This window comes from Muscardinus avellanarius, assembly GCF_963383645.1.
Source record: "Muscardinus avellanarius genome assembly, chromosome: 18".
NCBI lineage: Eukaryota > Metazoa > Chordata > Mammalia > Rodentia > Gliridae > Muscardinus > Muscardinus avellanarius.
The window spans coordinates 8804017-9072972 of NC_137804.1; the positions used below are offsets into that span (position 1 = coordinate 8804017).

At 48.0% G+C, this 268956-nt stretch overlaps 4 protein-coding genes and 1 pseudogene across 13 annotated transcripts; 3 read left to right on the plus strand and 2 right to left on the minus strand.

Annotated features, from left to right (window-relative positions):
• Positions 1-29222: 29222 nt before the first annotated feature.
• TRIM71 (tripartite motif containing 71) lies at positions 29223-88462 on the minus strand (the record flags this gene model as incomplete). The annotated part of the gene is made up of 4 exons (XM_080715657.1): positions 29223-30674; positions 35072-35206; positions 42892-43059; positions 87698-88462. The coding sequence occupies 4 exons, from the start codon at positions 88460-88462 to the stop codon at positions 29223-29225; spliced, it is 2520 nt and encodes an 839-aa protein (XP_080571783.1).
• Positions 88463-103877: 15415 nt separating this feature from the next.
• LOC308276818 (large ribosomal subunit protein eL31-like) lies at positions 103878-104275 on the plus strand (annotated as a pseudogene). Its single transcript has one exon. The product of its transcript is annotated as a large ribosomal subunit protein eL31-like (transcript).
• A 7416-nt stretch (positions 104276-111691) lies between these two features.
• Positions 111692-152449, minus strand: CNOT10 (CCR4-NOT transcription complex subunit 10; the record flags this gene model as incomplete). 7 transcript variants are annotated; one of them, XM_080715017.1, is made up of 19 exons in its annotated part: positions 111692-111846; positions 113432-113507; positions 115097-115224; positions 115426-115461; positions 116847-116977; positions 117765-117878; positions 121222-121299; positions 123370-123546; positions 125954-126075; positions 129296-129498; positions 132691-132840; positions 135569-135686; positions 137142-137225; positions 138875-138961; positions 140329-140471; positions 142048-142198; positions 143643-143804; positions 145596-145711; positions 152428-152449. In XM_080715017.1, 19 exons carry the CDS (start codon positions 152447-152449, stop codon positions 111692-111694), a joined length of 2253 nt encoding a protein of 750 aa, XP_080571143.1. The 7 variants fall into 7 exon arrangements, with proteins under 7 accessions (XP_080571143.1, XP_080571142.1, XP_080571141.1 ...); XM_080715016.1 differs by having other exon boundaries at positions 121222-121302; XM_080715015.1 differs by lacking the exon at positions 152428-152449 and adding an exon at positions 146836-147037 and having other exon boundaries at positions 121222-121302.
• Positions 152450-200184: 47735 nt separating this feature from the next.
• Positions 200185-234481, plus strand: DYNC1LI1 (dynein cytoplasmic 1 light intermediate chain 1; the record flags this gene model as incomplete). Of its 2 annotated transcripts, XM_080715662.1 has the most annotated exons (13): positions 200185-200330; positions 200493-200566; positions 213921-214037; positions 215270-215500; positions 219322-219491; positions 223652-223745; positions 226596-226731; positions 227762-227873; positions 229094-229153; positions 229486-229530; positions 230320-230440; positions 232790-232939; positions 234369-234481. In XM_080715662.1, the coding sequence occupies 13 exons, from the start codon at positions 200185-200187 to the stop codon at positions 234479-234481; spliced, it is 1569 nt and encodes a 522-aa protein (XP_080571788.1). The 2 variants fall into 2 exon arrangements, with proteins under 2 accessions (XP_080571788.1, XP_080571789.1); XM_080715663.1 differs by lacking the exons at positions 213921-214037; positions 215270-215500.
• A 6511-nt stretch (positions 234482-240992) lies between these two features.
• CMTM6 (CKLF like MARVEL transmembrane domain containing 6) lies at positions 240993-259940 on the plus strand (the record flags this gene model as incomplete). 2 transcript variants are annotated; one of them, XM_080715981.1, is made up of 4 exons in its annotated part: positions 240993-241130; positions 254297-254473; positions 258463-258561; positions 259803-259940. In XM_080715981.1, the coding sequence occupies 4 exons, from the start codon at positions 240993-240995 to the stop codon at positions 259938-259940; spliced, it is 552 nt and encodes a 183-aa protein (XP_080572107.1). The 2 variants fall into 2 exon arrangements, with proteins under 2 accessions (XP_080572107.1, XP_080572108.1); XM_080715982.1 differs by lacking the exon at positions 254297-254473.
• Positions 259941-268956: the final 9016 nt, after the last annotated feature.

A 268956-nucleotide genomic window follows, 5' to 3' on the forward strand; every position in this document is an offset into this window, starting at 1 on the left:
CAGTATCTATTGCATTTTAAGAAATCTTTTTTGGAGCCAGGTGTGGTGGTGCGCACTTGTAATCCCAGTACTTGGGAGGCTGAGACAGGAGGATCCTTGATTTACAGCTAGCCTCAGCTACTTAGTGAGGTCTTCCCTCCACAACTTATGGAGACCCTGTTTAAAAATAAAGAATAAAACCCTGTTTAAAAATAAAGAATAAAAAACTAGGGCTGGGGGTGTAGCTCTGAGGTAGAATGCCCCTGGGTTCCATCTTCAGAGCTGGGGAAACAAAAATAAGATTGGGCTGTGAATGGAGAATGGAGTTCAGAGGTAGACTGTCCCTGGATTCTACCCTGAATACTAAATTTTAAAAAAGGGAAATTGGACTTTTATTCCTGTGTCCTCCAGAAGTCCATCTGCAAGCTTTGCCGGCCCAGTGAAGCACACGTTTTCTCTGCCTCACTTGTCGTTTGGACCGTTTTTATAAAAAGCTCTTACTGCTTTTGTAGTTTGCAGTAATGCAGAGCCTCTTCTGTGTCACGTGGAAAATTCAGGCTGTGTTCTTAGAGGAATTTGCATAGGTATTATAGAAATTATATGTCGTAAGAAGCTAGTTTTCATTCCTAGATGTTTATTTTTTATTTATTTATTTTGTTGGTACTGGGGGTGGAACCCAGAGGTTTTCTACCTCCGGGCTATACTCCCAGACCTATTTTATATTTTATTTGGAAACAGGGTCTCACTAAATTGCTGAGAGCCTCACTAAGTAGCTGAGGCTGGCTTTGAACCTGTGCGATCCTCCTGTCTCAGCCTCCCAGGTGCAGGGATTACAAGTGTGCGCCACCACACCCGGCCATTCCTAGATGTTTAGGATGAGCCAACCTGTAAACAAAAAATAAGATGAAGGACACAAAACCAAAATTAAATAATACAAATTTATTAAGGACACTAGGAACATACCACTGAATAGTCAGGTTGCTCTAGTGGACTCAGGCCCAAATGTGCACACTCCCATTCTTGAGAAGGTCGGGTTACCTGTGTAGTTAGAGCTGTCTCACCTAGACTTGCCACAGCACACTGGCTGTCTCTGCATTATGTGTGCGTGGCCTTAGCTGCTGCTTTATTCAGAATTCACCTTGGAGAGGACCCCGCTGTCACCACAACTAGAGTGTGCTGAGAAACGCCAGGAGCCTCTGTGCGAGAGCGGCCGTGAATGCCTCCCCTACACAGCAAGGCGACGAGTGAGGGTCCTCCTGGGAGAAGAGGCATGTCCAGACCTTACGCCACAGCTGGGCTGAACCCTGCCTGGAGATGCCATGCCAACGTGGATGGGGCTCCAGCAGGGCTGAGAAGCCTTAGGCCAGAAGATGTGATAGATCCATGGCAGGAGGGCAAACGTTTCTTGCCTGAGCAGCATCCGAGGCTTTGGTTACAGGAGAGCGGAGACTGCAGTCCACATCCATCCCCTCGTTTCCATTGCAGAACAGAGTGAGGGGGAGGACACAGCGCAGTGTGGGCACTCTGAGGAAAACTGAGTGGGGCGGGTGTGGAGGGAGTGACATAGAGCTGCCCTCAGGGAGAGCTCAGGGAGGAAGAGAGGAAGGAGCCATGGTAGGAATCATGGTAAAGAAGACCCCAGTCAGAACAAAAGCAGCACAGAGGCCCCTTGGTAAGAACATCTTGGGAGTGTTTTATGCAGAACAAGGCTGATCTCAGGAGGTTAGTGGCCAGACAAGAATGGTGTTTAGGGCAAAGGAAGATGCCATTAGCAACAAGGGTCGGGAGATTCGTGTGCTTTCAAAGCAGCTCTAGGTCACCTGAGTGCCTGCCAGTCATGTCTTTACAAGTGTACATTAGGAGACCTCATCCAGATATCTCAGCAATAGAAATTCATTGCTCTAACTTCCAGAACAAATGCACAACAAGAAGAAATGAAGGGTAACTTAGTTTCTTCCAGAGTGCCTGTCACTCCATTTCTGGGTGTCTCTTGTCCTGAAGGCACATGGTGTGGAGGTTGGTTTTCCTGTAGCAAGTGAGGACTCGTCAGGTGTGTGGCGTGTGCCACATACTAGTGTTCCCAGTAATTGGGAGGCTGAGACAGGATCAGTGGTTTGAGGACAGCCTCACCAGGTAGGGAAACTCTTCAACCTAGTGAGACCCTGTTTTAAAATTCAAGAAAAAAAAATTGGCTGACGATGCTGCTCAGAGTTTGAATGCTCCAGGATTCAATCCTCAGTACCACAGAAAAGGGGAACTCTGAGTGAACCCCACACATTGTAGAAGGATCATGGAGTAACAGTGGCCACTGTCTTGGCCAGTCCCTTGACTTTCCTCTTGGCCCTAAACTTGGATGCCTTGAATAAGTTCTCTCTGCCAACTGGAGCTGGATGCCTCCTTCCTCCCTGCGGCCTTGCTAAGTAATGCTTGCTCAGGGCCACCTCCCTGTCCTAACCAACCCTGCCCCTCACAAGTTTCTTTTGACCCACAACCCTGCAGTTGATGCCTGCAGCTGCTCCAGAGCTCCTGGCAGCCTTGTGCGAAGGGATTTCTCCGCCTCCTTCCACTGCGCCAGGTCACCAGGAGGGACCAGTGTTACAGGCCATTTCGTCCTTCTTGCACACCAGGAAGGAGAAAAAGAACATCTTTCACAGGCAGGGAGAGAAAAAAATCTGTAAATGGTGGGAGGCAAGGCCAGTGCAGTGACTGAGGTAAATTAGGTAGGGAGGGCCCCCCCAAGGCCAAGCATGGCCGCAGGGCAGCTCCTGGGAGACTGAGACAGAAGGGTCATGAGTTTAAGGACGGGAAGTAGAATTTAGCAAGGCCCTGTTTTAAGGTAAACAGTTTAAAGGGCTGCAGCTCAGTGTTCAATCCCTAAAATCACCAGAAGAAGGGCCAGGGAGGGGTCGTATTCCCTCCCCTTCCCTCTGCTCCTGACAGTCAGGGCTGCATCAGAGTGCTGGAGGCCTGCACCCTCCCTTGGAGTGAGCATCCCTTGGCATGGGCTGCTGCCGTGGCCTTGACCGACTTTCTAGATCAAGCACAAGTACCTTTAGGTTCTGGCTGGATATGTCCACTAAGAAGGACCCTCAGGTGTGTTTCTGAAGCGGGTTATGGTCTACTTAGACAGTAAGCAGAGTGCTATCGAATCCTGGGAGTGAGGTGTAAGCGTGATTTAGGCAAAAAGACCTCAGAGACACCGTGCACGCTGCCAAAAGGGATAACATTCTCTTTTCTTTGCCGGTCTGGCGGTGGAACCTGGGGCATTCGACCTCCGAGCTGCACCCCCTTCGCCATTTTTTATTTTTAATTTGAAACAGGGTCTCACTGAGTTGCAGAGGGCCTCACTAAGTAGCTGAGACTCTTCGTGAACCGCGTTCCTCCATCTCAGCCTCCCGAATGCTGGGATTACAAGGGTGCGCCACCACGCCCGGCTGGATAACATTCTTTTACTTGTGCGCTAGAATGTGACTTTCCAAATATTGGACAGGAATAGTAACTTCCTGCTTTATAAAGTGCCCATTAGCCAGGCGTGGTGGCCACACTTGTAAAACCTGCGTGCTTGGGAGGCAGAGACAGGAGGATCCTGCAGTTTCAAAGCTAGCCCCCCTGGCTTAAGAGACCATGTTTCCAAATACAAAGTATAAAATAGGTCTGGGAGTGTAGCCCGGAGGTAGAAGGGTTTCTAGGAACCCCAGTACCACCAAAAGAAAAACAAACAAACAAACAAACAAAAAATAAACGGGCCAGGGCTATGGCTTGGAGGTAGAGCACTCCTGAGTTCAGTCCCCAATAGCACACATGCACGCTTGTACTACACACAACCATACACTGCATGGTTTATTACTTTACCCAACCGAGATGTGCAGTGCCAGTCAGTTCTCTGAAAAAAAGTGCGTTTACACAATAGGATGGGGGAATTTCTTTGTCCCCCTTCCTTCTTACTCCCAGGAAGCAAAAGGAGCATCAGGTAAGATAACATATTTTCCTTCACACTTAGTAACTTCTGTCCCCCTTTGGCTTTACCTGTGCAGTTTCCATCAACTGAGGATACCTGGGTATTGTGTCTATAGGGAGAACCAGCAATTTCAAATGGCATTTCTCATTGTGGCCGCATAGGAAGATTTAGTCTTTATTTTGAAACTGGGTCTCACTGAGTTGCAGAGGGCCTCACTAAGTAGTTGAGTCTGGCCTCGAACCATGATCCTCCCAACTCAGCTCACAAATGCTGGAATGACGAGCATGCACCACCATGCCCGGGTTCATGCTGATGTCCAGCTGCAGCCAGTCCAGGGGTCTTGAAGGAGATGTAGGTTTAGAAAAATTGAAGAACGAGAAACCCTGTGTTTAGTACAGAGAGAAGGCATCTCTGCCTGTGCCCTAGAATATGCTTTATTTGTACATTAATCCAAACAGATGACAGCAAGCCATGTCGTACATATTTTGTTTTACATTTGGCATTTTTATTAACCTAAATTTCAAGAAGCAGTCACCCTTAAAACCATCTATTTTTTCTGTTCTATTTTTCATTTAAATCTATTAGGAGGTGACCTACAAAACTTATTCTCATCCATAATCTTTTAAAATTTTTACTTACCTATGTTTAACCTATGACCTTATGTCATAAATGATGTACTGCAACTCACTTTTATTCTCTATCTTAAAAGTAAGTGCCAGCCGGGTGTGGTGGCGCACGCTTGTAATCCCCGCGCTTGGGAGGCGGAGACAGGAGGATCGCGCAGGTTCGAAGCCAGCCGTGCTGGCGTAAGAGACCCTGTTTCAAAAATATAAAATAGGTCTGGGAGTGTAGCCCGGAGGAAGGAGGGCTTCCAGGAACCCCAGTACCACCAAAAAAAAAAAAAGTAAGTGCTGGATTTACTGTTTCTACTTCTAAGCCTAACTGCTATTTTCATCCACCATTTTAACCTTGGGGTATTCTGTTAACTTAATCTTAACCACCAAACCTACTCTGAACTTATTCTATTTCTTAGTCTCAACATACATTGTCTATACCTTAGTTTTCTTTTCTTTTTTTCTTTTTTTTTTGTGGTACTGAAGATGGAACCCAGGGGCATTCTACCTCCGAGCTACACTACCAGCCCTTATTTTTTATTTTAAAACAGAGTTTCACTAAATTGCTGAGAGCCTCACTAAGTAGCTGAGGCTGTCTTCAAACTGCGATCCTCCTGTCTCAGCCTCTCCTGCTGGGATGACGAGGGTGTGCCACCACACCCAGCTAAACCTTAATTTTCTATAAAGTTGTTTAAGTTTCTATTAAGTTGTTTACCAAGAGGACTCTTGTGCTTTAGTGAGCAGGCACCAAGGAGGTCCCTGCCTGCCCATCCTCTGCAGGAACAGCAGAGTCTTGACCTCAAGCCATTTTCTACTAATATTAACTCTGCTTTCCAAAGTGGAGGATCAAAATCACCTGGAGGTGAAAAAGTATTCTGATGAGTGCGAGCCCCTGAGGGGTATACCACAGCAGACCCCCTATCTTGGAGGTGACATGCCAAGGGCCTGGTACAGTAAGTACGGTTTATTTAGAATTACCTTTTCAGCCGGGATGACAGGCTGGATCTCTGGGATCTATTTTCAAAAACAACACTGACCAACTAGTTTGCTGCCTGAGTAATATTTACAAGCTAAAAGTTCAGTTTTGCTATCGTTTCTATAATAACATTTGTTGTGAAGGAAAATCCTTAGATCAAAATAAAACTTCACAGATTGAAACCCCAAAAACCGAACAACCAAGAAATCCCAGGAGCCGGGGGTGGTGGTGCAGGCTTGTGAACCCTCAGCTACTTAGGCCCCTTGTAGCTCAGTGAGACCTGTTTCAAAAAGAACAATGCCAGGTGTGGTGGCACGTTTCCAAATCGGCGGTCGCGGAAGAGCTGTGGCGGCCGATGAAGACCTGCAGCGGCCGCGGAAGAGCTGCAGGGGGGGGCGGCGGAACTTTAACACTGGAACCTGTATCTCTGACTCCGAACTGTCTTTTAGCCCCAGAAGTTCTTTCTTAGCGCGGGTATATAATGCCAGCTTTTCTCACAGGAAGAGCTTTCTGACGACTGGGGGAGAGATTTCAGTTTCTGGACGCCTGTGGAAGACCCCCCCAGCAGGCCCAAGCTCCATTTTCCTGAGTCCAGTGAAATGCGGCTGCAGATTTTGGAATATAGGGATGGCCATTGTGTAAGAGGTAAGAAAACACGTTCTGTTTGTGGCGGGGAGCTGAAGAGGGAGGTATGCATGTTTTAATGGTTCATGGGTTTAATATTTTATTCATTTTGTGTTAGTGTTATACTGGGGATTGGCTTAAGGTGTCTTCGACCTCCAAGCTATGTTCTATCCCCGTTTTATTATTTTTTTTTTAAACTTTCAAACACAGTCTGACCGGGTTCTTGAGGCTATCTTTAACCCTTAGCCACCCAAGTACCGGCCTCTATTTTTGTAACCATTCTGCTGCCAGTAGTGTGTCTCTACTTTCTCTATTTTAAAGGTTATCGACTTTAACTGTCCCTTTAGAATATCCCTATTTACAGCCAGGCTTGGTGACGCACACTTGTAATTCCCGCCCTTGGGAGGCTGAGACAGGAGGTTCTCGCAGGTTCTAAGCCTACCTCAGCTGGTTTCAGAGACCGTGTTTTCAAATAAAACATGAAAAAAAAATTGGCCTGGGAGTGTAGCCCGGAGGTAGAAGGGTTCCATCCCCAGTACCACCACAAAAGAAAAATAAAAATTATATGTGTATATATACTTGTTTAAAAAGCATCAACATGAAACCTTGAGTCATTACGGTGACATATTTTGTTGAATTATTTTTATTTTTGTGTTACAGGGGTTGGAACCCAGGAGCATTCTACCTCCAGCTACAAGTCTGAACCACCACACCCGCTTCAAGCACGTTTTTTACAAATTTGAAGCCAGGTGTGGAGGCATTGGCTTGTAATCCCAGCATTCTAGAGGCTGCAATGGGGGGGATCACGGTTCAAGCACAGCCTCAGCTATTTAGCGAGGCTCCAGTGAGACTGTTTCAAAATAAAGAATACTAAATCGGGTGGGGAGTCCAATGCCTCAATGTTCTATCCCTAGCCTCTCATGCACGCATACGCACACTCAGGATGGAGCCAACCATCTGCTGTCTGAGGTAAGTGAAAAGGATTGGGGTGGGGGTTGGCGGGTTAGCTGGTTAGTGTTAGTGGTTAGGTGTTGGTGTTAGGGTGAGCGTTAGGTGGTTAGCGTTAGTGGTTAGGGTTTAGGGTTAGGGGTGGGGTTAGGGTTGGCGTCAGCTGGTTAGCGTTAGTGTGTTAGGTGGTTACTGATAGTGGTTAGGTGTTAGGGTGAGGGTTGGGGTTAGGGGTAGACTAAGCTGGTTAGTGTTAGGGTTAGCATAAGCTGGTTAGCATTAGGGTTAAAGTAAGCTGGTTAGCGTTAGCTGGTTAGCGTTAGTGGTTAGGGTTTAAGGTCAAGGTAAGGTCAAGGGTTAGGGGTTAGAAATGGGGTCAGGGGTTGGGGTTAGGGTCAAGGGTCGGGTCAGTTTCAGGGGTTAGGGTCAGGGGTCAGGTTCGAGGTCGGGGTTAGGGTAGGAGTTAGGAATTAGGGTTGGTTTGGGGTCAGGGTAAGGGTCAAGGGTTAGGGTCTGGGTTAGGGATTGGGTCACTGTCGAGGGTCAGGGGTTGGGGTTAGACTAGGGTTAGTGTTAAGGTCAGGGTCCAGGGTCAGGGGTAAGGGTCAGGGTCGGGGGTCAGGTGTCAGGTTTGAGGTCGGTTAGGGTCGGGGTTAGGGTTTAGGGTAGGAGTTAGGGTTTAGGGTCGGGACAGGGTAAGGGTCAAGGGTTAGGGTCTTGGTTAGGGGTTAGAAAAAAGGTCAGGGGTTGGGGTCGGGGTTAGGGATGGGGTCAGGGTCCAGTGTCCAGGGTCAGGGGTTGGGTCAGGGGTAAAAGTCAGAGTCAGGGGTCAGTTTCAGGGGTTAGGGTCAGGTCAGGTCAGGGTCAGGTTGGGGTCAAGGTCAGGGTTAGAGTAGAGGTTAGGGGTTAGGGTCTTGGTTAGGGGTTAGAAATGGGGTCAGGGTCTGGGATCAAGGTCAAGGTTTGGGTCAAAGTCGGGGGTCAGGGTTTGGGGTTAGGGCTAGGGTTAGTGTCAGGGTCAAGGAGTAGGGTCAGGGTTAGGGATGGTGTAAGGATCCAGGGTCAAGGGGTAAGGGATCAGGGTCGGGGGTCAGTTTCAGGGGTAAGAGTCAGGGGTTAGGTTTGGGGTCGGGGTTAAGGGTTAGGGTAGGGGTTGGGGTCGGGGTCAGGGTAAGGGTCAGCTTCAGGGGTTAAGGTCTGGGTTGGGGTCAGGGTCGGGGTTGGGATTAGGGTTGGGTCGGGGTCAGGGTAAGGGTCAAGGGTTAGGTTCTGGGTTAGGGGTTAAAAAAGGGGTCAGGGGTTGGCATTAGGGTTAGTGTCAGGGTTAAGCATTAGGGTCGGGGTTAGAGATCGGGTCAGGGTTGGGGGTCAGAGCCTGCAGAGGAATAAAGCGCTGACGGGGCCAATAGACAGGGTCAGAGCCTGCTGTGAGGCAGGGACAGTGGTGGAGCCTCCGAGGCCTAGATAAGAATCTGCAATATTTCAGGCTGGTGCCAGGGCCAATGGATGGCATAGGAGCCTGCCATGAGACATAGCCACTACTGGGATCTCCGAGGCTGGGATAGGGCCCTGCCAAGTGTTTAGGCCGATGCTGTGGACAGTGTCCATCCTCAGAACCTGCCATAGGGCAAGGCCGCGGTTGTGTTTCTGAGGCCAGGATTATAGCCTGCCAAAGGGTTAGGGCGGTGCCTGGCCAATGGCCAGAATCGAAGCTTGCCATGTGGCAAGGCCCGTGTTGGGACCCCGAAGCCAAGATAAGAGCGTGTCAAGGGTTTAGTTCCAGTGGTGCAGCCAATGGCTGGCATCAGAGGATGCCATGAGGCAAGGATGCTACTGTGATCTGGGAGGCTGGGATAGGGCCTGCCAGGGGTTTAGGCCAATGCTGGGGCCAGTGTCAAACCTCAGAGGCTGCCATGAGGCAGGGCTGAATCTGTGGTCTCAGAATCCCAGGTTAGAGCATGACGAGGGGTAAAGCAGGTGACAGGGCCAATAACCAGGATCGGAGCCGGCTGTGAGGCAGGGCCAGTGGTGGGGCCTCCGAGGCTAAGTAAGAATCTGCCGAGATTTTAGGCTTCTGCCAGGGCCAATGGATGGCATAGGAGCCTGCCATGAGTCAAGGCCGCTACTGGGAAATCTGAAGCTAGGAGAGGGGCTTGCCAAGTGTTTAAGATGAAGCTGGGACCTGTGTCCAGTCTCGGAACCTGCCATAGGGCAAGGCCGGGGCTGTGTTTTCCGAGGCCAGGATTAGAGCCTGCCGAGGGGTTAGGCCGGTGGTGGGGCCAATGGCAGGCATCGGAGAATGCCATGAGTCAGGGCCACTACTGTAATCTCCGAGGTTGGGATAGGGCCTGCCAAGCGTTTAGGCCGATGCTGGGGCTAGTGTCCAGCCTCAGAGCCTGCCATGAGGCAGCGTTGTAGCTCTGGTATCAGAAGCCCGGATTAGAGCCTGCCAAGCCTTAAGGCACTGACGGGGCCAATAACCAGGATCGGAGCCGGCTGTGAGGCATGGCAATCATGGGGCCTGCGAGGCCAAGATAAGTATCTGCCGAGATTTTAGGCCGGTACGAGAGCCAATGGATGGCATGGGAGCCTGCCATGAGTCAAGGCCGATACTGGGTTCTCCGAGGCTTTTATAGGGGCCTGCCAAGTGTTTAGCCCGATGCTGGGACCAGTGTCCATCTCAGAACCTGACATAGGGCAGGGCCAGGACTGTGTTTTGCAAGGCCAGGATTAGAGCCTGCCGAGGGGTTAGGCCGGTGCCAGGCCAATGGCCAGAATCAGAGCATGCCATGAGGCAAGGTGGGTCTTGGGTCTCCAAAGCCAATAGAAGAGCCTGCCGAGGAGTTCGGCCAGTGCTGGAGCCAATGGCCAGCATCGGAGAATGCCATGAGTCAAGGCCGCTACTGTAATCTCCGAGGTTGGGATAGGGTCTGACAAGGGTTTAGGCCGATGCTGGGGCCAGTGTCCAGCCTTGGTGCCTGACATGAGGCAGGGCCGAAGCTGTAGGCTCAGAAGCCCGAATTAGAGCCTGTCGAGGGGTAAGGCGCTGACGGGGCCAATAACCAGGATAGGAGCGGGCTGTGAGGCAGTACCAGATGTGGGGCCTCCGAGCCCTAGATAAGGATCTGCTGAGATTTTAAGCTGCTGCTATGGCCAATGTATATATTAGGAGCATGACATGAGTCAATGCTGCTGCTGGGATCTCCGAGGCTGGGATAGGAGCCTGCCAAGTGTTAGGCCGATTCTGGTGCCAGTGTCCAGCCTCAGATCCTGCCATAGGGAAAGGCCAGGGCTTTGTTTTTCGAGGCCAAGTTTAGAGCTGCTGAGAAATTAAGCCAGTGCCAGGCCAATGGCCAGAATCAGAGCCTGCCATGAGGAAAGGCCGGTGCTGGGACCCCTAAGCCAAAATAAGAGCCTGCCGAGGGGTTAGGCAAGTGGTGGGGCCAATGGACGGCATCGGAGCAAACCATGAGTCAAGGCATCTATTGTAATCTCCGAGGCTTGGATAGGGCCTGCCAAGGCTTTAGACCGAGGCTGGGGCTAGTGTCCAGCCTCAGAGCCTGCCATGAAGCAGCGCCGTAGCTGTGGTTTCAGAAGCCCGGATTAGAGCATGCCAAGCCTTATGGTGGGATAGGGTCTGACAAGGGTTTAGGCCGATGCTGGGGCCAGTGTCCAACCCTGGTGACTGACATGAGGCAGGGCCGAAGCTGTAGGCTCAGAAGCCCGAATTAGAGCATGCCGAGCGTTAAGGCATGTTACCAGGCCAATAAGCAGCATAGGAGCCTGCTGTGAGGCAGGGCCAGTGGTGGGGCCTCCGAGGCCAAGATAAGAATCTGCAGAGATTTTAGGCTGGTGCCAGAGCCAGTGGATGGCATAGGAGCCTGCCATGAGTCAAGGCCGCTACTGGGATCTCCGAGGCTGGGATAGGGGCCTGCCAAGTGTTTAGTCCGATGCTGGCGCCAGTGTCCAGCCTCAGAACCTGCCATAGGCAGGGCCAGGGCTGTGTTTTCCGAGCACAGGATTAGAGCCTGCCAAGGGGTTAGGCCAGTGCCAGGCCAATGGCCAGAATCGGAGCCTGCCATGAGGCAAGGCCGGTGCTGGGACCCCGAAGCCAAGATAAGAACCTACCGAGAAGTTAGGTTAGTGCTGGGGCCAATATACGGCATCGGAGTAGGCCATGTGTCAAGGCCGCTTCTGTGATCTCCGAGGCTGAGATAGAGCCAGCCAAAGGTTTAGGCCAATGCTCGGGCCAGTGTCCAGCCTCAGAACCTGCCATGAGGCAAGGCCGAAGCTGTGGTCTCAGGAGCCCGGATTAGAGCCTGCTGAGGGGTAAGGCAGGTGACCGGGCCAATAACAATTATCAGAGCTGGCTGTGAGGCAGGACCAGTGGTGGGGCCTCCGAGGCCAAGATAAAAATCTGCCAAGATTTTAGGCTGGTGCCAGGGTCAATGGATGGCATAGGAGCCTACCATGAGTCAAGGCTGCTACTGGGATCTACGTGGCTGGGATAAAAGTCTGCAAAGTGTTTAGGCCAATTTTGATGCCACTGTTCAGCCTCATAACTTGCCATAGGGCAAGGCCGGGGCTGTGTTTTGCAAGGCCAGGATTAGAGCCTCCCGAGGGGTTAGGCTGGTGCCAGGCCAATGGCTAGAATCGGAGCCTGCCATGAGGCAAGGTGGGTCTTGGGTCTCCAAAGCCAATAGAAGAGCCTGCCGAAGGGGTTCGGCCAGTGCTGGAGCCAATGACCAGCATTGGAGAATGCCATGAGTCAAGGCCGCTACTGTGATCTCCGAGGCTGGGATAGGGTCTGACAAGGGTTTAGGCCGATGCTGGGGCCAGTGTCCAGCCTTGGTGCCTGACATGAGGCAGGGCCGAAGCTGTAGGCTCAGAAGCCCGAATTAGAGCCTGTGGAGGGGTAAGGCGCTGATGGGGCCAATAACCAGGATAGGAGCGGGCTGTGAGGCAGTGCCAGATGTGGGGCCTCCGAGCCCTAGATAAGGATCTGCCGAGATTTTAGGCTGCTGCCATGGCCAATGTATATATTAGGAGCCTGACATGAGTCAATGCTGCTGCTGGGTTCTCCGAGGCTTTTATAGGGGCCTGCCAAGTGTTAGGCCGATGCTGGGACCAGTGTCCATCTCAGAACCTGACATAGTGCAGGGCTAGGACTGTGTTTTCCAAGGCCAGGATTAGAGCCTGCCGAGGGGTTAGGCCGGTACCAGGCCAAAGGCCAGAATCAGAGCATGCCATGAGGCAAGGTAGGTCTTGGGTCTCCAAAGCCAATAGAAGAGCCTGCCGAGGCGTTCGGCCATTGCTGGATCCAATGGCCAGCATCGGAGAATGCCATGAGTCAAGGCCGCTACTGTGATCTCCGAGGCTGGGATAGGGTCTGACAAGGGTTTAGGCCGATGCTGGGGCCAGTGTCCAGCCTTGGTGCCTGACATGAGGCAGGGCCGAAGCTGTAGGCTCAGAAGCCCGAATTAGAGCCTGTGGAGGGGTAAGGCACTGACGGGGCCAATAACCAGGATAGGAGCGGGCTGTGAGGCAGGGCCAGATGTGGGGCCTCGCCGGCCAGACTTAAGAAGATAGACTCAAGAAGCAGAAAGAGGAGTAACTCATTTCCCAAAACTGAAGACTAGCAAGTTCTGCTTTTTTTCTGTTGGAGAAAATGAAAAGGAGATTAAAAAACAAAAAACAAAAAACAAAACTGGAGTAAGCTTTTAAAGAGCAGTTTTTTAAAATTATGGTACTAGGGATGGAACCCAGGGACGTTCTACCATCAAGCCACACCAACTGCTTTATTTATTTAATTTTATTTTTTGAAACAGGGTCTCACAAAGTTGCTAAGAGCTTTGCTCAGCTGCCAAGGCTGGCTCTGAATCTGCAATCCTCCTGTCTCAGCCTCCCACATACTGGGATCGCAAGTGTGTGCCACCATACCCAGCTATTTATCTCTCATTCTCTTTTTGTGGCATTGAGGATTGAACTCAGGGGCATGGTACCTCTGAGCTATGCCCCCAGCCCTATTTTATTTGGAAACAGGGTCTCACGAGGTTGAGGAGAGTCTCATTATTGCTGAGACTGTCCTTGAACCTGTGATCCTGTTGTCTCAGCTTCCCAAGTACTGGGATTACATGAACTTGCTACCACAGGAGGTGCTGTGTGTGTCTATTACTTGGGAATGAATCCAGGGGCATTCTACCTCCAAGCTACACACCCAGCCCGGATTTATGTTCTTGCTGAGATTGTCCTTGAACCTATGACCCTCCAGCCTCAGCCTCCCAAGTACTGGGATTACAAGTATGTACCACCAGGCTCAGCTTTTTTTAGTTGTTAAAAATTTGTTAGCCGGGCGTGGTGGCGCACGCTTGTAATCCCCACCCTTGGGAGGCTGAGACAGGAGGATCGTGCAGGTTCGAAGCCAACCTCAGCTACTTAGTGGGACATGTTTCCAAATAAAATATAAAATAGGTCTGGGAGTAGAGCCCGGAGGTTAGAGGCAAGAGACCAAGCTCAGAGGTAGAGCACTTACTTGACTGGCATGCACAAGGCCCTAGATTTTATTTCTAGCATTTCATACAATAAAATTATTTATTGGCGATTTAATTTAAATCCTTTTAGCTGGGCATGGTGGTACATACCTGTAATCTCAGTACGTGGGAGCCTGAGGTGGGAGGATTGAAGGTTCAAGGCCACCCTCAGCAACTGAGCAAGAACCTCAGTAAGACGCTGTTTCAAAACAAAAAAAATAGAGCCGGGCGTGGTGGTGCACGCTTGTAATCCCAGCATTCGGGAGGCTGAGACCCAGAGGATTGTGGTTCGTGGACAGCCTCAGCTACTTAGTGAGGCTGTCTGAAACTCAGTGAGACCCGGCTTCAAAATAAAGAATAAAAAATAAGGCAGGGGGTGTAGCTTGGAGGTCGAATGCTCCTAGGTAGAAAGAAAGAAAGAAAGAAAGAAAGAAAGAAAGAAAGAAAGAAAGAAGGAAAGAAAAGGCCAGGTCGAGTAGTGCATGCTTGTAATCTCAGTACTTGGGAAGCTGAGATAAGAGGATTGCAGGTTTCAAGACAGTCTCAACAAGTAACAAGACTCTTGCAAGAAAGAACCTTCCAAATAAAACTAAAATAGGGCTGGGTGTATAGCTCAGAAGTAGAATGCCCCTGGGTTTAACCCCCAGTGCCACACACACAAAACAGCCAGGCGTGGGCGCACGCTTGTAAACCCAGTGCTTAAAGGCTGAGACAGGAGGATCGCAGGTTCACAGCCAGCTCGAGCTACCCTAGCAACTTAGCAAGACCTTGTTTCAAAATAAAAGAATAAGAGCCAGTCATGGTACTGCGAGCTATGCACTCTTAGTACTTGGGAGGCTGGGACAGCAGAATCATGGTTCAGGGACAGCCTCGCCAAGTTCTGAGATTCTCAACCTAGCGAGGCTCTGTCTAAATAATAAAACAGGGCCCTGGGTTCCATCCCTACTGTGTCTGTCTGTCTGTCTCTCACACACATGCTGAGCCTGGAACCCCACCCTTCACCACAACTGGAATTTCAAGAAGTATTTGGCCAAATCCCATTCCATCCATTGTCTCAGTGCTGTCCAGGTAGACAGCAGGTTTTAGGCTACAGAGGTACTGCCCGGGAGGGTCAGTCTTCAGATTGGCAGAGAGCACCATTACCCTCCTGGAGAAACACAGTGGCCCTCGATTCCATCCCAGTACCACACACACACACACACACACACACACACACACACACACACACACACACAAAAAAAAAAAAAAGAAAGAAAGAAAGAAAGAAAGAAAGAAAGAAAGAAAAGAAAAGAAAAGAAAAAAGCCCGGCGTGGTGGCGCATGCTTGGAATCCCAGCATTCGGGAGGCTGAGACGGGAGGATCACAGTTGACAGACAGCCTGAGCTACTTAATGAGGCCCTGTTTAAAAATCAAAAAAAAAAAAAAAAAAAAAAAATAGGGCAAGGGGTTTAGGTTGGAGATCAAATGCCCCTGGGTTCTTCTTCAGACCCAAAAAGAAGAGGGGGCTGGCAGTGTAGTTTAGGGGTAGAATGCCCCTAGTTCAAAAAAAAGTTTATACCCTAAGCTACAGTGCTTCCTACACAGCACAAACCTGGTGTTCCATGTGAGACAACAGCGACCCCTGGTGTGCAAAGCTTGTTTCAACATCAAAGACATCAAAGAAATTTTCCCAGGTGGCAGATATGGTACCAACCCACACAGAGTACCATATTTGAATTTGGAAGCCAAAGATTCCCAAGGTCCTCCAGAAAAGCTCTAGAGGGCTCTGCTGTGGAGCAGCTTGGTTATGCACCCAAACTTTTGTGTTAAAATGAGAGAACAGCCGGGCTTGGTGGCGCACGCTTGTAATCCCAGCGCTTGGGAGGCAGAGACAGGAGGATCGCACAGCTTCAAAGCCAGCCTTGCTGGCTTAAGAGACCCTGTTTCCAAATAAGAATATAAAAATAGGGCTGGGAGTATAGCCTGGAGGCAGAAGGGTTTCCAGGAACCCCAGTACCACCAAGAAAAAAAAAAAAAAAGAGAGAGAGAGAGAGAGAATATGTTAGTCGGGAGAGGTGGTAAATGCTTATAATCCCAGCATTTGGGAGGCTGAGACAGGAGGATCACAGGTTCACAGCCAGCCTCAGCTACATAGTGAGGCCCTTTGCAACTGAGTGAGACCCTGTTTCAAAATAAAGAATAAATAGGGCTGGGGGTGTGGCTCGGAGAACAAATGCCCCTGGCTTCCATCCCCAGTACTGCAAAAATAAATAAACAAATAAATAAGGCTGGGTTGGTTGTAACTCAAAGACAGAATGATCAATCCTGCGTTCAATCCCCAGTACCATGCACAAAAAAAGAAAGCTAAAAATTGCCGGGCATGGTGACCCACACTTGTAATCCCTGCACTTGGGAGGGGGAGACAGGAGGATCACGCAGGTTCAAAGCCAGCCTCACTAGCTTAAGAGACCCGGTTTCCAAATAAAAATATAAAATGGGTCCAAATAAAAATATAAAATGGGTCTGGTGTAGCCCGGAGGTAGAAGGGTTTCCAGGAACCCCAGTACCACCAAAAAAAAAAAAAAAAAAAGGTAAAAATTAATAAATGTTCAACAAGAAAAAGAGGAAACAGAAAAAGAAACAGCGGGGTTTGGTAGTGCATACACTTGTAATCTCAGTACTTGGGAGGCTGAGACAGGAAGATCCAGGTTTGGGGCCAGCCTCAGATTTAGTGAGGACTCCACAACTTGTGAGACCATTTCAAAATAAAGAATAAAAAATAGGGCTGGGAGGCCGGGCGTGGTGATGCACGCTCGTAATCCTGGAGCTTGGGAGGCTGAGACAGGAGGATCGCAGAGGTTTTCAAAGCCAGCCTCAGCTAGTTTAAGAGACCCTGTTTCCAAATTAAATATAAAATTGGTCTGGGAGTGTAGCCCGGAGGTAGAAGGCCCCTGGGTTCCTTCCCTACTCCACCAAAAAAAAAAAAAAAAAAAAGTAGGGCTGGGGGTGTAGCTCAGAGGTAGAATGCCCCTGGGTTCAATCATCAGTACCACAAAAACAAATAAAAAATAAAAAAAGGAAAAGAAAGGAAAAAGGGACAGTAGGAAGAAACAGAAGAGCAGAATTTGAAAGTAAAGTAGGCCCATTAAAATCTTGGAAAGACTAGCCAGGCGTGGTGGTGCATGCTTGTAATCCCAGTACCCAGTACTTGGGAGGTCGAGATAGGAGGATGGCGCAGGCTCGAAGACAGCCTCAGCTACTCAGGCTCTTTAACAACTTAGTGAGACCCTGTTTTGTTTTGTTTTGTTTTGGTGGTGGTACTGGGGTTCCTGGAAGCCCTTCTACCTTCGGGCTACACTCCCAGACCTACTTTTACATTTTTATTTGGAAACAGGGTCTCCTAAGCCAGCGTGTACGGCTGGCTTCGAACCTGCGCGATCCTCCTCTCCCTGCCTCCCAAGCGTGGGGACTACAAGCGTGCGCCACCACGCCTGGCTGAGACCCTGTTTTCAAATAAAAAATATAAAATAGGTCTGCGAGTGTAGCCCGGAGGTAGAAAAGCCCCTGGGTTCCACCCCAGTACAAAAAAAAAAAAAAAATCTTGGAAAGACTAATAAAACTGATACAGGATATAACATGGCTGGGGTGGAGGGGCATAGCTTGGAGGTAGAATGCCCCTGGAGTCAGTACTTGGTATAAAAATATGAGAAAAGAAACCCTCACATCTAAGGCCATTTCTTTTTCTGCGCTGTCTTTATTTTGTCCCCAACCCCCCTGTACAGTAACGATGTCACTTAGTATAATCTTTGGGGAACATGGTCAAATTATTTTTGAGGATGCCAAGACAGAGAAAAGACAGTTTCTTTTTTTTTTTTTTTTTTTTTGTGTGTGTGTGTGTGTGTTTTCCTTTTGTGGTTCTGAGGATTGAGCCCAAGGGCATTCTACCGCCAAACTACACCCCCACCCAGCCCCTATTTATCTTTTTGTGTTTTTTTTTGGTGGTACTGGGCATGGATGAGCTACACCCACAACCCTATTTTGTATTCTTTGTTTTTAAACAAGGTCTAAGTTGCGAGGGCCTCAGTACCTTTTCTTTTTTCTTTCTCTGTGTGTGTTACTGGGTATTGACCCCAGGGTGCTCGATCGTTAGATTAATGAGTTTTGAACAAAATATAAAGCACAGTTGCTCCTTACATGGCAGCTAACATCAAAATGTTCTGCTACCCAAGTTACAATTCCTTCCGCACCATTGCCCACCTGCCCGCCCAACCCACCAGATTCTACCAACCCCTTCCTCTCCCTTCCTCCTCAAACCAAGATTCTACCCCTTCCCCTATTAAACACAAGTAGAAACGCGGACTATTGGGCTGAGTGCGAGCCCGATACATAGAGCATCTGCTCTTGATATCCCAGGGCTTGGGAGGCCCAGACAGGAGGGCCGCGGGTTTGTGGTCAGCCTCAGCTATTTAATGAGGCCCTCTCCAACTTGTGAGACCCCGTTTCAAAATAATTAGCCGGGCTTGGGGGCACATGCTTGCAATCCCAGCATTCGGAGGATCGCGGTTCGCGGACAGCCTCAGCTACTAATAGTGAGGCCCTTTGCAACTCAGTGAGACCCAGTTTCAAAAATGAAAAGACTAGCCGGGCGTGGTGGCGCACGCTTGTAAGCCCTGTGCTTAGGAGGTGGAGACAGGAGGATCGCACTTGTTCGAAGCCATCCTTGCTGGCTTAAGAGACCCTGTTTCCAAATAAAAAATATATAAAAATAGGTCTGGGAGTGTAGCCCGGACGTAGAAGGACTTCCAGGAACCCCAGTACCACCAAAAACAAAAACAAAAACAAAAAAACGTAAAGACTAAAAAATAGGGCTGGAGGTGTGGCTTGGAGGTACAATGCCCCTGGTTTCCATCCCCAGTACCAAAAAACAAAACAAAACAACAAACCTGGAATACTATCTTGTATATGAGAACACAGGGGAAAAAGTACTGCAATGATTTTTCTTTACTATAGAGAAAGAGTCATCATACCTCGGGGAAAGGTGACGTGAAGAGAAATTCGCTCCTGTACCTCCGGGAAGCCGTGGTGGCACCCATGCAGGCAGACGTGCCCAAGGGGCGTGGCTGCACCGTCACACCGCCATCTCTTGATGCCATTTTTTTTTTTTTTGGTCTAGAGTCAAAGGAGGAGAAAAACCTGTTGGCATATAATAAAACCACGAAGATCAAGATAATGAGCCAAGGCCCGAGGTCCTTGCCCTCCTCAGCGTCTCCAGTGTCTCCATCCCTGAGGAAGGGGTGGGCTCTTCCTCACCCTTCTCACTGAGCCCTCGGGTCGCAGGCTCTGCGAGCACCTGGCAGTGCTAAGGCTCCCTCCCTAGGTGCCAGAGAGCATGGAGTGAGCGGCCGAGGCTGTCACCCAGCTTCCCCACACCTCAAACACCAGGGCTACTGCCAGCGAGGTGGTGCACCCCTGTCATCCCAGCATTTGGGAGGCAGAGACAGGAGGATGTGGTTCGTGGACAGCCTCAGCTACTTAGTGAGGTCGTCTGCAACTCAGTGAGACACTGTTTCAAAATAAAGATTTTTTTTTTAAAAAGGGCTGGGGGTGTAACTTGGAGGTGAAAGGTTCCTAGGCTCAATCCCCAGTACCACAAAAAAATAAGCAAATTACCAACTTTGTTGTATAGGTTTTTTTTTTTTTTTTTTTTTTTTTGGAGGGGGGAACTAGGGATTGAACCCAGAGGTATTCTACTTCTGAGCTAAATTCCCAGCCCTATTTTTTAATTTTGAAATAGGGTTTGCTAGATGGCTGAGGGCCTCGCTAATGGCTGAGGCTGGCTTTGAAACTACAATCCTCCCATCTCAGCCTGGCTTTTAGTGCATAGTTCTGTTACTGTTCACACAAATTGACACAGACCTAGTGGAATAATCAGAACCATTTTGCTGGGCGTCGGTGGCATGGCTGGTTTGCCCAGAGCTTCTAGGGAAGCTTCCTCCCCTTCCCTCCTCTGCTCCAAAGTTAAGGGCTCTCCCTCCTCCCGAGGCTGGCAGCAGCCTCTTCTGTCCTCCCTTTCCTTCCTAAGGTCCCTGTGATGGCAAACACCTGCCCACATGACCTAGGGAATCTATCCCCAAACCAGGAACTTCTGCAAACCTTTTTTGTTGGTGGTGGTGGTGGTACTAGGGTTCCTGGAAACCCTTCTACCTCCGGGCTACTCTCCCAGACCTATTTTTACATTTTTATTTGGAAACAGGGTCTCCTAAGCCAGTGCGTGCGGCTGGCTTCGAACCTGCGCGATCTTCCTGTCTCTGCCTCCCAAGCGCGGGGATTACAAGCGTGCGCCACCACGCCCGGCATAAATATAGTTTTGATGTTAATATAGTTTTGATGCTACAGACCTCCTGGAAAGGGTCACAGAGATCCATTCCCCACCAGGGACACCAGGACCAGACCAGAGACAAGTGCTGCTTTAGGGAAAGTCTTTGTAGCAGACGGCGGAGGTGCGGCAGCACCCCAGGCCACAGGGACCCGCCACTTAGGAAATTACATCATTAGGAAGAATTTAAAATTTTACCTTTCAGCCAGGTGTGGTGGCCCACACCTGCAACCCCAGTACTTGGGAGGCTGAGTCAGGAGGATCGCAGGTTTGAGGACAGGCTCAGCAAATATGAGACTCTCCTCATCCACCCAGGGAGACCATTTCAAAATAAAAATAAAGTAAAATAAAGTAGGATTGGGGGTGTAGCTTGGAGGTAGAATGTCTCTGGGTTCCAACCCCAGTAACACACACACACACACACCCCCTTTATAGCTAACAGTCTCCCACTGTGTCCAGCACTAGATGAAGAAACTGGGGGGGAAATGGAGGGAAAAGAGGCAGAGGGAGGAGGACAGAGACTCAGGAGTTCACGATGCCACGTTCTACCTTGAGTCTTTTAGGAAGCTGCTACTCGGTGTCACAATTTTGGAGCTGAAAGTGTCAACCAAGAAAGCTGTGTTTCATTTTGCTGTGGCACTAGGGATTGAATCCAGGAAAGTTCTACCTCCAAACTCTACACCCAGCCCCCCCGCCCCCCCGTTTTTTAATTTTGTTGTGAAACGAGGTCTCACTTAAGGTTGCTGGAGGAGTCTTGCTACCTTGTCGAGGCTGATCTCGAACCTGTGATCCTCGTGTCTCAGCCTCCCAAATACTGGGAATGATTACAGGAGTGTGCCATCACACTCAGCGGAAAACCGTAGCTTAATTTAAAACCAACACAGGATTAAGTAAAGGTTCCTTCTGATGCTCTGCACTTTTCAAGTTGGTGCTGCCGAGCGTGATGATGTACACTTGGAATCCCAGTACTTGGGAGGCTGAAAAAGGAGGATGTAAGGTCCGAGGACAGCCTCAGCAACTTAGCAAGACTCCACAAGAGTTTAGTGTTGGGAATATAGCTCAGAGGTAGAATGCCTGAGTTCAATCCCCAGACACAACACACACACAGACACACACACATACCCGGTGCCTAGCTGGGTATGGTGGTATACACCTGTAATCGCAGTATTTGAGAGACTGAGACAGGAAGATCACAGGTTCACAACCAGCCCCAGCCTAGCAAGACCCTGTTTCAAAGCAAATTAAAAAAAGGGCTGGGGTGTAGCTCAGAGGTGGACTGCCCAGGCTTCAATCGCCAGGATCACAAATGAACAAATTCATTAATAAAGTAGGCTGGTGATATAGTTCAGAGGTAGAACGCCTGGCCCTGGGTTCAGCTCTTAGTACCGAAAGAAAAAAAGTTCGCACCACAGCTGGACATGGTAGCGGACAACTCTAATCCCAGCGGCTCGGGAGGCTGAGGCAGGAGGGTCTCAAGTTAGAAGCCAGCCTGGGCAACTCAAAAAGAGATGGAGATACAGGCCCAGTGTTCTACCCTCAGTACTGGGGGTGTTCTTACCATCGTTAGAACTTCGTGAATTCTTGTCACATTAGGAGAGGGACACAGGAGAAACTTGAGGGATAAAAGTGGAATCAGATATGCTTTATTTGCAGTTTGTAAGACCCTCTGCTCAGGCACAATCCTCAGCACCATTAAAAAAAAAAAAAAAAAAAAAAAAGCCGGGCATGGTGGCGCCCAATCCCCGCGCTTGGGAGGCGGAGACAGGAGGATCACGCAGGTTCGAAGCCAGCTGTGCTGGCTTAAGAGACCCTGTTTCAAAATATAAAATAGGTCTGGGAGTGGAGCCCAGAGGTAGAAGGGCTTCCAGGAACCCCAGTACCATAAAAAAAAAAAAAAAAAAAAAAAAAAAAGCAAGCCAGGCATGGTGGTGCACGCTTATAATCCCAGTACTTGGGAGGCGGAGACTGGAGGATCCCAGGTTTACGGCTGGCCTTGGCTACTTAGGCCCTCTACAACTTGGTGAGATTCTGTTTCAAAATAAAGAATAAGAAATAGGGCTGGGGTGTAGTTCAGAGGCAGAATGCCCCTGGGGTTCCATCCCCAGTACCACACAAAAAAAGTAAAATCGAAACCAGGCCTGGTGACACCATGCCTGTAATCCCAGGATTTGAGAGGCTGAGACAGGAGGGTTGCAGGTTCAAAGCCAGCCTCAGCAATTTACTGAGGCTCTTGGCAAACTAATAAGAACTAAAGTAGGGCTGGGGACAGAGCTCAGAGATAGAATGCCTCTGGGCTCAATCCCCAGCAACCCCTCCCATCAAACTTGAGCTAAGAGCACAGGTGAGCCTACTTAAACTAGACATCCCAAAGTGAACCTTGAAGATAAACTCAAAGCCCCTTATCCACCTAGCATTTATGGGGTAACCTCCACCCAAAAAGGAGAAGCCAGGTGGGTGCTTACTTCTTAGGGGCCAGAGCTTAGAACCCAAATAGTTCCCTGATCCCCTCTAGTACCCCAATTACATACCTGTTAATCCCAGAATTTGAGAGGCTTAGACAGGGATTGTAGGCTTGAAACCAGACTCAGCTACCTCAATGAGACCCTGTTACCAAATAAAAAATAAATTAGGGCCGGGCGTGGTGGCGCACGCTTGTAATCCCAGTGCTTGGGAGGCTGAGACAGGAGGATCGCACAGGTTCGAAGCCAGCCTCAGCTACTTAGTGAGGCTCTCAGCAACTTAGTGAGACCCTGTTTCCAAATAAAATAGAAAACAGGTCTGGGAGTATAACCTGGAGGTAGAAAGCCTCTGGGTTCCACCCCCAGTACCACCAAAAAATAAAAAAATAAATTAGGGGGTATTGCCCAGAGGGAGAAGGCTCTAGGTTTAATGCCCAGGGAGGGATGGACACACGGACACACACACACACACACACACACACACACACACACACACACACACACTCTCTGAGGCTGAGATAGGACAGCTGCAAGTTTGTAGCCAGCCTCAACAACTTAGCTAGACTGTTTGAAAGTTAAAAATAAAGCGGGCCTGGGGGTATAGCTCAAAAGCAAAATGCCCCTGGTGTTCAATCCCCAGAACCACTAAAAAAAAAAAAAAAAAAAAAAAAAAAAAAAAAGAGGAGGAGAACCCTGCAAGGGCATAGCCCTTGTTTTTGGTAACACAGCCGCCAGCCCAGGCATAGGCCCCCGTGGCGCCAGCCCAGCCGTACCCGCCCAGACTCCCTCTCCACCAAGGGCCGCGGGTGGCCCGGCGCATCCCCCACTGAAGGACCACACGGACACGTCACATGCATGGAAAAACCCTCTTGTTTATTTGATTAAACAAAAATAAAATAAGCTGCATAGGAACAATTTTAAAGTCCAAAGAGACACTTTGTTTTAAGGCGGCAGTAGCTGCTACAGCATCTCCTTGCTACCCCCAGCCTCTTCTCTGTGGACCGCAGAGATACATTCAGAAGCCAGCCAGCTCCCACCGCTCCCTCCCCTGCCCCTGCCTGGCATGCCTGCGGCCTAGACACTGGCATTTAAAGTAAAAGCCGAAAGAGGGGAGAGGAGGAGGAGGAAAAAAACAAAAAAGAAACTCTTGCTTCAAGATTTTGGGGGAAAATCTATTTCCTCGGCCGTCTACTGAAACGATGGGATGCCGGCACCCAAACGGCCGGCCTGCAGTACGGTTTCTGCAGCCAGGTTGTATTCCTGCTGGGTTTCTATTTCTGCTATTAGTTTGCCTTGGACAAATAATAAAACTTAGAGGTTTAACTTAGTCACTGTGACTAACAGCAGACATACTGCCTATGTTAGCTTCCCCCAATTCTGCATTTACTTTTCTTAAAAAAAAAAAAGACTCAACCGAGTCACGTATTCTATACTTAAAGCATTTTGCTGACCGGGCATGAGAGCTAGTGGACAGTTTTAAGCAAGAATCATAAAAAATACTAACAACCCTCCCAACCCACCCAACTATGCCTAACATGCTAGTTTAAAACATCCCGAACCCACCCACCCTTACCTGCACTGACTTTAGGGGTTCAAGAAATAAAGAGAGGGAGAGAGAGAGAGAGATAATCTTACCACCCTAAAAACAAGAAAGCCTCATTAAATGTGAAAAAAATCTTCCTCTGAAGACAACTACACAAACTGCTAGAAAACATAAAGAACTATTACAGAGCTGGTTATTTAAAGAAAGTAAACACTTTGCTACACACGCCAACATTCAGCCAGTGTGCTCTGAGATAGCCTTGAGAAAAAATACTACCTGAGCTTGTAAGTTAATACAATCATTAAAAGGAGGTCTAAGACCGTGTGGATACACAAAACTTTTAGAACCATTGCTGGTTAAGTGATGCTGGAAGGCATCCCACCAGGCTGGCTTGTTAACCCGTAACATCAGTTTTTACAAACAGACACCATTGAGGTATTTCTTCACCGTGACATTAGAAGCCCTAAGGACGGCGGCGGCGGGAACCTCCCTTCCAGTCACACCAAAACACAGCCAGGGAAGGCGAGGTAGAGGGCCGATACAGTATAGAGTGATAATGTGCTTCTCAAATTTATCAAGTATTTAACAAGTATAGGAGAAGAAAAGCGAAGAACAATCAAAACCCGTCAACATGTTACCTTTGGTAGGAGGGGAAGAAAAACTAAAACTCGAAGAGCAACGCATCCATCCCCGTCACTGCTCAGAGCAAACACTGACTGATGTGACCTGGCGGTGGCGGGCAGCCCGCTGGGCCCAGAGAGCTAGGAATACAACCAGAAAGTCAAAAGGACGCGCCTTCCCTTCAAAGACGCAATGGCTCCAATAGACCCTTAGAGTTCCCCCCAAAAGGGTGTATCTGCAGACATTCAAAAACAGGTAAAATATTTTTCTCTTCGAGAGAAAAGAGAGACCTAAAGGTCTTCATTTCTAATTCCTCCAAAGTCCCCACTAGGTTGGTGGTTTTATAATACTGAGCAACATGGTAACCGGATGCATCCTTCTCTTGAGGGGGAGGAGCCAGATGGCTGAGGATGACGGGGATGCACGCACGGCTGCATCCACCTGACCTCTCTCTCCAACGGCCGAGCAAGAGAAATCAGAGGCTTTATTTATGCAAACGTTTCTTCTAGAGGTAGCTTCCTTGCCCACTCCACAATGGCTTAATACTATCCTTTTCCAGAGCCATGATATGCTAACATGAGGTAGATGACTTGTCACCAAAAGTGAGGTAGAATGGAAACGGAGGCAGTCAGTGTGGGACGGAGCGGGAGCCCTGAGTCGCCGGGACCCAGGAAGCCAGAGAAAACCCGCGGCGCTCCAGGCCGGGCTCCGTGCCGCCACCGGGCCCAGGCAGCAAGGCTTTATACAGCTCCAGACCGTTGGGGACTCGGTTTGAGTGATGTTCTCCATAAATACCCTCAAATAAGACTTTTTGGCACCATGGGATATTTCCTTTTCTTTTTTTAAACAACAGAAAAACAAGCCTAAAGCTTTGGCATTACTCGCTACCTACCAGAACACAGCAACCTTAGGATCATCCCACCGGGAAGACAGCACATCTGCAGTGTTCTGCTGCTTCAAGCCTGCGGAGACTCCCCCTCCTCACAACATTAAGCTTTGGCTTAACTAGAGAAAAACACAGACGTGACCTCAATCACAAAGTCCCCCGACTCCAGCAACTTTGGCCCAGCACATGGATTCTGATTACGGTACCCACAAATCTTTCCCAAGGAAGTTAAACTTACAGGGGCACTGAGCAAGCAGTTAGTGTACTTGGGGTCCCGTCGGGCCACTGGGCTGACTAAGAGGGCACGGGTTCCGAGACAGGACTGCTTCTCTCGTGACCAAACTTACAGAGAAACGGTGGTCTTTTCTGTTGTTGCTTTTGAAGATTACACTTCACGACAGTTAAGTCAGTGTCGACCAAATGTGTTTCTCTGCTATGAGTTACGTAGATTTCCATTAAACATCTCAACACAAAAACATACACATATCCATTTCTAACGGGTATCTCCGAACACAAATCAATCTTAAACTCACCTCCTAGCCGGATCAGAACGACGAGAGGACAATTGTCTAATTAAAATCTGCACCCTAGAAACATTTTATTCTCCCTCGCAGTACCCAGGGGAACTGATCTTCCTCGCCACACTGAAGACTCTCCTTCTGACCCGATCCCTACCTGTCCACACAAGGCCCCACGTGGCACAGGAGACAGGAGTTTAAATACATGCATTTCAACAGCCTCAGGCTAGGGCGCACCAAACACTGGCTTCTCACCAGCACCCTTTGATTGGGAACATTCCACACTCTACCATCTACACTCTCCACAGTGCTTAGCACCAGTCCCTACGGGTCCAGACTCAATCCGGGGCGGCCACAAATGGCCCACTGTTTTCAAAACAAAAGTTCCCCCAAATGTGACTATGTTTTCCAGAAGCCACTCATGTACCATTTTGGATACAAAAAGATGAGGAGCCAAGCCCCCACGGAGGAGAGAGGGGCAGTAAGTACATCCCACCTACCGGCCCGCCCTGGGGGAACGGCCCGACTTGCTCCAAGCTACAGAATCTCTGAAGACCTGCCCATGTCAGCCAAAGAGTAAAATTTTTTTTTTTTTAAAAAAAAGTATTTTTATCTACTACTATTCACCAAGAAAGTTTCTCATTCAGCACCCATTTGGGGAAATTGAGGAGGGAAGAAGAGAACAACAATAATCCTCGATAATCCAGAAAATTAAGATGGAATTCAAAACAAACAAACAAACAAAAAGTGACTAATGGGAAAAAGACTTGCCACCACAAATAGGACCTCAGATTTTGGGAACATCTTTTTTAATCAAGGTCCATTACTTGAATTAAAAAAAAAAAACAAAAAAAACAGTTCTCTATGGTGTTTAAGGGGTGACAAGTTACACCACCACCAACAAAGACAGAAAACTGTTTAGTTACATAAACTCTTAGCTCTTAGGGATCAGAAGGGAATCAAAACGAACTGGGGAAGGATTCACTCACGCAAAGAAAAGGCGTTTATGCCAAACAAGAAAGATTTCTCACCACCTCCCCGCCCCAAGAACCCAGAACCCAACAGAATGCAAGTTATAATTTGGAGGTCTTTGACTCCAAGCACTTTTCCTTTGTGAGAAGAGTATTCCCCCATTTTGGTCACTCAGAAACCCTAGAATTAAAGCCCTGGGAAGAGACAGAGTAGCTCTCACTGGTACAGTAGACGTATAGGCAGGCACAGGTCTGCAATCCCGACTATTTGAAAGGTAGGCAGGAGGAGGCCAAGTTGAAGACGAGCCTTGGATGGCCCAGTGAGCCCCTGGACGGAAAATGCAGCTGACTGGGTTCAGTCCCCAGTAGTAAAAAATCTGTATCCAGAAGAGGTGGGTGGGAGACGGGAGCGCACCGAGTCGTTCCTATAACCCTGCCGTCTTTCATTTCTTTTATTCTGCTCTTGTAAAAACTACATCCATGAGTAACAGAGCTCTCTCTCAAACTCAGAAACAGAAACCGACCCAGTCAATCTCTTTCTGTTTCAAACAAGGGGTCTTCCTTGCACACCACTGAGGTCTGAGAATACTTCGATTTTCCTGAGGATCGCTACTCCAGAATTTGGTTCTTATTTCAGCGTTTGGGGGAATCCAGGGACCCATGTGGGTTCTAACAAGCAGACCGTCAGCTGTGCCTGCTTTCTCCTTAAAAGACGGAAGACGCCTAAAGAGCACCAAGGACCTTACCCACGTACAGCTTCCAAGAAACCAATCCTGTAAAGTGACACAGACGCCAGCCCCCAGCTCTGCAGCGGGAGACCGGCTTACACATTTTCATTCTTTGGTACACGTTTAAGAAAAGAAAGAAAAAAAGAAAAGAAAAAAACCACAGTATGACCTACACTTTAGGCGGAGGTGATTTGGTTTACAAATCCTTTACATTCAAAGGCCTTTGTGGGGTGGGGGTGAGGGGATTCACGCCGGCCATGAGATCCACAGCGTGACGCTTCCAAGTGACCCCAGCAGAGGGCGTGGGAACGGGCTGCTCCTGTTAACGTGATGTTTAAACATTCTATTTCCCTGAACTTCCAAAGCAGGAAAAATATTGTGCTTTTCTTCTTTTCTTAAATAAAGGTTTATTCCTTGGTTTCTCTTCTCCAGAAAAGAAACGTCTAGCATTATAGAACGGACATTCAGCGTGAGGTCAGGGATCGACCCCCACTCCCCAACAATCCCTAGAGTTTGGGGGTGCCCTCTACTGACTCCCTCTGAGGATGAGGATCATTTCCTTCCTTCCATTAACTCTTTATAAGCCTTAACAAAAATAAGAACAACTCTTGAGAATACTTTTAATCAAGAATCCTGAGCTATATACTATTTTTCAGAAACCAAAGTGTGAAAAGAAAAAAGGTCCCTCGAGATACGGTGTGTCACATTCAGCATTACTCTTTGGGTGCAAGATGGCTTTAAAACACATTCGCGCGTACACACGTACACACACACACACACAAACACACACCCTCCCTTAAAAAGAAACAACAGATCAGATGCCCTAAAATACTAATGGTCTGCTTTTCTTGGCTAGCAAGCCACAACCACATCTCCTAGGAATAAGATGCCGAAAAAGATGTCAGACACACTGAGGTAATAAAAGGAGAACAGAGCAAAGCCCTCTGTTGCAGCATTAAAAAAAAAAAAAGTCCAAAAAGATCAAACCACACAACACAATCTAACCCTCACATAAACACAGTCCTCCGAAGAACACATGCACTCTATGAATTTTAAATCCTATCTTTTCCACGGTTTATACTTTCTTTTAACTAAGTAGTTTTCGTGTCTCCTTGGCTCAATCAACAGAATCCACCGCCACACACGCCCACCCAGCGCCCTCCGGCCGTGGAGAGGCGGGCTGGGGGCGAGGGGACTAGAGCTCTGCTGAGGAAGGGGAGAGGGTCTGCTGGAGGAGGAAATGGAAAGATTTATGAGGTAGATAGAAATTATCACTTCACAGGCTCATTCCCTGCACAAAAAGATAAGTACATTCATCTGTAAAAAAATAAAGATGAGGTAGGACGTAAGCAATGTTGTACTTTTTTTTTCTTGTTCTCTTAACAAAAATAAGAAAGAAAAAAAAAACAAAAAACAGAAAGAAATTTCCCTGAGACTGCTTCTTCTTTGAAATTCAAAAGGAGAGAGACGCACACACGCACACCCCCAAACACGGAAACCGAGCAGACACGATTAGAAGATGAGGATTCGATTGTTGCCGAAGTCCACCACGACGATCATCCCGTCGGGCGTGACCGCGATGCCCGAAGGGCGGTCCATCTGTCCGAAGCCACTGCCCTGGGCCCCGAACTTGCACAGGAAGCTCCCGTTGGCCTCAAACATCTGTACCCGGTGGTTCCTGGAATCAGCCACAATGATGCGCCCTTCCTGGTCCACAGCCACCCCTTGCGGGCGCAGGAACTGCCCATTGCCGGTGCCCTCTGAGCCCAGGAAGCGGGCCGACTGGCAATCAGGGTGAATGACCAGGAGCCGGTGGTTGTTGAAGTCGGTGACCACCAGGTGGCCCTCGTGGTTGAAGGCCACACCGCGCGGAGAGTCAAAGTGCTTCCAGAGAGCCCCCTCGAAGCCGTACTTATTCAGGAAGACCCCGTCGGGCCCGAACAGCTGGATCCGATGGTTGCGGGTGTCCGAGACCAGGATCTTGCCCTCGGAATTCACCGCCACATCCCAGGGGTAGTTGAACTGCCCGTTTTTGGTCCCTTTCTCGCCGAACTTGAGGAGGAACTGGCCCTCGAAGGTGAAGACCTGAATGCGATGATTGTCTTTGTCGGCCACCACGATCCTGCGAGAGGAGTCGCAGGCCACCCCTGCCGGCCGGTCGAACTGCCCGGGCCGGGAGCCCAGCGTGCCAAACTTGTGGTGGAAGGCGCCGCAGGGCTTGAACACCTGGATGCGGTTGTTGCTGCGGTCGGCGACGATGATGTAGCCCTCCTTGTCCACGCTGACGCCCCACGGCCGGCAGAGCTTGCCGTCGCTGTCGCCCTCGCTGCCGAAGCTCAAGCCGGGCAGCCCAATGCCCACGTAGCTGCGGCCAGACTTGACTGCCACCTTGAAGGGGCTGTTCTCAATGTGCTGGTTGCACATGGTCACCGACACCAGGTGCTCCCCCTCCAGCTGGGGCCGGTAGCTGACCACGTAAGTCCCGTTCTGCTGGTCACTGACGTCTGCGCCAAACAGGTTGCCATCGGGTCCCAAGACCACCGCCGTCATCAGGTCACCACCTGACAGGCGGGGTTCGCCGTCATGGTCATAGCCCACCACGGTGAAGGAGGCCACCTTCCCCTGCAGGGCCCGCTTGAGGCCGTCGCCCGTGGCCTTTGTGAGCGGCGCGAAGGCCCCGCTGCTCACAAAGCCAAAGGACTTGATGGCCAGGTACAGCGCCTGGTCCGGGGGCGTGAACATAATGCGGTCGTCCTCCTGGGGCTGCAAGAGGCTGCGCACCGTCTTCAGCTCCTGCACCTGGGCCACCATGCGGTCTCGGGCCAGCAGGATGTCCAGGGCCCTGCCCTCCTCCAGGACCTGCTGGACGGCACTCACGGTGCTCTCCAGCTTGGTGAGGTTTTGCCGGAGCTTCTCCACCTGCAGGTACAGAGACTTGGCCTTTACCTGGCGGATCTTCTCGACCTGGGGAAACGGAGAAGAGGAAAGAGGACGGGAGTTTAGAACCAAGCACGGAGAAACCCAGACAGAGAACAGACCCCAGAAGATGCCGGCTGGGAGTGGGGGTACGGTTCAGTGGCAGAGACTTCGCTAGTAGCTTCTGAGGAGACCTCTACTTAGTAGCCAGCACTGCCCCCAAATAAAAAGAAAACTGGCCTTTTTTTTTTTTTTTTTTTGGTAGCACTGGGGGTTGAACCCAGGAGTATTCTACCTCTGAGCTACACCTCCAGCCCTATTTTTCATTCTTTGTTTTGAAACAGGGTCGCACTAAGTAGCAGAGGCTGGCTAAAAACCTGTAATCCTCCTGTCTCAGCCTCCCAAGTACTGAGATTACAAGCCCGTGATACCACGCCAGGCTGGTGAGCACGCGCACACACACACACTTCTTATTTTTGCGGGTCTGGGGATGGAACCCAGGGGCATTCTACCTCCAAGCTACACCCCGGTCCTATTTTTTTATTCTTTATTTTGAAACGGCCTCACTGAGTTGCAAAGGGCCTCACTAAAAAGTAGTAGCTGAGGCTGTCCGCCTCCCAAATGCTGGGGTTACAAGTGTGCACCACCACGCCCGGCTTATATTCTTAAAAGTAAGAGACAGCTCCGTGTTCCAGGAGATTAGGACACACGCGTAACACAACATGAGGGGTGATTCTTGACTGAATCCTAGAAAGAGGGAACACAGCCATTAGGAACACGGCTGAGAAGCTGGGCACAGGGCACACCCCTGCAGCTGGGGCACCTGGGAAGCCGAGACGAGAGGATCACAAGTGTAGGGCTAGCATCAGCAAGTGGCCCTCTGCGACTTGGTGAGACCCCAGATCAAAATAAAGTAATAAAATAGGAGCCGGGCCTGGTGACACACGCTTGTAATCCCAGTACTTGGGAGGCTGAGACAGGAGGGTGGCAGGTTCGAGGACAGCCTCAGCAATTGAGTGAGGCTCTTGGCCAACTAGAGAGACCCTTTTTTTTTTTTTTCCAAAGAAGAAATAAAATTGGTCTGGGGGTATAGCTTGGATCTTTTCAATCTCTACTGCCACAAAAATAATAGATAAATTAAACATGGGCCGGGGTGTACCTCAGCGGTATAGCATCCTAATGATTGGATACTGGAATTGCACCAAGATGAACTTTCAGGTATGGATTAAAGTCATGGAGCACTGGAAGAGGGTACGGGTTGGGAGGACCAGAGAGGAGGAGATGATAATTATGATGAGTTAGCTTCCGGGTTTTAATGATAACCAGACTATGTAATAACCAAGGAATTCAAGGTAGAAGCCACGACCCCAACATTCTAACTTGTTTTCAAATCACATACATAAGCCGGGCGTGGTGGCGCACGCTTGTCATCCCTGCACTTGGGAGGCTGAGACAGGAGGATCATGCAGGTTCGAAGCCAGGTTCAGCTGGCTTAAGAGACCCTTTCTCCAAATAGAGGGCCCCTGGGTTCCATCCCCAGTACCACCAAAAAAAAAAAAAAAAAAAAAAAAAAAAAAAAAAAAAAAAAAAAAAAAATCACATATATAATTAGCCTTCAATATCTAAAATCCCACATTCATGTAACTGACCAATCATGGGTTGAAAACATTTGGAGTCCGGGCGTGGTGGCGCACACTTGTAACCCCTGCGCTTGGGAGGCTGAGACAGGAGGATCGCACGGGTTCAAAGGCAGCCTCAGCTACTTAGTGAGGCTCTCAGCAACTTAGTGAGACCCTGTTTCCAAATAAAATATAAAAAAGGTCTGGGAGTATAGCTCAGAGGTAGAAAGCCTCTGGGTTCCACCCCCAGTACCATAAAAAAAAAAAAAAAAAAAAAAAAAACCATTTGGAAGAAACGTCTGTCTGTACTGAACATGGACAGAGGGCTGGGCAGTGACTCAGTGGTATGGTGCTTCCCCCTAGTATGCACAAGACCCTGCATTTGATCCCCAGCACTGCAGAGAGAAAATAAACCAAAGCAGTCACTTACACAGCTTTTACACTGTATTTGGTGCTATACGTATGCTAGAGATAATTTAAAAATACACAGGTTGAGTGATGTGTGCCTGTCTGCCTCTACCATCTTGCACCAATAAAAAGAAAAAAGTATATAGGAAGCTGGGCGTGGTGGCACGTGCCCATCATCCCAGTACTTGGGAAGCAGGCAAGGGAGGGTTGCAGGATCGAGACCAGCCTCGACAACTGTTAGACTCGATGCACCTAGCAAGTCTTTTAAAACAAAAATACATCACTCAGGTGTGGCGACGCATGTTTGTAATCCCAGTACTTGGGAGGATGAGAGAGGAGGATAGCAGGTTGGAGGACAGCCTCAGCAAATAGTGAGACTCTCATCAACCTAGTGATGAGATGAGACCCTGTTTCAAAGTAAAAAGAAAATAGGGCTGGGGTGTAGCTCGGAGGGAGAATGACCCAGAATAAATCCCTAGTGCCCTCCCCCACAAAAAAGTACACAGGAGGAGGATGCACGTGGGCTGTATGCAAACAGCACAGCACATAGACACAAACATCCAGATCTTGGTAGGCTTGGGGGACATCCTGGCACCTATCCCCCAGTACTGAAGGACAACTCTATATGCACAGATTAACAAAGCAAAGCCAGGTACGATGGAACACACCAGGAACCTTAATAGTTGGGAGGCTGAGACAGGAGGATCCAGGTTCAAGATCAGCCTCAGCAATTCAGCAAGACCTTGTTCCAAAATAAGGCCCCTGGGTTCCATCCTGGTACCAAAAAAAAAAAAAAAAAAAAAAAAGTAGAAGTAGAAGAAGAAGAAATACAAGTAGAAGAGACAAGCTTCGCTGAAAGGAGATCAGAGGGAAAAAAATATATCAGTATTAGTCAAACAGAGTGGGACTCTCATGGAATTAGGGGCAAAGACCCAAAGCAAAAACTATCTACCAAAGAGAAAGAAGTGTATCCAGAATAAGCAAGCTTTATTTTGGAATTATTCCTTGGGAATAAGGCTTAAAGGCAGGTAGAAACAATATACTGTGTGGAGAAAGCATTGACTGTTTCCCCCAACACGCTTCTAAGGACTCAATCTTCATTTCCCCTCAAGAGAACCACCTTAGAGAGAAGATAGTGGGTCCCCCTTGCAGGAGGGAGAGCCGCTAAGATGGGAGCCACCGAAAGCCCCGCACACAAAGGCCTTTTTCATCAGGAAATCCAGAAGAGCCAGTTTGTGGCAGAATTCCCTACAAGGCTCTCGGGTTGCAAGAGGTGTCCCCTCCAGTTATAATTAACGTTCGTGGGTCGTGTGAGACCAGCAGACTCATCTGGATGAAAACAAAGTAAGGTCCAGAAAGGCACCAAAAAAATACGTGAATCAACTCTTAAGACTAATCCAACCCCCGACACACTTTTGTTGTGGAAAGGGAATCAAGCCATAAGATGTGGAGAAGAGGTCAACTCAATGCAAAACCCAATAGAAAAATCAAAAGTAGGTGTGCAGAACATCTTAGGGTGCAGTGGTAGTAGGGTGACCTTCAGAAACAAGAGACACCATCTCCACCATCATACAACACCTGGGTTGAAAAGATTCCACCCTGTTATATCAGCCGCGTAGTCTTAATTGTGCAACCGGATGGGAGGCTGAGACAGGAGGATCGCGCAGGTTCGAAGCCAGCCTCAGCTACTTAGTGAGGCTCTCAGCAACTTAGTGAGACCCTGTTTCCAAATAAAATATAAAATGGGTCTGAGAGTATAGCCTGGAGTAGAAAGCCTCTGGGTTCTACCCCCAGTACCACCAAAAAATAAAAATAAAAAAATAAATAAAATAAAATAAAAAAATTGTGCAGCCGGAGAAAATTATTATAAAGAACTAGCACAAGATACTGGCCCACTGGTAGACACAACTTGAGAAAAAATAGAAAATGTGAGAAGATAGAGACCTGGACTGGTGGGGTGGGTGGCCAGTTATAATTCCATCTCCGCAGCACACGGATGCGCTCAGAGCTCTTTCCTGCCCCGACAGGAAGAGAGGGCACACACTCACTGCCCTCCCAAGTGGAAGACTGGCGTTCCACAAGGAGCCGGGAAGTCCAACCAGCCAGGGTGCCAAAAATAAGGCTGTTTCCTACCAGCCCGCCCTTCCAACAACAGCTCTGATTGTTTCCCCTCCCCTGGAGGGCTTGCAATTAAAAACTTGAGGCTCCTTCCAGTGCTGGTTATGCGGCTACTTCTGAAAAGGTTTCTTGTTGTCGTACGCCCACACAGCACCCAGGATGTCCCAGGGACACCCCCCTGCCGCTTTCTGGAAAACTGCCATGTGTTCTAAACTTGGACCACAGACCGACCTAGGATCTGAAAGCAGGATCCCTGGCCAGTGCCGGCCACCAGGGTGAGCGGGCACCAGCCCCCGTTACCTTCCACAGCAGCTCGTACTCCCGCTCTTCCAAGGCCTTCTTATGCCTCGCAGTCACGGCTTTGACCTCCGACTGGACCACCTTCGCCTTCATCTCCACCTGCTCCGCCACCGTCTGGGCCTGCTCGATGCTCAGCTGGAAAACAAAAGTGGCCTGGAAGGGTTAGAAGGAACCTTCTTTGCTCCTTACGCCTTGAAACCTGTTGCTTGTCGGACCTGAGCCGGCCAGCCTGCTTAAGCCACTTTCTTGGATTAAGAAGCCAGCAAAAGCACTTGGGGAGAGACCGGCACCTGTCAGATGTGTAACCAAAGGAGCTGCTGGCAGGAGCTGGGTTTCTTTGTATGAGAAATGGCACCTACACAGCGGATGTCGGACTACTAAGAGATACCCTGACACCGTTAAACCAGTGTAGCTGGGTGACTGCCGAAAGCTAGGGCAGATGATCAGATGTAAAATGTACAACTCTGGGCACAAAAGAAACTTCCCCAGACATTCGGGCCTTCCTCTCCGTCTGGGGAAGATCCCACTAGCCAGGCATGTCCCTCCTACGAGGAGTGGCTGTTCCATCCCCTTCATCAGCAATTAGCTTGTCCCAGACTGAACTGACACCAAGTGCACACGGGGTACCTAAAAACCCAGTCCTGTGGTCAGAGACACGCTCCCACACACTCCACATCCCGTACCACCGGCCCAGTAAATCAGCAAGTTTAATCAGACATATTATTGTTCATAAAAAATTAATCCAGACAGAAGGCTCAGTGTTTTCATTAATATTATATGACAACTCTTCAAAAGCCACAAGGATTTCTTTGAGATCCTGAGGTATTAAATCTGAGATTCCGACCTGGCTGGTAATGAAGCAACAGGTTTTATTTATTTATTTATTTTTGGTGATACTGGGGTTGGAACCTAGAGGCCTTCTACCTCTGGGCTATACTCCCAGACCTATTTTACATTTTTATTTGGAAACGGGGTCTCACTAAGTTGCTGAGAGCCTCACTAAGTAGCTGAGGCTGGCTTCGAACCCGTGCGATCCTTCTGTCTCAGCCTTCCAAGCGCAGGGATTACAAGCGTGCGTCACCACGCCCGGCTATGAAGCAACAGGTTTTAGAAGCGGTGATCCAGTTGGGAGCCTGGCCTGAGCCGAGGAGACAGAGTCCAGTCTCCTCTGGGCTGAGGGCTTCAGGATGTGGAACTAACCTTGCTACAACTTGGGGCCGTCCTGGGCAAATCATGCTGGTTAACAGTTCTATCTTAGCGCCTACTAATTATAAGGCCTAATGCTCATTCCTAGCCCTCTCCAACCTTGGTCATGGGTAAATGGCCAGGAATCCAAGGCTGTCATGGGAAGGGCACAGAGCAGAATACTAGTAAATATCAAGGCAAAATACTGTTACTGCGACCACTTGCAGCTGGTAAACGCGTGGAACTTGAGTCTAGCCACTGGTTTCTGCTCAGACCATGAAGCTGAATCACATACCTGGGCCGATTCACCTTCCTTTCCTAATTTTGCTTTTAAATTGCGGTAAAATAGACAAACTGGAAAACTTTCCCATTCGTGACATTGTGATATTCAGTGGTTTGGCACCATAGCACTACCTAGCTCCAAAATGCTATCACCACCCAAAAAGCAAAACTCCAGATCCGATCAGCAGCAGACACCTACCAGCTCCCCTCTCCCCACAGCCATCATTAATGTTCTGTCTTTGGGTGTGTATGTGTTAGGTGTTTCAGAATAAATGGAATGGCATGATACATGACCTCGATGGTGACCGAGGGCGGGGGGATGTGGGTGTGGGTCTGGGGATGGAACCCAGGGGCATTCGACCTCTGAGCTATACCCCCTGCCCTATTTTTTATTCTTTATTTTGAAACCGGGTCTCACTGAGTTGCAGAGAGCTTCACTAAGTAGCTGAGGCTGTGGGTGAACTGCGATCCTCCTGTCTCAGCCTCCTGAATGCTGGGATTACAAGTGTGTGCCACCACGCCGGCTGTTTTTGTTCTTGAATCCTGTTGCTGGCCGGCCCTCTCCTGCTCCTGGCCTCTGTGATGTGAGTGGAAGGCCTCGCTCTCTCCTCCTCTGTGCCTCCCACTGCCAAGCCTGAGCTCCAGCTCCAGCTCAGAGGGAGAACGGCCCTGGGTTCCATCCACAGTACCACACACAATAAACACATACATACATATACCCCCAGCCCTATTCTATAACTTATTCTATTTACTTTTTTTTTTTTTTTTTTAGGGTTCACTAAATTGCAAGAAGGCCTAAGTTGCCAAGGCTGGTCTCGAACCTGCAATCCTTCTGTCTCATCCTCCGGAATACTAGGATGACAAGTGTGCACTGCCAAACCCAGCTAGCCCTCAAGATTTCTTTAAAAATCAGGACAAAGTCAGGTGTGGTGACGCACACTTGTAATCCCCGTGCTTGGGAAGCTGAGACAAAAGGATAAGCTTAGATTCGAAGCCAGCCTCAGCTTAGTGAGGTTCTCAACAACTTAGTGACACCCTGTTTTCAAATAAAATATATAAATAGGTCTGGGAGTGGAGTCTGGAGGTAGAAAAGTCCCTGGGTTCCACCCCCAGTACCACAAAAAAAAAAAAAAAAAAAAAAAGTCAGGATAACCAAAGCCCAGTGTGGTGGTGCCCGCTTGTAATCCAGCACTTGGGAGGCTGAGACAGGAGGATCCGGGTTTGTGGCCAGCCTCAGCTACTTAGTGAGGCCTTCCACAATTTAGTGAGCCCCTGTTTCAAAATAAAGAATAAAAAATAGAAATGCAGGTGGTAGCTTAGAGGTGGAATGCCCATGGATTCAACCCTCAGTTCTGAAAACAACAACAAAACAGAAAAACCAAATGAATGCCTGCGCCTAGATAAAAATGTCCTGAGGAGCTTGAAGCATTTCAACCATGTCAGGCTACTGGGCTGGGATTCATTTAGGAAAAAAAAAAAAAAAAACAAACAAACAAACAAAAAAAAAGAGCCCCCCTACTAGACATTTAAACGGAGAACACAGGGAAACGGTTGAGTAAGGAGGGGTGGGGCATGGGATATGGGGCTAATGCTAGAAGCTACATTCACTAGGTACCAATGCAAGGAGTCAGTTCCTGGGGCTGGCAGGAGGTCTGGAGAACTGCTGCTGTAAGAACCCAGAGCAGGGGAGGGGTCCCGGCCTGGCTATTCTGGAGTGGCCAAGGCTGGAAACAGGAAACGGTATGTGCTGCCGGTTAGAAAGCACGCTGCTCCGAGAAGCTGGAAGTCAAAGGCAGGAGCCCACGGGGCGTGTTGGCACACACTCGTCACGCCAGTTGGTTGGGAGGCTGGGAGGGGAGGATCGCGGGTTCACGGCCAACCTCAGCAACTTCCTGAGACCAATGTTTCAAATTTATGTTTCAAAATAAAGAATAAAATAAAATAGGGCGAGGGGTGTAGCTTGGAGGTAGAATGCTCCTGGGTTCAATCTCCAGTACCACTGGAGTGGGGGAGGGGAGGAAGTGATGAATCCTGGTTTGGGGCTTCAAGAGCCCCAGCCCCACGAGCTGGAGGCAGCTAGAGATGAGCACAGGAAGCCGCCGGCCCTTCCTTCCGGGTGCCGGTCCTGAGCACAGAGCCAGTGGCCCAGTCACTGCCTGACCGAGACAGCTGGGGGAATGTTTGCAGCTTCCGACCTCTTCCTCAACAGAGAGCAGAGAGGGACAACCACTTCCCATTTCTACCGTCGTCATGTGACTTGTCAAACTGATCTTTACATCTTAAAAAAATAAAAAAAACTCTTGCCGGGCGCGCACGCTTGTAATCCCCGCGCTTGGGAGGCAGAGACAGGAGGATCGTGCTGGTTCCAAGCCAGCCGCGCTGGCTTAATAGACCGTGTTTCCAAATGAAAATATAAAATGGGTCTGGGCCAGGCGTGGTGGCGCACACTTGTAATCCCAGCATTCGGGAGGCTGAGACCTGGAGGATCGCGGTTCGCAGACAGCCTCAGCTACTTAGTGAGGCCCTCTGCAACTCAGTGAGACCCGGTTTCAAAATAAAGAATAAAAAATAGGGCAGGGGGTGTAGCTCGGAGGTCAAATACCCCTGGGTTCCATCCCCAGACCCGCCAAAAAAAAAAAAAAAAAAAAAAAATTAAAATTAAAAAAATTTTAAAAATTTTAAAAAATTTAAAAAAAAAAAACAAAATGGGTCTGGGAGTGTAGCCTGGAGGTAGAAGGGTTTCCTGGAACCCCAGTACCACCAAAAAAAAAAGTCTTTCAAGTCTTCCCCAAGGCCCTCCCTTGTGTCTGAAGCCTTGTGTCTGAAGCCCAGACCTATTTTATATTTTTGAAACAGGGTCTCTTACGCCAGCGCGGCTGGCTTCGAACCTGCGCCATCCTCCTGTCTCCGCCTCCCGAGTGCGGGGATTACAAGCGCCACCACGCCTGGCCTCCTTGCCCTATTTTCTATTGTTTATTTTGAAACAGGGCTGCACTAAGTTGCAGAGGGCCTCACTAAGTAGCCGAGGCTGGCTGGGTTGAGACCCCCCCTCCCCCCGACACCAATGCCGGGATGACCAGCGTGCGCACGCGCCCGGCCTGCATTCGGCTTTTGATGAGGTCCACTTCTCTCTTAATGATTTCCCCTTGTGTAACCCTTAATAATAAATCAGGTTTTATTCTGATGTCTGCTACAATTAACTCTTCCTTCTCCCAATATTACTGCCTCTTATTCTGTTGAATGTCTGATTAACTCCACTCCATGATTGGTAAAATAAAGCCTACTGCCAAGGTATCTACTGTTTCTATATTATGAATTTGCCAGTACAAATAAGTAGCTTTTAAAAGCTCCTGGGGGAGCCAGCCATGATGATACACACCTATAATCCAGTACTTGGGAAGCCAAGACGGGAGGATCACAGGTTTGAGGCCGGCATCCGTAACTTAGTGAGGTCCTTAAGCAATTTTGTGAGATCCTATATCCAAATAAAAAATAAAATGGGAGCCGGGCATGGTGGTGCACACTTGTAAATAACAGTACTTGGGAGGCTGATATAAGAGATTTCCACAGCTACTTAGAACCTTAGCAACTTAGCGAGACTGCTTCAAAATAAAATATAAGCCGGGCCTGGTGACACAACGCTAGTAAACCCCACGCTTGGGAGGCGGACACAGAAGGTTCGCGCAGGTTCGAAGCCAACCTCGCTGGCTTAAGAGACCCTGTTTCCAAATAAAAGTATAAAATAGGTCTGGGAGTGTAGCCTGGAGGTAGAAGGGTTTCCAGGAACCCCAGTACCACAAGAAAAATAAGCCGTGCGTAGTAGCGCATGCTTGTAATCCCAGTATTTGGGAGGCTGAGATGGGAGGATCACGGTTTGTGGACAGCCTCAGCTACTTAGTGAGACTGTTTCAAAAAAATTAAATAAAAACAGGACAGGGGGTGTAGCTCAGAAGTGAAATGCCCAGAGTTCCATCCATCCCCAGACCCTGCAAAGGCGGGGATGGGAAGGGGTCCGAGAGTGGAGCTTCGAGGTAGAATGTCCCTTGGGGTTCAATCCCCAGCAAACACAAACACACCCCAAGATCCTGGGGGCTGGGCATGGTGGCCATTATCAACAGACTGTGCCTCCCATCCCAACCCAGGTATCCGCCTGCCACCTGGCTCCCTGCCAGTGCTCGTGACCTAGCACGCTGACTAACACAGGGCACATCCACCAACTGCCAGTCGCCTAGGTCTGTGCCTGGCGTTTCTCCACCACACAGCAGCTTCCCAGTTGAGCCCCCCGAGACCGCATCTTCTATCCGTCTCTGCTTCTCTCCACAGAAAGTGCCAATTTCCTCAATTTCTCCAGGTCAGCAGCTCTCTGTGCGCCTCCAACACATCACACGACTGTTCTGACTGTTCTGACTGTTCTTTCATGAGATAAAGTATACTTTCAAGGAATACCCCCACACTCTCCATCTCCAAGGAAGGAACAGGTTGAGTTTAGGCCACCACCTGCCAGCCCTTTGGGCCCCGGTGATGGGCACTGCGGCCCGAGCACCAGTGTGCAAGGTGCCCACAGGGCACAGCACGGCGGCGGTCCTGGCTGCTTCACCTGCGGGGACACAAAGGCGCTGCTACAGAGCAGGATGGAGAGCGAGCCCAGGCGCTGAGGGGTCAGAACCCAGAGACCCTGTGAAGGCCGCTTAACGCACAGCACATCACAGCAGGCCGGGATCAGCCAATCCAGAAACGACGCCCAAACCCCAACTTCTGTGATGACAGCGTCAGGAAAGCCAGCTTCAGTATCGCTCGTCTGACCATCAGAATATTAAATACAACTTGTCCCCTTCTTTTTTTTTTTTTTTTGTGGTACTGGAGGTGGAACCCAGAGGCTTTCTACCTCCGGGTTATACTCCCAGACCTTTTTTTATATTTTATTTGGAAGCAGGGTCTCACTAAGTTGCTGAGAGCCTCACTAAGTAGCTGAGGCTGGCTTCGAACCTGTGCGATCCTCCTGTCTCAGCCTCCCAAGGGCGGGGATTACAAGCGTGCGCCACCACGCCCGGCTCAACTTGCCCCCTTCTATGGGGCATGTGGCCTCAACACTTAAGCACTTCCAAGACAGTGTGTGTCCAGCTACACTCACGCCCAACTTTATTTCTTATCTTGAAACAGGTCAATCTAGGTTGATGACAGTCTCAGTACTTGGTGAGGCTGCCCTCGAACCATGCCCAGCTTTTTATAAACGAAAAAAAAATTCCCTTATTTAAGTACTTCAGGGCCGGGCGTGGTGGCGCACGCTTGTAATCCCCGCATTCTGGAGACTGAGACTGGAGGATGGCGGTTCGTGGACAGCCTCAGCTACTTAGTGAGGCCCTCTGCAACTTAGTGAGACCCTGTTTCAAAATAAAGAATAAAAATTAGGGCAGGGGGCTGAATGTCCCTGGGCTCCAGTACCGAAGGGGATAAAAAAAAAAAGCAACTTCGGAATGTGAGTAACAGAGGCTTCCCAAGCAACTTCAGCTGGAAGCTTGGCAGCTTTTCCCGATTCTCAACCCTAATCTACAACACAGGGGGAATATGTCCTAATTTTCTAATCTCCTACAGCTTTGTCACTTGGACCAGAAAAAAAACATTCTTTTAGAACATCAGGGTCCATGCCAGGCGTGGTGGTGCACGCTTGTAATCCCAGTACTTGGGAGGCTGAGACAGGAGGATCGGATCACACTTGTTCAAAGCCAGACTCAGCTACTTGAGTCTCTCAGCAACTTAGTAAGACTGTTTCCAAATAAATATATTTTGTTTGGTCTGGGAACGCAGACTGGAGGTAGAAGGCCCCTGGGTTCCATCTCCAATAGCACCAAAAAAAAAAAAAAAAAAAAAAAAAAGCCAGGCCCCACTATTAACCATGTAAGAAAACTTCGCCTGCCCTCACGGTCAAGCACACCTTCCTAGCCTGAAGGTGCAGGGACTTCAGCAGACAAGGGTTCACAAAGGCTCTGAACCTCACATCAAATCCTGTGTTCCTTCCCACCGACAGGTAAGGGAACCTGTAAGCCTGCGCAGTGCACCTGCTGTCCAGCCTCTCTGCATCCTTACTAGAAACCGCCAGTGTCTGCTCTGCATGGAGATGTTGGGGGGCATTGTAAAGGGAAACGCGCAGTCAGCGTGGCGCAGCCCAGGCTGTTTGTGGACTTGACCATTAATCTCTGCCCACCATCCTCCCAGGACCGCAGGCCCTGCTGGGATTGCTGCAGCGTGGGCATCACGGGAGCTCCTCCTGGTCGCTAGTCCACCTCCCGCCTGGCCCCAGCAAGCTGCCCAAGTGCCAAGAGCTGAGTGAGAGGGAAGGGCCCGGGGAGGCTGACCTGGATGGCCTGGCGTCCCTGCTGGGCGTCTGCCAGCAGCTGGATGGTTAGTGCCCGTGAGTCCTGCAGCGCCTCCTGGAGGTAGATGAAGCTGTGGCCCCCGTGCCGGCCCATCGTGCACTCCCGGCAGATGGGCACGGAGCAAGTGTCGCAGTACAGGTGCAGCACCTGGGGATCACACAGGGGACAGGCATGAATAAGCAATGCAGGGCGCAAGAGAGACGCGGCAGCGGTGCCCTGGGCCTCACGCCCCAACGGCTCTCCTTCCAACCAGCACGCTCTTTATTGCAGGGTGCAACACTGGGCCCTCTACCCACCCTCCCCATTCCAAACCGAGGCCGGGGTTCGCCACGTTGCCCTGTTGGGATGGACTATAACTGAGACCCTTGGAAGGCAGAGATTAAATGAAAGAGCTTCCAAGCTTGAGATTTCCCTGTGTCGCAATTGAATCATCCGGAAGAGTTGTAAAACTGTGCCCCCTGGTCTGGGCATGTGACTCAGATGAAGAGTCAGCGAGAGCTATTCTCCTTCCCCATCCACGGCTCTGCGCACGGCCGCACCGCTGGCTGCACCTCCCAGCGGGCAAGGGGTTTAGGCTTCTGGAAGAGCTGGCCAGGCCGGCAGTAAGGCCAGCACTTCCTGAGGCAGGGAGAAGGGCTGGCACGGCCCTCGCCGGCTGAAAAACGAGGCGCTTGAGGAAGAGAGCCCCTTGGCTGAGAAACCGGCCTCGCTGCTTCTGTTTCTCTTGACCGAGCAGGACGCCTGATGCACTCTCGGGGGTGTTCTCTGGATCGCTTTCAGCAGATTCTGCCAGAGAAAGCTGACACCCGGAAGCAAGCTGCAAGGGGGATTCTTTGCCATGCACAGTGTGTGTGTGTGTGTGTGTACACACACACACACACACACACACACACACACACACACACACACACACACACACAGCATGGAGGCTGTGATGTGCTCGAGGCCACCCAGTTAGCAAAGACAAGGCCAGGGAGCTGACGTGAGCTGAACGAAGGGCACACACGCAGAGTACTGGCTACCTGCACCAGAGCACAAAGCACCTTGCTAGGGTCCCCGGAGGTCCAGGGTGCCGGCCTCAAGGTGATCCTGACCAGGAAACAGGCAGGACTGCAGTGCAGAGAGCTGGAGGCAGCCCTAAGGGCCAGAGAGTCTATTAAACTGAGGACCCCACCCAGACAACCAGAATCTGAAGCGCAGATGGGAGGCTTGCAGGTATGCAGCCAGCCTCGGCAACTCAGTGAGGCCCTAAGCAACTTAAAGAAACCCTGTTTCGGAATAAAGATTCAAAAGCAGGACTGGGGGTGTAGCTCAAGAGGTAGAAATGCCCCTGGCCCTGGGTTCCATCCCCAGCATCACCGAAAGGAAAAATTAAAATTTAAATGGGGCTGGAAATGGTGTAGAATGCCCCTGTATTCCATCCAGAAAAGAAAGGAGAAAGGATAGCTAAGGATGTTGTGTTTTAAATTTAATCTTGTAAAGGAATGAATCTGATGTCTAGCGGGGTCTTCCAGATTCTACACAAGGAAAATATGATACAGTTTGTTGCCACTATCAGTTTTTTGCTGTCCTGCTTTCCCAACATAGGTTAAAACCAGGCTATGGGAAATTTGCCTTCCTCAAGGACAACTGCTCCTCTCTCCCTTCTGACTGTCTGTCTATCTGTGTCTGCCTGTCTGCCTTCATGCGTGCGTGCGTGTGTGTGTGTGTGTGTGTGTCTCTCTCTCTCTCTCCCCAGTAGTGATGCTAAGGACTTAACCCAAGGGTGTTCTGCCGAGTTACACGCCCAGCACTTTTTATTTTCAAACAATCCTAGTACTTGGGAGGCTGAGACAGGAGGATCGCAGGTTCTAAGCCAGCCTTAGCTACTTAGTTGAGGCCCTCTGCAACTGAGTGAGACCCTGTTTCAAACTAAAGAATAAAATATAGGGCTGGAGCTTTAACTCCCAGGGGTATAATGTCCCGGAGTCCAGTCCCCAGTACCATAAAACAAAAACAAAACAAAACAAAAAAAACAGGATCTCCCCTAAAATCCTGCGTGCTGGCCTTGGAAGGCCAGCGCCGCAGAGCCAGGTGGACAGCGGCTCTGCAAAGCAAGTCCGCCCTTGGGAGTGGACCTAATCCTCATCATTTATTAAAACTAAAAATTCTTAAAGTAAAATGTAAACACTAACCAAAAGATGCTAAGCTGGATAGATCCAGGAAAAAATTCCCGGTCAGTCTTTTTACGATGTGGTGCTAAAGCAATTCTACCAGTTTCAACAGCCTCGGCCGCATTCCTTCCTTAGCTCTCTCCATCTGTCATGGGAGTAAAGGGATCAATCCTGGGCTGGTGAAAACCTTCCATCACAAGCTTCCTTTCAAATGGAATAAAACATGGATGGCTCTGCGCCCTCAGTCTCCTCCTTTCTAACCAAACAGCCGCATCTACATTTCCTTTGCATCTTTTCTGGGGACAGCTGGGTGGACTGGCCAAAGGCCTCGCTTCCCCAGCTGTGGCTCCCGCATGGTATAAACGCGGCAGCCCAGGCCGGCAGCCCAGGCCGGCAGCCCAGGCCGGCAGCCCAGGCCGGCAGCCCAGGCCGGCAGCCCAGGCCGGCAGCCCAGGCCGGCGGGTGGAGAAGAGCCTGGCCCTGCCTGGCTGTGGGAGCTCCCCACCCCGCCCCGCGCCTTTCACCTGCCTGGGCTGGTCTCCTCTCCTCACCCAACTGGGTACCTCCAGAAATCCTTCCCAACTTCCAGGGAAGGGCTTCTCAGAAATTCTGGGCTGGGCTTGCAACTACTAGGTCTCCAGTTGTGCAATTCCAGCATTCCCAAATTGCTAGTTTTAAAACAAAGTTTGCATAAGGTCGTGCAGAGAGGACCCCCCCACACACACACACCTTGGAATGGTTAAGTCTTAAGGGATTCTGTGGCCAGTAGAGAAATCCTGGTCAGAACAGACTGTGGGAAAGAAAGATAGGAGGCCAGAGCCCCGGACCCCAGAACCGTCCCATGCCCATCCCCCAAAACGGGCCAAGGGGTATGAAACCACTCCACACTGGGGCACCACAGTTTTTTCTAAGTGCCACAGGCTAAGCCTCCTTCGGAGCCGCACGGTGGCTGCAGACAAGCCAGTGGTACCGCAGTTGGGGGCTACCCGCAGTACACCCCATGATAACAACTCGCCTTGATGCACATGGCCCTGGGGCTGATCCCCAGCAACACACACAGCGATGGATGAGTGGAAGAGGCCTCAATATGCTTATAATTAATCAACTACAATTTTTTTTAATTGCCAGCTACCGCCAGGCGTGGTGGGGCACGCTTGTAATCCCAGTGCTTGGGAGGCGGAGACAAAGGGGTTAAAAGGATGACAGCAGGTTCGTGGCCAGCTGCAGCCACTTAGTGAAGCTCTCCACAACCCAGGGAGACCCTGCTTCAAAATAAAAGGGGCAAGAGTTTGGCCAGAGGCAGATTGCCCCTAAGTTCAACGCTCAGCATCACAAAGGGGAGAGGAAAAGGCATGTTCTAAACACCATAAGATGAGATCAATTTTTGTAAGTCCTCTAAGTAAAAGTTGGAGTGGGACTTTGGGAAGATTTCGGGCCTCTTTTTTAGAAATTCCACATCGTATCTACCTGCGAAACACAACCAGTGGGTAAAGACGTGCAGCAGAGTGGGTCTCTTTGAACCGGTGCAGAGGATCCCAAGGGCCAAAAATGTGGCAACCGCCATGAACTGTACCTCGGGGACAGATGGGGGTGGGGAGGAGGATGGGAGAAGAGGTCCTCTGGCGGCAGGAATTCCAGGGCCTAACACTGCTTGTTTGGGGCTTCCCGGGCAGAAGCTGGACACGCCCCCTCGGGCCCGGCGACAACCTGGCTGCCCCAGCTAAATGGAGCTGGGGTGACCTCTGACCCCACCAGTGGCCGCGCTCTTCCCTGCCCCCAGCTCCCAGAAGGCCCCACCCACTGCCTTCCTCTCCCAAAATTTCTAAAATACCAGGCTGAGACAAAGACCTAAGAATGTAGGCCCAGCAGGAAAGGAACTGGGGCGAGGAGGTTAAAGGAAAAATAAATAAATAAAAACACAAAGCAGGCAGGTTTCTCTTCAGCTAGTGTTGAAATTAAATGCTTTGTTCACGAGCAAGATGTATGTGTGCATGCACACGCGTGCTCCCCTGGAAACCCAGTTTTATTCTACGCACGGGTCAACCACGGACACGCACATGCGGGGCCGCCTGTTAGGCACACACACAATCAGGTTTGCAGTGTAGCTATCGGTGAGGAATGTAAACTGCAGGAAGGGGGGCAGCCCCTGGTCGCCACGTGCTCCAAGCTCCTCCCGGAAATAGAGCCACCACCGGAAATATATGCACGGCTGCAATTTTATTTTTTTATTTTTTTATTTTTTTTGGTGGTACTGGGGTTCCTGGAAGCCCTTCTACCTCTGGGCTACACTCCCAGCCCTATTTTATACTTTTTTATTTGGAAACGGGGTCTCTTAAGCCAGCACAATCCTCCTGTCTCTGCCTCCCAAGCGCAGGGATTACAAGTGTGCCCCACCACGCCCAGCGTGCAATTTTATTTTTTTAGATTAGCCTGGCACCCCTTGACATGACTGCAGGCTTTTGCTTGCTCTCCTACAAAGGCTGCACGGTGAGGCCTAGACAGAGGTGAGCCACAGGGCCTCCCTGTGAGCGCCAGGTGGAGCTCTCACGGTGGAAGCCGGGAGCTCCTGTTGAAGTCCTATGCAGCCGGGACTGCAGGGCACGCTTGGGAGGCTGAGACAGGAGGGCTGCAAGTTTGAGGGAAGTTTCAGCAAACAGTGAGACCCTGTTTCAAAATAAAATTAAAACAGGGCTGGGAATGTAGCTTGGGGGTAGAATGCCCCTGGGTTCAATCCCCAGTGCCACAAAAAATAAAATCATAAGCCAAGTTTGACACATACTACATGGCATAATCCACTAAACAACATCAAAACCGAGCTTTACTTCATTTAGGCAGACTGTACCGCCATCTCAAAAACCCAGGCTCACACTCTCAGCAGAAGCCCCTCCTGCAGCTCTGGGGCCGGGCTGCACCAGCGTTCAAGACAAGGGCACCCAGCTGAGAGCAAATTCTCTGGGGAGGAGAGGGATGGTCCCCAGAACAATTATTTAGGTGGCAGCACAAGTGCATCTGCTCGAAGGCAAAAGATTCCAGAGTGTGGTGTCTTTGGTGGTCCTCGCCTCCAGGCCCCGCTGCTGAGGAGAGGAGAAGGGGGTGGGGGTACTTGGCCCAGGAGCTTTAACTCACCCTGGGTTACATCTAGTGTGATGCTGTTTTTTTTTTTGTTGTTGTTGTTAAAAAATCGTCCCTTGCCAAGAGTGGTGGTGCACGCTTGTAATCCCCGCGCTTGGGAGGCAGAGACAGGAGGATCGCGCAGGTTCGAAGCCAGCCTCGCGCGCTGGCTTACGAGACCCTGTTTCCAAATAAAAATGTAAAAATAGGTCTGGGAGTGTAGCCCGGAGATAGAAGGGCTTCCAGGAACCCCAGTACCACCTAAATAAATAAATAATAAAAATAAAAATTGTCCCAAGCCGGGTGTGGTGGCACATGCTTGTAATTCCAGTACTTTGGAGGCTAAGACAGGAGGTTCATGGCCAGCCTCGGCTACTTAGTGAGGCTCTCCACAACTTAATGAGACCCTGTTTCAAAATACAGAATAAAAAACAGGGGTCAGGGTGTAGTTCAGAGGTACCCCTGGGCCCCATTACGGGGGAGGGGGCAAATTTTTGCCAAAAACCATCACTCATTTTCTACTGATTCATCAAAATATGCTAAATTCTATACATGTTTAAATCTTTTTTTTGGGGGGTGGTACTGGGGATGGAACCCTTCTACAACTCCGGGCTACACTCTCAGACCCATTTTATGTTTTTTTATTTAGAAACAGGGTCCCTTAAGCCAGAGAGGCTGGCTTCGAACCTGCACGATCCTCCGGTCTCCACCTCCCAAGCTCCGGGATTACAGATGTGAAGGGATTACAAATGTGAACACACAGGTTACATTTAAACCTTTTAAGGACTTTGAAACTTAGGCAGTATCAACTTGCATGATGTTCTGGGTTGCAGATGGGGTTATATAGACCTGCCCGTTTCTCTTTATAGTTGCAGGGTATGTTGTCCTATGAATGTACTGACTTAATCAGAAATTGCTGATAAAATTTTAAGAGATTTTCCTGAAGGGGCAGGGTGGGGGGAGGGAGACTGCCGGTGATTCTGTCGACTACAAGGACTGTGTACAGGAGTGGAGGATCACAAGCGGGACCTCAGCCCTGGCAACTTGGACGTCTCAGCGGGCATGGTGGCACACCTTGCAATCCCAGCATTCAGGAGGATCACAGATAGCCTCAGCTACTTACTTAGTGAGGCCCTCCAAAAACAAAAAAATAGGGCTGGGTAGAATGCCCTTGGGCTCCATCCCCAGTACCGCAAAAGAAAGAGTGAGAGAGAGACAGACAGGCAGGCAGACAAGACCCTGTGTCTCAACATAAAGTTTAAATGAAGGTCTGGGGAGCTGGGCGTGGTGGCGCACCCCTGTAATCTCATTTCAGAGGCTGAGATGAGAGGATCCTGGGTTCAAGGAGAGCCTTAACAAGTAGTGAGGCTGTCATCAACCTAGTGAGACTCGTAAATAAAGAGTGGAAGCATCCCAAAATAAAAAGGGTTGGGGGAGCCAGGCGTGGTGACTTGCGCATGGGAGGCCAAGTCAGAGGACCGCAGGTTCGCTGACAGCCTCAGTTACTTAGTGAGGCCCTCTGCAACTTATTTCAAAATAAAGAATATAAAAAAATCGGGCTGAGGAAGTAGTTTGGAGGTAGAATGCTCCTGGGTTCAATCCACAATACCACAAAAAAATATATATTAAAAAAAAATAAGGTTGAGAGTGTAGCTAGAAGGTAGATTGCCCCTGGGTTCAACCCCCAGTATCTATCTCTATCTCTCTCTCTCTCTCTCTCTCTCTCTCTCTCTCTCTCTCTCTCTCTCTCACACACACACACACACACACACAAATGGCTTTTTTTTTTTTAAAGAAAAAGGGGGGGCAGGCGTGGTGGTGCACGCTCGTGATCTCAGCATTCGGGAGGCTGAGACAGGAGGATCATAGTTCACGGACAGCCCAAGCTACTTAGTGAGGCCCTCTGCAACTAAGTGAGGCCGTTTCAAAATAAAGAATAAAAAACAGGACTGGGGGTGTGGCTCGGAGGTAGAATGCCCCTGGGTTCCGTCCCCAGACCTGCAAAAAGAAAAAAAGAGAAAAGAAAAAAAGAAGAAAAGGAGAAAAGGAGAGAGACAGGGCTGGGTGCTGGGGTCCAGTTGTTCAGAGTGCTTTCATGGCTCAGGAGGCTCTGGACTGGATCTCCAGAACTGAATGGAAAAGTCACGGGAAAGCTATAGCCCCAACCCCCTCTTTCTGCAGTACTAGGGATTGAATCCAGTCTCATTCTACCTTCAAGTCACACCCCACTCAGCCCTATTTTTAATTATTTTGAAACAGAGTCTCACTAAGTTGCTGGGCCTGTCCTTGAACCTGGAATCCTCCTGGATTACAAGCACTGTGTGCCTGGGTTTTTGTTTTTGTAGTACTGGAGATGAAACTCAGGGGCGTTCTACCTCCGAGCCACACCCCCAGCCCTATTTTTTATTCATTATTTTGAGACAGGGTCTCACTGAGTTGCCAAGGGCCTAAGTAGCTGAGGCTGGCTGCGAACCGCGATCCTCCAGTCTCAACCTCCCAAATGCTGGAATCACAAGCGTGTGCCGGCATGGTTGTTCTGAAACATGCTTTCACTAGGTTGCTGAAGGTGTACTCGAACTTGTGATACCCCTGTCTCACCCTCCCAAGCACTGGGATTTTAAGTGTGTATTATGCCTGGCAGGACCAAATTTTCAATTTGGAAATATATCCTAGATTCAACTGCACCATCACTTGGTATAAGAGTTATATAGGGAAAATCCACGTCCAAGTGTAGGCAGGGACGCCTCCCAAAGGAATAACTAAATTGGGTCAATTCGTCTCGGGAGAGCCCACCTGCCCATCTGCGCTCAGGAGAACACTGGCAAAGCGGCAGGGGGCTCTGGGAGGCCAGCACAGCCAGGGCCAGAGCTGGCATGCAGAGCCACCAGCCTGGCTGGAGGGCGTCCACGGTCACCAGAGTTAGACAGTGGTCTGGAAGATGTCTCACTGCAGGAGGAGACGAAGCCTCACGGGTTTAGGTTGGTTTTTTTGTTTTTTGTTTTGGCAGTATTGGGGATGGAACCCAGGGGTACTATACCTTCAAGCTACACCCCCAGTCCTATTTTTTAGTCTTTTTATTGGTTTTTTTTTTTTAATTCTTTAAAAAGCTGTGAATGGCCTTGCTAAGTAGCTGAGGCTGTCCTAGAATCAATTCTTCGGGGCAGGAGGAAGAGGTCGGCTGGATTGGAGGGTGGTCTTCAGAGGTGGGAGGGGTCCCAGGCAACGCAGAGAGGGGTATTAATGATTCTTTCAAAACTTATGAATCCTAGGATTCACATGAACCCATTCAAATACCGGTGAAACAAATAGCAGAGGCCCACTACAAAACCACAATCCCCTCCTCCCCCTTTTTTTTTGTGGGTCTGGGAATGAAACCCAGGGGCATTTGACCTCCGAGCTATACCCGCTGCCCAATTTTTTATTCTTTATTTTGAAACAGGGTCTCACTGAGTTGCGGAGGGCCTCACTAAGCAGCTGAGGCTGCCCGCGAACCGTGATCCTCCGGTCTCAGCCTCCTGAATGCGGGGATTACAAGCGTGCGCCACCACGCCCGGCTCACACCCCCTTTCTACAGTCTCCAAATCCACAAGCTGCTCTGGCAATCAGAGGTTCCTATGCAAGAGAGCCAGAAAATTCAGGGCTGGCGGCACGGTAGCTGTAGGATAGCCTGTATCTTCCCGTTTGATTCTGGTACAGGAGTTGGACCTGGGGCCTGGGAACGTCAGGGAAGCTCCTTCAGGTCACATCCTTAGCCCTAAATTATCCTTTTATTTCAGGCCAGGGTCTTGCTAACTTGCCCAGGCTGGCCTCAAACTTATGATCCTCCTGCCTCCACCTCTTAGGCAACTGGATTACATACAGGTGTGCACCCCTGCACCTGGTCAAAAATGTGATCGCGGACGCACTTCTGGCTGACTCACAGGGCCATGTAAGAGACTCGGGTATGTAAACCAGCATCTAGACCTGCAGGAACGGGAAGACGGGATGGCGGCCAAGGACTGCAAAAGGGTCAGAGCCATCCCACTCAGCTCTAGACCAAATGTTCAGCTCTGTGCAGAAGGGTGTGTGTGTGTGTGTGTGTGCGTGTGTGTGTGTGTGTGTTCGAGCTCGTGAGAAAGGGTGTGTGCATGAGAGATAGGGGGGTGTGTGTATATACGAGTTACTGGGGATTGAACCCAAGGGCATTCTGCCTGTAAACTAAACCCTAGCCCTATTTTATTATTTTGAAATAGAGCCTCACTAAAATTGCTGAGAGCCTCATTTAAATGCTAGTGCTGGCCTGAAACCTGGGATCCTCCTGTCTCAGCCTCCAGTACTGGGATTACAAGTGTGCGCCACCACGCCCAGCCCAGAAGTGGCAAGAGGGGCTGTTGGCTTTGAATCGGCTGGTGGCAGGAGAGACAAGCTTTGATGATAACGTCCCACTTCTTAGAGCCTGCCCATGTGAAGTTTCTGAGCCGCCCCAAGGGCGCCAACAGGATCCCTTCTTTTATTTTTTAGGAAAAAAAAAATCAAATCTTCATGGAGCCACTGACCATGACTCCCCTGAGCTCCTTCCCAATGCCAGCCACCTACCACCTCGGGGCCGGGCTCCTCCAGATGACCAGGACAGGGGTTTTCCAACTCTACTGCTGCTGTACATGCAGCTGTGGGCAGACAAGATGCCCGCAGCGGGGCGGCTCTACTCCGTGACTCGGCCTCTCGGGGGCACAGCACACCAGGTGTACACACTTGTTTTGGAGATTGAACCCAGAAACATTCTACCTCCAAGCCTACCGCCCTGCCCCCGGCCTCACTGAATTGCTGAGACTGGCTTTGAACCTGTGATTCTCCTGTCTCGGTCTCCCAAATACTAGGATTACAAGCAGGCCCCACCACACCCAGCAGCACACACAGCTTCTAGTATCAGTATTTACAAAAACCGAGCGCCTCTTAAAAGTTACAAGTGTGTGCCTCCATGCCTGGCTCCCTAATTTTTATTCTTTTTTCTTTCTTCTTTTGTGGTACTGGGGGTGGAACTCAGGGGCATTCTACCTCCGAGCTATATCCCAGCCCTTTTTTTAACTCCTTATTTTGAAACTGGTTCTCACTAAGTAAAAGAACCTGCAATCCTGTCTCAGCCTCCCAGGTATTGGAATTACAAGCATGTGCCACCACGCCCGGCTTTTATTTTTGTTAAGTGTCCCCTTATGTTGCTGAGGCTGGTCTTGAACCTACCACACTCCTCTCTCAGCCTCCCAAGTAAAGTACTAGAATTACACTGCATGCACTACCACGCCCGTCTCTACCATGGTTTTTAAACAAATCTTCTAGTTAAATAAAACTTGCATGCTTAAAATTTTTCTAAAAGAAACCTTCAACATTGAACAAACAAGCTGTGGTGAAATTCCGTACAACGCAATTTTCTCAGCAATAAAAAAGAAAAAGGGAATCAAGCCGGGCGTGGAGGTGCATGCTTGTAATCCCAGAGCTTGGGAGGCTGAGGCAGGAGGATCACCAAGTTCTCGGGCAGCCTCAGCTACTTAGGAGGTCCCCCCCCCCCCATAGGTGCATGCTTGTAATCCCAGCATTTGGGAGGCTGAGACATGAGGATCGTGGTTCACAGACAGCCTCAGCTACTTAGGCCTTCTTTACAACTTAGTGAGACCGTGTTTCAAAATAAGGAATAAAAACTAGGGCTGGGGGTGTAGCTAGGAGGCAGAATGCCCCTAGGTTCCATCCTCAGTGAGAGGGAGGGGGGATTGAGATTGAGGCAGGCAGACACACGAAGGGAGGGAGGGAAGGAGGGAGGGAGGAAGAAAGGGAGGGAGGGGAGGTACAGGCCCGGGCAGGTGGTGCACGACTGTAATCCCAAAATGGGAGACGCTGAAACATGAGGATCGCAGGCTTGAGACCATCTCAGCAACTTGGTGAGGCCCTCGGCAACTTAGAAAGACCATGCTTCAAATATATTATGGGAGTGAGGGGGGCCAGGGGCGTAGCTCAGATGTAGAACGTCCCTGAATGAAATCCTCAGTTCACAATAAAGAAAAGGACACAATTCCATTCACATGAAGAGTAACTGAGGTGGGGAAAAATGGACCAGTAGATGTTGGTGGGACCAGGGATGAGCTGGAACGACTGGGACCCCAAGGGACTCACCCAAGAGGGCCGTCATGTTCTATGACCTAACAGGCGGAGGTGTACACCATCACCAAAGCTTTCGCTGTACACTTACCACGCCCCGCAGAAGGGGGCGTTGATGGGGGTGCGGCTTGGAGTCCGGCCTCTACTGTGGCGCTTTTCCTAGCTAAGGACCTAATAAATACTCCCCGAGCCCATAAAGGACTTAACTCCAATGGCCCCACATAATTTGCTTCTAATAGGTCGCACCATTCTTTCCACGATGTCCCCATTAGGGCTTAGCAATCCTTTCACCTACACTATAAATTTTATCTTCCATTCTATCTCGCAGGAGGTAAGCGTGGACCACTCCCTGGAGGTTTTGAGGAAGAAAAAAAAAATTAGAAGGAGTGCGATTTACGGCGCCGCAGGCAGCGGCTCATACAAAGCCCTCGGCCATCATTAGTGTCCCCGCTGCCGGGCTTGCACGGACCTCAGACGTCCTAATGAGTGGCCCAAGCAACTTCCAGCTGCCAAGAAAAGAGATTTGTCCCAACACGGAGATCGCTGCCCACGGAAATTACAGAGTTCCAAACCAGGCATAAAGAGATCGATTTTGACAGAGACACAGGGTTCTCCGTGGCCTCCAAAGCTGCACACACAGGGCCCGTTGTGATCTGCTGTGTGCTGGACAAGCGTCGGAAGTCCCTGGGAGCAACTTAGGGGAAAAACGGACTCTGTAGGTGGCCGAGAAACTCAGCCCCTGCTTCTGACAAGGACAACATTGTACACCTGAAACCCTCTCCCTCTCTCCAAGTAGCAAAGTAGGTTTCGATTGCCCGAGTGGCAGGGATCATATAGACAGGTGGGTTTTTTCAAGCAAGGAAAACCACTGCGGGGGTGGGGGGTTGAAAGAAGAGAAAGACTCAGGTAAGAAACTAGTAACAGGAAGTTTTAATAACTATTTAGATGCATGCTTGTAATCCCAGTGCTTGGGAAGCCACAGGTTCAAAGCCAGCCTCCGCACCTTAGCAAGAGGCTCAGCAACCTAGAGAGACCTTGCTTCAAAAGAAAAAATAAAATGGGCTGAGAAAGTAGCTCGGAGGTAGAATGCTGAGTACAAAAATAATAATAATAATAATAATAATAATAATAATAATAATAATAATAAAAAATAACAATACTTCTCCCATCAAATCATAAACTCTCCTGCCCTTACCCATGAGCCTGGGCTGGCCTTGCCCTCTCTGGCAGGAGGAAGGCCACATCCCTTTCGCATCCCAGGAACTCTCTGAGGACCCGGCAGCCCCACACACGGGCTGGCAGCCATGGCTGGACCTTCGGCCGGGGGAGGCTCCCATCTGAAGGCCTGCCAGCCCACACCAGTAACAGGTAGGACAGGACTCTCATCAGCCCACAGAATCCCAAGAAAAGGGATTATCTATTAAGGAACGGTACAGCGCTTTGGGCACATTGGAAGCCCTGGGCCAGGTATCAGCCAGATAACACCTTATTTCCTCCTTGACTAAGGCCTGGGGAATGCACAGGATACTCCAGTTTCCTTCCTACCTCCGCCCACAGCAGATTCCATCAAAATGAGATGCATGGGTTCCACACTCCCAGACTTGGGAGGAAGACACCGCAGCCAGGGGACTCGGGTTCCCCAAACCCAGGGACTGCTCACAGCCTCTCGGAGCCTCCATGGCCTGAGCAAGGTCGAGAAGCCGCTTTGACGAAGAAACTGTTAGAAGGAGAATGTAAATACCTAGAGGCAGGCTTCCCAGGGACAGCAAAATAAAGAACAAGGCTGGAACTTCTTCCTACCCAAAGCCGCACTCTCCCATATACAATACACGTGTGTGTGTGTGTGTGTGTGTGTGTGTGTGTGTGTGTTAGTTGGTTGGTTGGTAGGGCATTCTAAGTCCAGGATGCGTACACCCCCCCAGAACTTTTTTATTTTAAAAGAGCCTCACAGTCTCACTAGGTTGATAAGTCTTCACTACTTGTTGAGGCTGTCCTTGAACCTGCGATCCTCCTGTCTCACCTCCCAAGTACTGAAATTACAAAAGTGTGCCACCACAACTGGCCTCCCACATACTTTTGACAAAACTAAACTCCGAAAGGGACAGAGCCCGTGGTCCAGGGGATCGTGGTGCTGGGGATCAAACCCAGAGCCTTCGCATGCCCTCTCCCCAACTACAGACTTACTTCTTACCCCTGCCTGGCTTGATCAGGTTCAACAGAACACTTCTACGGACGGCATCTCTTTGGACAAGAACCATTACAAACTAAAAGATACACATTTGCATAGTCAAAGCCCGCCCCTAGGAATTAAGCATGTCAACAATACAGAGGTGTGTGTACCATGCTTGGGGCACCGGTTAGCTGACGTCATATTAATTACTGGTTGATCACTTAAAAAATGAGATGTTCTAGACAGGCATGGTGGTGTAGGCTTGTAATCCCAGCATTGGGGAGGCTGAGACCGGGAGGATCACAGTTCGCGGACAGCGTCAGCTATTTAGTAAGGCCCTTCCCAACTCAGTGGGATGTTGTTTCAAAATTTAAAAAATTAAAAAAAAAACAGGGCTGGGAGTGTAGCTCGGAGATCGAATGCCCCTGGGTTCCATCCTCAGACCGGCAAAAATAAAAATAAAATATGAGATGTCCTGAGCAAGGTGTGGTGGCAACAAGACATGCATGGACGCCTGTTACTAAATTAGAGCTACACTCCCAGCCCTTATTTTTTGTTTGTGTGTTTATGTGCAGTGATAGAAATTGGTCCTAGAGACATTCTGCAGCTGGGCTCCACCTCAGCCCCTTTTTTTTGGGAAACAGAGTTCACTAAATGACTAAAAGCCTTGCTAGTTGCCGAGTCTGGCCTGGAACCGGCAATCCTCCTGTCTCGGCTGCCCCCAAGTACTGGGATTACAGGTATGGACCACCACACCTGGCTATTTTTGTTGTTGTTGTTTTTGAAACAGGGTCTCACTGTTTGCTGAGAGTCTTAACCTGCCTGGCTAGGCACACACCTATTAATCCCAGTCCTTGGGAGGCTGAGACAAAAGCCTCAGCAATTTAGAAAGGACTAGAAATAAAATAAGATAGGGGTGGGGTGTAGCTCAGAGGTAAAGTGCCCCAGGGTTAAATACTCAGTACCACAAACAAAATAGAGATGTTTTGGGCCTTTGGAATGATCACCAAGATTAGATAAGGAATATAATATATTATCCTAGCAAGCTATTTTTTGTGAAAAGTCAGAAAAATAGGTTGAAGCTTTCCCTGATGACCAAATTGGGGGTGGGGGGAGTGACAGTATGCCACAGGATACAATGATGGTGTGTGTGTGTGTGCAAGGACATTTAACCTTCTAGGAAAACCTCTGGCCCTTTTTATCTTGAAACAGGGTCTTGCTGGCTAAATTGCTAAGGCTGACCTCCAACAAATCAGGGATCCTCCCACTCTGGGATCCCAGTGTGCGCCCCACACAGTACATTGAGGTGTCTGGCCAATTCCGTCATGCTCCAGGTCCCTGTTCCTAGGCTCTGCTTCTGAGGACCCCATTTCTCTTACCACACTGCATCTTGGGATCCTGATACTTTGAATTTCTAAAGAACCCCCAGGGGGCACAAACTCAGTAGAGGAAAAGTAGAGAGAATGGAAAGGCCCATTTATCTGCCTCCCCACCCCACCTCCCTCACCAAACACAGACCTCAATGTCCTTCTCTGAGATGCGGCCCCAGGGGCTCATGCTCAGGCCATGACACCAGCCCTGTCCCCAATTTAGCTTATGCCCCAACAATCCAAAAGGCTCCCCCCCCGGGGGGGGGGGCGCTCAGCGGATCAATTTTGTCCAAGGCTGAGGGCCGATCATAAAACCACTGGGTCCAACACGGCAACCAGCCTTCCAAGCTTTGTTGACTAGCAAAAAGAGGCTTCTGGCCAGTGTAAATTGAAGAAAATACCCCCCCACACACAAAAAAAGCTATTCCTATGCTTGGATGGTAAAACCAGAATGCTTTTATCATCCTCTCTTGTTTCTGGGGATTGCACCCAGAGGCAATCTATCTCTGAGCTATACTCTACAACCCTATTTTGTTTTGTGGCAGTGGGGATTGAACCCAGGAACTTTCTACCTCTAAGTTATACCCCCCCTTTTTTTTTCACTTTGGAAACAGGGTCTTGCCAGGTTAATGAGTCTCACTATTTGCTGCTGAGTCTATCCTCCAAATTGCAATCCTATCTCAGTCTCCCAAGTACTGTGGTTACAACTGTGCAGCCACACAGGTCCCAGCTCCTGTTTTATTTTTTGAAACAGTATCTTTGTGTGTATGTGGGGTGGGGTGGGGGGAGGCTGAGTCCTAGAGCATTCTACCTAGGAGCTATATATACCCAAGCCCTATATTTATTCTTTATTTTGAAACAGGGTCTCACTAAATTGCTGAGGCTGGCTTCGAAACTCTGATCCTTCTGTGCCAGCCTCCGAGACTGGTATTATAGGAAGGTGCGATCGTGCTTGGGTTTTTTTGTTGTTGTTGTTATTGTTTTTTTTGCAATTTTGATAAATCTTCCAGTCTCTATTCGGCCATCCTGAAATTGCTAAGTCCCACGTAATTAAGTTTCCTATGATTAATGTCCCCAGAAGCAATTAACTTAAGAGTAGAATTGCATCCTCTCTTGCTGGGCTGCCAGTTCTCCCTCTTATCATTGAGACCTTAAACAAATGGATACTAAGCCCCGTAGATTCAGTTAGGAAGTTATGTATGCCAAAAGCAATAAAGCCGATTCCACGTAGTGAGTGGGGGGGGGAGGGTTAGGGGAGGGTGAGCCCAGGGCCTCACAAGCTAAACACGCACACACCCCTAGCCCTTTTATTTCATAAGAGGGTCTCTGCTAAATCGCTGAGACTGAGCCTGAGCCCGGCATTGGTGGCGCACGCTTGTGATTCCAGCATTCGAGAGGCTGAGACGGAAGAAGCGAGGCTCGCAGACAGCCTCAGCTACTTAGTGAGGCTCTGCAACTCAGTGAGACCCTGTTTCAAAATAAAAAATAAAAAATAGGGCAGGGGGTTGGCTTGGAGGTCAGATGTCCCTGGGTTCCATCCCCAGACCGACAAAAAAAAAAAAAAAAAATACAAAAACAAATTGCTGTGGCTGGGCTCAAACCTGCAATCCTCCAACCTCAGCCTCACAAGTGCTTAAGGATTAAAGGTGAGTACCACTACTCCAGGTCTATTCCTCAGACCTACAGCTTGGGGTCTTGATCAGAACAGAGTGGATGGTGGGGGGAGACGACTTGAGATTTGGGCAAAATGTGTGGGGAAGAGCACAAGGTCAAAAGGAAATGATTAATCCCCCAAGAAAAAAGGCCAATGGGGCAGGGAATGGATTCCCTCTAAAACCCTTGCTAATAAGGTCCAACACTGGCAGGGTCTGCTTTCCAGTCCAAACTCAACAACACTTTTTTCTTGCGGTACTGGGGATGGAACCCCAGGGGTGTTCTACCTCCGAGTAACACCCTCAGCACTATTTTTTAGTGTTCATTTTGAAACAGGGTCCCACCAATTTGCAGAGGCCTCTCTAAGTAGCTGAGGCTGTCCTCAAACCGCGATCTTCCTGATTTAGCCTCCCAAATGCTGGGATTACAAGGGTGCACCACCACGCCCGGCTCAACAACAAATCTTACAACACATTTTTAGGGTCCACATTAGTAGCAAATTCTGTGGCAGTTAGCTCAGTTGCTATGATAAATACTGGACCTTTTTTTTTGGGGGGGGGGGTCTGGGGATGGAACCCAGGGGCATTCAACCTCCAAGCTATACCCCCTGCCCTACTTTTTATTCTTTATTTTGAAACAGGGTCTCAATAAGTTGCGGAGGGCCTCACTAAGTAGCTGAGGCTGTCTGAGAACCATGATCCTTCTGTCTCAGCCTCCCGAATGCTAGGATTACAAGCCTGCGCCACCACGGCCGGCTGACCCTTTTCAATACTTGAATATAGAACACATGGACAGAGAAGAAATAACATTGTACTTTATATACACTGTATTTTAAGTGGAAATTACAATGTCTTAATAAAACTATTTAAAGTTGAGGGGGGGAACCACACTTTTAAGAACTGTGTCTTTGCTGGGTGTGGCGGCGCACACCTATGTAATCCCAGTACTCGGAGGCTGAGACAGGAAGAGTCTTTCAATGCCGGCCTCGGCTACTTAGTGAGGCCCCCCGCAACTTACTGAGATCCTGTTTCAAAATAAAGAATAAAAAATAGGGCTGGAGGTGTAAACTCAGAAGTAGAATTTCCTTGAGTTCCAACCCTAGCACCACAAAATAACTAAATAACTAAATAGAATAAATAAAATCAGGTTGGAGGTATAACCTACAGGTAGAATGCCTCTGAGTTCCATCTCCAGTACCAAAAAATATATAAATAAAAACCAACCCAGTATCTTAGCTGGACATGGTGGCACACGCCTGTAATCCCAGCACTTCAAAATTAAAATAGGCATGGGGCTAGGCTGTAGCTTAGAGATAAAATGCCCCTGGGTTCAATCCTCAGTACCACCAAAAATATATATAAAAGAAAAAGGCTGTGTCTTAGGACAAATACCTAGTCTACCCAGGCTAGTTTTGCTCAGAGGTTATTTGCACTTAACAATTACATTCCAGCTGTTGGGAGTCCAGAATGGAGCAGGAAAAGTGAATGGCTGTAGTCATCAGGACGGCTAAGACATTCTAGGACAACTGCCATTTCTGGCAGGAACCTCGCTGGTCACTAATGGAGGGAATATTGAGGGCCTATTTTTAAAAAGTTGTCAGTCATTACATACAATATCCCTTTGAAAGGCTATGACATCAGCATGCTAAAAAAGTATATAAATAGGTCAAACCCAAAGGGGAGGGGACAGCTAATGCCTTGCTAACAGCCTTCGGGAAACAACTTCCCCCTTAGCTCTTCACACACTAATGCCTACAGCGGGAAATCCCGGGACTTGGGAGGCTGAGACTGGAGGATGGCAGGTTCGAGGCTCTAGATTTAGCAAGAGCCTGTTTCAAAATAAAAAGGGCTCGGGGTGTAGCTCAGTGGTTCCATCTCCAGTGCCTGAAAACATTTAACTCGGGCCCTGAGGCTGCAGGGAGCTCCCAGATGGGCAGATTGCTGAGTCCAGGAGTCTCAGTTTTCCTGAGGTCCCAAGTCCCACTTGGTCCCAGATAACCAGGAAAGCCCACCACCCCTCACTTCAGTTCCTCAGCCTGGCCACTGCCAAGGGCCATCCGCTGGCTGGGTCGGGGGGGGGGGGGGGGCAGAATGAAGAGGCCTCCCGCGTTTACAAACTGGCAAAGGAAAGGCAACCCCGCCCGGCCTCCCTGCCTGTGCCCAAAGCAAGCATTCTAGAGCCTGCTTCAGAACAGGAGAGGGGAGAGAAGCAACCTTTACCTAAAGGAAGTGTGGAAGCCGGGCCTTGTTTCTTTGAGGGAACCATCCCACCACCCTTCCTGCTGCGGACAGAAGGGAGTTGTTGGGTTACTTCTGGAGACAGGTGAGAACCTTGCAAGAACCAAGAGGCAGAAAGAAATACGCCTCACGTTTTCACTGTGTGTATGGTGACCCACAGGCGGTCAGTAAGTCCTAGGCAGAGAGTCACGCACTCTTTCCAATCTTGTACAAAGTGCTCCCAAACAGTGTTTCTTAATTTATTTTTTGCGGTACTGGGACTGGAACCCAGGGGCATTCTGCCTCTGAGCAACACCTCCAGCCCTATCTTTATTCTTTATTTTGAAACAGGGTCTTGCGAAGTTGCAGAGGGCCTCACTAAGTAGCTGAGACTGTCTGAAAACCCAGATCCTCCTATTTCGGCCTCCCCAAGGATCACAAGTATGCGCCTCCATGCCCAGCTTTACTTCTCGTATTGAAACAGGGTTCTGTTAGACTGAGATTCTCCCTAGATTGCTGTGGTTGGTCTGGAACCTACACTGTCTCAGCCTCACAACTACAGGGATTATAGGTTTGACACCACCACACCCAGAAAAAAATGTTTCAAAACAAAATATAAATAGTATTGGGGGTGTGGCTCAGAAGTAGAATGCCCCTGGGTTCAATCCCCAGCACCAGACACAAAATAAATTAAAAGCTGAGACAGGAGGATGGGGTCACAGCAGCTTTGGCTATTTAGTGAGGCGCTCTGCATCCTGGTGAGATCCTGTCTTAAAATAAAGAATAAAAAATAGGGATGGGTGCAGGTTGAAAACTGCCCTGGGTTCCAATCCCAGATACTGTGGGAGGGAGGGTTGGTTGAAGAGACATTTGCACCCCTATATTCACAAGCCAGATACAGATGAGAATTTCATTACTTGCTGAAGATGTCCTTGAACCTGCAACTTTCCTGTCCCAGCCTCCCAAGTACTGGGATTACAGTATACCACAAAGGGCTTATTTTGCCTTTTTCTTTTCTTTTTTTGGTGGTACTAGGAGTGGAAGCCAGGGGCTTTCTATCTTCGGGCTATACTCTCATACCTATTTTGTGTTTTATTTGGAAACAGGGTCAACTAAGTTGCTGAGAGCCTCACTCAGTAGCTGAGGGTGGCTTTGAACCTGCGCGATCCTCCTGTCTCAGCCTCCCAAGTACTGGGATTACAAGTGTGCAGTCACCACGCCCCTCTTATTTTGCACTTTTTAAGTAAGGTCTGAGCCAAACTGCTGAGATTGGTCTTGAACCCACACTGCAATTCCAGCCCCCCCCCCAAGTACCCTAGTAGAAACAGGGTACTTGTTTACCCCATTTACTAGGAAACTTCTTTACTGGGAAAGCATCTTTCCCAGGTGCTTGTGAAAGATATTAATTACAATGAGTTCCACCCCATTTTCAGAGAATCAGAATCTCTGTGATACAGAGCCCCGGGGCTAACCAAATCCAGGTCATTGTACTTGGAAGGCTGAAACAAGAAAATGGAAGTTCCAGGACAGCCTCAGCAAACAGTGAGACTCTCAGCGAACTAGCAAAATTCTGTTACAAAACAAAAAATAAAAAGGGCCAGGCCTGGTGGCGCACGTTTGTAATCCCAGCCGCTGGGGAGGCGGAGACAGGAGGATGGCGCAGGTTCAAAGCCAGACTCAGCTGGTTTAAGAGACCCTGTTTCCAAATAAAATATAAAATAGGTCTGGGAGTGTAGCCTGGAGGTAGAAGGCCCCTGGGTTCCACCCCTAGGGCCACCAAAAAATAAATAAAAATTTAAAATAAACTAAAAATAAAGTTTCTGAGGCTGGCCAAAAACCTGTGACCCTCCTGTCTCAGTCCCTGGAATTGATTACAAGTTTGTGCCACCATGCCTGGCACCCCAAATTCTTTCTTCATCAATAAATAAGTTTCCTGGGGTTCTGGGTATCGTTCAGTGGTAGAGTGCTTGCTTAGCATAAAGCCCTGTATTCAGCCAGGCACGGTGGTGTGCACTTGTAATCCCAGCACTTGGGAGGCTGAGACAGGAGGATCACACGGGTTCGAAGCCAGTCTCAGCTACTTAGTGAGGCTCTCAGCAACTTAGTGAGACCCTGTTTCCAAATAAGGTATAAAATAGGTCTGGGAGTACAGCCTGGATGGAGGTGGAAAGCCCCTGGGTTCCACCCAAAGTACCACAAAAAGAAAGAAAGAAAGAAAGAAAGAAAGAAAGGAAGGAAGAAAGGAAGGAAGGAAGAAAGAAAGAAAGAAAGAAAGCAAGCCCTGTTTCAATATGAAGCACTAAAGAGAGAAAAAAAGAACAAAAAAACCTAAGCCTACTGGGTAGTTACTGCAGCGGGGAGGGGGGGTGGAGATCTAAGCTTACAAACATATCTTAGTATCTTAAAACTTGTGATTGGTGGGGGCTCAGAGGTATGAACCCGCTCGGCCCTCAACAGTGGTCACCAGAACATTTCTTTAACCCCACAGTGCTGGCACAGGCGGATACCAGGGACTGGAGGCGGCAGGGGGCGGGGTGTCCCGGGAAGGCTGAGGCCTGGTTCCTTCAAGGTTTCCCAACAAAGCCTGAACCTGATTCAGTCAAGCCACCACAAAGTTCCCGGCTAAAGGCTCTAGCCAGCACCCTATAAAGCTTCCCACCCCACCCCCCATTACAGAAGAGCTGGCACATCACCAGCAGAAAGTACTTCATTATTGGACATCTAACTGCCTAGAGTCCAGGCAAAGATTCATAGGGGCCTGGCCCTGCCCTGGGAGAGGGTCATTTATGCCGATTAAGGCCAGAGTATGTGGGCTCCCAGAGGCCCATAAAACTCCCAGGGAAGGAAGCAGGGATTAACCACTTCCTCCTACCTCTCAAGAAGGGGTTTCAAGTTGTACCAAATTGCAGAAAAGAGGGCTCCTGGGAGGGGGTGGGGGAGTGCGGACTAGAAGGGCCTACACCTGGCTAAGTCCACTACAAGGGGACAGGACTAACCCTGGGGTTTCTCAAATTGCTTTGCTTTTTACAGGAGGCTTTTGGAGACCCCGCTGCCCCTGCACCTCTGGGAGGCTCATTCTGCCCCGCCCCTTGGCACGGGTCTGGACTCTGTCCAGAAAAGGAGCCGAGGACATATGAGGATTGTGTGTTTGTTTGCCAAGTGCTACAATACCACAATAAGCCTTTCACATTGTCATCAGATTTGCTGAATTAAAAATGGTCCCTAACCAGGCGTGGCGGTGCACGCTTGTGATCCCAGTACTTGGGAGGCTGAGGCGGGGGAATCACACCTGAGAAATTTAGAAGAACTCTCAGCAACTTGGCAAGACCCTGTTTCAAAATAAAAAATAAGGCTGGGGGTGTGGCTCAGAGGTAAAACATCCCTGGGTTCAGCTGGGCACAGCTGCACACGCTTGTGATCCCAGCATGCAGGAGGATCAAAAGTTCTTGGGCAGCCTCAGCTGCTTAGCGAAGCTCTCTGCAACTTAGGGAGACCCTGTTCCAAAATGAATAAAAAGTAGGTCTGGGGATATAGCTTGGAGGTAGAAATGCCCCTGGGTTTCATCCCCAATACTGCCCAAGAAGGGGGGAAGGAGAAGAGAGAAAGAAAAAAGGGCCAGGCATGGTGATGCACACCAGGAATCCCAGTTATGAGGAGGCAGAAGCAGGAACCTCAGAAGTTCGAGACCAGCTTGGGCCGCTTAGGAAGTCCCCATCATATGGCGCTCAGGGTAGAGCACTTGCCTAGATGTAGTTTCTACAAGAAAGGAGGGAGTGAAGGAGGGATAGGAGAAGAAAACTGGAAACTGGATTTTAGTTTGGCCTGTGGCTCACACAAAAACCATCTAATCTTAGACTTGGGAGACTGAGATCGGAGGATCCCAGGTTTAAAGCTAGCTTCAGCAACTTAGGCCATCTGGAACTTAGCTAGACCCTTGTTTCAACAATTAAAAAAAAAAATGGGGGTGTACCTCAGAGGCAGGATGCCCCTGGTTCATGTCCCTGTAACACACACACACACACACACACACACACACACACACACACACACACACACCACACACAACTAGCTCAGCCCAGCCTAGGGGTAGCTGAGAAGGGAGGCCACTGTGTCCCAGCCAGGCATTCGCCCTCCCTCCTTCTCCCCAGGGCACAGGGGCCAGTCTCCAAGGTGCTGGTCAACATTCCAAGAGGCAGTCCTTCCCGCCCTTGGGGAACAAAGCCCAGGGGCCGAATTCCTGCTGCCCCAAGCCTGTGGGCTGAGTGTTGTCCAAACAATACTGGGCGGGCAAAAAGCACCCCCAGCCAGAGCCCCTAGGAAGCCCACTCCCCACTCCCCTCCAAGCTAGGGAAGCCCCAAGGAAAGCAGCAGGGCAGATACTAAAACTGGACCTTATCAACAGAGCAAAACCTGCAAGGGAGCAAAGTCCAGGCTAGAACCACCTCCAGGGAACAGGCCCAGGCCTCCTGTAATCATTAACTCTATCTGGAGGGTCTTCTTGGCATTCTCACTTTGTACCGGCTTTTACTGTAATGGAGGCAAACACTTTGCTGTCCTTCAAGAGGGGAGGTTTGTGTCTGTTTTTGTTCTTTGTGTTTTATGAACAGCTCCTGCGTCACCATAGGAGATGGCTTCAGGAAGATTCCAATCAGAGATCGCAGGCAAAGGGACCTTGGGACGGGGGTGAACCAGCCGGCTGCAGCTCCCTGCTTGTAGGAAGGAGGGCGGCTCTTCAGGCAGCCTCAAGAGGACAGACTCTTGTGGACTTTCAGAGGAATTGGTAATTAATATGGGACCCATGGAGCTGCAGGGTTCTCTGGCTTTGAAGGTAGAGGTGATATAGGTTGGTGTTTTGTGTTGTTTAGCGGTACCACAGATTGAACCCAGGGGTGTCTACCTCTGAGCTACACCCCCCAGCCCTATTTCTTAGTCTTTATTTTAAAACAGGGTCTCACCAAGTTGCCAAAGGCCTCAGTACGTAGCTAAGGCTGGCTGCAAAAGTGGGATCCTCCTGTCTCAGCCTCCCAAATACTGAGATTACAAACGTGCGTCACCATGGTCCAGCTTAAGGTAGTAGGTGTGTGTGTGTGTGTGTGTGTGTGTGTGTGTGTGTGTGTGTGTTACTGATGATGGAACCCAGGGGCATTCTATCTCCGAGCTACACCCCCAGCCCAGAGTCTCACTGAGTTGCAAAGGGCCTAAGTAGTAGCTGAGGTTATCTTTGAACCATGATCCTCCTGTCTCAGCCTCCTCAAATGCTGGGATTACAAGCATGCGCCACCACACCCAGCTGGTAGTAGGCTTTGCGTGGAGCCCAGCCCAGCGGCTCCAACTCTCAACACTGGTTCAACATCTATCTGCTTTGCAGCTACACCTAAGTGCATCCAAGCCCTCAGCAAACTGCTTCCCAGACTTTTCACATGCACAGCCCGACCACTGGGGGCTGCCAGGTCTTTCTCCTGGCCCCACACTAAGGGCTCCCCTTCCCCCTGCCTGGGCGGCTCCCACAACCAGTCTCCCCAGTGCCCCAGTTCCAGCCCGCAACCTATTTCCCACCACACTCAGCTCTGGATGGAGTGGAGGCACGGTGAGGAAGTGACCAGCCATGAAAGGAAGCGGAGACGCCGCCCCTGAACGCTGCCCTCCCTCCACAGCCAGGCTCAAGGGTCCACAAGAGGACCTGCGATTCTGCAGGAAATGGCCGGGGCCTGGCTTTAAAGAAGGGTGACCACTCTGCAAGGCAGGGCAGGTCTCGCGAACCTCCTAAACCCCAAATGAATGAAAAGTACTCTGCAAAGTTGCTATTCAGGCTGGAGTGTGGTGGTGCCTGGATGTTATCCCAGTGCTTGAAAGGCTGAGACAGGAATCACTGGTTGGAGGTCAGCCTCAGCAATACCCAGTTGCAAAATAAGCCAGGCAGAAAGGATGAGACAGGAGGGTCGAAGATCCAAGGCCAACTTCAGAATATGTATTGAGGGGGGGCAAGCCATATATATTTTTTTTTTTTTAAACAGAGTCTTGCTAGGTTGACTGATGAACAGCCCACTAGTTAGTTGCTGAACATCCTCAGCAATGTAGGGAGACTCTTGACCCTGTTTCAAAATAAAAATATAGAAAGCTCTGGGGGCATGCCTTGAACTTAAGACTACCCCTGTGTTCAATTCCCAATAAATAAGAAATATATTAAAAATAGCCGGGCGTGGTGGCGCTCGCTTGCAATCCCAGCATTCGGGAGGCTGAGACAGGAGGATCACGGTTCATGGACAGCCTCAGCTACTTAGTGAGGCCCTCCGCAACTCAGTGAGACCGTTTCAAAATAAAGAATAAAAAATAGTGCTGGGGGTATAACAAGGAGGTAGAATGTCCCTGGGTTCCACCCCCAGTACTGAAAAAAAAAAAAAAATTAAAGGAGCTGGAGGTGTCAGAGGTAGAATGCCCCCAGTACCCTAGCATCCAAGACCCTGTTTCCAAATAAAAATATAAAATGGGTCTGGGTGTGTAGCCCGGAGGTAGAAGGGTTTCCAGGAATCCCAGTACCACCAAAAAAAAAAAAAAAAAAAAGAATCCAAATTCATTTTTTTGGTATTTGGGATGAAATCCATGGGTATTCTACCTTTGACTTAAACCTCTAGCCCTTTTTATTTCTATTTTTCATGCATGGAGGACTGCACCTAGGGCATCCTGCTCCCAACTACACTTATCAGCTCTTTTTATTTTTGGCTAGGTCCTTGCTGAGGCTGTTCTCTATCCTGCGTTCTTCCTGTCTTAGCCTCCCAAGTATGGACTGACTGCAGGCGTGGGCTGGCCTTTACGTTTTATTTTGAAACAGGACCTTGCTAAGTAGCTGAGGTTGGCCCTCCTGTCTCAGCCTGCCAAGTGCTGGAACTGCAGGCAAGGGCCCCATGCCTGCAGGAATGGCAGCTGCTCACCTCTCCCTCCCCACTGATTGTACTGGCCTGAAAAGTTAGGCTTTTTCTCTGAAGTGCTCACTGGTCCCTACAAAAATAAGAAGCCTTCTCTTGGGACAGGAGCCCAGGCTTCCCTGGAAACTCCAGTATTCTCTAGAGGAAGGCACAGAAGTTGAGGTATGGTGATGCTCACCTGTGATGCCAGTACCTTGGGGAAGACAGAAGGGTCACAGGTTCAAGGACAGCCTCAGCAAGTAGTGAGGCTCACACCTAGCAAGACCTTACTTAGAAATAAAAATAAATACGGCTGGGGTGTAGCTCCCCAGGTACAATCCCCAGTACCACCAGCACACACACACACACACAAAAAAAAAAAGCACAGAATCTAGTCTTCTGGTTCTAGGGTACATGCCTTTTTGAGAGTTGGATTTTTTTTTTTTCCAGTATAGGCACAAAGTACCTAAACAAAAATAACATACATGTGCATCCTTAGCCAGGGTACCCAAAATCCCCCTCGGTTAATTCTATTTCCCTTTGTAGAGCATGCGAGGGTCCCCAGAAGGCAAGCTCTGCTCTCTTTCTTTGTGTCCTCAAACACCCGGAGAGAGCCAGGCACATGGCAGATGTTCAATGAAAAGTGAATGGAATTCACTTCCACATTTTCCAACCAATCCTTGAGGAATTTGCCTCCCAGCAGGCACCGGCTCACAGAGAAACAATGTGCCCGGGCCATTTGCATTGTGGCCCCTAAATGGCAAATGTTTGCAGAAGGGGGGAACAGGGCTAGCATCTGGGCCATCTCGGAGGTTAAAAGCCTCACAGGTAAGGAGTTGAGACTTTCCCAGCTCTCCTCTCATCAGTAAAGGGCAGGGAAGATGCGGGTCCCCTAATTAGAGACTGGTCCAGTCACATTTCCAATGGGCTCAGCATTCTTGCAAATACTTCTGAAACCCAGGAACTCCAGAGAAGAGTACTAAGAGGTGTGCAGCCGACAGACACTTGGGGGTGCCCGGAGATGGTTCTATCTGGACTTGGGGGGGGGGGGGAGACGGTAACACAGATATGAAAATCATCGGAGCTCATCAAAACGTACTTTACTTAAAATTTTCTTAAGCCGGGAGTGGTGGCGCACGCTTGTCATCCCAGCATTCGGGAGACCGGGACCTGTGGATCGCGGCTCACAGACAGCCTCAGCTACTTAGTGAGGCCCTCTGCGACTCAGTGAGACCCGGTTTCAAAATAAAGAATAAAAAATAGGGCAGGGGGTGTAGCTCAGAGGTCGAATGCCCCTGGGTTCTACCCCCAGACCCCAAAATAAATAAATAAATAAATAAAATTTTCATAATAAAATGAGGGTGTCTTACTACACTATTTCTAAATAACGATAAGGAACGAGTACATGGAGCTGTCTGCTGGGTGTCATGCAAGGACATGCCCAATCCATTATTATCTCAAAACTACAAAAAACAAAGCCAGGCGTGGTGGCACGATCTGAAATCCCAGTATTTGGGAGGCTGAGACAGGAGGACCACAGGATTGATGCTGCCCTTAGGGAGATCCTATTTCAAAATAAAAATAGAAAGGGCTGGGGTATGGCTCAGAGGTAGGATGCTCCTGGGTTCATCAGCAGGCCTAGGGGCTCACGCCTGTAACCCCAATGCTTGGGAGGCTGAAACGGGAGGATCGTGGTGGGAGGACAGCTTCAGCTACTTAGCGAGGCCCTTTGCAACTCAGTGAGACCTGGTTTCAAAATAAAAAAATTAAAAATGGGGCTGAGGGTGTAGCTCAGAGGTAGAATGTCCCTGGATTCCATCTCTAGCACCAAAAAATGAATTAATAATAATAATAATAATAATAAGCCAGGTGTGGTGGCTTCATGTTTGTAATCCCAGTACTTGGGAGGCTGAGACTGGAGAATCACAGGTTCTCGGACAGTCTCAGCTACTTAGTGAGGCTCTCTGCAAGTTAGTGAGACCCTGTTTCAAAATAAAGAATCGGGCTAAGGGAGTAGCTAGGAGATAGAATGCCCCTGGGTTCAGTCCCCAGCACCGCAAAAATATTGAACTAAATTAAACTAAAAATAAAACAGGGCTGGGGGTGTAGCTCAAACGTGGTCAAATCCCCAGTTACTGAGAAGGGGGGTGGGGGAAGCAAATTGCAGAATTATACAGAACAGAGATTTCAAAAACTTTCTCTATCACTTTTACAAGATTAAATCAGACAGCTATCAAGACACTGTTGCACCACACGTCAGAATCAGGACGGATGATACAATGCAAAACTTAACACCGCTTACTTATGGGGGAGGGGTGGGCAGGACTGGCAAGTTATATATTAGCTACTTAGCACTTGTGTAGTGGCCATTTATTTCTTTTGCAATATGAAAATTAAAATGGAGAGAGGAAAAGGTACCGGTGGGAGATCAGATCTACAGAGCCAGAGCCCTGCCCAGAAGCTGCTCTTGGGCCATTTTCTTGGGCCCGTGCGTACACGGGCTGAAGGAGTGAGCCTGCAGGAAGGGCCTGGGCCAGCCGGTGTGCTGTGAGCAGCTGGACTTCTGCACCCTACTTCCTTCTAGTGACCGCATTTTAGGTTTTTGTTTATATTTTAAGAGATGGCCAATGCATGGCCAGGACACACGACCACGCCAACGCTCCGTGTTGGACTCCAGCCAGGTCAAGCTCAGGTTTAGGGCTCTCCACCTCCAAGACACCAACTGTATTCAGAGAGGTTCTTTTGAAGGCCAAACCACAAAGAAACGCCAGGGAAACAAGGACCATTCACTAGCAGAATCAGGAATGGGGCTCACTGTGTGTTCTAAAACAATAATACAGCGAGCAGATAATCGAAGAGTACAGCTAAAGACACAAAACGCAGCAAGCCAGAGACTGAAGGACAGGGGCAGAACACGTTGGGATGTAAGCCCGGCACCCAGTTAACTGCAGCTGCAGGCCTGGGGAAGTCCTCTGCCACACTCAGTACTCTGTATTTATCCAAAATGTCTACAGATTGATCAAGAAAGAGAAAAGAAATTGGCCCGGGGGACCTGAGCAGGAGATTCAGGGCGGGAACCCAGAATACCACTAAGCATTTGAAAAGGTGCCTGGCCTCCTCACAGGATGAAGTCTGGGGATGGGCCTCTCTCCAGCTAGATAGGGAGGCAGCTTGCTGGGATCTATTAACATGTAAAATGGGCCTCTCCAGGGCTCTAGAAACCCCTGGCAGGGGCAGTGGAGGAGGAAATGATCCCTCTCGCAGAGAACTTACCAAGGAGGTGGCTTTGCTAACAATGGCCAAAGGAGCAGGCTAAACTCCACACCAGCGAGGCCACGCCTGGAGCTGGAGCAGAACCTCATCAAGGCTGAAACCCACTGGGTTTCCATCGCTCGTGTGGGGTAAGTGGTGGCCAGAATGCGGGAGAAACCGGGGCTGCAATTTTTTTTTTCAATTAAAATGTGTGGTGGCGCACAGTTGTCATCCCAGCATTTGGGAGGCGGAGACCGGAGGATTGCAGTTGGCAGACGGCCTCAGCTACTTAGTGAGACCCTGTTTCAAAAATAAAGAATACAAAGCAGGGCAGGGGATGTAGCTCGGAGGTCAAATGCTCCTGGGTTCTATCCCCAGACCGGCCAAAAAAAAAAAAGAAAAGAAAAAAAGTGCTGAGTATGGTGGCTCATGTCTGTAATCCCAGTACTTGGGAGGCTGAGACAGGAGGATGGCAGGTTCAAGGACTGCCCTCAGAAAGTAGCGAAACTCTCAAGCAACTTAGTGAGACCCTGTTTCCAAATAAAAATAAAATAGGGCTGGGGAGTGTAGCTCAAAATAGAGTGCAACTGGGCTCAATCCGCAGTGCCACACACAAAAAAGAAAAATTAAACTGAACAAGTGTGATGGTGCCTGTTTGTAATCCCAGGACTTGGGAGGCTGAGTCAGTCACTGCGGCCTCCACAGTCACTGGAGACTCCACAGTCACTGGAGACTCCGCAGTCACTGGAGACTCCGCAGCTTAACGAAACTGTTTCAAAATAAAAAGACATGCCCGGGGGGGGTATAGCTCAGAGGTAGAAAGCCCCTGGATATCAACCCCCAGGAAAGAAAGGAAAAAAGGAAGGAAGGAGGGGAGGGAAGAAAGGAAGGGGAAAGTAGTTCAAGAGCAGCCTCAGCAATTTAGCAAGACTTCTAAATCTTAAACAGAACCAGAGAGGTAGCTCAGTGGTAGAGCACTGCCTAGCATGTTGGAGGCCTGGGCCTAATCCTTAGCACCAGGAGAAAAATAAACTAGACAGTATGTATCACTTGGACAATTAAACCAGGGATAGAACTAAACAGTTCGTGTGACTTTCTGGGAATATAAAATAGCCCAGAGTAAAATCCCAATTTTCCGTTCATCCAGCAATTATAAACTGACCCAGGATGGTGAAGGAGGGTGGAAAGGTCAGTATTATTGTTACAGGCACATACCAAGAGGAAGTACCGCCTACAGTGTCACATGCAGTGTACAGAAGGTGAGTTTTTAGAAAATCCTTAACTGTTATTAAAGGAACAAAATTATGGGCCTGGTGTGGTGGCACAGCCTTGTAATCCCATATTTAGGGGGCGAGAACAGGAGGATTGCCGGTTGGGAGCAATGCTCCGGAGTTCAATTCCCAGTGCCCAAAACTAAAAGAAAAAAAACTACCTCTTGCTCCTGTTTTAACCTCAAACAAGTACTTACAAAGATAGTAAGAAGCCCGGCGTGGTGGCCTACACTTGTAATCCCAGTACTCCGGGAGGCTGAGACAGGAAGATTGCAGGTTCCCTACCAGCCTCAACTTAATTAAGTTGCAGCCCTCCTGCAACTTCATGAGACCCTGTTTCAACGCACTGGGGCAGGAGGTCTGCCACAGAGCTACACTCCCAGCCCGACAAATAGTTTTTATTAAGCATTCACTCATTTGGGTTCCTCTTTTCTATGAACTATGAACAAATCCATCTGCATTTACCCTCAAGATGGAGAGAGCCTTAAGACAGAGACAATATTTAAGCCTAAACTCAAGGAACTGAAATGCCAGGTCCTGGCAGGCTGGAAAAGAACTCCTCTACCTGTGTTGCTGTGATTTGTTTTTAGTGGGAAAGAGGATGGTCTTATATTTGAACAAGCAAACCATCTTGAAAATAAGTTCTAGGGGGCTACGACAGGCAGAGATTCATTAAACTCAGGCAATCTGTGCTCAGATTCACAAGTAGACATACACAATAATTAATAGGAAAAAAACCACCTTTAATAAGAATATTCAAAACATCAAATGAGAACAACATCCGTCTTTTTTTTTTTTTTTGCGGCACTGGGGATAGAATCCAGGGGTGATATATATCCAACCTACGCCCCAGGCCTAGCTTTCCATCTTTTACTTATTTATTTTTTTACTTTTTTGTGGTTCTGGGGATAGAACCCAGGGGGGCATTCAACCTCTGAGCTACAGCCAGGCGTGGTGGCGCACGCTTGTAATCCCCGCGCTTGGGAGGCTGAGACAGGAGGATCGCACGGGTTCGAAGCCAGCCTCAGCTACTTAGTGAGGCTCTCAGCAACTTAGTGAGACCCTGTTTCCAAATAAAATATTAAAAAAAGGGCTGGGAGTATAGCCCCGAGGTGGAAAGCCCCTGGGTTCCACCCCCAGTACCACCAACCTCTGAGCTACAAGCTCTGTCCATTTTTTTTTTTTTTTTTTTTTTGTGGTTCTGGGAATGGAACCCAGGGGCCTTCTACCTTTGGGCTACACTTCCAAACCTATTTTATTTTTTATTTGGAAACAGGGTCTCTTAAACCAGGTTAGACTGGCTTCAAGCCTGTGCGATCCTCCTGTCTCAGCCTCCCAAGCGCGGGAATTATAAACATGAGCCACCATGCCCGGCTTCTGCCCTATTTTTTATTCTTTATTTTTGAAACAGGTTGTGGAAGGCCTAAGTAGCTGGTTGCTGTCCAGGAACTGTGATCCTCCGGTCTCAGCCTCCTCTGGGATCCTCGGGTCTCAGTGCTAGCCTTTTTATTTTTGAAACAGGGTTTCACAGAAAGTAGCTGAGGCTGTCCAGAAAGGCAAGGCGATGGATCCGCCTCCCAAATGCTGGGATTACAAGCTGCCACCACGCCCGGCCTACCTCCTTTTTTGACAATGAAATGTTTTGTCTTTCAACTGTAAAAAACTGCCTGGGTCAGAAGCAACAATCCCAAGTTCTGAAATAGATGCCCAAATATAACACCTTATAAGCCGGGCGTGGTGGTGCTTGTAATCCCAGCATTCGGGAGGCTGAGACCTGGAGGATCACGGTTCACGGACAGCCTCAGCTACTTAGGGCAGGGGGTGTATCTCAGAGGTCAAATGCCCCTGGGTTCCATCCCCAGACCCGCAAAAAAAAAAAAAAAAAATTATATATATATATATATATAACACCTTATATTCGATGTCATATGTTGGTGTTGTTTATATAATTAAAAGTTAACATATAGGCTGAGACAGGAATATTGCGATTCACAGACAACCTCAGCTATTACGTTTAGTGAGGCCCTTTCCAACTCAGAGACCCTACTTCAAAATAAAGAATAAACCGGGCTTGGTGGCGCACACTTGTAATCTCAGTACTTAGGAGGCTGAGACACGCAGGTTCGAAGCCAGCCATCAGCTACTTATTGAGGTCCTCAGCAACTTAGTGAGACCAAATAAAATATATATAATAGGTCTAGGTGTGCAGCTTGGAGGTAAAAAGCCCTTGAGTTCCATTCCCCAGTACCACAAAAATAATAAAAACAGGGCTGGGGATAAGCTCAAGGGTAGAATGCTCCCGGATTCCACCCCTAATACCAAAAAACAAAACAAAACAAAAAAAAAACCCCATGATTTATTTAGCAGACAACCAAAAGTAAGCAAACAAGCCAGAGAGCCTGCTGTGGTAGCACACACCTGTAATCCCAGACTGAGATAGGAGGATCACAGGTTCCAGGACAGCCTCACTGAGTAGCAACACTCATCAACCTAGGTAGACTGTTTCAAATTAAAAATGCCTTTGAGCCGGGCTTGGGGGCACACGCTCATAATCCCGTGCTCGGGAGGATCGCGAAGGTTCAAAGCCAGCCTCAGCTACTTGGCGAGGCTCTCAGCAACGTAGTAAGACCCTGTTTCCAAATAAAAAAAATATAAAATAGGTCTGGGAGTATAGCCCGGAGGTAGAAAAATATAAAATAGGTCTGGGAGTATAGCCCGGAGGTTTCCACCCCCAGCAACACACACACACACACACACACACACACACACACACACACACACACCAAAAAAAAAAGCCTTTGAGTTCAATACCCAGTAGAAAAAGGAAAAAAATCCAGGAAGCCAGGTAAGGGACAGGATGCCAAAGCAAGCGTGCATTATGTGTCCAAGGCAAGCAAAGATGATTCAATTACGAACTTATCCTTTTTCTGTTGCTCCAAGTCCCAGAATCAACCATCTCCTGCCGGAGAAAACTTGTTACCCCACACACGGGCAGAGTAGTCCCTTCTTATCTACCAAACCAGATCAGAAAAGGAGGCCCTTTTGTTTTGTTTCTTTGGTACTAAAGATTGAGCCTAGGGTATTTTCATTCTACCTCTGAGCTACACTTTAGCCCTTTTTAATTTTTACTTGGAAACAGGGCCTCCCTAAGGGTTTCTGAGTTGCTGGGAGTCAGGCTAGCTTCAAACTTCTGATCCTCCTGCCTCGGCCTCCCATGTACTGGGATTACTCATGTTTACCAGAAGAACCAGCTGAAATAAGAGATGACTTTTTTTTTTTTTTTTGGGTGGTACTGGGGTTCCTGGAAGCCCTTCTACCTCCGGGCTACACTCCCAGGCCTATTTTATATTTTTGAAACAGGGTCTTTTACGCCAGCGCGGCTGGCTTCGAACCTGCACGATCCTCCTGTCTCCGCCTCCCAAGCGCGGGGATTACAAGCGTGTGCGCCACCACGCCCGGCAGAGACGACTTTTAAATCTGACCTCATACAACACGGAGAGGGTTCTTTCCCAAGTTTCCAAAGCTCCAATATTTGGACTGATCTATAGCTAAAGAAAAAAAAAAAAAAAGGCTGTAGTTTTTCTTTATATCTGTTTAAAAATATCAAACTAAATTGCAAAAAGTAAATGTTCCTCTTAAAATTGTTTTCCTAAGCCAGAGTGTGGTGGCATATATCTGTAATCCCAGTGCTTGGGAGGCTGAGATAGGAGGATAGAGCAGGTTCATAGACAGCCTCAGCTACTTAGTAAGACCCTGTTTAAAGATAAAAAGTTAAAAATAGGACTGGGGATATAGCTGTGAGATAGAATGCCCCTGGGTTCAACCCCCAGTATCACCAAAAATAAAATAAAATTCCTAGTAACTAACACACACACACACACACACACACACACACACACACACACTCTCTCTCTCTCTCTCTCTCTCTCTCCCTCCCTCCCTAAAACCCTAAAGGCTTTGAATCAAGCTAAAGAAAAAACAAAACTGACCCGTGTGGTGCACATTTGTAATCCCAGTACTTGTGAGGCTCAGACAGGAGGATCACAGGTTCGAGGCCAGCCTGGGCTACTTAGTGAGACCCCCGTTTCAAAAGAAAGAATAAAGCCTGGCGTGGTTGCGCATGTTTGTAATCCCCACACTTGGGAGGCTGAGACAGGAGAATCACACAGGTTCGAAGCCAGCCTCAGCTGCTTAGTGAGGCTCTCAGCAACTTAGTGAGACCCTGTTTCCAAATAAAATACAAAAATAAGTCTACGAGTATAGCCCGGAGGTAGAAAGTCTGGCTTTCACCCCCAGTACCACCACCACCGGAAAAAAAAAAAAAACAATGAATAAAAAATAGGGCAGGGGTTGTAGCTCGGAGGTCGAATGCCCCTAGGTTCCATCCCAAGACCCGAAAAAAAAAAAAAAAATAGGGCTAGGGTGTCTAGGGTGTAGTAGGGAGGTAGAATGCCCTTTGCTCAATCCCAGTACTGAAAAAAAAAGAAAAATGTCTCCCACAATTACAATTTTGCTTGTTAGCATCATAGGAAAACTATTTCTTTATTTATCTGGAATGGTGAATTCAGCAGTCACACTAAGAAGTAACAGTCCCAAATCACTATGCATGAGGAAGGCTGGGCTTTCTGGGTGTTATAAAAACACACCAGGGAGCCCTGCATGGTGGCCGCGTTTGTGGGATCCAGCACTTGGGAGGCTGAGAGAGGAGGATCAGCTACTTGCTGAGGCCCTCTGCAACTCAGTGAGACCCTGTTTCAAAATAAAGAATAAAAAATAGGGCTGGGGGTGGAGGAGGCCAAATGCCTCTGGGTTCCAACCCAGTACTGCCAAAAAATAAAATAAAATAAAAAAGGTCTGGGAATATAGCTCCATGGCAGAGTCTTGCCCAGCGTGTGCTAGGCCCGAGTTCACTATCAAGACCCCTCTACATATACACACCTCAATAACACACACACACACACACACACACACTCTCTCTCTCTCTCTCTCTCTCTCTCTCTCTGATAGGAAGTCACCGACCAGGGCGGTGGAGGTAAGCCATGCAGGGTTTATTTAGCCAGGCAGCTGGGGACGATACAGGTCTGCCAACTTGAAGGGGCAAAGAAAGAGGAACTCCTTCCCCAGCCCGCTTCACTCTCAAAATGGCAACCGGCTCATTGGGAACTCCACTTCAGGCGGAAGTCACGCGCCCTGGCCCTGGGTCTGGGTCTGGCAGGGGCAGCCTCACCCCAAGCTGGCGGTGTGACCTCTACAAGGTAAATCACTCCCAAATATTAGGAACTTGCTGCTCCCTGCCTTCCCCCAGACCCGGGTGTTTCCCCCTTTTACTTTGGTGGTCGTTGCTGGGGATTGAAGCAAGGGGCATTTTACCTCTGAGGGCCTAGCCAAGATGCTGAGGCTGTCCTCGAACCTGCGGCCTCAGCCTCCCGAAAAGGAGGGTTACAGACAAGCGCCACTTCTCCCCATTGAGCTGTCTGCTTGGTTACGTGAGTGACTGGCTTCCGGAGGGCCGGGCCGGGCGGTCTGCTCCCGGGCCTTCCCCAGAGCCTGCTCCTTCCAATCATAGGCAGCGCGATGCCCCACATCTAGCTGTCTTTACCCCAAATCAGGCATTACCATCGGCAAGTTCACCAACATAAACAGGTTTGGGTTCAAACACAGGAGCCCCCCGGGTCTCAACTAGTCAGAGCAAGAGGACCCAGACCCAAACGCAAGGTGCTGGGCTGCACCGCTGCTCTGCAGGAATCTTACGCAGGCTGGCGGGCATCCCCCCCCACCCCGAATATGGGGATGTAACCCAGAGGCGTTCCACTTCCGACCTACACCCCCTGCCCAATTTATTTTTATTCTTTATTTTGAAACAGGGTCTGAGTTGCGGAGGGCCTAAGTAGCGGAGGCTGTCCACGAACCGCGATCCTCCGGTCTCAGCCTCCCGAATGCTGGGATGACAAGCGTGCGCCACCACGCCGGCTCTGATTCAGTCTTCCCGGCTCTATTACTGAGCTGAGAGGCGCTCAGGCCCTATCTCCAGTCCTCTTCCTCTGTGCCTGGAGCAGTCTCTGCTGTGCCAGCTGGAGCTCTGTTAGGCACTGCCAACAGGGTACACCATAGGGAGGAAGGATCTGGCCTTTATCTGCTTCCTGGGTACCCCAACAATGGTTTGTTCAGTAGTAACACCAGCTTGGCACCCGCTGCAGAGCCTCCTCGGCTGGGCCATGTCTGCTGCGTATCTCAGCCCCAAGGTGTGTTTCCCTTTGTGGTCATTGCTGGGGATTGAAGCAAGGGGCATTTTACCTCTGAGGGCCTAACGATGCTGAGGCTGTCCTCGAACCTGCGGCCTCAGCCTCCCAAGTACTGGGCTTACAGACAAGCGCCACTTGGAACCATGAGCCTCCAGTTCTCCACACTGAGTTATCTGCTAAACTATTTAAGTGACTCTGGCTTCTGACCCACCAGTTGCTACTTCTAGGTATCAATAACCTAAGCCAAGAAGGGTTAAGACCAGGAGCACCCCAACTTTACCTGGGTTGGGGAAACGGAGGCGGAGTTGTAGAAGACACACCTCCCTCCACTCAACCCCCGCTAGCTCAGGGGAGACCACTGCTGCCCCAGTTTCACCATTGCCTTCCATTCCGCTCAGCCCCAAGCCTCTCCTCATCTGAACCTGTTTGGAGGCCGCAGTCTTCAGCACTGAGATTCCATCTGGTAATTTAAGAGCACGCGTAAAGCGGCCATACTGGGAAATGGAGACGGTCCCTGCCCCATTCATCTTTTCCCTCTCACTTTATTATTCCCAGACAAACCATGAGGCTCCAGCCCGGCACAGGACCTAGCCTGCCCTTGTCCAGCCGGGCGTCGAGGCACAGGCCTGCAATCCCAGTACTTGGGAGGCTGAGACAAGAGGATCGCAGGTCAGAGGACAGCCTCAGCAAGTAGTGCGACTCTCATCAACTTAGCAAGACCCTCTTTCACAAATAAAAACAAAGTAGGGCTGAGCATGGGGCTTGGAGGTGGAAATGTCCCTGGCTTCAATCCTCAGTACCACAAAAAGAAAAAGGAGACTGGAAGACAGGTCACATGGATCAAACAATACAGTGCTGGGACAAGTCTTAATATAGCAGGTCTGAGTGGTAACTACCAAACTATCTCACGGCATTAAATGTTGCTTGGACATCAACCAGGAAATGTGGGTTTGGGGTTTGTTTTGTTTTGGTGAGAGTCTGGTTTTGTTGTTTTGTCTATTTTGGTGCTCGGTAATGAAACCAGGGGCATTCTACTTCTGAGCTACACCCCAGCCCTGTCTGTTTCTCCTTTTATTTTGAGACAGGGACTCCCCAAACTGAGGCTGGCCTCTAACCTGTGACCATCCTCCCATCTCAGTCTCCCAGGCACTGGGGTTACAGGTGTGCACCGCCCGCCATGCAGGGGTAAATTACATCCGTTTTAAAGAGTTTTAGGAAACTAGACATTTTAAGAAACTGGTCCCCTGATCCAAAAAGAACTTTTTAGCTGGACATGGTGGCACACGCCTATAAACCCAGTACTTGGGTGGCTGAGGCAGGATTGCAGGTTCGAGGCTGGCATTCACAACTTACGAAGGCCCTCCACAATTTAGTGAGACGGAAATAAGAAATGAAATACGGGTGAGGTGTAGCTCAGAAGTAGAATGCCTTTGGGATCAATCTCCAGTGACACAAAAGAGAAAAGACATTGTATGTATGTGTGTGTGTGTGTATATATATATATATATATGTATGTATGTATATGTACTAGGGATGAAACCCAGGGGCCTTCTACCTCTGGGCTACACTCCAGGATCTATTTTTTTTTTATTTATTTTTATTTCATTTCTTATTTTTGCAGGTCTGGGGATGGAACCCAGGGGCATTTGACCTCCAAGCTACACTCCCTGCCCTATTTTTATTCTTTATTTTGAGACCAGGTCTCCCTGAGTTGCAAAGGACCTCACTAAGTAGCTGAGGCTGTCCACGGAACCGCCATCCTCTGTTCTCAGCCTCCAAAATGCTGGGATCACAAGCGTGCGCCACCACACCCGGCCTATTTTTTTATATTTTACCTAGAAACAGGGTCTCACTAAGTAGCTGAAGCTGGCTTTAAACCTGTGCAATCCTCCCATCTCAACCACGCAAGTACTGGGATTATAAGTGTGCACCACCATGCCCAGCTTTAAAAAAACAAAAAAAAAAAAGACATTTTAAAGTGTGGCTTACAGCCAGGCGTTGGTGGTGCACGCTTGTAATTCCCCCACACACACACTTGGGAGGCAGAGACAGGAGAATCGCGCTGGTTCCAGCCAGCCTCACTGGCTTTAATTAAGAGACCCTGTTTCCAAATAAAAATATAAAATAGGTCTGGGAGTGTAGCCCGGAGATAGAAGGGCTTCCAGGAACCCCAGTACCACCAAAAAAAAAAAAAAAAGTGTCGCTTACAAATTCTAAAATAAAGCCAGGTGAAGTGGAGCACACTAGCACTTGGAGGGCTAAGGAAGGAGGCTCACAGGCTTGAGGCAGCCTCAGCAATTCAGCCAGAATCAGGCAACTTAGCCAGACCCCACTTCAAAATAAAAAATAAAGTTGGGCATGGTGGTGCACACTTATAATCTCAGCATTCGGGAGGCCAGAGACTGGAGGACTGCGGTTCGCAGGCAGCCTCAGCTACTTAAGTGAGGCTCTCTGCAACCTAGTGAGACCCTGTTTCAAAATAAAGAATAAAAAACAGGCTGGGGTGTATGTAGCTCAGAGGTAGAATGCCCCTAGCTTCCATCCCCAGTTCGGCTAAAAGAAAAGGGGTGGGGGGTTCGTTTATCAACAATGAACCAGGCATGGTTTATTGGGAGAGGCTGAGAAAGGAGGATCACAGTTTCAAGACCAGCCTCAACTCAGTGACAGCAACCTAGAAAGATCCTATTTCAAAACAAAGAAAAAAGCCGGGACATGGTGTCAAATGCCCAGTACTGGGAAGGCTGAGACAGATGTTGGCAGATTCAAGGACACCCTCACCAAGTCAAATTCTCCTCAACCACGTGCCACCATGCCCAGCTGAGACTCTGTGTTAAAAGAAAAAGGCCTAGCGTGGTGGCTCACGCTTGTAATCCCAGCGCTTGGGAGGCTGAGACAGGAGGATCGCACAGGTTCAAAGCCAGCCTCAGCTACTTAGTGAGGCTCTCAGCAACTTAGTGAGACCCTGTTTCCAAAGAAAGTATAAAATAGGTCTGGGAGTATAGCCCGGGAGGTAGAAAAGCCCTGGGTTCCACTCCCAGTGCCACAAAAAAAGGAATAAATAAACAAACAGCTGGGCATGGTCACGCTTGTAATCCCAGCATTTGGGAGGCTGAGACCAGAGAATGTGTTTCACAGACAGCCTCAGTTACTTAGTGAGGCCCCCGGGAACTTAGTGAGACCCTGTCTCAAAATAAAAAATGAAAATATAGGGCAGAGTGTGTAGCTCGGAGGTTGAATGCCCCTAGGTTCCATCCCCAGACCCACAAAAAAGGGGAAGGGGGCTGGGGGTATCACCCAGAGGTAGACTACCCCAAGGGAATAAAAAGTGTATGTGTATCAGAATAGTGAACTATCCCCCCTCCCATATATTTTCCTTATTTGAAATGTCAATTGTAGCTTACTTTGTGTGTGTTTTGCTGGGGATTGAACCCCAAGGACACTCAACCTCCCAGCTATACTCCAGCCCTTTTTATTGTTTTTGTTGTTTTTTGCAACAGGGTCTTGCTTGCCTGACAGCCTGTTGCTGCAGCTGGCCGCGCACCTGGATCCTCCTTACTCTCCCGGGTTCCTTGGGTTCCTTGGATCACAGGCGGGCACCATCTCAGCAGGCTTTTTTTTTTTTTAAACAGGGTCCCCAGGCAGGATGCTGAGAGTACTGTCAAGTTGCCGGCCGCCGGGACCCACAATCCTCCTGGCCCAGCCTCCCCAGTGCTAGAATGACAGCAGCGCAGCATCAGGCTCAGCGCGGCCGCGTATTTTCATCAAGTGTTTTCCTAATTCCAGTTCGTATTCCATCTATCCAATTCCATCTATCTTATGAAGTGCACTGAAGGCAGCAACCCCGCCGTATTTCTGAGGAATGGAAAGTTTGGTTTTCTGGCCAGCTGGTGAGACACATACATTCAAGGCGCGGCACTAGAATGCCCACTCCTATCAGTTTTCCTCCCTCATCTTACCAACACGCACACAAAACAAAGAAAACTCTGTAGGATAAACCTATGAATCAATGTAATTTCAACTGAAATTCAATTTTTTAGTAGAAATAAAGTTTACTATAACCTTTACCAACATGTGCTATATTTGGTCACCTCTAGAAATGGGTAGAGGAAAAAAGTGGTAGGTGGAGTTTTTTTTGTTTGTTTTTTAAACCTTTTATCTCGAGTATTTCATTCCTTTAAAGAGAAAACTACTTGACATGTAGCATAAATGAGAAATAGGAGTGTTGTTAAAAAACACTTTGGCCAGGTGTGGTGTGGCCAGCTTTAGCAACTTAGTGAGAATGTTTCAAAACAAAAATAAACAGGGCTGGGGGTCTAGCTCAGAGGCGGCAGGCCCCTGGATTCAATCACCAGTGCCCCAAAGGGGGGGCGCTTTGGAGCAGAGACAAAAGGCAGATTCCAGGACAGGAGAGCACTCGCAGCAACTTAGGGAAATCTAAGCTGCAAAACAAAAAATAAAAATGGCTCTAGCGCAGGTCAGAAGTATAGACTGCTCCTGGGTTCAATCTCCAGTGCCACACAAAAAAGCAGAGGTAAAGGCTTGTTATGGGCAGGGAGTATGATACGCTCCGTGGTAAACACTTGTCTTGCAATAACCCTTACCTTCCTAGTTTTTTTTTTTTTTTAATTTCCAATGGCATGCAACAACTTTAATAAAACGAACATGCATATACTAGGTTTTAGCACACCTGAAGCAGGTCCGATTCCGGGAATAAAACGCACTGATGCGGAATGCTCGTACGACACCCCCCTTCCCGTGACTTTTTCAATTTAAGACGCCAGATGAATTCACACAGCTGCCAATTATTTTAAGGCAACAAACCATTAGGTTCCCGGGGAAGAAGACAGCCAGTCCCGAGAGGACCCCATATTCAGGGTCAAATCGGGTTGAAATTATTGAACCATCTTCCCAAGAAAGCATTTTGAAGCCGCAAAGCAAGCCGGTGTGGTGGCACAAGCCTGGAACCCCAGCGCTGGGAAGGCTCCTCCTGCCTCATTGCCGAGCTACAGAGGAGGCCAGCTCAGAGCTTAGCAAGAGGGTCAGCTGTTTTGTTTGTTCACAAACGAAAGACGGAGCTTGGAGCTACAATGCCCCTTGGATTCAACCCCACGACCACAATAGTAAAGCACAATAGCAAAAATGACATGACTTTCAGTCCAAGGACTCCAAATGCCAGTCCCTGCGCCACCTACTTGGGAACAATATTGCCATTATGGGGGGGCAGCTATCTACAATGTTTCCCCATCTAAGAGGGCCACAAAGTTACAAGGCTTTCCTGGGGACCTGGGCTCTGCCTAGGCCACCTGCCATTCAGGCTCCTGCCCCTGGCCCTCTTACCTGGCTTGGCTCCGCAGTAGCCAAGGGCTCCCAAGCCACGCGGCCAAAAAGAAAAATTACATAGCAATTGTGAGCAGCGGCAGCAGCGCAGACCAAGCCACACGCTTAACCCTAAAGCCTTCTAAGCAGCTTCGTGAAGACCCTTTCTCCCCGCCTAAGCAGCGGCAGGTACCGACCCTGGATGCCCACGGGTCTGGCCCAGCTGCGAGCCCAGCCGTGTCCCTGGAGCCGGCTCCGGGGGACCCGACTAACCCGCCATGCTGAGGACGAGCAAAAACCCCAAAGTGTGGGCTTCAAAGAAGCCAAATACACGATAAGGGAAGGGCGGCTGCAAGGTGCCCAAGTCGTCCGGGAATCGCACCCCACATCCATGGGGATGCTGAAGGGAAGCCCAGCTGCCTCCTCTCCCCGAAGTGACGGGCATCTGAGAGCCAGGCATCCCGGCCTCCCTCCCCAAGCAAGTCGGGCGGTTTAATGGGACCAGTTGACTCAAGAAGCAACTTAGGAGAGCAAGCACATTTTATAAAAGTGGAGGCAAAGTACATCGAGTAAAATATACAGACTGAGGAGTGAGGTTGTGTCACTACGAAAACAGGGGTCTGTTTATCATCCTCCAAAGAACCCAGCCAGAGGCAATGGCTTTTAAAGGACTCTATTCTCAAACAGTTCACAATCATTTCCATCAAAGGAAGAAAAGGAATTTAGACCGCCTATAAGAACTTCACGACCCGGTGGCGCTTTCTCGGACATTTTAGTCTTCCATTCAAATTATTGGTTTATCACCTTTAAACCCAAATTTTCTAGCACTGTAAATTTGAAAACGAATAATGGCCTAACAATTAATGTCCGAGTTTTCTTGTTTTAGTGAAAAGCTAACGAGGTCTAAGTAGATTCTTGCTCCAAACTGAGCCGAGTTTTAAAGGAAGTTTAGTTTGATCTTAACGCTTTCGAGAGAACTCCAGCCTAGCACTTCAGAGGTTAAAAAAGGGGCTTAAAGGGCATCCGGGTCCCCAGCCGGGTGAGGAGAGGTTCCCTGCCCACTTTCCCATACGGTCTGAATGACCTTCTAATTTAAGAAGTGAATCAACCTTTCACAAGTGGCAACTGTGAGTAACTGCAATTTTGGCCCTAATGAAACGTAGGTGGATCTTTAAAGGACACAGATAAAAACTGATACTTAAAATCGATGCCCCTCCCGGGAGGAAAATACTTGCAGGCCGTCCTCTCCGCTGAAACTCCCCTCCCCCCGCCCTCCATTTGATCCTAATCTGCAAGCCAACTGGCTGTCTTTCTGTTCCCGGGATTTGCTAAAAGTTAGGAAAGAACCTACTAGAAACATTCAACCACGAACGTAAAGAGACTGTTAAGATGAGTTCAGGCAAGGCTTAAAAAAAAAAAAAAAAGAAGAAGCAATCCCCACCCCCTTGCTTTTTACCTACAGAGACTTTTAAATGGAGGTGCCCACAAATAGACTAGAATTTCAACTTTTTTCCCAATAGGCAAGTCCTCCAGGCCATCAGGCCGAGAGCTCCGCCTTCCTCCCCCAAATAACAGGTTAGGAGTGGTAAGGGCTGCGGCGCCAGCCAGCCCACCCCAACTCCCGCGGGATGTTTAAAGCCTCTGAGGTCCCCTGCTCGCCCTCCGGATCCCCCGGCGCCGGATCTCACAGGCCCACAGGTAGCGGCTTAACATTATTTCGGCAGAGCCTGCGCGCCTCAAAACTTTTGGCCCATGCGCCCAAAAAAAACCCAAACCTTTTAGCCCCAGCTGCTTCTGGCGCGCGGAAGGTGCTGGTCCAATACATTCCAAAAAGGAAAGGTGGAGGTTTGGAGGACAGCCCAAAGAGCGAAATCAAGCCCAAAGTGTGCGGTGCAGCCCTCCCAAAGCTGCTCTGGCCCCGGCTCCAGCCGCGTGGAGATACTCGGTTTTGGGGGGGTTTTTTTTTGTTTTTTTTTTTTCCCCAAAGGCAACTGAGCAACCAGGGTTGAACAGGGTAGGAGACCTTCCAACCAGGGAAACCGGTTCCCGTAGGGAAGGAAACTGGGGCGGCCGGGAACCTCGCAAAAGATTCCCAGCCCAGTGCAGGCAACGGACCAGGTGGTCCCCATTCCCCCTCGATCTCGGGGTGCGGCCGCGGCTGAATGGTAATTGCACGTGAGCGCTCGGGGAGCCTGGGCATGCATTTTTACACTCTAGGTGAAACAGCGGCGGGGTAGATAAGGGCTCTAAACTGGAAGCCTTTTGGCCCTCAAAGACCCGCGGGTGGCCCCTACCTCGCACGGGAAGCAAGACTGCCACAAGGTCCAAAAAGCCGACAGCATCAACAACGAAAAGTCAGCCTCCCCCTCCCCACCAAGCACGTGGGGGATCGGGTCTACACCGGTTCCCGCAACGCACGCACGACACCGGCTCACCCACCACCACGCCTCTCCCAGGCTCGCGCCTGGCCTTAAAAACGCCGACCGACGGGCTTTTACAAATTAAGTGGAAAATAAAGGAGCCCCTCTCGGCACGCCGGCCGGCGGGCCCGCCAAGGCGCCCAGGACTACACGCACACGCTTCTCTCCCTGAACCGACGGCTGCCGGGTTTTGCTTACCAAAAAGAGCCGAATAAGGGGAGACCTCACATTTGGGGGAGCCCTGGGCACTCACACAGAACGCTCGACTTTTTATTATTTCTAGGGGGGGGGTACGGGGGATGGACCCCGGGGTTGCAGGGGGGGGGGGATGCACTGCACACCTCGGAGCTCCACCTCCAGCCCCGCATCTCAAGTCTCGACGTGGAAACAGGGGCTCGCCGAGCTGCAGAGGGCCTCCCCCGTGCAGCTGGGGCGGTGTGCGAACCGCGATCCCCCCCCCCCGGCCCCGGCCTCCCCAAAGGGCCGGGACCAGCAGCAGCAGCAGCAGCGGCAGCGGCGGGCGCCACCAGCAGGCTCGGCTGGCCCGGCCGCCCGGGGTACCCGGGGATGCGGGCGCACTCACCTCGTCGTCGTGGTGCTGGCAGAGGCCCAGGCGCTCGGGGAAGGCGGAGAGGATGGAGAAGGGCGCGCCGGGGAAGGCCGCGCCCAGGCCGAGCGGCTGCGCGGCGGCGGCGGCGGCGGCGGCGGGCGGGCCGCGCTCGATGTAGTGGTCCTTGGTGAGGCGCACGCGCTGGTGCGCGCGGACGCAGTTGTCGCACAGGTGCTCCTGGCAGTCGAGGCAGCGCGAGGACGCGGCGTTGCCCTCGTCGCACGAGCTGCAGCCGTGCGGCCGGCGCAGCAGCAGCGCGGCCGGGGCGGCGGGGCCGGCGGGCGGCGCGTGCAGCCGGTGGTTGCTGTGCGCGGGCGGCGCGGCGGGCCCGGCGCGGCCGTTCTTGGGCGGCGGCGGCGGCGGCGGCTCGTCGGCCGTGGCCACCACGGCGTCCAGCAGGTTGCTGAGCAGGAAGGCGGACGAGGGCAGCGCGTCCATGCCGGCCGCCTCGGCCAGCACCACCTTCTGGTCGCACACCGGGCAGCGCAGCTTGAGCGGCTCCCCGGGCGCGCCCGCCGCCGCCGCCCGCTGCGCCTCGAGGCAGGCCCGGCAGAAGGCGTGCAGGCAGGGCAGGACGTGCAGCCGCCGCGCCGCGCCCGCGCCCGCGCCGCCCGACGACGCCGACGTCTGCGAGGACGCCGACGACGCGGACGAGCCGCAGGAGCGCGGCGCGGGCGAGCCGCACGCCTCCTTGCACAGCAGGCAGGCCTGGAAGTCGGGCTCGGGGAACGAGGCCATTTGCAGCCGGGCGGAGGAGCACGCGGAGGGGTGGGCGCCGCGCTCACGCGCCGGGGCGCACCGCTCGGGCCCCGGAGCATGAAACGCCGCGCCGCCGAGGGGCGCGGGGCGGGCGGCGCCCCCGGGGAGAGGCCGCCGGGGGGCGCGGGGCCGCTGGACGAGCGGCCGGGGGGCGGGCGGGCGGGCGGGCGCCGCCTGTTCTTAAGCGGGTCCGGCCTCGTCTCCCCCGGGCTCGGGAAGGCGGGAGCCGCTGCGCGCGTCGCGAAGCCGGGGCCCCCCCCGCATGGCGCGGCGGCCGGGCTCCTGGGTGGCCCGGGGTGGGGGGGGCGCCTCGTGCGGGCCTGGCCGCCGCCGCGCGCGCGCCCCCGCGCCCCGGGCTCAGCTGCCCGCGGGCCGGCCTGAATTATTCATCGGCAGGAAGATATTGGATGTACCCGCCGCCGCCGCGCGGGCCGTCGTGCAGGGCTACCCGAGCTCCGCGCGCCCCTCCTCCCGCCCGCCTCGCCGTCCTCCTCCTCCTGCTCCTGCTCCTCCCCGCGCCCGTCCTCTCTGGAACCTCGGCCGCCCAGGGGGATCACATTTCCTTTGTCACCGGGCCATTTCGCCCTCGCCTCGGCGGCCCCTCCGATCCCGAGCCTCGGGGACGCAGACCGGCGCCGGGATCACGGGCGCCCCGAGCGCGCCGCGGGCTGGGGAGCCGCGTGGCCCGCGCCGCCGCCCGCCGCCCGCGCCGTCATCTTTGCAGACGCCGGTCTCCGGGGGACGCGGGGCCCGGCCCCCCGGCTGGCGAGCGCCCCCTCTTTCCCGGCTCTGCCGCCCCGGCCTCCGCCGCCGCCGCCGCCGCCGCTCCGAAAGCCGGTTATTGGGACCGATCGGGACTCGGAATCCTTTTAATCTCCAAAGGAGCAAACCCACTTCCGCCCGAGTGCGGGGAGGGGGCTGGGGGAGGGGAGCAGGGGAGGGGGCTGCAGGCAAACAGGAAACATTAGCCCTCCCGGCCCGGCCCGCTTTGTGTGCTCGCGCCTCCCTCCCACCCCCTCCCCGCGCCCGGCCCCGGGGAGATGCACGCCCCCGGCCTCAGTGTGACGACCTTTGAAACCTTCCGAGCAGAGCCCAGGGCCACTCTTCCGTTTATTTTAAAAAGCAGAGACGAGCCTGCGTTCTGAATCCCTGGCTATAAGGAGACTGCGACCCACCGTCCGGGAGAGCTGGGTTCTTACCCCCCCCTCCTCCCGCCCCAATCATCCCCCTGATTTTTTTTTTTTTTTTATATTTATTTTTATTTTTTATCCCCCCCTTTTTTTTTAGGGCTCGTATATCTGTGATCAACGTCCAAACATCGCCCATTGGAGCGCAGTTGGATGCATGGAATTAAAACGAATCCGGATTCTGATTTTGAGTTTTACTGGGGGGGGGGGGCGAGGGGCAGCTGTTGGGGCCGGCGACCCGGTGGCGGCCCCGCGGCCATCTGGGCGGTGCCCCAGGCGGTGGGGGCGGTTCTAGGAGAGGAGCTAGTTTGGCCCTAGAAGGAGACTGACCTGGAAAAGCCCACAGGGCCACTGGCCGGGATCTAAGGATCCTGGCCGACGGGCAGCACCGGAGCCCCTCTTCTCTGCATCTGTGTGGTGTTATCTCCTCCTCAGCAGTATCTTGACTCTATTTAAACTGGTACAGGCAACAACCTAGATGAATAAAATTTTTTTTTAAATGTTGGGAGGAAAAAGCCAAATACCAAAGAATTCATACTTTATGAATGGTTCCAGCTACAGAAAATTCTGGAACAGGCAAAACTAACAATGAGATAGGAAAACCCTCTTGGGTATGAAGCTGTATGGACAGGCACAGGCTCAGAGAGCACCCAGAGGGGCGATGAAGTGATAGATGGGTGTTTGCACTTGTCAAAACTTTTAAGCCGGGCGTGGAGGCGCACACTCGCAATCCCAGCATTTGGGAGGCTGAGACAGGAGGATCGCAGGTTCGCAGCCAGCCCCAGCTACTTAGGTGAGGCTGTTTCAAAATAAAGAATAAAAAATAGGGTTGGGGGTGTACCTCGGAGGTAGAATGCCCTGGGTTCCATCCCCAGTACCGCCCAAAACAAAAAAAAAACTTTTAAGTGCCATGTCACTTAAGATCTGTGCAAAATTTAATCGTGTAAATTATGCTTAAATGAAATAAAGAACAAACTTGATTTCCAACCTGTGTCACCATGCCTGGATCATGAGAGAAAAATACAATACAGAAACTGGGCGTGGCGGCCCGTGCTTGTAATCCCAGTTCTTAGGAGGCTGAGGCAGGAGGATCAGGGGTCGGTGGCCAGCCTCGGCAACTTAGTGAGACCTTGTTCCGATATGAAAAATAAAATAGGGCTGGGGGGTGGAGCTCAGAAATAGAATGTCCCTGGCTTCGCACCAAAAAATAAAACTCTTACACATCTTTGCCCATTTTGCGCATCAGAATCCAGGGCCAGTTCTGCCTGGAAAGAGCCCTTATTAAATCAATCCAATTGGACAAAGCTGCTGAAAAGAGGAATCCCGGCAGAGCCAGGTGCAGCAGGTAGTAAGAGCTTCCCAAGCTGGGAAGAGCCTGGCAGCCACTCAGGAAAGGCTAAGGGCCTCATCCGCCCCGCCTCGCGCTGGCCACGCCACCCAGAGCCGAAGCAGAGATCAGTGACCATCTCCTCAAGTGTGTGAGGTGGGAACGTTACTGACCCGATGAAACCAAAACAGAGCTGCTCTTCTGCCAACTTCAAGGAAGGGAACCTGTTCTAACTTAAAATTTAAGGGCTGGAAGGGGCTTGGTGGTGCGCACCTGTCTAGTACCAGTCACTAGGGGGCTGAGGCAGGAGGGTTCGAGTTCAAGGCCACCCTGGACAATTAAGCAAGCTGCCTTCTCAAATAAAATAAGACTCAGGCATGGTAGCACACTCTTGTAATCCCAGTACTTGGTAGACTGAGACAGGATGATCACGGGTTGATGGCCACCAGCCTCCGCAACTTAGTTTTTTTTTTATAACGAATAAAAAAAATAGCTGTGCTTGGTGGCACAAGCCTGCAATCCCAGTACTTAGGAGGCGGAGACAGGAGGATTACAGGTTATAGGACAGCCTGAGCAAGTAGTCATCAACCTGGTGAAACTCAGTTTCAAATTTAAAATAAAAACTAGTGCTGAGGCTATATAGCTCCGGGTTAGAATGCCCCTGGGTTCAATCCCCTGTACCACAAAAAAATAGACAAAAACAAGGGCTGGGGCCGGGCGTGGTGGCACACGCTTGTAATACCAACATTTGGGAGGCTGAGACAGGAGGATCCGTGGTTCTCCGACAGCCCTTTGCAATTTAGCGAGACCCTGTTTCAAAAATAAAGAATAAGCCAGGCGTGCTAGTGCACGCTTGTAATCCCAGCATTCCAGAGAATTGCGGTTCACGGACAGCCTCAGCTACTTAGGCCGTCTGCAACTTAGACCCTGTTTCAAAATAATGAATAAAAACTAGGGCACGGGGGTAGCTCGGAGGTCGAATGCCCCTGGGTTCCATCTCCAGACCCCCTCCCCCAAAAGAAAAAACAAGGGCTGGGATGTAGGTCAGTAGTAGAGCCCTACTACTAGGTTCCATCCCTATTACTGCTAAATAAATAAAGTATAATGACACACACGTGTAACCCCAGTACTTGAGAAGCTAAGACAGGAGGATCTAAGGTTCGAAGGCAGCCTCAGCAATGTGGCAAGACTGTAAGCTATTTAGCTAGACCCTGGTGAGGCCCTCTGCAACTTAGTGAGACCCTGGTTCAAAATAAAGAATAAACAGCCAGGCATGATGGCTCACGCTTGTAATCCCAGCACTTGAGACACTGAGACTGGAGGATTGTAATTTGGAGACAGCCTCAGCTACTCAGTAAGGCCCTCTGCAACTCAGTGAGACCCGATTTGAAAATAAAAGAATTAAATTAGGGCAGGTGATGTAGCTCAGATGTCGAATACCCCTGGGTTCCATCCCCAGACCCGCAAAAAAAAAAGAATAAAAATTAAAGATTAAAAAATAAAGATAAAAATTAGAAGCCGGGCATGGTAGCGCATGCTTGGAATCCCAGCGCTTGGGAGGCTGCAACAGGAGGATCAGACAGGTTCGAAGCCAGCCTCAGCTACTTAGGCTCGCAGCAACTCAGTGAGACCCTGTTTCCAAATAAATATAAAATAGGTCTGGAAGTATAGCCCGAAAGTAGAAAAGCCCCTGGGTTCCACCTACAGTACCACAAAAATAAATAAATAAAATAAATAAATACATAATAGCAAGTAGAGAAGGGCTTTCAAACCACCATCTATTTATTGCCCATGTCAGTCTCTTCTGTAATTATTTGAGACCTGCCTGTGAACATGTACACACACTCATGTGAACCCACACACACCTCTGGTTTCCTACTGCACTAGCCTTACTCCAAAGCTAACTTCCAGTTTTGTTTCTACTCCATTCTTTGTGTTTTGTTTTGTTTTTGTTGTTGCTGTTTGTTTGTTTTGTTTGTTTTGTTTTTTGGGGTTTTTTTGGTGATACTGAGGATGGAACCCTTCTACCTCTGGGCTATACTCCCAGACCTATTTTATATTTTATTTGGAAACAGGGTCTCTTTAAACCAGCACGCCTGCCTTCGAACCTGCGCGATCCTCCTGTCTCTGCCTCCCAAGCACTGGGATTACAATCCTGCACCACCATGCCTGGCTCCATTCTTTGTTTTTAATTTTTTTTTTTTTTTTTTTTTTTAACCACACAAGAAGAAAACAGATGGGGGAAGAGAATTGCCAGGAGGAAGGAGGCAGAGGGTCAGAAGAGACGCGGGACCTACTGCCCCTCTCTGGCTTGGCTCCGCCCACCACCAAAACCAGAGGAAGAAAAGAACCAGGGAAACCTGCCAGTCCTCCTGGTCCTGAGACTCAAAGTATCATCGTGACAGGGAGGTGGAAAGTCAGTCAGCAGAGCCTTCATGGAGGGGCAGGAAGGTTGGAACTGAAAAAGAAGACCCCAACCTCACAGAAGTTGGTGGGTTGGTTTCCTGGGGACAATTACTCAGAATAAACCAAAAAGAAAAGAAGAAGCCTGGCCTGGTGGCGCACACTTGTAATCCCAAGCGCTTGGGAGGCTGAGACAGGAGGATCAAGCAGGTTTGAAGCCAGCCTCAGCTACTGAGTGAGGCTCTCAGCAACTTAGACCCTGTTTCCAAATAAAGTATAAAATAGGGCTGGGAATATAGCTTGAAGGTAGAAAAGCCCCTGGGTTCCACCCCCAGAACCACAAAAAAGAAGACGAGATGGGGGCTTGACTTTTTTCCTTTTTTTTTTTTTTTTTTGCAGTACTAGGGGTGGAACCCAGGGGCATTCTACTCCAAGCTACACCCCCAGACCTATTTTCTATTTTATTTGGAAACAGAATCTCTCTCACTAAATTGCTGAGAGCCTCACTAAGTAGCTGAGGCTGGCTTCGAACCTGCCAGATCCTCCTGTCTCAGCCCCCCAAGTACTGTGATTACAAGTGTGCGCCACCACGCCCGGCTTGTTTCTTTCCTTTCTTGAATTGACAACACATCTCCAGGAAGCAAGGATTCCGTGTAAATTGTCAAACTAGCACATTCTTCATTTCAGTTTAGACATCACATACCACAGGTAGAAAATCTCCCCCCACCCCCCTTACTGGGGATGGAATCGGGGGCATTGTACCTCCGAGCTACACCCCCAACCCTATTTGTGTAGTCTATTTATTTATTTTTATATTTTTTGTGGGTTTGGGGATGGAACCCAGGGGCATTTGACCTCCGAGTTACACCCCCTACCCATTTTTTAATTTCTTTTTTTTTTTTTTTTGGTGGTACTGGGGTTCCTGGAAGCCCTTCTACCTCCGGGCTACACTCCCAGGCCTATTTTTACATTTTTATTTGGAAACAGGGTCTCCTAAGCCAGCGTGCACGGCTGGCTTCGAACCTGCGCGATCCTCCTGTCTCTGCCTCCCAAGCACAGGGATTACAAGCGTGCGCCACCACGCCCGGCAATTTCTTTTATTTTGAAACAAGGTCTCACTAAGTTGCAGAGGGCCTCACTAAGAAGCTGAGGCTGTCCGTGAACTGTGATCCTCCATCTCAAACTCCGTAATGCTGGGATTACAAGTGTGGGATTACCACACCCGGCTTCCTATTATTTATTCTTTCTTTTGAAACATGGAGCCGGGCATGGTGGCGCACACCTATAATCCCAGCATTTGGGAGGCTGAGACAGGAGGATTGCAGTTCGCAGACAGCCTCAGCTATTTAGTGAGGCCCTTTGCAATTCAGTGAGACCCTGTTTCAAAATAAAGAATAAAGCCGGGCGTGGTGGCGCACACTAGTAATCCCAGAGTTTGGGAGGCGGAGACAGGAGGATCCCGCAGGTTCGAAGCCAGCCTCGCTGGCTTAAGAGACTCTGTTTCCAAATATTAAAAAATAGGTGTTCCCGGGCGTGGTGGCGCATGCTTGTAATCCCTGCGCTTGGGAGGCAGAGACAGGAGGATCGCGCAGGTTCGAAGCCAGCCACGTGCGCTGGCTTAGGAGACCCTGTTTCCAAATGAAAATGTAAAAATAGGCCTGGGAGTGTAGCCCGGAGGTAGAAAGGCTTCCAGGAACCCTAGTACCACCAAAAAAAATAAATAAAAATAGGTGTCTGGGAGTGTGGCCTGGAGGTAGAAGGGTTTCCAGGAACCCCAGTACACCACCAAAAAGAAAACAAAACAAACAAAATAAAGAATAAAAAAATAGGACTGGGGGTGTAGCTCAGAGGTAGAATGCCCCCAGGTTCTATCCCCAATACTTCAAAAAGAAAGAAAGAAAGAAAGAAAGAAAGAAAGAAAGAAAGAAAGAAAGAAAGAAAGAAAGAAAGAAAGATAGCAACATGGTCCTAATTTCAGAGGGCTCACTAGGCTGAGGCTGGCCATGAACCTGCGATCCTCCCGTCTCAGCCTCCCAAAGTACTGGGATTTCATGCATGGGCCACCATGTCCGGCTAGAAAAACCTTTAAATCATCCAATTTAAGCTGGCTACTTTCATCAGTCTTGAAACCCTGTTTGAAAACAAAAATACAGCAGGGCTGGGGACAAAGGCCACAGATAGAATGCCCCGGGCTCAATTTTCAGTACCACACACACAAAATTAATTCATTAATCAATTAATTGATTCGAAATAAAATAGGGGAAGTCCAGCATGTTGGCGCACATTTGTATCCCAGCATTTGGGAGGCTGAGACAGGAGGATCACAGTTGGAGGACAGCTTCAGCTACTCAGTGAGGCCCTTTGCAACTCAGTGAGACCCTGTTTCAATATAAAGAATAAAAAAAAATAGGGCTGGGGGTATAGCTCGGAGGAAGAATGTCCCTGGGTGCCATCCCTTGTACCACACACACAAAAAAAGCAAAATAAATAATAAAAAACAACGCTGGGGAGCTGGACATGGTGGCACAGGCTTGTAATCCCAGCATTCCAGGGGCTGAGACTGAAGGATCCTGGTTCACCGACAGCCTCAGCTACTCAGCAAGGCCCTTCGCAATTGAGTGAGACCTTGCTTCAAAATTAAGAATAAGCTGGGTGTGGTGGCACACACTTGTAATCCCCGCGCTTGGGAGGCTAAGACAGGAAGACCACACAGGTCCGAAGCCAGCCTCAGCCACTTAGTGAGGCTCTCAGCAACTTAGTGAGACCCTGTTTCCAAATAAAATATAAAATCGGTCTGAGAGTATAGCCCAAAGGTAGGAAGCTTCTGGGTTCCACCACCAGTACCACCAAAATATAAATAAATAAAATAAAAAATAAAAATTAAGGAATAAAAAATAGGGCTGGGGGTGTATCTTGGAGGTAAAATGGCCCTGGGTTCCATCCCCAGTACCTAGAAAAAAAAAAAAAAAAAAAAAAGAATGAAAAATAGGGCTGGGAAGCCGGGCATGGTGACACACTCTTGTAATCCCAGCATTTGGGAGGCTGAGACAGGAGGACTGCCCAGGTTGGAAGCCAGCCTCAGCTACTCGGTGAGGTCCTGTTTCAAAATAAAGAATAAAAAATAGGGTAGGGAGTGTAGCTCAGAGGTAGAATCCACCTGGGTTCCATTCCCAGTTACTAAATAAATAGATAAATAAATAATAAAATAATAGAACTGGAGCCGTAACTTGGAGGTAGCATGGTCCTGGGTTCAATCCCCAGTACCACAAAAATAAGGAAAAATATATCGAGGTGCGAGGGCAGAGACACAGTCGCTCACAATGCTGTCAACTACACTGTGGCGTTTTTCATTACTTTCCTAGCTAATAAATGCCCTCTCGGGGGCAGAGCAAGCACCTGCCCAGTTTCCCCTTCACTAACTTACTCTGAAGGGAGTCTCTGCCTTCCTGCGTCCTGAAAAGAAAGCACCTTGCACTTTAATAAGTAACCACTCACTCAAGGAAGCCGGACCTGAAATGATGTAGGCAGTAAATCCGCATTCTCTCCTCCCATGCACCTGTATGCTGGGCTTTTGTTTTCAAAGATGACACTGTTAGCCGGGCACGGTGGCGCACGCTTGTAATCCCCGCGCTTTGGAGGCGGAGACAGGAGGATCGCACAGGTTCGATGCCAGCTGCGCACTGGCTTAGGAGACCCTGTTTCCAAATAAAAATGTAAAAATAGGTCTGGGAGTGTAGTCCGGGGATAGAAGGGCTTCCAGGAACCCCAGTACCACCAAAAACAACAACAACAAAACAAACAAACAAACAAAGATGACAAGATTCAGATTCCTCTGATGCGGGGTTGGGTCGGGCCACTTTTCCATCAGAGTGACTCCAATCTGCTTTTCAGCTGATCCTTTAATTTTTTTTTTTTTTTTTTTTTTTTTGGTGATACTGGGGATGGAACCAATGGACCTTCACCTTCTACCTCCGGGCTAAAATCCCAGACCTGTTTTTTTATTTTTTTGGTGGTACTGGGGGTGGAACCCAGGGGCTTTCTACCTCCGGGCTATACTCCCAGACCTATTTTATATTTTATTTGGAAATAAACAGGGTCTCACTAAGTTGCTGAGAGCCTCACTAAGTAGCTGAGGCTGGCTTCGAACCTGCGCAATCCTCCTGTCTCAGCCTCCCAAGCACAGGGATTACAAGCGTGCGCCACCACACCTGGCTCCTATTTTATATTTTATCTGGAAACAGGGTCTCTTAATCCAGCTGAGGCTGGCTTTGAACCTGCGCGATCCTGATCCTTCCGTCTCTGCCTCCCAAGCGAGGGAATTACGAGTGTGCGCCACCGCACCGGGCTCTTAATTAAATATTTGATGCACCTGCTTGTTTTGATGTCAAAACTGTACCTTTCTTCATCTTCCTCTGGGTACAGCCACGTAATTTCAAGTGCATAAATCATCAGAATACATTTTTTTTTTGCCACGTATGGTGGTGCACGCTTGTAATCCCCGTGCTTGGGAGGCTGAGACAGAAGGATCGCACAGGCTGGAAGCCAGCCTTGGCTACTCAGCAACTCAGTGAGACCCTGTTTCCAAATAAAATATAAAATAGGGCTGGGAGTGTAGCTGGAGGTAGAAAAGCCCCTGGGTTCTACCCCAAGTACCACAAAAAAAAAAAAAAAAAAGAGAATACTTTTTTTTCTGTGGTACTGGAGATTGAACATTGAACCCAGGGGCATTCTCTACCTCCTAGTTACCCCCCAGCTCTGTTTTTTATTCTTTATTTTGAAACAGGGTTTCACTGAGTTGCAAAGGGCCTCACTAAGTAGCTGAAGCTGGCCACGAACTGCGATCCTCCTGTCTCAGCCTCCCAAATGCTGGGATTACAAACATGCGCCACCATGCCCAGATAGTCCTTTTTTTTTTTTTTTTTTTTTGGTAGTACTGGGGGTGGAACCCAGGGGCTTTTTCTACCCCTGGGCTATACTCCCAGACCTATTTTATACTTTATTTGGAAATAAAGTCTCACTAAGTCGCTGAGAGCCTCACTAAATAGCTGAGGCTGGCTTCGAACCTGTGGGATCCTCCTGTCTCAGTCTCCCAAGCGCTGGGATTACAAACGTGCGCCACCACGCCCGGCCACCGGGCTTTGTTTTAAACATTTCTGTATGTGTGTCTCTATATGCGGACACACACTATTGTTTTTTTTTTCCTGAACCATTTGGGAGTAAAGTTGTGGATAAGGTGACCCTCTGTTCCCAGTCACTTTCTTGTCCATTTCCTGAGAGCAGGAGTATTATCTTATACAACCAAAGTACAGTTATCAAAATCAGGAAATTTAATGTTGATACCATACTGTTATCCAACCAGCAGGCTGGAGTCACACTTCAGCAGCTGTCCCAACAATGCCCTTGGGCAAATTCTCCTTCCCTCCCAGGGTATAGCCCTGGGGCACATCCCCAGTCCAGTCTGCCGTCCCCCCCCCCCCCCCCCCCGCAATCACTAGGGTCCCTGTCCCCCTTTTCCTTTAAGACTCTGACATTTGCGAAGCCTCCAACACTTGCTTCTTAGGGGTTTTCAGAGCCCAACCCCCTAAGCTTCTGGCACTCACCCACTTGTTACCAAACTCTCTTCTCTCCCAGACTTAGGGGAGGGACTCAGCCTGGCCTTGTAAAACCTTAAATAAACTACAAGAACAAATTCCACTTTGACCACTATCTTGTTAAAATTCCTTAAAAAAGTTAACTCATTGGGCCCAAAGTACCTTCACAAAAGCCGGGCTGTGCTTCTCCTCTATTTGCTGTTCCTCAAAGGGTTTTACGTGCTGTTTAATGATTTTTCACCAATAGTTTTTCTTGCCCTTAAAATTGGATTAATTGAACTTTAATTTGGCAGGATGACTCGAAATAAAGAAACCCTAGCAAGGAATCGAAGCCTCTCCATCTGGGGCCTTCACGAAGCCCAACAGGATTCAGACGGTTCGGGAAGGCCAGAGCCCCTTACAGCACCTTATACTCACCTGTATTTCAGATCATAATGAAAAAAGACAAGTGGGGCGTGGTTGGGCAGGCTTGTAATCCCAATGTTAGGGAGACTGGAGGATCGTGGTTCGAGGCCAGCTCAGCTACTTAGGCCCTCTGCAATTTAGTGAGAACTTGTTTCAAAATAAAGAATAAAGCTGGGTGTGGTGGCGCAGGTTTGTAATCCCAGCATTCAGGAGGCTGAGACCTGAGGATTGCGGTTTGCGGACAGCCTCAGCTACTTAGTGAGGCCCTCCGCAACTTAGTGAGGCTCTGTTTCAAAAAATAAAAGAATAAAAAATAGGGCAGGGGGTGTCACTCAGAGGTAGAATGCCCCTGGTTCTATCCCCAGTACTGCAAAAAAAAAAAAAAAAAAAAAAAATAGCCGGACGTGATGGTGCATACTTGTAATCCCAGCATTCAGGAGGCTGACACTGGAGGATCCTGGTTCACAGACAGCCTCAGCTACTTAGTGGGGCCCTTCGTGATTCAGTGAGACCCTGCTTCAAAATAAAGAATAAAAAATATGGCAAAACAAATAATAAAAATAAAAATGAATGAATGAACGAATAAATAAATAAATAAATAACAAAAAAAATAGGGCTGGGGGTGTAGCTTGGAGATGCAATGCCCCTGGATTCCATCCCCAGTACTGCAAAAAAAAAAAGACTTTTTTTTTTTTTTTTTGCTGGGCAAGGTGTCACATGCCTGTAAAGACCAGCCAAGTCTGGGCAACTTAGGGAGACTCCCTCAAAATAAAAAATAAAAAGGGCTGGGAATATAGCTTAGAGGAATAACCCACCTACGTTCAATCCCCAGGAAAACACACACATACACACACACACACACACACAGAAACGGTAGGTTAAAGGCATAGCTCAGAGGTAGAATGGCCCTGGGTTAAATCTCTAGTACCTAAAATAAAAATAAATAAATAAAAACGATAAAATAGAGGCAGACATGGTGGTGCACACCACATATTCCCAATATTTTTATTTATTTATTTATTTATTCATTCATTCATTCATTTTTATTTTTATTATTTGTTTTGCAATACTGGGAATTGAACCCAGGTGCAGTCTACTTCCTGATAAGTAAAATAAAAAATTAAATGCGAGTAAAATAAAAATAATGTGCATACGGCGGAGTGTGAAAAACACGAGAGAGGTCCGGTACACGTGGCATGTAAAGTTTTAATGGCACGGCTCTCCCGGGGATCAGGGCGAGGCACCATGGGGCCCGCGCGCCTGTCCGAAGCTTGAGGACGTGGGCTCCTTTTAAAGGCATGCATCCCGCGAGATGAGGGTTTACTCGCGGGAATGCCCAATTCTCGCGGGGGTTTCAGCCCCTCCCTTGCCCTGCAGAGGTCATGTGACACAAAGTCACAAGAGTGCAGGACCCAACTTAACATTCCGGCCTTTTGATGGTAGGGATAATGGATGACGATTGGACCCTCTAGCTTCTTCCTGCTGTCAAGGGGCGTCGTCAGGGGCCCCAGGCTGGGAGGAGTCGGGAGTCCAGTCCCCCAGAAGGGGGTGCAGGTGGGTGCATAGCTGCAGTGCGAATTGGAGGTTACCCTGGACAGCTTAGTGATGTGCGCTTGAGGAGGCTTGAACAGGCAAGGGCGGAGTGAAGTGTTGCCAGCCAGTGCTGGCTGCGACAGAAGCGCTGAGAAGCTGCTGGGAGCGTGGTGGAGCTGGGGCGCGTGGATGCCGGTGGCTGGTGTGGACGGCACTGGCGGCTGGCGCAGGCAGGATCAGTGGGGGTGCGCAGGCGGCATGGCTTGCCGGGCAGGCGGCGTGGAGACAAAATGGCTTCCAGGCACGCGCCAGACGCTGAGGCTGGGCCCCGAGGAGCACCGCCAGTGAGCCTGGCTCGGGGCGGGTGGGGCAAACCGGCCAGAGGTCCCGGCGGTGACCGGAGAACCAAGCTGGAACGGTGCTTTAGGAGGTCCAAGCGGCAGGCAGAGGTCCTGGCCCGCGCAGGCAGTTGGCAGGCAGAGCAAGTGCCAAGCTGCCTGGCTCGGGCCGGAAAGATGGCCGCCGACTCCTAGGATTGGTTAGGAGTGGAAAGTGGGAGGGATTAAAGATTGTGAGGCCTCCAGTGAGGCCATGAGGTGGGAAGGGTTAAAGATGGCGAGGCCTCCAGTGAGGCCATGAGGTGGGAGGGGTTAAGGATGGCGAGGCCTCCAGTGAAGCCATGAGGGGAGGGGTTAAGGATGGCGAGGCCTCCAGTGAGGCCATGAGGTGGGAGGGGTTAAGGATGGCGAGGCCTCCAGTGAGGCCATGAGGTGGGAGGGGTTAAAGATGGCGAGGCCTCCAGTGAGGCCATGAGGTGGGAGGGGTTAAGGATGGCGAGGCCTCCAGTGAGGCCATGAGGTGGGAGGGGTTAAAGATGGCGAGGCCTCCAGTGAGGCCATGAGGTGGGAGGGGTTAAGGATGGAGAGGCCTCCAGTGAGGCCATGAGGGGGGAGGGGTTAAGGATGGCGAGGCCTCCAGTGAGGCCATGAGGTGGGAGGGGTTAAAGATGGTGGGGCCAAGATGGCGGCCCCCCAGTGATTCCACGTGTGCAAGATGGCGGGCCAAAGCTGGCGACCCCCCCACCCCAGTAATCCCATGTGGCTGCTTACCGGAATGGCCAGGCCCAGGCAGCAGGGGTGGGCAGGCACAGGGTGAAGGGCGCCAGGGCGCGAGTCCGAGTGGAGGAACCAGCTGGAGCGCGGGCTGGACTTGGCGGGCTGGGGGCTGTTTAGCAGAGTGGCGGCCGCCTAGATGGAGGAGGCAGGCGGCCCCGGCAGGCGGGTCTAAGCAACGCCAGGCGTGGAGAAGACATAGGTGCACGGCGTGGCGCAGTCCGCGGGCGGCGCGTTCCCATTCCAGCGGCGGGCGGCGTGGGCAGGCGGGAACGGCGGTTTTAGGAGGTCCAAGCAGCAGGCAGAGGTCCTGGCCCGTGCAGGAGGTCAGCAAGTAGAAGAGGTGCCAGCATCACCCAAGGAGCCTGGCTCTGGGCGGGTGGAACTAGCAGCCTGGCGGCCGGTGGAGCCTGCACGCCCCAGCGGTGGTGGCCGCGGAAGATGGCCGCCGGCGCTCCGGAAGAGAGCACATGGGCGGGAAAAGATGGCCACCGGCTCTCAGCAGAGCGCGGGGCCGAAAAGATGGCTGCAGGCTCTCAGCAGAGCGCGGGGCTGAAAAGATGGCCACGAGCTCTCAGCAGAGCTCAGGGCTGGAAAGATGGCCGTGAGCTCTCAGCAGAGCTCGTGGCTGGAAAGATGGCCGCGAGCTCTCAGCAGAGCCCGGGGCGGGAAGAAGGCCGCCGGCTCTCCCGGAGAGCGCGGGGCCGGAAAGACGGCCTTGAGCTCTCAGCAGAGCGCGGGGCCGAAAAGATGGCCGTGAGCTCTCAGCAGAGCTCGGGGCTGGAAAGATGGCCGCGGACTCTCAGCAGAGCCCGGGGCAGGAAGAAGGCCGCCGGCTCTCCTGGAGAGCGCGGGGCTGAAAAGATGGCTTACGGTCCGGGCAGGCATGGGGCAGCAGTGGCGGCAGTGGCGGGAGCAACGCCTGCAAGCGGAGCGCTGGTATGGGACCTCACAGTCGAGCTGCTGGCGGGTCGGAGAGTCCGGGGCTCAAAAAGAGAGTAAAAATAAAAAGAGAAAACAGAAAAAAAAAGGAAAAAAAAAATGGGGAGGGACCCAAGAGTTCTCCCGGTTCGGCACCAAATGATAAGTAAAATAAAAAATTAAATGCGAGTAAAATAAAAATAAGTGAGTACGGCGGAGTGTGAAAAACACGAGAGAGGTCCGGTACACATGGCATGTAAAGTTTTAATGGCACGGCTCTCCCGGGGATCAGGGCGAGGCACCATGGGGCCCGCGCGCCTGTCCGAAGCTTGAGGACGTGGGCTCCTTTTAAAGGCATGCATCCCGCGAGATGAGGGTTTACTCGCGGGAATGCCCAATTCTCGCGGGGGTTTCAGCCCCTCCCTTGCCCTGCAGAGGTCATGTGACACAAAGTCACAAGAGTGCAGGACCCAACTTAACACTTCCCAGCTAAACTCCCAGCCCTATTTTTTACTTTTTTTTTTTTTTTTGCGAGTCTGGGGATGGAACCCAGGGGCATTCGACCTCTGAGCTACACCCCCTGCCCTACTTTTTATTCTTTTTTTTTTTTTTTTTTAATTTTGAAACAGGGTCTCACTAAGTAGCTGAGGCTATCGGCAAATGTGATCCTCTGGTCTCAGCCTCCGGAATGCTGGGATTACAAGCGTTGGCCACCACGCCCAGCACCACGCCCCGCCCTTATCTTTATTTTTGAAACAAGGAGGGTCTCACTGAGTTGCAGAGGGCCTCACTAAGTAGCTGAGGCTGTCTGCGAACCACAATTTTCCGGTCTCAGCCTCCCAAATGCTGGGATTACAAGCCTGTGCCGTCACACCAGGCAAGAGATCCTGTTTTAAAATAAAGAATATGCTTCCTTTCCAACTTGGGCCCGGCAAAATGGCCCCCGCAAAAAAGGGTGGTGAGAAGAAGAAGGACCGGTCAGCCATCAACGAGGTGGTGACGCGGGAGTGTACCATCAATATTCACAAGCGCATCCGCGGAGTGGGTTTCAAGAAGCGTGCCCCTCGGGCACTCAAGGAGATCCGGAAATTTGCCAGGAAGGAGACGGGGCTCCAGATGTGCGCATCGATACCAGGCTCAACAGAGCCGTCTGGGCCAAAGGAATCAGGCACGTTCCATATCGGATCCGTGTGCGATTGTCCAGAAAGCAGAATGAGGATGAAGACTCGCCCAACAAACTTTACACCTCGGTCACCTACGTTCCCGTTACCACCTTCAAAAATCTGCAGACAGTCAACGCGGATGAGAACTAACCACTGAAAGCCAAATAAAAGGTATAAAGCTGCAAATAAATAAATAAATAAATAAATAAATAAATAAATAAAATAAAGAATAAGAGCCCGGTGTGGTGGCGCAGGCTTGTAATCCCAGCATTTGGGAGGCTGAGACCGAAGGATCGCGGTTCTCCAACAGCCTCAGCTACTACTTAGTGAGGCCTTTTGGAATTCAGTGAGGCCCTGTTTCAAAATAAAGAATAAAAAATAGGACTGGGGGTGTAGCTTGGAGATACAATGCCCCTGGGTTCCATCCCCTGTACTGCAAAAATACGCAAACAAAGAATAAAAAATAGGGCGCGGGTATAGCTTGGAGATAGGATGCCCTGGGTTCAGTTCCAAGTATTGAAAGAAAGAAAGAAAGGAGGGAGGGAGGGAGGGAGGGAGGAAGGAAGGAAGGAAGGAAGGAAGAAAGAAAGAAAGAAAGAAAGAAAGAAGAAATGGCAGGCAGAAAGAAAGAGTAAGAAAGAAAGCCAAAAAGAAATAACCGGGCGTGGTGGTGCACACTTATAATCCCAGGGCTTGGGAGGCTGAGAAAGCCCCTGGGTTCCACCCCCAGTATCACAAACAAAACAAAACAAAACAAAACGGAAAGACAGTGAGAAAGAAACAGTCTCACTAGGTTGCCCAGTGTCACTATTTATTTGCTGAGGCTGTCCTTGAACCTGTGAGCTTCCCAAGTACTGGGATTACAAGCATATTTCACTGCTCTGGGTTGAACCCAGACGTTCTACACCCTCCCCTCATCCCCCCTTTTTTTGTACTGGGGATTGAGCCCAAGACATAATACCTCTGGGCTACACCCCCAGCCCTATTTTATTTTTTATTTATTTATTTATTGCGGTACTGGGGATGGAGCCCAGGGGCATTCTACCTCAGAGCGACACCCCCAGCCCTATTTTTTATTCTTTATTTTGAAACAGGGTCTCACTAAGTGCAGAGGGCCTAAGTAGCTGAAGCTGGCTGGGAACCGCAATCATCCTGTCTCTGTCTCCCAAATGCTAGGATTACAAGCCTGCACCGCTATGCCCGGCTTTATTTTTTATCTGGAAACAGGGTCTCACAGAGTTACTGGGAGTCTTGCTTAGTTGCTGAGGCTGTCTTTGAACCTGCGACTCTCCTGTACCAGTTTCCCAAGTTCTGTGATTACAAGTGTGAGCCTCCATGTCCTGAGTGTGTCAGCACACGTGCCATGCATCCTTGGCCCAGGTGTGGGCCAGGCCTGCAGCTCAGCCCTAGGGCAGGAGGACGCCGAGAGCGCCCCTCCGGGCAGGGGCCGGGTTTGCTGCCGGCCACTGCAGATGGAGCCTCTTTGGAGGGCCGGGCTCCAGGCTGGACAGCGACCCCTGCCTTCGCGGGGGCGGCTGTCGACGACGCCACCACTAGGTGGCGCTCTGCACCCCGAGGTCCACGCGTGGCGCCAGCACAGCCGACCGGAGCCGAGCGAGCATCCCGCTCAGCGCGCCCTGCGCTGGACCAAGGGCGGCTGCCTGTCTGTCTGAGCGTTGTGTCCTCTTCTATAAAACGATGAGAGCCACGCGCTGCCCGCCCTGCCCCGGCCGCCTGCGGCCTTTCGGATCCTGCTAGGTGGAGCAACCCCATTTTGGGTTAGTGTGGAGGTCCAGGCATCCTGGCCCTTGAACCCAGGGTACCTGCCTCAAGAACACTGATGGGAAAACAGACCGCTGGATGCCGCGCCTGACTCCTCGATCGTCCTGGATGGACATAATTGAAAGTTTCAACTGTTCTTAGGAATGGAGTAAAACGCAGTCACCTGCCTGGTGCCTGGGGTGAATCCGGAGCAGCTACCTGTGGCTTCTGCGGGATTAGGCGGGACAGCGGAGGTGACCCTCGCAGGCGGCCTCCCCGAGTCCCTAGTCCCCAGCAGAGCGGGGCTGGGGGAGGGGCCGGCGGGGGTGGGGCCGGGCGCTCGCAGGCAAAGGCCGCTGTCTCCATCCTCCGGCGCCTCTGCGCCTCCGGAGGCCGGCTCCCGGACAAAGCATTAGCATTTTCTACATGTGAAAGGCCCGCATTCCTGGGCCCCCGGGCCGCGAGGGCGCCGCCCCCTCCTCCCTTTCACGCCCGGACCACACAGAGCGCCTCTCAGGCCAAATGCTGGAAGGTTCCTCGAAGCTTTTTCTTTTTGACTCGGGTGATGCCTACGAAACGTAGATATTTCCCTAAATGCCGGCTTTGACATTTAATGCGATCCTAAGTAGTCTGAAATGTGGATGGGATTAGGGGGAGGCTGGGGGCCCACAGGGACTCTTGGCCAAATCCCCCTAAATCCTCCAGGACAATTGTTTGTCACCACACGGATTCCCTTAGCCCAAATGAGGGGCTGAGGAACCTCGCTGCCTCCGCCCCGGCCCCGCCCAGCCTGCCCCGGGAAAAGCGAAGATGACTGCAATTGCTGGCTTTGTAATACGTGTTTACTTTGGGCTGGGCCAGCTGACTTGGGCAGCAATGGAGTTGGAGGAGTAAGGGCTACTGAAGTCTCAGGCCAGAAGGCCCGAAGGGTCCAGGGCGCCAGGCCCGTGAACCTCCAGGCTGTGTTGAGAGGCCTCCCCACCTCCTGTCAGGCCTAGGGAGGAAACTTCCCAAAATTCTGTTCAGCAGACTTTTCTTCTAGAACAATCCATACGTTGTATAAAGCACAAACTGCCCTCAAAGGTACTTATGATGTAGGATAGAAGGAATACGTAGGTAGAAAGGAGATAGACAGGAAGGAAAAGTAAAAATATCTTTGATATAAGAACCTGGAGCTGAAGTGCCACTGCCTCTAGTCCACAAACCAGTTCTCTTTCTCAGGCCTGACTCTACCATAAATTCTTGGGAAACCTGTAGATCCTAGAGTTAACAGTATCTCTGAGAAAACCCATAATTTAGGATATCCCAGCTTATCCGTCAATCAACTAATGAGGACCCCAATCAACCCAAGATCATCCACCCTAAGGCTGACCAGACCACAGACCATCAGGAAGCGCCTGGGACTACTGGACTGAGCTCATGCACCCTAAGGCTGCCAGACCACCTGCCCACCATAAACCGCCTTGGGACTACTGGACTGAGGTTATCCTCACATACCTTCTCTAGCCCACCCCTCACTAAAGTCCCCTACAAGTAGAAGAGAACCCTGAACTCCCCAAAATGCCTTCCTCATCTTGAGGGGCCCGCATTCTCTCTTGAATGTGTATTTCCTCCCCCTTTCCCCAATAAACCTGTCTGTGTCTCTAACTGGCGCATGCTCAAATTCTTTTCTGTCACGTTAGCCAAGGACCTTGTAGACACGGAGCTCCCGAGCCGAGAACTCACCCCAACACGTAGAATCAGGCAAAGGGAAGGCCAGGGCCAGGCTGTACCTGCAGGTCTGCCTTTACTGCAGCCTGCACAGGAAACCCTCCCTGGCCCAGAAGGTCGCTGGGGTGGCGTGCCAGGGCATTGTGCCAGGGGCATCATAGTAGTGAGCGAAGCCAGGATGCTGACACCCAAGGAGAAAACTCCAGGCAGCAGAGGGGCGAAGGCAGGTCCCTATGGTGGGAAATGGTGACTCCTTTGGGGAGACCACAAAGAATCCAATGTGGGCGCACACACAGGCTTAGGGGGGCATCAAAAGAAGATCCCTGGACCCCGGGCGTGGTGGCTCACGCTTGTAATCCCAGCATTTGGGAGGCTGAGACTGGAGGATCAGGGTTCACAGACAGCCTCAGCTACTTAGTGAGGCGCTCCGCTACTTAGCGAGACCCTGTTTCCAAATAAAAATAGAAAATAGGTCTGAGAGTATAGCCCTGAGGTAGAAAGCCCCTGGGTTCCACCTTCAGGACCACAAAAAAAAAAAAAAAAAGAAAAAGAAAAAAAGCTACCTGAGAGGGTGGGGCAGTTACCTAGAAGAGGCTTTGAGCGTCTCCCTATAGGAAGCCCTGGGTTGCATCAGCTGAGCTGTAGGAAGTCAGGGACTGTGGAAGGGAGGAAAGGGGAGGAAACTGCAGGGACTGAGGCGGTGGAGCTGGGAGGAAGACCCGCCCAAGGCAGATAAGAACACAGGAAACACCAGGACACATCCAGAGACAGCCAGCCCAGCATGGTGGCCTGTGTCTGTAATCCCAGCATTTGGGAGGCTGAGACAGGTGGGTTGCAGTTCATGGACAGCCTCAGTTTAGTAAGGTCCTTTGCAACTCAGTGGGACCCTGTTTCAAATAAAGAGTAAAAAATAGGGTTGGGGGTGTAGCTCAGAGGCAGAATGCCCCTGGGTTCTAACCCCAGTAACCAAGGGAAAAAAAAAAAGCCTCAGCTACTATTTAGTGAGGTCCATTGCAACTCAGTGAGATCCTGTTACAATTAAAAAAAAAAAAAAAATAGGGTTGGGGGTGTAGTTTGGAGGTAGACTCCCCGTACTGAAACGGGGTTTCTTCTGAGCCCCCCCAAGATGAAACGGGGGGGGTGGTTCTTGAGAAGAAACCTGGTGTTTCATCAAAGATGAAACGGAGTCTCTTGAGAAGAAACTCAGCGTTCCCTTACTGGGTTCTTGTCTACGAACAATACTTGGGAGTAGCCCAAGCAGAATGCCTTCAATTACAGGCGGTTTTCTTCCAGAGTCCACGCGATCTGCTAGAAAAGAGGAGCAGGTCACCCCTAGGGGCCCTGGTTAGCCTTGATGTCCAGCAGAGGCCTTCAGGTCACTACCTGAGAGCAGCCCGAGCCAGGTGCCCTCAATCACGACCTGTGAGAGAGAGTAAAGCTCCCACAAAAGGGAGGGGGGTACCGAGAGGGAAAAAACCCCATTTGGTGGCCGGCTAGGGCCTTTGCCAGATGTCTGCGAGTCCTCTTTGGGGTTAGGGTGAGTTTGGGGTCCTGGGAATTCTGGGAAGCAGCTCTCAGAATTTGCATAGGTATTTGCAAGTCCTTTGAAGAGTCTCCTTTCAGGAGTGCCAGACTTGCTCTGGTGGTGGCTCCTGGGTTTGTTGATTAGTAAACAGATGGCTTTGTGAAGCTTTGGTCCTTCTTATCTCTGAACCTTGGCCCCTCACCCCTCAGGATATTAGGTTTTTCTCTACAGAGGCCTTTTCCCTATCTGCCTATTTCCTATCTCCTCAGTACTGCAAAAAAAAAAAAAAAAAAAAAGACAGCAGGTGTGGTAGTGCACACCAAGAACAGCCTCAGCAAGTAGTGAGAGGCTCATCTACCTACTGAGACCCTGTTAGAAAATAAGAATAAAATAGGGCTGAGGGTGTAGCTCGGTGGTAGAATGTCTCTGAGTTCAATCCTCAGAAACACACACACACACACACACACACACACACACACACACACAGAATCAGGTGTGGTGGTATATTCCTGTAATCACAGCACTTGGGAGGCTGAGACAGGGGTGTTACAGGGCCACGAATTTCCCTGGGTTCTTGTCTCCCAAAGAGAAAGAGGCCCAGTCTGTCCCATGTGTTTTTATAACACCAACCCCCCTTATGCATAGTGACTTAGGGCTGTTATGGCTGTGTGACTGCGCTGAACTCACCATGCCGGATTTTCCACTAGTGTATATATGTATGTTTTCGGTATGGGGGACTGAACTCAGTGGCATTCTACCTCCAAGTTACACCGCCAGCCCTTTTTATTGTGAAACAGTTGCGGAGGGCCTAAGTAGCTGCGGCTGGTGGCATGTGTCTATAATCCTGGTACTTGGGAGGCTGAGACAGGAGAATTGCAGGTTCCTGGTCAGCCTCAACAATTCAACAAGACCCTGGCTCCAAATAAAAAATAAAAAAGGCTAGGGGGTGTAGCTCAGAGGTAAAACACCCCTGGATTCAATCCCTAGTACCAAACAAATAAACACACAAAACCCCCTAAAATTTAATACTAAATCTCAGATGGTAAAATACTCTAACATCCTGGTATGGTGGTGCACATTTAGTAATCCCAGCCCTTGAGAGCCTAAGACAGGATTGAGATTTAGTGGCCAGTCCCTGCAATTCGGGCTACACTCCCAGACCTATTTTATACTTTTTTTTATTTTTGGAAACAGGGTCTCTTAAGCCAGCGTGGCTGGTTTAAAACCTGCGCGATCCTCCTGTCTCTGCCTCCCAAGAGCAGGGATTACAAGCGTGAGCCACGCCCAGCCTAATGAGACCCTGTTTTAAAAAATAAAACAATGCCAGGCCTGGTGGTGCACGCTTGTAATCCCCACGCTTCACACTTGGGAGGCAGAGACAGGAGGATCGCGCAGGTTCGAAGGCAGCCGTGCTGGCTGAAGAGACTCTGTTTCCAAATTTAAAAAGTACAAAATAGGTCTGGTCTGGGAGTGTAGCCTGGAGGTAGAAGGGTTTCCAGAAACCCCAGTACCACCAAAATAAATAAATAAATAAACAAAAAATAAAGCAATAGCTGGGCGTGGTGGTGCACGCTTGTAATCCCAGCATTTGGGAGGCTAAGACAGAAGGATAGTGGTTCCTAGACAACCTTAGTGAGGCCCTTTGAAACTCAGTGAGATCCCCCCCCCTTTTTTTTGGTGGTACTAGAGGTGGAACCCAGAGGCTTTCTACCTCTGGGCTATACTCCCAGACCTTTTTATATTTTATTTGGAAACAGGGTCTAAGTTGCTGAGAGCCTCACTAAGTAGCTGAGGCTGGCTTCAAACTTGTGTGATCCTCCTGTCTCAGCCTCCCAAGTGCAGGGCAAGTGAGACCACGCCCAGCAAGTGAGACCCTATTTCAAAATAAAGACTAAAAAAAAAAAATAGGGCTGGGGGGTGTAGCTCGGATGTAGAATATCCCTGGGTTCAACCCCCAGTACCATAAAAAAAAGAATAAAGCAGGCATGCGTTTGTAATCCCAGCATTCAGGAGACTGAGTCAGGGGATCCGGGTTCGTGGCCACCCTCAGCTACTTAGTGAGACCCTTTGCAACTCAGTGAGACTCTGTTTCAAAATGAAGAATAAAAACTCAGAGCCAGGCATGGTGGCGCACGCTTGTAATCCCAGCATTCAGGAGGCTGAGACAGGAGGATCCGGGTTCCAGGACAGCCTCAACTACTTAGTGAGGCCCTTTGCGACTCAGTGAGAGTTTTCAAATAAAGAATAAAAAGTAGGGCTAGGGGGTGTAGCTCAGAGGTAGAATGTCCCTGGGTTCAACCTCCAGTGCCGCAAACAAATAAAGAAGAAATAAGGGAATAGACTAACAGTTGGAAGAAAGACTGTTGCAATCAAGACTGTCCTGATAAGACTGTTTTAATTGCTTATGACACAGATCCGTCACATAATGGCTCAGCACTGACAGGCTGGGATCTTAGGAAAGAGGTGGAGTGAGCCTGAGAGCCCTTAACCCCGGGCGGGCGGCCCGGAGCCCCTGGCCTGTCTCTGGTCTGTCTCCCGCGGAGGCAGCGCTGCTCGGGGACAGGCCTCGCTCACTTTCTCTGCACCGTGGTGAACGCCGGCATCTGGATGGGCTGGATCGGGTGCACCGGCTGGAACGCCGGCTTCTTCCTCGCCTCCGAGTGGCCTTTCATGGTGGGCAGCAGCTGATTCCTCTTGATGATCTGTAAGGCCAGCTGCGTATTGCCTGTAGGGACACGTCCTGTGAGAGCGCAGCACACAGCCAGGCAGGCAAAGGCCCCTGCTCTGCGGCTGGGCTGGGTGGAACCGCGGGCTTCAGCCCTCACCCAGGAATTTTTTTTTTTTGGTACTGGGGATGGAACCCAGGTGTATTTTATCTCCAAACTCCACCCCAGTCCTATTTTTTTTTTTTTTTTTTTTGCGGGTCTGGGGATGGAACCCAGGGGCATTGGACCTCCAAGCTACACCCCCTGCCCTAGTTTTTATTCTTTATTTTGAAACAGGGCCTCACTGGCTTGCAAAGGGCCTCACTAAGTAGCTGAGGCTGTCCGCGAACCGCGATCCTCCTGTCTCAGCCTCCCGAATGCTGGGATGACGAGTGGGCACCACCGCGCCCGGTTTACAATGGATTTTTTGAGAGCTCCCCAGGGATTTTCAGGAGGCTGAGGCCTGTTGTGCAGGCACTCAGTGCCTCTTCTTTGGCTACAAAGAAAAAATAAAGACAGAGAGAGAGAATAATATATATAGGGGTGGGGGTGTAGCTCAGAAGTAGAATGCCTCTGGTTTCCATCCCCAGTACCTCAAAAAAAAAAAAAAAAAAAAAAAATCCAAATTCTGGGGTCAGGGATGAAGCTGTTGTGATTCCACCCATTTCCTTCCTTCCTTGATTCCACCCCTTCCTTCCCTCCTTCCTTCCTTCCTTCCTTCCTTCCTTCCTTCCTTCCTTCCTTCTTGTGGTACTGGGGATGGAACCCAGTGGCATTTTACCCACAAGATATACCCCAGCCCTATTTTTTCCTGTGTGTGTGTGTGTGTGTGTGTGTGTGTGTGTGTGTGTGTGTTTTACTGGGGATAAAAGATAAAACCCAGGGAAATTCTACCTCTGAACTACACCCCCAGCCCTATTTTATTTTATTTGTGTGTGTGTGTGTGTGTGTGTGTGTGTGAGAGAGATACTGGGGGTAGAACCCAGAGGCTTTCTACCTCCGGGCTATAGTCCCAGACCTATTTTTTTATTTTTATTTTTTTTGGTGGTACTGGGGTTCCTGGAAGCCCTTCTACCTCCGGGCTACACTCCCAGACCTATTTTTACATTTTTATTTGGAAACAGGGTCTCCTAAGCCAGCGTGCGCGGCTGGCTTCGAACCTGTGCGATCCTCCTGTCTCTGCCTCCCAAGCGCGGGGATTACAAACGTGCGCCACCACGCCCGGCTAGTCCCAGACCTATTTTATACTTTATTTGGAAACAGGGTCTCACTAAGTTGCTGAGAGCCTCACTAAGTGCTGGCTTCGAACCTGTGCGATCCTCCTGTCTCAGCCTCCCAAGCGCTGGGATGACAAGCGTGCGCCACCATGCCCGGCTCTTATTCTTTATTTTGAAACAGGGTCTCACTGAGTTGCAGAGGGCCTCACAAGTAGTAGCTGAGGCTGGCCGTGAACCGTGACCCTCCTGTCTCAGCCTCCATAATGCTGGGTCACAGAACTGTGCCACCACGCCCGGCTAAGTTTCTACTCCTAATACAATAAGGAGACAAGTAAAATCTCAGGCTCTCTGAAGGGATGCATGCAGTCCTAACTAGAGAGTGACTCACCATTCTGCAATTCGAGGTAAACTGCCAGCAGGATGGCCTCGGGAGGTACCTCTTTAGGGTGGATCATTGAAGCCGCCTTTGGTCCAAACAGAAAGACACCCATAAAACCAGTAAGATACAAATGCCAAGTAATGACACCCCCCCAAAAAAAGGTCATTTTTACTTTTATTTTTGTGGTGCTAGGGATTGAACCCAGGGGCATTTTACCTCTGAGCTACACCGCCAGTCCTATTTTATTTTTTATTTGGAAACAGGTCCTCACTAAATTGCTGAGGCTGGCTTCGAACCTATGATTCCCGTCTCAGCCTTCCAAGTACTGGGATTACAGGTGTGTACCACAATGCCCGGCTCACATAATTTTTTTTATTTTTGTGGTTCTTGGGATGAACCCATTGCAGAGTTTCACCTCTGAGCTACACCCCTACCTGCACTTAGTTTTTGTTTTGAGATAGGGTCTCGCTAGGTTGGTGAGGTTGGTCTTGAACACGCAATCCTCCTGTCTCAGCCTCGCCAAATTCTGAGATTACAGGTGCAGGCCACCACACTTGTTTCTTTTGTGGATGCTAAAACTTCTTTTTCCCCTTCCAAGTGGCTACTAATCATGTGCTGTTCTTTACCCCGACAATAGTTTGCAGACTTTCTAAAATACAAGAATTCAAGGCAACAGATTCCTGAGTCCTAATGGCACTCTGCTTCCTGGGGGCTCAAGGAGTCGGTGGTAGGTAGGCAGGCAAGCTGGGGGACTTGGGGCCCTTTCCAACTCTCCACAGCACGGCAGCCCTCCCAGGCAGGGCGGGCCTCCCAATTAGCAAAGGCCAGCCACTGGAATAACCTAAAAATCAAGGAACCAAAACCAAACCCCTCAGTAGATCCAAGCCTGACCCCGCCTGTCTCTCCCAGCGCCAGCATCCTCATCCACCTGCTGCACCCAGCCTGAGCTGGACCGTGCTCGCCGTAACTCAGATCAAAGCCCTACTTCCTATAGCACCGAGGGTCCGTAAAATTGTTCAAATTTTTGTGTGGCTGGGAATCAAATCCAGGGCCTTATAAAGGCTACTCTCCAGCCCCAGGTGGACGTGCGTGCATGTGTGTGTGGTACTGGGATCTGAACTCAGGAACACTCTACCTCTGAACTATACCCCAGCCCTTTTTTAAAATTAATTAATTAATTAATTTATTTATTTATTTTTGTTTTGGAACAGGGTCTAAGCTGCTGAAGCTGGCTGTGAACCTTCCATCCTCCTGTCTAAGCCTCCCAAGTACTGGGATTACAAGCCTGCACCACCATGCCTGGCTTTTATTTTTTATTTTTTGTGGTACTAGGGATTGAACCTCAGGGGCATGCTACCTCCTAGCTACACCCCCAGTCCTATTCTTTATTTGGAAACAGGGTCTCACTAGAGTGCCTGGAGTCCCACTGCTTGCTGAGGCTGTCCTGGAACTTGCGGTCCGTCCTCCTATGTCAGCCTCCCAAGTATTGGGATGGCAGGCGTGTGCTGCCACGCCCGGCTCTGTAAGGGTATTTTAAAGCCTGGACACTAGAAACGCTAAAGCCCCACCTCCCCGCACCCTCCTGGGGACCCCACCGCACCCTCCAGGCCCCCACCGCACCCTCCGCCACCGCACCCTCCTGGGCTCCCCGCACCCCGGCCCTGCGGGCCTCACCTGGTGCAGGCACTTGCGCGCCTTGTCGTACTCGCTGCGCAGGCAGTACGCGCTCCCCAGGTTGAAGAGCATCACGGTGCGGGCCGAGCTCACGGAGCTGGGGTAGCACTGTGGGGCCCGCTTCCCGGCTGTGGGGGTGCAGGTGGTGAGGAGGCTGTGTGTGACTGGTACCCTGAACCCGCCCACGAGAGCCACAGTGCCCCTCCTCAGCTGACAAGGCCGGGACACTAGGAGAGGTGGCTCCGGGGACTGAACCCAGGGCCTCTGGCATGCGAGGCCAGCACCCTACCGCTGCACCATGCCCCCCCCTCTGCACAGGGCGTACTTACAGGATTCCATAGCTTCATTTTCACCTTTGTCGGAGCCTAAAGGACACAGAAACTAATCTGAGAGACAGGACAACGCACCTTATTTTCTAATATCCTTACTTTATGAGAATGAAATCAAATAGGAATTAATTTGGCAAAACATTTAACTTTCATGTACCGGAAAGTCTGTTAAACTGTCAAAATGCTACCACCCACCACCACGCCAAGCCTGAGAGCTAGCCTTGAATAAAGGTGACATCATTTGACCTACTCAAAACCTGAACCATGATTTAAGATTAACACTATTTATGGTACTGGGGGTGGAACCCAGGGGCTTTCTACCTCCAGGGTTACACTACCAGACCTATTTTCTATTTTATTTGGAAACAGGGTCTCACTAAGTTGCTGAGAGCCTCACTAAAGTAGCTGAGGCTGGCTTCAAACCCGTGCAATCCTCCTGTCTCAGCCTCCCAAGCGCGGGGATTACAAGCGTGCGCCACCACGCCCAGCTCATCCCCAGCCCTATTTTTTATTCTTTATTTTTAAACAGCGTCTCACTGAGTTGCAAAGGGCCTCACTAAAGTAGTTGAGGTTGTTTATGAACCTCAATTCTCCTGTCTCAGATTCTCAAATACTGGGATTACAAGCATGTGCCACCACGCCCTGCATAAGACCCTATTTAAAAAAAAAAATTAGCTGGGCATGGTGGCGCATGCTTGTAATCCTAGTGCTTGGGAGGCAGAGACAGGAGGATCGTGCAGGTTCGAAGCCAGCCACACGTGCTGGCTTAGGAGACCCTGTTTCCAAATAAAAATGTAGAAATAGCTCTGGGAGTGTAGCCCGGAGGTAGAAGGGCTTCCAGGAACCCCAGTACCACACACACACACACACACACAAAAAAAAAAAAAAAAAAAAAAAAAAAAAAATTAAATATGTCTGGGAGTAAAACTGAGAGGTAAAATGCCCCTGGACTCAACCCCAGTATCAAAGGAAATAAAAAAAAAAAAAAGAAGAAGAAAGAAGAAAAATGAGAATTTTTTTTTTGGTAGTACTGGGGATGGAACCCAGGGGAGTATTATACCTCCAAGCTACACCCCCAGCCCTATTTTTTATTCTTTATTTTGAAACAGGGTCTCACTGAGTTGCAAAGGGCCTCACTAAGTAGCTGAGGCTGTCCTTGAACCGGGATCCTCCTGTCTCAGCCTCCCAAATACGGGGATTATAAGTGTGTGCCACCATGCTTGGCTTAAAAGGTAAATTTAGATTAGACGACAATCATAGGTTTATTAAGCAAGCAATTACTACAAAGTACAGCCCAAAATGTGGAAAGCCAACCTGAAGTTTCCCTCCCTTTACAAGCGTGCCTTCCATTTCCATGTACCCCGAGGGACAGCAAACAGGAAGGTGAGCCCTCAGCAGGGCCGAGGCGCGGCCCCACTGACCTTGGTCCTGCTCGTTTGAAGAGATCCCCAGGGAGACATCAGTGACGTTCTCGGGGTTCAGGTGAGTGATCGCATCGGATATTCTGTCGAGAGAGATGAGGGCTTCCGCAGCATACAAATGGCCCAAGAATCTAAAACGAAAAGCACATTCCAAACTGAAGAGCAGGTCAGCACAGAGTAGCCAGTATATGATAACACTAGGTATATATATATATATATATTACATCATTTTACATACGTTATGTGTGCTCTGCATTCTATAGTCTTGCATTTAAATCCACATTTAGAGTCGGCTGTGGTGATGCACACTTGCGATCCCAATATTCAGGAGGCTGAGACAGGAGGATCGCAGGTTCTCATCCAGCCTCAGCTATTTAATGAGGCCCTCTGCAATTTAGTGAGACCCTGTTTCCAAATTAAAAAATAGGTCGAAAAGTATAGCCTGGAGGCAGAAGGCCCCTAGGTTCCATTGTGCGTGCGTGTGTGTGTCACAGATTCTCGGTAGGTTGATGAGTCTCACTATTTGCTGAGACTGTCCATGACCTGCGATCTTCCTGTCTCAGCCTCCCAAGTATTGGGATCATGAGCGTGTGCCACCATGCCCAGTGAGACCTTTTTAAAACATCATCAACAAACAAACAAGGGCTGAACGTATATGGAGTATAGCTCAGAGGTAGAATGCCCCTGAGTTTCATCCCCAGTAACACACACACACACACACACACACACACACACACACACACACACACACGCCATTTCCAGTAACTCTTACTCGCTGAGCAAATAAGAGACAGGCAAGTTCAACTACTTGCTTCTGCCACACAAACATCCCCGCCTGGAGGAGTAAGCAGAAGCTGGGCGTCCACACACTAACCGACACCTCCATACAACAGGGGATCGCAGTGTAAGTCCACTTACTTAAGGGATCCTGACAGCTTGGGCTGCTGAAGAAGTTTCTCTGCGTGATTCAGAGCCATGAGGTTGTCGCCCAGAGCCAGAGCCACGTACGCGCTGCCGGCGAGGATGGAGCACCTGGAGCAGCAGAGGGCCGGCGGGTCAGCAGGCCGCAGAGGCGAGAGCCGCACTGAGTGGCCGAGGCTGGCTGCAACCCGTGATCCGCCCGTCTCAGCCTTCCGAGTACTGGGATTACGAGTGGGAGCCGCCATGCCCGGCGCCCGGCTCCTTTGATTTGGAAACAGGGTCTCACTAAATGGCTGAGGCCTCGGTAAATTGTTGAGACCGGTCTCGTCCTGCGACACTCCTGTCTCAGCCTCTCAAGTACTGTTTTATAACGTCACTAAAGTGTATTCATACTGTAATTTCAGTCTAAGGAAGGATATAACCATTATGGCAGGACAATTTCCTCTTTCTTTTGTGGCACTAGGGATTAAACCCAGGGGTGTTCTACCTCTAAGCTACATCCCCAGCCCTTTTATTTTTTTATTTTGAGATGGCATCTAAGCTGCTGATGGTCTGGTGGCATTAGACTGAGGAGGCTGGTCTTGAGCCTGCGTCCTCCCGTCTCAGCCTCGCAGGGACTTGGATTGTAGGCCTGTGCTACCACACACAGCTAGCACAACGGTCCAATGTTCTGAAGTCCTCCGACTAGCAGTGGCCTCCTTAGTAAAAAGGCAGGGCTGGGCCAACTCAGAAGCGGCCCGTTGTTTCCCTTCACTCGGCCATGCCTGGATGTTAGAAGTTTAGAGCAGGCCGGACCACGAGGCACAAGCAAATTGAAGCTTAGAGCCTCGGTCTACTTGTTTAATCGATGTGGAGACTGGGACCTATGGTGGCGAGATGATGAGCTCTCTAACTCAGACCGTGGGATCAGTCAGGACCACCAGCCACGGGAGACGGACGACCATCCTCTCATCTGCCCATCCTCTTTACTTGTGGCACTGGGGATGGAACCGAGGGGCATTCTGCCTCTGAGTGACACCCCCAGCCCTATTCTTTATTCTTTATTTTGTATGTTTGGTTTTTGTGGTACTGGGGATGGAACCGAGGGGCATTCTGCCTCCGAGCTGCACCCCCAGCCCTATACTTTACTCTTTATTTTGAAACGGGGTCTCATTGAGTTACAAAGGGCCTCACTAAGAAGCTGTCCGCGAACCGATCCTCCTGTCTCAGCCCCTGAGGGCTGTGATCACGAGCGTGCGCCCCCACATGGCTCTTGTGCTGCCCACCCTATCACACTACTCCTCTCTAGCAATTCACAAGACTGCCCTGAAGATAAAGTATAAGCAAAAGATTACACTGGCTTTTTCATGTTCTAGGCAAAGCTGGGACGGTTGCAGGTTTATGTCCAGCCTTAGCAATTTAGTGAGACCCTCTGCAACTTAGTGAGACCCTATTTTCAGCTAAAAGATAAAGTAGGGCTGGGGGTGTGGCTCGGAGGTAGGATGCCCTGGGTCCGATCCCTAGCACCACATGGCAACGCACATGCATTCATCCATGTATTCATTCACTGGGGCGTTCCCCAGCTGTACGCTGTTGGGGGGAGGAAGAGCTTTGAAAAGTCTGTTCTCAACCAGAGGCCGCGGCTCACCCCTACGCTATAACCCCAGTGCTTGGCAGGCTGAGACGGGAGGACTGCCAGTTGAGTCTACCCCGGACAACTTAGTGAGACCTGTTTCAAAGTTAAAAAAATTTAAAAGAGCCCAGGGTGTAGCTCAGGGTTAGAGCACACCTGGGCTCAGTTACCCAGGCTCTCCTTCCTCCCAAAAGAAGACAAGCTTCAACCTTTATTCTGTGTGTGATACTGGAGATTGAACCCAGGGGCATTCTACCCCTGAGCTACATTGCCAGCTGTTTTCATTTTTGAAAACAATGAAAACAATGAAATCTCCCTATGTTGATGAGAGTCTCACTACTGATTCTGAGGCTGTCCTCGAATCTACGATTCTCCTGTTTCAGTTTCTCAAGCACTGGGATTACAAGTGTGCACCACCAAGCCCAGGTTCATTTCTTATTTTCAAACAGAGTCTCACTAAGTTGCTGAGGCGGGTCTCAAACCTGCAATCCTCCCGTCTTGGCCTCCTAAGTACTGGGATTACAGGCATGCGCCACCGCACCTGGCTTTCAACCTTTAACTTAGGATCTGCAGGCACCGGACCCCACCTTGCCTACTGACCGGCTACTCATGCTGATGGGGCCCACCTCTTTTCCTGGCTCCCACTGTGGAGGGCTGCTCTGCGAGCCTGGGTCTGGAGCCCAGGGCAAGCCCCACCCAGATGGGCCTGCTGGGAAAAGCCTGCCCTGGCCTCTCCCGACAGTAGGTGGGCCGTTCCCGCTCCAGCCTACTGTCAAGCCTACTTTGGGTCGAGAAATCAGTCATGTAAGATCTGCAGCAGGATTTTGTTTCCCAGCAAGCCCAAACTATAATTACGGGCAAGTCGGTAAAAATCGGTCTTCTCAACTTTTATTCTAAAGAAGCACATTAACTCATAAAAGGATAAAATATTCCAACTGCAAAATAATCATTCTGTTAACAATACTTATGTAAACGGGTCATAATTGAGCACCTGAGGCCCTGGGCTCAATCCAGCATCTCCAACACAAACAAGAACAGGCACAAGCCAGAAAGCCTCGGCGCTGCGTTCTGAGCAAGGGCCGCAGAGATCAACCAAGTTTACCATCCAACACTCAAACCTCTGTGTGCGCTGCTGTCTCCAGACCCTCCCCACTACCCTCGCTCCCTCTCAGCCACAGCCTCCCTTTCCTCTTCCAAAGCAGCAATTCCTGAAGACCGGGCCTGGAAACACACACGGCTCTATCTACGGGGCCTTAGAGAAATCAGTTTGTTACTGCTTAAAATACCCCCCACACACACACACACTTCCTCCACTGTCCAATCTGCTTTGGCAACCACTCAACGATCTGACAGTTCATCAGACCGGAAGAACTATAACTCCAGGGAAGAGACACCCTCGCGTCTCCCCGCGGAGGATCTGACAAAGCCCACGCGCTCCCTGTGTGCCCCAGGTCCTCACAACATCCACTGGGAGAAAGGGAAGAACAAAGGCCAAGGCAGAACCTGGGAGGCGGAGACAGGAGGGTCACAGGTTGCAGTGGGACTCCCTCACTCCGCAGATCCTGACACAGTGGACCCACTGCTCACAGGTACCTGCTACAAGGATCACAAGGTTCTGGCTCGCCGGGCGTGGCGGCCCAGGCTTGTCGTCCCAGGGCTGGGGAGGCTGAGGCAGGATCGCAGGTTCCTGGCCAAGCCTCGGAAACTTAGTGAGACCTTGTTTCAAAATAAAATGTAAAATAGGGCTGGGAGTGTAGATAAGAGGTAGAATGACCCTGGGGTTCAACCCTCAGCATCAAAATAAAAAAACAAACACAAGGCTCATTTTGTTGATCTACTCACTTCAGGTTTTCTAATTCCTGTTTTCTCAATGGAGAAGAAGGCGGAGCTGGGGTGAATTTATCTCCATCGTGGCTTTTACTGCTGAAAGAGAGACAGGCTCTTTATTGTGAAAAGAAACAAACGATTAAGTGTAAAATGTATTCGCCTATCCTCACCCCATGATACCTTTATAACAAAAGCGTAAAAGCTTAATAATACGGAACTGCTAATATGTTAAAGCTATACTGTATGGTACCTTCTTTTCCCCAACACATAACACTTTTAGAAATCTAACGGAAAGCCGGGCGTGGTGGCGCACGCTCATCATCCCAGCATTCGGGACGCTGAGACAGGAGGATCGCGGTTCACGGCCAGCCTCAGCTACTTAGTGAGGCCCTCTGCAACTCAGTGAGACCCTGATTCAAAATAAAGAGTAAAAAATAGGGCTTGAGATGTGGCTTAGAGGGAAAATGCCTCTGGGTTCCATCCCCAGTACCGCAAAAATAAACAAACAAACAAACAAACTGAAAACAGTATCTTTACTATATAAAGAAAACTCAATATTTTCATACATTTTACATTTTTTAATTTTCCATTTGCTTTTTTTTTTTTTTCTTGTGGTACTGGGGTTCCTGAAAGCCCTTCTACCTCAGGCTACACTCCCAGACCTATTTTATACTTTTTTTTTTTTTTGAAACGGTCTCTTTAGCCAGCGCGGCTGGCTTCAAACCTGAGCGATCCTCCTGTTTCCACCTCCCAAGCGCAGGGATTACAAGCATTCTTTTCATCACAATAGAACCTAAGTTTTGCTGATTGGGGGGAGAACCTCAACATTTTGTTTAGAATTTTTTATAATAAACATTTTAAAAATGATAAAAATGCTGAGTTGGAAGATATGAATTAAAGGTATCATGTGAAAAAAAATGGAACTTTAGATAATGTTTATTTATTTATTTTTTTTTGCGGGCCTGGGGATGGAACCCAGGGGCATTCGACCTCTGAGCTACACCCCCTGCCCTATTTTTTATTCTTTCTTTAATTTTTTGAAACAGGCTCTCACTAAGTTGCAAAGGGCCTCACTAAGTAGCTGAAGCTATCCAAGAACCGTGATCCTCCGGTCTCAGCCTCCTGAATACTGGGATTACAAGTGTGCACCACCACGCCTGGATTATATAATGTTTATTTTGTACTTCTAAATAAGCTCTCTCAACCTCACAAGTGGCATTAATTTTTTTTTTTTTTTTTTTTTTTTTTTTTTTTTTTTTTTGGTGGTACTGGGGTTCCTGGAAGCCCTTCTACCTCCGGGCTACACTCCCATGGGCTACACTCCCAGACCTAGTTTTTAACTTTATGTGGAAACAGGGTCTCTTAAACCAGCGAGGCTGGCTCCGAACCAGCGCGATCCTCCTGTCTCTGCCTCCCAAGCGCGGGGATTACAAGCGTGCGCCACCACGCCCGGCTAATTTTTAATCTATACTAGAAATCCAGAAGGGATATATTCTGGTGTTCAGTGGTTTATACTATGTTAAGTGAAAAGACAGGACAAAAGGAAATTAGAAATATTAGGATTTAAGTATTAATTTTTTTTGTGTGTGGTACTGAGGGTGGAACCATTCTATCTCCGGGCTATACCCCCCAGTCCTATTTTTTATTCTTTATTTTGAAACAGGGTCTCACTGAGTTTCAAAGGCCCTAAGTAGCTAAGGCTGTTCTAAACCAGGATCCTCCTGATTCATTCAGCCTCCAAAATGCTGGGATTACAAGTGTGCCATGACACCTGGATTCTTTCAAGGACTTCTCCTCACTTGGCCTTTACCTTATTTCTCCCAGAAACACTAGAAACATAATCTCCTTATATGACTTAAAATACAGTGTCTGGAAATTCAGGCTGAAACCATAGGCATTCAGGGAAAGGGTCAGGTGGCAGGCTGTGGAGGTCCTGGAGGGAGGGCCCAGGGCCCAGGGCCAAGGGTGAGGGCTGAGGACCGAGGGGCAAGGGGCAAGAGCTGAGGGCTAGAAGGGTGAGGGCTGAGGGCCGAGGAGCAAGGGCTGAGGGTGAGGGTCAAGGGGTAAAGGCCAAGGGCTGAGGGTGAGGGTCAAGGGGTAAAGGCCAAGGGCTGAGGGTGAGGGCCAAGGGGTGAAGGCCAAGGGCCGAGGGGCGCCCGGTACCTGCAGGCCTCGCTGCTCTCGCCGCTCTCCGGGTTCCCTCCTAACTGGCTGCTGTTTTTGGACCCATTTTCCTGCTTTGGATCTTGCTGTTCTTCAGGTAACAGCAGCAAAGCATTTCTGAGACAAATGGCCGCAAATTCCATACTGGCTACAGGAATAGCTGAAGACTGACCGTCACTAAAAGAACAAAACCAAATTAGCCACATAGCATAAAAATAAATGAGAATTTTAACCAGCATGAATAAAACCAATTGTCATTAATGAAAATGATGTTCTTTTTTTAAGCTACACCCCCTGCCCTGTTTTTCTTCTTTATTTTGAAACAAGGTCTCACTAAGTTATGGAGGGGCTCACTAAGTAGCTGAGGCTGTCCGCGAACCTCGATCCTCCGATCTCAGGCTCCCGAATGCTGGGATGACGAGAGTGAGCCACCACGCCCGGCTAAATGATGTTCTTTGATAGAAGATTTAATATAAGCTGTTAAAGAACCCCAAATCTTGTTTTGTGGGGTGTATAGTGTCATGAAAAGTATAAATAATATTGCAAATCTATACATTATATACAATGTATCTCTAGGAAAGCCACTGAGAATGGTTGATAACTATTTCTTTTTATTTTATTTTATTTTTTGGTGGTACTGGGGGTGGAACCCACAGGCTTCCTACCTCCGGGCTATATTCCCAGACCTTTTTTATATTTTATTTGGAAACAGGATCTCACTGAGTTGCAGAGGGCCTCACTCAGTAGCTGAGGCTGTCCGCGAACCGCAATCCTCCGGTCTCCGCCTCGCGAATGCTGGGATGACAAGCGTGCCCACCGCGCCGGCTTAGAAGATAGATCACAAGCGTGCCCACCGCGCTGGCGTAGAAGATAGATCACAAGCGTGCCCACCGCGCCGGCGTAGAAGATAGATCACAAGCGTGCCCACCGCGCCGGCGTAGAAGATAGATCACAAGCGTGCCCACCGCGCCGGCGTAGAAGATAGATTTTTACACCATTGAGCCTTGTCTTAGTTCATCTTTGCTTTCAAAAATCCCTTTATAGGTTCTATTTTTTTTTTGGTGGTACTGGGGTTCCTGGAAACCCTTCTACCTCTGGGCTACACTCCCAGACCTATTTTTTATATTTTTATTTGGAAACAGGGTCTCCTAAGCCAGCGCGGCTGGCTTCGAACCTGCGCGATCCTCCTGTCTCTGCCTCCCAAGCGCGGGGATTACAAGCGTGCGCCACCATGCCTGGCCTTTATAGGTACTAAACCAGCATTATTATTATTATTATTATTATTATTATTATTATTATTATTATTATTATGGCAGTACTGGGGCATTCTACCTCCAAGCCACACCCCCAGCCTTATTTTTAAAAATTAATTATTTTTGTGGTACTGGGAGTGGAGCCCAGGGGCTTTTATACCTCTGAGCTATACCCCCAGATCTATCTTATACTTTATTTGGAAACAGGGTCTCACTAAGTTGCTGAGAGCCTCACTAAGTAGCCGAGGCTGGCTTTGAACCTGTGCGATCCTCCTGTCTCAGCCTCCCAAGCGCGGGGATTACAAACATGTGCCACCACACCTGGCCCCAGCTTTATTTTTATTCTTTATTTTCGGTACTGGGGATGGAATAGGGGCATTCTACCTTTGAGCGACACTGCCAGTCGTATTTTTTTTTTATTCTTTATTTTGAAACAAGATCTCACTGAGTTGCAAAGGGCTCACTAAGTAGTTAAGGCTGTCTTCAAACTGTTATCCTCCTGTCTCAGCCTCCCAAATACTAGGATTACAAGCGTGCGCCACCACGCCTGGCTATTCTTTATTTTGAAACAGGGTCTCACTAAGTTGCTGAGGCCTCACTCAGTAGCTGATGCTGGCCATGAATCTGTGATCTTCCTGTCTCAGCCTCCCAAGTACTGGGATTACAGGGTTGCGCCATCACACTCGGCTCTTCTGAATATTTCTGATCTTCAGTTGGTTTAATAAAAACAAACAGCCGGGCGTGGTGGCGCACGCTTGTAATCCCAGCATTTGGGAGGCTGAGACAGGAGGATCACGGTTCATGGACAGCCTCAGCTATTTAGTGAGGCCCTCCGTAACTTAGTGAGACCCTGTTTCAAAATAAAGAATAAAAAAATAGGGCAGGGGGTGTGGCTCGGAGGTCAAATGCCCCTGGGTTCCATCCCCAGACCCGCAAAAAAAAAAAAAAAAAAAAAAAAAAAAAAAATAAATAAATAAATAAATAATTCATGGATGGAGAACTCACAGATATGGAGGGGGAGGGCTGAGAACCACGTTGAAACCAATCCCCCACAAATACTAAGATAACTGTGTATAAAGAGGAGAGCCTAAGATGCCCTCTTCTGGACATGCTGAATAATGGGATTAAGCAGACTGGCTTGTCAGGGCAGAAACATTCAGCACCCACCGAGCCAACCATTACCCGCCGGAAGCGTTCACTATGGATCTACAAAAGCCAGTTCCAAAGCAGTTCTTCCTGTGAAAGGATAAATCCTAAGAATACTTTTATAATTCTTAAGTACACTGGATGAGACACTAAACACACACGCTTTCTCTTCACTAAATACTTACTTATATACAGTATTCTGAATAGACTGTGATGCCAAAACGATTTTGCGATGGTAGCCTTGGCCAACAATAGACTGTACAATTCCCTTTTTGCTTGGAAGACCTTTGGTTTCTTGTTCAGAAGTCTACAAAATACAAATAATGTTAAGGGAATTATTTAAGGCAATTGCAAGATTTATGAAAAATGACCGAGCCAGGCGTGGTGGCACACGCTCGTAACCCTTGTACTCGGAGGGCTCAGACAGGAGGGCTGCAGATTCAAAGGCGGCCTCAGCCACTTAGTGAGGCTCTCAGCAACCCCATGAGACCATAAGTTGTTCGAGGCCGGCCTCAGCAACCTAGTGAGACCCTGTATCAAAATAAAAAATAAAGCCAGGCACAGTGGCACACACTTGTAATCCTAGTACTTGGGAGGCTGAGACTGGAGGATCACAGGTTCAAGGATAGCCTCAGCAATTTGGTGAGGCTCTCAGCAACAGAGTGAAACCCTGTTTCCAAATAATAAAATTGGTCTGGGGATGAGCTCAGAGGTAGACTGCCTCCAAGTTCAATTCTCAGTGCCACAAAAAAATTAAAAAATAAAATAAACCGGGCGTGGTGGCGCACGCTTGTAATCCCTGTACTTTGGAGGCTGAGACAGGAGGATCGCACAGGTGCGAAGCCAGCCTCAGCTACTTAATGAGGCTCTCAGCAACTTGGTGAGACCCTGTTTCCAAATAAAGTATAAAATAGGTCTGGGAGTATAGCCTGGAGGTAGAAAGCCCCTGGGATCCATCCCCAGTACCAAAAAAACTAAACTAAACTAAAATAAAATAAAAAGTAAATAAAAAATAAAGCTGCACACCTGTAATCCTAGTACTTGGAAGGCTGAGACAAGAGGACTACAGGTTTGAGGACAGTCTTAGCACGTAGTGAGACTCTCATCAGCCTAACGAGACCCTATTTCCAAATAAAAAATAAAATCAGGTTAGGGGTGTGGCTCAGAGGGAGAAATGTCTCTGGGTTCAAGTCCCAGAACCACACACACATAAAAAGAGTTTACATGGGTGCAATTCTTGTTTTTTTGGCGTGGTACTGGGAATGGAACCCACCAGAGGCATTCCACCTCCAAATTACAGTCCTATTTTATTCTTTTATTTTGAAATAGGGTCTAAGTTGCAGAGGGCCTCACTAACTAGCCAAGGCTGGCCTTGAACCTGTGATCCTCCTGTCTCAGTCTCCCAAGTACTGGGATTACCAGCATGCATACCATGCCCGGCTTCACATAGTTCTTTAAACCATTCAGGTCTTGTAGTTTTCCTCTCAAAGTACTGCTCAGCAGAACCTCCCCACCCTCACACCCCAGGGAGCATGGCGGGGTGGGCTACACCTGTGATACAAACGTCTGGTCATGCTGATATGCCCCCCCCCTTGATTCAGAAGGCTGACCAACTGCCATTTGGAGATAAGGTAAGCGGCCGGCTACCACAGCCCCCCGTGGACAGAGGGTCAGGTCATTCATCAACTCTACTATCACTTCCTGAGGCAAGAGTGAGGTCCAGGCACAGAGGGGATGCAGTCTAATGCCTTCTTTCCTCACGGTTTTCAGTCCTCCAATCACTGGCTGCACGGGAACTGTCTCACGCCAGGAGAGAGCATGACCGCCACAGCTGCCGGACCAGCACTCAACAGACGCGGCCTGTCCATGCGCCAACCCCGGTTCTTATTTTGTGGTACTGAGGATTCAATCCAGGAGCATTCTACTGCCGGCCATACCCTCAGCTTTATTTATTTATTTATTTATTTATTTATTTATTTATTTATTTATTTATTTATTTATTTATTATTTTTTGTGGTACTGGGGTTCCTGGAAGCCCTTCTACCTCTGGGCTACACTCCCAGACCTATTTTATATTTTATTTGGAAACAGGCTGGCTTTGAACCTGCGCGATCCTCCTGTCTCTGTCTCCCAAGCACGGGGGTTACAAGCGTGTGCCACCACGCCCGGCTGTTTTGCATACCAAGAATCAGACTGCTTGCAAATAACTTTTTAAATTTTATTTTAATTTAGTTTTTTGTGTATGGTACTGGAGATGGAACCCAGGGGCCTTCTACTTCAGGGTTACATCCTCAGACCTATTTTTTATTTGCAAACAGAGTCTCCCTAAGTTGCTGAGAGCCTCACTGAGTTGCTGTGGATGACTTCGAACCTGCTATCTCCTTTCTCAGTTCCCCAAGTACTGGGATTACAAGCATGCATCACTATGCCTGGTGCAAATGGCCTTTTGACAATAAATTTCCTCCCAGGTTTTTTTTTTTTTTTTTTTTTTTGTGGTACTGGGAATGGAACCTAGGGGCATTCTACCTCCAAGTGACACCCCCAGCCCTATTTTTTATTCTTTATTTAAAAGCAGGGTCTCACTGACTTGTGGATGACTTCACTAAGTAACAGAGGCTGGCCGTGAATCCACGATCCTCCTGTCTCAGCCTCCCAAGTACTGAGATTACAGACATGCGCTCTAGACATGTGATTTAAAAACATACACAACTACAGCCGGGTGTGGTGGCGCACGCTTATAATCCCAGGGCTTGGGAGGCTGAGACAGGAGGATCACACAGGTTCGAAGCCAGCCTCAGCTACTTAGTGAGGCTCTCAGCAACTGAGTGAGACGCTGTTTCCAAATAAAGTATAAAACAGGTCTTGGGAGTATAGCCTGGAGGTAGAAAAGCCCCTGGATTCCACCCTCCGTAGCACAAAAAAAACAAAACAAAGCAAAAACCATATACAACTAGCTAGGCAATGCATACCTGTAATCCCAATGCTTGAAAGGTTGCGTGGGGAGGATCACAGGTTTGCAGCTAGCCTCAGCTACTTAATAAGGCCCTCTGCAACTTAGTGAGAACCTGTTTCAAAATAAAAAATGAAAAATAGGACTGGGGGTGTAGCTCGGAGGTAGAATGCCCCTGGGTTCCATCCCCAGTATGGCAAAAATAAATAAATAAATAAATAAATAAAAAATAAAAGGAAATGAGGTCTTATGTGGTCCCAAGTTTTTTTTTTTTTTTTTTTTTTTTTTTTTTTTGCGGGTCTGGGGATGGAACCCAGGGGCATTTGACCTCCGAGCTATACCCCCTGCCCTATTTTTTATTCTTTATTTTGAAACCGGGTCTCACTGAGTTGCAGAGGGCCTCACTAAATAGCTGAGGCTGTCCGCGAACCATGATCCTCCAGGTCTCAGCCTCCCGAATGCTGGGATTACAAGCGTGTGCCACCACGCCCGGCTCGGTCCCAAGTATTTTTGCTTTTCATGTAACAAGTGTCAGGGGAGAGAAATGGGGTTCAAAGAGACCCCAGGGAGCACTCACCCCTTTGTTGGCAGCGATGCAGCACTCGGCCAGCCGCAGCCACAGGCGGGGGTTTGCGTGGTACACCTGCACGGCCTCGATCAGACACTCGAAGGCGGCGAGCGGCCTGCCGATGTGCAGAAGCTGAATCCCGCAGTTGTACAGCAGCTCATAGCGCTTGTTGGTTAGCAACGTACACATGGGTCTTCCTGAAAACTTTTTGCCTAGTAACAGACATTTGGTGAAAAGCAATCAAGAGAGTAATACTTACACTGAAAGCATTCACTCCACCAAGTGCCCAAACACTACCACACTACAAACCACGGCCACAGCCTGAAACCGCAAAAACTTTCACCAAGGGAGGGCGGCCCGGCCCTCAGCCCCCTGCAGTCAGCTCGCTCCAGGCCGGAGGTGGACACACAGGTGCCAGATTCTCAGGTGGCCAGGCTGTGCAGGGGATGTAGCTCGGAGGTCAAATGCCCCTGGGTTCCATCCCCAAACCCTCAAAGAAGAAAGAAATAAAGGAAGGAAGGAAGAAAGGAGGGAAGAAAGGAGGGAGGGAGGGACGGAGGAAAGAAAGAAGGAAGGAAGGAAGGAAGGAAGGAAGGAAGGCAGGCAGGCAAAAAGGAAGGAAGGAAGAAAGGAAAAAAAGGAAAAAAGGAAGGAAGGAAGGAAGGAAGGAAGGATGGATCGATCGGTCTGGGAGTGTAGCTCTGAGGTAGAATGCCCCTGGTTCAATCTCCAGTACTGCCAAAAGAAAAAAAGAATTAAATTAGGCCTGGGGGTGTAGCTCTGAGGTAGAATGGCCCTGGGTCCAATCCTCAGCACTGCAAAAATAAAAAGTAAAGCTGGGTGTAGGGGTACATACTTGTAATCCCAGCATTCAAGAGGCTAAGACTGGAGGATCATGGTTCACGGACAGCCTCAGCTACTGGGAGGCCCTTTGCCACCCAGTGAGACCCTGTTTCAAAATAAAAAATAGGGCTAGGGGTGTAGCTCAGAGGTACAATGCCCCTGGGTTCCATCCCTAGCCACCACTAAATAAATGAATGAATAAATAAATAAATAAATAAATAAGCCAGCCAGCCAGCCAGGTATGGTGGTACAAACTTGTAATCACAGCATTTGGGAGTCTGAGACATGAGGATCACATTTGGCAGACAGCCTCAGCTACTACTTACTGAGGCCCTTTGCAACTCAGTGAGACCATGTTTTAAAATAAAGAATAAAAAACAGGGGTGGGGAGAGGCTGAGACAGGAGGATTGCACAGGTTCAAAGCCAGCCTCCGTTACTTAGTGAGGCTCTCAGCAACTCAGTGAGACCCTGTTTCCAAATAAAATATTAAAAAAAATAGGTCTGGGAGTATAGCCCGGAGGTAGAAATCCCCTGGTTGTTTCCACCCCTAGAAACACACACACACACACACACAAAAAAAAAAAAAAAAAAAAAAAAAATAGGGCTGAGGGGATAGCTCAGAGATAGAATGCCCTTGGGTTCCATCCCCAGTACTGGAAAAAAAAAAATTATATACACACACACACACACACACACACACACACACACACACACATAATAAAAAGTAAAAAAATAAATAGATTATTATTTTATTATTATTATTTTTTCTTTTTGTAGTACTGGCGGTGGAACCTAGGGGCTTTTCTACCTCTGGGCTACACCCCCAGCCCTATTTTATAATTTATTTGGAAACAGGGTCTCACTAAGTAGCTGAGGCTGGCTTCGAATCTGTGCGATCCTCCTGTCTCAGCCTCCCAAGCTTGGGAATTACAAGCATGCATCACCGCGTCCAACTCTTATTATTTTAAAAAGAAAATAACTGCTTTATTTTAGCCATTTCAGATCAAGGACCCATATAAAATGAGTATTAGAGGACACAGTCCAGGAATTTGCTTTAAAACTGTCAGATGCTACCAGTGATAACACTCCAAAAAAAAACCCTATAATACAAAACTCTGCAAAGAACCTATATAAGCCTGGTTTGGCACAGTCAAGATTATAAAACTTAACTGGATGTAGAGGGACACGCCTATAATCCCAGCTACTTGGAGGCTGAGGCAAGAGCATCACAAGTTTAAGGCCAGTTAAGGCAATTTAGAGACCCTGTTTCAAAATAAAAAATAAAGCCTGGGGACGTAGCTCAGTGGCTGACAGCCTGTCCAGCCTGTGAGTTTAATCCCTAGAACTGCAAATGAACAACACAACTAAAAAGCCCCTTAATCGTGAGTAAACAAATATTATGGTTTATAACATTACCATGCAAGATTACTGATTTTAAAATCCAGGAAAATTTGAGGGTGGGGTGGGGTGGGGTGGGGTGTGTTTACTGGGGATGAATCCAGGGGTGCTCTAGCACTGAGTGACTTCTCCAGTCCGTTTATTTTATCATTATTATTATTTGAAGGTCTGGGGATGGAACCCAGGGGCATTCGACTTCTGAACTACACCCCCTGCCCTATTGTTTAGTCTTTATGTTGAAACAGGGTCTCACTGAGTTGCAAGAGGCCTCACTAAGTACTAGCTGAGGCTGGCTGTGAACCGTGATCCTTCCATCTCAGCCTCCCCAATGCTGAGATTACAAGCGTGTGCCACCACGCCTGGCCAGTCCTTTTATTTTGAGACCAGGGTCTTGCTAAATTCTTGAGACTGGCCTGAAACTTGTAATCTTCCTGCCTTCTCCACCGAGTAGCTGGGATTACAGGCATATGCCACTGTACCCAGCTAATAAATGTGTGTGTGTGTGTATGTGTGTGTGTGTGTGTATGTGGGTGTTGCTGGGGATCGAACCCAGGGACATTCTACCTCTGAGCTATACCCCAGCCCTATTTGATTTTTATTTTGAAACAGAATCTTGCTAGGTTGATGAGAGCCTCACTACTTGCTGAGGCTGTCCTGGAACCCGTGATCATTGTCTCACCCTCCCAAGCACTGGGATTACAGGCATGCACCACAACGTCCAGCTCTAAGTTTTTTTGTTTTTGTTTTGTGGGTCTAGGGGTGGAACCCAGGGGCATTTGACCACCAAGCTACACCCCCTGCCCTATTTTTTAGTCTTTATTTTGAAACCGGGTCTCACTGAGTTGCAGAGGGCCTAAGTAGCCAAGGCTGTCCGCGAACCGCGATCCTCTGGTCTCAGCCTCCCGAATGCTGGGATGACAAGCGTGCGCCACCACGCCCAGCTTCTAAGTTTTTTAATAATTTGAAATTACTCCTATGTTTTGCTATTCAAAACAACAATGTCTACTGAAAATCTGCAGACCCAAAGGTGGGCGGGGCCATTAGCCGCCTGGGGGCCCACAAGGCACGTGCCGTCACCAAGCGCGTGGTCCTTCAAAGACGCCGTTCCCAAGTGGCAGCAAGGTGCACAGCGCGCCCCGCGCCCACCCAGCGCCCGGCTTACCTGGGGCGGCGCCTCCTGCACTGAGCTGCGCACAGACACTGTCGTTCTCCTGCAGGGCCTTCTTGAAGTAGAAAATGCCCAAGTTGTGCTTGCTCATGGCAAAGTGGATGCACCCAAGATTGTTCCAGAACATGCACCGCAAGCATTCCCCTGAGGACACAGAAAAGCTCTACTCTTGGTATCCTCTTGAAAGAAGCAGGCTTATCTAGTGGGAGCTAATTCTCCTGGCAATTCCTCTTAGGCCCTCTAGAACAGTTCACGAGCAGGTGAGAACTTAGAAAACATCGTGGGGGGGCACTGGGCTAAACCTAGAACATTCTACCTCTGAGCTACACCCCAAGTGCTATTTTATCACATTTTAATTTTACTTTATTTTTTCAGTTTTTATTTTTTTGGTACTAGAGATGGAACTCAGGGGCCTTCTATCTATCTTCTATACTATGCGCTCAGACCTATTTTATTTTTTATTTGGAAACAGGGTCTAAGTTTCGGAGGGCCTAAGTTGCTAAAGCTGGCTGTGAGCCCGAGATCTTCCTGTCTCAGCCTCCCAAATGCGGGGATTATAAGTGGGAGCCACCACTCCCGGCCCAGCTAGAACATTTTTAAGCATTTAAATTCCTTTTCTGTTAAAATCTCTTCTATGAGTCCTGTGTGGTAGCAGGAGGACTGCAAAATTTGAGGTCAGCCTCAGCAACTTATTAAAGACCCTGTCTCAAATAAAATAAGAGGGATGCGGATACAGCTCAGTGGTAGAGTGCAATTGGGTTCAATCCCCAGAAACGGGGAAAAATAGCCTATTTTCTGGGGAAAAAAATTTGGTCGTTGTTGCTGATGTACTGGGGATTAAACTCAAAAGCATTCTACCTCCAAGCTACATCCCCAGGCCTATATTTTGCCTTACTTCTTTATTTTGAAACAAGGTCTCAATATGTTGGGGAAGGCTTCACAAAGTAGCTGAGGCTGGGCATGAACCTATGATCCTCCTGTCTCAGCCTCCCAAGTACTGGAATTACAAGTGTGCGCCACCACGCCCAGCTCCAGGGTCTTGTAGGTTTCTGAGTTTCATTTCATTGCTAAGGCTATCCCTCAAACCTGCAATCCTCCTCTCTCGGCTTCCCAAGTACTGGGATTATAGGCATGCGCCACCACACACGGCAAGACTTCTCAACAGTGGCAAGAATAAATAATAAAAATTATCTTCCTGAGTTTAAATAAATGGTTTACATAATTAATGGTCTATTATTATTCATTGTTTTTAGGGGAGAAAAGGGAAAAGCAAAAAGATGATCTCATTTCCTTAAAAGGTCTCACTCACACAGCAAAACCCCAAGGAGCTTACCCCCAGTTTTAAGCTGGTATGTATGTATGTATGTATGCATGTATGTATGTATGTATGTATTTTTGTGGTAATGGGGATGGAACCCATTCTACCTCTGAGCTACACCCCCTGCCCTATTTTTTATTCTTTATTTTGAAACAGGGTCTTACTGAGTTGCAAAGGGCCTCACAAAGGGCCCCACTAAGTATTAGCTGAGGCTGGCCAGGAACCAGGATCCTCCTGTCTCAGCCTCCTAAATGCTGGGATTACAAGCATGCATCACCATGCCCAGCTTAAACTGGTGTGGTGGTGCAGACTTATAAACCCAGTATTTGGGAGGCTGGGACAGGAGGATCAGAGGTTTGTGGCCAGCCTCAGGTACTTGGTGAGACCCTATTTCAAAATAAAAAATAAAAAATAGAACTTGGGGTGCAGCCCGGAGATAGACTGTCCCTGGTTTCCATCCTCACTACTGAGGTGGGGGTGGGGGGGGAGGAAACTGGCGTGGTGGTATGTGCCTATAACCCCAGCACTTGGGAGGCTGAGAAGGAGGATCCAAGACTCGAGGCCAGCTTCAGCAACTTAGCAAGGCCCTCAGCAACTTATTGAGCCCATTTCAAAATGAAAAAAATTAAAAAATAAAAAAAGGACACAAACTGTTAGCTGTAGCTCTGAGATAGAATGTTCAATCCTCAGTACCAAAACAAAAAGCAAGAACGAAACAAAATAAGAAGCTGGGTGTGGTGGCATACACCTGTAAATACAGTAATTTGGGAGGCTGAGAGAGGAGGATTGTAGGTTTGAGGCCAGCCTCGGCAATATAAAGAGATCCCATTTCACAATAAAAAATAAAAAAGGGCTACGGGCAGCTAGACATGGTGGTGTAGTGTACACTTGTGATCCCAGTACTTGGGAGGCTGAGACAAGATAATCACAGGTTCACTGCCAGCCTCAGCCACTTAGTGAGGCTCTCAGCAACTGAGTGAGAACCTGTTTCCAAATAAAATAGGGCTGGGAGTGTAGCCCAGAGGTTCTATCCTCAGTCCACAAAAAAAAAAAGGGTAAGGGTGTAGCTTGGAGGTAGAATGCCCTGGGTTCAAGCCCTAGTATCACACACATGCAAAAAGAAAGAAGGAGAAAGAGATAAGAGACCAAGCGAAAGAAAAAAGTGAGACTTCTTCAAAGCAGAAGCAAGTCAGAAGCCAGAACTCCTAGAATTTTGAGCAGCAATAATATTTAAACATTTTCATTTCAATATTCGTACGGCGCACGCTTGTAATCCCAGCGCTTGGGAGGCGGAGAAGGAGGATCGCGCAGGTTCGAAGCCAGCCTCAGCTACGTAGTGAGACCCCGTTTCCAAATAAAGTATAAAATAGGTCTGGGGGTGTAGCCCGGAGATAGAAAAGCCCCTGGGTTCCACCCCACCACCACACACACACACAACAATTAAAAAAGAAATATTAGTATGGAATCCCTCTGCAGTGCAGCCTAAGAGGAGGGGGAGGCGACAAGGGGTAAAAGAACTAAGAAAACACTACGCCAATTCCGCAGGTCCTTTACCTGTTTTCATGAATCCTGGATGCTCAGCAATGTTTGAACTATTTAACAGCTTCACAGCTTTTCGGTAATTGCCCCTTAGGTACTCAAAATTGCTTTTAAGAAACAGAGAGGGTGCCGACTGTAAAGAAAATACACAAGTTATTTAAATACTTGTTTTCAGATACCTAATGCAAAATCGTAATTACACTGCTACATAGTTATGTGTTCAAGAGCGCAAATGAATCAGTCATGGTGACAAAAAACAATATATAAATATTTTTTATAATATTAGGGGATAATTGGATAAGGGCTAATTGGATGCTGTGTGCATGTATGTTCTCACAAGTCTTGTATTCCATTCTGATGTATGACTACAATGCACCAATAAAAAAAAAATATATATATATATATATATATATAAATAATAATAATATTAGGGGATAGAGAGCCAGGTGTGGTGGTGCACGCTTGTCATCCCAGCATTCGGGAGGCTGAGACCAGAGGATCGTGGTTCGCGGACAGCCTCAGCTACTTAGTGAGGCCCTCTGCAACTCAGTGAGACCCGGTTTCAAAGTAAAGAATAAAATATAGGGCAGGGGGTGTAGCTTGGAGGTCCAATGCCCCTGGGTTCCATCCCCAGACCCGCAAAAATAAATAAATAAAAATTAATAATAATAATAATATTATTAGGGGATAGACACTGCCTCATGCATGCGAGACAAGTGTGCTACCCAATATATCGGCAGCCCCGCTCTAGAGTTTTCACTACTCTCGCAATCTAAAAACTTGCAAACCTGTCAGCAGACCTACCTAACAAACAGATACGTATCAGAATACAGTCCACACAGTACCGACCGACTCTCTTCATCTACTACGTCACTAACTAGAAGCCGCTTAGTATTTTTTTCTTTTTCCTTTTGCGGTACCGAGGATGAACCCAGGGGCATTCTACCTCCAACTACACCCCCAGCCCTATGGCTCTACTGAGTTGCAAAAGGCCTCGCTAAGGAGCTGAGGCTGGCCGCAAACCCAGATTTTCCTGTTTCAGCCTCCCAAATGCTGGAATTACAAGCGTGCGCCACCATGCTCGGCTAATTTTTTTTTTTTTTTAATTTTTGCTCTGTTTAGAGACAAGGTCTTGCTCTGCTGCCCAGGCTGGCTTTGAATTGTGGTCTCAAGCAATCCTCCTGCCTCAGCCTCCTGAGTAGAGGGGGCCTGTTAAGGGCCTTGAGGCCCTCAACTGAGATCCAATCGGACAGCACACACTAGGTCTTTTCATAGCCATGATTATTAGACTGGTGATCTCCCTTGTCTCTTATAAATGCCAGGCAAGTGCTCTACTGCTGGGCTGCACCTCCAGCTCAGGCTGGTTAACATTAAGTAAAACACGCAACGATGGGTACAATGCAATCACCACTCCCCAGGTTTCATCTGGTGCAGGATGACGGACTTGGTGCCAGACTTGAACCCAGGGAGGCCAGCACACTGAGCATGTGCTCTAACCCAGCTGCACCCCCTGCCCCCAGTAATGAGCTGAGAAACACTCAGAGGTAAGTAAGACCATAAACTGCAACACAAGTCCGACGGCACTTACATTGCCAGCTGTGTTCATGACTGACTTGATCTCCCGCTTGCAGGCTTTCAGGGACTTCATCTGAATGTAAGCCCTCACTTTGTACTGTAACGGGAAAAGCGCTCGTAGGTGAGAGTGTCAATGACGTATGACAAAGTTTCGCTTTCTAATTATAAGGAAATCCAACCAAATCTTACAACAGTTATACTGGTTATTTGCAAAAGCAAGTTTAAAATTATCTTAAATATTCTGGGTTTTTTTTTTTTTTTTTTTTTTTTGTGGTACTAGAGATGGATCCCAGGGGTCTTCTGAGCTACATCTCCAGACCTATTTACTAAGGAAACAGGGTCTAACTAAGTTGCTGAGAGCCTCACTAAGCTGCTGAGGCTGCCTTCGAACCTGTGATCTTCCTATTTCAGCTTCCAAGTACTGGGGTTTAAAGTGTGTGCCACCACGTCCGGCTGAATATTTTTTTGTTGTTGTTGTTTTTGGGGGGTCTGGGGATGGAACCCAGGGGCATTTGACCTCTGAGCTCTACTCCCAGACCTATTTTTTATTCTTTATTTTGAAACAGGCTCTCACTAAGTTGCGGAGAGCCTCACTAAGTAGCTGAGGCTGTCTGCGAACCGCGATCCTCCTGTCTCAACCTCTTGAATGCTGGGATTACAAGCGCGCGCCACCACGCCTGGCTTGAATATCCTATTTTGATTGGACTCTTGGAATATATATATATATACTCTAAGACCCCCCCAAAATAAAGCAGAATAAAATTTATATTTGAGCTCCAAGGAAAAAATCCCACAAATCCTTATCTACACATGGCTAACTGACATTTATTCAGTTATTATTATTTTAGTTCAACAAATTTCCCAATACATTCCCAGCCCATTTATTACAAACTTTATTTATTGTGCAATCATCTTAAGCAAAATATATTTTGCAGAATAAATGTACTCTTTTTGGCACTGGGGGTTGAACCCAGAGGTATTCTACCCTTGAGCTACACCCCTAGCTCTATTTTTTATTCTTTTGGTGGTGGTGGTGGTGGTGGTACTGGGGGGCTGGGGGTGGAACCCAGGGGCTTTCTACCTCCAGGCTATATTCTCAGACCTATTTTATATTTTATTTGGAAACAGGGTCTCACTAAGTTTCTGAGAGCCTCACTAAGTAGCTGAGGCTGGCTTTGAACCCGTGCGATCCTCCTGTCTCAGCCTCCCAAGCACAGGGATTATTACAAGTGTGCGCCACCATGCCCGGCTTTATTCGTTATTTTTGAAACAAGGTCTAAGATCAGAGGGCCTCACAAAGTTGCTGAGGCTGGCGACAAACCCATGATTCTCCTGTCTCAGCCTCCCAAGTACCAAAATTACAAATGTGCACCACCATGCTTGGCTTGAAAATATAATTGTAGCCGGGCGTGGTGACGCACGCTTGTAATCCCCGCGCTTGGGAGGCAGAGACAGGAGGATCCCGCAGGTTCGAAGCCAGCCGCGCGCGCTGGCTGAGGAGACCCTGTTTCCAAATAAAAATGTAAAAATAAGTCTGGGAGTGTAGCCCGGAGGTAGGAGGGCTTCCAGGAACCCCAGTACCACCAAAAATAAAAATATATATATATTTGTGAACTACAATGCTTCAAAGCCAAATAAATGCACATGCCTTCAATTACATACTGATTTCAGTGACTGTTCATGTTGTTTCATTACTCGAAACAAGTCTGTATGTATAACCATCTCTAAAAGTTTCCGTCTTGCTACCTGATGGATCTTGGATTTGGCCGCTTCAATCAGAGCTCCGCTTTCGGCTTTATGATTAGACCCGTCTTTGTTGGAATTATTACCAGTCTGCAGGATGGTGAAGCAAGGTTAAGAAAGATTAAGTATTTTTAAATCATAAATTACTTCAAAATACCCTCTAGAGAGCTCTTGTCTGTGTGTGATATTGGGGACTGAACCCAGGGGCCTTCTACCTCCGAGCTACACCCCAGCCCTATGTTTTAGTCTTTATTTTGAAACAAGGTCTCACTGAGTTGCAAAGGGCCTAAGTAGCTGAGGCTGGCCGCCAACCGCGATCCTCCCGTCTCGGCCTCCCTTGCAGGGATTATAAGGGTCCGCCGCCACACGTGGCTCCTATCTTATTATTTTGAAACAGGGTCTAGCTAGATTAATGAGCGTCTCATCACTTACTGAAGCTGTCCTGGAAGCTGTGCTGGAATCCGCCTCAACCTCCTCCCAAGTACTGGGATTTCAGGAATCTACCGCCGCACCCGGCTTAGAGAGCGTTTCTCTTTTTTTTGTGTGTGTGGGGTATTGGGATTGAACTAAGGATTGTTCTACATCTGAGGTACACCCCTAGCCCTATTTTTTATTCTTTCTTTCATTCTTTTTGAAATAGGGCCTCACTAAATAACTGCGGCTGGGTGGGAACCTGTGATCCTCCTGTCTCAGCCTCCCAAGTACTGGGATTATAAGCGTGCCCCACCTCTCCCAGCCCCCCAGCCTGAATTTGTTTACTTTGAAACAGAGCCTCACTACTTGCTGATGCTGTCCTCAAACCTTCAATCATCCTATCTCAGCCTCCTGAGTACAGTGTGTGTACCACCATGCCCAGCTTCACTATATCTTAGTACGTGTGCTGCCGAACTGAGCAGCCGGGTGGGTTATATCTTAATAAAACTGTTAAAATAAGCCAGGCGTGGTGGTGTACACTTGTAATCCCAACATTTGGGAAGCTGAGACAGGAGGATCGCGGTTCGCAGACAGCCTCAGCTACGTAGTGAGGCCCTTTGCAACTCAGTGAGACCCTGTTTCAAAATAAAAAATAAAATAACAGGGCTTGGGGTGTAGCTCAGAGGTAGAATGCCCCTGGGTTCCATCTCTAATACCATACACACACACAGAAATTGTTAAAATAATATTTTATGGCCAGGTATGATGGGTCACACTTCCAATCCCAGTACTTGGGAGGCTGAGACAGGCTGCACGTTCTGGGACAGCCTCAGCAAGCAGTGAGACTCTTAGCAACCTAGTGAGAGCGTTTCAAAATAAAAACAAAATAGGGTTGGGGGTGTAACTTAGAGGTAGAACACATCTAAGATCAATCCCCAGTAACACACACACACACACACACACACACCCAAGAGATAATACTTTACAACTACAAATGGTAATCATACTTTAAATTTTTAGTTAGATTATCCTGGAACACTCACCTCGTTCTTTCCGTTCTTGTTATTGTTACCCTGTGAAATCATTTTCTCGAGGACAGCAAGAAGATGCAAAGCTTTCTCAGCTTGGTAGGTTAATATGTACAGGTCTACAAGCAAAAAGCACACTGCTTGGGCGAACTTTTCTTCTGGCAGGGAAAGAAAAAAACAAAAGCAAAGTCACAATCCCAAAGGGAGCACCCGTCACAGCAGCCCCCACGGAGCTCTGCTGGGGAGCAGAACCTCTGTCCTGACTCAAGGGAACGCACCCCAGCCAGCGCCTCCAAGGCCGGCCCCCAGGCGCCTCCTCTCAGGGCAGCAGGCACTGAGGCTCCGCTGGCAAAACATCTGCTAAACATCAGCACACGCAATGAAGACTACTAAGGTGGAAAGAAACCTGAGTTCCCTCCCAAGCCTGCTCTGCTGCCTGTTAGTGTGTCATGTATGCACAACATGTAATTTTTTTTTGTGTGTGTGATACTGAGGGTAGAACCCAGGGGCTTTTTTTTTTAACCTCCGGGCTACACTCCCAGACCAATTTTCTATTTTATTTGGAAACAGGATCTCACTAAGTTGCTGAGAGCCTCTCTAAGTAGCTGAGGCTGGCTTTGAACCTGCGCGATCCTCCTGTCTCAGCCTCCCAAGCGCGGGGATTACAAGCGTGCGCCACCACGCCCGGAAATATTTGTATTTGTTTACTTATTATTTATTTTATGGTACTAGGGATTGAACCCAGGGGAAATCTACCTTTGAGCTACACCCTCAGCCCAATTTTTTATTTTGAAACAGGGTCCTGCTAGTTTGATGAGACTCTCGCTACTTGTGGAGGCTGTCCTCGAACCAGTGATTCTCTTGTCTTATTTCTAAGTACTAGGATTACAAAAATGCACTGCCACACCTGGTTTTCTTTTTTAAATTTATTTTGAAACAGGGTCTAAATTGTGGAGTGCCTCGCTAAGCTGCTGAGGCTGGCTGCAAACCAGTACTCCTGTCTCAGCCTCCTAAGTAGTGGGATTACAAGTGTGTGACAACACACCCAGCTTTCCAACAATATTTCTAAAGCTATATTTAAAAACTGAGTAGAAGCTGAGCTTGTTGGTGTATGTTTGTAATCCCAGTACTTGAGAGGCTGAAACAGGAGGATCGCTGTTCACAGCCAGCCCCAACAACTTAGGCCCTCCACAACTTAGTGAGACCTTGTTTCAAAATAAAGAATACAAAAATAGGGCAGGGGGGTTTAGCTTGGAGGTAAAATGCTCCTGGGTTTAATCCCCAGTTCTACAAAAAACAAAAACAGAAAGAAAACTGGGTGGAAAGGGGTGTTAAAAGAAAACATGGGAGCTGGGCATGGTGGCGCACGCTTGTAATCCCAGCATTCGGGAGTCAGAGACCGGAGGATCGCGGTTCATGGACAGCTTCAGCTACTTAGCGAGGCCCTTCACAACTCAATGAGACCGTTTCAAAAAGTAAAATAATAAAAAAAATAGGACCGGGGATAGAATGCCCCTGGAATCCATCCCCAGTAATGCAAAAAAAAAAAAAAAAAAAAAAAAAAAACTGGATTTATTTAAATGTTATATTATTTAACAATTAAGAAAAGTAGACACAGCTTCTTTTTTTCTTTAAATACCGACATGTAGTCTTTTGGTCCAGGTTATCCAGATAAAAATACCACAGAATTTTGCAAATATGAGCAGATAAGAAAATTTGTGACATATATCATACCAAAAGGTTCTATGAACTGGTAAAGTTTTTCACCAACTGCTATCGCTTCTGTGTACTGCCGCAGGTGATAGAGAATGACGGCCTGATTATAATACAACATGCTGTTCTCCACGTCGTCTAGCCCGTCCATTTCTTCAACCGCTGAGTGCACCTAGAAAACAAGCCATGGAGAACCTGCCTGAACAACAGGAAGGAAGTGAAGCCCGGAAGTGAACGAAACCCATTCATAAGCAGGAGCGGAGCCGGGTGTGCTGGTGACTGAGACCTCAGCTGCTCGGGGGGCTGAGATGCGGGGATGCAAGTTCAAGGTCCCGTGACTCAGTGGTGCAGCACCCACAAGAAACAAAACCCATGACGCCAACAATAAAAGAAAGGGCTTAGCCGGGCGTGGTGGTGCACGCTTGTAATCCCAGCATTTGGGAGACTGAGACCGGAGGATCACGGTTTGCGGACAGCCTCAGCTACTTAGTGAGGCCCTCTGCAACTCAGTGAGACCTGGTTTCAAAATAAAGAATAAAAAATAGGGCAGGGGGTGTAGCTTGGAGGTTGAATGCCCTTGGGTTCCATCCCCAGACCCGCCAAAAAAAAAAAAAAAAAAAAAAAAAAAGAAAGGGCTGGGCGTGATGGCACATGCTTGTAATCCCAGCGCTTGGGGGGCTGCGACAGGAGGATCCGGCTTCACAGCCAGCCTCAGTTACTTAGTGAGGCCCTCCACAACTTAGTGAGACCTTGTATCAAAATAAAGAATAAAACATAGGGCTGGTGGTGCAGCTTGAAGGTAGAATGCCCCTGGGTTCCATTCCTCCCCGCCAAAAAAAAGCCAGGTGTGGTGGTCCACGCTTATAATCCCAGTACTTGGGAGGCTGAGACAGGAGGATCGCAGGTTCGCAGCCATCCTCAGCTACTTAGTGAGGCCCTCCACAACTTAGTGAGACCCTGTATCAAAATAAAGAATAAAAATAGGGCAGGGGGGTGTGGCTCGGGGGTCAAATGCCCCTAGGTTCCATCCCCAGACCTGCAAAAAAAAGAAAAAAGAAAAAAAAAAAAAGGTCTGGGAGTATAGCCCAGAGGTAGAAAGCCCCTGGGTTCCACCCCAAGTACCACAAATTAAAAAAATGGCCTACCCATGTGCCAGGCTTTCTACATTAAAACCTTTTAGACCCAGGTAACAACATTAGCACAGTGCCTACCCAGTATGCACAGCACACTGGGCACCAACAAGACGAAACCCTTTCAGAGGGTAAGCCTCATCGGCCCTCCAGAACAGTCCCCCGCTTCTATTTTACACACAAGAAAACCAGCTGGGCTGTGGTGCACTCCTGTTTCAAATTAAAGATGAAAAAATAGGGCTGGGGTGTAGCTTGGAGGTAGAATGCCCGTGGGCTCCATCCTCAGTACCCCCCACAAAAGCCCAATAGAAAAAGAACATAATATACTTGTCATTTCCTGAAATAATCATCTTATACAAACAAAATGAATACCAATAAACGTTTCCGGTACATTAAAAATCATGCCAGGATTATCAGACAGAAGTCTACCCATATTTCACAAGTTAACACAACACACTTTTAAAGTTAAATTTATTTCTGTGTCACCTGATTCTTCAGCTGGTTAAGTGTCTGTCTCAAATTATCTGTTGTTGTTTGGTTACTTTTAAAAAACTCAGCTACTGCTGTATTCAAAATTATTTTATAATCGTCTTTGTTTATATCTTGTAGACAGGCAAGGTGTTGCAGACAGGCATCATAATTTCCAGACTAAAAAGAAAAAACAGAACAACACATACATAAATATTTACACACCAACTATAGCATATCATATCCAATGTTTCACGCATCTTTGCCTTAAAGTCTTAAAAAAGACAGAGTTCCCCTTATACCAATTGAAGTCATTAGATAATGCATGTCAATTAAAAAATTGTGGTATTCATTTCCTAAGACTTAAACTCTCACATCGACACATATGTTATACCTATAGCAGATAAAATAAATACACTGAAATATAGCTACACACACACACACACACACACACACACACACACACACACACAAAGGGGGAGAGAGAATGTGTGTACGTGTGTGTGTTTGAGAGGGAGAGAGTGTGTCGTAGGATATAAATTGTTGAGTCTAGTCAAGAAAGGTAATACAGTTACCCCAAATTTTAATTTCTAGTAAATATACTCTGAATATACAAGTATAAAATTCTTCTGCTTAGCTGGGGATGGTGGCGCACACTTGCAATCCCAGCATTCGGGAGGCTGAGACAGGAGGATTGCGGTTCGTGGACAGTCTCAACTACTTAGTGAGGCCCTTTGCAACTCAGCGAGACCGTTTCAAAATAAAGAATAAAAGATAGTGTTGGGGGTGTAGGTCGGAGATAGAATGCCCCTGGGCTCCATCCCCAGTACAAAAAAAAAAAAAAAAAAAAAAAAATCGGGCTGGGGGTATAGCTCGGAGGTAGAATGCCCCTGGGTTCCATCCCCAGTACTTCAAAAAACACAATAAAAAATTATTCTGCTTATATGTTTTCTGCTTATATGAATATATCCTGATAATCAAATTTTTTCTTTCATACTATTTAAGGTCAGAAATTTTTAAATTCTTTTTTTTCATACTGGGGATTGAACTCAGGTACCTCTGAGCTAGACCCCTATCCCTATTTTATTCTGAAATCGGGTCTAAGTTGAGGGTCTCGCAAAATTGCCAAGACTGGCCTCAAACCTGCAATCCTCCTGTCTCAGCCTCCCACGTACTGGGATTACAGGTGTGCACCACCACACCCAGCCAGAAAAGTTAAAATTCTGACAATAAGCTTTTGGGGTTCTGCTTTAAAGTACATTCAAGACAAATAAATGAAAAGTCTGGCCAACATATTTCAAATATAAATTTAAAAGACTTATAAAACAACAGTGTGAGTTAAGACATGTTTATGGAAACACAAAAACTTGAGAATGGTTCGGATTACTTCCATTCTTTTTTTTTTTGGTGGTACTGGGGTTCCTGGAAGCCCTTCTACCTCTGGACTACACTCCCAGACCTATAAACAGGGTCTCTTAAGCCAGCACGGCTGGCTTCAAACCTGCGCGATCCTCCTGTCTCCGCCTCCCAAGTGTGGGGGTTACAAGCGTGCGCCACCACGCCTGCCCGGCTACTTCCATTCTTTTAACCATATTTAAAAGCCGGGCGTGGTGGCGCACGCTTGTAATCCCCTCAGCTTGGGAGGCTAAGACAGGAGGATCGCCAGGTTCGAAGCCAGACTCAGCTACTTAGTGAGGCTCTCAGCAACTTAGTGAGACCCTGTTTCCAAATAAAGTATAAAAAAATTAGGTCTGGGAGTATAGTCCAGAGGTAGAAGGCTCCTGAGTTCCACCCCGTACCACACACAATAAACAAACAAACAAACCTAAAACACTGTTTTAGAATGAAACCTACTTGTCTTTAAGCTTAACTCTTAAATTATGGTAGAATGAAAACTGAATGCCAGAGTGCACTGTGAACGGACTGGTGGCCGAGAGCCCTGGAGGGCAGCGGTGAGGGAAGGGGGCTTACAGTGAAGGCTTGGAAGGCGCTGGTGGAGAGCTCCTTCTCCTGGTCCGTGATCCCAGACGCCGGGCCGGAGACCCCGGATGCCGGGCCCGTCCCTTCATGCTTCTCTGCTCCCTGGTCTGCAAATGCACGGCATTTAGTGTTCCTTAGAAACGAAAGGCGTACGAAGAATTTGTCCCTCGTTCTCTTTTGCTAGGGATAAAACTCTGGGCCTCGAGCGTGCCAGGCCTGTGCTCTACCACCGAGCTACCTCTCCCGCCCTGAGTTTTCTCCTTAAGAAGGCTGCCAAAGCCCCAGCTCCCTCAACACCGGCGGTCAGCGCCAAGGGGCCGCTCCTCCGAGAACTCTGTCTCCTCGGCAGGAGTGAAACACAATGAAAACTTGGGTAAAGAGCACCAGTGTTCATTAGGACATTCAGACTGGAAAGGCTACACTCTCTTAAAAACACTGGATCAGCCACACAGTGATATACAGAGTTTGACAGATTCAAGAAACTGGCAGAGCTGGGCGTGGTGGCGCACGGTTGTAATCCCAGTACTTGGTAGGCTGAGATAGGAGGATCGAGGTTCACAGAAAGCCTCAGCTACTTAGTACGGCCTTCTACAACTTAGACCCTGCTTCAAAATAATAAAATAAAATAGGGCTGGGGGTATAGTTAGGAAATAAAATGCTCATTAATTCAATCCAAATTACCATACACACAAAGAAAAAAAGATAATAAAGCCATGGAATGGTAGTGTGCACCTGTAATCTCACTACTTGGGAGGCTGAGATAGAAGGATTGCATATTTAAGGCCAGCTTCAGCAACTCAGCAAGGCCCTCAGCAACCTAGTGAGACCATTTCAAAATTAAAAGACAAATTTTAAAATACATTTCAATGAGATTACTATTTTTCTTTATTGTATGTTTCTATACTTTTCAAATTTTCTAAGAAATGGGCATTAATTTTTTGTAGTTATTAGGGATTAAACTCAGGAGCATTCTATTTCTGAGTTATACCCTTGGCCTTTTTTTTTTTTTTGCGGTACTGGGGGTGGAACTCAGGATATTCTACCTCCAAGCTATACCCCCAGCCCTCTTTTTTTTTTTCTTTATTTTGAAAGAGGGTCTCATTGAGTTGCAAAGGGCCTCGCTCAGTAGCTGAGGCTGGCCACAAACCATGATCCTCCTTTCTCAGCCTCCCAAATGCTGGGATTACAAGTGTGCACCGCCACATGCTATTAACTGCTGCTATCTTCTTACCAGACAGAGACTGCACGTAATTCCACAACATTTCTTTATTTGTCCAAAAGTAGTCTCTGTTGCTAACTGGAAGTGTGTAAGACTTATCCTCCATGAGCTTTGCTTTCCTTTTACTCTGGCTCAGGGGACATGGCTGCCCTTCCAGGCGCGCAGAGGTCTTGGACCCGGCAGCCTTAACACTCTTCAAGGCAACAGACTTCATTTCTACCCAGCGGCTGCGGCTGCGTTTCCGCCAAGCAGAAAAGAAGTGCAGCTCTCCCGACACTGAACGAGTCAGTTAACTGAAGGCGGGGACACATTCCGATCCAGAACGCTAACAATTCACATCTGATTGGAGGGGGACTGCGGGCTGTGCCGTCCCCACGATGCTCAAGAAGGGATTTTCCAAAGAAAAGAGGAATGCGAAAACACTTGAGGAAAGCCCCGGCGTGGTGGCGCACACCTGAGATCCTGCACTTGGACAGCTGAGACGGGAGGATCACAGGTTCGAAGTCAGCCTCAGCAACTTAGTGAGGCTCTCAGCCATTTTGCACGGCCTCAGCAACTTAGCGGGATCCTGTTTCCAAATAAAAAAAAAGAAAACAGGACTTGGGGTGTAGCTTGGAGGTAGAATACCTTGGGGTTCAATCCCCATTACTGCCAAAAAAAGGAAAGAAAAAGCAAAGACCTATGAAAATTGAGTGCTATTATCACAAAATACTGATGATGCCGTCATAACGAAGTTTAAAAGATGTAGCATGCCTTCTAGGAAAAAAAAAGAGCTATCCTGTGTGTGTGTGTGTGTGTGTGTGTGTGTGTGTGTGTGAGTGCGCACACGCACGGCCTAACTGGGAATCTAACCCATGGCTTCACACTTGGCAGGCAAGCTCGCTAACACTGAGCTGACCGGCCTAGGAGAACTATACAGAAGGATATTAGCTTATGTAAAAATATTATTAAAAAAATAGTATTAGAATGAGGAAAAATGCCAGTGTGCAAACTCCAAAGATGTATCAGATTAAGGAAAGGATCATCAATAGCAGATTTCTAGCGGGGCGCAGTGGTGTGCACCTGTACTCCCGGTGCTTGGGGGCGGAGACAGGAAGACCAGAGGTTTACAGCCAGCCTCAGCAACTTAGCAAGGCCCTGTTTCAAAATAGGGTGTAGGGAGGTAGAATATCCCTAGATTCAATTCCCAGAATAAAAAATCAAAGTGTAAGCCGGGCATGGTGGCGCACGCTTATAATCTCAGCATTCGGGAGGCTGAGACAGGAGGATCCGGGTTTGCGAACAGCCTCAGCTACTTAGTAAGGCCCTGGAAACTCAGTGAGACCCTGTTTCAAAATAAAGAATAAAGCCGGGCGTGGTGGCGCACGCTTGTAACCCTAGTACTTGAGAGGCTGAGACAGGAGGACGGCACAGGTTCAAAGCCAGCCTCAGCTACTTAGCGAGGCTTCAGCTTGGTGGGACCCTGTTTCTAAATAAATATAAAATAGGTCTGGTGGTGTAGGTCAGAAGTAGAAAGCCCTTGGGTTCTATCGCCAGTACCACAAAAATTAAATACATAAATAAATAAAAATAAAGAATAAAAACTAGGGCTGGGGGTATAGCTCGGAAGTAAAATGCCCCTGGGTTCTACCTCCAGTACTGGGGAAAAAAATTTTACGCACACCATTGTCTTCTGTGCTATCAAAAGGGTGTGCCAAGCCCAGCACGGTGGCCCACACCTGCAACCCCAGTACTTGGGAGGCTGAGACAGGAGAATCTCAGTTCGCAGCTAAGCCACCTGACCTATTTCATATTTTATTTGGAAACAGGATCCCACTAAGTTGCTGAAGCCTGGCTAGGTCACTGAGGCTGGCTTTGAACCTATGCAGTCCTCCGGTCTCAGCCTCCCAAGTACTGGGATTACAAGTGTGCACCACCGCTTGTGAGGCCCTCGCAACTCAGTGAGACTCTGTTTCCAAATAAAGAAAAAAATAGGGCTGAGGGTGTAGCTCAGAGGTACAATCCCCCTGGGTCCTATCCCCAGTACCACAAAAATAAATAAATAAATAAATAAATACATGTATAGCTTTAAACTTTAAACTATATTTCTGGGAAAAAATGAGAAAATTTTAAACATATTGAAACACTGTTTGAAATATGATAATAGTATTGTGGTTATGTAGTTGAATGTCTTTTTTTTGGGGGGGCTGTACTGGGGATTGAACTCTGGGTCTCACATGTATTATGAAAGCACTCTACCACTGGGCCACAACCCCAGCCCAAATGTCTTTATTTTTTAGAACTGCATGCTGAAATATTTACTTTCTTGTGGTACTGGATATAACCCAGGAGTATTCTACTTCCAAATTATAACTTCAACCCTAGTGTGTGTGTGTGTGTGTGTGTGTGTGTGTGTGTGCGCGCGCGCGCGCGCACGCGCACGCGTGTGTTATTGGGGATTGAACACAGGGGCATTCTACCTCCGGGCCATATCCCCAGCCCTATTTTTTTATTCTTTACTTTGAAACAGAATCTAAATTGCAGGGAGCCTCACTAGGTAGCTGAGGCTATCTATGAACCTCCATCCTCCTGTCTCAGCCTCCCAAGTACTGGGATTACAAGCATGCAACACCACGTCCAGCTTTCCACCCTATTTTTATATTTTATTTTGAAATAGGTCTCACTTGCCGGGCGTGGTGGCGCACGCCTGTAATCCCCGCGCTTGGGAGGCGGAGACAGGAGGATCGCGCTGCTTCAGAGCCAGCCTCACTGGCTTAAGAGACCCTGTTTCCAAATTATAAAATAGGTCTGGGAGTGTAGCCCAGCAGTAGAAGGGCTTCTAGGAACCCCAGTACCACCAAAAAAAAAAAAAAAAAAATTGCTGAGGTTGGCCTGTAATCTGCCATCCTCCTGTCTCAGCCTCCCAAGTACTGGGATTAAAAGCATGCACCACCACACTTGGCTCATGAGGAAATATTTAGAGATTAAATGCCATGATGTTTATGACCTACTCAGAAATGATTTAACATTAGTTGGGTGTGGTGCCCATGCCTGTATTCCTAATGCTTGGGAGATTGAGACAGGAGGATTGCAGGTTCGAGGCCAACCTCAGCAACTTAGTGAGGCTCTCAGCAATTTAGCCAGACCTTGTTTCCAAACAAAAAATAAAACTGGATTGGCGATATAGCTCAGAGGTGGAATGCCCCTGGGTTCAATCCCAGCACTGCAAAAAAAAAAAAAAAAAAAAAAAAAGATTCAACATTAAACACTGTAACTAGAGAGAAAGGAAGCAAAAATGGCAACACGTAACAAAAATAACAAATAATACACTAATTTCTTACAGCAGCTTAAAAAAGTAAAAGGCACCTCAGGGCGTGGGGCACACACTTGTAATTCCAGCATTGGGAGGCTGAGACAGGAGGATCTTGGTTCCAGGACAGCTTCAGCTACTTAGTAAGGCCATTAGCAACTCTGTGAGACCCTGTTTCAAAATAAAGAAAGAAATAAGGGCTGGGGCTGTAGCTGCAAGGTAGAATGCAGCTGGGTTTCATCTCTAGTACAGAAAAAAAAAAAAAAAAAAGCAAATGGCGAGCCCATCTTTTTTATTGCGGTACTGGGGATGGGAGACAGGGGCATTCTACCACCATGAGACACTCCCAGACCTAGTTTTTTATTCTTTATTTGGAAAGAGAGTCTCACTGAGTTTCAAAGGGCCTCACTACGTAGCTGAGGCTGGTTTTGAACCTGCGCAATCCTCCCAAATGCTGGGATTACAAGCATGTGCCACTACACCCGGCTGGCAAGCCCATCTTGATGACACACACTTGTAATCCCAGGAGTTGGGAGGCTAAGATAGAACTGCAGGTTTACCGCCAGCCTCAGCAGTTTAGAGAGGCCCTTGGCAACTTAGTGAGATCCTGTTTCAAAATTTTAAAAAGTCCTGTGACTTAGCTCAGAAGTAGAATACCCCGAGGTTCAATCCCCAGCACCAAAAAAACAAAAACAAAAATATCCCCAAAGGCTGAGGGTCTCATTATATTGCAGAGGCTGTCCTTGAATTTGTGATACTGTCCCAGCCTCCCAAGTACCGAGATTAAACTACACCTGGCTGGGCATGGTGGTGCACGCTTGCAAGTGCTTGGGAGGCGGAGACAGGAGGATTGCACAGGTTCAAAGCCAGCCTCAGCTACTTAGTGAGGCTCTCAGCAACTTAGTGATACCCAGTTTCCAAATAAAATATAAAATAGGTCTGGGAGTACAGCCTGGAGGTAGAAAGCCCCTGGGTTCTACCCCCAGTACCACCAAAAAAAAAAAAAAAAAAAAAAAAAAAAAAATCAATCAGGAAACCAAGCATGGGAAGGAGGGAGAAAAGGGAAGGGGTGAGGAATTGGGTAAGGGCTGATTGGGTGATGTGTGCAGGTATATCTCCACAAGTTTTTTTTTTTTTTTTATCCCATTAAGATGTATGACTACAATGCATCAATAAAAATTTATTTAAAAAATTTTAACTGTAACCTGGGCCAGGTGACATACGCCTGTAATCCCAGTACTTGGGAAGCCGAGACTGGAAGATGGAAGGTTCGAGGACAGCCTCAGCAAGAAGTGAAGCTCTCATCGACCTAGTGAGACCCTGTTTTAAAATAAAAATAAAATAGAAGTGGGGGTATAGCCCGGAAGTAGATGCCCCTGGGTTCATTCCTTAAAATAAAACCTAAATGCCGGGCGTGGTGGTGCATGCTTGTAATCCAGCATTTGGGCGACTGAGACAGGAGGACTGCGGTTCGAGGACAGCCTCAGCTACTTAATGAGGCCCTTTGCCACCACTCAATGAGACCCTGTTTCAAAATAAAGAATGAAAAATAGGGATGGGGGTGTAGCTCAGAGGTAGAATGCCCCTGGGTACCATCCCCAGTACCGCAAAAAATAAATAAATAAAAATTAAAAAAATAAAAAAACCTAAATGCCACAGAGAATGTTAATTTCTTGCAGAAAAATGTGCCAGGTGCTCCCAGAAGTGGGCCGGAATATTTTTTTTTAAATATTCCTTAGTGGGGAAGATTTTAGGTAGAAACGGGGGAAATGACCCATGAGTAAAATAACTGCGATCAAGAAACACAAGTACTAAACAAAAAATATAAAAAAGCACAGACAGCATACTGACACCCCATGCTTATATAAGTGTTTTGTACAGAGTTAATTCTCCTGGGCATCGCAGACCAGGGCAGCCTCAAGTGGCCGAAACAGCCCAGGTGAATCCCAGCCTAAGCTCCCAGACCTTAAGGCAGCTGTGTGCTCCGGCATGGCTTTCTCTTGGCCTGCCCCTTTCTCTAGGAAGTCGAAAAGTCTGTGAAGCGACAATATAAACCGAAGCTTTGGGGGCCAGAGTTATTCTGCAGAACGGGAGAAAGGAGGTCGACCGTGGCTTCACGATGCACCTGAGTAGAAAATGATTGGACCTGGGGCCCGAAGGCTCAGGTTAGCGACAGCGAGGTAGCGGCTGGGGGAGAGAAACGCACGCTCAAAGCAAAGCCGCCCTGGAGTCTCCACCCCTGGTCCCCACCCCGGACCCCGCCGCCTCCGACTCCCGCGTCCCCCAGCCTCAGGAGCGGGGCGTGGACCCCTCACCTGCAGGTTTGTCTGCAGCCATCTTCCCGCCTCGGCTCGGGTTTTTCCCTGCAGGTGGCGTGGCCCCGACTCCCGCCGCCGGGCTGGCCGCTGTCCTGGACCTCGGAGGACACTTCTGAGCCCAACCCCGGCTCCCGGCCCCCGGGTTCCGGCCTGGGGAGTGGGCAGAGCGGGCTGAGGAAGTGACGAGGGCTAGTTCGCGTCGTCTAGCAACAGCAACAGCGTCTCCGCCCAGACTGAGCCACAGCCTCCCGCCATCCACAGCTTCCGCCCTACGGCGTCCTTAGCTCACGCTACTTCCGGGTACACACTACTTCCGGGGGTCGCGACCTGCTACGCTAGCTACGCCGGCGTGGGAACCGCGGCTGGCTCCGCCCCTGTCGGCGTCCCCCTCGGAGCCCCGCCCCGCGCGCATGCGCAGTAGCTCGCGCCTTCGGCCCGCGGCTGTGCAGACCTGGTGGGTTCCTTAAGCTGATTACCAAGCGATTAGAGCTCTTGTTCCTCATTTTACAAAAAAAAAACCACATTAACTTCACTTGATCTTTGTGAGCCAAGCACTGAACCTTCACTTGGCGTGTTCGATCTCAATGATTTGCAAAACAACCCTGTTTTGAAGGCGTTGTTGGAGTTCCCAGTTTTTTTTTTTTTTTTTTAAAGGTTTTAATTCTAGGATTTTTCGCTTTTGGGGGAAGTTATAAAGATGATTCATAGAGTTCTTGTATACTGCTCATATGTTTTCCCCTATTGTGATCATCTTGTTTCAACCTCCTAGCCATACCGACAACCCAATTTTATTTGTATTTATTATTTTATTTATTTTTTGCAGTACTGGGGATTGAACCCAAGGGCATTCTACCTCTGAGCTCCACCCCCAGCTCTATTTTTTATTTTGAAACAAGGTCTCACTAAGTTACAGAGGGCCTCACTAGTTGAGCTGGCTATGAACCTGTGATACTCCTGTCTCGGCTTCCCAAGTACTGGGATTCCTAGCGTGCGCCACCACGCCAGGCTTGGAGAATGTATGTGAAGTTGGGTTTCTCCAGTGGTTTTCTCATGATGGGACTGAGGCTCTGAGATTTGGGAACGGCAGGTACAGAGGAGACTGGCCGTTCTCATCCTTTCAAATCAAGGGTATATGCGATCAAAGTGGCCTCTCACTGACAAGGTCAACCTCCATCACCTCTTCCAGGTGGTGCTGGCCAGGCGTCTCCTCTGCAGAACCCACCCACACACCACCCTTTGGAAGCGAGTCACTAAGTGCGCCCACACTCAAGGTGGGGAGGGGATGCTAAGTGCTGCTCCCCACAGCGGAGACCATGGACATAAATTACCTTCGACTCGCCTCTTCTGCCCCATGTAGTTATTGGTTCAATCATTAAATAATTCGTATGAACTCATGGATATCCATTTGCAGCACTAGGCATTGAACCCAGTGGCTCTACCACTGACCTATAGCCACAGCCTATTTCTTTATTTATTTTGCGGCACTGGGGATGGAACCCAGAGGCATTCTACCTCTTGAGTTATACCCCCAGCCATATTTTATTCTTTTATTTTATTATTATTTATTTATTTATTTTGCAGTACTGGGGATGGAACCTGGGGCATTCTACCTCCAAGGAACACCTCCAGCCCTATTTTTTATTTATTTATTTATTTATTTTGCTTGCGGGTCTGGGGATGAAACCCAGGGGCATTCGACCTTCGAGCTATACCCCCTGCCCTGTTTTTTATTCTTTACTTTGAACCAGGATCTCACTAAGTACCCAAGAGCCTCACTAAGTAGCTGAGGCTGTCCGGAGACCCCGATCCTCCTGTCTCAGCCTCCCGAATGCTGGGATCACAAGCCTGCGCCGCCACACCCGGCTTTATTTAGTTTGGGGACAAGGCCTAAGTTACCCGGCTGGCTGTGAATTTGCAGTCCTCTTGCCTCCGCCTCCTGAACTGCTGGGGCTACCGGGGTGTAATCCACAGGCGGGATTTTCTTTTCATACTCTTTGGCCTTCCGAGCTGGGCTCAGAGGCACCAGTTTGCTTCTCTGTGTACACAACGTGCTCCTTCCTCTCCAGGTCACCTACGGCATCTTTTGAAAGCCATCTGCGTCCAAGGGAATGTGGACATCATTTTCCCCAAAAGCCTCTCACGGCCAGAATGTATTAACACCTTTCTCCTGTTCTACCATAGGGACAAAGTCTTGACATGAATCTACCCGCAGTCTCCAAATTCTGCCCTTAAACATTGGCATTAGAGGCTGAGACAGGAGGATCACAGGTTTGCGGACAGCCTCAGCTACTTAGTGAGGCTCTCAGTATCTTAGCAAGACCCTGTTTCCAAAAAAATAAAACAGGGCTAGGGGTGTATCCCGGAGGTAGAAGTCTCCTGGGTTCCATCCCCAGTCCACAAAAAATAAATGAGTAAATAAATACTAGCATTAGAGGCTGGAAATGTAGCTCAGTGGTAGAACACTTGCCTAGCATGCAGAAAGCCTGGGGTTCAATCCTTAGTACTTCAAGCAATTAAGATTATAACTACTGTATTTCCAGCGCATCTGATGCTTAGTGAGCACTATAATATCTATGAGTATGTCACAACTGTAAGATAATAATTCTTCACTGTATTGGAGTTGTTGGTCTTTACTTTTTTTGTTTGTTTTTGTTTTGGTACTAGGGATTGAATCCAGGGTCATTCTACCTCCAAACTATACCCCAGCACTTCTTTTCTTTCCTTCTTTCTTTCTTTCCTTCTTTCCTTCTTTGCTGAGAATTGAACCAGGGGCATTCTCTACCTCCAAGCTATACCCCAAGCCCATTTTTTTTTTTTTTTGTTTTTTGTGGTACTGGGGATGAAACCCTTCGGGCTACACTCCCAGACCACCTATTTTATATTTTATTTGGAAACAGGGTCTCTTAAGCCAGCAAGGCTGGCTTTGAACCTGCGCGATCCTCCTGTCTCCACCTCCCAAGCCCACGAATTCCAAGCATGCACCACCACACCCGGCCAGCCTTTTTTTTTTTTTTTTTCATTTGTAAATGGGATCTCACTGAGTTGTGGAGAGATCACTAAATGGCTGAGACTGGCTTCAAACCTGAAATTAATTAATTAATTAATTAACTTACTTATTCACTTATTTGCAGTACTGGGAATGGAACCCAGGAACATTCTACCTTCAAGCTACACCCCTAGCCCTATTTATTTTATTTTATTTTATTTTATGTTTTGTGGCACTGGGGATGGAGCCCGGGGGCATTTTACCTCTGAGCTACACCCCCAGCCATATTTTTTACTATTATTATTTATTTTGAAACAGAGTCTCAGTGAGTTGCAAAGGGCCTCACTAAGTAGCTGAGGCTGTCCTTGAACCAAGATCCTCCAGTCTCAGACTCCTAAATGGTGGTATTACAAGTGTGTGTCACCACACTTGGCTTCCGACTTTATTTTTCATTTGGAAACAGGATCTTGCTAAATTGCTGAGCCTGGCCAGGAACAGACTATCCTCCTGTCTCAGCCTCCCAAATGGGATTACGGGAGTGTGCCACCACGCCCAGCTCTTGCCTGTTATTTTTTCCTTGTATTGATTTTTTGATGGAATTAGAGTCCAATCTAAGGTACCTAATGCACCTGTTTTTGGGATGGATTCCCTGTGACCATATCCTTTATTTTTTTATTTTTTATTTTTATTTATTATAATTTTTTGGGGGGTGACTGTGGTTTCTGGAAACCCTTCTACCTTTGGGCTACACTTCCAGACTTTTTTTTTTTGAAACAGGGTCTCTTCTTAAGCCAGCGAGGTTGCTGGCTTCCAACCTACTTGGTCCTCCTGTTTCCGCCTCCCAAGCACGGGGATTACAAGCGTGGTACTAGGGGTGGAACCCAGGGGCTTTTCTACCTCCAGGCTCTACTCCCAGACCTATTTTATACTTTATTTGGAAACAGGGTCTCACTGAGTTGCAGAGGATCTCATTAAATTGCTGAGACTGGTTTTGAACCTGTGATTCTCCTGTCTCAGTCTTCCAAGTACTGGGATACGTCACCATGTCTGGCTGTTTTTTTTTTTTAACATTTTATTTTATTATTAATTTATTCATAAATTCATTTATTATGGTACAGGGGATGGAACCCAGGGACATTCTACCTCTGAGCTACACCTCCAGCCCTAATATTTATTCTTTATTTTGAAACAGGGTCTCACTGAGTTGCAAAGGGCCTCGTAAGTAGCTGAGGCTGGCCGCGAACCTGTGATCCTCTTGTCTCAGTCTCCCAAATGCTGGGATTACAAGCGTGCGCCACCACGCCCAGCCTTACACCTTTATTCCTTTGTCTATTTCTACAGCCACTGTGGCCAGCAGTTCCAGGAACTCACGTAAAGCTCAGAATTGGCCTTGGAACTGCCTCTGAGGGTCCCAGGTTCCCTGTGGTCCCGCGGGGGTGGCTGTGTTAGGTGGGGCTTGAACAGCACCAGTTTCTACCAGGGTGATCGAGTCTATACTCTAACTTGGAACCGTAAATTTATTTCTGACCAGTAGGTGGCGCCATCTCACAAATTATACTACCACGAGAGTACTATTTTATATCGGCTTCTTTGAGGGTATTTGATCTGACCAAGAAAGACATCGCCTTCAAGAGGGTCAAGTTTAAATGTTGTGACATGCTTGTAATCCCCGCGCTTGGGAGGCTGAGACAGGAGGATCGCACAGGTTCGAAGCCAGCCTCAGCTACTCAGTGAGACCCTGTTTCCAAATAAAATAGAAAATAGTTCTAGGAGTATAGCCCGGAGGTAGAAAGCCTCTGGGTTCCACCCGAATACCCACCCCCCACACACACACACACACAATTTAACTGAATGGTCTAGGTAAGTAATGAATGTATCATATGACTATTTCTCACAACAGACTGTGTTTGTTGAATGTCTCTTGTGGATTAGCCGCCATCTTCCTGTAAAAATGGTTCTCCTATTGGAATAGAATTCTTGGAAATTAAGAGCAACACTCTCATGCCGAGAATTAAAGTTTCAAACTGTCTTAACCAATTTGTTTTTTCTTTTGTAATGGGGATTGAACGCAGGGGCATTCTACCCCTGAGCTCCATTACAGGCCCTGTTTTGTTTTATTCTGAAACAGAGTCTCACTGAGTTGCTGAGGCTGGCTTTGAACCTGCGATCCTCCTGTCTCAGCCTCCCAAGTACTGGGATTAGAAGCGTGCACCACCACACCTAGCTCTCTCTCTCTCTCTCCTTCTATTTTTGCCATGGTATTCTGAGATAGATCCCTAGAAATAGAATGACTGAGTGAATTGCAAGTGGGGCGTGGGGGCGCACACTTGTAATCCCAGGACTAGGGAGGCTGAGACAGGAGGATGGCAGGTTTGCAGCCAGCCTCAGCTACTTAGTGAGGCCCTCTGCAACTTAGTGAGACCCTGTTTCAAAATGAAGAATAAAAAATAGGGCTGAGGGTGTAGCTCGGAAGTAGAATGCCCCCCCCGTTCCATCCCCAGTACTGCATAAAATAAAAAAGAAAGAATAAAAAAAAATAGGGTTAGGAATGGAGCTCAGAGGTAGAATGTCCTGCGTTCAATCCCCAGTACAGGGTCTCAAGCCGGGCGTGGTGGTGCACGCTTGTGATCCCAGCATTCAGGAGGCAGAGCCTGGAGGTTCGCGATTCGTGGACAGCCTCAGCTACTTAGCGAGCCTCTTCACGACTCAATGAGACCCTGTTTCAAAAAATGAAAGACGAAAAATTAGGGCTGGGGGTGTAGCTTGGAGGTAAAATGCCCCTTGGTCCATCCCCAGTACTGGAAAAACAAAACAAAACAGGTTCTCAGCAGGTTGCAGAGGGCCTCACTAAGTAGCTGAGGCTGTCCTCGAACCAGGATCTCAGCCTCCCAAATACAGGGATTACAAGCGTGCGCCACCACGCCCAGCTTGTTCATGATTTTCTAAATCCTCTATTGTTTGTTTTATTGTGGTACTGGGAACTGAACCCAGGGTTGCTCTACCACTGAACCACATTCCCGGCCCCATTTTATTTTGTGTGTGTGTGTGTGTGTGTGTGTGTGTGTGTGTGTGTGTGTGTGTGTGTGTGTTACTGGGGATGAACCCTTTCTACCTCTGGGTTATACTCCTAGACCTATTTTGTACTGTATTTGGAAACAGGGTCTCACTTTAAGAAGCTGAGGCTGGCTTTGAACCTTCATGATTTTCCTGTCTCAGCCTCCCAAGTACTGGGATTACAAACTGGGATTACCATGCTCACTTTATTTTTTATTTTGAAACAGTGTTTTTCTAAGTTGTAGAGGTACAGGTGTGTGCCACCATCCCGGGTTCCTCTATATTCTTTTATTTTGTATGGTGGCTCCCAAAGTTGCCCAGGTTAGTATTGAACTTGTGATCCTCCTGGCTCAGCCTCCATAGTGCTGGGATCACAGGCATGTGCCTGTGATCCCAGCACCTGGCTTCTCCGACTTAAAATGACTTGTTTCAGCTGGTCATGGTGGCACACTTTTGTAATCCCTGTATTTTGGAGGCTGAGACAGGAGGATCGCAGGTTCACAGCCAGCTCTGGCAACTTAGCGAGGCTTTCAGCAACCTAGTGAAGATCTTGTTTCCAAATAAATAAAATCAGGCTTGGGGGTATAACTTGGAGGTACAATGTCTCAGTACCAAAAATAAAATAAAATGAAATAGCCGGGCGTGGTGGCGCACACTTGTAATCCCAGCATTTAAGAGGCTGAGACAGGAGGATCGTGGTTCACAGCCAGCCTCAGCTACCCAGTGAGGCTCACATCAGCTTAGTGAGACCCTGTTTGCAAATAAAAAATAAAATAGAGTTGGAGGTATAGGTCAGTAGTACAATGCCTCTGGGTTCAATTCCCAGCAACATACATAAAATAAAATAATTGGACTTGTTTCTAAGCAAACTAGAGAATTTAAATATATATATTTCTTACTTCTAATTAAAAACTGGTTTCTTTTACTTTTCTTGAGGGGAAGGGTTACAGGGGCTGAAACCCAAGGGCATTCTACCTCTGAGCTACACCCCTACCCTCACTACTTATTCTTTTTTTTTTTTTTTTGAGGTATACCCCAGCCCTATTTTTTTTTAAGTCTTTTTAGTGTTTGAAACAGGGTCTCACTGAGTTGTGAAAGGACTCACTAAGTAACAGAGGCTGTCCATGAACCATGATCCTCTGATCTCTGCCTCCCAAGTAATGGGATTACAAGTGTGTGCCACCATGTCCGGCTTGCCTGAAGCCTTTATTTATTATTATTATTATTATTATTAGTAGTAGTAGTAGTAGTAGTAGTAGTAGTGTGTGTGTGTGTTGCTGGGGATTGAACCCAAGGACATTCTACCTCTGAGCTACATGCCCCAGCGCCCCAGCCTATTTTTTTTTTTAATTTTAATTTTAATTTTATTTTTTTGTGGGTCTGAGGATGGAACCCAGGGACATTTGACCTCTAAGCTACACCCCTGCCCTATATTTTATTCTTTATTTTGAAACAGGGTCTCACTAAGTTGCAGAGGGCCTCACTAAGTAGCTGAGGCTGGCTGTGAACCGCGATCCTCCAGTCTCAGCCTCCCGAATGCTGGGATGAGAAACGTGCGCCACTACGCCTGGCTTTTTTATTATTTATTTTGAAACAGGGTCTCACTAAGTTGCAAAGGGCCTCACTAAGTAGCTGGGCCTGGCTGTGAACCCAGATCCTCCTGTCTCACCCTCCCAGGTACTATTTTTTATTTTTTAAATAGGGTCTTGCAAAATTGTGGAGGCTGGCCTCCAACCAACAATCCTGTCTCAGCCTTCCAAGCACTAGGATTCCAACCATGTGCCAACACATCTGCCCTCCCTTACCTTTTAATTGTTTGTTTGTTTAAAAGAAAACATTCTGATATTCTGAATATGTATCTCCTGGTCCTAATAAAAAGTTTGACATAAAGAATTAAAAAATAGCAGGGTGTCTTCTGCTTTGCTTTGTCTGCTGTTTTCAAATGTAAGCTGTGTCTAGACATGGAAACAAACACGCACTTGCTGGGTGTAATTATCTCTATTGTTCACGGGCTTCATCCGCCTGGTGAGGCGGACTGCCTAATGAAGAGGTTACCGGGATTCCCTCCTTCCCGCCACAGCACAGCTTCGGAAACGCAAAATACTGTTTCCCAGGCCCTCATTAGCCCGCCATTCATTCGCTCTCCTTTTATTTCCGCCCTAGCGAGGGTGGGTGTGGATTTAGGGTGAAGCGAGCCGCTGAAAATAAAGTGCTACAGGCGCATCGCGGGCTCCTTCCACAGCGGCTCTGGCCGCATCACCGGGAGCTCGGCCTTCCCAATGCTCAGCACCCGCATCCCCAAGGTAACCGTAACAGTGGTACTCAGCCCATCGGCGGCAGGTTAGAGAGGTTGTGCAGCCCTTGGCCTGGGGGGTTTGGCTTCTCTTAGGTAGTCTACAAAGATTGTTGCTGTTGTTGTTGTTGTTGTTGTTGTTGTTGTTGTTGTTATTATTATTATTATTATTATTATTAGTGTGTGTGTGTTACGAGGGATTGAACCCAGGGGCATCCTACCTCCCAGCTACACCCACCCCCAGCCCTATTTTTTTTTTTGTGTGTGTGTGTGGTACTGGGAATGGAACCCAGGGGCATCTACCTCTGACCTGCACCTCCAGCCCTATTTTTTATTCTTTGTTCTTGTTTTGTTTGTTTGATTTTGGTAGTACTGAGGGTGGAGCCCAGTACCTCCAGGCTGTACTCCCAGACCTGTTTTCTATTTGGCTACATTCCCAAACCTATTTTATACTTGTTTGGAAACAGGGTCTCACTAAGTTGCTGAGAGCCTCACTAAGTAGCTGAGGCTGTCTTCAAACCTGTGCGATCCTCCTGTCTCAGCCTCCCAAGCACAGAGATTACAAGCGTGCACCACCACGCCCGGCTTATTCTTTATTTTGAAACAGGGTCTCACTGAGTTGCAAAGGGCCTCACTAAGTAGCTGAGGCTGGTTGCAAATCTGCGATCTTCCAGTCACAGTCTCCCAAGCCCTGGGATGACAAGTGTGAGCGACCACACCTGGCTATTATTATTATTTTGTTTTGTTGTGGAACTGGGGATGGAACCCAGGAGCATTCTACCTCTGAGCGACACCCCCAGCCCTATTTTTTATTTTTATTTTGAAACTGGGTCTCACTGAGTTGCAAAGGGTCTCACTAAGTAGCTGAGGCTGTCTGCAAACCACGATCTTCCTGTCTCAGCCTGCCAGATGTTGAGATTACAAGCGTGTGCCACCACGCCGGGCTTAATATATATATTTATTTTATTTATTTATATATATTTTATACATACATATGTTATATGTTGCGGTGAAATGTGTTGGGTGTGTGAGGGGAGAAGTAATTCCCCCACCACAACCACACAAACAGAAAAACCGTGGATTCTTGTCCTAAGCTAAGAATAAATATGCATAGCTTGGACAGTTGCTGAAGATTTAAAGAAGTTTATTAAAAAGATAGAAATACAGGAGATAGTTACAGCCCTGTGCCTGAAAGAGGGGCACAGGGGGGCAATTCAAATGAAAAGACCAATTCTGCGGCAGGTCCTTTGATCTGTAGATATTTCTAGCCCTATCTCTAGCCCAGTCTCTGCTGTCTCCAGCCGGATTTGCCCCGGAAGGGAGGGGGGCTGTCCTGTCTCCAAACACAGCTCTCTATACCTCTTGTTTCATCCCCCAAGATGTGTGAAATTGTTTCTCCAGGATCTGGGATTTCCTCCCATCCCTGGCTCCAGCTTTCTTTCCTTCTCTTTAGAAATGTAAATTACAAGTCCCTCCTTCCTGTCTGTCCTGGTCTTTCTAGTACAAAGGATATATTTTTAAAATTGGAAATCTTTCCCAATACTGATACATTAATACATTTTAAAATCTCTTCCCAATACTAGTACATTATATGTAAACCAATATATACATTTTCGTATACATTTATATACATATATGTAATATATAAACCAATAATATATATTTTAATAAGTTCCAAAGCTGGTCTCAAATTTGCGATCCTCCTGACTCAGCCCCCAGCACCTCTGGCATTACAGGCTGAGCCATCTCGCCTGGCTGGCCCGGCTTGGGTCAGCGTTGGGTCTGCTCCATGAGTTTCTCATTCCAGAGCCCAAGCAATGGCTACCTGGGCATTCTCTCTTCATAGTAACTAAATAGTACTTTTGTCTTATGGTGGCATCTTCCTCGTCTTCCTCTCCCACTAGCGGAGTTCTGGTGGATAGTTCTCCTCTCCACCTCGTTCACCTTGGGCTTTGGGAGGTTGAGACCGGAGGATCGTGGTTTGCAGCTAGCCTCAGCTACTTAGTGAGGCCCTCTGTAACTCAGTGAGACCCTGTTTCAAAATAAAGAATAAAAAATAAGGCTGGGCATGTAACTCGAGGTATAATGCCCCTGGGTTTCATTCCCACTACCACAAAAGAGGAAAAAAAGAAAAACTGGGCGTGGTGGCGCACGCTTGTAATCCCTGAGCTTGGGAGGTGGAGACAGGAGGATCGAAGCCAGCCGCGCTGGCGTAAGAGACCCTGTTTGCAAATAAAAAAATATTAAAATAGGTCTGGGAACCCAGAGGTAGAAGGGTTTCCAGGAACCCCAGTACCACCAAAAAAAAAAAAAAAAAAAAGAGAGAGAGAGAGAGAGAGAGAGAGAGAGAAAAAAGAGCATAAGGCATATAAAAGTATAATGGCAGAATGAGAACAGTCAGCGAGAAAGCTTTAGCAAAGGTCTTCAGGAATGCAGTAGCGGAGCTATAATGGCGGACCTTCAGAAACTTAGCATTTAAAAAAAAAAGCCAGGCATGAGGGTGCACACCTGTATTCAGTAGTTGGGAGGCTCAGACGGGAGGATCATAGATTGTAGACCAGTTGGCAACTTAGTGAGACTCAGCAATCTAGCAAGACTCTGTTTAAATAATAAGCCGGGCATGGTGGTGCACTTTGTAATCCCAGTACTTGGGAGGCTGAGATAGGAGGATGGCAGGTTCATAGTCAGCCTCAGCTACTTAATGAAGCCCTCCGCAACTTAGTGAGACCCTGTTTAAAAAATAAAGAATAGAGCCAGGCGTGGTGGCGCACACCTGTAATCCCCACTCTTGGGAGGCTGAGACAGGAGGATCGCATGGGTTCGAAGCCAGCCTCAGCTACTTAGTGAGGCTCTCAGCAACTTAGTGAGAACCTGTTTCCAAGTAAAGTATAAAATAGGGCTGGGAGTATAGCCCGGAGGTAGAAAGCCCCTGGGTTCCATCCCCAGTACCACAAAACACACACACACACACACACACACACACACACACACAAAACAAAACAGGGTCTCACTAGGTTGATGAGAGTCTCTTTTCCCTGAGACTGTCCTCAAACCTGATCCTCCTGTCTCAGCCTGTCAAAGTACTGGGATTATAGGCACAGGCTACAATGGGCTGATCCCTAGTCCCCTCCCCCCCTTTTTTTCGTGTGTGTGTGTGTGTGTGTGTGTGTGTGTGTGTGTGTGGTGTTTGGGATGGAACCCAGGGGCATTCTACCTCCAAGCTACATCCCGCAGCCCTATTTTTTATTCTTTATTTTAAAACAGGGTCTCACAAAGTTGCAAAGGGCCTAAGTAGCTGAGACTGGCCATGAACCTGAACCCTCCTGTCTCAGCCTCCCTAATGCTGGGATTACAAGCGTGCACCACCACGCCTGGCTCTCCTTTCTAATTTTAATGCAACAATATTTTGCCGAGTACTGGGATTACAGGCATGTGCCTCCATGCCTGGCTCTTTTTTTTTTTTTTTTTTTTTAAACAGAGCTTTGCTAAGTTGCTGAGGCTGGTCTCAAACCTGCGATCCTCTTGTCTCAGCCTCCCAAGTACTGGGCTTACAGGTGTGCACCACTTCTCCCGGCTCAACATGTCTTTTGGATGAGAATTCCTGGTTCAGTTTCTGCTTCTGGAAGCCCAACCCATGACTGTGATGAACTTTGATATTTTTTGACTACTTCTTGTTAATAGCACCAGAGTTTCTCTGTCTGGAGGAAATAGCCAACCTGTTGCAGACATTGTTGATGTGCCGATAAGCCAAGGTACCTGCCTTTCCATCTTCCATCGCAGAAGTTAACAGGGTTCCCAGAGACTCCTTCCACCAGATCGTCAGCCCTGCTGCCTGGGTGGAGCAAGCCTTGGCGTGTGACACATTCTTCTGGGGAAAAAATTCACTCATATCAGCTGGGCGTGGTGGCGCACGCTTGTAATTCCAGTTCTTGGGAGGCTGACACAGGAGGATCGCACAGGCTCAAAGCCAGCCTCAGTTACTTAGTGAGGCTCTCTGCAACTTAGTGAGACTCGGTTTCCAAATAAAATAGAAAATAGGTCTGGAAATGTAGCCCAAAGGTAGAAAGACTCTGGGTTCCATCCCCAGCACCACAAAAATAAATAAATAAATAAATAAATAAATAAATAAATAAATTTCACTCATATCAGCAGGAGCTCCTTCTAGAGCTTTCGATTCTGTGTGTGTGTGTGTGTGTGTGTGTGTGTGTGTGTGTGTGTGTAAGGGGTGGGAATACTGGAGATTGAACCCGGGAGCACTCTACTACCGACCAACAGCACCGGCCCCTTTTACAATTTTTCTTTTCAGTCTTTTTATTTTTGAAACAGGGGCTCGCTAAGTAGCTGAAGCTGTCCGCGAACCGCGATCCTCCTGTCTCAGCCTCCTAAATGCTGGCTTTCAACTAATGTTTTGTTTTCATTTGAAACAGGGTCTCACTAAGTTGCAAAGGGCCTCACTAAGTAGCTGAGGCTGTCCGCGAACCGCGATCATCCTGTCTCGACCTCCTGAATGCCGGGATTACAAGCATGTGCCATCATGCCTGAGTTTTAACTAATTACATATATACATATATATATATATATATATATATATATATATATATATTTTTTTTTTTTTTTTTGTGGTACTGGGGTTTCTGGAAGCCCTTCTACCTCCGGGCTACACTCCCAGACCTAGTTTATATTATTTTTTTATTTGGAAACAGGGTCTCTTAAACCAGCGCGGCTGGCTTCGAACCTGCGCGATCCTCCTGTCTCCGCCTCCCAAGCGCGGGGATGACAAGCGTGCGCCACCACGCCCGGCTTAACTAATATTTTGAAGTTCAGGACCAACAAAGATCTGGGACTGGATCAGTGCTGCAGGGAGACAGACTTCTCAAGGCGCCTCCCTGCCCAGTCCTCTTTGCTTCAGTGGAGACGTGAGAGGTTACAGCGTTTCCCTTACCTGGGTGAAATGTACTTTGTTCTTCTGGGAGCCGCTGGGCTAGTTTCTTTTCTTACAAAGCCAGACAGAGTCTGGCTTTCGGTTTCCAAATATATACCTCCATCTGAAAGCTCCTCTCTCCTCTCAGTGGCCCCCCCTTCTCCCGCATGCCTTCAATAGCCCTGAAAATAGAGAGCTTCAACTGCATGGAGACAGCTGTCCTTCCTAATAAAAATATCTTCTATAGGGGAAAAAAGCTTTCTTCAGAGTAAAATCTTTTTTTCCCCAAAACTGTTCAGTTTTTTGGATTATAGGGGAGGATATAAGCTCAAGAGAAAAGCCAGAATAGATATACAGGCTTTCAAAGGAGCCTGGAGACCCCCTCTGGCCTGTCTTACCAGACAAGTGTCTCTACAAGGGTGATGTTGAATATTCAGGTATCTGGAAATTTGACTCCAGTTGTGCTAGGATAGTAATGAGCTCATCTCAGAAGTACAATGCCCATGGCTTCCGCCCCCAGTACCACACACACACACACACACACACACACACACACACACACACAAAATATATATTATTACTGGGGATGAAACCCACGGGCATTCTACCACCAAACTCCACCCCCAGCCCTAGATTTTATTCTTTATTTTATTTTTTGGTGGTACTGGGGGTGGAACCCAGAGGCTTTCTACCTCCAGGCTATACTCCCAGACCTATTTTATATTTTTATTTGGAAACAGGGTGTCACTAAGTTTCTGAGAGCCTCACTAAGTAGCTGAGGCTGGCTTCGAACCTGTGCGATCCTCCTGTCTCAGCCTCCCAAGCGAGGGGATTACAAGCGTGCGCCACCACGCCGGGCTCTCATCTTTTATAATTGTAACAAACTATAGGCAGGTGCTTTCCTCTTGCTGGGAGCACTTTTTTTACTTTTTTTCTTTCATTTGTTTATTTATTTATTTTTGTGTGGTACTAGGAACCCAGGGGCTTTCTACCTCCAAGCTACACTCCCCAACCCTATTTTATACTACTATTTTATTTTATTTTTTGTGGCACCAGGGATTAAACCCAGGGTAATTTTACCTTCAAGCTACACCCCCAAACCTATTTTTTATTCTTTATTTTGAAATAGGGTCTTGATAAATTACTGGGAATTGAACCCAGGGATAATCTACCTCTTAGCTACACCCCCAGCCCTATATTACTCTTTATTTTGAAATAGGGTCTCACTACGTTGCAGAGGGCCTCACTCGCTGAGGCTGCGATCCTCCTGTCTCAACCTTCCAAGTACTGGGATTACAAGCGTGCGCCACCACGCCCAGCTCCACTAACTTTAGACATGAATTGCAGGGCTTGACAGAGTGAGTCATCATAATTAAGCATTATCGCACAAAGGGTCAGGTGTACAACGCCGGGGTCCTCTTTTCTTTTTTGATGCCGGGGATTGAACCTAGGACATGCTAAGTAAAAACTCTACCACTGAGCTACACAGCCTCCCCAAACTTGGCGTTTTTAAATGTGAGGGCTCATTTCAGAAAATGTACCTATGGAGCCGGGCATGATGGTGGCCTATGCTTTAATCCTACCATTTGGGAAGCTGAGACAGGAGGATCATGGTTCGAGGACAGCCTCAGCTACTTAGTTGTTACAGTTTAAGATGTTACAGTTAAGGATGAATGTTACCGTTTGGGGGTGAGGGTTACCTGTTGGGGAAACAGTCCCGGGGGACCTTTGTTAGACCCCCCAGAGACAATTCCCTTCAAAAACACCGGCAGGTCCTTGTCCTGAGCTAAGGATAAATAAGCAATAGCCTGGACTCTTGCTGAAGATGTAAAGGAATTTATTAAAAAGATAGAAATACAGAAGACAGTTCCAGCCCCATGCCATTCAGGAGTGGCATGGGGGGGGGGTTGAATGAATTCACCAAAATACAAAACACAGAACAGCCTTTATATAGACACAACATCCTCCATCTTGCTTGACATAACTCTGACATAGGTAAAGCCCCTCCCCTTGATTTTCCGCTGAACTCTGGTCTATGCCCAGGTATCTCCTTTCCTGAAGGCCAATGCCCTCCTCCCATCCTAGCTAGAGTATCCATTATCATGTAAACCTGTCTTTAGAATGAGGAAGCCCCAGCTCCCCTTCTCTTCCACTTGTTAATTACCTTTAGCTAAGATGTTTTACATTATTGTAGCTACTTGCTTCCTGACCAAAACCAGGTCCTTCCCCAGGTCTGCCCTTTTTTTCTACAAAATGATTTTTTTTTTGGTGGTATTGGGGTTCCTGGAAGCCCTTCTACCTCTGGGCTACACTCCCAGACCTATTTTATACTTTTTTATTTGGAAACAGGGTCTCTTAAAACAGCGCGGCTGGCTTCGAACCTGCGCGATCCTCCTGTCTCCGCCTCCCAAGCGCGGGGATTACAAGCGTGCGCCACCACGCCCGGCTACAAAATTATTTTTGAAATATATTTATTAATAATCAGAGCTTTCTCAAATCTCCCTAGGCCATTCCCAATACTGGTATGTTGGGGTCCGCTCAACCGCCTGACAGAACTTCCGATGAATCAGCTACATGTAGCGCCGAGCGGATAGGGAGGGCGTAACCACTCCCCTTGCCCCGCTAGCCCAATTTGGTAATGTTGAGCCTTATTGGCTCATATTCTGCTTCCGTGCTCGTGAACCCCTCGTGCATTGGATAATGATTGGCTGCAAGTTATGTGCTTTGCACATGCAAGAGTGACCTTTAGCTTTATAGGTTAGAATAGTTTCCTGTTGGAAATCCCCCTCATCGTTTTTTGCTTTATTTTTTATTTTTTATTTTTTTGGATTTATATACACTTTTTATTAGGGTACTAAGATATTGAAAACAAAACATCAACCACAAAAGATCAATATTCCATTTTCTTGAAGCACACATGATGTTATGGATAATATGAACACATTATTTTTTCATGTGTGATTAGTAATAATTTGTTGATGCAGAGTGAGATTACTATTAGCTAAACTGTTTGTAAACAGTGTACAGTCTTTTGTGTATAGTTATTTTATTTAATTTTAAAGTTTTATTTCCTAAGTTAATGTTTAATGCCTGGTGCGTATCTATTATTTAATCAAGCAGTGACTTTCATTGTGTTCTCACACATGCAAGTATTGTGCTAAATACAGACCTACCAATATCATGGATGCACATATTTCAGAAGTGATTAGAGGATGCTGGGAAATCTGAGTTCTTTCAAATCTCCATTCAAAACAGGAGGTTTTCATCTATGTCCTCTTCTTTAATTCCAAAGCAGTGGCCCCACTCCTTCAAGGTGATGTGCTTATCCTTGTCGGGGTCACACTCTTCAAAGAAGCGGGTTATGCAGTGCTCCATGGGCACCAGAGAGCCTCGCAGTGGAGCAAGCTCAGAATGCGCCAAGATTCTGTCTGTAGGATGTTGGTCAAGTTCATTGAACTGTCAGTGCACAGGGTACACATACATGTGGTAGTTTTTCTTAAAGTCCCTTAAGAGAAGTTCGATGGGATGGTCCCCAGCCAAGAGTCTCTTTTCATCCAGGTAAATCTTCTTGACTTTGCTTCTCTGCTTCTCATTTAGGTAGCCAGCGTGCTTAGGGTTCAGTTCATAGAGCTGCATGAGGATATTCTTGAGCCAGTCTCTCATCCGGAGAGGGAACTGAGCCACTTCGAAGTCCCGTTTTTTGCTTTAAATTGGGTTGCCTGAAAGAAATAAACGAGATCCTGCTTGACTCGACTCCCGGTTTGTGTGCTTCTGTTTGGGCCGTCGGCACTCTCCTTCACCGCTGACGGGCTGGACCCGCCACTGGTACATTAGTGAGGCCCTTTGCAACTCAGTGAGACCCTGTTTTAAAATAAAGAATAAAAAACCGCCGGGCGTGGTGGCACATGCTTGTAATCCCCGTGGTCAGGAGGCGGAGACAGGAGGATCACGCAGGTTCGAAGCCAGCCACACTGGCTTAAGAGACTCTGTTTCAAAAAAAAAGAAAAAAAAAAAACAGGTCTGAGGGTGTTAGCTGGGAGGTAGAATGCTGCTGGGTTCTATCCTCAGTGTCGGGGGAAAAAAAAAGAAGAAAAATTAAAGTAAAAAAAAGCTAATTTTATTATTCCTAATCTAACATTTTTTCCCTACTAAGCCCTTTGAAGAGAAATTCCTGTAGACAAAATACATGAAGGGTGGCTCAGGGTGACGACGATGAAATTTGTAATTTACTCACTAACCGTGTGAGTTAAGTAGAAGCCTGTGTTTCATTGGTCATATTAAATCACAGTTTCAGAGAATGTCAGCAAAGGACTTAAAACTTGCATTTAAAAATAGGGTAGAGGGACAGATGAGGTGGCGCACGCTTGTAATCCCAGCATTTGGGAAGCTGAGACAGGAGGATCACAGTTCGAGGACAGCCTCAGCTACTTAGTGAGGCCCTCTGCAACTCAATGAGACCCTGCTTCAAAATAAAGAATAAAAAATAGGACCAGGGGTGGAGCTCAGAGGTAGAATGTTGTTGGGTTCTATCCCCAGTACTGCAAATATGTATATAGATAGATAGAGATAGAGATAGAGATAGAGAGAGAGAGAGAGAGAGAAAGAGAGACTAAAAAAAATAGGACCAGGGGTGGAGCTCAGAAGTAGAATGCCCCTGGGATCTCCATGCCCAGTACTGCAAAAAAAAAAAAAAAAAAAAAAGAAAAAAGAAAAAAGAAAAAGGGTAGAAATTTGTGTATTTTTTTTCCTGAGGATGATGATGATTATTATTATTATTCCTATGATGATGATGATGATGATGATGATTTACGGTCCTGGGTATTTAACCCAAGGGCATCTGACCTCTGAGATACACTCCTAGCCCTTTTTATTTTTTTTATTTTGAAGCAGACCCTCACTAGGTTGATGAGTCTCACTACTTGCTGAGGCTGTCCTCGAACCTGTGATCCTCTTGCCTGTTTCTCAAGTACTGGGATTACCAGTGTTGCCCCCACACCTGGCTCTTGAGAAGGAATTATTAGTGTCAAAGCACCTCTCTGAGAATTTAAATACAGTAGCTTTGCGTACTGGGAATGGAACCCAGGGATGTTCAACCTCTCAGCTATACCTTCAGCCCTTTCTTTTCTTTTCTTTTTTTTTTTTTTGTGGTGCTGGGGATGGAACCCAGGGGCATTCTACCTCCGAGCTACACCCACAGCCCACTTTCTTTATGCATTATTTTGAAACAGGGTCTCACTAAGTTGCAGAGGGCATTACTAAAGCAGCTGAGGTTGGCTGGCGGCGAACCGCGATGCTCCCGTCTCAGCCTCCCAGATGCTGGGATTACAAACCTGTGCCACCATGCCCCGCTCCAGTGACTTCTTAATATGAATGAGTCTCTGTGGGCTGCAGGAACCTGATTCCCTGGTGCCTCTACCTTCCCCCTCAACTCCCCAACCTCACAGAGAGGGGGTGCAGAGGCTGCTTTAATTCTCCCCGTTCCAGGTCCTCTGCCCTGCCTCACCTATTCCAGTTCAAACTCTGTCCCATTTCAAAAGTTCTCCCGTAACATCCTAGCCAGATACTAATCTAGTGTTTGTGCAAACACTTAGCGCTTAAAGCAAACAAGCAAAAATAATTAGGCATTAACAATTAACGCCTGAACTCGTTAACAAATTGATACTGGTGGATCATCAAAAACGAGAAGTTGGGGCCCGCCTGGGAGCTCCCGGCTGAGAGGGAGGACCTCGGAGAACACGGCGAAATGGTGTCTTTGCTTCCTTTCCCTGTTAGCCTGAATTTCAGCAACACGGCTTGCGTGTGTGGACTCCCAAGAAAGAACAAACTTATGCCCCTCCTGCTTTTGTTTCTATTTTTGATTCATCAACATTCCCTCCAATTAACTCGCCCATCTCGCGGCCTACTTTTTGTTCACTGATGTAAAACATTCAATATACTGCCGGGCGTGGTGGCTCACGCTTGTAATCCCCGCACTTGGGAGGCAGAGACAGGAGGATCGCGCAGGTTCGAAGCCAGCCGCGCGCGCTGGCTTAGGAGACCCTGTTTCCAAATAAAAATGTAAAAATAGGCCTGGGAGTGTAGCCCAGAGGTAGAAGGGCTTCCAGGAACCCCAGTACCACCAAAAAAAAATAAATAAATAAAAATAAAAATAAATAAATAAATAATAAAATAAAATAAAATAAAATATTCAATATACTAATTAGTGTTAAGAAGCTTTAAGGTAAAAATGAAACAAAAGATGTGGTGGTGCACACTTATAATCCTGGTACCTGGGAGGTTGAGACAGGAGGATTGCAGGTTTGAGGCCAGCTTTCTCTCTCCAGAAACCAGGTTGTCACCATCCTCACAGAAACTCAAGCAGCAGAAAGGTTGTTCTCAGGCACCAAACAACTGGTTTTGCTGGTGGCAGCTCCTGCTGAATCATCAGTAAAATTTAAACAAGATGTGGGTGTAAACTGCAAACATCACAACAGGCAGAAAACCCAGGGGGGAAATATTGGGTAGCCCTGTCTGCTGCTTGTGTACGGAGCTGAGCTGTCTGGGGTAATTGGGTTATTTGGAAGTAATTTAAAAAGTTCAAGCAAACAGAATAGACATAGATCCTCCCAAGTTCAGGCAGGTGTGGCAGATTCACGAGGAAGTCTGTAAATCCAGAAGCTTCAGGATGGAGCCCGCAGACCCAAAGAAAATGCTTCTGTCTGTGCAGGAGAAGAAAACAGACTTGCACCCCTAAGAGCTGTGAGATGTTTTCATTTTTTGGCTATTTGAGAGGAATCTGTGATCAGTGGTGTCACATGAACTTAAAAATGGGGGAAAAAAAAAAGTTTGCAAAAGGCGGCCTAGCACCGAGGGTGTGACAGCGAATAGGAGAGAGGCCTTCTCTCCGTGCCTCTAAAGCGTGACCTCATTTTGCCCGGGGCCGCGGACGTGCACCCTCGGAGCACACAGCTCCTGAAGCGCAGGCAAGCCAGGATGCTGCCGCTTAGGGCAAAATATGGCCTGTGTTTAGACAGATGACTGTCTAACAGCCCGCTGGAGGCCGCGGGCACCTGCGTGGGTCACAGGATCTCACTCCCACCCTAGCAAAACACAGTGACCCTTTTGGAGGCCCTCGGCGTGCCAGGGTCTCTGCTGGGCCATCGCACACACGGTGGCACAAAATCTCCTGGGCAATTCAATAAAGCGGGTATTAGTATCACCCTCTTTTTATTTATTTATTTTTATTTTTATTTTTATTTTTAATTTAATTAAAAATTTTTTTTGCAGTACTGGGGATGGATCCTAGGGGCATTCTACCTCCGAGCTACACCACCAGCCCTATTTTTTTTTTATTCTTTTTTGTTTTATTTTGTTTTGTTTTGGTGGTACTGGTGTTCCTGGAATCCCTTCTACCTCCGGGCTACTCTCCCAGATCTATTTTTTTATATTTTTATTTGGAAACAGGGTCTCTTAAGCCAGCGAGGCCGGCTTGGAACCTTCACAATCCTCCTGTCTTCGCCTCCCAAGCATGGGGATTGCAAGCATGTGCCACCATGCCCGGCTTATTCTTTATTTTGAAACAGGGTCTCACTGAGTTGCAAAGGGCCTCACTAAGTAGCTGAGGCTTGTCCACGAACCATGATCCTGCTGTCTCAGCCTCCCGAATGCTGGGATTACAAGTTTGTGCCACCATTCCCGGCCTCCCTTTTTTTTTTTTTAACTTTTTTTTTGTACTAGGGGTGGAACCCAGGGGCTTTCTACCCCTGGGCTACATTCCCAGACCTATTTTATATTTTATTTGGAAACAGGGTCTCACTGAATTGCTGAGAGCCTCAGTAAGTAGCTGAGGCTGGCTTCGAACCTGTGCGATCCTCCTGTCTCAGCCTCGCAAGTGCTGGGATTACAAGCGTGCGCAACCACACCTGGCTTCCCCTCCCCCCCCCTTATTTTTTTAAATAGAAGAAACAGAGAGCTTAAATGAGTCACCTGAGACCCCACAGCAAGCAGAAAGCAGATTAGAACATGGCTCTGTCAGACATGGGTCTGTCAGACTCAGGCTCTTACTGATCCGATGCCTGGAAGAACTGAGCCCTGCTGGGTCTGAGCCACAGGGAGACGCCCGTCACCTATCATTTTGCGTTCATCCTACTCAATAGCTCTTCCTGCTGGTGCCCACGCTTGTAATCCCAGTTCTTGGGAGGCTGACACAGGAGGATCCCAGGTTCACGGTCAGCCTCAGCTACTTAAAGGGGACCCCTGCAACTTAGTGAGACCCTGTTTCAAAATAAAGAATAAAAAAAAGTGCTGAGGGTGCAGCTTGGAAGTAGAATGCCCCTGAGTTCCATCCCCAGTTCCTGAAACACACACACACACACACACACACACACACACACACACACACAAATAAATAAATAAAAAGCTCTTCCTTACTAAGTGTGATAGTTAATTTTATGTGTCAGTTGGAGGTGCTGAGGGATGCTCAATGAACTGGCACAACATTTCGGAGTGTATCCTGAGGGTATTTCTGAAAGCGATTGTCAACCTTTGTGTGTTGGTTGGTTGGTATTAGGTATAGATCCCAGGGGCAGTCTACCTCTGAGCTATACCCCCAACCCTATTTTATTCTTTTTTGTGTGTGTGGTGGTACTGGGGTTTATTTTATTATTATTATTTTTATTATTTTATTATTATTATTACTATTTTGGTGGTACTGGGTTTCTTGGAAGCCCTTCTACCTCCGGACTACACTCCCAGAACTATTTTATACTTTTTATTTGGAAACAGGGTCTCTTAAACCAGCGAGGCTGGCTTCAAACCTGTGCGATCCTCCTGTCTCCGCCTCCAAAGCACGGGGATTACAAGCGTGCACCACCATGCCCTGTATCTTTTATTTTTTGAAACAGGGTCTCACTGAGTTGAGAAGGGCCTTGCTAAGTAGCTGAGGCTGTCCGTGAAGTGTGATCTTCCGGTCTCCACCTCCTGAATGCTGGGATTACAAGCGTGCACCACTACGCCTGGCTCCGATTTTATTCTTTTATTTTGAAACAGGGTCTCACTATGTTGCGGAGGAGGGGCTCACTAAGAGGCTGAGGCTGTCTTTGAACTTGCAATCCTCCTGGCTCAGCCTCTCAAGTACTGGGATTATTAGCGTGTGCCACCACACTGACCTAATTTTTTTGTTTTTTATTTGTTGGTTTGCTTTGGAACAGGGTCTCACTAGGTTGCTGAGGCTGGTCTCGAACCTGTGATCCTCCTGGCTCAGCCTCCCAAGTACTGGGATTTTAGGCCGCCATCACCGTGCCTGGCTAAATTCTCATTCTTCCGGAGCTGAGGCATCTTTCTTCTATCTTTGGACATAAAGTACCTGATTCTTGGGCCTTCTGACTCAGACTCAAATATATCACCTGCTTTTGTGACAGTAAGTCACGGGTACTTTTTGGTCTCCATAATGCACAAGCCATTTTTCATAATAAATACCATCTCACACATACTAACTTGTGCCCAGGTGTGTGTGTGTGTGTGTGTGTGTGTGTGTGTGTGTGTGTCCTGTTGGTTCTGAAGAACCTTCACTAACACATCGACTATAGTTCCCAAGCCACCAGCAGCAGCAGTAGCAACAACAGTGCCATCCCCTGGAGTCTTCTGTGAGGTGCAGAAGCTGAGATCCCACCCAAGACAGGCGAACGTAGAATAGAATTTGTTCTCTCAAGCTTAAAAGCAACCGATCGCTCTCCTCTCTGGCACTTTCTTTAACGGTTCATGTAGACACACACATCTAGCACTTTCATTAATGGTTCTTGTACATATATATATATATATATATATATATATATATATATATATATATATACAAGATATAAAAAAGAAAAAATATATATTTTCTTTTTTGCAGTACTGGGGATTGAACTCAGGGGCATCCTACTTTCTAGCTCCAACCCAGCCCTAGTTTTGTTTGTTTGTTTGTTTTTTGTTTTTTGTTTTGCGGGTCTGGGGATAGAACACAGAGGCATTTGACCTCCGAGCTACACCCCCTGCCCAATTTTTTTATTCTTTATTTTTAGACAGGGTCTCACTGAGTTGCAGAGGGCCTTACTAAGTAGCTGAGACTGTCTGCAAACCGCGATCTTCCAGTCTCAGCCTCCCAAATGCTGGGATTACAAGCGTGCGCCACCACACCCGGCTCCAGCCCTAGTTTTTAATCTTTATTCTGAAACAGGGTCTCAGTGAGTTGCAGAGGGCCTCTATAAGTAGATGAGTCTGGCTGTGAACCTGTGATCCTCCTGTCTCAGCCTCCTAAGTACCAGAAGCTCCAAAAGAAACTAGAACAAAAAACAAAAGCAAGGGGAAGGATGAAGGAAGCGTTTTAAAAGGTTTCTCTGATAAGGGTTCAGGCCGCAGCCCTTACGTGGCCCTGGGTAGTACAAGGTAGTGCTAAATATTACCACCTAAGAAGATTAGCACAGATTGTGCCAGGAGGATTCTGATTAGGTTAAAGGTCACTTGCTCACAAATCTCTTTAGTTCGGGGGAGCCCCAGTCTATCTGTGGGAGGCTTACAGGGGAAGCGAGGAGGCCGGAGGCCAAGAGGAGGGCAGTGTTTCAGGGACCGACCGTGGGGTGTCCCATCTGTTCTCCTCAGTCTTAGGCACAGGGAAACTCTTTTCTACAGAGTGTCAAAACCAAACAAAAAATGTACCCAGGAATCTCCAGTGTGGGAATTTGTATTTGGGAACACAGACTGGGATGGCCGAGCTGGACACACAGGCATAGGCCAGGGCGGCCTCCAGGATGTCTCCAAAACAAAGGAAAGAGGCTGGCCGTCGTGGCGCACGCTGGTAATCCCAGTACTTGGGAGGCTGAGACAGGAGGATCACGGCTCACGGCCAGCCTCAGCTACTTAGCGAGGCCTTCTACAACTTAGTGAGACCCTGTTTCAAAATAAAGAATAAAAAAAAATAGGGCTGGAGGTGTAGTTAAGAGGTAGAATGCCCCTGGGTTTAACCTCCAGTACCACAAAAATACAAAAATAACAGCAACAAAGAAAAAGCTATGGGTCTTATCAGAAGGGGGAAGTCTGTAGGAGTTGTTAGGAATGTGAGGTTTGCTGGGGCTTCTCCTGCTTAAGCGAGCTGATTGGTAAGAAGCGGCGGTTCCAAGGTAAAGCTAGTCTTGAGGTCGCCGTGGGCAGTCCCACCACCAAATCCCAAGTAAACGTAGTCTTAAAGATAGGGCGGGCTGTTTCTTGGGGCAGGGTCCTTGAGGTAGTTCCTGGAGCAGGCGCTGGTGAGCTGAGTGTTTCTAACCTTTCCTGTGGCCCCTCAACTCTAGCCGGCTGTGACAGGAGAGAGTCCCTTTGGTACAATGAATTTTCACCAAAAAAATGGTGTATGGGCCTGGGGAAGGGCTGCTTTTTTGTGTGTGTGTGGTACTGGGGATGGAACCCAGGGGCATTCTACCTCTGGGCAATATCCCCAGTCCTGTTTTTCATTATTTATTTTGTAACAGGGTCTCACTGAGTTGCAGAGGGCCTAAGTAGCTGAGGCTGTCCACGAACCACAACCCTCCAGTCTCAGCCTCCCGAATGCTGGGATTACAAGCATGCGCCACCATGCCTGGGCACACCCAGCTATTTTATTTATTTATTTATTTATTTATTTATTTATTTATTGCGGTACTGGGGATTGAACCCAGGGGCATTCTACCTCCAAGCTACACTCTTAGCCTTATTTTTGTATTCTTTATCTTGAAACAGGGTCTCACTAAGTTGCAGAGGGCCTCACTAAATTTCTGAGGCTGGCCGCGAACCTGCGCTCCTCCTGTCTCAGCCTCCCAAGTACTGGGATTACAAGAGTGCACCACCACGCCTGCCTTATTTTTATTTTATTTCATTTGTGTGTGTGGTACTGGGACCTGAACCCAGGGGCATTCTATCTCTAAGCTACACCGCCAGCCCCATTTTATATTTTATTTGGAAACAGGGTCTGGCTAGGATGCAGAAGGCCTCACTAAATTCCTGAGGCTGGCCTCAAAACTGAGATCTTCCTGTCTCAGCCTCCCAAGTACTGACATTACAGGGGTGCACCATCATGCCCAGATGAAATATGACCGTTGAACCTCCGTTCGCATCGGTCGTTGGTTGAAGGTTGTCCTGCACTCAGGATCTGCCTTCCCGGATGGGTCTGAGCAAGGTTCCTGCAGGCGGGCATGACTTCTGAGGTGCTTACAGTAGAAAGTAGTCTAAAACTGGAAACAGTGCTTGCTAAGGGGAATATGAGCAGACCCCTGACAGCATCCGCAAAATGCATCCCATCCCTGCGAGCCCCAGTCTCCATCCAACAAACGAGGGCAGGATTAGCCACTCTCAGGAGAGTACTTTCTTCTGCCTTCCCGTGTGAGTCTTATTGACTCTGACCCAGTGGACTCTGTCCGCAGGTGAAGGTTTATTTCTGCTCCTAGGCACAATACCAGCTCACGGGGCTCTCCTCGTGGTGAGAAGAGATAGCCTATCTTATGCCTATGCCAAGTCAGCTGGTGAGGAAGGACGCTCCCTTTCAGGGTCCTGAGGACCAGAAGAACACAGCCTCCCCACTGGCGGGGCAGCCAGCGTCTGGTGAGTCTATCTCCTGTGTCGTGATGTAATCAACTTTCTAAAAACAACCCAAGCCTGGCGTCCAGAGGCCTGGCCAGGTCTGGGCGTCGGTGCCACTCTCGGGGCGGCGGGTAGAGGGCCTCCGTGGGTGCCCAGGAGAAGGGTTGGCCCAGAATGGCAAGTGACTTAACCACTTTGAGATTCCGTTTTTTATATCTGAAAAACAAAACAAAACAAAACAGGATAACAAAAACAACAGTGTGTCGGAGGAGACCAGGCCCGGTGTCCGCACACTTGAGGATTGCCATCCTGCGTGCGGGCAGGCTTGGCCTGCGCCTCCACAGCAAGGAAGGCCGTCTGTATGCCCCAGAGTTCCACTGAAGACCCCCGGTAGGAGGAGACCCTTGGAATCCAGTCCCCAAACTGTAGGACTCAGTCTTTTTTTTTTTTTTTTGAGGTACTGGGGTTGGAACCCAGGGACAGTCTGCCTCTGAGCTGTATTCCCAGCCTTATTTTATTTATGTATGTATGTATGTATGTATGTATGTATGTATGTATTTATTTATTTATTTATTTATTTATTTATTTATTTTTGGTGGTACTGGGGGTGGAATCCAGGGGCTTTACTACTTCCAGGCTATACTTCCACACCTATTTTATACTTTATTTGGAAACAGGGTCTCACTAAGTTGCTGAGAGCCTCACTCAGTAGCTGAGGCTGGCTTCGAACCTGTGTGATCCTCCTGTCTCAGCCTCCCAAGCACTGGGATTACAAGCATGCGCCACCATGCCTGGCTGGACTCACTGTCTTTTGAATCTGTAATCCACATGTTGGAGTTCGTGCCAGCGAAATACTGAGTTATCAAATGGTCAGCTGGAAAGCATTCGCCACGGCTGGGCGAGCTGGCACACATCTGTAATCACAGTACTTGGGAGGCTGAGACAGGATCACTGGTTCAAGGATAGCCTCAGCAATGTAGCAAAGCTTTCAGCAACCTAGGAAGACCCTGTTTTCTTTCTTTTTTTTTTGTTTTTTTTTTTTTGGTGGTACTGGGGGTGGAACCCAGGGGCTTTCTACCTCCGGGCTATACTCCCAGACCTTTTTTTATATTTTATTTGGAAACAGGTTCTCAATAAGTTGCTGAGAGCCTCGCTAAGTAGCTGAGGCTGGCTTTGAACCTATGCGATCCTCCTGTCTCAGCCTCCCAAGCGCTGGGATTACAAGTGTGCACCACCATGCCCGGCTGAAGACCCTGTTTTCAAAAAATAAATAAATAAATAAATAAAAATAAAAAGGAGCTGGGCATGGTGGCTCATGCTTGTAATCTCAGCATTTGGGAGGCTGAGACAGGATGATCGTGGTTTACGGACAGCCTCAGCTACTTAGTGAGGCCCTTTGCAAATCAGTGAGCCCCTGTTTCAAAATAAAGAATAAAAAATAGGGCTAGGGGTACAGCTCAGAGGTAGAATGCCCCTGGGTTCCATCCCCAGTACCGCAAAAAAAAAAAAAAAAAAAAAAAAAAAAAAAAAATTAATAATACTCTCAGACCTTGGGGTGTGGGTTGTTAATCCACTCCAGCACAGCCCAGAATTGCCTGATAGCTAATGGCCCAGGAGCAACCCTCAATCACTGACTGTTATAGGTTTGGTATAGGATGTGTCTCTAAAGGCTCATGTGTCAAAGCATGATCCCCAGTGCAGGGAGGTTCAGAGGTGGGACGTGGCTGGAGGAGGCCCAGTCACTGGGGGCGTGGTCTTGGCAACTATATACATCCTTGGTCCCTTCTTCTCAGTCTTTCTGCTTCTAGACACCATTGCACTGAGCCCAGTTTTCCTTCACCATGCTGTCCTGCCCTGCTGCCTTGGAGTGGGCCAACTGTGGACTATACCTCAGTAACCATGAGTCAAATAAACCTTTCTTTCTCTAAGTTGTGCTTGTTAGGTAATTTGGTCACAGTGATGAGAAAAAGCTGACTGAACACTGGGAGATGAGAGTTGGCGCATGCACACCCCTATTCTCTCTCTCCTCAGTGGGACAGTTTTGGTGGTACTGGGGTTCCTGGAAGCCCTTCTACCTCCGGGCTACACTCCCAGACCTATTTTTACATTTTTATTTGGAAACAGGGTCTCCTAAGCCAGCGTGCGAGGCTGGCTTCGAACCTGCGCGATCCTCCTGTCTCTGCCTCCCAAGCGCGGGGATTACAAGCGTGCGCCACCGTGCCTGGCCAGTGGGACAGTTTTGAAGATTGTTCCAATAGGCTCCTCAGAGAGTCCTCAGCAGGATTGGGTCCCGGTTTCCTGGAATCTGCTCGTTGGCATAGAGTCTATTGGCTTTTTTCCTTGTCTTTCTTTTCCAGGTTCTCACTGTGGTCCTGAATTAACTATTTACACCAAAATTCTTGCATCAGGATATATTTTGGGATAATACAAACTAAGAGAACCCAGTTCCTTGTGAATCCGATGATGGTCTGGGTCATTTGAAACAAAGGGCAACACCTCATCTCTGAAAACCAAAGTAGAATTAGGGATATTAAAGCCCTAAATTCCAATGGTTTTTAAACCCCATAAGTTGAGTGTATTTAGCACCAATTAAAACCCTTGGTAGAGCCGTGAGTGGTGGCACACGCTTATAATTCCAGTACATGGGAGACTGAGACGGGAGGATTTGGGTTCATGGCTAGCCTCAGCTACTTAGTGAGGCCCTCTGCAATTTAGAGACCCTTTTTCAAAATAAAGAATAAAAAATTGGGCTGGGGGTATTGCTCAAAGGTAGAATGCCCCTGAGTTCGATCCCCAGCAACACAAAAAGTAAAAAATAACCCCCCCCCCTAAAACCCTTGTTAGAGAAGCAAAAGTGAATCATTTCCTATTACTACCAAGAAAGAACTTATTCTGGATACCTGCTGGAAAAGAAAAGAGAACCCACTTCATTTCCCTAAAGGGTTGAGAGACTTCTCCCTCCGGGCTCACAAGAGCTTTTGCATGATTGTGCCCTAAAAATAACATCTCACTTCTGAATGAGTGATAAAAACCGAACTGGTGGTTATTTTCATCCACCTCCAGAGCAGCTGCTCGGGAGCTCTGAGTGTGAGCAGGGATTATGCAATGACTCGGGGCCCCGTCTTCGCCTCTGCAAAGCAGAGCGTTGTTCTGTGATAGGCTTTCAAGGTAATGCAGTAGGACAGCTAAGGATAAATGCAAGGAGGGCAGGAAAAGGGTGAAGAAGGGGAAAATGAAGAGAGGACTGCATGGTGGTGCACGCTTGTAATCCCAGTACTTGGGAGGCTGAGACAGGAGGATTGCAGGTTTGAGGACAGCCTCAGCTACTCAGTGAGGCTCTCAGCAACTTAGTGAGACCCTGTTTCCTAATAAAATAAAATAGGTCTGGAAGTGTAGCCCCGAGGTAGAAAGCCTCTGGGTTCCATCCCCAGTACCAAAAAAAAAAAAAAAAAAAAAGCAAAAATTGGAGCTGGGCATGGAGGAATGTACCTATAACCCTAGTACTTGGGAGGTTAAGACAGGAGGATTGCAGGTTCCAGGGCAGCCTCAGATATCTAGTGAGACACTGTTTCAAAATAAAGAATGAGATTTAAAAAAAAAGAATAAAATAGGGCTGAGGGTGTCCCTCAGAGGTAGAACACTCCTAAGATTGAGGATACCTCTGGGTTCAATCCCTAGGATCAAGAAAGTAAAAATAAGGCCAGGCATGGTGGTGCATGCCTAAAATCCAGTATGTGGGAGGCTGAGACAGGAGGGTCGCAGGTTTGAGGGCAGCCTCAGGAACCCATCATCAACCCAGTGAGACCCTGTTTCCAAATAAATAAAATTGGGAGCCGGGCGTGGTGGCACACGCTTGTAATCCCAGCACTTGGGAGGCTGAAACAGGAGGATCTGGGTTCACAGACAGCCTCAGCTACTTAGTGAGGCCCTCCACAGCTTAGTGAGATCCTGTTTCGAAAATAAAGGACAAGCCGGGCGTGGTGGTGCAAACTAGTAATCCCAGCATTCAGGAGGCTGAGACCGGAGGATTGTGGTTCGCAGACAGCCTCAGCTACTACTTAGTGAGGCTCTTTGCAACTTAGTGAGACCCTATTTCAAGATAAAGAATAAAAAATAGGGCAGGGGGTGAATCTCGGAGGTCGAATGCCCCTGGGTTTCGTCCCCAGACCCACACACACACAAAAAAGGATGGTTGGGCATGGTCGCTCATGCTTGTAATACCAGGACTTGGGAGGCTGAGACAGGAGGATTGAACAGGTTCAAAGTCAGCCTCAGATATCCAGTGAGGCTCTCAGCAACTTAGTGAGACCCTGTTTCCAATAAAATAAAATAAAAAATAAGTCTGGGGGTGTAATTCAGAGGTAGAGAGCCCCAGGTTCCAACCCCAGTACCACTAACTAGATAAAGAAAGAAAGAATAAAAAATAGGGCTGGAGGTGTAGCTCGGAGGTAGAATTCCCCTGGGTTCCAAACTCAGCACCACACAGTAAATAAATGAATAAATCAATAAATCAATAAATCAATAAATCAATAAATCAATCAATAAATAAAATTGTGCTGGAGGAGTAGCTCAGAAGTAGAATGCCTCTGGGTTCAATCCCCAGCACCACACAAACAATTAAAATAAAATAAAAATAAAATTGACACCTCTAAACGAGAAAAATCTGGACTCCCCATGTTTTCAGAAAAGAGAAGCCCCAGCAAGGCTGGGCGGGCATTTCCAACTGGCAAAAATTATCTGTATTTCACAGTAGAACCCCCTCGAAGTCTCGGTTGCTCTTTGTCTTGGTTTGGTGCCATCATTTTCTTTTTTTTCTTTTTCTTGTTTTTACAGTGCCGGGGATTGAATCCAGGGCCTGGTCTGAGCTAGGCAAATGCCCTTCCACTGAGTTACCCCCAGCCCTCAAGTTCTGATCATGGAGAACAAAAGGAAATACCTCGGCATGCATCTCTGACCAAACTGGAGAAGTTAAATATAGATCGCGAGGCCTATGTATTTAAAGCAAAGTATAAAAGAACTGTGCTCTTTGTGGGAAGAGAAGAATTCCAAATGTTGAATGCGCAAAGCGTTTCTGTGTCTACAGAGGACAATGTCCCGCGTTGTTCTGAAGCAGCCCTTGGGAAGAGCTATGCTGGGTGTAGAGAAAAGACACCGCCGCAAAACGTATTAGCTGAAAAAAATGAGGCTTCTGTTTCCGCGGGGTCCCTGTGGATTGTGGATGTGATCAGCGGCCCTGTTACGATTGCTCAGTTATCTCTGAAGTGAGAAAATTATATCCCACTGACTTCGCTCGACTGCTGGTCTCCTTCCTAGAGGCAGTGTGTGATGAGTACCTAGCATGTTAAAAAGAGTTTCAGAAAGCCAGGCGTGGTGGCGCACGCTTGTAATCTCAGCCTTTGGGAGGCTGAGACAGGAGGATCAAGGTTCGTGGACAGCCTCAGCTACTTAGTGAGGCCCTCTGCAACTCAGTGAGACCCTTTCATTCAGAGGTAGAATGCCCCTGGGTTCCATCCACAGTACCACCAAAAAAAAAAAAAAAAAAAAATTGCCACAGAGAAAGGTCAGGTTAGACTCTTCATAACATTCACTTTTGTTTTGAGTGGGTTTAGGTGACGATGAGGCAGGGCGGTCACTTAACCCTCTTGGTCCTGAGGTTTTTGTTTTGTTTTGTTTTGTTTTGCACAGTACTGTGGATGGAACCCAAGGGCATTCTACCTCCAAACTATACCCACAGCCCTATTTTTAATTCTTTCTTTATTTTTTATTTTTTATTTTTTGTGGGTTCGAGGATGGAACCCAGGGGCATTCAATCTTCGAGCTACACCCCCGCCCTAGTTTTTATTCTTTATTTGAAACAGGGTCTCACTGAGTTGCAAAGGGCCTCGCTAAGTAGCTGAAGCTGTCCGCAAAGCATGATCCTCCTGTCTCAGCCTCCCGAATGCTGGGATTACAAGCGTGGGCCACCATGCCCGGCTAATTATTTTTTTTTTTTTTTTTTTTTATCTTTTTATTTATTTTTATTTTTTTTTATTTTTTTGGCAGAAGACAACAATCCCATAAGCACATGGACACAGCCATGTGCTTGGGACCTTTCTTTTTTTTTTTTTAATTTTATTTTATTGGTGCACTGTATTCATACATCATAGTGGGATACAAACTTTTGTAGACATACATGCACACATCGCCCAGTCAGCCCCCACCCGATCCCCACCCCATTCTCTCCCCATCCCTCCCTCCCATGCTTGGCTTAGTGGTTGACATCTAGTATTATAGCAATTTATCCAAAATTAAAAATGATAATCTCACATAACAGTTTCATTTGTCTGATACCAAGCTTTTGATGACTTAAAGATAACATTTCAATATTTCTTTTTGCTTTCTTTCTTACCAGAGAATATTTTTTTCTTTTTTTTTAGGTGAAACTATCATATATTTATTTTTCAGAAAAAAATCTATCCTGATATGGAATATGGACTCTAGATACCCAAAACAATCTCGAAGCAAAAAAAAAGCTAGAAGATGTATATTTTCTGATTTCAAACCATATAAAGCTACAATAATTGAAAAGTGTAGTACTGTTCTAAAGGCAGATATATAGACCATTGGAGTTAAATACAAGCCTAGAGCTAACTTCTTCCCTATATTGTCAAATTATTTTTGACAAGGTTTCCACGAAGATGTGGTGGTGGAAATAATAATCTTTTAACTAAATATTGTTGAAAAATAATAATTACATGGAAAAGAATAAAATTGGACCCTTACCTAATCCCACATACAAGTATTAACTCAAACTAGATAAAAGACCTAAATATAAATATTAAGACTATAAACTTTTAGGAGAAAATCTGGGTCATAAAACCTCACAACATTGAAATTGGCAGTGATTTCTTGGATATGATTTCAATGGCACAGGCAACAGAAGAATATACAAACTCCCTAAAAAATAAAAGAAAATATTGTATATCCAAAGACAATGTAAACAGAGTTAAAAGTTACTAATAGAATTGGATAAAATATTTCCAAATGTTATATCTGAAGGTATATTAATATTCCAACTAGAAATCCTAAAAATTAACAACAATAAAGGCAAACAATACAATTTAGAGATAGGTAAAAGACTAACATAAATAATGAATCTCCACAGATAACCAATCTTAGTTGTCTGTTGGATGGAAACTCTTGTTTCTCTGGTTCTGGTGAGTGTTACCTATTTCTTCTTTGTAGTTAATCTCTTTGAGTATTTTCTCTAGTGCTGGTTTTGAAGACATAAATTCCTTCAGTTTCTGTTTGTCATGGAAGCTTCTTATTTCTCCATCTAATTTGATAGAAAGTTTTGCTGGATAGGAAATTTTTGGCTGGAAGTTGTTTTCTTTCAGAGTTTGGAATATGTTACTCCAAGCCTTTCTGGCTCTCATGACTTGGTTTGGGAAGTCTGGAGTGATTCTAATTGGTTTGCCTCTGAATGTCACTTGGCCCTTTGTTTTTGTTGCCTTTAAGATTCTCTGCTTGGCTTCCACATTGGTCATTTTGACAATTATATGGCGTGGGGATCCTCTTCTCCGATCCTGTCTAAAGGGAGTTCTATAAGTTTCCTGGATCTGTGTATCGACCTCTTGCTCTATATTTGGAAAATTTTCTGCTATTACTTCCTTGAAGAGATTGTTGATCCCTTTGGTATCACTTTCTTTTCCCTCCTCTATTCCAATTATTCTTAGGTTAGCTCTCTTAAGATGGGCCCATATTTCTTCAATGTCAGATTCCTGCTGTTGGATATCTTTTTCTAGATTAGAAACTATGCATTCATTTTTTGATTGCTCATCTTCTAAGAGCGAGATTCTGTTCTCCATGTGGTCTAATCGGTTGTTTGTGCTTTGAATTGAGGCCTTCACTTCATTAATTGCATCCTTTATCTCTTTTTGGCTCTCTTTGAGTTCTTTTCGAAGCACCTCTATTATTTCTACAGTTATTTTCCTGATTTGATCTTCTAGAAATCTCTGATTTTCTGTTTTATCAGGTTCTGATGTTGTGGGGTTGTGCACATTCATTACTCCAGTGTTATTCCTCTTTCCCATGATTTCGGAGGTTTGTGCCTTCTCTGGGTTCTTCCCTTGGGTCACTATGGCTTCACTTAAGGTGCTCTGGATCTCGAGTCTGTAGTATCTCAGACCCCACTACTCCTTTACTGGGTTGTATCACAGAGTCTCCGACCCAGGGAGTCGATAGAGGCTGCTTTAAACTATGGGGGGTGCCAGGTTGCACGCTCCCCTATGGTGTGATATCTCTGCCACCACCACTCCCTCACTGGGTCAAGTCCCAGGAGGCACAATACTGGGATTTCTCCTCTGTGGCCCGCAATTTGACTCACTGTTCTTGAGTACGTAGATGTAGCTGTACTTGACTCGGTGAATTCACTGCTGCTGCCGCCGCCGGTGACAATATGGCGCCTCTGCCACGCCCTCGGCCATGAGGCTGGCGTATTTTTTCTTCTCTGGTTTTGATTTCCACTCTGAATCCCTGCAGCGTGTGCTGAGCTCAGCCACTGGGAGCTTTAAATGCTGTCTGCGCCGAAAGATCCCGCCTGGCTGTTCCGCATCGGCTCACCTGGCTTGCTGTAGCCCTCCGTTGAGTTCGCCGCTGCCGCCGGCAGTATGGCGCTGCTGCCGCGTCCTCGGGCGCGTGTGTCTCCTCTGTGGCCCTGAGCTCTGTTCTCAGTCCGCTTTCTCTCTGGAGCCTGGTGGGTTTTTTGTTTTTCTGGTGATGGTGTTTTCTGGCTATGAAAGGCGCTCTTTTTGTGGTAATGGAGATTGGTTGTTAGCGGGACTCTTAAGCCCCGCTTTTCTCGATCGCCATCTTCCCCGGCTAATTATTTTTGAAGCAGGGTCTCACTGAGTTGCAAAGGGCCTCCCTAAGTAATAGCTGAGACTGTCCGCGAACTGCGATCCTCTTGTCTCAGCCTCCCAAATGCCGGGATTGCAAGCTTGTGCCACCACGCCCAGCAGCAATGATGATTTCACGTATGTTCATCACGTCAATGGAAATATTCTTTTCGTTAATTCTCTACCCCCACCCCCACCCTCCCCGAGACCTCCTCCATGGCTCCTCTTTGGTTTCTCTTGCTTTATCTAAAGTCCCTCTGGTGAGCCGGGCGTGGTGGCGCACGCTTGTAATCCCCGCGCTTGGGAGGCTGACACAGGAGGATCGCGCTGGTTTGAAGCCAGCCGCAGCTACTTAGTGAGGCTCTCAGCAACTTAGTGAGACCCTGTTTCCAAATAAAATATAAAATAAAAGCCGGGCGTGGTGGCGCATGCTTGTAATCCCCGCGCTTGGGAGGCAGAGACAGGAGGATCGCGCAGGTTCGAAGCCAGCCGCGGGTGCGCTGGCTTAGGAGACCCTATTTCCAAATAAAAATGTAAAAATAGGTCTGGGAGTGTAGCCCGGAGGTAGAAGGGCTTCCAGGAACCCCAGTACCACCAAAAAAAAAAAAAAAATAAATAAAATAAAAAATAAAAAATAAAAAATAAAAAATGGTCTGGGAATATAGCCTGGAGGTAGAAAGCCTCTGGGTTCCACCCCCAGTACCACAAAATAAATAAATAAATAAATAAATAAATAAATAAATAAATAAAGTCCCTCTGGTGTCCCAGATTACACCTAGCTTCAGCGTATCAGAGAAAACACCTGACCCTCTGCTTGCTTGCTTACTTTCTTTCTTTCTTTCTTTTTTCATCATACTGGGGATGAAACCCAAGGGCTTACTACCCCTGCCCTACACTTCCAGACCTATTTTATATTTTATTTGAAAACAGGTCCTCACTAAGTTGCTGAGAGCCTCACTGAGTAGCTGAGGCTGGCTTCGAACCTGTGCGATCCTCCTGTCTCAGCCTCCCAAGCGCTGGGATTACAAGTGTTCGATTACAAGTGAGACGAGCCAGTCACCCTCTGTCTTCTGTGACTGGTTCATCTCACTTAACACAATGCTCTCCGGTACCACCCATTTTTCTGCAAGTGACATCACTGTGTTCTGAATTGCTGAGTTGAATTCCATTGTGTGAATATCCCACAATTTTGGGTCTGCTCGCCTGGCTACCTTCCTCCTTCTTCTGGTTCTGGATTCCTGGTCAGGCATTCTTATCAGCTGTGACTGCCTAACAGCAGTAGGTGACATGAGTGTTGAGAACCTGCTGGCAGGAGCTGGTGCTGCAGAGAGCAGCTCTGCCTGGCCACCGCCGGGTCCCAGTTCCACAGAGGGAGGCGTCCCCAAGGGAGAGGAGAAGTGTTTCCCAGCCGCCGGGCTCCCCTCCCAGTCGAGCTAGGTCTCTGCAGAGCTCCGGTGCCTGCCAAGCGTTCACTCTCATGGAGCTAGCAAATGTCCAGCTGGTCCGGAGGAGTCTGGGGAGCGAGCAGGTGCTGATATGCAGAACACAGAGGCTGCGGGCTCCGGGAGACCGGGAGCGGCAGGAGCAGCCGTCTCTCTTCTGGCTCGCGGTCTGTTCCCCAAGTCCAAGCCCAGGCACAGATGAATTAGAAACTAAACTGAAAAAGCCGAGGCATCTGTGGCACACCCTGGGGCATCCCGGAGCTTGTGTCCCATAGAACAACGGCCCAGGGCAGCCCAGAGCCCCCAGGAAAAATAAATCTGCGCTTCGGAAATGGTAGGGTGGAGGATGGGATATATTCTAAAAGGCTTTTAAAATCTTTTGCAGCACTAGAGAATAAGTCCAGGAGTGTTCTACTACTGGACTATACCTCCTGTCCATTTTATTTTGGGGAACGGTCTTGATAAGTTACCCAGGCTCTACTAGAACTTGCGCTCTGCCTGCCTCAGCATCCGGAGTCACTGAGATTACAGGTATGTGCTACTGTGTCCAGATTTTTTTTTTTTTTTTTTTTTTTTGCAGTACTGGAGATGGAACCCAGAGTCATTCTACCTCTGAGCTATACCCCCAGCCCTATTTTTTTTGGGGGGGTGGGTCTGGGGATGGAACCCAGGGGCATTTGACCTGTGAGCCACATCCCCTGCCCTATTTTTATTCTTTATTTTGAAATAGGGTCTTACTAAGTTGAGGAGGGCCTCACTAAGTAGCTGAGGCTGTCTGCGAACTGCGATCCTCCAGTTTCAGCCTCTCAAATGCTGGGATTACAAGCGTGAGCCACCAAGCCTGGCTCAGCCCTATTTTTTTTTTTTTTTGGTGGTACTGGGGTTCCTGGAAACTCTTCTACACCTCTGGGTTATACTCCCAGACTTTCTTCTAAACCTCTGGCCTACACTCTCAGACCTATTTTTATACTTTTTTATTTGGAAACAGGGTCTCTTAAGCCAGCGCAGCTGGCTTCGAACCTGCGCGATCCTCCTGTCTCTGCCTCCCAAGCACGGGGATTACAAGCGTGTGTCACCACGCCTGGCGCCCAGCCTTATTTTTTATTCTTTATTTTGAAACAGGGTCTCACTAAGTTACAGAGTGCCTCACTAAGTAGCTGAGGTTGTCCATGAACCATGATCCTCCGGTCTCAGCCTCCTAAATGCTGGGATTACAAGCGTGGGCCCGGCTGCGGCCCTATTATTTATTTTTTATTTTATTTTTTTGGTGGTACTGCAGGTGGAACCCAGGGACTTTCTACCTCCGGGCTATACTCTCAGATCTATTTTATACTTTATTTGGAAACAGGGTCTCACTAAGTAGCTGAGGCTGGCTTTGAACTTTTACAATCCTCTTGTCTCAACCTCCCAAATACTGGGATTACAAGCATGCGCCACCATGCCAGGCTTATTCTTTATTTTGAAACAGCTTCTCACTGAGCTGCAAAGAGCCTCACTAAGAAGTTGAGGCTGTCCGTAAACAGCGATCCTCCTGTCTCAGTCTCCCAAATGCTGGGATAACAAGCACGGGCACGGGCCACCATGCCCAGCCTTGCACTGTGTGTGTGTGTGTGTGTGTGTGTGTGTGTGTGTGTGTGTGGTCCTAGGGATGGAAGCCAGGGGCCTCTACCTCTGGGCTATGCCCTGACCTATTTTTTAAATATATTTTTTGGAAACAGGGTCTCACTAAGTTGCTGAGAGCCTCACTAAGGAGCTGAGGCTGGCTTTGAACCTGTGCGATCCTCCTGTCACAGCCTCCCAAGTACTGGGATTACAAGCGTGTGCCACCATGCCTGGCCACTTTTTATCTTTTTATTTTTATTTATTTGTGGGTCTGGGGATGGAACCTAAGGGCATTTGACCTCCGAGGTACACCCCCTGCCCTATTTTGTATTCTTTATTTTGAAACAGGGTCTCACTAAGTTGCAGAGGGCCTCACTAAGTAGCTCAGACTATCTGCAAACTGCGATCCTCCAGTCTCAGCCTCCCGAATGCTGGGATTACAAGCTTGTGCCACCACGCCTGGCTTATTCATTTATTTTTGGTACTGAGGATTGAATCCATGGGCATACTATACATCTGGCTTCAGATGCAATTTAAAAACACACAAACAGCCGGACATGGTGTCACACACTTGTAATCCCAGCATTTGGGAGGCTGAGACAGGAGGGTCCAGGTTTGCAGACAGCCTCAGCTGCTTCATGAGGCCCTCTGCAACTCAGTGAGACCCGGTTTCAAAATAAGGAATAAAAAATAGAACTGGCCATGATGGCACACGCTTGTAACCCCAGCATTCAGGAGGGCTGACACTGGAGGGAGGATCGCAGTTCGCGGACAGCCTCAGCTACTTCATGAGGCCCTCTGGAATTTAGCGAACCCTGTTTCAAAATAAAGAATAAAAAATAGGACAGGGGGTGTAGCTCGGAGGTCGAATGCCCCTGGGTTCCATCCCCAGTACCACAAAACAAAAACAAAAAATATTTTCAAGGTGTAGTGGTTGAATCTATGGATGCAAAAATCGCAGCAGCAAGCTGAGGATATGAAGACCGACTGGAGATGAAATTTAAAGTAAAGAAACTCCACAGCACCAGCAAGGGTGCACGTGCAGTTGGAGAAGAAGGGCAGAGACTGAGCCCTGGATCCTCCAACACTAGCATAACCCAGACTGAGCCCTGGGTCCTCCAACAGTGGCATAACCCAGACCGGGCCCTGGGTCCTCCAACACTGGCATAACCCAGACTGAGCCCTGGGTCCTCCAACACTGGCATAACCCAGACTGAGCCCTGGGTCCTCCAACAGTGGCTATGGACCTGGCGTTGGCACAGGCACGGATGGGAAGTTGTCCAGCATGGTGGAGCAATGCCAGCACAGTAGCTGGTGAGGGAGGAAAAAACCCAAGAGAACATTTTTTCCTGGAAGCCACTGCCACTTTTTGAAGACAGTCCAGGAGGAACGATCGCCTGCACCGCACGCTGTCGCTGGGTGGATAGAGGCAAGGGGCAGCGCTGGCCTTGGACAGAGCAGTGAGGGGACCACCGAGTACAGCGGCCATTCTGCGGAGACTCTAAGAGCAGATTGAAGCCGGTCAGCAGAGTTAAGGGGAAAAGTTGTTTAAGAAACACCTTTGAGCTGGGCGTGGTGGCTCACGCTTGTAATCCCAGCATCTGGGAGACTGAGACCGGAGGATCGCAGTTTCCTGGCCAGCCTCAGCTACTTAGTGAGAACTTGTTTCAAAATAAAGAATTAAAAAATGGGGCTGGGGGTTGTATTTCAGAGGTAGGTTGCCCCTGAGTTCAATCCCCAGTACCCCTCCCCCCAGAAAAAAGAAACACTTTTGGAAAGCCAGCCATGGTGGCTCGCTCTTGTAAATCCCAGTGCTTGGGAGGCTGAGACAGAGGATCGCGGTTCGCGGACAGCCTCAGCTACTACTTAAGTGAGACTCTTTGCAACTCAGTGAGACCCTGTTTCAAAATAAAGAATAAAAAATAGGGCTGGGGGTGTAGCTCAGAGGTAGAATGCCCCTGGGTTCAATCTCCAGTACCGCAAAATAAAATAAAATAAAAAATAAACACTTTTGGTATTGGGGGTGGAACCCAAAGGCTTTCTACCTACCAGCTACACCCTATTTCTTTATTTTTTATTTGTTTTATTATATTTATTTATTTATTTATTGGTGGTACTGGGGTTCCTGGAAGCCCTTCTTCCTCTGGGCTACATTCCCAGTCCTATTTTATATTTTTGAAACAGGGTCTCTTACGCCAGCACGGCTGGCTTCGAACCTGCGCGATCCTCCTGTCTCTGCCTCCCAAGCGCGGGGATTACAAGTGTGCGCCACCACGCCCGGCTTTATTTTTTATTTGAAACAGGGTCTTCCTAAGTTGCCGAAAGGATTACAAGTGTGTGCCACCACGCATGGCCAAGACAAATTGTTTCAAGAGTTTTGCTGTTAAAGAAAAAAACAAACAAAAAAAAGTCACAGTATTTGATGAAGAAATGAGTTTCAGTAATCCTTCTTCCTTCCTTCCTTTCTTTCTTTCTTTCTTTCTTTCTTTCTTTCTTTCTTTCTTTCTTTCTTTCTTTCTTTCTTTCTGTTTTGTGTTGGTACCCAGGGGCCTTCTACCCCCAAACTGCACCACTAGCCCAATTTATTTATTTATTTATTTTGCAGATCTGAAGATGGAACCCAGGGGCTTTCAACCTCCAAGCTACACCCTCTGCCCTATTTTTTATTCTGAAACAGGGTCTCACTAAGTTGCAGAGGGCCTCACTATTGATCTGAGGCTGTCCGCGAACCTTGATCCTCCAGTCTCAGCCTCTCGAATGCTGGGATTACAAGCATGCGCCACCACGCCCGGACCCAATTGTTTGTTTGTTTGTTTGTTTGTTTGTTTATTTCGGGTCTGGGATGGAACCCAGGGGCATTCGACCTCTGAGCTACACCCCCTGCCCTTTTTTAAAAAATTATTATTCTTTATTTTGAAACCGGGTCTCACTAAATTGCAGAGGCCTCAATAAGTAGCTGAGGCTGTCCGCGAACCTGGATCCTCCTATCACAGCCTCCCACGTAGGATTACAAGCGTGGGCCACCACGCCTGGCTTCTGATGTCTAATCTTTTGTTCTGCTTCCTCTTGTTTTTCCCCACCTTCTTGGAAGCCTTTACAACTTTCAGGCTCCCACTCATGTCTCTGCTCGGCTTCCAGTCTCTGCGTTTTCATACATTCCCTTCCTGGTAAGTATCAGAAGAATAACGCGGACTCTTACGCTAGCTAAAACAACCTGTGCAGCAGTTCTTGTCCTTCTCCTTCATGTGGGGTCGTGGCCCCAACAATTCCCCCCTTCACAGTCACTGTTCAATCTCCATTGGAGTGTTTCCATTAGCATATAAACATACTGTTTTGTTTTAGTACCAAAAAAAAAAATATATATATATATATATAGGTATCAAAATGGCTTTGGATTTCCTCAGTGGCGGTACTATAATTTATCTGACAAGGAGGTAAAGCCTTTGAAGACCTATAGGAAAACAGCCACGTGAGACCCTGTTTCAAAACAAAAAATAAAAAAAGGAGGGTATAGCTCATAGGCAGAATGTCCTTGGGTTCAATCCCCAGTACCACACACACATATACACACACACATCCCGAAGGGAACATTAGTTGTAATCTAATAATTGGCACTCGGTGAGGGCAGATTACACATGCTTTTCCAAATGTGCAAAGCATGCTGGGTATATTGTTTGTCCTTCCAGATTCTCCTCTGTTCTGCTCTGTGCCCTGGAACGTAGACCCGCTGGCATAGCTTTACTTGAATTCTCTTTGCGCCTGTTTTCTGCTTGGGTTTGGTCAAAGTGAGACGCCTGAGGGTTTCTACCAGAAGGTGGGAAGGGAGAGGTTGGTGAGTGTTCTTTACTGGTGGTCACTATCTCCCCAGGAAACCTTTCCATAGCTACGCTCTCTCTGGATTCTAGCCTAACACTCCTTCGCTCTTTCCTGCTGTTCAAGCTCCCTGAACGGCGCCTCTGTTTCCTCGGCAGGATGGTGACCGTGTGTAGAGGTCTCCAAGAATTTTCACCCCTGCAATTTTTCTCATAAAGCCTTTGGAGGAAGTTGCCTACGAAAATAAGGAAGTAAGAAAGAAGCCGTGGGATTGAAGCCAAGGGAATCCCCTGAACAGTGGTAAAAGGAGATCACAGGATGACAACTTGGGAGACGGAACAACTAATTTAATTTAGGGCAGGCCAGGAGGCGCTTAAAGGCACTAAGGAAGATGAAATTTGCCGGGCATGGTGGTGCATGCTTGAAATCCCAGCGTTTGGGAGGCTGAAACAGGAGGATCGCGGTTGGCAGAAGGCTCCGCTACTTAGTGAGGCCCTCTGCAACTCAGAGAGACCTTGTTTCAAAACAAAGAATAAAAAATAGGGTTGGGGAGCCCGGTGTGGTGGTGAATGCTTGTAATCCCTGCGCTTGGGAGGCTGAGACAGGAGGATCGCACAGGTTCAAAGCCAGCCTCAGCTACTTAGTGAGGCTCTCAGCAACTTAGTGAGACCCTATTTCCAAATAAAATATAAAGTAGGTCAGGGGGTGTAGCCTGGAGGTAGAGGCCCCTGGGTCCCATTCCCAGACCAGAAAAAAAAAAAAAAAGGGGCTGGGGTTGTAGCTCGGAGGGAGAATGCCCCTGGGTTCCATCCCACCAGTACTGGAAAAAAAAAAAAAAAAAAAAGAGAAAGAAAAAAAGGAAAATAGAAGATAAAATTGTTAGAGCACCCAATGAGCCCAATGAGGAGTTTTATACAACTAACTGAGACAAGATTTGGAGACTGAATTAAAATCAAAGACAAAAAATCTAAGCAAATGAAAACCAAGAGTGTGCCAGTATTGGGAATGGCCTAGGAAGATTTGGGAAAGCTTTGATTATTAATATATTTCAAAAGAAAATAATTGGTATATTTCAAAATAGTTGTGTTAAAATGGAGGCAGACATGGATAAAGAAAGGACTTTGTTTCTGCCTAAAAACAGGCAGCTATTCCAGTGTAAATCAACCTAGCTCAAAGTACTTAACAAGTCAATAGAGGAGAGCTGGGGCTTCCTCTTTCTAAAGACAGATCTACATGATGATCTAGGGGGGATGGGGCAGGGTTTGACCTTGCCCTTCATGAAAGGAGACACTTCACCACATCTTGCTAGGGGAGGTACCTTACAGGGACGTTCACTACTCAGAGTCATGCAAACAAGATGGAGGTCATGGGTATAAAAGTCCGGTCCACGTGTAAGCCCTTTGGTGTACTCATTCGAGTCATCCCCTCATGCCATCTTGGCATGGGGCTGTATTTCTATTTTCTGTATTTCTATCTTTCTAATAAACTTCTTTAAATCTTCAGCAGCTGTCCAAGTGATGAATACTTATTCTTAGCTTAGGACAAGAATCCACGTTTTTTCTGTTTGTCTGTTTGTGTGGTGGTGGTGGGGGGATTACTTCTCCACACACACATCACGCACATTTCACCCCGCAACAAGGAGCATTTTTAATTCTAGATGTAACCAAACGCCCAGTGTGATGGCACACACTTGTAATCCCAGTACTTGGAAGGCTGATACAGGAGAATCGAACGCACAAGAAAGAAAAAGCAATCATAGTATAAGAAGTAGCTTTTAAAAATTTTTATATTTTTATGTGTGGTACTGGAGATCTCTACCTCCAGGTTTTTTTCTTCTTTTTTTCTTTCGGTATTGGGGATGGAACCCAGGGGCATTCTACCTCTGAGCTACACCCCCAGGTCTATTTTTTTTTTAATTCTTTACTTTGAAATAAGGTTTCAGAGAGTTGCAAAGGACCTCACTAAGTAGCTCTCTATGAACCGTGATCCTTCTGTCTCAGCCTTCCAAATAAATGCTGGGATTACAAGCATGCACCACCACGCCTAGCCCCAGCTTTTAAAAAATTATTTATGCCGGGCGTGGTGGCGCACGCTTGTAATCCCCGCAGCCGCGCGCGCTGGCTTAGGAGACCCTGTTTCCAAATAAAAATGTAAAAATAGGTCTGGGAGTGTAGCCCGTAGGTAGAAGGGCTTCCAGGAACCCCAGTACCACCCAAAAAAAAAAAAAAATTATTTATTATTTTGCCAGGTGTGATGGCGCACGCTTGTAATCCCCGTGCTTGGAAGGCGGAGACAGGAGGACAGAGCAGGTTTGAAGCTGCACTGGCTTAAGAGACCCTGTTTCCAAATAAAATATAAAATAGGTCTGGGAGGCCGGGCATGGTGGCGCACACTTGTAATCCCCGTGCTTGGGAGGCGGAGACAGGAGGATCGCGCAGGTTTGAAGCCAGCCGCGGGTGCGCTGACTTAGGAGACCCTGTTTCCAAATAAAAATGTAAAAATAGGTCTGGGAGTGTAGCCCGGAGGTAGGAGGGCTTCCAGGAACCCCAGTACCACCAAAAAAAAAAAAAAAAAAAGGTCTGGGAGTGTAGCCTGGAGGTAGAAGGCCCCTGGGTTGAATCCCCAGTACCACATAAATAAATAAATAAATAAATAAATAAATAAATAAATAAGGCTGGTGGCATAACTCGGGGGTAGAATGCCCCTGGGTTCCATCCCCAATACCGACAAATCACCGCACACAGGATGCCTGCCACAAAGCATCCAGGAGGCTGAGACAGGAGGATCGTGGTTCGTGGACAGCCTCAGGTACTTAGGCCCTTCGCAGCTTAGTGAGACCCTGTTTCAAAATAAAGAATGAAAATAGGGCAGAGGATGTGGCTCAGAGGTCAAATGCCCCTGGATTCCATCCCCAGACCCGCAAATAAATAAATAAATAATCTTCATAACAACTCCAAGTTCTTTTATTTTCATTTCAGAGATTAAAAGACTTGAGATTCAGAGAGGTTAATTGCCTAAAGTTACATAGCCAGTAAACTAGTCCAGCCAGACCTGGGCTCAGATTAGCCAACCTCCAAAACCTTCCAGACAACAGACGACAACTTCTTTCCCTTCTTCTCTTCCTCCCCCTCCTCCTCCTGTGCCAGTATTGGGAAGAGGCATCAAAATGTATTAATGTGCTGGTATTGGAAAATTGCTTTGATAATTTCCAAAGTGTAAAATATAGTCAGAGCTTAGGTGCTGTGCTAGCACTCAGAGAGGGAGGGGGCTGCAGCGGTTACAACACAGAGTTCCTCTCTGTCTTTGCCCTTCATTCTAATCATTTACCTATAGTAAAAGCCTTAGAGTCAACTGAAGCCTTTAGCTCTAAAACTACAATAGAGGCAACCGGTGCCTCTGTTTACCTCCTCTCCTTTGTGATCCGGTTTGGGTATAGGAAAGGTAAACTTTGCGGCTTCAAAGCACCCTAGTTGATGAGCAACCAATACTGCCCAATACAATAGAGCTGAGGGCCAGGTAGATTCTTGACCCTTGCACTTAGTAAGTGCACTGTCCGGAGACAAAGAGGCACCACCTGGCTAAGGAATAAGTAACTAGCCCATTGCCTTGGTAACGCAGATGAGAAAGATACCGATACAAAATCTATTTAAGGGCTGAGGTCCCCAAAAGGGGCCGGAGTTCCATTTTCGGGCTCCCCAGCATGCGGGTCAGCACGCTGCTTTTTTTTCTCTTCTCTATTTCCTACTGATCTATTCCCTACTAATTTTGTAATAAAGATTTGTTAAAGCTGCACTGAGCTGCCCGTTAATTTTTCTATTCAACCAACCTTAGTTGAATAAGAAAAAGAACCCCACCAATTTCAAATCGTAACACTCCTCTTCCTCCAAACTTTTCTTTCCAGTACTGGGGATGAAACCCAGGGGCATTTTACCTCCAAGCTATATTCCCTGCCTTTTTTATATTTTGTTTTGAAAAAGAGTCTCACTAGGATGTTGAGAATCTCACTAAATTGCTGAAGCTAATCTTGAACTTGCAATCCTCTTGTCTCAGGCTCCCAAGTACTGGGTTTAGAGACATGTGCTACCACGCCAGGCTACCTTCTGTGTGTGTGTGTGTGTGTGTGTGTGTGTGTGTGTGTGTGTGTGGTATTGGGGATGGAACGCTTCTACCTCTGGGCTACACTACCAGACCTATTTTATATTTTATTTGGAAACAAAGAGTCTCACTAAGTTGCCAAGAGCCTCACTAAGAGCCGGGCGTGGTGGCACATGCTTGTATCCCCACCCTTGGGAGGCTGAGACAGGAGGATCACACAGGTTTGAAGCCAGCCTCAGCTACTTAGTGAGGCTCTCAGCAACTTAGTGAGAGCCTATTTCAAAATAAAAAAAATATATAAAATAGGTCAGGGGTGTAGTCTGGAGCTTGTAGAGGCCCCTGGGTTCCATCCCCAGAAACACACACACACACACACACACACACACACACACCCCTTCACTAAGTAGCTGAGACTGCCTTTGAACCTGAGCAATGCTCCTGTTTCAGCCTCCCAAACATTGGGATTCAAAGTGCGTCACCACGCCTGGCTACCTGCTGGACTTCTAAGTGCAACGTTAATATATAGTAAATACAGCCTTCAGCTGTGGATTTTCTCACTAGCAAAACCAGCACTGTTCAGCCGGGGTGACGCTTGTAATCCCCGCACTTGGGAGGCGGGAGACAGGAGGATCGCGCTGGTTCATAGCCAGCCTCGCTGGCTTAAGAGACCCTGTTTCCAAATAAAAATATAAAAATAGGTCTGGAAGTGTAGCCCGTGCATAGAAGGGTTTCCAGAAAACCCAGTACCACCAAAAACAAAACAACACACACACACACACACACACACACACACACACACACACACACACACACCAGCACTGTTCAAGTCATATGTTCTACGTGAAGATGCTAGCATTTCTTCAAACCTGGATGCTCTAAAATGTACAAAGGCCCGACTATTTGCAGCAGCTGCTTTACAAGGTGTCCTGAGACAGCGCATCAAAACCACGGCCTCTTTCTGGAAGTGGGGCTCAGGCGCTCAGCACGTATGACCAATGAAGTTGTAATGGAAAGGAAGCTATTTTCAGGACCACTTTGGTTCCTCTGCGCCTACTGCACGAAGTGTGGAATAGACAAGTGCAGGCTAGACAGATGACTCATGTAATGGGACTTTTCAAATCTCATGCGGAGAGATTCACAAAATATCAAGACCTGTAAAGCAAGCTCCATAAGCGTTTTTCTGTCACGCAGCTGCTTGGAGACTGGAAGAATCTGCTCTTAAGGTGGGTCAATTTTGAGGAAATCATCATCACTTGAATTTTTTTCTTATGGTACTGTGGATTGAACCCAGGGACATTCTACCTCTGAGCTACACCGCCAGCCTTATTTTTTATTCTTTATTTTGAAACAGGGCCCCATTAAGCAGCTGAGGCTGGCCTTGAATCTGTGATCGTCCTACCCCAGCCTCCCAAATACTGCTACTACAAACATGCGCCACTACGCCTGGCTGTGTGTGTGTGTGTGTGTGTGGTACTGGGGGTTGAACACAGGGGCATTCTACCTCTGCGCTACACCCCAGCCCTATTTTTTATTCTTTACTTTGAAACGGGGTCTTACTAAGTTGCTGAGGGCCTCGCTAAGTGGCTAAGGCTGTCTTCGAACCTGGGATCCTACATTCTCAGCCTCCCTAGTACTGGGATTACAGGGGTGCACCATCATGCCTGGTTTAGCCCATTTCTCCCTTGGCGCCGGTGCAGGCTGGGGGACCCGCTCTTATAAACCTGAACCCTGTATGGGTTCCCAATAACAGTGCAGGGATTCCGCTGAAGAGTAGAAGAGGATCGCGGCTCACTTAACCCACCCAAGCCGCCTTGAAGCAGCCGGGCGCCGCAGGTGCACCAGCTGGAAGCGCTTCAGCGTACCGAGAGAGCCAGAGAACTGGAGCTCGCCGGCCGCGCATGCGCACACCCTCGACGGCGGCGCACGCGCACTCCGAGCTCGCCCGCTCCGTCCCTCCCAGCCGGCCGGGCCCCGCCCCTCAGGCCCCGCCCCTCGGCGCAGGCCCCGCCCCGCTCCCGAACGTCCCATATCCGGGTTCCCGCCGCCGCCGCCGCCGTCGCCTCGCTCATTCAGCGCCGCCGGGAGTGGTGTGATTCCCGACCAAGATGGCGGCCGCGGGGCGAGTCGGCTCGTTCGGTTCCTCTCCGCCCGGCTTAGCCTCGACCTACACCGGCGGCCCCTCGGTCCACGAGCTGGCGGCGGGCAGCAGCGGCGCAGCGGCGGGCGACGACGAGGACGGGCAGAACCTTTGGTAACGACCCCACCCCTCCCGGCCGGGCCTGGCGCCGCCCGGGGTCCCGTGCCCGCCGGAGCTCGGCGCCCGGCCGGCCTCTGCGGGCCGCGCCCAGCCCGGCCTCCGCGCCGCGGTCCGCCCCGCCCGGCCCGGCCTCAGCCCGCGCCTTGTCCCCGCTAGGTCCTGCATCCTCAGCGAGGTCTCCACCCGCTCGCGCTCCAAGCTCCCGGCGGGGAAGAACGTGCTGCTGCTCGGTAAGCCGCCCCTTTGTGCGCCTCCTCCTCGCCCTCCGCCGGGCTGTCAGCCTCCCCGGGCCCGAATGGCCGGCCCTCCCGGGCATCGTGGTGGCCCCGGCCTCGCCCCGAGGACAGGGCAGTGTTTTCTTTCATGAGGGCGGTTGGTGGCAGGAGGCCGTTGGTTGAGAGCTCCGGTGCAAAGGGCCTGCCATTAATATTTAATAGCCGACTCTTGGTATAATCGACAGAGAAGCCAGAGCCGAGAGACCTGGTCGTCGGGATGAGTGTTCTTCTGCTTGGATTCGGCGTTCCCGGGCACATTGTGCTCGTGCTGCGGTGGTCTTCTTAGCTGTCAGTGATCGTGACATTTGTTAAGGGCAGGAGGATGCCGCCCTGGATCTGTCCCTCTCTGGCCGATGGATGGATGGATGTACTAAGGAGAGACGGCCCCGTGGGTCTCAGTTTTCTGATGGGAGGATTTCTTTCCCATCGGTTCTCTGGAGGCTTTGTATTTTTATCTTTACCGACTAGGGGTGGAGGGAGAGGACGGAGGGAGAACAATTCTCAGGTTCAGATTTTTTTTTTGTTTTTTGTTTTTTTTTTTTTTTTTTTGCAGGCTCAGCTCTTTAATCATTTACAGGAGAGATTTCTTCCGTATTAAAAAAAAAAAAGAAGACACTGAATTTGGCTTTTAGGATGATGGTTGAATTTTCAAACTTTGGTATTGGTGTCTCAAGACTTTTTAAACACATCTAAAGGCAGGAGAGGAAACAAAGAAGCACTATTTGACAAGGTCCACAGATGAATAGAAATGATTAGGAAGAAATTGCTTGTTTTTCTGAACCAATAGAGAACATATGATTTTTGACTGTCTTCAGAGCTAAGTGGAGCTAGTTGAAAAATTAACTTTTTACTTTTGTTTCTAATGTGATTGGCAGCACCGAGGTCAGGTTAAGCTGGAGTGAGTGAAGGCGGACACATGGGAGCCCTGTGAACCCAAGCAAGTGGCTTCCTCTCTATCAACCTCAGTTTCTTCATCATTAAAATGGATGTTGTAGAGATAATGACGCCTGCCTTCTGGGATTGGGGGGAGGACTGAATGAGATAACGTTTGTAGAGTGAAGACAGCCCAGTGCCTTTGTGGTGGATGTAACTGAATTAAAAGGCATTTGTCAGAACACCTTAAAAATCAAATTAGTGCCAACATAAGTGATATTGATAGGGCAGAGATAAATTGGGATCCAAAAGCCCAAAGAGGAAATAATCCAGGAAAATGTTTTAAATTTACTAATTTAAACAAGTTACTACTAATGACTAAACTAAACTGAAGATCAGATGACCTCACTGAAAGGGATTATATTTTAAGACTTTTCAGATAGTGCTGTTGTAAGGATAAAATTCCTGAATTTTGTCTTCATTTCATAAATTCTCTCCAGTTAGTCCTGTGCATTAGATATTACATGGCTCTGTTTGTGGTGAAACAAAAGAGGCAGTTTTGTTATTTCTGAGTGTGCCGAATTTGAACTGAAGTGGCTTTTTTCTTCCTTAATACTCCTTTGACACTGAGTCAAGGTCCTAGATTCTCCTACTCCTCCATACGTAGAACAGATTGAATTTCCTTTTTTATGAACTTAGTAGTGCAGAGAGCTCGATCTGCCATCATGTTGTATGAGCTTGAAAGTTAATATTTTTCTTTCAGTATTACTTGGAGTTTTGTAAGGTCCTTTTTAGCTTCAGAAGAAGATAATAACTGACTTTTTATTCTACTTCACAAATTTTTTTTTCGGGTCTGGGGATGAACCCAGAGGCAGTTGACCTCCGAGCTACGCCCCCTCCCCAATTTTATTTATTTATTTATTTATTTATTTATTTATTTATTTTTTGGGTGGTACTGGGGTTCCTGGAAGCCCTTCTACCTCCGGGCTACACTCCCAGACCTATTTTTACATTTTTATTTGGAAACAGGGTCTCCTAAGCCAGCGCACACGCGGCTGGCTTCGAACCTGCGCGATCCTCCTGTCTCTGCCTCCCAAGTGTGGGATTACATGCGTGCGCCACCACGCCCGGCTTATTCTTTATTTTGAAACAGGGTCTCACTGAGTTGCAGAGGGCCTCACTGAGTAGCTGAGGCTGTCTGTGAACTGCGATCCTCCGGTCTCAGCATCCCAAATGCTGGGATTACAAGTGTGTGCCACCATGCCCGGCAGCTTTACTTTTTATTAAAAGTACCTTTAAGATTTCTTAGAGACAGTTTTGCGATCACAGAATATGGCAGCATTTGGTCTGTGGTGGTAGAGAAAAAATACACAGGTAGTGATTGTGGTTTTCTTTGTTACGAGTTTGAAGGTGTTTAGGCAGGAAGATGCTTGGCCCTAATATGTCCTTCATGAATGATGGCGCTCTCTGGAGTACCACACTGTAAAAGGCTTTATGTTTCTAGAAACAACCTCTTATGGGAAGGACGATCTAGGCCCCTGTACCCCGCCCCAGATGTACATGCATGCACATATCTCACACGCACACATGCATGCACACATGCACCCAGCACATACACGGGCGCACACATCACAGGTCTACTTTAGCCTGCTACGTGCTTTCCCCTTCTCATGGAAAAAAGGATTCTGCTTCTCATGAAAGCCAGGAATGTGAGCATGTGCACCAGCCATTTTCAAATTTTGTTTTATTCTCTCACAATTACAAGTGTGTGCCATCATGCCATGCTTAAAGTGTGCTTTTAGGGTTTTTTTTAATGTGTGTGTGGTACTGGGTATTGAACTAAGAGGTATTCCACCTTCAAGCTACACCCCAGCCCTATTTCATTTCTTACTTGGAAACAGGGTCTCACTAGGTTCATGAGAGTCTCACTACTTGCTGAGGCTGTCCTCAAACCTGTGAGCCTCCTGTCTCAGCAGGAGTACTGGGATTATAGATGTGAACTACCATGCTGTCTGTGTGTTTTTAATATTACAGGTAGGACTTGTGTGTGTGTGTTTAAGTAGGGTCAAACTCATTATAAATTACCTTTTTAGCTGGGCATGGTGGTGCTAAATCCCAGCATTTGGGAGGCTGAGACAGGAAGGATTGCGGTTCGCAGACAGCCTCAGCTACTACATAGGCTCTTTGCAACTCAGTGAGATCCTTTTCAAAATAAAGATTTTAAAAATAGGGGTGGGGTTGTAGCTTGGAGGTAGAACACTCCTGGGTTCCATCCCCAGTACCACACACACACACAGTATCCTTTGGTATGTGTATTACTGAGGATGTAATCCAGGGGTCTTCTAACTTCTAGACTAAACCTCCAGCCCTATTTTATTTTTTTGTTTGGAAATGTTCTCAGTAAGTTGCTGAGAGCCTCACTAAGTTGCCAAGACTGGCTTTGAACCTGCGATCCTCCTTTGTCAGCCTCCTGAGTACTGGGATTACAGGTGTGTGCCACTATGCCTAGCTGTTGAATTAAACTAAATGATTTTTAATTCACATATAGTCAGTAGAGTAATTATGAATAAATTCTATCTCTTTTTTTTTTTTGGTGGTACTGGGGTTCCTGGAAGCCCTTCTACCTCCGGGCTACACTCCCAGACCTATTTTTACATTTTTATTTGGAAACAGGGTCTCCTAAACCAGCGTGCGGGGCTGGCTTCGAACCTGCGCGATCCTCCTGTTTCTGCCTCCCAAGCGCGGGGATTACAAGCGTGCGCCACCACGCCCGGCTCTGAATAAATTCTATCTGTGTGTGTGTGTGTGTGTGTGTGTGTGTGTGTGTGTGTGTGTGTGTGTGGTGTGCTGGGGATTGAGCCCAGGGCATTCTACCTCCAAGCCAAATCCCAGAGCCCTATTTTACTTTTTTGGAAAGTTGCTGAGGGCCTTGCTGAATTGTTAAAGCTGGCTTTGAACCTATCTAGGCTCCCAAGTACTAACTAGGATTACAGGCAAGCACCACCACGCCTGGCTTAAATTCTATTTTTAAATGTAACGCGTTGGGATGATGAAAGCCATGGTTTTGACCAACGGTAGGGAATGGGAACGGTCATGTATTGTGCCTGTCTTAGCCTCCCAGTGCTGGGATTACAGGTGTGCCACCATGCCCACTTTCAGTGATTTTTTTTTTTTTCTTTTGCAATATTGGGAATCGAAACCAGGGACATTGTACCTCTGAGCTACACCCGCAGCTTTCTATCTCTATCTATAGTTTTTTTTTTTTTTTTTTTTTTTTTTAAAACAGAGTCTCTAAGTTATAGAGGACCTCACTAAGTAGCTGAGACTGACCGCAAACCTGCCTTGTCTCAGCCTCCTAAGTACCGGGATTACAGGCCTGTGCTGCCAAGCCTGGCTTAGGTGACTTTTTTTTTTTGCGGGTCTGGGGATGGAACCCAGGGGCATTCAACCTCTGAGCTACACCCCCTGCCCTATTTTTTATTCTTTATTTTGAAACCAGGTCTCACTGAGTTGCAGAGGGCCTCACTAAGTAGCTGAGGCTGTCCGCGAACCGTGATCCTCTGCTCTCAGCCTCCCAAATGCTGGGATTACAAGCGTGCGCCACCACGCCCGGCTTTTAGGTGACTTTTTTTAATGTAGTATGCTTATTCTTTTTCAAAAAAAGGTTTTGAGCCCCAGTTACATAGCTTAGTAGGGTTCAAAATCGGGTTTGTGCTTCTGTTTTCTATCACTCTGCCAGTGAGGGACTTAGTCTTGAGTAGCACAGTGTGTGGTTACTTGCAGTCACCAGGATCGACAGACGGCTGACAGCTTCTTTCTGCTCTCCCTTACTGAAGAGGGAGCAGATGCCCTCTGTGAGTCGGGAGCAGACCAGAAGCCCCTGCCCCTCTGGGTTCCTCCAGATAACCTATGGAAGGTCTGAGCCAAAAGTCCTTCATTGAGGATCCCTCACGGTTCTTGTCAGAGTTGTCAGATAAAATAGGATGATTTTAGCTGGGCGTGGTGGCGCACGCTTGTAATCCCAGCATTAGGAAGGCGGAGGCCAGAGGATTGCATGGACAGCCTCAGTTGCTTAGTGAGGCCTTTCGCAACTCAGTGAGACCCTGTTTCAAAAATAAAAAGACTAAAAAACTAGGGCTGGGGTGTACCTTGGAGGTATGGTCCCCCTGGATTCCATCCCTGGTACCACAAAAAAAAAAAAAAAGGATGATTTATACATCATGGAAGGCAAATGAAAATGTCAACGTCATGCTGGGCTTGGTGGTGCACGCTTATAATCCCAATATTCGGGAGACTGAGACAGGAGGATCGCGGTTTGGGGACAGCCTCAGCTACTTAGTGAGGCCCTTTGCAACTCAGTGAGACCCTATTTCCAAATAAAGAATAAAAAATAAGTCGGGCGTGGTGGCGCACGCTTATAATCCCAGCATTCGGGAGGCTGAGACCTGGAGGATCGCGGTTCGCGGACAGCCTCAGCTACTTAGTGAGGCCCTCTGCAACTCAGTGAGACTCGGTTTCAAAATAAAGAATAAAAAAATAGGGCAGGGGGTATAGCGCAGAGGTCAAATACCCCTGGGTTCCATCCCCAGACCCACAAAAAAAAAAAAAAGACTAAAAAATAGGGCAGGGGGTGTAGCTCAGAGGTCGAATGCCCCTGGGTTCCATCCCCAGACCCACAAAAGAAAAAAAGAAAGAAAAAAGAAAGCTGTCAACTTCACAATGCTGCTGTCTCACTTGAGTATGACAAGCGAGACCTGTGACAGCTTGGAGCTCCTCTCCATTGTCACGATGCTGTGGACTATCGGGTATCCAGCAGAGGTGTGGGGATGTGAGGCACAGCTCTGCAGAGAAAGCAGGCGTCTGGCACACACACCTGTGCGAGCAGGAAGACAGCAGCATCAGCCCAACCAGACAGGAAACTAGAAAGAAGAGGCCTGCTGCTGTCTGCAGCTGGAGACCTGCTGGGAGCTGCCCCAGGAACAAGAGGTGGCCATGTGGTAGAGTGCCCAGGAGCACTGCTGGGCTCAGATCCCGGCCTTTTAGCAAGCTGCTTTATCTTTCAGCTCGTACCACTTTGCCTCTTAGGATTGTTGTGAGGATTCTGTGCAGTAGTGTTTGTAAAAACACTTCTCACAGTGGCATACTTTGCAAGTGTTCAAGATAGCAGCTATTTTAATGTACTGAATATACTTAAGACCACTTGCTTCACACGATCATGTTTTCATGGTGTCTTTAATGCACTGCTGGTATCTTACAAAGGAGTTTTATTTCTAGTGTGTAACTCACCAGGAAGTAATGGAAAGTGATAGTCATAGACTTTATAAAGAAAGTCTTTCATTTAGAAGTTGGGGAGCAGAGGTACTTGACTTGCCCAAGTTCACATAGCTAATGAAGATGATGGAGTTAGAATTTACATCTTCTACGCTGGGCATGGTGGCACATGCTTGTAATCTTTGCGCTTGGGAGGCGGAGACAGGAGGATCACGCAGGTTTGAAGCCAGCCGCACTGGCTTACGAGACCCTGTTTCCAAAAAGAAAAAGTATAAAATAGGTCTGGGAGTGTAGCCCGGAGGTAGAAGGGCTTCCAGGAACCCCAGTACCACCAAAAAACAAACAAACAAAAAATTTACATCTTCTAAGTCTTTATATTTTTAGCTTGTTAATTGTCAAGTTTCTAGCCGGACGTGGTGTCGCACGCTTGTAATCCCAGCACTTGGGAGGCTGAGACAGGAGTTTGGCACAGATTCGAAGCCAGCCTCAGCTACTTAGTGAGGCTCTCAGCAACTTAGTGAGGCCCTGTTTCCAAATAAACTATTTTTAAAAATAGGTCTGGGAGTACAGCTCAGAGGTAGAAACCCCCCCCCCCCCCCCCCGGTTCCACCCCCAGTACCACAGAAAAAAAACAAAACGTCAAGTTTCTGAACATTACATCCTATCCAATTAAGAGATCTGTTAAGAAATAAAACAGTATGATGAGCACACCTTTATATCTTTATAAAGTGTTTGGCAACTTTGTGTGAATTTTAAGGAGGCTTTTTTTCTTATTTATTTTTGGTGGTATTAGGAATTGAATTCAGGGCCTTGCACATGTGAGGCGTGTGTTCTACAACTGAGCTACTGCAGGCCCCCCCCCCCTTTTTTTTTGAGACAGGGTCTCGATAAGTTGCCCAACCTGGTCTGGATCTTATGTCCCTCCTGTCTCAACCTCCCAAGTAGCTGGGATTACATGTGTGTACCATTACGTTAGGCTGAGATTTTCTTTTTGTACTAGGAATTGAACCCAGGGGCCTTCTACCTTTGAGCTATACCCCCAGCCCTTTGATTTTTTTTTTTTTTTTTTTTTTTTTAATTTTGAAACAGCCTTCTTAAGTTGCTGAGGCTGGTCTCAAGCCTGCGATCCTCCTGTTTCAGCCTCCCAAATACTGGGATTACAGGTGTGGCCACCGCACCTGGCTTGATTTTTTTTTTTTCCTGTCAGTTTGTTTTTTAAATTTTAGCTGAGGAGTAAGAATTGATGTGCATATTTACTTTATGACAAAACTGAAGTTCTTTTAAGTGTTTGGATCTTTTGACTTACAGAGAGCCACTTATTTAGACAGGGTATAGACAAATAGCTTGTAATACAGGCTACTTGCTGTAGAGAATTTCACTGTAGTTTGATTAGCAGCCCTTTCCAAAGGTCCAGCCACTAGGACAGGTTTGGGCCATGGTCTGTGATGAGAAGCCAGCAAGCTAAGAGTGACTTCTTGTTTTTCTGCAGCTTTAAAGAATTGGGGGATGAGCTCTGTGACGGAGACCTGGGAGGACGTTGATTAAACTTTGTACTACCTAGTCCTTTACCTGAAGAGCTTCTGAGCATCTGCCTGTGGACATGAAAATGGCTATTATAATAGCATTGATCTAGTGAGATGTTTTGGGTTTTTTATTTTTTTTCAGTTATTATTTTGATACTGGGGATTGAATTTAGGGTCATTCTACCGCTGAGCACTACACCCAGCCCTATTTTATTTTTTATTTTGAAACAGAGACTAAGTTCTTGAGGCTGGCCTTGAACCTGAGGTCCTTCTGTCTCAGCCTTCCAAGTACCAAGATTTCAGGCGTTCACTGTGGTGTTTGACTTTTGACCTTTATAGGCCCTCTGCAAGAAAACTCAGTATATAAAAATGAACACACAGAGAACAGTTTTAGCACCACCCTAAGGGCTCTTTCCAGAAAGACCTTCACCCATGGCCTGTAACAGAAGCCCACTGCTTGTATAAGTGCGTGTTACTGATGCTTAACTATTTGGCTAGCAGATTGGAAGCTGGTGTGTCTGTCTCACTGCCAGCTGCTGGCCAAGGAACTGAAGATGTATAGACGGAATTCTTTTTTTTTTTTTTTTTTTTTTTTTGCAGGTCTGGGGATGGAACCCAGGGGCATTTGACCTTCGAGCTACACCCCCTGCCCTATTTTTTTTTTTTTTTAATTCTTTATTTTGAAACCGGGTCTCACTGAGTTACAGAGGGCCTCACTAAGTACCTGAGGCTGTCTGTGAACCGTGATCCTCCAGGTCTCAGTTTCCGAATGCTGGGATTAGAAGCATGCTTCATCACGCCTGGCTTAGACAAATTCTTATAGCATTGCCTGAGGTCCCATTGCTGCACTTGCCACCTTACAAGTATATTTTTTGTATAGAATAAAGTATGTATGGAGTTATTTTTACTTTAATCAAACTGTTAGGCTCTGTATAAAATAGTCTAAAAATAATCTTGCAATTTAGGGACTTGTGCTTCTTGAATGATTTGCCGTTAGAGATGATTTTTAAATGTCTGTCTGTGACAAAGGACAGGCATCGTGAATTTAACTTTTTTTTTTTAATGCTTCTGCACGGCATAATAGAGAAGGTTCATGATGTATTTTTGTTGTGTTTTGAGGTGCTGGGGATTGAACCTAGGGCTTGCTAGGAAGTACTGTTACCACTCAGCAGTAACCCCAGCCCGTAGGCTTTTAATACCTCTAGACAGAGTCCAGCTTGGCTGGGGCAGAGCAGCTCCCAACTGCAACTCACTTTGAAATTCATCAAAAAGCCGGGCGTGGTGGTGCACGCGCGTCATCCCAGCATGGGGAGGCTGAGACAGGAGGATCGCGGTTCACGTACGGCCTCGGCTATTTAGTGAGGCCCTTTGCAGCTCAGTGAGACCCTGTTTCCAAATAAAGTATAAAACAGGTCTGGGAGTATAGCCCAGAGGTAGAAAAGCCCCTGGGTTCCACCCCCAGTACCACAAAAAGGAAAAAGAATAAAAAATAGGGCTGGGGGTGTAGCTCAGAGATAGAATGTCCCTGGGTTCCATGGTCCATCTCCCACACCGCCAAAAAAATCCATCAAAAAAAGTCACAAAATTAGTACATCTGTGCTAAAGCCAGCGGAGTTCAATCTTAATGGTGGGATCCGGTTTGGCAGAATCTACCGGAGTTTCCCAGGCTTGGTGAAGGAGGAATATACTCTGCGCTTGCTTGTTCCTTGGCCTGTTACTCACAGAGGTAGCCATTAGTGTTACAGGTCTAAGTACTGACTGAGGCCTGGCCGCGGTTATAGGTAAGGCAAGGCATATTGTGAAAGTAGAGACGGCGGCTGTGATGGAGAGATGAGCGTTGGTGAAGGTCTTCTCACCAGGACGCGGGTGCTGGTTCTGTGAGTGCCAGAGCAGTGCCTGTTAGAGAAGACCAGGACGATTGGCGTCTAATCTCCTTAGGAGCGCGCGTCTGTCCTGCTCACGTCTCGAGGACCTGCCCGAAGTACAGTTGAGTGAAGGGCTGGATCGGCGGTCTGCTGGGGCAGACAGACCAAGGAGGTGGTGCGGCCCCCCTCGGCCTGCAGCCTGCTATTGGGGGTGCAGAGCAGGCCCCTGGCGTCCATCAAAGAGCGCTTCCTAGGACCGAATCATACGCTGGGGTTCTTACAGAAGAGGGGAGGGAAGAATATTCCAGAAAGAAATGACAGCTTGTGTGGAGACCTGAGAGCTGGGAGCGAGCGAAGCCTCTGCTGCAGGGGAAGGCGATGCTGGAGGAGCCGGGTTGGGACGCGGCTTGTGGAGGCGGGGTGGTGGGAGCAGAGCCCGGAAGGGCCTAGAAACACTCTGGAGAGTTTTTCTTAAATGTGTGTACCTGTGTGAGTTACTAGGGATTGAACTTAGAGGCCTTCTGCCACTAGGCTACACCTCCTTTTTCTTTTTTTCTTTTTCTTTTTTTGCGGTCCTGGGGATGGAGCCCAGGGGTATTCTACCTCCGGGTGACACCCCCACCCAGCCCTATTTTTTATTCTTTATTTTGAAACAGGGTCTCACTGAGTTGCCTTAAAGGGCCTCATTAAGTAGCTGAGGCTGTCTGCGAACCGCCATCCTCTAGTCTTGACCTCCCGAAAGTGTGCCACCACGCCCAGCTTTTATTTTGTTACAAAATAGCTCAATTTTTTGGGAAACCAGGCTGGCCTCACACCTGTCTCAGGCTCCCAAGTACTGCAAACAAAGAGAAAGTTGAAGGAATTTTAGTCATGTATCCCACCCGAGATCCCGCCATTAAGATTGAACTCCGTTTGCTTTATCACAGATGTTCTCATTTTGTGAGCCTTCTTTTGATGGATTTCAAAATAAGTTGCAGATAGTGTCAAGCTTCCCTCTCAACACTTGCACATATCGTGAATCCCCACAGGCTCAGAGAGTGGCGTGGCAGGCTTCCTTCAGGAGGTGCCTTAGCTGTAGGGTGGAGAATGGCCTGGATGTGCTGTACACGCAATGCACACCCTTTTTGCTTCTGGTACGAGGACTGAAGCCCAGGGTACTCTACCACTAGGCCACATCCCCACCCTTTTATAATTATTTGGTACTAGGGATTGAACCCAGAGGCATTTTGTCTCTGAGCTACATATACCCCAGTATATTTTATTTTATTTTATTTTTTTGGTACTGGGGATTGAACTCAGGCATTCTACTTCAGAGCTATACCTCCAGCCCTATTTTTTATTCTTTACTTTTTATTCTTTTCTTTTCTTTTTTTTTTTGGTAGTACTGAGGATGGAACCCTTCTACCTCCTGGTTACACTCCCAGACCTATTTTACATATTTATTTGGAAACAGGGTCTCTTAAGCCAGCAAGGCTGGCTTCGAACCTGCGCTATCCTCCTGTCTCTGCTTCCCAGGCGCGATGATTACAAGCGTGCGCCACCATGCCCGGCCTATTCTTTATTTTTGAAACAGGGTCTCACTAAGTTGCAGAGGGCCTCACTAGGCTGAGGCTGGCTATGAATGGTGATCCTCCTTTCTCAGCCTCCCAAGTACTGGGATTACAAGCATGCACCACTACATCCGGCCTTTTTATTTTTTATTTTGAAACAGGGTCTTGTAAGTTTCTGAGGCTGACCTCAAACCTGTGATCCTCCCATCTCAGCCTCTTAAGTAGCTAGAGTTATAGGTTTACGCCGTAGTGCTCGGCTAGTGCCCAACTCGAGTGGTACATTTATAAGTTGAGTGTGAGGAGCAGGGGAGCAGGCCATGGGTTTACAAGCCTTTTGCCTAGAGCCATGAGGGAATCGGATGTCACTCTGCACAGTGACTTGTAATCCCAGTACTTGGGAGGCTGAGGCAAGAGGACTGCAGGTTCTTATCAAGACCCTCAGCACTTTAGTGGGTCCCTGCTTCAAAATAAAACGTGCTGGGGGTGTAGCTCAGGTAGAATGCCCCTGGGTGCAAGCCCCATGCTGCACACTCACACGCAAAGGAGACCTAGGGGAAAATAAATGACAACTAATAGCACCATTTGAGGCTGCGTGTAGCCCTCGAGTGAGACATCCTCACGCCTCCGGTAAGATTCCTTCAGTAGTAGGTGCTGCTTACAGAATCTTTGTCTCCGTTGGCTGTTCATTCATTTAGCGGTACTGGTGATTGAACACAGGGACATTCTACCTCCCAGCTACACCCCCAGCCCTGTGTTTTATTTATTTTGAAATATGGCCTCATTAAGTAGCTGAGGCTGGCTGAGAACCTTTAATCCTTCTGTCTCAGCTTCCAAAGTACTGGGATTACAAGTGTGAGCCATCACGTCTGGCTCTTATTTTTTATTCTTTACTTTGAAATGGGGTCTCACTGAGTTGCAAAGGGCCTCACTAGGTAGCTGAGGCTGGCTGCGAACTTGCATCCTCCTATCTCAGTCTCTTAAGTACTGGGATGACAAGCGTGTGCCACCATGCCAGGCTTCTTTGGCCTTTCAGATGTTTTGTGAAAGGTCTATTTTTGTATGCCCACATTTGCCATCAAGACAGATCATGTCAGTGCATTTGGGTGTAAAGCAAGAGCTGCAGCCAGCAGTCATAAGCTTCAGGCATATAAAAAGAAGAAATGGGCTTACAGTAAAAGCTCGAGTGTTAATTTTCACCTAGCTTCAGATGTTACTAAAGTTGACAGATGATACAGGGTAGAAGAGTGTTGAGTCTACATGTGTTTTTGTTGGTTCTACGTTCCTTCTGTTCTTTTTCTTGCCCACCTTACTGTCTCCTAATTCTCTCCCTGCCCCTGCTGCATATTTCTTTAGGGTCTCGTGGCCCTGGTGAGGGTCACAGTGCCCGGTCCTTGTCAGTCTTGTTCTGTCCAGCCTCCAAGCTGGGTGCACGACTTCACCCAGGTCTTCTCCTGAGAATCTTGCAACTGATAGGTTGAACTGGGATGGCATCAGAGTGGCATTTTCTAGTTGGGTGTGGTGGTGCCCACTGTAAACCTAGCTGCTCTGGAGGCTGCAGAAGGTTTACAAGTTTGAGGCCAGCCTGGGGGGCAACTTAGCAAGACCCTGTCTCAAAATTTAAAAGGCTGGGGATACAGCTCAGTGGTAGAGTGCTTGCCTAGCATGCACACGGCCCTGGGCTCAATCCCCAGTCCCTTCCCACAAAAAGAGTGGGTCTTCCCCAAGCTGCAGTGCCCCACTTTACCTCCCTGTCTGAAAAGTACTCACAGAACAAGCCGTTTCTAGCAGGATAGAAGCGGACGTAACGGAGCGGCATCTGGTAGAGCTGGTGGTGATGGAGTCTGTCTGGGATTCTGTAGCTGCCCAGTGTCTTCTGTCGTCACCTTTTTGTTGGAGCTGGTTCTAGCTGGACCTTTCACATGGCATCAGAAAGCATCCTCAAATAATCCTTTTATTTATTTATTTTCTTTTTTGCGGTACTGGGGATGAAACCCGGGACATTCATTCTACCTCCAAGCTACAACCCCGGCCCTATTTTTTATTCCTTATTTTGAAACAGGGTCTTACTGAGTTGCAAAGGGCCTCACTAAGTAGCTGAGGCTGGCCACGAACCTGGATCCTTGTGTCTCAGCCTCCCAAATGCTGGGATCACAAGTGTGCACACCACACCCGGCTTAAATAATCCGTATTATACTTACAAACTTATTCTTTTTTGGTATGTATCTAGGTGAAGATGGAGCTGGGAAAACAAGTTTAATAAGGAAAATTCAGGGAATAGAAGAGTACAAGAAAGGAAGAGGATTGGAGTATTTGTACTTAAACGTGCATGACGAAGACAGGGATGGTGAGTGTCGCTTCTGTTGAGCTCGTGCATCCTGAGGTGAGCGCTGCCGCCCGCCTTAGTTCTCACTTTTCTTATTGTGTCACTTTTACTAGGAGTCGGGTGTGGTGAGGCTTAGTCAGCAGCCAAGGTTAGGCTACTTTAATCAAAAGACTTGGGCCTGGTGTCCTGGTGCACATACCGGCTCGCTTGCCGTGCTTGAGATCAGCCTCTCAGTTCACCCTCCTGTAGGCAGTGGTGACTTTGCTGACTTCCTTTTCACCTTTTCTCCATTTTCTAATAATAATGTAATCCATTCCCCAGCTTTTCTCATCTGATCAGCCATTTTTCTGCTGTAGATTGTTAGCCTTTTTCATGTTATATATATATTTGCGGTACTAGGGATGGAACCCAGGGGCATTCTACTACCTCCGAGTTACACTCCCAGCCCTATTTTTTTTTTTTTTTTTTTTTTTGGTGGTGGTACTGGGGATGGAACCCTTCTACCTCCGGGCTACACTCCCAGACCTATTTTATATTTTTATTTGGAAACAGGGTTTCTTACGCCAGCAAGGCTGGCTTCGAACCTGCGCGATCCTCCTGTCTCAGCCTCCCAAGCACTGGGATTACAAATGTGTGCCACCACACCCGGCCATATATAATATTTTAAGTGTGCATGGCTCTATCTGCTGATGATAAAAGTGTAAACACGCTTGTCTGGTGATGTGGTTCCGTGTGTGTGATACCCTGGGTTCAGTCTCCAGCACTAGAAACAAACAAGCGTAGTCTCTTGGCTTTGGATTAAGAAATATGAAGTCAAGGTGCTCTCATCACCCGGGTTGGCCAGTAAATCATTTTAGGCCTTGACTAGATTGGTAGAAATGCCGGGTGAGGTGGCCAAGCATGGCGGCGCACGCTTGTCATCCCCGCGCTTGGGAGGCTGAGACAGGAGGATCGCAGAGATTTGAAGCCAGCCTCAGCTACTCAGTGAGGCTCTCAGCAACTTAGTGAGACCCTGTTTCCAAATAAAGTGTAAAATAGGTCTGGGAGTATAGCCCAGAGGTAGAAAAGCCCCTGGGTTCTACCTCCAGTACCACCAAAAAAAAAAAAAAAAAAAAAAGTTGGTAGAAATGGCATAGTTGAACTTTATCAAAGCTAGACAACTCTTGTGGAGATGCCCTAAAATACTAAGTAGTATTGTGAGCTGGGTGAAGAAATTATTTAATCCTGTTGCCTGGGAACTTTGTCTGTTTTAGATCAAACAAGATGTAATGTGTGGATCTTAGATGGAGACCTGTATCACAAAGGGCTCCTTAAGTTTTCCCTGGATGCCATTTCTCTGAAGGACACTCTAGTTATGCTGGTCGTGGACATGTCAAAGCCCTGGACTGCTTTGGATTCTTTACAGAAGTGGGCAAGTGTTGTCCGAGAACATGTTGACAAATTGAAAATTCCTCCTGAAGAGATGAAAGAAATGGAACAAAAGCGTGAGTAGTCTAAGAATATTTATGTAGGCTTCCAACGCCAAAAACCTTAGCTGACCAGTAATCGTTAGTTTTTTTACTGTGAACAAGGTTTAATAAAAGAAACACAATGACTTCCGTTTTTGAAATTGGATTTGAGTAGGACATGCCGGGTTTTACAGTAGCTTTAGTGGGAAGCATATCCATAATGGTAAACTCTTTATCCTTCTTGCCAACTGGCTGTGTGCGCATTTTGAAGGGTCTTTCAGGAAAATTTTGAATTTTTCTTCAGCTGTTCATTTTTAGTAGTTTTATTTTTTAATTTTTGCAGTACTGGGAATGGCACCCAGGTGCATTCTACCTCTGAGCTCCACCCCCAGCCTTGTGTTTTATTCTTTATGTGAAACAGGGTCTCACTGAGTTGCATAGGGCCTCACTAAGTAGCTGAGGCTGGCCACGAACTGTGATCCTGTCTCAGCCTCCTAAATGCTGGATTACAAGCCTGCGCCACCATGCCCCAGCTCAGTACTCAGTAGTTTTATTTCATTCATATATATATATATATATATATGTATAGTGGTCTGGGGATGGAACCCAGGGCCATTCGACCTCCGAGCTACACTCCCAGCCCTATTTTTTATTCTTTATTTTGAAACAGGGTCTCACTAAGTTGTGGAGGGCCTCACTAAGTAGCTAAGTCTGTCTGCGAACCATGATCCTCCGGTCTCAGCCTCCCAAATGCTGAGATTACAAGCATGCGCCATCACACTTTATTTCTTGATTAGTAATCTTACCAACATTTTTTTTTTATTGGCAGTACAGTACTGGGGATTGAACCCAGGGACATTCTACCTCTGAGCTATACCTCCAGCCCTATTTTATTTTTATTTGGAAACAGGATCTCACTAGGTTGATGAGAGTCTCACTACTTGGTGAGGCTGTCCTAGAACCTGTGATCCTCCTGTCTCAGCCTCCCAAGTACTGGGATTACAAGTGTGCACCATCATGCCAGCTTTTTCAAAATGGACTATGCCAGAAAAGATATTAACAACATAAATAGGAATATGTTAAGCTGGTTTATTGTATATAAAGTACATAATACATTTTGTACATGCTCGTGTGAGTTGGAAATTTTCATGGAGATGATGAAAATGATACAGGATCATTTCTAAAAGATTTTAAACCAGCGACATTTTAAATGTCACTGGAACTCTTTAATTACAGTGTTGTACTTTGCCTAAAAAATACTCAGATGAAATGCTTTTGTCATTTTTAGCCAGTGATAACTTTTAGGGGCTAACTGACATCTTCCTGGACTTCATACGTAAGAGGACGGCATGCACAGCCGGAATGCTGGCTTTGTCTGTTATTTTTGCAGTAGTGGGGACTGAACCCAGGGACATGCTGCCTCTAAGCTATTCCCCCAGCTCTATTTTTGATTCTTTATTTTGAAATAGTGTTGTGGGAGGCCTCACCAAGTAGCTGAGGCTGTCTGTGAACCGTGATCCTCCTGTCTCAGCCTCCCAAATGCTGGGATTAAAAGCTTGCACCAAAGCCGGGCGTGGTGGGCACGCTGGTCATCCCAGCCTTCGCGAGGCTGGGACCGGAGGATGGCGGTTCACAGCCAGCCTCTGCTACACAGTGAGGCCCTCCGCAGCTCAGTGAGACCCTGTTTCCAAATAAAGAATAAAAGAGGGCAGGGGCGTGGCTCAGAGGTCAGATCCCCCTGTGTCGCATCCCCAGTGCCAAAATAAGTAAGTAAGCAAAGCGCGCGCCACCACACCCAGTTTTTCTTAAATGCTTTTAATCCATGCTTTTCTTTTCCTGTTGCCCCTTGCTTCTCAAGTTGTACCCTCCCCGTCTCTGCATCTGAGTTTATACTAGAGTCCTGCTTCCCAGCCTGTGCTCTCTGAGCCTCACCGTCAGGATCGCTTGGAACTTGTCAGAAATACAGACTCCTCCACCTCACCCCAGAATCTGAACGGGAAACTCTGGGGTGGAGCCAGTGACCTGTGACCTCCCGGGCCCTTTGGGTGGTTCTGAGGCGGGAGGATTTGAGAGCCGCTGTTAGGTTTCATCCTGGTCTCCATTGAAGGTAGTAGCCGCTGCGGATGCACACAAGTGCCCCTGAACTCCTGGTGCAGTCAGACTCCCCTGCCCAGGAAGCCCCTCCCTCGGCCCGTGTCAGTTCAGAAGTTTTCCTCCATATGAGTCAGTATTTATAATCCAAAAAGGATCTGGCTCCTAATTATTTTTTTAAAAACCTATTCTAATTCTATAAGTGATATACATAATAACCTTAGCACATTTTTTCCTGGTATTTTTCTTCTTATTTCTAAGCTGGAGTTATACTTTGGTTTTCTTCTTTATTATGTCTCTCAATGTTGTTATTTTCCTACAGCATAACTTAGTCTTTGAAAACTACACGTTTTAGCCGGGCGTGGTGGCGCGCGCTTGTGATCCCCGCGCTCGGGAGGCTGAGACAGGAGGATGGCACGGGTTCGAAGCCAGCCTCGGCTACTGAGTGAGGCTCTCAGCAACTCAGTGAGACCCTGTTTCCAAATAAAATATAAAATGGGTCTGGGTGTATAGTCCGGAGGTAGAAAGCCTCTGGGTTCCACCCCCAGTACCACCAAAAAAAAAAAAAGAAAACTACACATTTTATGGTTCTATGCGAGTTTCCTCATGTACTGTTTTGATCCTATGCAGGGGATAATTTGTTTACAGATTTGTTGTTTTGCTTTTAAACATGAAAAAAAAGTTATATAGAAATTCCTGGGTGTGTTCTTTTACGATTGTGTCCTTGAGAATTCCTAGAAAGGTAATTACTGAGTCAAAGCATACATTATTAATGCTTTTGATACATTCACGTTTCCTTTTTGACAGTCTTGCAAGTGACTTCTAAATGATTATCAGCATTGGTAATATCTCATTATTTTTTTACCAGGGTTAAAGAATGAATATGGCCCAAGATTTATTCAGGTAAAAGTCCTGAATAAAGGTCTTAGAGAAGGAAGTTAATACTAGAAAACTATCTAACACTTTGTATTTATTTATTTATTTATTTATTTATTTATTTATTTATTTATTTGTGTACTGGGGATGGAACCCTTCTATCTCTGAGCTACATTCCCAGCCCTACTTTTTATTTTTATTTTGAAAGGGTCTCACCAAATTTCAGAGGGCCTTACTAAGTAGCTGTGGCTGGCCAAGAACTTGCGATCCTCCTGTCTCAGCCCCCCAAGTACCAGGATCACAAGTGTGCACCACCACACCTGGCTTTATTTTTTTTTAATTGAGGTACTGGAGATTGAATGCAGGGGCACTCAACCGCTGAGCTACATCCCCAGTCCTGTTTTGTTTTGTTTTATTTTAAATAGGGTCTTGCTACATTGCCCAGCCTAGCCTTGAGTTTGCTGGTGCCCTGCTTCAGATTCCAGAGTAGCTGGGATTACAGGTGTGTGCCACCGTGCTCAGCTAGTACTGTTATTAAATTGTGGGATTTTTTCTTCTTTATTTTTTTCTTTTGTTTTTTCAGTGCTCTTACTCTCAGAATATAGAAAAGCAGAGGTATAGTGAGATTGCTCAAAGTCTTTTGCACAGAGTAAACCCGGCCTATGGAGAACCCCACCTTTAGAGCCATCAGTGTAGTCTTAGGCCTCAAGATTATTAATGTAGGTCCAGTGTATATACTCTTCTTGGAAATTGATTTCTCAAACCCTTTTTTGTTTCTTCTCTTACACAAAACTAAATATAAACTCTAGTGAAATATATTTGTAGATGATGGCAGAAATAGCTACCTACTGAAATATAGCAACTTCTAAACTCTTTACTTTGATTTTCAGTGATTAGAGACTTCCAAGAATATGTAGAGCCGGGAGAAGACTTCCCAGCTTCCCCTCAGAGAAGAAGCGCCGCTGCGCAGGAAGACAGAGATGACAGCGTGGTCCTCCCGCTGGGCGCCGACACGCTCACACACAACTTGGGCGTCCCAGTCCTCGTTGTTTGCACGAAGGTTAGTTTGCTTCCTACAGATTTTGCTACTGATCGTCACCAAGGATGAACAAGTATTTTGTTTGTCAGTGTTTAGGAGTTGCATTAGTTTTCCTAGATAATTTTTTAATTGAATAAAATTAATATTTTAAAATATTGGATGCTGTTCACATGTTGCTTTGTGATTTTGTTGGTTTGGGTTTTGGCCTGCAGTCAGTACTCCGCCTGTAGGAGCATTGTCTGAAGGCTGAATAAGTTACTTGTGTCTGTAGAAGGGAGGACTAAGCTTAGCTCTCAGGGGCATAGCAGACCCTTGAGGGCAGAGGCAGTAGTATGTTTTCAGTTCTAATTCCACGCCTGGAAACCCTGATGTGGCAGGTGGTGGCGTGGATAGCGAGCTGCGGTGCTGTGCTTCTGTCCTCCGGCCGGTGGCCGTCCCCCAACCGCCCATCCACGGCAGCTGCACTGCCTGGGCATCTGCCTGTGGCTGCTGCTGTCCCGTTTGTCTGTCTGTGAGGAAGGGTTAGTCCCTGATGTGCAATTTTCTACTCATGCAGAATACTCTTCACTGGAGAGAATGGGATTCTTCAACCTCAACCAGCTCTGCTTTTCTTTCCTTCTTTTTCTTTCTTTCTTTTTTTTTTTTTTTTTTTTTGCGGGTCTGGGGATGGAACCCAGGGGCATTCCACCTCCAAGCTACAGCCCCTGCCCTATTTTTTATTCTTTAGTTTGAAACCGGGTCTCATGGGTTGCGGAGGTTCTCACTAAGTAGCTGAGGCTAGCTGTGATCCTCCCATCTCAGCCTCCCGAATGCTGGGATTACAAGGGTGCGCCACCACACCCGGCCCAACCCTATTTTGTATTCTTTACTTTGAAACAGGGTTTCACTAAGTAGCAGAGGACCTCACTACTAGCTGAAGCTGGCAACAGATCTGTGATCCTCGTGTCTCAACCTCTCAGGTACTGGGATTACTAGCGTGCCCTACCATGCCCAGTTTAGTGTTTTTTTTAACATTAAATTATATTGTATTAATCCCCTAATGTCAGAAGAGATTATGTGATAAAAAATGAATATGATTTTAAAAAGAATCACACATTTACGCCGGGCACGTGGTGGGCTTGTAATCCCAGCATTCGGGAGGCTGAGACCAGAGGATCATGGTTCATGGACAGCCTCAGCTACTTAGTGAGGCCCTCTGCAACTTACTTACACCCTGTTTCAAAATAAAAATACAAAAATAGGACAGGGGGTGTAGCTCGGAGGTCAAATGCCTCTGGGTTCCATCCCCAGACCCCCACACACAAAAAATATTGGATGCTTGTAATCCCAGTACTTGGGAAGCTGAGACAGAAGGATGACAGGTTTGTAGCCAGCCTCAGCAACTTGATAAAGCCTTCTATAACTTAGTGAGATCCTGTTTCAAAATAAATAGAAAAAATAGAGCTAGAGGTGTTTAAGGTAGAATGCCCCTGGTTTCAGTCCCCAGTACCATACATACAAAAAAAAAAAAACAAAAAGAGTATTTAAAACATGGACTTTAAAATACCTTGCAGCTCCTGTTATTATATAAAGCTGATATGTGGTCATCAAGGGTTTCTTATCTACCTATTAAAAGGTGCTGATAGCCCATTCCCGTAATCCCAGTATTTGGGAGGTTCAAAAACAACCTCAGCCAGTAGTGAGTCTTTCAGTAACCTTGAAAGACCCTTTTGCAAAACAAAAAAGTCTGTTTTTTTTTTTTTTTTTTTTTTTTTTTGTGGTGTTGGGGGTGGAACCCAGGGGCTTTCTACCTCCTGGCTACACTCCCAGACCTAGTTTCTGTTTTATTTGGAAACAGGGTCTCACTTAGTTGCTGAGAGCCTCACTAAGTAGCTGAGGCCGGCTTTGAACCTGTGCAATCATCCTGTCTCAGCCTCCCAAGTGCGGGGATTGTGTGTGTGTGTGTCACCATGCCTGGCGAAGTCTTATTTTTAAAGGAAAAATATTAAATATATAGAATCTTGAGTCAGTATCATATGAGCCATGGGTTGATTTATAAGATTACTAAGAAGGTATTATCTACTGTTTTTCATAGAATCTTAAGATACCATGAGATACATATACTTTAGTTTATGAGCTTTTTTATTATGGAACCCAGGGGCATTCTACCTCCAAGCTACAGCCCCTGCCCTTTGCTTTGAAACCGGGTCTCACTGAGTTGCAGAGGGCCTCACTAAGTAGCTGAGGCTGTCTGTGAAACACGATCCTCCACTCTCAGCCTCCTGAATGCTGGGATTACAAGCGTGCACCACCACGCCTGGCTAGTTTATGGGGTTTTATTTTTTTATTTTTTTTTGGTGGTACTGGGGTTCCTGGAAGCCCTTCTACCTCCGGGCTACACTCCCAGACCTATTTTTACATTTTTATTTGGAAACAGGGTCTCCTAAGCCAGCGTGCGAGGCTGGCTTCGAACCTGCGCGATCCTCCTGTCTCTGCCTCCCAAGCGCGGGGATTACAAGCGTGCGCCACCACGCCCGGCTAGTTTATGAGTTTTTAAAATGTGTGAGGGAGGAGAGAATGTGTGGCTGAATGGATGGGAATGTGATGGTTCAGTTCCATCAGTTTAAAGATGAAAATAGAAAATCTTAGCCAGGCCTTCTGAATTCAGCTTTTTGTTTTGTTTTTGTTGTACTGGAGATTAAACCAGAGTCTCATGCATGCTAGGCAGTGCTCTACCACTGAGCTACTAGTGGCTTCAGTTGAGAGCTATTTACTAAACTGCCATGCTTTGCCAGAAGTGTGGTTAAGTGTCTAGTATAATAAGTAAAGCGTCTTTGAATACTTTAATTAGCACATATAACCACTTAGTATAAGCTTGACTTATTGTTATTTTGTATTTCTTCATGTACTAAAGCTTTCTTCTTGGTGTTTTGACCAAACTCAAAGTAATATAGAAGTCAATGCTGTTTAAAGAAAGTTACTCATTAAGACTAAATCTTTTTTTTTTTTTTTTGGTGGTACTGGGGGTGGAACCCAGAGGCTTTCTACCTCTGGGCTACACTCCCAGACCCATTTTCTATTTTATTTGGAAACAGGATCTCACTAAGTTGCTGAGAACCTCACTAAGTAGCTGAGGCTGGCTTCGAACCTGTGCGATCTTCCTAAGACTCCAATTAAAGCCGGGCATGGTGGCACATGTCTGTAATCCTAGTACTTGGGAGGCTAGACAGGAAGATTGCAGCTTCGAAGCCAGCCTCAGCAACTTAGACCCTGTTTCAGAATAATAAGAGCTGAATGTGCTGGTGCATGTTTGTAATCCCACTACTTTGGAGGCTAAGACAGGAAGATTACAGGTTCAAAGCCAGCTTTAGCACCTAACAAGGCTTCTGCAATTTAGTGAGACCCTGTTTCCAAATAAGAAAATCAGGCTGGGAGTATGACTTGGAGATAGAATGCCTCTTGAGTTGAGTCACCAGTACCATAAATAAGTAAATAAAAACGAAAAGGGATGGGAATGTAGATCGGAGGTAGATCCTGGGTTCAATTCCAAGTACCACCAAAAAAAAAAGACTCCATCCAGCTAAGTCTCGGTTGGTATTCTAGGCTCTACTGATCAGTCACAATAGCAGAGTGGTAGTTTCATGATGTTCCCTAGCCAAAATTGAAATGTTTAAATATCACACATAATTTGCCAGGCATGGTGGTGCACACTTGTAATTCCAGCGCTTGGGAGGCTAAGATAGTAGGATTGCGTAGGTTTGAAGCCAGCCTCAGCTACTGAGTGAGGCTCTAAGCAACTTAGTGAGACCCTGTTTCCAAATAAAGTATATTAAAAAAAAAAAATAGGTAGCCAGGCATGGTGGCACATGCTTGTAATCCCCGCGTTTGGGAGGCGGAGTTAGGATCGCGCAGGTTCGAAGCCAGCCTTGCTCGCTTAAGAGACCCTGTTTCCAAATAAAAACATAAAAAAGGTGTCTGGGAGTATAGCTCAGAGGTAGAAGGGTTTCCAGGAACCCCAGTACCACTAAAAAAAAAAAAAAAATAGGTCTGGGAGTATGGCCCAGAGGTAGAAAAGCCTCAGCGTTCCACCTCCAGTACCACACACACAAAAAAAAATAATTAATAAACAAAATAAATACTACATGTAATTTGACTATTTTAAGTTAATGTTATGCTATTTTTGAATTATTTTGACTTGACAGTGTGATGCCATCAGTGTACTGGAGAAAGAGCACGACTACAGAGACGAGCATTTTGATTTTATCCAGTCACATATCCGCAAGTTCTGTTTGCAGTGTATCCTTTAATCATCAGTAACGATACAGTGTCCTGCCTGGTTTGTTTTTTAACAAAGGTATTAAATTGATGAACTTTAAGCTGGGTGTGGCGGTGCACTCTTGTGATCCCAGTACTTGGGAGACTGAGTCAAGAGATTGCAGGTCCATGGCCAGCCTCAGCTACTTAGTGAGGCTCCCACAACTTAGTGAGACCTTGTTTCCAGATAAGAAATAAAATCTTTGTGGGTATAATTTGGTGGTAGAATGGCTCCGGATTCCATCCCTAGTACCAAAAATTACAAAATAAAAATAAATAAATTGATGCACTTTAGAAATTCTTTTTTTTTTTTTTTTTTCGGTACTGGGGATGGAACACAGGGGCATTCCACCTCTGAACTACACTCCTGCCCTATTTTTTATTGTTTTTTGGTGATACTGGGGGTGGAACCCAGGGGCTTTTCTACCTCCGGGCTATACTCCCAGACCTTTTTTTTTTTTTAATATACTTTATTTGGAAACAGGGTCTCACTAAGTTGCTGAAAGCCTCACTAAGTAGGTGAGGCTGGCTTCGAATCTGTGCCAAACTCCTGTCTCAGCCTCCCAAGCGCTGGGATTACAAGTGTGTGCCACCACGCCCGGCTATATTCTTTATTTTGAAACAGGGTCTCACTAAGTTGCAGAGGGCCTCGCTAAGTAGCTGAGGCTGTCTGTGAACCACGATCCTCCTGTCTCAGCCTCCCAAATGCTGGGATTACAAGTGTGCGCCATCATGCCTGGCTTAGAAATTCTTTTATTTATTTATTTATTTATTTATTTATTTATTTTTATTTTTTTGGTGGTACTGGGGGTGGAACCCAGAGGCTTTCTACCTCCGGGCTGTACACCCAGACCTTTTTTATTTATTTCTTTTCTTTTCTTTTTTTTTTTTGGTGGTACTGTGGGTGGAACCCAGAGGCTTTCTACTTCCGGGCTATACTCCCAGACCTTTTTATATTTTATTTGGAAACAGGGTCTCACTAAGTTGCCAAAAGCCTCACTAAGTATCCGAGGCTGGCCTCGAACCGGTGCGATCCTCCTGTCTCAGCCTTCCAAGCGCGGGGATTACAAGTGTGCGCCACCACACCCGGCAGACCTTTTTTATATTTTATTTGGAGACAGGGTCTCACTAAGTTGCTGAGAGCCTCACTAAGTGGCTGAGGCTGGCTTCGAACCCGTGCGATCCTCCTGTCTCAGCCTCCCAAGCGCGGGGATTACAAGCGTGCGCCACCACGCCGGGCTCTGGCTTAGAAATTCTGTAAATGTTATTTCTCTTATCTCTCATGGGAAGTTTTGTATCTCAATATTTTGAAGTGAAAGCAAGTATTGAAATATATAACTTTGGTTTGCTATATTTAAAGTACTAAAGAAAAATACTCAGGAGTTGTTGCATGTGGAAAATTCTAATGCCAAGGCATTGTGGACATATTCTGATTAGAAATCGTTTATGGGGTGAAAGGCAGGGCGGATCAGTCTTTTATGTCTGTGCTTTTTTTTTTTTTTTTTTTTTTTTTAGGTACTGGGCTTGGAACCCAGGTGCATTCTGCCTTCCAGCTATACCCCAGCCCTGTTTTTTATTCTTTATGTGGAAACAGGGTCTCACTGAGTTGCAAAGGGCCTCACTCAGTAGTAGCGGAGGTTATCTGCAAACCGCGATCCTCCCGTCTCAGCCTCCCAAATGCTGGGATCACAAGTGTGCCCGCCACGCCCGGTTTATGCCTGTATTTTCATTTTTAATGTGTTTAGTATGTATCATCTTCTCCACCTAGAACCTAAATTATTGGTTGTAAAATGTGATTGTGTTTAACTGAGACCTGCTGGATTGGAACATTTTAAGGTGAGGGTGGAGAATCTGTATTTTAAAAAAACTTTCTGGGTGCCAGGCTGGCCGCACACACCTGGAATCCCAGTACTTGGGAGGCTAAGGCAAGACCCTGTTTCAAAATAAAAAATAAAAAGGGTCGGGGTGTAGCTGACAGGTAGAGTGTCCCTGGCTTTAGTCCTAGTAACCCCTTAACTTACTTCCTGGGTTCACTGTTAGGCTCGCAGAGTTGGAAAAGCTGCCGTAGCAAGTCGTTCTACTCTCGGTTCCAGGGATGAGGTGAGCCAGTGAGCAACACTGGCCTCTGCCAGGGGAAGCTGGGCGAGGTGGTATATGCCTAGAATCCCAGTATTTGGGAGGCTGAGGCAGAAGGATCACAGGTCTGAGGCCAGCCTCAACAATTTAGCAAGACCTTGTTCCAAAAAAAAAAAAAAAGAGTTGAGTTGTGTATGTAGCTCGCAGGTAGAACGCCCTTGGCTTTCTTTTTTTCTCTCTTTGGTACTGGGGGTGGGAACACAGGGGCTTCTTTTACCTCTGGGCTACACTCCCAGACCTATTTTATACTTTATTTGGAAACAGGGTCTCACTGAGTTGCTGGCAGCCTCACTAAGTAGCGGAGGCTGGCTTCGAACCCGTGCGATCCCCTGTCTCAGCCTCCCAAGCGCGGGGATTACACCCAGCTCTGCCCTTGGTTTTAATTCCCAGTACCAAAAATGAATGGATGAACAAAAAAATAAGTACTTTTTTTTGTAGTACTGGGGATGGAACCCAGGAGCATTCTACCTCTTGAGCTATAGCCCCGGCCCAATTTTTTTTTTTTTTTTTTTTTTTTTTTTTGAAACAGAGTCTCACTAAGTTGCGGAAAGCCTCACTAAGTAGCTGAGGCTGGCCGTGAACCAGTGGTCCTCCTGTCTCAGCCTCCCAAGTAATACAGGTTAGCTTGAAAACACAGAATTTTATGGTACCCATTCAGGAAACTTGTCCAGAATTTTCCTTAATACTATTATTCAGATGGTGCTGCACTTATTTACACGTCAGTAAAAGAAAGCAAAAATATAGACTTAGTATATAAATACATCGTTCAAAAACTCTACGGATTTCCCTATAAGCTCCCCGCCGTTGTGGTGGAGAAGGACGCAGTGTTTATGTAAGTACCCCCTTGGCGCCGCCTGCATGTGTTACTGCTGCCGCTTGAGGATGAGGACGCTCATTTCAGTGTTAGGCCTCTCTGCGGCGCCTTGGTGAGAACCTTCCTAGAGCACGGATTCATAACCTGCCAGGGCTTGTCATTGCATTTTAATTTTATTGTTGGCCTTATTGAAAGGATTTTGCTATTTTAGCTGAACTGTCTACTGGTGAATGTATATTATATCTGTTTATTCTTTAATTGAATATAATACAAAATGAACAAATATGTAAATATGTAACTTGGCATGCTTTTTTTGTTTTTCGTGTATGGGACTGGGGATGGAACTCAGAGGCATTCTACCTCTGAGCTACGCCTCCCAGCCCTATTTTTGAGTTTGGATTTTGAAACAAGGTCTCACTGAGTTGCACTGTTTGTGAACTGCGATCCTCCAGTCTCATCCTACTGAATTACAAGCCCTATTGAACGCTGGGATTACAAGCGTGTGCCATCATGCCTGGCCTGACATGCTTTTTTAAAAAGTGACATCAGCTGGGCGTGGTGGCGCATGCTTGTAATCCCAGTACTTGGGAGACAGAGACAGAAGAATCATACAGGTTCAAAGCCAGTCTCGGCTACTTAGTGAGGCTCTCAGCAACTTAGTGAGACCCTGTTTCCAAACAAGTATAAAATAGGTTTGGGAATGTAGCCCAGAACGCACAGGTTCGAAGCCAGCTTCAACTGTTTAGTGAGGCTCTCAGCAACTTAGACGCTGTTTCCAAATAAAACATAAAATAGGCCTGAGAGTATAGCCCAGGGGGAGAAAGCCCCTGGGTTTCATCCCCAGTCCCACAAAAAAATAAGATAAGGAGTATGTGTAATTATTTGAAGTGGAAATCAGTAAAATAAAAACTGGGCATTATTACTATTCATAATTATTACTATTCATAATTGGTCAGATTCATAAAAATCTCCCTTTATATTTCATGGACTGAATGAAAAAATTGGTGCTATAAATGTTTCTGAATTTATCATGTGCCTTTCCTTACAGTCCAGCAGGGTGGGATAACGATAAGAAAATAGGAATATTGCATGAAAATTTTCAAACATTGAAAGCAGAAGATAATTTTGAAGATATCATAACTAAGCCACCTGTCCGAAAGGTAATACCTTTAGTAAACAGTTTCTGTTTTTGGCTTTTAAGCATAAGGGGCAGTCTATGGCTGAGTAGAAAGGCAAGATGTCCTTTCCTGCCAGGGAAGTGTCTAAATATCACTTGGGTATCTCTGATGTACAGTTCACATAACGATTTGTTCACTTGAGGATTTTTTTAGCAAAATGTAAAGCAAACTATTCAGTCACCGAGTCTTCCTTTGGCATATTTATGTTAGGAAAAATGAGTGCTTCAATCCATACTCTAAGATAGTACTTTGGAAATGACGACCTGGCACAGGTGAGCGGGGGATCTCGGTCTGAACAGGCCAAGGGTCAGGATGTCTAGATGCCCCGGGCCGGCAGGCAGGCAGGCGTGTGTGGAGGTGTGAGCAGCCTTCACACTGGCCACATTGAGGACTTTGGAGTTCACTGAGCAAGATGGCAAGCGACTGGGGAGCTGGAGCTGAGGAGTGACCTTTTAAAAGGATCACCAAAGCCCGGCACGATGGCGCACACTTGGAATCCCAGTACTTGGGAGGCTGTGACAGGAGGATTACAGGTTTGAGGCCAGCCTCCGCTACTTAGACCCTTTGCAGCTTTTGAGATCCTGTTTCAAAATAAAGAATAAAAAATAGGACTAGGGTTGTAGCTGAAAGGTAGAAGGCCCCTGCGTTCCATCCCTGGTACCACACACAAAAAAGGGTCACTGACTTCTGAAAAGAAAGTAGGCTGAGTAGAAGTAGACTCCAGCAGGTCCTTTTCCTAATTCAGCTGGTAGAAGGGCCATTATAACATATTCCACTCACCTGGAACATTCCCGACCCCATTCAGACGCCCAACCGTTACTTAGCAGATTGAATAAGCATGATTAATGTATTTGTGGTTCTAGGTTTGCGCTGTTAAATACAGTGCTCACTAGTCAGGTATGACTTTTAGATGTAAAGTGGAATAAACTTTTAAAAGTCACTTCCTCAGCCGTACTGGCTGTATGTGAAGTGCCGCCCGCCGCAGCGGCTAGTGACTGCCACGCCACGCCACTCGAGCCCGCGCCCCGCGTGCGCGGTCATGGCCGGCGCTGCGCTCGGGCTGCAGTGCCTGGCTGGCGCGGCGTGAGTGGGCCGCGGCAGCGCTGTGTGAGCTGGTCTCAGCCGGGCTGATGCCGAGAGAAGGCTAGCGGTGGTGTCAGCAGAATGCATTGAATCGCTCACTTTTGCATGGCTCGTTTCAGTTTGTGCACGAGAAGGAAATTATGGCAGAAGATGACCAAGTATTTCTGATGAAGCTACAGGTATGAGTGATAACAGAGGCGCCTCGCTATGGTTCCCGAGGAAATCCTTCTTGTATGTATTTCCCTTAAACGTAGAGTTTACTGGGCATAGTGGTACACGCTGGCAATCCCAGTACTTGGGAGGCCAAGGCAGGAGGATTGTGGTTTGAGGCCAGCCTCAACAACTTGGCAAGACCCTATTTCAGAATAAGAAACAAAGTAGGTCTGAGGGTGCAGCTCAGTGGTAGAGCGTCCCTCGAGTCAAGCCCCAGCACCACACAAAAGAGAAAAGAAAAAGGAGAATGATGCATGCTGTGAATGTCTAAACTAGGATTCTCTCTTTCTCTTTCCAGTCTCTTTTAGCAAAACAACCACCAACTGCAGCTGGAAGGCCTGTGGTTAGTATTAATAAATTTTGACAAAAATCGTTAAAATTCAGCACATACTGCTTTAGTTCTTTTAGTCATGTACGTGTCTCATGGGTGTGCTTTGATATAAACTTGAAGCCGGGCGTGGTGGCGCACGCCCCAGCATTTGGGAGGGTGACGGGAGGACCATGGTTCGCAGACAGTCTCAGCCACTTAGGTCCTCCGCAATTCAGTGAAACCCTGTTTCAAAATAAAGACCAAAAAGTAGGGCTAGAGGTGTAGCTCGGAGGTCGAATGCCCCTGGGTTCCAGCCACAGTACTACAAAAAGCCACACGTATGTATATATATGTATGTATACATATTTCTACATAAACTTGAATTCAGATTTCTTCTGGAATTGTGACATTTTAAAAGACTATACTTTCCGGGTGTGGTGGCGCACGCTTGTAATCCCCGCGCTTGGGAGGCTGAGACAGGAGGATCGCGCAGGTTCGAAGCCAGCCTCGGGTACTTAGTGAGGCTCTCAGCGACTTAGTGAGACCCTGCTTCCAAGTAAAGTACAAAATAGGTCTGGGATTGTAGCCTGGAGGTAGAAAGCCCCTGGGTTCCATCCTCAGAACCCCCCCCCCCACATATTACTATTATTCTAAAATATGATGGATCTTTGATGCTCACTATTAACTGGGACAGGATTATCAGCGTTTCTGTCTGGGGTTGCAGTGTAAAGCAGAAGAGATGGCGGGGAGTTGCAGAGCAATTTCTTCTCATACTGCCAAGTGGCAAGCTGTGGGTCTGACGAGCTCTCCTGCTTCTCCTAGGACGCCTCACCCAGAGTCCCCGGAGGCTCCCCGCGAACACCAAACAGATCCGTGTCGTCCAACGTTGCCAGCGTCTCACCCATCCCTGCGGGGTCAAAAAAAATTGATCCAAACATGAAAGGTATTGCCCTCCTTTTTTGGAGAAAATAACACTATAATCTTTGCAATGGAAAAATATGCATATAGAATCCCGTCTAAACATAACTGTTCCCGTTTTGTGTGATACTTTCTGAGCTTTTTGTGTAGATATAATCGCATAGATTCTAAACCATAATATAGTTTTCTTGTTTTGTTTTTTTGTGGTACTGGGGGTGGAACCCAGGAGCATTCTTCCTCTGAGCCACACTCCCAACACTATTTTTTATTCTCTATTTTGAAACAGAGTCTCACTGAGTTGTGAAGGGCCTCGCGCCTGAGGCTGGCCGTGAACCTGCCATCCTCCTGTCTCAGCCTCCCAAGTACTGGGATTCCAAGTGTGTGCCACCATGCCCGGCTCCAGTGTATCCTTTCTTTCGTTATGCTTTGCTGTCCTGGGGATTGAACCCAGCAGTGCTCTATCACTAAGCTACATCCCCAGCTCCATTTGTTTTGCAGTTTGAGGCCGAATTGCCCAGGCTAGGCTTGGAACTGGATCCTCCTGACTCGGCCTCCCGAGCACTGGGATCACAGGCGTGTGCCACCATGCCCGGCCAGTTTATTTTTTATGTGTTTCTGTGTACATGGTGAAAGGTTTTTTGTTTTTTTAATATTCAATCCTCCTCCTATGATAGGTCATTGGAAAAAATTCGCTTTTATACTCTAGAAGGTAATAGCAGTTAAAGAAATAAAGTACGTATAGAGTAGTTATTTCTAGAGGACACTTGCTGTAGGTGAGCGCAGGTGGAGAGGTCGCCCAGGCCTTTGATGCCTCTCAGGCGCGTCGTCCAGCTTTGGCCATGGTCGGCAGCCAGCGCTGCGTTCTGCCACAGGCCAGCGGCTCCTCTCTGCCGAGGCTAGCCTGCCTTCTCTCTGTGTTTCTCTTCTTGAGTCACTGTGTGCTCTTTGCCCGTTATCTCTTAGAATTTCTACTGGTTGTCATGTAAGGACTGGGTAACTTTTCATAGTACTTGAGGCAAATATTTCTCAACAGCTGTAGCTTTAAATAATTCTTTTCAAGCAAGCATGGTGGCGCATGCTTGGAATCACAGTACTGGGAGGCTGAGACAGGAAGATCACAGGTTCGAAGCCAGCCTCAGTGAGTGGGGAGACCCTGTTTCAAAAAAGAGGAGGGTGTTGGGGGTATACCTCAATAGAATGCCCCTTGATTTAATCCCCAGTATCATACACACCAAAAAGAGAATTCTTTTCAAAAGAGAATAATGTAGTAGCATTTAGATATATTTGAAATGCTTTTTAAAAATAACATTCTATGTGTGTGTGTGTGTGTGTGTGTGTGTGTGTGTGTGTGTGTGTTGCACCGAGGATTGAACCCAGGGGCATTCTACCTCCAAGCTACACTCCCAGCCCTGTTTTATTTCTTATTTTTGAAACAGAATTTCACTAAGTTGCGGAGGGCCTCATTGAATAGCTAAGACTGGCTGGGAACCTGCGATCCTCCTGTCTCCGCCTCCCGAGTACTGGGATTACAACTGTGCGCCACCACGCCGCCTATAGTCTAATTTTTTAATTATCTTACACACTTTGTATGTGGTGTGTCAAGGGGAATTCTGCCTCCAAGCTACACTTGCAGCTGTTTTATTTTTTATTTTAAAATAGTGTCTCAGTAGGTTACTGAGAGTCTTGTTCAGACTGAGTCTTCCTCTCTGACTTGCTAGGCTGGTCTCAAATCTGCGATCTTCCTGTCTCAGCCTCCCAAGAGCTACGATTACCGGTATGTGCCACCATACCTGGGTTTTTTATACTCCTAGAGCTTACTCATTTGTTATTTGTATAAATAGGAAGCTGGGAGTGGTGGGGCACACTTGTAATCCCAGCATTTGGGAGGCTGAGACAGGAGGATCGCGGTTCACAGACAGCCTCAGCTACTTAGTGAGGCCCTTTGCAACTCAGTGAGACCCTGTTTCAAAATAAAGATTAAAAAATAGGCCTGGGGTATAGTTCAGAGGTAGAGTGCTTCTGGGTTCCATCCCCAACACTGCAAAAAAATAAAAAATAAATAAATAGATTAGAAAATATAAATAGTTGTTCATCATAAAAGATCAAACTGCACTTGAATTTGGAACATACAGTTGTTTTTGTTGTTGTTGTTCTTTATTTTGAAACAGGGTCTCACTAAGTTGTGGAGGGCCTCACTAAATAGCTGAGGCTGGCCTTGAAACTGCAGTCCTCCTGTCTCAGCCTCCCAAGTACTGGGATTACAAAACCTGCGCCACCACGCCCGGCTTGGGACTTAAAATTTTAAGCCCGTCATTTGTGTTCTGTGTTATTGCTAACACATAGAAACACCTACTGTTGCGTGTGTGTTTCGCAGCTGGAGCTACCAGTGAGGGCGTCCTGGCCAACTTCTTCAACAGCCTGCTGAGCAAGAAGACGGGCTCCCCCGGTGGCCCCGGCGTCGCCAGCCCTGGAGGCGGGGCTGCGGGCGGCAGTAGTGGCTTACCTCCATCCGCCAAGAAGTCAGGTATGCTGACTGGGAGTCACTTTTCTTCAGTTATCGTGATATAATTGACATACCATGAAGCTCACACACTTGAAGTGTATAGTTCAGTAGTTTTTACCTTTACAAAGTTACCGAAACTGTCACCATAACCTAATTTTAGAACATTTTATATCCTTGAAAAGAAACCTCAACCCAGCCTTCCCTTTCTCCTCGCCCCCGTGTCCTGGCACCCTCACTAAGTAGCTCAGGCTGGCCGCGAACCTGTGATCCCCATGTAATGGGATGATACTCGTGACACCACGTCTGGCTTAGCAACTCTTTTTTTTATGGTGCTGGGAGTGGAACCCGGGGACATACTACCTCCAAGCTATACTTCCAGCCCTTTTTTTTTTTTTTAGTTCTTTATTTTGAAACAAGGTCTCACTGTGGCTGGGAACCGTGATCCTCCTGTCTCAGCCTCCCGAATGCTGAACAGGCGTGCACCACCACCCACGCCCAGCAGCAACTCTATTTTTAACAATTGCCAAAAGTTTTCAAAATGTAACACCTTTTTACATCTCCATCAACAGTTAAGAAGGTTTCAGCTTCTCACATTTACCAAAGTCTGTTACTGTTTGTTGGTATGATTCATTCCCCGCCTTTTCATATTCCATGATTTTGTTGTTGTTTTCTTATTATGCTTCTCCTTTCTTTCTTTCTTTCTTTCTTTCTTTCTTTCTTTCTTTCTTTCTTTCTTTCTTTCTTTCTTTCTTTGTTTATTTTTGTGGTACTGGGGTTTGAACCAAGGGGCTTTCTATCTCCAAGCTCACCTCTAATACTTCATTTATTTATTTATTTATTTTTTGGTGGTACTGGGGTTCCTAGAAACCCTTCTGCCTCCGGGCTACACTCCCAGACACCTATTTTTTATATTTTTATTTGGAAACAGGGTCTCTTAAGCCAGTATGGCTGACTTCGAACCTGCGTGATCCTCCTGTCTTTGCCTCACAAGCGCGGGGGCGCCACCACACCTGGCTATTCTTTATTTTTAAACAGGGTCTCACTGAGTTGCAGAGGGCCTCACTAAGTAGCCGAGGCTGGCTGTAAACTCACATTCTCCTGTCTCAGCCTCCAAAGTCCTGGGATTACAAGTATGTGTCAACACACCCAGCTCAAAAAAAGTATTTTTACAAAGCACTTTCATGCTGAGCGTGGTGGCGCACGCTTGTAATCCCAGCCTTCGGGAGGCTGAGACAGGAGGATCGCGGTTCACGGACAGCCTCAGCTACTTAGGCCCTTTGCAACTCAGTTAGACCCTGTTTCAAAATAAAGAATAAAAAATAAAGCAGGGGGTATAGCTTGGAGGTAGAATGCTCCTGGGTTCTATCCCCAGTACTAAAAAAAACAAAAAAAGAAAAGGAAGGCACTATGCGTGTTTCAACCTCGTTTCTTCCCTTTTTCTTTGACACAGGCCAGAAGCCTGTCCTATCTGACGTTCATGCAGAACTAGACAGAATTACACGAAAACCAGTTTCAGTTTCTCCTACAACACCAACATCTCCTACGGAAGGAGAAGCTTCTTGAAGATACCAAATAAAGCCATTTATTCAGTTTTCTGGGATAATGTAAACTTGCCTCTGCCTTTTCCTTCCAAGGTGGCTTTAGGGAGCTGGAGTGCTTTTACAGACAGACTAAATTTATGTCTTTTTTTTTTTTGGCTGCCCATTTTTATAAAAGGAGCTATACAGAAGAAAAATTATTCTACATTATGTAGAATTGCTATTTGCATTGCCGTTTTGCATAAGGAGGTCATTTTGCATTTTGAAACAAATGTCAAAATTTATAGATCTGAAATAGAACCATGTGATCATATTCTGAGGGTTATGAAGACACAGGCGGGCTGAGGGGAGGGCAGAAAATGTGCGATTTGGGCATTTGACGACTTGGAAGTCCAAACTTGTTTTAGTTAAGACTATTAAAATCATTTTTAAAATTTTGTGTGTTTTGCTGAAAAAGAGAAAACGATTGTCAGATTTTGCACAGGAACATAAATGTACAACACCAGTGATACACTGAGAAAGCGCTCAGATCGCAGTTGATACGTGAGTCATCGTCAACCAGAGATCCTGCAAGTTACCAAAATATGACTTAGAATTATTGGCCAAGATGTTTCTTTAATTGAGAAGGAGAGAAGCACACTGCCTAAAAGTGTAAAAGAAAACGCAGAGGTTTTGAACATGTAAAGAGGTAACGGTCTCCGGATCTGTCTATACATATATATATATATGGCTCTGCCTTAATATACTTCTTTTTTTGTTTGTGACTTTCAACTGTAATCAGTTAATAAAGTATTTATTCTCTGCATTCAGGTTCAAATAACTTGTTGCATTCTCTTATATTTAAATTTGTATATTTCAGCCATTAAGATTTGTTAAAGTTCTGAAATGTCAAATACTTCTGGTCCAAGCATTTGTGAGTAAGAGACACTCAAGCTCTGTATGTGGAAGTGGATTGTTAGGTCCATATGCATTGGACTTTTCACAGATAAAGCCAGAATTCCCATTCCTGGGAAAAGATATCTGTAAGTCATATAAATGATAAGGTACGGAATAATGGGCGTCATATGATGATAGTGTATAGAATATATTAAAAAGTTTGAATAAGACACTAGCCCGTTTAAAAAATGGGCAAAGGGTTTGAATAGATATTTCTCCAAAGAAGATATATAGATGGCTCATAAGTCCATGAAGAGCCTGGCGTCCTGGTCACTGGGATGCGCAGATGAGGCCCACAGTGAGGCGCCACGCGCAGCCACTAGCGTGGCCGAGAAGTGTTGGCGAGGAGGCCGGGGAATCGGAACCCCTGACACTGCTGACGGAACGTGAAGTGGTGCAGCCGCCTTGGCAAACAGCGCGGCGGTTCCTCAGAGTTAATAGAGCCCGGCGTGGTGGCACACGCTTGTGATCTCAGCGCCTGGGAGGCTGAGACAGGAGGATCGCGCAGGTTCAAAGCCAGCCTCAGCTACTTAGTGAGGCTCTCAGCAACTTAGTGAGACCCTGTTTCCAAATAAAGTATAAAATGGGTCTGGGAGTATAGCCCAGAGGTAGAAAAGTCCCTGGGTTCCACCGAACCCAGCACCCCCCCCACACTATATGTATATGTGTATATATATGTATATATACACACACATATATGTATATATTGTATATATACACACATATATGTCTATATTTTAATAGCCCATGTTTTAAGGTATATGACAGTATGTGTCCTCACAGAAGTTTTATACAAATGTTTAAAGCAGCATTAGTCAAAGGTGCAAACAACCCAGACGTCTGTCAGCAGATATGTGCTGTGCCCATACGGCGAAATACTCAGACGTAGGAAAGAGAGAAGTGTGGATTGTGCTGCCCTGTGGACACGCCTTGAAGCTGCACTGTAGATCCTGCCTATAGGAGTGTCCCTAGGGAAGTCTGAAGGCTGCGGGTGAGCAGCCAGCGGGCGGGAAGCAGAGCGATGCAGCGGCTTCTGGGGGCATAAAAATGCTTCCGAATCATAGAGCGGTGGTGGTTGTGCAGTACTGTGAATATAACTGGCTTGTACACTTCAAAGGGTGAGTTTTCTCCGGGCGTGGTGGCGCACACTTGTCATCCCAGTACTTGGGAGGCTGAGACAGGAGAGTGGCAGGTTCATGTCCAGCCTCAGCTACTCAGGCCCTCTGCAAGCTAGTGAGACCCTGTTTCAAAATAAGGAATTAAAAAAAAAAAGTAGGCTGCCTGGTGTGGTAGCTCACGCTTGTAATTCCAGCATTTGGGAGGCTGAGACAGGAGGATCGCAGGTTCACAGCCAGCCTCAGCTACTTAATGAGGCCCTTTGCAACTCAGTGAGACCCTGTTTCAAAATAAAGAATAAAAAAATAGAGCTGGGGATGTAGCTTGAAGGTAGAATGTCCCTGGGTTCCATTCTCAGTACCAAAAAAGAAAAAAAATCAGGCTAGGGGTGTAGCTCAGAGGCAGAATGCCTCTGGGTTCAATCCCCAGTGAGCTGGGGGTGTGGTTCAGTAGTAGAGCACCCCTGGGTCAATCCTCACTACTAAAAAAAAAAAAAAAAAAAATCCAGAGCCAGCACAGCGGTGCACACCTATACACTACTTTGGGAGTGTGAGGTAGGAGGATCACTTCAGCCCAGTGGCCCTGGGCAATACAGTCAGACTTGTCTCAAGTAAAATAGCTCCCGTCAGTATGTAGAAGAGTTCTGATGTAATCGCTCCTTTTTTTTTTTTTTTTTTTTTTTTGGTGGTACTGGGGTTCCTGGAAGCCCTTCTACCTCCGGGCTACACTCCCAGACCTTTTTTTATATTTTTATTTGGAGACAGAGTAACCGCTCATGTTTAGCATGGATTTTTCTCCACGTGGTGATGTCATCTGTAAATAATAGATTTCTTTCTTCCTCTCTGATGCCCTGTTACTACCTGTACTCAGGATCGAAGGGTAGAGAACTGAGAAGGAGCTTGAGATGCTTGCTGTTAGGTGTGACTCCGTAGGCATGCGGTTAGTGAGTGGATACACACGTGCGCACAGACACACACACAGTCGTGTCTTGTTCCGTTCTATTACCACAGTCTGCATGTGTGTGTGACACTGGGGATGGAACCCAGGCGCGCTCCTCCACTGGTCTACACTCCCGGCCCTTTCTAGTTCTACTAGAAACGGGGTCTCCCTAAGTAGCCCAGGCTGGCCTCGAACCTGCCATCCTCCCATCTCGGCTTCCCAAGTCCTGGGGCCCCAGGCGTGCGCCTCCGCCCTGGCCACCTCAATCGCTCTAGGTTTAGTTGGCAATTCTCTCCGGCTGTGTCTCCCTGAAGTCTCATTGCTGAGTGAGAGACTCGGGCAGCTGGGGCTTTCTGAACTGCTATGCAGATGCAAATTGACAGCTGCCACCGAGGGATTTTATTTATTTGTGTGTCTGGCACCCAGGGCCCTTCTACCCCTGGGCTACACTCCCAGACCTATTTTATAGTTCTGCAGGATTATAAGCGTGTGCCACCACGCCCGGCCCTTTTGCACATTTCATTGCGGGAACCTTCATAAATGCTCGAGGTTGGGCCAGGATGGAGCTCCGTGGTCGAGTGCTTGCTTAGCATGCAGCAAGACCCGGGTTCCGTGCCCAGTACCAAACAAATACATGCTTCATATTGTTACCTGTTTGTGGTACTGGGGACTGAATCGGGCATTCTACCTCTGAGCTACACTCCCAGCTCCTTTTTTTTTTTTTTTTTTTTTTTTGGTGGTACTGGGGTTCCTGGAAGCCCTTCTACCTCCAGGCTACACTCCCAGACCTACTTTTTCATATTTGGAAGCAGGGTCTGTTAAGCCAGGGTGGCTGGCTTCGAACCTGCGCAGTCCTCCTGTCTCTCCACAAGGGTGGGATTACAAGCTTGCGCCACCAGGCCTGGCCTCCCAGCTCCTATTTTTAATTCCTTATTTTGAAACAGTGTCTCACTAAATTGGAGAGGGCCTCACTAAGTAGCTGAGGCTGGCTGAGAACCTGCGATCCTCCTCGGGTCTCCGCCTCCCCAGTACTGGGATTACAAACCTGGGCCACCACCATGTCTGGCTCTGCTTCATGTTTTCAGAAATTAAGACTTACGCAGCAGTAAGGAAGAACCTGAAGGCTGGTTATCTATTTATTTACTTATTTATTTATAAACTGGGGATTGAACTCAGGGTCCTTCTACCTCTGAGTTACACTCCCAGCCTTATTATTAGTTTTGTGGTACTGAGGATGGAACCCAGGGGCTTTCTACCTCTGAGCTATTTTATTTTATTTTAATTTTTTTGTTGGTCTGGGGATGGAACCTAGGGAGATTAGGCCTCCGAGCTACATCCCTGCCCTATTAGTTATTTTCTTTATTTTGAAACAGTCTCACTAAGTTGCAGAGGCTGAGGCTATCCAGGAACCACGATCCTCCAGGCTCGGCCTCCCAAGTACCGGGATGGCAGGCGTGCGCCACCCCGCGGCCATCTTGAATATTGCGCTCTGTAACCGCACTGAGTTGGAGCCGATGAAAGGATCCTGGACCAAAGTACCCAGCTAGCGATGGGAGCCTCTGGGACGCACTGTCCCGTTTCTTCCTAATATCGTTCTGGGTTCAACTCCCGCGCTGCTGGGAGCCGAAGCCCGAGGCGAGGCCTTCCTAATGTTCCCTCGCCTTCGTCGCCCTCTGCCGGTCGGGACCGATGTGGCCTTTGAGGCTGTTTCTTGCTTTTCCTAGTCTAGGCCGTGATAAACTGTCATCCCTAGAAGATTTCTGATCCAAGTTTCCTTGTTTATTTGGCTTCCTAGTCCACTCTGTGGAGTTCGGAAATGTTGGTTAAACTTCAGACTTGCTGGGCGTGGTGATGATTCCAGTACTTGGGAGGCTGGGACGGGAGGATCGCAGGTTGGAGGACAGTCGTAGCAATTTAGAAAGACCCTGTTTCAAAATTTTTTTTAAAAGCTAAAGAATAAAAAATGGGCCTGGGGGGTGTAGGTCGGAGGTAGAATGCCCCTGAGTTCAATCCCAGTAAATCACACACACACACACACACACACACACACACACACACACACAGAGCTAGGCGTGGTGGTAAGAGCCAGTAATCCCAGTACTTGGGAAGCTGAGACAGGAGGATTGCAGGTTGAAGGACAACTTCAACAATTTACTGTTTCAAAATGAAAAATAAAATAGGGCTAGGGGTGTAGCTGAGAAGTAAAATGTCCCTGATTCAATTCCCAGTACACACACAAATCAGACAAAAATAAACACGCTAGCCGGGCGTGGTGGTGCACACTTGTAATCCCAGCATTCTGATGGCTAAGACCCGAGGATCGCTGTTCAAGGACAGCCTCCCTACTTAGTGAGGCCCTTTGCAACTCAGTGAGACCCTGTTTCAAAATAAAGAATAAAAAATAGCGCAGGGGGTGTAGCTCGGAGGTCGAATGCCCCTGGGTTCCATTACCAGTAATCTCCCACCCAAAAAAGTAAAAGTTGGGATCATCAATAGTTTCATGTCATTTATCACTATCTGAAATTTGTATTAATCTGTTCACTTTTTTTTTTTATTAGCGGTTGTTCTGGAAGGTAGCACCCACAGGGCGAGGATCTTGAGTCTTTGATACATGGCTGTAACCCCAGCACCTACAACCAGGTTCACTGCACACCGTAGGCACTCAAAAAATAGTTTGGAGGAATAACACTCTTAATGTCTGGAAGATGAAATATAAAGAGAATCTTGAAAGAAATCAAAAGTCCCTGGTGGGACTGGGTGCAGTGGCACATTCCTATATCCCATCTACTACTCGGGATGCTGAGGCAGGAGGATTACGAATTCAAGGCTAGCTTGGCAAATTTAACTACATCCTGTCTCAAAAAATAAGAAGTGCTGGGGGATGTAGGTTAGCCTAGCATATGCGAGGGCCAAAGTTCCACCCCCAGCACCTCAGGAAAAGAAGAAAGTCCATGGAAAGTACCCAGATTTTGGTGAAAAGCCAGAATTCCAAGAACTGAGACTGGAGCTCGAGGGCCAAGGTGTGGAGAGTAGGGGCGTGGCGATGACGAGGACCTGTGACAGGAGGGGCGTGGCGATGACGAGGACCTGTGACAGGAGGGGCGTGGCGAGGGCGGAGGCCTGTGGCAGGAGGGGCGTGGCGAGGGCAGAGACCTCTGGCAGGAGGGAGCCTACGAGCAGGGGGCGTGGCAAGGACGGAGGCCTGTGGAAGGGGCGTGACAATTACGGAGGCTTGTGGCAGGAGGGGGCGTGGCGAGGAGGGGCGTGGCTAGGCCCAAGACCTGTGGCGGGAGGGGGCGTGACGAGGACGACGTGGGCGTGGCGAAGGCCGAGGCCTGGGGCGTGGCGAGGAGGGGGCGTGGCGAGGACGGAGGCCAGCGGCGGGAGGGCGTGGCGAGGAGGGGGCGTGGCGAGGAGGGGGCGTGGCTGCGGTCGGCCGGAAGCGGGGGTGGAGGCCCAGGAAGCGACGCCCCTCGCGGCGCTCGGGGACTTTTCCGGACGGAGCCGGACGCTCTCGCGGGTCCTCGGCGTTCCCGACGCTGGCGATGGAGAACGGAGCGGTGTACAGCCCCACCACGGAGGAGGACCCGGGCCCCGCCCGCGGCGCCCGGAGCGGCCTGGCCGCCTGCGTCTCCCTGGACCGGCTCCCGTGGCCCCGGCGCGTCCTCAAAGGCTTGCAGCTGGTGAGTGCGGGGCCGGGGTCCGCCGGCCGCGGGCTTGGGGGGCTGCCGGCCGCTGCGCCTCTTCGGGCGGCTGGGGAAGCCGCGGAGTCCACACCCCAGTTCCTCCCTCTGCACCTGGCAAGGGGGCGTTGCCCGCGCCCCTCCCGCCCCGGCCTCTTCGCGGCCGCCCTCCCGCATCCCGAGTGCCGGGAGGGGCCCCCGCGGGCCAGGCTCGCCCTGCCGGCCGGGAAGCGCGTCCGAGTGGCGCCCAGTAGGCGTCTTTCGCTTAGCGTCGGTGGCGACCTCCGTCTCTGCTCCCCACCGGCACCCCCGGCTGCCTGTGTGTAGACGACCCAGGGGTGTGCGTCTCCCTCTGGCTCCCGCGGCTTTCCCAGTGCTCAACCACGGGAGCAGTTTAACCTGTTGGGACCAACGTCCTGATCCCGCGCAAGGCCTGGGATGTGGCTGTGTTCACCAACTTCTCTCTCCGAAGTTTTGTATTGAAGCCGGGCGTGGTGGCGCACGCTTCGATCCCAGCATTTGGGAAGCTGAAACGGGAGGATCGCAGTTCGCGGCCAGCCTCAGTTACTTAGTGAGGTCCTCTGCAACTTAGTGAGACCCTGTTTCAAAATAAAGAATAAAAACAACAAACAAAAAAATAGGACGGGATATCGCTTGGAGGTAGAATGTCCCAGGATTCCATCCCCAGTAACACACACACACACACACACACACACACACACACACACACAAGAATTAACCGAGATACAATCCAGCCTAAAAAGGGATGTGTGAAGCCGGGCGTGGTGGCCCACGCTTGTAATCTCAGCATTCAGGAGGCTGAGACTGGAGGAACGCGGTTCCGGACAGCCTCAGCTACTTAGTGAGGCCCTCTGCAACTTAGTGAGACCCTGTTTCAAAATAAAAAGGAATAAAAAATGGGGCAGGGGGTGTAGCTCAGAGGTCAAATGCCCCTTGGTTCCATCCTCAAACCCGCAAAAACATAAATAAATAAATAAGTAAAATAAAAAGGGATGTGTGTGTGTGTGTGTGTGTGTGTGTGTGTGTGTGTGTGTGTTACTAGGGATGGAGCCCAGGGCCTTAATCCAAGCCTACAACCTGGCCCTATTTTATTTTTATTTGGAAACAGGGTCCCACTAAATTGCAGAGGGCCTAAATTGCTGAGGCTGGCCAGGAACCTGCCATCCTCCTGTCTTAGTCTCCCAAATACTGGGATCATAAACGTGCACCACCGTGCCCGGTTAGTTTTTTTGTTTTGAAACAGGGTCTGCCTAGGTTGTTGCATCTGCATAAATTGCTGAGGCTGATCTTGAACCTGTTATCCTCAGCCTGTCTCAGCCTCCCAAGTACTGGCATTACAGGTGTGTACCACCACATCCGTCCTCTCTTCATTTCATTGAGTTAAAAGTTTATTTGAAAGCCGAGCATGGTGGCACACACTTGTAATCACAACGTTCGGAATGCTGAGATAGGAGGATCCCGGTTCACCGACAGCCTCAGCTACTTAGGCCCTTTGCAACTTAGACCCTGTTTCAAAATAAAGAATAAAAAATAGGGCAGGGGTTGTAACTCGGAGGTAGAATGCCCCTGGGTTCCATCCCCAGTACCACACACCCAAGAAAAGTTTATTTTAGGCAGTGAAAGTCCCAGGGACCTATCCATCAGTGAAAATAACAGCATCTTGGAAATGTGAATTACAATTCAGTTAACCGTATTGAGCCCCTCTGTAGTGTTTGAACCACGGAGGATCTCATTTTTCACAAGAGGACCATGTTGGTTAGAAGATGGTTAGAGAAGTTTAGAATGCTTATGGGTTACATCTCATCATTCCTAAGAACCATTCCAAGTAAAAATAGCTCACGGGTTTCCTTGGGAAAAACTTAAGATTCTTACCATGCAGATGACCAGAACTTAAATTCTCAGAACTCAGATGACCTACTTTTGTTGAATAGAAAAACAGCAGTCAGAAAGTTGGCGCTGTTTTTATGAAGCGCTGCAAAGTGATCGTATCTGGAGATGGTTGGGAAATCACTTGGAGACAGGTGACAGTGTGGTCTGTGGAACCGGGCCTAGCAGGGCGTGGTCCTGCTGGTCTCTCCTTCTAGGTGGTTCCCGACTGGCCGCCCTGAGGCTCTTACCAGGTGTCAGCGCCTCCTCCTTCCTGCAGCTGTTCTTTCTGCCCAGAAGTGCTTCCTTCTGTTCTTCCTCTTGTCAGCTCACACGATTTTTAAATATCAGCTGTGCTTCTCTGCAGTAAGGCAAAAATGTTTCTCCGTGAGTAGAACTCTTGAGAACAGAAGAGAATCAACATCCATCTGAAGCGTTCTCACTGCTCAGAAGAAATCATCTATATTGATTTGCTGACTGTAAAACCTCCTAGTTTCTGTAGCCTTAATTTTTTCTTCCTAGTCAGGTGTGGCAATGCTAAAATATACAATTCTTTCTTTCTTTCTTTCTTTCTTTCTTTCTTTCTTTCTTTCTTTCTTTCTTTCTTGTGACACTGAGGGTGGAACCCAGGGGCTTTCTACCTCTGGGCTATACTCCCAGACCTATTTTATATTTTATTTGGAAACAGGGTCTCTAAATTGCTAAGAGCCTCACTAAGTAGCTGAGGCTGGCTTCGAACCTGCGCGATCCTCCTGTCTCAGCCTCCCAAGTTCTGGGATTACAAGCGTGCGCCACCATGCCTGGCTCCTAAAATACAATTTCTCATTACCTTATAGCTAAGTAAACCGTAGTCCCATATCTTCATTTCTTCATTTTTTTATTTTTATTTTTTTTGCAGTACCGGGGATGGAACCCAGGGGCATTTTACCTCCGAGCTACACCCCCAGCCCTATTTTTTATTCTTTCTTTATTTTGGCAGTACTGGGGTTGGAACCTAGGGGCATTTTACCTCTGAGCGATGCCCCAGCCCTATTTTTTATTCTTTATTTTGAAACAGGGTCTCACTGAGTTGCAGAGGACCTCACTAAGTAGCTGAGGCTGAGGCTGTCCGCCAACTGGGATCCTCCTGTCTCAGCTCCCCCACCCCATGCTGGAATTACAAGCATGCGCCACCACACCCGGCTAGTCCCATATATTTAGAATAAAAAGCAATCAAGCCCGGCGGTGGCACACACTTGTAATCCCAGCATTCAGCAGGCTGAGACTAGAGGATCTCGGTTCGTGGACAGCCTCAGCTACTTAGTGAGGCCCTCTGCAACTCAGTGAGACCCAGTTTCAAAATAAAGAATAAAAAATAGGGCAGGGGGTATAACTCGGAGGTCGAATGCCCCTGGGTTCCATCCCCAGACCGGCAAAAAAAAAAAAGAATAGAAAGCAATAAAAAATTTTGCTGGTAGACCCTTTACTTGAATGCAGAGAACAGTAGGTTGATTTGCCTTGCAAAAGCTCTTAGACTATTCCTGTTGGTTCGGGGAAAGAATAAAAACGAATGTCGCTTTAGAACGTTCACTTATTAGTTATGGGGATCTGGGGTGTTACAAGAATGCTTCCTTTAATATGTAGTTCTTAAAACCTCGTTTCATGGTTGCCTTTCCCTTGATGGCTGTCTTTTTGTCGCTGTTTAGTAATGTCTTCTCTCCCCACAATAACAAAGTGTGACAGGAGTTACCCAGAAAGCCCCGGGGGGTGTGTCCAGCCTGGGGCAGTAGGCAGGATCTTTGCCTTCATACAAACTCCGCCTTTAGGTTGTGTGTCATGTTTTTCGAGGTTCTGGGGTGGGGGCCCAGGGCCATTCTACTTCCCAGCTACATTTGTTTTTGAAACAGTGTCACTAGGTTGCTGAGAATGTTGCTATGTTGCTGAGGCCCGTCTGGATCCCTGTGTCTCAGCCTCCCAAGTACTGGGATTCCAGGAGTGGGCCATCAGGCTGAGCAAATAGCAGAGTTCTAGTAAAGGAAATTACTGTAATGGAAAAAGCCATAATCAGGAAAGTAGATAATAATATTTTAACAAGGATATTTTCTTTCCTTTTTTTTTTTTTTTTGGTACTGGGTATTGAACCCAGGAACATTGTATGTCTGAGAGACACCCCTAGCCCTATTTTATTTTTAATTTTTTTCTCTGTGTACTGGGGATTGAATCCAGGGGCATTCTACCTTCAAGCCATACTCCCAGCTCTATTTTATTATTTCGAAACAGGATCTTGCTAGGTTGATGAGCGTCTCACTGCTTGCTGAGGCTATCCTCGAACCTACGATCCTCCTGTGGCAGCCTCAGTACTGGGATTACAAGCGTGCACCACCATGCCCAGCTTTTATGTTCATATTTTATTTTGTGGACTTTGATTTTATCTTTGGGGGGAGTTGTTATTGCTTTAAGGGGAGAATTGACATTTGGCAGCCTAATTACTTGCTAATCCGCGGGTGCAGTGACCTAAATGAGTGTAATTTTCTCTCTGCGCCAAGCTGCACGCTGTCTGTGGGCCCGGCTGATCCCTGACGGCGGCACGGTCTTGGGATTGCGGTCATTCTTCAGGCACGCAGTTGGCTTTAGGATTCACCAGTAATTTCCGTTTACTCAATTACAAATAATGGTATTTTGTAGTCCTGAGAAATGAACCACTTAGAAGCAGTTTCTCATACTGATGCTCTTTTTCATCATTAAATGTGAAAAGTGGCCGGGCGTGGTGGCGCACACTTGTAATCCCAGTACTTGGGAGGCTGAGACAGGAGGATCATGGTTTGCAGCCAGCCTCAGCAACTTGGTGAGACCTTGTTTCAAAATAAAGAATAAAAAATAGGAGGGCTGGGGGTGTAGCTTGGAGGTTGAATGTCCCTGGGTTTTATCCCTAGTACCCCAAAAATAATATATATATTAATTTTCTTGTTGCACTGGGGATTGAACCCAGAGGCATTCCACATCCACGTTATACCCCAACACAATTTTATTTCTTATTTGGAAGTAGAGTCTCACTAAGTCACAGAGGGTGCTAAGTTTCCCAGGCTGGCTTCGAACCTGCGATCCTCCTGTCTCCGCTTCCCGAGTTCTGGGACTACAAGTGTGAGCCTTCATGCCTGGCTATCATTTATTTTGAAACAGGGCCTAGCTAGGTTGCCGAGAGTCTCACTAAGTTGCTGAGACTGGTCTTGAATCTGTGATCCTCCGGCCTCAGCTTCCCAAATACTGTGGTTACAGGTGTGTGCCACCTACACCTGGCTCCCTTTCTTTTCTTTCTTTCTTTCCTTCTTTCTTTTTTTATTCTTTGTTTTGAAACAGGGTCTCACTGAGTTGCGGAGGGCCTCACTAAGTAGTAGCTGAGGCTGTCAGTGAACCGCGATCCTCCTTTCTCAGTCTCCCGAATGCTGGGATTACGAATATGTGCCACCACTCCCAGCTTTTTTTTTTTTTGGTAGTACTGGGGTTCCTGGAAACCCTTCTACCTCCGGGCTACACTCCCAGACCTATTTTTTAATATTTTTATTTGGAAATAGGGTCTCTTAAACCAGCGTGGCTGGCTTCGAACCAGCGCGATCCTCCTGTCTCCGCCTCCCAAGCGCAGGGATTGCAAATTTGCGCCACCACGCCCCTGGCTCTTTTGTGTGTGTGTGTGGTACTGGGATTTCCTGGAAGCCCTTCTACCTCCGGGCTACACTCTCAGACCAATTTTTTTATTTTTGGAAACAGGGTCTCTTAAGCCAACGCGCTGGCTTCGAACCTGTGCGATCCGCCTCCCAAGCGCGGGGATTACAAGCGTGTGCCACCACGCCCGGCGATTTTTTTTTTTAACCTCCGAGCTACACCCCCTGTCCTATTTTTTGTTCTTTACTTTGAAACCAGGTCTCACTGAGTTGCAGAGGGCCTCACTAAGTAGCTGAGGCTGTCTGTGAACCGCCATCATTACAAGTGTGTGCCACCACGCCCAGCTAAAAAATGTCCCGTCCCCCCCCCCCCCTTATCGTGGATTGAACCCAGGGGCATTCTACCTTAAGCCTATTCCTACCCTATTTTATTTTTTTAATTAATTAAAAAACATTTTTTGCAGTACTGGGGATGGAACCCAGAAACATTCTACCTCCGAACCACACCCCCTGCCCTATTTTTTTCTTTATTTTGAAACAGGTTCTCACGGAGTTGCAGAGGGCCTCACTAAGTAGCTGAGGCTGTCTGCGAACCAAGATCCTCTAGTCTCAGCCTCCCGAATGCGGGGATTACAAGCGTGCTCACCACGCCCGGCTCGCGTTTTTTTACTCTTTGAAACAGAGTCTAAAGTTGCTGAGCTAGCTTTGAACTTGCAGTCTTCCTGTCTCAGGCTCCTCGTATTTCCCAGCAAAAGAGTAGTTTTTATTAAAAAAAAAAATTAAGCAATAGATTTAAGGATGAGCGATGGAGCGGTCGTATTGAATTATTGAACATAGTGGCGGTGAGCGGTCAGGAAGCTTTGACGTTTCAGCATAGCCAGTGAAACGGAAATGGCGGCGCGGGGGAGTCATCATGTGAATGTGTACGTGACCGGGACCACCTTTTAGTCACCGAGACTCCCAAGAGTGTTGACCCTAGCAAATGGTTTGTGATACATGATTTAGTAGCATTCAATGAAAGTTTCAAAACTGTGGCTGGAGCCGGGCACCGTGGTGGCGCACGCTTGTCATCCCCGAGCTTGGGAGGCGGAGGCAGGGGGATGGCGCAGGTTCGAAGCCAGCCGCGCTGGCTTAGGAGACCCTGTTTCCAAGTAAAAATATAAAATAGGTCTGGGAGTGTAGCCTGGAGGTAGAAGGGCTTCCAGGAGCCTCAGTACCACCAAAACCAAAACAGAACAACAAAAAGCCACTGTGGCTGTAATTTCAGTACCCCAGTCTTACCGGGCTGGGGACGGAGCTCCGTGGTCGAGTGCTTACCTGGCACACATGAGGCTCTGGGTTCTGTCCACAGCACCGCAACGAAACCAACACCCCCAAACCAAAAGCTCGCTTAAGGGAAAACCTACACGGAGGTACATAATTGTAAATGGACTTATTAACAGTGTTTTAGGGGGAACGAGTTCAGAGCAGGAGCTGGGGACTGGGTTCCTGTCCGCCTGGTGGCTGGGTGCTTAGTCCACCTGGAGCTTAGTTCTCTCTGTGAACCTGAGGGTGGGCACTGGATGTCCTCCAGAGCCCCCCCACCCCACCCCACCCCCTGGTCTAAAAGCTGTGTAGTATTTGGGTAAACTTGTCATTAGGAGGGGCTCCATGGGGTTCCGGGTAGATACTTGGCTTTTATTTAGCATGCAGAATATAGTATGATGACTTCTTGCAGTCAAGAGCTGTTTACCAGAAGGTAGTATTGAGCCGGGCGTGGTGGCACAGACCTGTAATCCCAGTGCCTGGGAGGCTGAGACCCAAGGATCACAGGTTCGAGGCCAGCCTCAGCAACTTAGTGAGAACCCTGTTTCAAAATAAAAAATAAAATAGCGCTGGAGTGTGTAGCTCAGAGGTAGGATGCCCCTGGGTTCAATCCCCTGTACCACCAAGGGAGAAAAAAAATTGAGCCTTTTACGGAAGGTTGCATTCATCATTAACTCTTTTTTTCCCTTTCCTTTCTTGTGTTACTGGGGATTGAGCCCACGACATTCTACATCTGAGCTACACCCTCAGCCTTATTTTATTTTTTCATTTTGAAGCAAGGCCTTGTTAGGCTGACGAGTCTCACTACTTGCTGAGGCTGTCCTCCAACCTGGGGCAATCCTCCTTTCTCAGCCTCCCAAGTACTGAGATTACAAGCGTGCGCCACCACAACCAGCTAACTTCTTACCTACATTAGTGACATTTTCTTCTTTCCTCCTATCCTGACTGTTTGGTATTTAAAGCTAGTGACTGCCAGGTGTGGTGGTGCATGCTTGTGGTCCCAGAAGTTGGGAGACTGAGAACGGAGGATTGTAGGTTTGAGGCCAGCTTCAGCAACTTAGAGAGGCCCTCCACAATTTACTGACACTTTATTTTTTGGGGGGAATACTGGGAATGGAATCCAGGGGCCTTCTGCCTCCGGGCTACACTCCCAGACCTATTTTCTATTTTATTTGGATACAGGGTCTCACTGAGTTGCTGAGAGCCTCACTAAGTAACTGAGGCTGGCTTCGAACCTGCGTGATCCTCCTGTCTCAGCCTCTCAAGTAGTACTGGGATTACAAGCGTGCACCACCATGCCCGGCTAACTTAACTGGCACTTTATTGCAAAATAAAAAGAATAAAATAAGGCTGGAGTCTAGCTTGGCAGTAGAATGCCCCTGGGCTCTATCTCCAGTACAATGACGACAACAAAAATAAGTAAATAAATAAATCTCCTGATCACCCATTTCTTGAAATTCTTCCTTCCCTCAACTATTACTCCCCTCCCCTTTCTTTGTACAAAAATGTATCTTCTTACCAAAAAAAAAAAAAAAATAGCCAGGCGTGGTGGTTCACGCTTGTGATCCCAGCATTTGGGAGGTGGAGACAGAAATATCAGGGTTCAAAGACAGCCTCAGCTACTTAGTGAGGCCCTTTGCAGCTCAGTGAGACCCTGTTTCAAAATAAAGAATAAAAAATAGGGCTGGGGGTGTAGCTTGGATGTAGATGCCCCTGGGTTCCATCCCTGGTACCAAAAAAAAAAAAAAAAAAAAAAAAAAATTAGTAGGAAATCAGGCCACCAGCCCTGCCTCCCGCCTCCCTGGCGGCACCATGGGGTTAATGGCTTGGAGGATGTTCGCTCTAGTTTCCCTAAGTTTTAAAACACTTCCTGACTCGCTTTTCCTGTCTGGTCACCCTTCTCCCTCCTACTCTTTTTTTTTTTTTGGGCTGTGCTTCCTTCCCTCCTACTCTTGGAGGGCCTCATTTCCTCAGGCCCCACCCGGCTCTGCTCCTCCAACCTGCTAGCCCAGCTGTGCCCAGCTGTGCGCGGGCTGCGCGCTGGCCTGGCCTGCTGCCCTCCGGCCACGCTCCCACCCAACGCCTTCACCATTAGCCCCGGCCTCCCCAGCCAGTTCTGTCAGTGACTGTATTATTCTTTGGATTTACCATGCAGTTTCTTTTGTTCACTGGTAATTGAATCCAGGAACATTCTACCTCTGAGCTACACCCCCAGCCCTATTTTATTTTTTATTTGGAAACAGGTTCTTACAAGTTGCTGAGGGCCTCACTAAGTAGCTGAGGCTGGCCACGAACCAGTGATCCTCCTGTCTCAGCCTCCCAAAGGCTGGGATTACAAGCGTGCGCCACCACGCCCGGCTCCATGTGTTCTTGTGCTGATTTCTTTTTTTTTTCTTTTTTTTTTGGTGCTACTGAGGGTGGAACCCAGGGGCTTTCTACCTCCAGGTTATATACTCCCAGACCTATTTTTTATATTTTATTTGGAAACAGGGCCTCACTAAGTTGCTGAGAGCCTCACTAAGCAGCTGAGGCTGGCTTCGAACCTGTGCGATCCTCCTGTCTCAGCCTCCCAAGCGCGGGGATTACAAGCGTGCGCCACCACGCCCGGCTTCCTTGTGCTGATTTCTTGACCTTTAAAAACTGGGAAGAGGACAGGAGAATCGCAGGTTCAAAGTGAGCCGCAGAATTTAGTGAGGCTCTATTTCAAAACAAAATAATAGAAGCCAGCGTAATCTTAAAAATAAGATCAGCTACTTAGTGAGGCCCTCCACAACTTAGCGAGACCTTGTTTCAAAATAAAGAATAAAAAATAGGGCAGGGGGTGTAGCTCGGAGGTTGAATGTCCCTGGGTTCAATCCCCAGACCCGCAATAAATAAATAAATACATACATACATGCATAAATAAATAAACAAATGAATAAATAAATAGATAAGGCTGGGATGTAGCTGGGAGTTAGAGTGCCCCTGGATTCAATCCTCAAACCTGGGGCTAGGAGCCGGCATATGCCTGTAATAGTATTTTCGAAGGCTGAGTCAGGAGAATCCCAGGTTCAAGGCCAGTGTGCAGGAACAGTGAGACCCTGTTTCCAAATAAAACATAAAACGGGCTGCCTCCTGATAAGCTGGACCCTGCCCCTCCTTACCAAGAGTAGACAAAAGTTACAAAAAATGGATTCCTGAGCTACCAGAAAGTTACAGAACGGAACTCTAAGCAGCTGTTACAAATGAATTCTGGTCAGTCTCCTGCAGTCTTCACCGTGTGTGGTCCCGATAGCTTAATTTTTAGAATAAGAAAGGTTCAGAGCAACGATTCTGAAACCTCAATTAGAGTTTCGGGCTGACTTTTATACACTTGAGGCATAGTTCGTAAATTTCTAGTAAATCCTTCAAACTTGGGCAAAACTTAGAGACAAGAATAAAGCAAGTGGGATGTTAGACATTTAGTGTGTTTTGGATATAGTCATTGCTAGATGCAGATTTTAGGGGAATACTGGATCAGGCAGGCCATGCGCCAGCCGGCCAGCGGGCTCCTCGTGGCCCCTGAGGTCGCCCACCGTGCCGTCCCCCCTGGCTGGGCCGGGGCCTCACCATCTACCCTGGTTGGCTAGTTTCCCATTGGGCAAGTTTTTTCTTTAGAACAAAGAAGAAATCGGAAACCTACGCGTGTACCAGATCGCTACAAGATGGACTTCTAAGCTCCTGGTACGAAATGAATGCTGGCCAGTGTTCACATGACCTTAGGACTTTGACAGCAAAGATCATTAGCTCTTTCTTACAATCACGTAAAAATGTATTCTGTAATTAAAGCCCAGGTAGTGCCTGCACTGGAGGGGCCCCACGAGGCCGCCTGGGGCCCCCCTTCTCCGCGAGTGTGTGAGGAGCGGGGTGGCCTCGCCCACAGCGGCCGGAGGAAGCGGTGCCGGCCTGGCCTCGCTAACTCAGGAAATGGAAATGGCCGCAGCGGTCTGTCTTGTGTTCTTGTGTTCGCGTAAGTTCTTTTTAGTTGTGCAGCTTGCGTTGCCAGTGCGTTGGGATCCCCAGGAGGCCGACTCTACCAGTCTGCATTTGCTGTCTCTGGTTTCCTTTCTCCTTTTCACCGTGTGTACCTGAGGATTGAACCCAGACGCATTGTGCCTCTGCGCCACACCCCCAGCCTTTATTTTTGTTTTGAAACAAGTCCTTGTTCTAGTAACCGTTCTCCACTCTTCATGCCAGGCCTTCTTTTGTCTCCCTCCTTCCCTCCCTCCCTGCTCCTCCTCCTCTTCCATTTATGGTGGCCCTGGGCAGTGAACCCAGCATCCTACTTCAGAGCTATACCTCCAGCCCTGTTTTATTTTTTGTGTTAAAACAGGGTCTCAGCCAGGCGTGGTGGCGCACGCTTGTAATCCCAGTACTTGGGCAGCTGAGACCAGAGGATCTGGCTTCACCGCCAGCCTCAGCTACTTAGTGAGGTCCTCTGCAACTCAGTGAGATCCGGTTTCAAAGGAAAGAATAAAAAGTAGGTCTGGGGATGTAGCTCAGAGGTAGAATGCCCCTGGGTTCCATCCCTAGAACTGTAAAAAAGAAGATTGGTGAGCAAGCGTGCCTTTTTGTTTTAACCAGAATAAAGCGTTCAGGTACATGCGTGTTCTGCCGGGCTCTGCTCTGTGCGAGCTCGTCCCGCCTCCCCCGAGGCACCGCCCTCCTCCCTCACCTGCCCTCGTAGGTAGCCCTCTTCTCCAAGCGCCTACCACAGCTTCCCAGCGGATGTCTGCCCCAGGTTGTGTACTAGCTCCAGTCCCTTATCCATATTGGAGCTCATAAGAACTAGAAGCGTAAACCTGCTGGGCGTGGTGGTGCGTGCTTGTAATCCCAGTACTGGGGAGGGCAACACAGGAGGATTGCTGGTTGGAGGTCAGTCTCAGCTAACCTTAGCGAGACCCTATTTCAAACCAAAAAAGTAAAATAGGGCTTAGGCAAAACTGGGCATGGGGGTGCACGCTTGTTATCCCAGCATTCGGGAGGCTGAGACAGCAGGATTGTGGTTTGCAGACAGCCTCAGCTACTCGGTGAGACCCTTTGCAACTCAGTGAGACCCTGTTTCAAAATAAAGAATAAAAAATTGGGCTGGGGGTGGAGCTCGTAGGTAGGATCCCCTTGAGTTCCACCCCCAGTACCACCAAAAAAAAAAAAAAAAGTAAAATAGGACTGAGGGTGTAGAAAGCTGACCAAACAAATCCTTTATCTGAAGTCTTTAAAACCTGACTCCCCGAGGGAGATGACCTTGGATGTGGCCTCTGCTTCCTCCCTAGTCTCTGTTCTCTCTTTTTTTCTTCAGTACTTGAATGGAACCCAGGGGCATTCTACCTCCGAGCTACATCCCCAGCCCTATTTTTGCTTCTTTATTTTGAAACAGGGTCTCACTGAGTCACAAAGGACCTCACTAAATAGCTGAGGCTGGCCGTGAACCTCAATCGTCCAGTCTCAGCTGCTCAAGTACTGGGATTACAAGCGTGCGCCACCACACCCTTTCCTTCCCTCAAACTGTACTGTATGCCGGGCGTGGTGGCGCACGCTTGTAATCCCCACTCTTGGGAGGCGGAGACAGAAGGATCGCGCAGGTTCGAAGCTAGCTGCTCTGGTTTAAGAGACCCTGTTTCCAAAAAAAAAAGTATAAAAATAGGTCTGGGAGTGTAGCTCAGAGGTAGAAGGGCTTCCAGCAACCCCAGTACCACCAAAAACAAAACAAAACAAAACAAAACAAAAAAACTACTGTGCTCATGCCAACGTGACTGGCTTTCACAGTTTGGGAGTGCTGTTTCACTGGTTTGGGAGTGCTAGGCTGTGTGTGTTTATGGGAGGCGTACCACGCTCTGTCATCTCTGGACCTTTCTAGAGACTACTTTTCTACCAGGAAGTTTTTTTGGTGGGGGAGTGCTGGGGATTGAACCCAGAGGCATTCTACCTCCAAGCCACACCCCAGCCCTATTTTATTTTATTTTTTTAAATTTGGAAACAGGGTCTCACTAAGTTGCTGAGACCCTTGCTAAGTTGCTGAGGTTGGCTTCATCCTCCTGTCTCAGCCTCCCGAGAACTCCTGAGCTATCTTTCACCCCAGAATGGCCCCTCTTTTCCTTCTGGAAGGCCTTGCCCTGGGCTTTTTCCTCGTGTGCGTGCTGTGGCACTTAGCTCCTGGTGGTCAGTCGCCTGCCTCCCTCGGAGCTCGCAGACTCTGGTTCCCCACGACGGAGGAGCGCGCACACCGGGAGCGCGTGGCCTCCGCAGGTGTTTGAGTGAGCGCTGTTTTGAATGCCGCAGGTTCTCCGCAAGTGATGGAGTGTCTTGCTTCCTTTGCAGTTGCTGTCCCTGCTGGCCTTTATCTGTGAAGAGGTCGTGATGCAGTGCACGCTGTGTGGAGGGCTGTACTTCTTTGAGTTCGTGAGCTGCAGTGCCTTTCTCCTGAGTCTCCTCCTGCTCATCGTGTATTGCACGTCTGTGTACGACCGAGTTGAAGCCACGAAAGTCAAGTCATCGGTGAGCGTGGGAAGCGGGCCCGCCAGGGCAGGGCTGCTCGGTGCTCTCGCGTGGTTTTGTTCAAAGCAGCTCTGCCTTCAGCACTGCTCCGTGAATGGGCAGTATCCATTTTCCCAGCCCTGCCCGAGCAACTTACTTTTTGCTGCCAAGGGGATACCAAGGAAAGAGGAGGAGAAGGGAAGGGGAAAGGGAAGAAGAAAGGAAGGAAAAGAAAAGATCTTTTTGCTGCCATGGCGCTGTTAGGGAGAAAGGAAGAGTTGATACCAAACCGCTAAAAAATCACCTAGAAACACAAGTCCGAAGCCGCACACGGTGGCGCACACCTACACCCCGGGACGCAGGCGGCCGAGACAGGAGCCTCAGCAGCTTAGTGAGACCCTCTTCCAATAAAAATAAAAATAGGCTGTCGGTGTAGCACAGAGGTAGGATGCCCCTGAGTGTGATCTCCAGATTCACACTCAAAATCAAACCCCTGAACCAGGCCCATCACGCACACCGGACCGTCCGGGAACTACAAGTGCGCTCTCAGATGCCTGGTGGATTCTGTGTTCAGGACACTTAGGTTCGGATGAAGATCAACACAGCTAGAGGTCAAGGAGACTTGCACTCAGCAAAGCCTTTGCGCTCCTTACTACCTGTGACCTGGGCAGACCCGCTTAGGACCGCGCCCTGGCAACGTGAGAGGCAGTCACGGCCGAGGCCATCGCTACAGGAACCTCCGTGCAGCCCCGACCACAAACCCATTGTTTTATGAAGGACATATCAAGAAAAGGATGCAGAGAATACCTTAAATTTTTGTAATGACGTGTAGAGTCTTTGAGAATTCTTCCTTTTTGTAGATAGGTGCGCCTTAAGATTTGAACAGTGAAATGTTCTTGCGTGTCTGAACTGCTTGATTTTTAGATTGTGGGAATTAATTTTTTAAACACCAGAAGTTGAAGTCGGCTGGGCGTGGTGGTGCACTCCTGGAATCCTAGTACTTGGAAGGTGGAGACAGGAGTTTCCCAGGTTTGTGACCAGCCTTGGCAACTTAGCGAGGCTCTCAGCAACTTAGCAAGACCGTTTCCATATAAAAAAATAAGGTAGGGCTGAGTGTAGCTTAGAGGTAGAACAATCAATCCTCAGTACCAAAAAAATGGTTGAAATCATTTCTTTATTTCTTAATAGCATCATTAAATAGCCACAAAACAACTTTAGAAATACTTAATTTTTACCTTAATGCCACTTCTGTAGTATTTGAAACACATTGATCTTTTTGAGAAGAAATGATTACAGTATTATTGTCTAGTTTAGTATAATTATCTAACTGATGTAAACACAAATACTTATTATATCTAACTTGAGCATATAGAAAATTAATTAATTTACTTATTAATTAATTTATTTTTGTGGTCCTGGGGATGAACCCAGGGGCATTCTACCTCCGAGCTATACCCCCGGCCCTATTTTTTTATTCTTTATTTTGAAACAGGGTCTCCCTGAGTTGCAAAGGGCCTCACTAAGTAGCCGAGGCTGTCTGTGAACCACGATCCTCCTGTCTCGGCCTCCCAAATGCTGAGATTGCAAGTGTGCGACACCACGCACAGCTAGAAAGTTAGTTTAGAGTAACTACATACAAAAGGATAAATACTAAAGTCATTTGATCCCCGAAACAGTTTTTTTTTGTTTGTTTGTTATTTTGTTACATTTCCTTTTGAATCTACAAGAAGATACTATTATTATCCCCTTCTTGCAGATGAACAAATCTGAGGTGCAGAGACATTAAGTCACTAGTTCCTAGTTACGTAGTGAGGAAGCGGCGTGCCTGGGATTTGAACTCAGGTAGTCTGGCTTCGGAGCTATGTGTGCTTATCTCAAAATGATTGTGTTGTTCAAATCTTTCCTTGAGTACACTCCACATATTAGTAAACAGAACTTTATATGTAAAGAAATTTGTGTGTGGGGGGATATTGGGGCATTCTGCCTCCAAGCTATGCCTCCTCCTTCCCTGTTTTTTATTTTTGTTTTGAAACACTGAGATTGAAGCTGAGCATGGTGGCGCACACGCTTGTCATCCCCACGCTTGGGAGGCAGAGACAGGAGGATCGCACAGGTTCAGAGCCAGCCTTGCTGGCTTAAGAGATCCTGTTTCCAAATAAAAATATAAAATAGGTCTGGAAGTGTAGCCCGGAGGTAGAAGGGCTTCCAGGAACCCCAGTACCACCAAAAAAAAAAAAAAAAAAAAAAAGGAAAAAAAAAAAGAAACACTAGGTTGATGAGTCTCACTACTTGCTGAAGCTGTCCTCGAACCTGCAATCCTCCTGTCTCAGCCTCCCAAGTACTGGGAATACAAGTGTGCGTCACCACGCCCAGCTTATGTAACAGGTTTGAAATAACCCCTCTTGTAGAAACAGAGGAAGCTCTTTACATTTGTTATGAATGTTAAGCTAATGATGCACAGTATAGAAATTCCGTGTTGGCCCGTTTTATCGATGCTAAGCCTAGTGGAAGTCACAGCTCGGGAAACTCAGCGTTGGCTTCGCTGCCTCCAAGCGGCCTTCCTTTGAGCCGTGACGCCGACTCTAGGGTGTTAAGCGCTGTTGATTTCCACAGTGCTCCGGAGAGCCCTCGAAAACCCAGGAAGAACTGGTGGGGCTGAGCTGCAGTGCCGTGAGACAGGGAAGTGTTCACTAGTAGATGGATTACCAGGAACAGGGCAGGTAGTGCAGCATTCCAGAAACCCACGTGTCTAACGAGCACACTGACATCCACTGAGATAACGATCTTTATTGAGATAATGATCAATGTGTGTGTTTTTAAATTTATTCTCTCAGAAGTGTCAAAGCATGTCCAGAGATGCTGCTCTAGTGTAGAATACCTTGAAAGGGCAGAAAAATCTTTTTGCTGGAAATAGGATGGAATTATAACACATCCTTTGATTGTGATCTTTTTTTTTTTTTTTTTTTTGGTGGTGGTGGTTCTGGGGTTCCTGGAACTCCTTCTACCGCTGGGTTTCACTCCCAGACGCTTATTTTTTATATTTTTTATTTGGAAACAGGGTCTCTTAAGCCAGCGTGGCTGGCTTCAAACCTGCGTGATCCTCCTGTCTCCACCTCTTAAGCATGGGGATTACAAGCGTGCGCCACCACGCCTGGCGATTGTGATCATTTTAATATGCTAGAGAAAAATAGGACAGACACACACACACACACACCAGTTTGGGGGGCTTTTGAAGATTATCTTATACTCTCTCAATATTATGCCCAGCCCAAAGTACAGATAGTGTTTGAGTGCCTAGTTTATTAAAAAGTTAGCAGCTGGGTTAGTGGGGCGCCCCCGTGCAGGCCCACGGGAGTATTTGGGAGACTTGAGGTGGGAGGATCGCCACATTCAGGGTCAACTTCAGAGATTTAGTGAGTAACTTAGTGAGATCCTGTTTCAAAATAAAAAATAAGCCGGGCGTGGTGGCGCACGCTTGTAATCCCCGCGCTTGGGAGGCGGAGACAGGAGGATCGCGCAGGTTCGAGGCCAGCCGCGCTGGCGTAAGAGACCCTGTTTCAAAAATATAAAATAGGTCTGGGAGTGTAGCCCGGAGGTAGAAGGGCTTCCAGGAACCCCAGTACCACCAAAAAAAAATAAATAAATAAAAATAACAATAAAAAATAAGCCGGGGGTGGTGGCGCACGCTTGTAAGCATTCGGGAGGCTGAGACGGGAGGATTTTGGTTCGCGGACGGCCTCAGCTCCTTAGTGAGGCCCTCTGCAACTCACTGAGACCCTGTTTCAAAATAGAGAATAAAAAATTGGGCAGGGGGTGTAGCTTGGAAGTCAGATGCCTCTGGGTTCCAGCCCCAGACCCGCCAAAAATAAAAAAAGAAAGAAAAGAAAAGAGGTTGGGGTATGTAACGTAGGGTGTTTTAATTAAAGATAAAAAAAAAAAGTTTTAATTAAAGGTCAAAAGCTGCGCATGAACTGACCGCGCTGCGGTCCTCTGTGCTTTGTGGTCCACAGGACTTCTACATCACCCTGGGCACCGGCTGTGTGTTTTTGTTGGCATCGATCATCTTTGTTTCCACCCATGACAGAACCTCGGCTGAAATCGCCGCGATCGTGAGTGCTTGTCTCCAGCCTTAACTTTGCTTGTTTGTGTTACCTTTGACATAGAGGCCTAGCCAGTCACAGGAAGGGTTTTCCTCCTCCTTCCTTCCTTTCCTTTCCTTTCCTTCCTTTTCTCTTTCTTTCTTTCTTTCTTTCTTTCTTTCTTTCTTTCTTTCTTTCTTTCTTTCTTTCTTTCTTTCTTTCGTGGTACTGGGGTTCCTGGAAGCCCTTCTACCTCTGGCTACACTCCCAGACCAATTTTTATATTTTTCTTATTTGGAAACAGGGTCTCTTAAGCCAGTGCAGCTGGCTTTGAACCTGTGTGATCCTCCTATCTCCGCCTCCCAAGCGCAGGGATTACAAGCATGCGCCACCACGCCCGGCTGAAATTTCTATTTTGATAGTAATAATTTCATTCATTTTTACCTAGGGTGAATTGCCTGCTCACCTATTTTTCTAACTGTGTTTTATATCATTTTATAGAGTTGCATATTTCATCTACTAACCTTATTTTCATACATTGACACCTTACATATAATACATGCATACATGAGACAAGACATTTATATTCTGTGGTACTTAGACTGATAGCTTTTATTTTGGAAATCTTTCTTTTGTAACTTTTGTGCGTGTGTGGTACTAGGATTGAACTCAGGGACATTCTGTCTCTGAGCTATATTCCCAGCCCCTTATTACTTTTGTATTTGGAAACAAGGTCTCGCTAGGTCGCTGAGAGTCCTGTTATGTTGCTGAGGCTGGTCTGGAACCTGTGATCCTTCTGCCTTAGCCTCCCAAGCACCAGAATCACAGGTGTGCACCGCCATGCCTGGCTCACTCGTGCGGGATCTGTGTGTGTGTGTGTGTGTGTGTGTGTGTGTGTGTGTCTGTCTGTCTGTCTGTCTGTCTCTCTCTCTCTCTCTCTCAAACCATTAAAGAGTAATAGGTGCCGGGGCTGCCGACATCCCTGTAACCTGGGGCCTTAGGCTGCCCAGACAGAGGATAGTGGGTTTGAGACCGGCCTCAGCAACTTAGTAAAACCCTCAGCATTAGCATTAACAAGACCTTTTGTTTCAAACTCAAAAAGAGTAAAAAGGGCTGGGGATGTACCTCTGAGGTAGGCTCCCTGGGTTCAATCCCCAGTGCCCCCCAGAGAAGCCGTAGGTATGAGGTGTCAGTGGCGGCTCGCCTCGCTGTGTGAGGCGCTCAGAGCCGCGGGGAGTGCGGCGTGTGACCTTCCTGCCTTCCCTCCTCAGGTGTTCGGGTTTATGGCCAGTCTCCTGTTCCTGTTTGACTTCGTTGCCATGCTCAGCGAAAGACGACAGGAGGCGCAGCTGAGGAAGCCCGAGAACCGCACCCGGGCCGAGGCCCTCACCCAGCCGCTCAATGCCTGAAGCCGGCGGCCCAGCGCCAGGTGCCTGAGCGCCCGCTGCCCTGTGTGACGTTTAAAGCACTTTTGGAGAGCGAGGGCTGTGGCAGGGAGGCAGCTTTACCACGGTTGGGCTGTGTGGCCGTCACCATAAATTAGGACAGTGGGTTTTCTTTAAATTGTTTGCTGGTTTTTGCCGGGTGTGATGGTCCACACTTGTCGTCCCGGTACTGGGGAGGCCGAGACCGGAGGATGGCAGGTCCTCAACAATTTAGTGAGGCCCTGTTTCTAAATAAAAATAAAGATTAAAAAAAGACAGCTGGGGGTGTAGCTCAGAGTTAGAAAAGCCCCTGAGTTCAATCCCCAGTACCACAAAAAAAAAAAAAGTTTTTTTCTTTTTCTTTTAAAGTTATGGAGGGTTTTTTTTTTGTTTGTTTGTTTGTTTTTTTTGAAGAGAGAGGCAGTTGTTTCTTTAAATCGACTCAGCTGGTGAAAAATTATTCCGTCTTCTGTGCCAGGCTTTCTCTTACTCGCTAGCGCCCACATTGTCCCGATAGCTGTATAAATCCATGTTACATTCCTCCACTTAGACGTTGTTTCCTTTTTAAATTAATTTGCTTAGCTATTAGTGTTTTTATTGGGATATGTTCTGTTCCCAGAAACTTAATGTGTGTTTAAGAGAGCAGCATTTAAAACGTTGGTCTAGGTTTTGTCCTTAATGCATTATACTTGGCTTCACTGGACCTCACTCAGCCTTACAACTATAAGGTAACATTTTAGGGTAACGGTTATTCTCCCTGTGACTTTTATCTCGCCTAGTGTAAAATGTATGGGGGATGTTGGTATTTTATGTGTATAAAAGCAGCATTATCAACAACCTCATATTTATACTGTAAACTTCGGTTGTTGAAGTCAGATTTTTAAAAAATGGTATGTAACACGTAGAAGAGCCGAAGAAAGCGATGCCACTTCTAAGGACCGGAGATGAGACGGGCTGCCGCCCGCGGGGTGAGCGCGATTGGAGAGCAGGCTCCGGCCGCCTACCGGGTGTGCGCGGGGTCTCAGCACCGTCAGGACGCGGCCGGCCGGTCCACACACACCGCGTGCGCTCGCCCCGCCGTCTGCCTGGGTTTAGGCAGTGAGGGTCCCGGCCTTCTTAAGGCTTCCTGACCCGTCTAGCGGCCGGGAAGCAGCGCTGTGGCTGGCGGGCTGTCTAGGGGCGCAGATGGGGCCGTGGACCAGGACCCTTCTGCCCGAGTCGCGCGCACAGACCCTTCTTGTCCTCCTCCTAGAGTTTTGATGGCCGGGGTTAAGGTCCTCCGTGCTCTGTGGCCGTCTCCCGAGCTGGGGCTCCCGTCCTTGCGTTCCCATCTGGTCTCTGGCTGTTACTTGCACGGACGTGGCTCATGTGGTCCTCAGACCACAGCTGCTGACTCAGTTACTGCCCTGCCCGTTGGTGCAAGAGGCCAGGTGCTCATGCTAGGGCCGTGTCGCCACACCGCCCCGCTGGGAGATGGCGACATCAGCCGTGGAGGCCGCGCCACCTAACGGAGGAGAAACCGCTGGGCCCGGCCGAGAATAAAGACTGATTCAGAGACAAGAAGTTCATGGGGGGCAGCTGGAGAGTTCACAGCAAACCACTTTCATTTTCAAAATGTCATCGACGCCCTGATAGGATCTGCTAGCACATCTCCTGGGCTACCTCGAGGTCACCACCTGTGTTAGTCAGCTTCCTGCGACTGTACCAAAATACCTGAGAAAACCAACTTAGAAGAGGGGAGGGTCGTGCGGGCCGAGTTGGAGGCCCGGCCATCCGTGGAGGCTGGATCACGGTGGCAGCGAAGGGTGGAGCAGCTGCTCCCCGCACCCAGGGGGCCCGGAGTCTGAGGTCACAGGGTGGCGCACGCTGACCCCACCACCGAGGGTCGCGGGTTCCAGCCCAGCCTCGGCAACTCTGTGAGAGCCTGTTTCAAAATAAAACATACACATGGCTGGGGGTGTGGCTCCGTGGTAGAAATGTCCCTGGGTTCATTCTCTCGTGCATGCACACACGCACACGCACACACACCAAGGTCTTACAACCCCGTTTGGAGGGCACAACAGTGACCGAGGCCTCCCCTAGGCCCCTCTTGAAGGTCCCCCCAGGCTCAGGAGCCCCACTCAGGAGGACAGGCCTTCACACGGCTGGTGCACAGCGCGGTGGCGCCGAGCTAGGCTTGCCCCGCCGAGCTAGGCTTGTCCCGCTGCAGCCTCCGGAGCAGCCTCTCAGGCCTTTCCTTTCTAGAGAGATTTCACTTGTACTTTTGGTCACATGAGAACCTTCTTTCACTTTGTCTTTTAGGGGACCCATGACTGGCAGCCTCTTTCCTATAAGGGAAGGAAATAGGGGGGAAGGATCATGGGGGAAGTGGGAGGAGAGCCGGGGCCAGCCACTGCTGTTACAGGAAAGGGCCGCCGCAGTGCGCGAATTGAAAGCCATTCTGTGTTAACAGGCATGGTCAATTTGAATTTTATATTTTATTACAAATTGTTTAGGATGGTTTCTAACAAATTTAAGGGAAATGTACTTACTATACAAAAATCTTATAATTACTAAAATTATGCCTTATTTGGGGACCGAGAAATGTATTTTTACATTGTCGATAGCTGATCATTGTTGTATATGTCAATTTAAATCCTGTGGGTCTTTTTATCTCTCTTAATGTAAAATTTTATAGTCTTTTAAAATAAATCCATTTAATTAAAACGTCTCTCCCCTTGCAGTTGTTTGCTGTAGAAGCGCTGCTGTCTGGTGACAGCTCTCCCCATAGTCACGGGAGCTGGCTGTAGCCTGCACCACTGCATACACTGTGGGTCTTCCCCGGGTAACAGGTGGCCACAAGACAAGAAACCAGTTCACTTCCTATGCAGGAGCCTCCATTGCGAAGCTGGGATACACACTGCAGTTACATTTTTAGGGGGGCCATAGATAAAGAGTTATAAAGTTACAGAATAAAGGCCTCCAAATACTTTCAAAGAAGCCAGGCGTGGTGGTGCAGGCCTGTGATCTTAGGATTCGAGAGGCTGAGACAGGAGGAGCGCAGGGTGGAGGACAGCCTTAGCTACTTGGTGAGACTCAGGAACCTAGTGAGATCCTGTCCCAAAATAAAAAGAGCCGGGAGTACAGCTCACAGGTAGATTAACCCTGAGCCCCAGCCCCAGCACCGAAACAAACACATTTATAAAAAAAACTTTCAAATAAGCAAAATTGGACCCTGCATTGTGTTCCTAGATGTGACTAACGATGTTTAAAAAAAAAAAAAAGACACATTCTGTTTGTGACTGGTAAGTGACTGGAAAAATGAGAAGCAAACTAGGGTGGTTCCGGTAAAGTTGCAACTATTTGTATCGTTTGCAAAATTCCTGCCTCCGTCTTTATGAGAATAACAAGGTCTTTATAGGCATCAGGGACTCACTGGAATGTGTGCGTTTTTCAAAGTTTTTTGTTTTGATAAAGAGCATTGTATCAATACATTAAGCTGCAAGGAGCAGAAAATCTAAACATGTCTTGAACAGGAAGTTTAATACCTAGTTTCAAGTCTAGTACTGGGGATGGAACCCAGGGGCATTCTACCTGGGGGGGGGGGGGTCAGAAGCCGGGTGTGGTGGTGCACGCTGTAATCCCAGCATTCGGGAGGCTGAGACTGGAGGATTGCGGTTTGCGGACAGCCTCAGCTACTTAGTGAGGCCCTTTGCAACTCAGCGAGACCCGGTTTCAAAATAAAGAATGAAAAATAGGGCAGAGGGTGTAGCTCGAATGCCCCTGGGTTCCATCCTCAGACCTGCCAAAAAAAAAAAAAAGTGTCAGAAGCTGGATGTGGAGGCACATGCTTGCAATCCCAGAATTCAGAGGCTGACACCGGAGGATGGCAGTTCGCAGATAACCTTGGCTACCTAGCGAGGCTCTTTGCAATTGAGACCCTGTTTCAAATATGAAAAATCTAAAAAATGGGGCTGGGGGTGTGTGGCTTGGAGGTAGAATGCCCCTGGGTTCCATCCCCAGTACCGCAAAAAAAAAAAAAAAAAAAAAAAAAGTATCAGAGCCGGTTGTGGTGGCACATGCTTAAAATCCCAGCACTTGGGAGGCTAAGACAAGAAGACCGCAGGTTTGGGGCCAGCCTCAGCCACTTAGTGAGGCCCTCTGCAACTTATTGAGACTCTTTTTAAAAATAAAGAATAAAATAGGGCTGGGATGTAGCTTGGAGGTAGAATGCCCCAGGGTTCCATCCCCAGTACTAAAAAACAGTATCAGCTGGGCGTCACAGTGCACTGCTGAGATACCGACAGGCTCAAGGACAGCCTCAGTAACACCGGGAGGCTCTCAGCAGCCTAGTGAGACTCTGTTTAAAGTACAAAGGATAGCCAGACGTGGTGGCGCACGCTTGTAATCCCAGCATTCGGGAGGCTGAGACAGGAGGATCACGGTTTGCGGACAGCCTCAGCTACTTAGGCCCTCTGCAACTCAGTGAGACCCGGTTTCAAAATAAAGAATAAAAAATAGGGCAGGGGCTGTAGCTCAGAAGTCAAATGCCCCTGGGTTCCATCCCCAGACCCGCAAAAAAAAAAAAAAAAAAAAAAAAAAAAAAAAAACACAAAAGATAAATAATGCGACCTAACTGAGGGGATGGGAGGGGGAAGAGGGAAATTCTCTAGTGCACATGATGTACTTTAACAGACATATCAAAGCCAATCACTAAGCAAAGCATGAGAGAGGGAGGGGAGGGACTGGGGTGGGGACTGGGAAGGGCTGATTGGGTGATGTCTGCATGTGTGTCTCTACCTCTTGTACTCCATTAAGATGAACACAATGCACCAATAAATAATTTTTAAAAAGAAAAATATTAGCCAAAATTTAAGCCAGGCGTGGTGGCTTAATCCTAGTACCTGGGAGGCTGAGACAGGAGGATTGCAGGTTTGGGGACAGACTCAGCAAGTAGTGAGACTCTCATCAACCTAGTGAGACTCTTTTCTTTTGGGGGGGGGGTTCCTGGAAGCCCTTCTACCTTCGGGCTACACTCCCAGACCTATTTTTACATTTTTATTTTGGAAACAGGGTCTCCTAAGCCAGCGCGCGTGGCTGGCTTCGAACCTGTGCGATCCTCCTGTCTCCGCCTCCCAAGCGCGGGGATGACAAGCGTGCGCCACCACGCCCGGCTTAGAGACTCTGTTTTAAACTCAACATAAAACAGGACGGGGAGTGTAGCTTGGAGGTAAAATACCCCTGGCCTCAATTTCCAGTAACACACACACACACACGCCGGGCACAAGCTTGTAATCCCAGTAACACACACACACACACACACACACACACACACACACACACACACACACACACACACACACGCCGGGCACAAGCTTGTAATCCCAGCCTTTAGAAGGCTGAGACCAGAGGATCACAGTTCCCGGACAGCCTCAGCTACATAGTGAGGCTCTCTGCAATGTAGTGAGACCCTGTTTCAAAATTAAGAATAAAAAAAAATAGGGCCGGTGGTGTAGCTCAGAGATAGAATGTCCCTGAGTTCCATCCCCAGTACAGAAAAAAAAAAAAAAAAAAAAAAAAAATAGGGCTGAGGCTATAGCTCAGAGGTAGAATGTCTCAGTCCTCGGTACCCTCCAGAAAAGTACCAATACACTAATCTCATTTTTCCTTCTACAGTAAATACTGTGAGCCGGGCGTGGTGGCACATTTGAGAGGCTGAGACAGGAGGATCGCAGTTCGAAGACAACCTCAGCTCCTACTTAGGCCCTTTGCAACTCAGTGAGACCCTGTTTCAAAATAAAGAATTGGGGGAAAAAAATAGGGCTGGGGGTGTAGATCAGCGAGAGACTGTCCCTGGGTTTCATCCCTAGTACCTCAAATAATAATAATAATAATAATAATAATAATAATTAATAAGATGGGCCTGATGGCGTACACTTGTAGTTTCAGTACTTGGCAGGCTGAGACAGGGGGATCGCAGGTTCACACCCAGCCTCAGCTACTCAGTGAGGTTTCTGCAACTTAGTTAGACCCTGTTTCAAAATAAAGAATAAAAAATAGGGTCAGGCATGGGTATGCTTGTAATCCCCGTGCTTGGGAGGCGGAAACAGGAGACCATGCAGGTTCGAAGCCAGCCTCGCTGGTTTAAGAGACCCTGTTTCCAAATAAAAATATAAAAAATAGGTCTGGGAATGTAGCCCGGAGTTAAAAGGGTCCATCCCCAGTACCACCAAAAACAACAACAACAACAACAACAACAAGGGGCTGGGGGTGTATTCGGAGGTAGAATGCCCTTGGGTTCAATCCCCAGCGTGGCTAAATAAATAAATCACTAATCAGAAGGGCGGGAGGGAGGAGCTGGCATGTGCCAGTGATCAAAGAGTGTAAAAATATCATGAACTGAGAACCGTGATTAACCTGTGCCCCTAAGGTCCACTGAAAAGTTGGTTCTTTGAACCGGTTCCGAGCGCCCGGCTCTCCGCAGGCCTCGGCCAGGCCCCGGGGTGCGCTGCTCGCCGTTGGCCGGCAGAGGGCGCGCGCTACCAGGCCGGAGCGCCAGGCCGCCCTCTGTGGAGTTTTTAATCTTTCTTTCTTTCTTTCTTTCTTTCTTTCTTTCTTTCTTTCTTTCTTTCTTTCTTTCTTTCTTTCTTTCTTTCTTTCTTTCTTTCTTTCTTTCTTTCTTTCTTTCTTTCTTCTTTCTTTCTTTCTTCCTTCTTTCTTTCTTCCTTCTTTCTCTCCTTTCTCTCCTTTCTCTTTCTCTCTCTTTTTCTTTATTTCTTTCTCTCTTCCTCTCTTCCTCTCCTTTCTTTCTTTTTCTTTCTCTCTCTTTCTTTCTCTTTCTTTCTTTTTTTTTTTTTTTTTTTGTGGGTCTGGGGATGGAACCCAGGGGCACTTAACCTCCGAGCTACACCCCCTGCCCTATTTTTTATTCTTTATTTTGAAACCGGGTCTCACTGAGTTGCAGAGGGCCTCACTAAGTAGCTGAGGCTGTCCACGAACCGCGATCCTCCGGTCTCAGCCTCCCGAATGCTGGGATTACAAGCGTGTGCCACCACGCCCAGCTCTTTCTTTCTTTCTTTCTTTCTTTCTTTCTTTCTTTCTTTCTTTCTTTCTTTCTTTCTTTCTTCCACAGTACTGGAGATGGAACCCAGGGGCATGCTGCCTCCGAGCTACACCCCCAGCCCTATTTTTTAATTCTTTATTGTGAAACAGGGTCTCACTGAGTTGCCAAGGGCCTCACTGAAGTAGCTGAGGCTGGCCGTGAACCCTCCGCCCCAGTGCTGGGATTACAAGCACCACCATGCCTGCCTGGCTGGGGTTTTGTTTTTGCAGCTGGGAGGAGCCGCTGTGGTTGTAAACCCGCACAGCTGTTGGCAGGGGACCCCAGGGGCTCCCCCAGGTTTCGGGAGGAAGCAGCTGGCAGCGACCTTGCCCTCTGGGTCTCGGCCTTGGCTTTCTACCTCTGAGCAGAGACCTTGAAGGGCAGTGCTTGAAGGCCTTCCAAGACAAGGTCTCAAACTGGGGGCCGCCTGGGAGTGTGTGTGTGTGTGTGTGTGTGTGTGTGTGTGTGTGTGTGTGTTACTGGGGATGGAGCCCAAGGACATTCTACCTCCAAGCTACACCCCCTGCCCTAGTTTTTATTCTTTATTTTGAAACCGGGTCTCACTGAGTTGCAGAGGGCCTAAGTAGCTGAGGCTGTCTGAGAACTGCGATCCTTCCATCTCAGCCTCCCGAATGCTGGGATTACAAGCATGTGCCACCACGCCCGGCTGAGACAAATTTTATTTATTTATTTATTTTTAAATTTTGCGGTACGGAGGATTGAACCAGGGGCATCCTACCTCTGAGCTACACCCCAGCCCTATTTTTTACTCTTTATTTATTTATTTATTTATTTATTTATTTATTTATTTGCGGGTCTGGGGATGGAACCTAGGGACATTTTACCTCCGAGCTACACTCCCTGCCCTAGTTTTTATTCTTTATTTTGAAACCGGGTCTCACTGAGTTGTGGAGGGCCTCACTAGGCAGCTGAGGCTGTCCGTGGACGCGATCCTCCTGTCTCAGCCTCCCAAGTACTGGGATTACAAGCATGTGCCACCCCACTGGCTGTGTTAACACGATTTACCCACGCAGTCCTATATCTGGGAGTCCCTGGAGCCCTCAGACTTCACAAGGCGCAGTACAGAAGCTACCAGAAAGGAGGAAGTGGTGGTTTTGGGGGAGGAGTCCCAATGCCCACGGGTGTTTCCATGGCCACAGAAGTTTGCTTTTTAAACTAGAAAAGCGGCCTGGGGGTGGGTGCCCAAGGAAGTGGCCAACTCTGGGTCTCTGTTCCCCCAACTTGGGCCTGTCTGCAGACATCAGGGCCAACAGCCCGTGAACGAAGCCAGTTGGCACTCTGCGTCCCCGGGGCCCTGGATGCAGGGTCGCAGCCGGCCCCAGGAGACAGCCAGGCCTGCGCTCCAACCGACTCTGACCCCATCAATAATCTCACTTACGTTCTGCACCCCCCCCCCAGGTGCCGCGGACACGGAAACCTACCCGGAGTCCTATAAAGGTTCCCTCGCCACCCTGCGCCCACAATGTGTCCCAGAGTCTGCTGAAAACTGCCCCTGCCCCCACCCTAACTTTAAGAGTTTTAGGTAGGCAGGCACGGTGGCATATGCCTATAATCCCAGTCCTTGGGAGGCTAAAACCACGGAGGGTTGCAGGTCTGAAGGCAGCCTCAGCAATTTAGTGAGACCCCGTTTTCAAATAAAAAAATAGGCCACGCGTGGTGGCGCACGCTTGTAATCCCTGCGCTTGGGAGGCTGAGACAGGAGGATCGCAGGTTTGAAGCCAGCCTCAGCTACTTAGTGAGGCTCTCAGCAACTTAGTGAGACCCTGTTTCCAAATCAATATAAAAAAATATGTCTGGGGCCGGGCGTGGTGGCGCACACTTGTAATCCCCGCGCTTGGGAGGCAGAGACAGGAGGTTCGCGCGCTGGCTTGGGAGACCCTGTTTCCAAATAAAAATGTA